The sequence below is a fragment of the Coturnix japonica genome, chromosome 1, assembly GCF_001577835.2.
Source record: "Coturnix japonica isolate 7356 chromosome 1, Coturnix japonica 2.1, whole genome shotgun sequence".
NCBI lineage: Eukaryota > Metazoa > Chordata > Aves > Galliformes > Phasianidae > Coturnix > Coturnix japonica.
This window is the reverse complement of record NC_029516.1, coordinates 89,529,946-89,818,303: the sequence shown is the minus strand read 5'-3', so window position 1 is coordinate 89,818,303 and position 288,358 is coordinate 89,529,946. Positions and strand designations below refer to the sequence as shown.

General features: G+C 35.8%; 2 protein-coding genes and 1 long non-coding RNA gene across 8 annotated transcripts; 2 read left to right on the top strand and 1 right to left on the bottom strand.

Annotated features, from left to right (window-relative positions):
• The first annotated feature begins 7,123 nt into the window (after positions 1-7,123).
• On the top strand, positions 7,124-16,881 carry LOC107321344. Its single transcript, XR_001558544.1, has 3 exons — positions 7,124-7,164; positions 12,590-12,665; positions 16,106-16,881. It is a non-coding gene; the product is annotated as an uncharacterized LOC107321344 (long non-coding RNA).
• Positions 16,882-140,815: 123,934 nt separating this feature from the next.
• On the top strand, positions 140,816-225,808 carry TMPRSS15 (transmembrane serine protease 15). Its single transcript, XM_015880660.2, has 28 exons — positions 140,816-142,678; positions 145,816-145,873; positions 174,450-174,580; positions 175,546-175,613; positions 176,119-176,163; positions 177,686-177,828; positions 179,485-179,532; positions 182,365-182,406; positions 183,674-183,793; positions 190,791-190,899; positions 192,990-193,099; positions 194,320-194,457; positions 195,663-195,812; positions 196,825-196,927; positions 197,361-197,511; positions 198,255-198,396; positions 204,019-204,108; positions 205,233-205,358; positions 205,805-205,936; positions 208,027-208,137; positions 210,799-210,931; positions 215,619-215,714; positions 218,908-218,957; positions 219,401-219,575; positions 220,607-220,788; positions 221,036-221,131; positions 221,847-221,986; positions 225,492-225,808. The coding sequence occupies exons 2-28, from the start codon at positions 145,870-145,872 to the stop codon at positions 225,660-225,662; spliced, it is 3,006 nt and encodes a 1,001-aa protein (XP_015736146.1). The 5' UTR covers positions 140,816-142,678; positions 145,816-145,869; the 3' UTR covers positions 225,663-225,808.
• Positions 225,809-229,538: 3,730 nt separating this feature from the next.
• On the bottom strand, positions 229,539-256,889 carry CHODL (chondrolectin). 6 transcript variants are annotated; one of them, XM_015880623.2, is made up of 8 exons: positions 256,694-256,889; positions 240,780-241,092; positions 239,904-240,061; positions 236,749-236,796; positions 236,309-236,392; positions 234,637-234,739; positions 232,700-232,778; positions 229,539-231,018 (listed from the first exon to the last, which is right to left on the bottom strand). In XM_015880623.2, the coding sequence occupies exons 1-8, from the start codon at positions 256,776-256,778 to the stop codon at positions 231,016-231,018; spliced, it is 873 nt and encodes a 290-aa protein (XP_015736109.1). In that variant the 5' UTR covers positions 256,779-256,889; the 3' UTR covers positions 229,539-231,015. The 6 variants fall into 6 exon arrangements, with proteins under 6 accessions (XP_015736109.1, XP_015736127.1, XP_015736099.1 ...); XM_015880641.2 differs by lacking the exon at positions 236,749-236,796; XM_015880613.2 differs by lacking the exon at positions 232,700-232,778 and having other exon boundaries at positions 256,694-256,888.
• Positions 256,890-288,358: the final 31,469 nt, after the last annotated feature.

Here is a 288,358-nt window from a genome sequence, read left to right as displayed (position 1 = left end):
CCAACGACAACATAAAAAGCCACAACACTTGATGTGCCATTTTATGTGATGGCTGAGTCAAACAATAACTCAAAGGAAACAAATTAATACCACGGGAAAGCTTCACTACCTTTTCATTTTTTCTTCTTCTCCCAGCCATGATATCCTGTCCCACCCTTCTTCCAGATTTGGTGTTTATTTTTTTATTGAATTAAGCTTATTCTATTAGATAAATGACAAGAATTAACATAATGTATCATGAACACGGCAGCAAATACTTATTATTTTTCTCTTCCCAACTTTGTTTTCTGCCAGCTAACGTTTAAAAGCAGTTCACCATCCAACTGATGCTAGAGCCCGCATGAAATAAACAACTGGAAAGAGAGAGGTGGGAGGTAGCGGGACAACCTCTCCACCTTGATGGCAGCAAGCTGCCCTTTTCGCTGAATGCACCTCCCAGCACCAAGCCAGAGATTGTGAAATGGTATCCTGAGACCATGATCACAGTGGAGGTTATCAACACAGGATGGTATCAGGAGAAGGTCCTTAAGGCAGTTCATGCCATGCAAAAGGAAACATATAATCAAGCATTTTCAGCACAGTGCATGAGCGTCAGAGCACAGCAACATGATCTCAGACAGAAACTGTGGAAGTGAGCAGCTGGTAAGAGACTAAACAGTGCTCAGCTTCTATTTGGATACTGCATAGATATTTTTCTATCTCATTTTTTAAAGCGGTTCCTTTCAAGCAACCAGGTAAGAACAAAAGCATAGAGACTGTATTTGCCCTTAGGCCTAATATTTCAAGAATTCTCTTGAGCAACAGAAGACTGGAGTATAAGTCTTTGGTACCAGGAAATAACAAGCAAATTACTTCAAGACAAGAGGTTAGAAAAGACACATCTCTGAAAGACTATAAGTCACCTGGCATGAGTACTATCAGGAGTTCAAGTGTTGAGCAGAATCAGTAAGAGAATTGTGAATTCACAGTGATGTTCAGCTTTTCTTGAGAATGCTCCGAACTCTGACTTGGAATCATCCTTCTTTACTATTAAAAACTGCAAAGTGTAGGAATACAGTTTCAATCTTGGCTGTACTCAGGATCTCCAGGTTCACTTACGTATATACAGGAATTGTTCTTTTCATACTTTTTAAACAAATAAAAATTACTTTATCTTTTCATTAGAAACAAAAATACTAAGAATAATGTAAAAAAATAACAATATATAACAAAGGACTAGAAGCTATGTGTCTGAGGAAAAAGTTAAACCCCATTTAGTCTTCAATAAAAACAAAACAGCCTACCATAATCATTTACTGCATGTACTTTAGCACAATTAGCAGTCTGAGTGCTCTGAAGAGCTTCTGGATTGTGTTAATATGGAGGCTCAATTTCATTCCACAGAACAGTGATTTCTCCAATAGTTTCTGGTTGCCTGTGAGGGACATAATGTTCTTTTTATGTACATTCATAGAATTATCCTTTTGGTTAATAATTAGAGCTTAAATCCAACACGTAATTGTTACTGTTGTTTACTTTTTTTTTTTTTTTAAGTTAAATAGGTTGAGCTAATTATAGCAAGCTATAAATCCAGCTATGCATACATTTAAACATGCATTAAAACCCATTTAAAATGTGTTTGTGTTAATTACATATGTCAAAATTTATACTATGTGAAAAATAATTCACAACAAAAGGTTTACAGTACAGTAGAAAATGTTCAGATCTTTAGTGACTAATTTATGCTTTTGAGTGTTCAGTCTAGATGTTATTAATTCCTTTTTGCATTAACAGGAAACATTAAATGTCTCTGTTTTACAGCACTAGAACAGGTTAGAAAACTGCAAAGGATTAATTAATTCTTTCTGGAATTAGATTGTAAAATAGTTGCCCAAGCACAGATGAGTAGATGAGTAGCATTCCAGAAAAAGATAAAAATGAAATTAAGGGACATGAAAGACAAGCAAATACTAATTACCTTCTTACAATTTGCCTCAGTACTCTGTAGCAAAATTGCAGTTAAATAAGGGTACTGGAATATTGTCAAAAAAGTTCTACTTACAAAAAAAATTCAGTTTTAAAGAAAAAGTCTTAAACGTTGGTGTTTAGTAAGATCATTATTCACATAGTTTACATTGATATTACTTTCAAAGAAATCTAGCTTCTTTTATCCAGTGACAGAAAATGACTTGATGGATTGTAAATGCATAGAACTTGATGGTTCAGTTGCAGTAGATACTAAAGTGTTTATACTGGGCCAACTACTCTTTGCTGAAGGCAATTTCTGTAACTCTGATAGCATCAACAGAATTATGCACAGTCTATCCATGGACAAGGGTACACAGCTTCTTCAGGAAGCAGGAACAATCTTCAGTGCGATGGTCAAGAGTAAACTATGGAGGGATGCAAATATTATTATTATGGGGAATGCAAATAGCTTGTGAATATTTTAACAAGCTGGTTGCATTCTTCTTCTAGGTAGCTCCTGAAGATGGGGGGAGCTGTTAACGTTGTTCAGTCATCTTTACAGAAGTAAAAATCAGCATATGTTGGCTAATAATTTCATTGAATCAACAGCTGTCTTACATATTTATACATAATAAAGACAGTAAAAGGTAAAAATTTACATAAGGTAAAAAGCACTTAACAGTAGTCCTGGTCTATTTTTCATTTAGACATTTCAGAATTCTGCTTAAAATTGTCATTCCAAGAAGCAATAGCTTATCTAACTATAGCGTGTTTGTTCCAAAGTAATCAATTTATTTATTTTTTGAGTCAAGGAGTAGCACAGACAGTTCTAATGTGAAAGAATTACAACTGTTATCATCAAAGGACTGTTGCTGGGTCAAGCTGGGAGTACGAGAAGTTAGAGTAGTAGGAGAAATTCAGTGTGAGATAGCAACTTGCAGAAATTCAAATTCCATAACAACAAAGTGGTTATAAAGCAGATATATTTTTTATTACGTGGCTGCACACACACACTGGGTGCCTAGGGAGAAGCCTCTCCTAGCCGCAAAGTGACAGTTTAAGGATATTTATAGAGACAAGTTATACATATGCAAGAATAGGAGGGGATATTACAATTGATTCTAAGAAACTAGGCATAGATTATTCTTATATTACAATTAGGAGGACATATTACAATTCATTCCAAGAAGTTATTATATTTTCCACCCCAATTGCTGAGTAATAGTGACTTGCCAGTTTTTTTCCTTGCTGTAGTGGCACAGTCTGAACCACTAAGTGAGCACGTGTGCCTGAAGTAGTGCAAGAGAGATAAGGCTGCAATCCTTGGCTTGCCCCCCCTCGACTCTAAACAGGTGCCCAGTTACAAGTTGCTGCAGGTCAATCACAGAAGCTACTGAAATAGCACAGAGGCAACACATACAAGTAATATATTTAATTTTTAGAAATTGTGACAATGGTTAATAATGACTTCTGCTACACAGCAGCACAGCAGACACTCCGTAGATAGTACTCATTTTGTAATGAACTGTTTATTTACAGGAGTGCCATTTTCTGTGGTCTCTGGAGTATAAATCAAGTTCATACACATCAATAAAATTTACTAGTGTCAAGGAAAAAGCAGTCACAACTGTCTGTTTTCAGCTCTTGCCAGTTACTGACAAACAGCAATAAAGCCACAGATCAACAATCAATAAATGACTGCATTATCTTCTTCAAACCAGTGAATTAATGTGTTGTTTAAATTCTCCCTATTTTATTATTTATTTATTTGTTTATTTGTTTATTTATTTATTTATTTAAGAAGCTATAGAGGATAATGTAATTTTAAAAGTGTGGATTAACTGGAATATTTGCACATTTAATGCCACATAGTTTAACCTTTCCAATTTTTTTCCAAATTATTTTATTATTATTATTATTATAAGGAATTCATATATATTCCTTCAATGAGGAGGATTTTTGCCACAGCTCTATGACGGAGCAGATGATAAATTTCTCCTTGTGGTCTCCTCTTATTAAAGATGGTGATCTAGCTCTGAGCACAACTGGGCCCCTCCATCTCTCCCAGTATGATTTTCTCCTCACTCAGCACAGCATGCTGGAAACCATCCTCAAAACAAAACAAATCAAAACAGAAACAAAAACAGAAAAAAGAAATTTAAAAAAAAAAATCCATTCATTGCTTTATACAACAAGAACAATAATAAAAACACACACACAAAAAAAAACAGACTTGTATAAAGAGTCAGACCATGTAAGAAGAGGTTTTGAAAAAAATAATCTGAAAAGTTTAAAGATAAATTTTTGTAAAAAATTATTGTTAGTGCTTTCCACTGTCATGTTTTCCTTCTTATAAGAGCTCATCAGTTCTTTGCACATGATTTGCCGAGGCAAGAACACTATTGCCCCAAGAGAAACACTACTATATGACTTTTAGAAATGACATAATATGTATTTAAAGACTCTTCTCACAAGTATGTCAAAAAATTGTCTAACATTACCAGGTTTAGGTTTACAAGTTTTTTTTCATGGGAAAGAAAAGCAGAGAATCCCAGAAATTTATCTTTCCTTGCAAAGACATCAGAGACAAAAACAACATCAAAACCAGTAAAGGAAAATGAAGAAAACAAGCAGAAGCAGAGCAGAACAAACTTTAAAATGGCAAGCAGCAGATAATAGTTAATTGAAAAGGGGCTGTTTGAATATACAAAGTATTTAATCGTAGTAGTTGGAAACTAAGTTAAAATGAAAAATTGTTTCCAAACTTGCTGTGACACAAATCAGTGCAAAGTCCACAGGAGAGAAACTACAATAACAGTAGTTAAGACCATAGAATCATAGAAGTGTAGAATCGCCTCGGTTGAGAATAACCTCAAATATCATCTAGTTTCAATCCCCCTCTGATAGGTGACAACTTCTTCCTAATATCTAACCTAAAACTCCTGTTTCAGTTTAAAACCATTTCCCCTTGTCCAATCACTATCCACACACATAAACAGTTGTCCTTCCTTCTTTATAGACTCCCTTCAAATACTGGAATATTTCCTCCCACTGCCCTCATTTTATTCCTTACAAAGTGTGGATTAGGTTTAATTCTCATTCTTATAACTAAAACAAAGTTAGCCATTGAGACTGAGAAAATAACTGAAGGAGGTGAAATGAAATACAGAATCAAATCACTCAGTCGGCAAATCAACATGTGACAGACTTTTTTTTACTTACCACTGTCTGGCCAAATGGATCTATTATGAAGTTTGGTAACATATATGTTTACTTTGTGAGTATTACAGTATGTATACTCACATATTATAAAATTGTTACAATTTTTATTTTAATAACTGTCACTGTTATATATGAGAAATGGCAACTGGAATTAGATTTCTGTCTAATTTTCCATGTCAGAACTGCAGTTGAGAAGGAGACTAGGAACTTCCATTCCTGTTCTTTTCACAAATATCAGATAGTGTGACAAAACACAATTCAAAGTGACCATAAACTTCTATTAAGTAAGAGATTTATCTCCAAGCTTCTAAGAGCTATACATAGCTCTCTTGGAAAAGGGGTGTTAGATGCAGTAAAAAATTATTCTCTTAAAAGCTCCTATAAGAACAAGTATACTAGATCTCATATTTTAAAGGGCAATCATAACCTGAAAAGCATAGCCAATTTACTTCTTTCGACTTTCACAACTTTATTATCTCCTAAATATATACTGCCTGACAAATTATATCCTTGACCTTTTCATGGTAAAGCATCTTTGTATGTCATAGGAATATTAAAAGCAAAGCAGATTCTACAGTTTGTACAGGCAAACACGCAATTGATTATTCTTAAAGTGTTTCATGTGTCCTTTCAAAGTTCTTGCTTTTTCTTCACTGCAGATTATGAGTGGCAAGAGCACCTCTATACATAAGTCACTGTATGTGTGCATCAATTTGTTTAAGTTACTGTGTAAATAACAGATCTTTTAAACTATAATAACTTTGGGTCTAGGTTTAATTTGATTGGTTTGCATTTCCTATTGGTTTTGTTCTGTAGCTGTTTGGTATTGTTGCACGATGTCACTGACTAAGCAAGATCTTTTTCAACTGTTTAATTGATTGGAGTATTATTGGTACATACATTGAGTTGAACTGATCCAGGAACACTGTATCACTTAAAAACTTACTTTCAGAATTTTTAATTTGTCATTGATAAATGAAGAAAAAGAAACTTCTCATACATAGGTATTTAAAGGCTGTTTTACCTTTCTAATTTTTTTTCCTTTTTGATGTTGTTGCTGTCTTATTGAGGCCAACAGAAACTCAGTGAAAGAGCTTTTAAAGAATATCTTTCAAATCTCAAAATAAATAAATAAATAAATAAATTAATTAATTAATTAATTAATAATAATAATAAAATTAAATTAAAAAAAATCTGTTTGTTTTTATAAACGTCTTTGTGATTCTTAAACATTTCAGTTTTGTGCATTTGTGTGTTCCCATATATTTTTGTATTTTGAGGTGTTTCAAATTTTGTGGTCATTTGGGTTTGCCTAGCATTGTGGCTGATATACTGGGAGAGGAATGGTGCTGGAAATAAGTCTGTATAATCTGACTGAAAAAAATAATAAAATACAGTATATTTGCACTTAAATATCTTTCCCACTTTCTTTTTTTTTCTTTGTTTTTTTTTTCCTTTTTTTCAAATGAGTCCAGTAAACTGCCAAAGCCAGAAACAATACAATGAACAACATATGATGTTTTAGACCATCAATTTTGTGCTTTCACTTGCCAGCAAATCATTGAACAGCCACATCTGGTTGAGCTACCACTGAGTTTACAGTGAGGTTCTCCCAGAATAAAAATAAGGGCTTAATATGCTTTTTCACTGAACAATATACCTCAGAAGGATATCAAAGAATCACTGAATCACCAAAGTTGGAAGAAACATCCAAGATCATCCACTCTAGCTGTCAATCTACCACCAATATTACCACACTAAACCACTGTATGGGAGATTGGTAATCACAGTGTGAACCACTGATTAATCAGCTGAGGCAAGTGTGGGGTCAGCTGCAGGAGCACAGGTGAAAGTTATGTAGCTGTGCTCCCGGGAGGGGTGAAGTTCGACTCCACCTACTCTGAGACCTCATTTAAGGGCTGACCCTCACTGAGGCAGCATCTCTTGGAGATCACTTGCTAGTGAAGATTGACTCAGCTCCTAGTGTCATCACTGGTGAGTTCCCTTTTTTCCTTATACCTTCTATACTTCTACTACTATCTTTGTAGTTACCATTCTTGTTAACGCCTGTATAATTACCACCAGTACAACCTTGTCCCTTAGTACAACATTCAGATTTTTCTTGAACACCTCCTGGAATGGTGATTCTACCGCTTCCCTAGGCAGCCTATTCCAGCAGATGACCACCATTTCAGAGATTAAATGTTTCCTAACATTCAACTTGAATTTTGGTGCAACTTGAAGCCATTCCCCCTAGTTCTGTTACTAGTTATGATGGAGAAGAGGCCACCTTGCTACAACCTTCTTGAAAGTAGTTGTAGAGATTGATAAGGTCTTCCCTGAGCCTCCTCTTCTCCAGACTGAACAATTCCAGTTTCCCAGCTCCACTACCCTTCTCTGGGCACACTCCTGGGTCTCGACGTCTTTCTTGCAGTGAGGGGTTCAAAACTCAATACTGTATGCAAGGTTCTGCCTCAGCAGAGCTGAGTACAGGGGTATGACTGCCTCCCTGATTCTGATGGCAACACATATATGCCATTGGCTTTCTTGGGTACATGGACACACTGCTGTCTCATGTCCTGCTGAGCATCAGTCAGAACTCCCAGATATATTTCTCCTACACAATCTTCCAGCCACCCTGCCCCAAACCTTTAGCATTGTCTGGGGTTGCTGTGGCCAAAGTGCAGGACCCAGCACTTGGTCTTGTTGAACCTCATTCCAGTGGCCTCAGCCCAGCTAAACAGCCTGTCCAGATCCCTCTACAGGGCCTTCTTACCTCCAGGCAGATTGACATGTCCTGCCAACTTGGTGGCATTTTTAAATATATTGAAGGTGCACTCAATGTTCTCATCTAGGTCATCAATAAGGATATTAAACAGGATAGCCCTTAGTACCGACCCCTGGGGAACACCACTCATAACCAGTCACCAACTGGATGTGACTCCATTCACCACCTCTCTCTTGGCCTGGCCATCCAGCCAGTTCTTTACCCAACAAAGAGTGTACTTGTCAAAGGCACAGGCTGCCAGCTTCTCCAGGATAACGCTGTGAGAAACAGTGCTGAAAGCTTTGCTGAGGTCTAGGTAGACTACATCAACTGCCTTTCCCATATCACTTGATCACAGAAGGAGACTGTGTTGGTTAACCAGGACCTGTTTTTTTTGAGCTCATGCTGGTTGGTCCTGATCCCCTGGCTGTAGCATACACACCACATGAACTCACTGAAGACAATCTGCTCTATAGATTTTCCTGGCACAGAGGTCAAGCTGATGGGCCTGCAGTTCCTTAGATCCTCCTTATGACCCTTCTAATATATGGGAGTCACACTGGCAAGCCTGAAAAGCTTTGGGATTCTCTGATTGACAAACTTTTTCTGGCAATAACTTTTTCAGTATCACATCTGAGAACAAATCAAAATTAAAGTGTTCTCATATGTAAAATGCTGCAGGAACTTTCTGTATAAGTACCAAACTCTAAGTAATAAATGACTTTCTCTATCCATCTCAACACCTTTTTCTTCATTTTGTACTATTATGCAAAAAAAAAAAATCTTTTATATTAAATATCTACTTGATTAAAGTTTCCTTATCTGATATTCATTACAATTGTATGTCTGAAAATATCAAAGCTGATGTGATGCATATATATCAATTAGTAATTTATATATTAACTCAAAAAGACCACATAAAATCTTTACAGAGAATTTAAAATAACTAGATTTAAAATAACTAGGTAGAATATAATAATATATCTGAGCTGAGTGAAGAGAAGAATGAGAAAAAATCTGAAAAATGTAGAAAGTGTAATTCTAAAAATTTCTTACACAACAATCAAATGCAATGTAACTACTATTGCAGCCTCAGCAAGAAAGACTTGTGAGCATGAGTACATTAGCATGAAAAACCTCCAGCACTGGAATATATTAATCACTACAGACTACTCATTTCTATTTTCTTTCCTTTATTTTGCTTTCCTTCTATATTATTATCTTTCAGTTTCAAGTGCTCTTCATGCTTCTCTCACAACTTTTATTTTACTCTTTTTAAATAAACAGACTTATGACTACAAAAAGTCAATAACATTTTGAGTATTTTCATGGAAAACATAAAAAGAATAATTCATCATTTTACAAATAAAGGTTATAAAGGTTTGCCAAACTGTAAAGGCATACATCAGTACAGAAGATCAAAACATATGAAGAAAATATTATATCCTTTGGGACAGAAAGTGTTCAAAAAGTGTGTAAGCAGAAAAAAAAAAAAAGAAATAAAAAAAATTGTCATGTCTATTAGATGAAACAAGAAGCCAAACATAAGATGGTGATGATTCAATGACAGAAAAAATCCAGAATGAAACTGAAAGCAATACATCCCATTGATAAAACATGAGAAATATCAACAAGAAAGCCAAAATCATAGAACAATCTTCTTGACTTTTCTTACATAAACATTTTTTCCAATGAAATGACAAAACAATTCTGCTTTTCCCTCCTTCAAAATAACACAAAAAGCTAATCTATTTCTGATTTTGAAACAGGATATTCAAGAACAATATTAAGAAGTACTGAATGACTGTGCATACATAATATCATCATTTCGTGATCATGAAAGTTTTTTCATATTTGCATTTTCAGTTCATTGCATAATGTTATCTGATTTTCTTTGGGTTTACTGTGGTTTACAGCAAACTTTCAACCATTTTTAAAGCTTTGCTTTATAAATGTATAATTCATTACAAGGTATTAAGTAATAAAACACTTCAGTATCTCAAGATTCTCTGATCTGTGAGGGAGCAATGAAAAACAGAAATGCTGAAAGCTATTTTCTTACAAAAGATCAACTGCATATATTACCTCAGAAAAGATTTTAGTCTATCAAGACCTTTGAGATGAAACACAAAGACTATTTCTATGTGTTCAACATCTGATATAACTATTAGGCAATTAGGTATTGCCGTACCACCCAGTGCTGCCAAAATACTAATGCAAACAAGTCATTCTTTATTCCATGTGCTTATACTAACATTAGCCATTATAAAAATTGATTTAGATGCATTAAAACAGAAGGTGTAAATTATTTCATCAAATCCTGTTCTTACTGATCTTGGGCAAGTTAATCAACACATTATAGCTGTTCATATAGCCTCGTGAAAAATGAGAAAATATTTTTCTGCTGGGACTTTGAGGTCAGAGAGAAGATATAACTCCTGGCAAGGTCACCTGACTGGGCTCTTCTCTTCGTCACTCTTCTCCTTTGCCTCTTCCTGGCTACTGCCCATTCCAACTGCATATCAAGTCAGTATTACTGTAAGGCCTACAGGTTTCACATACTCTTTAATTATATTTAATTTATTAGCTTCAATTCTAATTATATTGTATTATAGTATGTTATCTTGTATTCTAATATCATATTTAGTAAATTAGTTCGTTTCTCCTCAGATCATTGCTGATGTTTTTAATTATTTTGGAGTCCCCTGTTTCCCTTTCCTGAAGGCGCTGATTTTGCTAAATCCCTCCGCCCCACTGGTTAAAGAACTGGGCCAAACCAGAACTATTGAATGTCATGGTTTTTTTGTTTGTTTGTTTGTTTTGTTGTTGATGTTTGTTTGTTTGTCTGTTTTATTTATTTATTTATTTTGTAATTTGTAATTTTTTGGCTTATTTTAATCTAGGAACCAATGGGCTTATTTTTTCTTTGTCAATTATATTATCCAACTGGACTGCTTCTGTAGTTCATTACATAGTTAGATAGTAAAACAGATTATCTGCCATTTTTTGGTGTCTGTTAGTGGTTTATAGCAGATGTAATTGATGTAAGAAGCTCTTATTCATTTAGGTGAGAAAAAACAATATTAAAAAATGCATGTCTTTCAGCCAAACTTATTATATATGGTTGCTTTTTTTATTTGTTTGATTCTCATTGGCTATTCAACAATAGCAAAAAAATATCTGTAAAATACCCAGTGTACGTTTCTCAAGGAAGAAAAATAGCTGACTTCATATTACTTATAAAGTTTCTACTTGTCAAAAAACAACAAAAAACCAAAGCAAAACAGTAAAAAGAAAGTAAATTATAACCACCTTCAGCACTCTCTAAGCATATTCATGTATTTATTGTAATACACTGAAAGAGAAATTCTATGTAGATACACTAATATAACCTGATGTTCTTCTCCAGTGTTTGGGCAGAAACAGTTGGCTTTAAAAAAGGCTATTAAAAAGGTTTGTGTGATAACTTATAAGAATTGTTTCCATAATTCCTATTTAGTGATGTCTGAATCAATGTGCCCTTGATTTTAGTCTGAATCCACACTTTCTCTTGGCTTCAAGAATGTTTTTGCCCAAATTCATCTTGTCTGCTGACTTGCACAGTCTAATACACTGTAATAGATATTATATCTGACTCATATCACATCTATTATATCTTGATATCCTTTCCTATTATGAGCAATTGCTCATTTAAAATGTATATATATATATATATACATCACAAAAGGGGAAGATTGTATAAAAAATTCATTATTTTTTAAAGAGCTCTTATTAGGAAAACATAGGAATGTATTTTGTCTCTCAGTATGGAAATCAGTACTTGTTCTTTTTTTTTTTTTTAATGTGGTACTTGACAAATAACTGGGATTCATAATTATATGCATTAGAAGCAGGATGTAGCTGTGAAAAGTGAGATAAAGGTTATTTTTAAAACCATAAGGAAGGTTTAGTTACAGGCAATATATAATTTTACTTGGTAATTCAAATACAATACTGTTTACCTCATTTTATTTTTTATGTAACTATTTTTCCCAGAGATTATCATACAAGAAATTTTCCTAATTAAATATGTGGCTATAATTTGGAAAGAAATAAACAAAACAATACAAAACAAAAACAACTTTTAAAAAATTCTGTTCTTTGCAAGAGAATTTGCCTGGGAAAAAAACAAAACAATCAAAAAACATTTATGTAATGGTAGAAAGATTTAACCATATTTTTGTTTTTCTTTCAGTTCCTATCCTCACACAAAATGTTCTTGATTTACTGTTGAATCACTGCTATAGTCTTTAACCAACTGGGCTAGTGTTGAGCTTTTTCCAGATCTAGATGTTCTAGATAAGAACTGTAGGTGCTTCATAAAGGGCATGTCAGAAGGCCTTAGATTCAAACCTCCAGACATATCTTATACTTTCATCATAATCAATTTTCTTAATGAAGTTAGTAAAATGAAGTGTTATACTATTTCACTCCTTCACAAAACCCTTGATTGGAATAAATAATTTTAGACCTATTTACACATTAAAAAGTCTTGGAAAAATAAGGAGATCTGCTTCATTTTGAAAAGCACTTATGAAAATGCTGTGGGTAATATTTCAAAGGAATGAATGTAATTTTAGGTTTTCATAACATGTTATTTATTTTTTCACTCAGTGGTTTAGCCACCAGGAGGGCCGAATTGTGAATGGATTTGCTTGGGTATTATGTGTTGAAAGGCACTATTAAGCAGGTACTGTTAAGCTCTTTATTATCTTACATTGTTTGCCTTTTGTTTGGATGTTATCCCCTTGCTCATTTGGTCTGTAATCTTAGTAATAGCTTATTACTGCTTATGCTTCAATAATTGGTCTTTCTTACTGCTGTGAATTAGCCAGGATTAATTCATTTATACCAGACAGGTCTGTGCCTAGTAGTGTTCCTAAAGGATCCCTGATGGCATGTTTCATTTTATTTTTCCACTTTATTTTAGTCAGCTAAATTGAAACAAAGCTTACTACCACTAATGAAGATGTACTTGAATTTGCAATCCAATCTGATAATGTGTCATGCTCTTAATGACAGTAGTGTAAACAGTGTAACAAAAGGTTGATGTATTAGGCAAAAAGATGCAATATACTACAGACGCTGCTTCTTCATAACTATTTTAAGTGATAGGAAGAACATCAGAGCTGAGATATATACTCCATATGACTTCTCACTCTCCGGGGCTGCTGCGCATGTAAGGGGTGTTTTCCCTTGCTCCATTTTTGTGAGATCAGTTTCACAACTGACCATGCAGGTAAAATGGCTCCACTACCTGAATCACCTTCCCTGTGACCTCCAGAGCTGGGCTAGCAGGAGGGGAAAAATAATTACGTTACAATATTTTAAGTCAAAATTAAAACACAAGATATTAGAACTGCTAAAATGCAACTTAAGATCTCTTTTTATTACAGGGGTGTAAATTGGAAGGAGGCATGCAAGCTGTTAAACGTTTCACTGCTTTAGTTCATAGATTTTCTCTATAAGTGTAATTCTACATTTTTGCAAAGTTTTACAGAAATCTTGAACTCATAATAATGATTTGGCACTATGACTGTTCTTTTTAATTCTTACCCCCTTTCTTGGCAATACTTTTTAAGTATATATTGCCTGCATTTTTCACTACTTCTGTCTTTGGAAGACCAACTTTTCTGACTTGTGTTTTTTTATTTCACTGCAGAAAAACAAGATACCCAGTAGTAAAACTACTCATAATAAATGTAGCCATTTTTAGAGTGAGTTCCACATGCCCTCTGGAGTTCTGTTTTAACTGTCCATCCTATAAGATCTCTAATTTCCCTGACGGTACAAATTCATACTACTTTTTTGTTGTTGTCCTCAGCTATTATTGCTGAGCTTTAACTCACCATGTTTACTGGTTAGCAAGATACTTGTTCCACCATGTTTCTGTCAGCTCTCTTATATCATTTTTCTGTGTTAGTCACAGCTTCCAATTTCTCTTTGTTTGTCCTTCATGCTTCTTGTGTTAGCATGCAGGTATTTTATTATATTTGATCTATGCTTGAATGCTCTCTGGGATTGATGTACTGGCATCCTTGTCAACTATTTGAAGGTTCTTCCCAGCCTACTATTAAAGAAATTTTATTTCTTCTTATTATTATTGTACTGAAGAATATTATTTACTTAATAAATGTAATTGATCTAGCCATTAAATTAGTTACCCGAACTAAGCAATTGATCTGAATTGAAAAGTTAACTCTTGGTGACTTAGAAATGCTGAAACAGAAGTACAGTGCACTTTAAAGAGAGAGAGAGAAAGAAGAGAAAGAGAGATTGAGAGGGATTCAGTAAGCAATCTGGTGTCATAGCATGGTACACAATGTACCTGTGTTAATCCCTGCAGTGTTATAACTTGTGCAGTGCTCCAATACAGCCTGAAATTGCATGACAGAAAGTGGAAGGACCTTAACTTCTCTCACTTATCTTTATACAAGAAAGCCTTTCTGAAATAGAGATGGAGACAGAGTTTGAACATTTGTGTCCTAGGCTGTGCTAGGCTATAAATACTATTGACTGAACACCAGCTAGAAGGACACGCTTCCTGCAGCCTTGTTCTGGCCAGGCTGTGATGGTGAGTGCCAGTCCTGTGATACCAGGCCCAGGTCACATCCCATCCACAGGGCCCCAGGTGTAAAGGAGATGAGTGATGGACAACAAAAAAAGATGGGGAATTATATAATTAGCTTTTCAATTCAAAATACTTGAAAATGAAAATGAAGGGGGAAAAAAAAAAAAAACAAACACAAAAAGAACCTCAAAATAAGGAAAAACACAACCGGACTTTGTGAAAATTAATAATGCACCTGAACTCAATGTAATCCAAATAAAATGTTGTTGATCTTTCTCATATGATACATATGGGCAAAATTTTTGAAAGCAGAAGCCACCTTCCATCAGCCAGCTGTGGTCAGATTTTGCAGCTACAGGTATAAACCTTTGTGGCAGAAATTATAGCTATCATTCACTATGACTGTTATCTTGCAGATGCAGCCATGTGGTTGGGTCCCAATGTTGTCATGTATTTCTCCTAAGCTAGCATGAGGAACAAAGACCAGATCAGGAACTTCAGACTGTTTTGTCTTAAGGGAAAAAGGGAAAATAATTAGAAGTATTGTTCTAGAGAATGCAGATAAGACTGGCTCATAAAATAAGAGCATTTGTTAAAATTATCAGGCAAATAGTTTAAAATTAATAAAAGGAATTGTTTTTTAATGCAATGAATAATTAGACTGTGAAATTTACTGTTAAATATTAGTGATACAAATTAGCTGAGCAAGAATATGAAAAGGTTTATAGACTGTCTGTGAATGAGAAGCAGATAAGCAATTCTATATATATATAAATATATATATATATATGTGTGTTTTATTTATAACACCCGCTGAAATTCTCTTGTAATTCAGTAATGTTGAAAATTCTCATTAAAAATATCTGAAATGCTACTCTGGAAACTCTAAATATTTATATTATAACATTTCCCCCTATAGGAGTGTTAGTGAGACTAGCTGGATAGGAGTAGGTCAGAAACTATGTTATACTGACTGATGATCTAAGAAAAAGAGGGGGGAGGGGGAAAGAAAAAGAAAAAAAGAAAAAGAAAAAAAAGCCATAAAGTCATGTGATCCATACATGCCTTTCAAAACAATTTTACCAAAGTTCAAGAACAGAAGTTTGGAAGTTCGAAGTCCAGTCTATAAATCATTTTTTATGTAATCTAGAAGACCAACAAAGTGATAAAGTTCAAATGAAGTGTTTTTATTTCTCAAAGCAGGTTTTATTGGAGTGAAACAATAAATCGCTCAGATTTTGTTAGCAATATTATCAGTCCCACCACTATTTCTTTAACTTTTCCTCAATCTCACTTTGCAGAACATAGGCTGCCAAGGAATAACCTGTGTCTTGCAGAGTAGAAATTAAAGTGTTTTACTGAGTGGTATTTCATCAGGAAACATACACTTTCTTTGCTTCGGGAAACAGATAATTGTCTTTCATCAGATTTCGGTTCAAGGGGAGAGGGAGAGCTGGAAACCACAGCGAGTGACTAAGTGCATTATCCGGCAAGGTTCTGGTAGCAGGGAGCTGCAAAGGGGCCTCTGTGAGCAGAGCCCTGTTCTGCCCCACTTCCAGATCCTAGAAGAGGGACTCGCTGCTGCAGGAGCTGAGCCGTGACTGACGCCGGGTGCTTTGTGAGAGAGGAGTCACAGAAGGGAAACTGCCCTGCAGCTGCAGCTGGGATAGGAGCGCAAGACGTGGGAGGAAGAGCCCCGCAGGCACCGAGGTCAAAGCGGCAGGAGGGCAGGAGGCACTCCGGGAGCACGGCACCAGCTCCATGCAGCGCAGGAGATGCGCACGGAGACGGGGGCTGACCCCACGCAGCCCGCGGGCACAGCTCGGATCAGAGCTGTATGAGGCCTCGGAGGGGCTGCGGTGAGGAGCTGCCTTGGGGCAGTGCTGGGCGAGCGGGTGGGAAGCCCGTTCGGGGGAAGGACCCCACATGGAGTAGGGGCAGAGCAACCATAAAGGAGTGGAAGATGAAGAAATACTACCGGCTGTCTGCAGAGTCCATTCCCTGTTCCCGTGTACTGCTTAGGAGAGGAGTTAGAAGTAGCTGGATGGAGGAAGGTGTTTTGTTTTTAGTTTCTTTTCTAATCTGTTAGTAGCAGGCACTAAATTATATTAAACTCTCTATGCTGAGACTATTTGGTCTGTGATGGTAATTGGAGAGCAATCTCCCTGTCTTTATCTATCTCAACCCTTGAACACTTTTTCATCATGTCTTATCTCCCTTTGAGTTGAGGAGGGGGAGTGAGAGGGCAGTGAGGTAGAATTCAACCTGCCACCAGTGTGAAACCACCACCCTAGGCTGAAGTGTCAACCAAGTGTCATTGATGAAGAAAGGACAAAGTGAGGACACCCGTTCTGTTTCCTAAGTTTGTAGAAATAAATAAATAAATAAAGAGCATTCTTGTTTATGGAAACATAAACATTTTCAAAATATTCATCTATCCATTTCATTTTAATTTGTGGATGGGTTTATTCATGTATTCCTGTCTGGACACTGAATGATAAAGGAAAAAAAAATATATATACAAGAAATTGCAGCTTATGGCCCAAGCTTTACAACAAGTATTTAGAGAGCGCTCATCTTCAATTATAGTCACTGCATGCTTCTAAATAACATTTTCTCCTGCCATGGGACTGTTCAAAATGGACCGTTTCACCTCTTAGTATAAATTGTAACAGGAAAGAAGGAAGAGGAGACTTTCTTCTCTGATGCCAGTTTGTACCCCTTCCCTCTACCATTTCCTGTAAATACTGTTAAACTTGTACTGTTGAACCTGTCTGATGTTTTCTTGCCCCATTTTATTTGTGGATCCAGTTATAGAAATAAGATGTACCCAGCTGGGAAGTCTGCTATGATTAACACTGTCCCTGTAAAAGAGGCAGGTGTCACAATGATCACTGGTTTCATAGATTTATTAATTCTGCCTCCAGAAGAGTAGGCTTGTTGCATTCTATGTTCTCATCTGTGGTTAGGGGTAGAGGCTCTGTGCTGGCTGAATTTGAAAAATTAAAGAATCAGTGACTTGTTTGGACAGAATCAAGAAATACTGGCACTGTACTACAGACTCTCCTTAAAAATATATTAAAAAAAAGAAAAAGATGGAATATGCCTACTACAAGAGATTCTTACAGGGGAAAATATTCTGCACCCTATTTTGGAAAGCATTGTGCTAATTAGGTCTGTGTTAATCTCCTCATTTGTTTGTTTGGCAGCTGAGCTGGATAAAATGGGATCAAACCAATTACATATTGGATTGGTTTCAGTAGAGAGACTGAGCAATCCGCTCTTCTTTAGAACAACACTGCATTTTATGTTATAAACACAAAAACCCTTTGCAAATCCATTCCTTAGAAAGTAGTAAGTATAGGATGATTTCCTCAAGCAGGAATATATATATATATAAAACCTTTCTTGGTTATATAAATATTTATCTGGTTGATAAAGGTGAGGTGTCACAGCCTTTTCTCCCTCTACTAGCTTCCCATTTCTTTATCAGCTAAACTATTTGACCTTTTTCTGAAATTCCTGATGCATTTGGAATGACCCAAGCTTCACTTCCATTGCATTTACTATTTGTAACACAAAAGAATAAATATCACTTCAGTGCCAAGGACAAAGAAGGCAGCTGTGATGCCAGAGCTAATAGAGACACTGAATGGGGCCATGATTGAGGCTTGTACTGTACAAATCAAAATGATTGCTCAGTTCTCTGAGTGTTATCTAAAAGTTCCTGTCCAGTAAGAGGCCCTGCTATTACTGGTCACTTTGAAATATAAATGTTGACCGGCTATTGTTTCTCCCTTCATCTCTCTCAGAGATTAACCTCATGATTTTTTCTGTGGTGTCATTTATTTTGGCAGTTATTCTCAACTCCCACTACACCATCTCCCGGGCTGAACCTCCTCTCAAGTATTAAAACTGATGCTCTCTTTAAGATAGTGAAATCACTACCACTCATCATTATTTTCACTATTTAGATGATAAAAAAGAGATTCTGCCCTTAGTCTCTAGTTTTGTCTCTTGGCCTTCCTTGGAGAATTCTGTTCTCAAGGCTGGCCTAGTGTCTCTTCTGCCTGATGAAGCTTTTGAGAAAAGGTAATCATGCTGCTATTACAGATGGGTTGAATTTTACCTGTCACAGGGGGTTTGTTCTTTCTAGGGATTTATATTAATTTAAAAAAAGGGTTGATGTGAAAATTGTATTAATATCTCCCTTTGCTTTGTTATTTTTCTCTCTTCTCTCTTTGTTCTTCCTCTTTTACTTATTCTTAAAACACAAAATCTCTTTATGATCCACAAAGAACTGTCATCAAAGTTAAGAAAGATTTAAAGTTACAAAATCTGTAGATGGCAAGATAGAGGAAAGTTCCAGGGAATCAAGAATCTTTTGTGATTATTACATCTTCTGTATTGATGACAAGGGATGAGGATTTACCATGGGTATCATGGGATCATGGGTACTCTTCATAAATTGTGATAATATTGGAGTCCATTTCTTTGACTGGGTTGGAAGAGAAAACAGCAGAAAGTATGAGGATGTGTCCACACAGACCACAGTTTTGTCAATGGGAAATGGGTGTAAACTACTTAGTCGAATTACCCTGTCTGATGTCTGAGTTGATGGGTTTTTGTTTGTTTGTTTTTTCTCACTGTTGGTACTGCCCCAAGAGAAGCAGAATTACTCACCTTGTAAAGAGCTGCTTTGACATATGAACTGTTGGAAAGCAACTCACAAGAACTACATTATTATTATTTAATTAAGCAGTAACACAGTATTTCAAGGCATACATGTATTTGAACAATTGTATTTCTCCAGGTGTGAATGTAAATACAGAGTCACGCCTTCAGGTGAAATAAACAATTTGAAGGGGAAAAACTGATACTAATTTGACTGCCTAAGTTATGTCTTTTTCTCTAATGTAATATCTATGTTGAGGGTTTAAGAAAATATTTTTGACTATTTATTCTTTGTCTAAAATGAAGGCATCGCTATCTGTCAAACAAAAGCAATACATTTTGAAGGCTCTTCAGGTGGCTGTCTAGAAACAACTCTGTAGAACATTTTAGTGAACATACTGCTACCATTTATCAAGTATTCTTGTCTAATAATTGCTTCATTTGAATTGTTTCTGCCTTCATGCAGACAATAGATCATTGTGCAAACCCTGGCTGGAAATCCATAGTGTGGGAGTGAAGGAAGAGATGTCACTTTTGCTCTCTCTGTGCTCCTGTTGTGTAATTTATTCATCTCCACTTTGATTTGGATTACACAGGGGAAAAGACTGTGTGTGGAAAAATTCAGGCTTCATTTCTGGCAACTTCACTGGCAAAACAATCGCAGAAGATACTGTAAGGTTGTGAAACATATAAAATAAGTATTTAATAATGTTTGATTTCCTTTTCCATCCGTTAAATTGTATTTATGCATGAATACCTTCTAGTATTTTTTTATAAACATGCTAAGTTTCAGCATGCTTAAAAGCATAGTTTTAAAATTCAGTCCTCATCTTTACATAGTGTGTAACCCATGGTCTGTTTCTGCCACAGCTCCACCTTCCAGAAATCAGTAGAGAAAATCTACCTCACTTTAATTTCATAAAACCAAACTTACATATCCAAGTCTCTGACATGAATATAACTAAAGCATCCCAACAAACAGATGATAAAATTATGTCAATTTTTTCCTCTCCTGTGTACATCACTTTTCAAAAAGGTCACAACTTTGTTTAAATGTTTTGATTTTGTTTGAACCTTGTCAGGTTGATCAAGCATGATTTAATTTTGTTGAATCCATGCTGACTAAACCTGATGATTTTCTTTGATTGTTTTCCTTCATGTGCCCGGAAATGATTTCCAGGATTAGCTGTTCCACCACCTACCCAGGGATCAAGGTAAGTCTCACTGTCCCCAGTCCCCAGGTTCTCCTTCTTGCACTTTCAGTGCATTTGCCTTCTTCCAGTCTTCAGACATTTCTCCCAGAAGCATGATCAAGCAATGTTTGTGGAGAGTGGCTTCACAGTCACATCTTCCAGCTCCCTCAGCACCCCATCAGGGCCAATGGAATTGCAAATGTTCAGTTTGCTCAAATATTCCCTCATCAAATCTTCTTCCATCAAATGTACCATACATCTTCCTTGCTCTCGCCTTTCAGCCTGGTCTCTGCAGTTCCTGGAGGTCATTACTGAGAGTGAAGACTGAAGGAAAGAAGGAGTTCAATACCATGGCCTTTTCTCTGTCCTGTGTAACCAGATTACTCCTTTCATTCATCGGAAGGCTCATATCTTCCCTCTACTTCCTTTTGTCAGTGATATGCTTATAGAAACTCTTATTGTTGCCCTTCATATTCCTGGACAGGTTGAATTTAAAGTCTTCTGAGGAGGCAGTTATAATTTGTTCCTAACATATCTCAGCATCTTTAAAGATGTCAGTTTGATCTAACAGATTTTAGATCTGCCATCTAACAGCCTCACTAAGCACCAGCCAATGGTTTTAAAAATCAGTGAATATAATCTGATCTTTAGGGAATATTTCATTTACAACTGGATTTCCTTGCTCAGTATTTTCTGATTAACTAGTACAATCTAAATATAGAGAACTTCATCTTGTTAAGATCAGTTTCATTTGCCAAATCCCATTAAGTCAGTCTCTTTTTAAATTAAGAGCACAGATATGATATCTGAAGAAATTACATTTTACTTTCATAGTGAAAATAGCTTTATCCTCCAGAGGTATTTGTTCTTAAATTTGGACTTTTAATAGAAGCCCCAGATAATTTATATGTGAAATGGTCTGTCTGTAATGACATTTTATTTCTTGACAAATACGAGGTCTGCTCCAAAAGTAATACTTGTATTTTATTACATTTTCTGTCAGTGTCAGAGGCAGATGTTGGTGGTATGGCAGTAAAGGTTGAACCTTCCCACCAGTACTCCATTACCCTTTGTTTTGTGCAGTGAATAGCAACAGAGGGGTAATTCAACAAATGGCATCTGACATGGAAGTGTATATGAAGAAGCAAAGAAGTGGAATTGAATTACTCCATGTGAAAATATGGCATCTGCTGATATTCACTGGCACTTGCTGAATGTCTGTGGAGACAAAACAGTGGATGTGAGCACAGTGAGGCGATGGGTAGTGCATTTCATCGTTGGTGACAGCAACAGTGGGTCACCTTTGCTGATGCAGATTGTTATGAGAGCAGTATGCAGTCTCTTGTTCATCACTAGTGAAAAGGCACAGCTAATGGTAGTGATGTTGAAAAAGACTATTTTGTAGCTGCAAATTTGCTCTATCAAATATTCTGATCTTTGTATCTTCAGTAGTTTCCGTGGAAATAAATAGGAGGCATTAATTTCAGAGTAATGTAGCATTTGCTATTAAATTCATTGTTTGATTTTTTAATTTCTTTTTCTCTTCCAGTACTGTTATTTTTTAACCTTTCAGTTATTTTCTACTTACACAGTTTAAATTGCTGTACTTTCAAATGTAACAGGACTCATAGTTGGCACACATTCTGTTTATTTGAGTAAATTCACGTCACCTTGTGAATTTTAATTTTTTAAATGCTTCCTAACTAATTTTTTTAGCCATGATGTTTTACATGTTTTAATTTTACACTTTTAATTAAGTGTACTTAACTTTAATTTCACCCTGATTCATTTTCCTAAGATAGGTAGAACTTGTTTGTACTAAAATATTCATTGTGATTACCAAGATCTGTTCTATAGAAACTGTGTTTATTTCCAACACCACTGAAAGGGAAAATGGATTTATTTTTAAATTATATCTATGTACTATAGTGAGAGGTGGTTCTTTTCTGTAGCTCTCATTCACTTCAGGTTTTATAAACAATTGGGTTGACATTCCATTTTCTAGACTGTACAAATTGATTATCAGCTTTCTGTAAAATAAAGACTTAGTGGTTTAATAAATATTTTATAGTAAAAAACCACATTGTGTTAATTCAGAAAAGCCCAATGGTAGAAGATATACAGATATTTTATTCAATCATCCTTTACTAATTTCATTGCAATCCTTTTTCTCTATAATTTAAGTCACATGAACATCCTTCTTCTTCAAGGAAATCAGATAACTTGAATGCTGTAATCAATAGATTTTTGATCAATGTGTTTTTTTAAGGCACAGTGTTAGTCTATCATCGTAATGCTCAATTGACATTTCTAAGGAAAGGTTAGGTCTAGGTTATATCTTTTGAGAACAAAAGACCGCTTCTTTCTTAGAACAAGATATTAAAATAAGAGGAAAATATATTTGTAAATTGCATATTTAAAAAGAGCTTTCAGTCTCCATCTATATTCTATTCAAAATTAAAATAAGAGTCTAGAAACCACATAGGTTACTCTGAAAGTAGTGCCTCTGGTTTATTTCCATGGGAATGACAACAGATACAAAGAGCACAATAACACTGTTTGACAGAGCAAATTCTCAGCTACAAACATAATCATCGCCATTAGCTATGATTTTTCACCAGCAATGAACAAGAGTCTGCATGCTACACTTATAAAAATATGCATTAATGGAGATGGTTCACTGTTTCTCAACTTCTGAGATGGTATTGTTACTAGAAAATGTTGCCAACACACATCTTTCATTGACACAAATAAATGAAAGCCAGAAGCTGCAAAATCTGGACTAAGCAGTGGGTGTAATTGGATAATCCAGCTAATATTGGCAATGTTCTTCCCAGTCTTCAAACTGGTTTTGGGCCTCGTGTTATAGAATCATAGAATTGCTAAGTTTGGAAAAGACCTTAAATATTATCAAGTCCAGTCACAACCTAATCATGTTGAAAAAAGAGAGGCTGTCTTTTTCTCATTGTGACTTTGGAAGTTTGAGCCTTCAGCTTAGTCAGCATTACACTGTAGAGGTCAGAGCTGATGGTTTTTCTGTGTTCCAGAAAATGCTCAACAGTCCGATGCTCTGGGTAGCCTAGTCTGGTGGTTGGCAACCCTGCAAATAGCAGGGGAGTTGAACCTAGATGATCGTCGTGGTCCTCTTCAACTCAGGCCATTTTATGATTCTGTGAATCTATGAAACACTGTGACCAGACCTCAGTCTTTAAACTGAAGCACCAGATGCATCAGCTGTAATTTGCCAACACCAGACCACGAGGGCAGATATCTGCAAGCTCTGTTGTGTTCAGATCTTGTTTGATCTGTTTTAGTCTAAGGAAGATCCAGAAAGATTAATTGGTTTATAAAAAAGAAAAATGGCATTTATTTTTTCAAGTAATGTTCTTGGAAAAAGGAAAAAGAAGTAGCAGTTCAATTGAAAACATGGAGTTTATTTACTTTTAAATTGTAACTTGAGTTTGATACATTAGGAAGCACTGAATGCTGACTCTTCCAAAATCACTGCAGCCTGTGGCCAAACATCTGTTACTGCAAGATAAATCTGGGGTGTTTTTTACTGAAATATTGAAGGCTTTCAAAAAGTAACAAGACTTGATTACTCAGATTGGCAAGACCAGCTCAAGGGTCCTTCCACTTTTCTTCTTATATCTCTGGATCACACAAATGAAAGGTGTCTAGCAGTGTTAAACTGTATCTTATGCAGGAAAATAAATTCATATGAAAAATTATAGAGCTCAGAAGAATTAAAGATTTGAAGAAATGTCTTATTTTGTTCATTAGTCACATAGAAAAACATTTCCCCAAATAACCACCTTCATGACTCAAGAAAACTGGATAATTTTGTTATGTTCTCTGTTGCCTGTTTTGCTGTAGATTCATAAATATTTTAAGTATGCTTTTAATGGCTCAGGTAAGAAATACATTCTGTACAGTATGCAGGATGTGCAATAAAACAATACTTGTTTCAGTTAAAAAGAAAAGAAAAAGAATAAAAGGAAAAAAGAAAAAAAAGAAAAAAAGAAAAAAAAAAAAAAAAAAAGAAAAAGGAAGCCAGACTTCCCCACTGACTGGAGATAGGAACTGAAAATCTAACATGATGTTAAGCAAATGTTGGGTAAGATAAGCATTCTTGTGATTGAATTTGAAAATACTGCCAAGTTCTTAATGTTCAAAAAATGCTTGAAAACTTGAGTATGCTCCCTTGGGAAGCTGCTGTAGCAGTGAATTCTATCCATGGAATATTCAACATTTTTTATTGGTCTTTGATGGCATATGTTCCCTAAGGTAGCTTACATAAAGTGCCATATTTCTAACACAAAGTGAAATTAAGATCAGATATGGAGTATCATCCCTTTGCTGATATTTTCAGTGATCTGTCACTGTTGGCATATTAACTTACTATGGTTGTCTCTTTAGGCACCTACATTAAGAACACTTCTTTGCTAAGAGTCAATGCATTTTTCCAAAGCAAAGTTTTTTCTTCTAAATATTGCATATTCCTGGTCTGGAAAATTTGCATTTTGTACAAAATGATCAAAAATATGGGGGGAAGGATGTCACATACCAGATGAATGAACAGATGGGTAGGAGGCAATTTTTACAGTCATCATTTGGTTTTGTAGAAAGTGGAAGAAAATGCTTGTGATTTCTCAGATAAAAATTTTACATTAGTTCTGAAATTTCCTGGGATGAAAAGCTTAAAGTTTATGATGGATCATGCATCAGTGACTGCATTTAACTGATGTCAGCTAACAGGATACTAATATTTTTTCTTCCCCCCAATCTAGATTCTGGAATTCTAGATTATAATATCTATATGAATAAATACAGGGGACTTTGTGTTTGTTCAGTGCAGATGCAAACCAAATGAAGCAAAATCTGACACTGATGCACACAGCAGTGCTTATGTGATCCAGTGATTTTAAATACTTTGTTTGTATGTTAATTTGAAAACATTTATTATTATTATTATTATTATTATTATTATTATTATTACTATTACTATTATTATTATTATTATTATTATTATTATTATTATTATTATTATCACTATTACTATTATTGTTGTTGCTGTTAAACCACAGGAGAATGTGGGATTGTAGTCATAGCAAAAGTGACTAAAGAAATGTAGAACTTCCATCTAATTTTTATCACATAGAGAAACTTAGGATAAATATGGCATTTTTCTTAATGGTTACTTCCAATTCCCTTGTTTCTTTAATTTTCGTAAGACTACATCTTCTGAAAAATGTTGGGGAGATAAGGAGGATTGCTATTTCTTTTTGGCCAAAGGCAAGATGGTGCAGACTTTTCCTGAGTGAGTATGTACCATTTACATCTAAGTCATGGCAATGCAAGTTATGAATGGATACATTTGGTTACTTATTCCTAATACTACCTTGCAGCTCAAAGTATTCCAGATAGTTCTCATGAAAATATAATCAGTGGAGGATGCCAACTGTGAGAGAACACTGTGATATTTTGGCAGATGCCAGGCTGGCTCTGCTGTACCCTTTATTGTCTGTGTTCTTCCCTCTGCTTTTGTTCTAACTCAAAACCTAATTCCTATTTGATAAATATTAGGTGATTTTTATTACTGTTTTCAGATTTGATTTAGTTCAGCTTTTGGCACTTGTGATTGAGCACTTTGAAAGTAAAGCTTCTTTAGTGTTGGATTGATTTGTTTTCATTTCTAGATTTTGTTGACATTACTTAAATCTAACCTGTCTGATGATAGCTATTACTATACATGCTTTGTATTTGATACCAGCCTTTTCACAGAACTGTTTGTACAGCCATATGGAGCTCTTCATTCAAATATTTTAGATCATCATAACTTTATATATAGTAAAAAATAAATAAATAAAAAAATCAAACAAACAAAACCACAACAAAACAACAACAACAACAAAACAACAGGTGGCAGCATCTTTCAGCTCCCACATCCAAAACCTTCCTATCACACTTTTCTGCCTTGAGGGTGGGGGATCACTATGGTGTTGGAGGTTATTTTCCACACATATAGATATGGATGGGACCAGATGGCTGCATTTGAAAATAATATTATGCAAAATATCATTTTATGAAAAAATATAGATTATTTATGGCTAAAGAAGAGGTTAAAACCATGCTTTTGTTTGCTTGCTTGCTTGCTTGCTTGTTTTTTCCCTGCATGTTCTACCTTTTAAGAAAATACATAGTTCAATATATAAAAATAACTTGAAGTATGGGTAAAAGTTCTGAATAAATATATAGATGAGAGTTTTAACAGTAGTATTTACACAAAAAGGGAATATTTCAGTAATATTGATACAGGGGTTCACTTGACACCAGTTTCCTTTTTATCTCTTTTGTTTTCATGTTTTGTTGTTAGTTTTTTTGTTTGTTTGCTTTTCTTTGCTAAACATCTCAGTTCCATAATTACCTCACATAATGCACAATTTGTTTGTATTTCATTGTTCCTAATTATATAAAATTTGAAGCACCACACTCATTGAAATTTACTATTAAGTAAGCTCCTAAATGGGTATTAAAAGGCTAGAGAAGAGTTAAACTTGATGATTTTTTTTTTTCCCTCATCTGCACATTATATCTACCTCATTGATTTCCCTGTGTGTCTGTTAATGAACTACATGGTGTTTTAGCAGACCCTGAGGCTGGAGCTGGAAGGAGTAACAGTCTCATGAATAAATGTTATTAAAATCATTACATAATATGCCATCCTGCCACGATGTTAATCTGGTTGGGAACAGAGTACGGGTATGGTGGAAAAGTAACTGAGCATCTCAGAAAATGCCGTAAAAAAAGAAACTTGAACAAGAGACTTGTTGACAGAAAACTGATATATTATTTTACCATCCAACTTAAAAATTTTGACTGACATTTATATTTCCTAAAAAAACAACAGCAACAAAAGAAGATAGATAACAGCAACAAGCAATTGGATAGTTATGTTTAACTACTTCCTTGTTTCAGTATCTCAATTATACCTTGGAATTTAAAATACATTTGAAGAGACCAAAGCCTGATAGCATTCAGATGCTATAAAGCCACTGTTTTATTATTGCTATTGTGAATGCTAGGTCTGACACCAAAAAGCTCTCTTCAGTGGATGTGGTAGCAGTTGGAGTTTTCTGTAATTTCATTTCCACTGTAGCTCCAATATGTGTTTAGTACTAGATCCTATCACTTGGTTATCTTACTCCTCAGGGCCCTCAACCATCTTGCAGATAGCATGCCTTGAACCACTTCTGTGATGTGCAGGGTACAATGGTGCTAAATATCTATCTCCTACAAACTCTGGAGGTCATGGACACCATGTCCTCCTTGCTTGAGAGACCATGCCAGGAAAGTCTACTCTCCTGCTATGTGACCTATCTGTTATATGATTCTTAACCACAGCTGTGTCAGGATGGACAAACATTGACAAGTCTCTTGACATGTTGCAAACAGATTCTACTGTTCCCTTCAAAGGAACTCTTCGATATAGAGTATGTCTGTTATTTTCAAAATGGATGATAAATGGAGAAAAACAACACTCTGACTTGGACTGTCTGCATTTGTTTGCTCAGCTGTTAATTTGCTGCTAAGTAAGGAGAAGCATTTTGCAGTTTTCTTTGTAGTGAAGGCCACCATTGAATAGATGATATAAAGAATTACTGTAATCAGAAAAATTTGGCTGGCTGTTTGGAGTGAAATTTATATCAGTGCCTGGAATGGGATTTAGTTCTATAGCTCTGCAAGTCATTTATTTTGCTATCTTTACAGTTAGTGCAGGAAAACATGCATTTCTATGGTGTATTTTGATATTTACTACTGGATAAATAAATCATTTTTTAATTTATTTTACCAGGAGATGGAAGCTAGAGCAGCATTTGGTTATTTACATAGAAGTGCTTAGAACACTTCATTTATCCCATTGGTGGGAAGCATGAAGATATATCACCAGATTTGGTCTACAAAGTCCATTTCCTTGTTAAGGGAAATACATCCTTGCATAGTTAGTGCAGCATAATGTGTTGAATGCAAAAGTGGATTCTCTGCAGTGCCTGTGATGTTCTTATACACCTATATTTAGCAACTATAATGTTTCCTATTTTTTTTTTAATTGTAGGCTTTTTTGTTTGTTTGTTTGCAGATGACTGTGATGTCATAGATTATATTGGATCAAACTATACCCATTTCTAATGCTCAAGTCAAAAATCCTGATAGGTGCATACTTTTATTTTTCCTTTTTATTTTTCCTTGGTTCTTTAATATTTACAAAGACACAACAGTGCTGCTCCCAAGTAGGAAGAATGTTGTCACTACTTTCTTTGTTGAAGTAGATTATTGCCATTTATGAGGATTTTATGGCATCTCTTGCACACCAGGTTACCTCTCAGATCTATAGTGACATTCTGGAAATCTCTGAACAATCTATGTTTACATGTTTCCATTTCTTTGCTTTAAGGAGATCTAAATTGTCTCGTTTTCATTAATTTATATTTTGACTGCAAGTTACTGAATGCAGTATAAACTGCTGCAACTTTAGTAACTGTAAGCACAGTATGAAACCCATACATTTTTTCTAGCATATATTAAATGTACCCCCTGCATTATATATAATAACATATATATGTTATGTTGCTATAACATCATACATTTGAACCTAGTTTTATTACTTGTGCATTTTTCCCAGGAGGAAAATCAGAATTTGAATCTAAGTGTTTATCACAGGCTGTAGGCAGGTTTTCCACCTCTGTCAGTAGTTGGTTTTATTATTTAATTCAGTTCTGTTGCACATAGTTTAAATCATGCTCCATAATCAATAAAGCTTTATTCTCCAAAAGAAAATAAAAATCAATATGCTTACATTTTTTTCGTAGTCCTAGTTTTATATCAACTGAATTGAATCTAAATTTACAGTGTTTAAATATTAGATAATACATATGCTTTAAGATTAATGTATGGTACTTAAAATGCTGCAGAAGAATAGCTATGCTTCTCAGCCGTGGCTTATTGAAAATTGTTTAAAAGAACTTAGCAACAAACATGAAACTTCTCTGTTTCTCTGAGTTTTTTCACATTCAGAATGTTTCACTGATGATTTCACATGGATTTTATATGGAAAAAACACACTTCTCAGAGCAGGACAGCTTACTTGACATTTTAGAAAGAGAAACTCTGCAGTTATAACTCTAATGTGAAATATAAAAGAGTAGACTCCCTCCATTAGGAAAGTCCTAACACTGACTCTGATGTTGGGAAAAGAACTAAAACCTGTTGCCAGTCTGTGTAGTTAAAGTTATCAGCTTGTATTAGAAAAGATTCCTGTAACTTTTTCTTTGGCAAAATAGTCCTTACAGTGACATCTTCATTTCTTGCATCAACTCTGTTGATATGTATTAGATGCTCTGTCCTTCAGCCACAGAAGTGCTTCTCTTGACCCATGTGTTTCCTGCACTCTGCTGCTATTTCAGCTACCCTCTTCCTTTATTGAGGAAAAGTGCGATGTCCTAAGTAGCAGTTGAGGCCACAAGGACCAGACTGCCATCTCCAGGAAGATGTGGCTTTCTCAGTCTGCTGCTCTGCTGAATGACGAGGGAAGGGAAAAAAAAAAAAAAAAAAAAAAAAGAAGAAAAAAAAAAAAAAAAAGAAAAAAAAAACAACCAAACAAACAATTTTTATAACATCACATGACATGGAGTAAGTTCTGGAGAATGGGAATGAGAAACACTTTGAACACATTATCATTTGCTACCTCTAATTACATTCTTGGAACTATTTGTCCACTTTGTATGGAATGTAAGGCGATAGCAGCCCTGACCATCCGATCCACCAATCTCCCAGAGCCTCCCCAACATACTCGGGACTGTCACTACTGCCCTAAGCCCGGGCCATCAATACTGCAGGAATCAGCTAAGTTCCCCCACATCCCTGCTCTGCCCATGCTCTGCTCTATGGCTATAGCTCTGCCTGTCTGGGCCCACAGCTGACCTGTCCTAGATCCCAGGAGAGTGCCCAATGGCTGCCTAGTTCCACTGCCTCCTGCTGGCTGGGGCAGGACCTGATCGCAACCCTGCCTGCCCACCCAGACCATTATTTCATTTACAGTATCTAGTATGCAGCATTTTTTAAAAGCTGAATTTCCTGTGTAAGCGCATGCATTTTTAATTATACAGTCACAGAATAATAGTATTTCTGCCAAATGAATGTCATTCTGGGTGAGTGCGTCAGCTACAGAGAGGGCCCAGCTGAAATATGTGCAGTGTTTCAGGTGTTGCAGCTGAGCACCAGGAGTCTGTGCTTGCACATAATTGCGAATGCCACCCACTGTGCTCACAAGGGGATAAGGAGGAGAGACAGGTACTAGAATTAACCTCCTCCCATCGGGGACTGTGCTGGACCAGAATGTCTTTTCCCAACGACAATGCAGGCCAATCCACCTAAAAAAACTCCATGTGAGAAGTCAGGTTCTGGCCGTGGTGTGCAGCACAGAGGGATATCTCAGCATGAGAAACTCTCCCATTACTTATAGCCAAAAACAGAAGGAAAAAAAGGAAAAGAAAAAAAGAAAGAAAGAAAAAGAAAGAAAGAAGGAAAGAAAGAAAGAAAGAAAGCAAAGAAAGAACGCACAAAGAACGAAAGGAAAGAAGAAAGAAGAAAGAAAGAAAAGAAAGAAAGAAAGAAAACCATTGCAGTAGTGTGTTGTTTGTATTTATTTTATTGCTATGTATGTAAAGCTGTTCTATCACATAGAACTTTAGAAATAATTACCATATTTCCTTTGAATACGGAAAAGCGGATCTTTTATGGATACTCTCGTTTTTTTTTTTATTATTATTTTTTTCCTCCTACCTTTCTCTTAGTTTCATCTTCTACTTTTCACTGATTTTATCATGATCTAATAAAACTTAAGAGACACGGACAGAAAACCTACTGTGAGGTATTTTTCATCAAAATTCAACATCCTAACGAGGAAATCTAAGTATAGCTCAAAGCTGCTAATTGGTTTTTTGTTTGTTTGTGTTTTTTTCATCTACTGTTGATAGCTGCACTTTTCCCCTTCTACAATTAGGCTTCTTACACAATATGATATAAAAATGGCTTCACTGACTAACATAGAAAGCAAAAACTAAAAATGTCACAAAGAATGGGATATCTTTGTGATTGTGTGCATATCCATAAATTACAGCAACTCCTGTCACATTTTATTGAGTTTATGATGCCTTTTAAATAATAAATTAATTTGAATACAGTGCTCCCAAATTTTAAAGAAGCCGTTTCTTGATGTTCTCATGTTTAAATCTGATGATGAGATGACTCTCTTTATAAATGAATTACCATTGGACCATGACCAAGAGAATCTGAGCTGAATCCATCATTAACCTTTTTGTCCTCCATTCCTTCTCCAATATAATTTGCTACGTTCTTTGTCAAACATGAAATACAACAACTTGCACATTTTCAATGAAGATGCTGAAGAATTTCTGACTATCATCTTTCATCATGAAAGTTCAACAAAACTTGAAAATTTCTCTGAGGGGTTCAACTAAATTTTGAACAACACTGTTACCTTACATCTGGAAATTTCATTTCTTAAAGGAGTGACAGGTAGGTTTCAGAACTGTATATGGCTTTCCAGTCCATCTCTGTGATTGTCTGCTGACTGTCACAGGAAATGAAAGGGTACTGGATAAATATTATGTTAGGAGGAAAAGGGGGGGGGGGGGGGGGGGAAAGTAGCTAAGAGTGTAAGAGGAGGAAAAATTAGCAAATTCCTGGAGAAAAATATGAGACAATACAAGAGAAGAAGAGAGACAGTAGCTGAGTTAAGTAATAAACTGTTGTAATTTCCATGACAGGAATTTTTAAATGTTTTCCATATTACAGTAGATGGTTTCAGAACAGAATTCACGCTTGTAAATTAGGAGATAAACATCATTTAGGTGATATAATTTATATAAGTAGTTTTATGCATTTATTCTCCGATAGACTACCATTGTTCAGTGCTAAGTGCAACAATCTCTGCTTTGTTTTCAGCCTTGGTGAAATTCTGGCCCCTTTGAAATTGGAAGGGCTGTGCATGAAATGGTAAAATCTCTAACAACCAGGATGGCTCTGGACCAAAAAAAGGAGGATAACCGTCTCAAGTAGAGTAATGCTGTGCTTGCAATAAGTCCTGTTGAGAGGTGAACCTATTTCAAACAGTTGAGCTAAAGCAGCTATTCTGCCCTAGGATGTGAGATAATATTTCTGAATGGCCCTACACAAACAGACATACCATCTGAGGTGAAAATCAGCATGCTCCATTGTCCACAACCTTAGATTTATTGGTGTCTGCTAAGGCTTCACAATTCTCAACAATGTCCTTCTGTTGCAGAGAACACAGAAGAAATTCTGAGAAAAATGTGTCCCTTGGAATCAGGAGTCCCCTTGCAGTGGCACATATTAAAGCTTATCTGATGTTTCTTGGAACTCTCTCAGGTTATTCTCTACCTCCAGGGAACATTAACATTTTTTCCCTTTTTATAGTATTTTTGGCTGATGTCTATAGAGAAAAGGACTTCACTAACTCAGTAGACTCCTGTGTAGTAGGATCTCTTTACCTACATTAAAGCAATCACATTCCATAAAATAAAGTACCTTACGCAGCAGGTAGCAAACCTGCTGATACAGGAGGCTGCAGAGGGAGTTCTAGCAGCAGGGTCAGAAATAGCTTGGGCTAATTCAGTGGCAGTAGCTTGATACTATTAGCTGTGGAAACTAAGCAGACTTGCTAGGGATATGCTAGCTAACAACCTTAACTCCATATTGCAGTCATGGAGGAGTATGAGGGGGAAAAAATGCCAGATTATTGTTATCTCCTGAAATAACCTCTTCTCCTACTGCTTTCAGAGAGAGGATGTGCTTGATCATGGACAAGCAGTCTACCCCAGGACATTGCTTATATCCTTACTTATTTTATCATTGCAGAGATGAAAAAAAAGCAAACCAAAACAAAAAGAGCTGATTAGTTCTGTAATCAGTCTGTGTTATTTTCAGTTCACATATAATGGGTGGATTATATACAAGCTCTTCTCTTTTCCTAAGTTCATCAATATTTGATTTGATTCAAAGCAAGTATCAAAATTTAAATCTCAAAATACACTCCACCCTTCGAATGTCTTATTGGAGCAGTATATTAAATTTGCATAACAGTGGTTAAACATTTCCTCTACTTTACTGTCTTTGCAAAATAAATTGTTGCAAATGTACCACATGGCCTTTATTGTGTGGTTAGCTAATTTGACAGCAGTTCCACTGTATGTTTATTTACTTTATGGAAACTAGATAAACATAAGGATTATCACTAATAGAGGGCATTCTGACACTGAGGACTACAAGATGCTTTTTTACTGGGGAAGATAATGTAGCAATTTGGTTTTAGTTGTAAATAATTAGATACTTCCAAAAATGAGAGAAGGAATTACAGGTGCTGTGTTGTATTGACCATACTTCCTAATATAAAAATAGCAGGAATAGTACTCTTACTGGTAGCAAGGAATCACTCAAACTCATAACAGTTTCTATACTTAGATTAATATATGTTTATATTTTATAATATATCAGTGTTACTTAGTCATTCTTACACACATACGTAGTAACTCAAAAAGATTTTGATTATTATTCCGTTTTACTTGAATATCAGCAGAGTTTTTGTTCTTCTTTCAAAAAAACAAAAAAAAAAAACCCAAAAAAACAAAAAACAAATAACAACAACAAAAACTTAAAAAAAGAAATTTAAAAATTTCAGCAGCACCATAAATACATAATGTGGAACACTACTGAATATCAAGAATAGTTTACTATGTAGTTACTTATTTACTGTGTTAAAATAATTAGTAAATATCATAGGATGATGTTCACTTAAAATATTAATTATAAGTTATTCATATTAAGTGCTTATAATGCTCTTATGCTAAGGGTAATTTAAACATAATGCTATGCTCCTATCCATGTGTTAGGAAAATAATTTGATAATTTGTTTTCAAGTGTTGCATTTACTGTAAGAAATATTCACATTGTATACATTTTTGTGAGCCAGATTTTTAAAAGTTTTACACAAGAAAGCCCAGTTTGAAATTATTGGTAAATATGTATTCAGCATTATTTCCATACGTATTTGTATTAGTGGCCTCATTGAAAGAGATATACTTTTTCAGCTACAGAAGGAAATGTTTCCATCTAATCCATGTTATCAGATTTATTTTGTAATATAAATTTTCAGTATGTTCTTTCCTTAATGCAGTCCTTCATGCCATGTTCTTATTTCAGAAAAAGCATCAACAAAAGATTTTCTCCAAGAATAGCTGATATGCATTAACAACTATATGCATGCATTCACTTCATTTTTATGACTAAATAAGCTAAGTGTGTAAATGTGATGTTGGGAACCATTTGCAATTTAGGTTCTCTGACAAAATTAGCCTTTTTCAGGTAATCATCAGAGCCAAAAAAAAAAAAAAAAAAAAAAAGAGAGAGAGAGAAAGAAAAAGGAAAAAAAAAAAAAAAATCTCAAATCTGTTTGCAATGCCAAAACATTTATGAGGAAGAGCCACATTTAGAATGATCTATACTTTCATGTAAATAACATCTTTCCCTGAAATGGAAAACTGAACATTTTCTGTAGCACTGATGAGAGAAAACAAGGAAATCACTGAACATAACTGTCTTTGACAAAAAGCTCGAATGCCTTCCCAGGCCAGCAATCCTAACACACAGAAAATGTACTCCTCAACAAAGAAACAAAAAACAACAACAAAAACAGAGCATGTTGTATAGATAAGAGACTACTCATACTGATTATTCTGATAAAATGTTATTAATGACATCATCAAGTGCTCTTGTCTTGAAAGACTATCTTCATATTTTAAATGTACAAGTTAGGGCAAAAAAGTTTATCTGTAATGCATAAATGTTAAATAAATGGAAAATGAGCTGATAAGATGAAGAAAATTAACAAAGAAATGAATTGCTTGTTAATATGAGACAAATAGACTGATTCCCTTCACAGAAACAGTCAGTTTTCTAGTGCAGTACATCTTAAATATTCTCTGTGATGACTGCAGTAATTATTCCTTACCATCTGCAAGTCATTCTCTATGGCTAATAGATTGAGGTATTAGATGCTGTTAAAAGATGTAAAATAACTTCTGATTTTTTGATGGCTGATTGATCTTCCATGTTGACTAATAGAACAATTCTGAACAACTTAAAAATAATACTGTAGTAGAGTTTAAACTGCTATGGGAAGACCATATTTTACTTGCTATGAAAGAAAGTATTGCTGCATCTATTTCCTATGTGAATATTATTATTTTGGTCTTTGAGGTAAAAGAATGTCATGCCTTATTATTCCACTGTGAAGAAGAATAAGGAAACTTTCACTGTATTGTATAAGTTGAAACAAACATACATGATTTGGAATAAACAAATTAAGAGCAGTTCAACTGTCATTATCACACAGAAGGCTGGACTAGAATGGTCCATTGTATTGCCTCCTGGCCATTTTAATCTTTGAATATTTGGGAATTCCAGTATACCAGAGAGTAATGTAGCCTCCTAGCACAAGAAACACCCACATAAACTCATCTTTCTTTTTCTATGCCACTCAAGACATTATTTATGGAAGTAATTTTCTAACTCTTTCATATTATGAACAATACATCATACACTCATGGCTCTTTACCTTTTGGGCCTTCCACTTCCAAATTTTCAGCAAATATGTTAATAATTATATTGCTAATAAAGGCACAGAGGCATTAGAACCTTGAAGTGAGAGCTGATTTAATATACATTCTGCTTCATACAGATGCTGATCTACTCGACTGTAGAGCAGTTATGTTCCCTTTTGAAATAAAACAACAATAGGATTACTGGCACTATTTTTATTTTAATGACCATGCCCTAGCCATGTCTTACTTTCTCAGGCTGTTTTTTAACACTCCTTTTCTTCACCTATGTTTGTAATTTTTAAATCTTTTCGTTAATTGTAAGTCTGAACACAGGTGCATCTTCATAAAAGTCACTCATAATGAAGATGGATAAAAGGCAATAATGGGAGAGTCTAGAGCTTTGGTTTTTTGTGTGTGTGTGTTTTATATGTTATTCAGCTAGTTTAATTAACTAAAATCTTCTAGAAAGCTTAAACAAGGGTTAGAATTTGACTATAGTATTAGTCAGTGGTGTCATTACTTGAATAGTTGCAGTGTTTGAATGTTCTTTTGATCATGTGACAGTACTGATGGTTTAAAATCACGGAGTTGTTAATGATGAGATGTGAGTCAGGTCTTCAGCTTATGGCAGAAGTCTATTCTGTTGAGTGTAAAATAAAAGAAGTATTTGAAAGATTGCTACATAGCATAAATTCAGTAGATTATTTTGTTCCTGATACAAAAATGTTACTTCAATATTTGCTGTGGTGCTTAGAAAAAATAATAATTAAAAAAAAAAATCCTTTGGAATTTTTAATAACTAAGCTCTGTGAACACATAGACTAAATAATTTTGTCTCTCCTACTAACATGAGTTGCTAAACAAGTAAGACATACTATTTTTTTAACTTTTCTTAAGTTGTCAATTAACAAATCTGCCTGAAAACTGGTATTGTATGTGCACTGATCAGGAAGATCAATACCCAAAATAATTATCAGGAAAGATAACTTCAGTGAAAGCCTGATAGGTACTGGAAGGTATGGGTCTTTCAGCATGTTTTGCTGACATTACTTTTACCCTTATAATTTCATGTGAGACTTGTAGTTTTGGGTGGTGTTACAGGGACAACATGATTGTACAAGAGATTTTTGTGGTAGGCTGATTACTTCTCTATGTTTTTTAGCATGTTGCAGATAAACCAAATGATTAACTACAATGATTACAGACACTAACATACAGTTAACAATTTATTCCTTCTGTGAACTACAGTGTCTCACATCTGATGCTGATTTATTCTATCAAACTCAGAGATACACAATTTTTCATTATTTTCTGTATCTGAAGTACCATAAGACCTTTATCTGCAAGGATGAACTGTAAGTGGGAGTTAGCTAGCATTCAAAATTAAAAAATATCTGGTTTTGGCAGCTGCATATTCGTAAACTCTATTACTTTTGCATGATCTTCTCAGTGAGAATCAAAGCCAGAAAGACCACAGGATTTCCTATGTTTTTTCACCAAACCAACATCTGTGGCAATACTCACCTGAGTGAACATATATTTGTCAGTGTCTAGTACCATTCATCATCCTTTATATGATGACCTGTGAGATTCCTGTCAATAATCTAACTGCAAAGATTTTAACATATTTAACTGGTGGACTCTATTCTCATCAAGGCTGGATGACTGGGTGAAATATTTCATGGATGCACTGACTGTGAGACTGTACCCACAGAGTGAGTCAATGACTCAGTGTCCAGGTAGAGGTCAATGATGAGTTGTGTCCCATATGTTTAGTAGCAGAAACAGTGTTCTTCATCAGTGACATCAACAGAGCAATCAAGTATATCCTCAGCAAGTTTGTGGACAGTTCCAAGCTGTGGGATATAGTTAACAAGCCCGATAGACAGGATGTGATCCAGGGAGTTCTACACAGGCTCAAGCAATGGCCCAGGGGATCCTCATGAGGTTCAATAAACCTCAGTGTAACATCATAGAATTAGGTTGTGGCAATCCCTGCTATCAACACATGGTGGGTGATGAAAGATTGACCCTTCCCAAAAGGACGTGGGTGTACTGGTGAATGGCAAGCAATGCACATGAGCCAGCAATGAGCCCTCATTGCCCAGAAAGCCAACTGTTTCCTGGTTTGCAACAAATGAAGTGTGGCCACCTTGAGGGAGGTGATCCTTCTCCTCTGCTCTGTGCTGGTGAAGCCTCACCTGGAGTACTTCATCCAGATGTGAAATCCTCAGTACTGGAGAGACATGGATCTGTTGGAGCATGTCCAGAGAAGGGGCACAAAAATGATCCAAGGGTTGGTACACCTCCCCTGTGAGGACAAGCTGAGAGAAGTGGGGATACTCAGCCTGAAGAAGAGAAAACTCTGGGGAGACCTGATAGCAGTCTTTCAGTATGTAAAGGGTGGGTTATGAGAACGACAGGATAGAGGGAAAAGGGACAGACCCTTTAGCAGGGTCTGTGGTGACAGGACAAGTGGAAATGGTTTCAAGCTAAAGAAGGAAGATTTAGATTGGATATTAAAAAGCATACAACAACAACAGAAACAAAGAAACAAACAACAACAACAACAACAAACCAACAAAAAACAAACAAACAAAAAAAAAACAGTAAGGGTGATGAAGCACTGGAAGTGATCATCCGGCATCCGGAAAGTGGTGGATGCCCTGTCTCTGGAGACTTTCAAGGTCAGATTGAATGGGACTCTGAGCAACATAATGTAGCTGTATGTGTTCTGGTTCATTGCAGAGGAGTTGGACTAGGTGACCTTTAAAGGTCCCTTCCAATTCAAACAATTCTTTGATTTTATGACATGCTAGTACCAAAAGAAGAAACAATTCTGATGTCTTAACCTTCATTTTTTAAATGTTGCTGAGCTGAATTCTGCTAAATTAACACTCATATAAATAAAATCAGGGGCAGTGTTAAAACAGAAGAACAGGTTCCAATTAAGTTATTCCTTCTCATCGTAGGAACTTTGTTGATACGCATATTCTTCACTACACTGTTTCCTGTTTATTATGCTTATTAACTTATTTTTTAAAATGCAGCAAATACGTTGATCAGAATTATTTTCCAAATAATTGCTATATTATTAGCTTAATGTATTGCTGGTATTTTATTTTTATGGTCAAAATTATGTGGGCAAAACTATATTTACTTAGTATAGAAGGACTTGTGGTGCATATTCTCATTTATCCCAAATGCTACAAATATATCCTTTTTAACTAACACCTTTAATATTAAAATTCAGCTTGATGCATGAATATCTTACAATTTCATCCATTTACAGTGATTAAAATTTTATAAAATTACTGTGTCTTTCCTGATTGATTATCTGTGACATTAAATCACTTCAATGTGTTTCCTAAGTATATTGCTTTTGATACAGAACATTTCATAAATGTTTTCAGCATATTCTATTATACAAAAGTTTTGGAAACCATTGCATTTAACAGCTATTAAGCCCACATGTTGTGAAACCTGAACCAAATTCCTTTAGGAAGAGCTTAACTGTCTTTCTCTTCTTGGAGCAGTAGAAGATACAGAATATATATGAAGATTTCATTGTGTGCTCTGCAGAGACTGAGCTCCTCAAACCTCTGCAGCAACTTACACTGTGGCTATCAGAAACCATGGCTTTATGTGTCTATGACTACAGTGCTTTGGGGACCATCTGTTGCTCACAGAATACAATGTAGGATTGTTAAATACAGGAAAAAAATGTGAACTTATAATTTCCTGTAGCTTAGGTTGGTTTTTTTTCTTTCATAATATTAGTTTGTTATTTTTCCTCTTTCCTATATCATATAATTTCTATCAGCTTGTTTTTTTTTTTTGTTTTGTGTTTTGTTTTTTGTTTTGTTTTGTTTTGTTGGTTGTTTGCTTGTTTTTCTTCACATAGAAGAAAACTGGATAAAGATTCTAGTTGAGGAAAACTGAATGAGAAGTAGACTTTCTAATTGACAATGTAGAGCACTTTTGTTTTTCACACCTGCAGTCTGCCCACATGGAAACTCACATTCATGAGTAATATCAGTGTTCATTACTTACAAAACTCCTGACACAAGTTCATTCTTCTGTAAAACTGTATGGCTCTTACTTTTCACATGTCTGAAGTAACCACAAATAGGATCCTATTGGTTCTGCCTTGAGAGGAAGGTAACTCATATGAAGGATTTTAGCTTGAAACCCAATCAAATAAGCTAGGAGCTTGCTTTCACTTTTATCTAAAAATGGATAGCTTTAGAACTGAATGCATCCAAAATTTTTATATTTGTTGTCATTCATATGACAATAACAAAGCAAGTATTTGCAGTGATGTGTGCTGGAGAATACAACTGTTTCTTCCTGCACTATAGATAATCTTATACTTTTCTTCCATGAGAGACCATTGCCTCTTCCCTCATGATAGAACAGTATATCATAAAGCTTGAACATCTGTCCAGGGAAAGCTTGCATGATATTGTCTTCCTGAGTCTAAACCTCTGAGAATCGTTTGTGTTTTATTAAGTGTCTATTACACCTGGAGTGCAAGGTTGTTGTGAGGCACGTTGCAGGAGAAAACTGGGAAATGGGAAAAAAAAGGTGGTCTCTTGCCAATGCTTCTGCTCTAACTGTATTTTAACAGAATAGTGGATCCTAGCAAGCTGTCAGTGTGGCACCTTTCATGAGCACAACTATAAATACACTTTAAAGAAATTGGTCATAAATCATGTTTTGTCAGTCGAGAACATAAAGGAAAATTATGGTTTTTCCACTGACAAAAGCAGAAAAAGAAAAAAAAAAAATCACGCCTCTAGAGTCACCTCTACTCTTATTTTCCATTCTAATCTAGTATGCTTTTCATTTTGCAGCTGAGAGATTGATTCAGTTAGGCATTAGTTTTCTTGGCTGGCTTCATATTAAAGAATTTAAGCATTTTCAGCCAGAGAACGGATTCTTTGTCTGAGCAATCAAGGGTTGTAAAGGAGACTGCAGTTCTTGCAAGAAGGGAGGGTAGTAAACTTACTCCTAACAAGTAGAACTTGGACACACAAAAAATTTGCTTTTAAATAGCACAAAACCAAGGAGCAATGACATTTTAATAACTCTTTTCTCCCATATTGATCTCATCAGATTTTGACATGAGAAAAGACCACCATACTACACCTTTGCAGCCTAACAAACACCTTCTGCACAGTGGGATGATGTTTCTTCCCACTGCAGTAAAATCTTTCTATAGCATGAAGGAAGAACAGTAGTTGTTGTAGAATTTGGTACAGGTATAGCAAGCTGTACAGTTCCTAGCACTCAGGATTAGCATCAAAACACGAATTGAATGAATGAACAAAAATCGGGTTTGTTCTACCAGACCCATGAATTATGTCATATATTTGGATCCAAGGGTATGCTTCCAAGTCCTTACAGAGAGAGAGCACTCAGGTAACATTCAGTTTCACAATTTGTTCCCAAACTCTAGTTTTCTGTGGAGGAAAACAGATGCATAGGCTAAATAGGAAAGACAGTAGCTTTAAGACCAAAACCAAGCTGATGAAGGATGAAGGATTCTTTTCATTTGGCGTTCCTGAGAATGTCAGTGTGAATACAAGTGCATATAAAATACAAGTAATGTAAGACAGAAGACCATTTTTATTAACACATTCTAAATCACAGTATAAAAAGCCAAAAAGGAATATGTAGTTTAGGACATTACACAAATAGCTGATTGAAAACGAGTCTTGAACGTGAAACAGAAATAAGACTTTGAAATTCATGTGTCACTGAGGCATCAAAGAAGTCACAACACAGAGACACAAGCAACTGCTTATAAAATCCTGAAAAGAATTCAGAGATGAGATGCCAAGTCTGAGGGTTTAGAATACATCTAGAATGAAAATAAAGTAAAATTAAAATAAAACAGTTTTGAAAAGATAAACTGCTATTAGGAAATACAGTTATTAACCAGTGTTGCTCTGGAATTATTTCACAATTCAAATAACACCAACCTAACAGACTGCTGCATTTCACCCACCATACATTGAGTTCCCATTAGTTAGTGCAAGGACTCCTTTGATTTCAAAAGACTTCGGATGAGGCTTTTCTACTGGCCAAATTTTTCCAATAGCTTGAAAAAGTGAGGTTTACTGAAAAGCTGGATTTGCTCTCTGTTATTGCCATAACAGCAATATTAATGTGAGAGAAAGGAGGTGAGGCAATAACTGAACAGTGGTAGAAAGTCTAAGGCATCTATAATGCTTGCAACTTGATCACCAGCATTATCCAGAACACAAAAAGATAGTATCAAGATTTGCCAACACTGCTTCAAAAAGTGGAGGATTCAATGAAGACTTGAAAGACAGAGAAAATGAATTAAAAGAGAAGTAGAATTTGAGAGAATCTGGTAAGTTTCTATTAAGCAAGAACAAACATGGTAATATCATATTTTTAATGAATTTTACTTATTTATTTACTTATTTACAGCATTTTTTTCTCCCATGTATGAATGTATGGATCTTGCAACTCTTTTTGCAGTTATGTTTTCCTTTGCATATGGAGAATACATATGTAAAAAATAATACTGCATGCCTGTGGGTATGCAATTCCTGGATTTCTGTCTCAGTAATGGACAGAATTTGAAAAGCACAGTTTCAATTTTAATTTAAAATAAAAGTTATTTTAAAACATTGTTAAATCTATTTTGAAAAATAAATGTGTTCTTATTTAAGCAAAGTGGTTTATGTACTTATTTTCTAAGTTGCTTTCTCTGTAATACTTCAATTTATTTTGGACTCATATAAATGATTCATTACTGGTAGGTCTGACACCTAGAATAATTAAAATGGTTCATTACTTCTCAATGAAACACCTAGATCTGTTAGAAGGGATGCAACCTTATTAAGAATTCACCTCACTCATTTCCTTTAGGATTACAGAAAGTCACACTCATTAAAAAAAATAATTTAAAACTGTGTCTCAGAAGGCAGATTGCACATGCACTGTCACATCCCTTCATGCAGTGTAGCTTGCCAGTCCCAGTGGTTAACAGGTAAAACCCCCAGACACCTAGAAGGGAAAATGAAACATGTTCAGAAGGGCTATTCTCTGCACTCACAGACCTGCACTGCTTCTCCCTTTGGATTTCCAGACAAGGGCTATTCAGTAGCTGGCCTTCTACTGCAATGTCAAGCACAAATATCCCATTTATTTTCTGTATAGTTCGTAGGACACTTCATGATTTGCAGTAAAAGGCAATGTGTCATCTGTACACATGGCAGCAAAATTATAACTCCTGCAGCTGAGGAAACTGCATCAAGAACTTCTGATATGGAAAGTCAGTAAAGGTGAGGTCAGGTATGTTCACTTTGCAGTTGAGAACCTAGTGACTTGCAGCCTTCTGGATAGAATGGTTCCATTGGAAGGCAACATTGAGGATTATCTAGTCCAACTTCTTGATTACCAACCAAAAGTTAATGCACACTAATGAGGACATTATGTAAATGCTTCATGAATACTGAAAGGTATGCAGCATCAGCAACCATTCCAGAAAGCCTGTTCCAGTGTTTGACTTCCACCATAACAAAGAAAATATTCCTCATGGGCAGTCTGAAGACTTTTCTTGACATAAAACTTTCCTTTGAGGATGTAATACCCTGTATAATCTTTTGAAAAGTAGCGTCCAGACAAAGAAGCAAAACTAACTTAGATTTTTATCCTTCTTCTTCCTAATACATTTATACATTTAATGTTACAGAAAAAGTTTTCATCACTGACTTAATGACTTCAAGTCATTTTTCTTCCTTCAACTTCCTATTTGCCTTCTTTGAAGAAATATATTTTTCAGTGATAGGAAAACTGTAGACATGACTGTATAATTCAGAAACGGCATCAACTAAGCAAGAGACTGGGAATGAATCTCTTAAATAAATAGAATTCAATTTATTTGTTCTCATAGCCCTTGCATTGCACAAAAATAAATTAAGGTATAACATGCAAAGAGGATGTTTCCTATTTGTCTCAGTGAATATACCTGTCAAGAACATCAACACAGAAGGATTTATGATTCATGATACTGACAAAGCAAGATCACAGAAAATCAGACTTTCACATTTTAAATTAATTGACTTCAACATGAGCATTTTCCCTTGCATTATTCATGCCCATCACTTTTAAGCCATTTTCACTGTATATCAGTAGTAGGTTCACAAAAAGTTTTAGTTGGAATCAAGAGTCAGAATTTACAGTCAGTATGTCTTAGATCTGATTTCAGAGTGTTCTTTAGTTTGTGGGTTCTGGGGAACTACACACAAGTTACCCAGAGCAACAGGTCATCAGACTAGAAGAGATGCCTGATAAAATTTGATAGAATGACATGACACTGCTCAGTAGTCTAACATCATTATATCAGGTACATTAAACCAGGACATAAAGGGATAGAGAAAGAGGAATCTTGAAAATAGAGGGAAACCTTTGAAGAAAGGAAGACTATACAAGCACAGGTTTCTTAAGAATGAATCGTTAAAGAAAAATATAACAGAAAACATCAATCTATGCATTTGTTGAATTAACTGCATCTGTGTTTACCAGGAAGATGCAGCAAGCTTAGAAAGAAGTTCTGTCATGCTCTACTTCTAAGGCATAATCTTGTAGATTTTTGGACCTTAGTGATAACCTACAGCAAGTGTGCCCAACAGTGCACAGCAGCACTATTTGGTATGTCAAGTTCTCAGCTACAAAATTATTTTTCAACATAGTCCATTTGTCATGCATTTTCACTAGCAACAAACAAGAGGCTGCATGCCATGCTTATAACAATGAAACCCACTGTCACCACTGCTGAAGCACATGACCCACCACCTCACTGTGCTCACAATCACTGGTCTCACAAGAAAGCATCAGAGAATGTCAATGAGTTCAAATTTTTCTGCACAATGAAACTCAATTACGCACCTTTGCTTTATGTCAGACACCAAAAGGTCAAACTGCCCCTCTGCTGCCATCTGTCTTGCAGCAACAAAATTTAATGGAATGTTGGGAAGAAGGTTCAACCTCTACTGCTGTGCCACCAACATCTACCTCTGTTGGTATGGGCCAACACAATAAAACAGGAGGCATAACTTTCAAAGCAGCCCTCACAAAATATAAAATATTGTTTACACATAAGTAACAAAGCTTTTTAATTTAAAATATTTTTCACTAAAAATTTAAAAAAAATAAATTAAAAAAAAATAAAAAAAAGAGAGAGAGAGAGAGAGGAAGAGAAACATAAAACTAGTGGGATATTTGACCTTGTTTTTGTGAAACTAACACATCAGTCTGGTTTGATGGCAGTGGTTGCAATTCTTAGTGAGGTCTCAAGGTGTTCATCAGAGATTTTTAATGAAATTTTACTCTTCCTGTACTTCATCCTTGAAAATAGTTGTTCAAAATGTGTGTACTGCTAAAAAGTGAAGACATGAGTAAGGTGTGACTGTGAAGTGAGGAATATTTTTCTCTGATAAGATGTGGATTATGAAAGTCCAGTAAAGACACATGTTCAGATCTTTGAGTTGAATATGATTTCAACTCCATGCATTCTATTTGAGAATATGCAGCTCATGCATTTATATTAACTGACAGTGGTTACTCAAACGTAGATTGATGATTTTTTATTTATTTATTTTATTTTTAATTTTTTTGCAGTCTTGAAACCCCCAAGCTGTGGGGTGCAATCAACACACCCAAGGGTCAGGATGTCATCAAGGAAGACCTAGACAGGTTCAAGCAGTAGGCACAGGAGAATCTCATGAGATTCAACAAATCCTATTGCAAAATGTTGCACTTGAGTGGAGGTAACCCAACATATCAATACAAGCTGGGGGATAAAAAGATTAAGCACAGCCTTGCTGGGAAGGATTTGGGGATACTGGTGGATGAGAAGCTGGATGTGAGCCAGCAATGTGCCCTCACAGCCCAGAAATCCAACTGCATCCTCAGCTGCATCAAAAGAAGCATGGGCAAGGAAAGTGATTCTGCCCTTCTAATTCTGCACTGGTGAGACATAGACCTGTTGGAGAGAGTCCAGAGGAGGGTCACAAAATTGATCCAAGGGATGGAACACCTTCCTTGCAAGGACAGGCTGAAAGAGCTGGGGCAGCTTTCCCAGGAGAGGAGAAGACTCCAGGGGAGAACGGCTGTATCTAAAGGGCAGTATAAGAAAGAAGGTGACAAACTCTTTAGCAGGGACTGTGATGACAGGACAAGGGGAGATGGTTTCAAAGTAAAAGAAGGGAGATTTAGATTGTATATAAGGAAAAAAACTTTCACAGTGAAGGTGGTGAGGCACTGCAGTAGGTTGTCCAGGAAAGTGGTGAATTCCCTGTCTCTGGAGACTTTCAAATCTAGGCTGGATTGGGTTCTGAGCACCTGTCTGAGCTGTGGATGTCCCTGTAAATTGCAGGGGAGTTGAACTAGGTGACCTTTAAAGGTCTCTTCCAACTCTAAACGTTCTGTGATTCTATTTTTTAAATGCAGTGCAAAGCACATCTCTGTATTCCTCTCTGTCCAGAGCCCCATATTTAGCCAGTGTATCAACATGTGTACTTGAGTCAGCAGTGCACAACACTGCCCTTGCTGAGCCCCAGTTTCAGTCAACTCAGCATGCTATCACTTTGACTGTTTCTGAGCAATGGGCCCATCCCTATGGCAGCTCTGCCAGGAAGATCCACCACCTCTACAGTGCAGAGAGGGGATGGACTGCACAGTGGGCTGGGCATGTCTGATATATACAGGGTTCCTGATTCATCTTGCTCCAGGAAGTAAGAAGTCTGGCAAAACAGTATGCTTTGAGTCTGACTTGTAGGTTAATAAATAGCTGAACAGAAACCACTGTTTTTTTAGCACATGCATTTTTATATGCATTTGAAAAAGTTAATAAATAAATAAGTAAATAATCAAGAAGAAAGTCCACTGTGTTTGAGTGGCTCTGTAAAGTCCCAGAAAATAGCTCAGGTTGCAAAGAACATCTAAAAGCTTATAGGCAGGTAGACATGCAAGCCACAGTGCCAGCCTTCCTGTTGTTGGGTGGGGAAAAAAAATCCAGCACGTTAATTAGCTACTTTTACTTCCATCATGACATCCTTCATGTTACTGAAAATAATGCACATTCCCACATGCTTGCCAAGAGGGGCTAAGAAATCTACTTCCCCACCTGCACCTACTGTGGAAACCAGCTTTATAATTCTAATGTACTCTGACACTTTGAAGAGCCCTGGGAAAGCAAAGCTGGCTTACTCCAGTAATCCAGCCTGTTAGCTGGTGCTACAAATCCAGAGGCAGATGTTAATTGATTCACAGTGACGACTTTGGCAGGTTCAGCTTGTTAGCTTACCCTGAATGTAGCTGCAGTCAAGAATGTCTCCTTGCAGAGGAATTGGGGGGGTTGTGTTGTCCTGGTGTGGTAATAAGACTGCCCTGGGAGAGAGATAGGAACATTTGCTGTCTCTTTGCAGCTTCAGCATGTAGCGCAACTGAAGAAGGACCAAAGTACGCAGATATGAAAACAAAAAGTCCTGTGTGACTTTGTGATTATCCTTCTATGCACAAGGAACTATATTTTGCTTGGTAGTACTACTTTTGGTTTATCCTTTAGAGCGAAGGCATTTTGAATGAGAGCTATGCTTCACTACTAAATGTAGAGATTATTGCTGATTCTGTCCTCTAGGAGCCCTTGTAATGAAAAGGGTTTGAAAGTATGTGCTTACCTTTGCTTCAGTGAAATTAAGTCTCTGCCTACTGCTTCTCCATAGCTACTGTCACAATAAAGTAAATAGTGGGGAAAAGCAGGTAAAGAATCTTCTCCTGTGAGAAACTATATGTCTTAGTTGTTGCTGAAAAGGAAGATTCCTTCTGTGATTGGATCTAAGTTAAGAAGTGATACTGTATTTTCTCCTGAAATGAAAGCAATAATGAAAAATAAATCTTATGTGTATCTTTATAGGGAAGTGAAAATAATGGTAGGCTTCCTTTCATGTCAGTCCTAAAATGCCCATGGTATGAAAAGGCTTCTGTTTTATCCTAGACAAAATATGACTTGAAACTTTTCTATTAAAATGACTGATAGAAAAAGAGAAGATTCAGGTTTTATGGTTCTTTATTTTGGCTTATAAAACAGTCTTCGTCTTCTCATGAAGATGATAGAATATATATTTCCGTGTCTTTAAAGGCATTTCATGAAACTGCTAAGCTTACAAACGAATGTTTCCACAGCATGCTACCATTCTCATCATACACCCACTTCTTCGCCTAAGGGAAAAAACTGTCTAAAAATAGATAGGACTATTTCTGTAAGTAAAGATGCTCTCAGATGAGAGCCCTCAAAGCTAGTGAAGGTGCAGATATTGACTCTCATGAAGATAAAATTACTGTGAGACAGAAAGAAGTTACTTTTAAGAAATAACTTGAAATCCCTTGTTTCATTTGTAATCATAGAAAAGCGAGAAAGCAGCTTTATTGATTACCTTTGAAGTGTAAGTATGGAGGAAGCATGATTGATTTCATGTTATATAAATGTTGTATAAAACAGGTGCATCTTTGGAAATTCTGACTCAAAGTTCTGTAACAATGGAAGTCTAAAGCAAAGCTTTTATTTTTGTCCCAGTTTTGGGGCCTTCTTACTGATCTTGCACCACTGTCTCCTGCCTTAGCTCTCAGAAGACCAGTGTCAGTTGTGTTATATACCTACTTTTTCTTTTTTTGCTGGAGCCCCTATATTTTATGGTCATTTTTTTGGTAAGTAAACCATTCTTCCCAATGTCAACAGTGAATGTTTTTCAGTTTTTGTGGCTGGGGAGGGGAGCAGAAAGGCATGCCGGGCTGTTTAAGTGATCCTGTTGCATTGTTCACCAGAGATAAGTTTTAATCCACTACAGAGAGGAAAAGGAGCATTTGTGCGATAGAGAAGATACTGGCATAGTGAGAAAGTGAGATAACTGCTGGAAAAGCTGCCTGCAGGGCCTTTTGTGTTTCCAAGTCACTCAGAACTGGAGAAGCATTTGAAGTCTGTCCCCTAATTAATGCAACAGCATGTGATAATTTAGCCTCTGGGAAGCCTGGGTTTTAATTTTGTTTTATTTTTCGCATCTGACAACTGAACCAAGAGGATTTGCTTTTGCTTTTCAGGGCGAGGGGTGGGGGAATAATTTGTGGAAGCACTGAATACTTGAACAGATTTCAGCTATCTGAGGTTGGAATTACCAAAGGAGCAGTCTATTTCACCTCATGTGCTGTTTGTCACATAAGATAAATGCAATTACGTGCTCTTTAAGGACCAAAACTCACAGCATTTAATAGAATGTTGTTGACATCCCAGCTTGGACTAAATGTCACCAAAACACTGAAAAGTCCATCATAATTTTGAGTCATCTAAGCAGTGTTAAAACCAGTACCTCAAAACTGACACCATCCTGCTATTCTTAGTAGTTATTTGAATAACATACCAAGTACATCCATACAACTTTTTTAAAAAATAAAAAAAAAAAATCCTGTGCATCTCTATGTGCTGAATCTGACTTGTTTAATTTACACTAAACACAATATTTAATTTGAAGTCATGGTATATCAGGATCAGGTTGTTGTTTCTAACAAATTTCTCCTCATTGCCTTCTACCTTCCAGTTTAGTTTCCCTTAGGGTGGCAGTGACTTTTAATGCTCGAACCTGTGGACTGAAGAAAGCTTCAGGCAGATGGTTCTCTCTGCTTCCTTTTGCAACCTGCCTGGGTACTGTGCTTTGCCTACAAACCACTTCATTATGCTGAAGGAAAAGAAGGAAAAATTGTACTTGGTGTTTAAAGGCATGCAGTGAGGGACAGCACATGTCAAGGAGTATTTGTCTCCTGTTACAACTTTATTAGATGGCTTTCACAGGAAGTAAAAACTGGTCCTCATAGTGCCTGTGATAAATATTGTCCTGGTAAACAGCAAAATTGGAAATAGTACTTTTTTTTTTTTTTTTTTTTTTTTTTTTTTTATCTCTTCTCCTCTTCCTTATAATTAATTTTTTTTTTTTGCAGTCAGTACTCTGCATTGCCAGTAACTTATTTAATGTTATGGGACAGCATTACTTATAGGAGTAACTGACTTCTTCTTAACGCTTCCAATTAGAAAATAATCTTCCACTGAACTGATGCAGACAGTAACTCAGTGTTGCCAGTCCAATTGCTAAGACAGCAATGATGTAAAGATCAAATCTTGAAATGTTTTTTTACATTGTTTAATACAAACTTTCTGTTACTATTTAGTAACCACTTCTCATGCATCTGACTATTGTTTGACAAATAAAGACTAAATTGGTGATATAAAATAGTGATATTAGCTTTCAAGTGATTGTCAGCAGCTCATTCTTCAGCATCACACATGAACAATTTGGTTGCCACAGTGATATCAGCTTTATTTATGTCTAAAAGCTGACTTCCCCCCCCCCCCCCCCTCAATTTCTTTAAATGTTTGACTGAATGACTGACAGCTACTTGATAATGATCAGTGATTGACAAGCACCTGCTGCCAGCAATAGCGCTCTGTTTCTCACTAAAATGTGATTTAATGTAAAGATGCAGGTAAATATACACTTTTACCAAACTCCATATAACTGTTTTTGTTTTGCACTTTTTGGTGGATAAATAAGGAAAAATAGCTTTAGCAACCTGACTGAACAGTGATGCTATCCCTTTCTTATTTTAAGAATACTGATAGCAATTGGTCATTCAGATCATTCTGTGATGGTTGAAATAATACTTCAAATAGAAGAACACATTTCTTTGTGGTTCATTACATGATTCTATGGTTTATTTTTTGCCTTTGCTCAATGTCTCTTGTTCCACACTCCCAGCTGTTAAAATAATTTCTCTTAAGATATTAGCTTTTGCTAGTGTGTTTTGCTCTACCTATTCGCACTCAGATTTTTCCTGTTCCCCAAATGCCTCTCTTCTGGTGCCCAGCAGGACCATGATTAATGCATCAGAAACAGTTCTGATTTCAGCAAGTGAAAGAGACTAGATCAGTTCTGTCTAACCTCTTAGAAATAGAAGAGGATTGACATTATATCTTTCTAGATGATTCTTCATCTTTTTCTGAAGATGACATCAGTCAATCATATGTTGGGATATGATGGACATTAGGATTTCCTTTGGCACGCAGTTTATTCTCAAGGACTTCAGTGCAAAAATACTGTCTTAAGTGTTTATTGCAGGGTTTGCTCTTTAGATTTTTCAGTGATACCTGTCAACTATCCCTTCTCTTGTGACTGATTTAGGGAAAATGTATAGTTGATGTAAAATGGTAGTTAATGTTACAAACTAGCAGAGAAAGAAGATGCCTCTAGTTAAGGAGAGAAAGTATGTGAACTGTTTGAGCTGCTACTTGTGAGAAAAATCACACATTGCTTTCAGGGAATAATGAGGCTTGGTCACAATAATTCTTCTATATTGGCATGAAAGCTTTTTTTCTTCCAAAGTGGCTGAGGCTGCAGGGTTTATGTAAGTGTCTGTGTGACTTTTTCTTCTCCTTTGATCTAGAGCTCATTCCTGGCTTACAAATTTGTGTTTGTGTCTGATCTTCTGTTATGTACTGCTCTAGGCTCTGCTGAGTACTGGTTAGCAGTCAGATGCAGATGCTTCTCAGCATACCTCCCACTTCTAATAGTCTGTGTGAGAGGTGAGTTTTTTTGTTTGTTTATCTGTTTGTTTTCTGGTTGAAAGCATATTCAGACAGTGAAAAGTTCAAGTTCAGCCAGAAGCCCTGATCATTTCCCGTCCACTGTGCTTCCTTGCAAATGCCCATAGTTTAGGAGAAGCTCTGTAGCATATTCAGTCGGGTGGGAGGAGGGGATCTAAACCATTCACACACATTTGTCTACAAACATATATCACTGATGTCATGAAACACGAAGTAGTGGTTACTAAATTTGTTCTTTGGAAAAACAAACAAATATCATCATCCTACATGCTTGGTTTGACCCTACCAGCTTTAATGAAGTTACATAATGCAACAATCTTCTGCCTTTAGACCTCTGAGCTATGATAGTAGCAGTATAACTCAGATGACACACTTTCATAAAGCGGGGATATGGAAAACTGCATGAAAGTACAAAATATTGATTGGAATGGGGAAGCAAACTTTGTAACTGGCAAAGGAGAAAGCTGGAAGGATTCTTGCCCACTTAGAAATGATAGAACAAAATTGTTTTATGGCATCTAAATGACTATAGAGGACAGGCAAATACAGCGGGAGATCTTCTCTACTGAACACTCGTTTTTATACAAGTACAGTAAAGCATAAGCTATTAAGTTTGATAGGTCATGTTGATACAGCTTTTTCCAGTTCATTTAACCAGATAGGTTCCTGGCCAAATGCTGTTTTTCTTGATGGGAAGACTGTCGGACTCTGGCTGTTTCAGGGTGCCACCAACTTGTAGAGTGTTAGAGCTCTGCTGCCTGTTGCTGGTGCATTCTGGTTCTGTGTTAAGTTTTTTGTATCAACACTAGTTTAATAAGAAAACTTCTATAATAGAGAAACCAATTGTGTAAACAAAAGCTCTCCATCTCTGTAGCTATCAGCACAATACCTGGTGATGATAAAGTCTATGGATGAGCTCATGCTAAGGTGCAACCTGTGTTAGCCTAGATGCTCATGTTTGTCAAATGTCCTAATATGTATATGGCTGTAGGTATTTGTGAAAGATCTAGATAAGAAATCTGGCTTGACAAGCTTATACCCAGAAGCAACATTTCCATGTTTTAAACTGGTGCCCTTAGCCACAGGCAATAATTGCTCCTATATCATCAGGATATAATCTCTTGTTAAAAAACAATAACTATGTATTTACTGGTAATGTTGCTAATCTGATAATAACTTTTGGTTGTAATAACCTGTAAACAAAACATGAAATAAGAAACTAATGGTTTATGGAAGGTAGTTCAACAAAAGAATGATTTGGTGCCATATAAATGATATCCCTGTTAGATTTATCTTTCATGTGCACATCACACTTTCTAAAGTTCACTCAAAAAAGATTAGAGAAGAAATACCGTGCTTTGGTTTTGTTCTGATTTCCAGAACTTTAGAAATGTTGTATGTGCTCTATGGTTGCATTTGAACACTGAATAATTGAATAAAAATTCAGCACAATGATGGGTTTAACTCCACTGGAATATGAAACTAATTTCTGGAAGACTGAATACATGACTCATTGTGCAGCTTTTTTCTCTTTTTAAATATATTCTAGATTTCAAATAGATTTTATAACTGATCAGTTATGACAGCAGGTAAAAGAAATTTGTTTTGAAAGTGTTCTTTCTGTGAATGGTAAAGTGCAATGATGAAGGAGAGTGATAGTAAACTTGCAAAGCTATGTATTATTTATGTCCCAAGTTTTTTCCTTCTCAGACAGCATTTTTAAAAAGTACCAGATATTACAGTGGGCATTTCCACTGGTAACTGTCAAAAATTAAGAGCATTAACACAACTGAAGTGGCAAAGATGTAGCAATTTGAGTTAAAATTTGTTGTTTTTCTGAAAGCATTATGTTAACATTCTCATTATTGGCTTATTAAAATATAAAATGCTGGATCATTAGGGAAACAAAACTTAACCCAGTAAACAGTTCAATATACATAGGTTGCTCTGAAAGTAATGCCTCCTTTTTATTTCCATGGAACAGCTACAAAGAGCACAATATCACTATTTGACCATTTGACTACAAAACACTATTTCTAAACAGAGTCACCATCATTAGCTATTCATTTTTGCCAGCAATGAACAAGAGTCTGCATGCTGCACCTCTCAAAATATACACCAGTGGAGGCTGTCACCACATACCACCTACCACCTCATTGTGCTCACATCCACTGTGTGGTCTCCATAAATGTTCAGCAACCATCAATGAATGTCAATGGGTGCCATTTTTTCCATATGAAGGAATTAAATTCCATGCCTTGGCTTCACACGTACTTCCATGTTGGACGCTGTTCCATCAGACTGCCCTCCTCTGCTCCCAGCTATTCAGCTGGCAATATGGCTTTAGCCTTTAAATCTTGTGTGTAGTGATTCATGGTGATGTTCTGAACTCTTCATTCACGGATAATGGGCTGGATGTTAATCATACTGTAAAACAGAATTAACCTTAACATTTAATGTCCTTGCTGAATGAAGCAGATAGAAGTAAAAATATGTTTAATACCCAGCCCAAAATACAAATTATGTAAGACCAGGTTGTTATCCTACATTATTCCCTTCAAACTTATTAATGTTTTCTTTGTATTATTCCCATAAGAGCATGTAAACTTTGTCACAATTTACAAACCATAGAGATATTGGAAGTTTTGCTATTTCACTTTATGTTAAAGGCCTAACCTGAAGACCAGTGTTTCTCTGGAAATTGTTCTGGATCTTAGTTCTGAAATTCTTTATCTTTAAGACACAAAATACTTACTCTGGACATTGCTGGAACATCACTGTAGCTTACCAGGTTTTGTATGCTATTGTTTCTCTTTGCTGTGCTGATTCTAAAATGACTAGTTCCTCGCTGCTGTTAGCTTATTCCAAACTGAGCTGAAAGGGCAAGTCAAGGTATGAAGCATGATGGCAATTGTAGGTATGGCTGCTGATACCTAATGTCAAGAACAAGCAAAGCTCAAAGCCCTTTATTTGCTAACATTTCCTGATAACCAAGCAAGTTTAAGCAATAATCAACTTTCTTCTACGAAATCTGAGTTCTGGGATAATGGCATCCTGAGAATTGCCTTATCGATCCTTTGTGTATGAAGTTACTTCATTGTTTTTTATTCTTTGCTGTTATATTATTACTTATTTTCCTTCTACTGTTTCTGTGCTTCCTGCTGTCTTTGATTATGCCAACTCAGTTGATAACTGTTAAAGAAGCAAAAGCAGAGTGAGAAGTTCTTGTAACACAATAGTAAGCTAACCCTGTGCCACAAACCACCTGAGGAATAAGGGTGGAACTACTTCTATGGGATTTTTGTTATTTTTCTATTAGAAAACAGTTAAACATACTAGTTTGTGTCTGTGTTTTCAGGGGAGGGGTCCGTGTCTGTTTCTTTATGTCCTTGATACTATTTTTTATTTCCTTCTCTCCCCTGGGGGCTTTGCAAAGATGGACTTAGTTCCATTTGAATGACTGAGTCCAAGTTCAAATCTGTCTTGACAAAAAATATTGGTAACATATAAGGATATGCAAACTTGTGCAGACATGCATATTTAATTAGGGAATTGTATACAACTCAACCCAGGAGTTCTGATTTATAAAGGGGAATAATTTGTCTCTGAGTTAATAAGATCTAGAGACTTGAGTGTTGTATTACTCATAGTAAAGAGATAATTTTATCTCAGTTACTCATTTTAGTTCATCTTGCACTTTCAGCATGTGCTTTACAAGACACAGTGCACACCTTACTTAACTGTGTAAGCAAGGAAGTTTATTATGTGTAAGTCCCTAGCAACTGCAGGATATTGTAAAACAAGCTTGTTCAGGTTCACGTACTAGCCGTTATTCACGTGTAGTTGTTTCACAAAGACAATGCTGATGAGAAGCACTTGCTGTTTACCCCTACTGTACCATTCTGATATGATAAATGTGTTTTGAACAAAATGATATTGGGTCCATAAAAAGAAATTACTCATGTGTAAATGGTAGTGAAAGTCCTGCCAAGGGAATAATAAGAATCCAGGAGTGCAATCATTGGTATTCAAAAAAGGGAAAATGCTGAAGGCGGTGGTGTCAGTTTAATTTTCTTCTCTGCTCTAAACCTCAAATACTGGTGTAGTTCTTTTAGCTTGCAGTGAATGTGTACACATTAATTCCATAGGAGTTCAAAATACTGCATTAGGGCATTGCATTTCTTCAATGATGTATTCAAATCCTGTAGCATAAGACCCAGTTCTAGTTATATTTTAATTTGCTCCATATTTATTTCAGAAAATAAACTGCTGAGATGATCAATAAGCAAACTCTTCATATGGACAATAATGTTGAGGGTTATCCATGGCCAGACTAACTGCTCTCATGAGGCAGGGAACTAAAAATACACACAAACAGATGAGGAAGGAAATCTGTTTTACAGCTTTTGTACTTTCATGCAATTCATTTTTTCTTGTCCGTATTCTCTGCCTTGTCATCTTTTTCAGCTGAGTCTGTGGGTGGTTGTTTTCTAGCTCCTGAGCCCTTCAGAGGGAAATATGATTAGCTGTAATGTGGGAGAAGGGGAAGAAATTTATGGCTGCTCTCGCTTATGGCCAGTGATGTGTAGAGCATTCTACAGATTAGCATGCTCATCCAAGCAGACAAAATTGTCCAGGTATCAAAACTTTCACAGAATTAATTTCCTATTTCTTAGGTACCACATTATTCTAAGGAAATCTGTCTCCATCTGCAAGGAGATATTAACTGGGTTTGTGAGGGTGGCTTAGTTTGTGTGATGTTTTTTGTTTTGAGGAATATAATTTGTGATGATGTGTGTGTATGGCTGTTGTTTTTGGTGTGGATTTTTTTCCAGTTGATAGGGGAATTGTTAGCACTGTATGAGCTACCTATTTTCCAGAGAGTTTATATTTCGTACGTATGCTTCATCACCTATGAACTTGAAAAGAGTGATAGGCAACTTCAGCTCACTACTCCACCCCATGGTTTAAAAATGATGTTATACTCAAACACTCAAAACCCTCAGGGGGAGTCCCCTGGCATTCAGTCTTAGTGAGTAAAGAGATCCAAGAGAGCTGGTTGCTCTTCAAGAAGGAAGTCTTAAGGGCGCAGGAGCAGGCAGTCCCCCTGAGCTGCAAAATGACCTGTCGGGAAGAAGACTGGTGTGGATGAATAGGGAGCTATTCTTGAGGCTCCAGGAGAAAAAGAGAATCTACCGCCTGTGGAAGGAGGGACAGGCAACTGAGAATGAATACAAGGAAGTCATTAGGATGTGTAGAGGTGAAATCAGAAATGCAAAAGCCCAGCTTGAATTTAACCTGGCCACTGGGGTGAAAAGGAATAAGAAACTGTTTTATAAATACATTAACAGTAAGAGGAGGACAAAGGAGAATATCCACTCTTTGCTGGATGAGGCTGGGAATGTGACCGCTGCGGATAAGGAAAAGGCAGAGGTACTGAATGCCTTCTTTACATCTGTCTTTAAAAGTCAGACCAGTTATCCTCAGGGCACTCCTCTCTCTGACCAGGTAGTCTCAGCTGGGGAGCATGCTAAGCCCCTCTGATTCTGTAAGAAATGGTGACTTACTACTCCACCTGGAGCACCACGAGTCCATGGGGCCGGATGGGATCCATCCATGAGTGCTGGGGGAACTGAAAGAGGTGATAGCTGAGCCGCTTTCCATCATCTATCAGCTGTCCTTGTTGATTGGTGAGGTCCCAGAAGACTGGAGGCTTGCCAATGTGAGTCCCATTTACAAGAAAGGTTGTAAGGAGGATCTGAGGAACTACAGGTCTTCTCTCATCCCCTCAGCCTTGTAAAATGAATCTAAGGGATTAAAAATTAAATAAATTTCCACAAACAAGACCTGTGTCTTTCTTACTAATTTCTGTTCTGAGGCAAAAAGGACTAACTTCAAATTTTATGTTGATTTTTTTTCTTTTCTGTCCTTTCAAAATCACTTGTCAAATAAGCAGAAGGTTTTGATTAGCAAGCTTTCTTCTGTTCATTTCTTACCAGAAAGATGCTGAACTGAAGCTACAATAAATTGTCATAGTATTGGATGGCAATCATCCAAGCTACGTGACTTAGCCAAAAAGAGCTAGAAGACATTTGATACATGACACATGGCTATTCAAAGCATATGAGCAATTTTAACTGACATGATGAACTCCTTCATGCATGAGACAAATTACTCTGTCCCTTCCTTGGTAAGCTAAAAAGATGTAACCCTAAAAGAGAATCATGAAGCAACATGCTATCAGCATGCCACTTATAATTGCCCCTCATTCCTGAGTTTTCTTTAAAATTGCAATTGACCAACAGTGTACAATAATAGGTGCAGATCTATCAGTATTACAGTAACTATTTCTTCGAATTATTATTATTATTTTTTTCCTAATGGTGACACTGGCAGATAAATTAGGGTGTCAAATTAGTACTTCTGCTTGAATATTGTAATCAAAGTATACACTGTTTCTTAGTAAATGTTTTACTTTAAAGTATTTGAATATATAGTAGCTGTATGCTTAAGTGTTTATGTTCATAAATGAAAGAGAATTCCCCACAGCTCCATTACCTTCTCTTTAGATGTACTATTATGTTTCAGACCCAGGACCATAAGCCAGTTTGTATCTCCTTTCCAGAGCATAAAGGAAACATTAAAAATCAGAAATAAATCAGAGTTAAACTTTATTTTGCACAAACCCTATTTACCTCTGTGCATTCTTATAATGACTTAGGGGAAGGGAAAGGGAAGATATACTTCTACAGTAGGAGCTACTCAGCTCACTAATGTCTCTGAGCTGTGTATCAACACATTAATGCAGAGGTTACAAAGTTAATGGTGTTTAAAACTGTATTGTAAAATTTGCTTCAGCAACCTCATAAAAGTAGCAGCTAATGAAGTACCTTTGATTTGTTGTAATACTAACCTTGTTTCTTCAGCACCAGTCTGCTAGGTTTGTAATTCTAGCTGTAAAGCTGGTTGTTGATGTTTTAAGGTTTGGTTGGTTGGTTGTTTTTTTCCCCTGCATTTTCCACACCTACTCTAATAGACCAGGCAGAACTTATATATGAAGAAACATCATCTGTCCCTATAAAAGTTTCAGTGCATGCTGTCCTCAAACCCTTTATTGGCTTCCTTCATGTACAACCTTGTTTCATTTCCTGTAAGCATGCTGGCATCCTTAAATCTGGTAACAGTTGCAGTTAACACTGTGCATGAAGGTCATAAAATTATTTTCCAGAATTCTTTTTATAGTCAGTTGAGGTATGGACAGAAGGAAACAGAGTTTAAGAGCTTATTCATAGTATAATTAATCTTAATGAACCTAGTAGCTGAAAGTAAATAACTACAGGAAATCTCCATGAATTATCTCTAAAAACTTCCACAAAAAAGTATTCCTATTACGTACCTATCCCTTTATTCTTGTGTTCTTATCCATCTTTCAGTGTTTTTCTGAGCCCTGAAGGCAATGCTACAGTCTTCTTCTGGCAAAAACAGGGAGGGGAAAGTTAAAATGACCTTTGGCATTCTGAAGTTTTCACTATGAGGAAGAGAATGCTCAGTTTGAGTGTGGCAGGAGAAACATGATGTTGATGCTTTTCTTTCTTCTTTGTTCTTGGCCTCCTTGGAGCTACTGTTACTTCTCCCGATCCTGGCTTGCTGCCTTCTTCTCTTCCCAGGGCAGGGTGGTAGCTACTCTGCAGCCCTCTGCATCTCCTGCATAGATGGCCTGGGGCTTTCAGCCCTTCCCCTTGTGGCACTCTCAGAGTCAAAGCTCAGCCAGGTCAGGCAGTGGGCACTTGGCCATGGGGCGCCTGTGAAGTCCAGCTCAGCCCTGCTCATGCTGAGTAGCCCAGGTCAAATCGGTCCAAAGCCTGCGACCTCTTAATAACAATGGTGAAATCAATATTTCCTTATATTTCTCCTGGTAGTGTTCTGTTCAAGGCCTCTGAGTTGTATCCTTTTTGCTCTAGTTTCTCTATTAGGCAGAGGCTTCTTTTTGAAACTCTCACCTTTATGCCAGCAGTTTGTATACTTGTTCTGTAGGCCGACCTTTAACCATTATCTGTTTTTCATTGATGGGGGTATTAGGTGACTCCTAGACACAGATCTACAAAATAAATATACAGCAGAGACATAAATAGAACTGAGAATTTGTATTTCAGATAGCACATTATTGTTTTCAGATGATGTTTCATCGCAAATCTAGTAACCTAGAGGCAAACACAATTGTTTATTTTCCAAGTGAAAAGAGGATTTGGGGTGGCATAGAAGATGAGGGAAGCTGTAAATCATAAATCTCTTGTTCAGCAGCAACTCAGAAATTGGAAAGATACACACAAAGCTTTACCAATTTAAAAAACAAAATAAAATAAAATACTTTCTAGAAAACACTATTTCTAAGGAGTAAGAAGAAATCCAATAATTTTACTGTATTATAGCATCTATAGAAATCAATGAGTTACTGGATGAATAAGGACTAAACAGTCTGAAATGCAAAATTAATAGCTATTTATTAAACAGATTTTAATTTTCTCCTTTAGATTTATATCAGCTGAATTCCATCACTCTTAACACATGGATCTGCTAATGCAGAATTATTCTCATAAGGAATTATGCCCATAATAAAAGTTAATTAATATATTGTATGTACTTAGTAAGCTGCCTTAATTAAAACTTAAAAAAAAATAAAAAAATTAAAAAAAAATCTCAAGAGTATAATTATTTTCCTCTTGGAACTTAATTGGTTCAGTTGCATTGTCTTTTCCTTTTCCTATTCTTGTAATAGATATATAGTGCATATAGCTGCATATGGAATGTGTTTAATGCCAAAACAAAGGCATATAGCTATATACCAATACTTCTATAGGGTCTTTAGAGTAGCTCATCAAAATACTTTGGTTTCATAGCAGCAATGTCTTCTGTTAAATTATTATCCTTCCTATGCCATCCTTACTTTCAAAATAAAGTTTCTGTTAGACCAGCTCTCCATGAGCCACTCAGTGGGGTGGCGATAGCTTCAAAGATAGCAAGAAGATCTTCAGCAATCTATCTGCATTTCCATGTTATTGTAGGCTACAACCAGTAATTCTGTCTGCAAACAAGAATAGGACCTGCAAAGAGGTCTAGAATTGCCTTCTAATAGTGTTTCAGATAGTGTATTACTTACTGCTTACTGCAGTGTGTTGTTCTTAGCAGTGCCAAAAAATAAAACAAAACAAATATAATAAATCAGTTTTAGAAAGCAGTTTAAATTTTCTATCTTACAACATCTGGGACATCAAAAATGTAATCCAAGAGTCTCTGCTGTCTGTTCTGCTTCAAGGTAGAAGTACCGACATCAGTTACTAAAGATAATGAAGGAAAAATGAAGGAATTCTATGTGAATCAGGCATACATTTCTGTAAAATCTGTAGCTGTGATATGTAGATTAATGTTTTAAAGTGTCTTACGTTTGTCAGCAGTCACCAGTTAATCCTGTTGCTGTATCAGTAAAACTGTTGTAATTCCCTTTTTTTTTTCTAAACACTCGAACCAACCTCAGTGGCTTCCTTACATTTTTGTTTCTGAATTTCATTCTCCTTTTTTTTTACCACTTTTCTGCATTTTTATCCTTATTACTTCCAGTTTAAACTGCTTTAGACTTTTCTTCACATCTGAGTCTTACAGAACTGTTCCACATACCCTGCAGGTGCTATTCACCTACGATGAATGTATAAATTCTGGTTGTTCTTGCAGTTACAGGTACTTTGGTTTGTCTTGCACAGTATGCTCGGGGTGACTGAACAGGATTCTTTTCAGATGAAGCTAGACAGAAAGATGTACTGAACTCACTTCAGACTCTAAGAGCAGACCACAGGACCATACTAGAATTAGTCTAAAGTGTTGCCTGAATCCCACAGTTGTCTGAGTGACAGGTCCTCTGCATCAAGTATGTTGCTATGCAGATCCAGCCCAAATAGTGTAAGTTTAGCAATTTATGCTAATATCTGTGCACACGTCATTGCATGCTGTTATTTTCTCTAGTTTTTTGCAGCTGCATAATGATATCTCCTGTGCTGTTGTAATAACTTGAAACTTTTTGTACAAGACTGAAAATCAGAGTAGATCAGATCTCTTAATTTGTACGGCAATGATTTCTGGTAAAATTTTTTTATTATTATTTACTTAATCATTATTTTGCTCAGGTAAAGCCAGGTAGCCCCTTTCTGCTATCAATTTTCTAACTGTAGACTGACAATTTACAAAGAGGGAGTACATAATTCAGAGGTGAAAAATTCATAGCATCTCTGTAGAAAATGATGCTTTATTCTCCAGTTCCTGAGAATACAGATTCTTGCCATTTCTAAAGCTATCAAGAGAAAATTTCATGGAGATTCACAAAGATATGATCAACTTATTGCTGTGCTTCTTAGCCTGGTATTCAAGGATGTCTACTGTCTCTGTAAGTGAGTGTGTGACAATTAAGAAAGTCGTGTACATAAAAACATATAGTGATTTGAGTTGGAGGTTTCCTTAAAGAAAGATTACCTGGTTCCAGTCTCTTTCCATGAGAGGAAGCACTTCTCACTATACCAGGCTGCCCAAAACCCCATTCAACCTAGCCTTCAGCTTTTCCATGGGGGGAATATCTGCAAACCTGGGCAGACTGTTCTAGTGCCTCATCATGCTGAGTAAATAATTTCTTCCTAATACCTAAGGTAAATCTCCTCTCATAATTATAAGTTTAAGACCATTACCTTACTACATTCTGATAAATAAACAGTCCCTCATTAGCTTCCAAGTTGGACCTCTTTAGGTACTGGAAAACTATGCTAAAAGGTCTCTCCAGAGCCTTCTCTTTTCCAGACAGATCAACCCCAGCTGCTTCAGCCTTTCTTTGCCGGAGTGCTGTTCCAGACCTCTGATCATCCTCGTGGCCCTCCTCTGGACCTGCTTTAACAACTCCATGTTTTTCTTGAGGACTCCAGGCCTGGACACAGTAATCCAAATAGGGCCTCATGAGAGCAGAGCAGAGGGGTATAATCACCTCTCACACCTTACTGGCCACCCCTCGTTTAATACAATGCAGGATACTATTGGCCTTCCTGGGACTGCAAGGGCACATTGCCAGTTTCTGTTGTGTTTTCTATCAACCAGCATGCCCAAGTTCTTCTCCTCAAGCCTACTCTAAATTCAGCCTCTACCCAGTCTGTATTAGTGCTTGTGATTGCCCTGATCCAGCTGTAAGACCTTACACTTGGCCTTGTTGAATTTATATTGGCTCAGCTCTTAAGGTCCATCTGGATGTCATCTATTCCTTTTAGAGTACCCATATATGTTCTTAATGTACATCAAGTTTTCTGAAATTAATGCCTCCTATTTTTTTCCATAGAAATGATAGCAGATACAAAGAGTACTATAGTAGTATCTGAGAGAGCAAATTCTCAGCTACAAAATGCTCTTTTCCAGTATAGTCACCACCATTAGATACACATTTCTATTAGCAATAGTAAGAACCTATATGCCCAATAAGAAGGGTTGTGTCTGGAAGGAACCTCTGGAGGTCATGTGATCCAAATTCACAGCTAAGGCAGGTTGACCAGGACTAAGTCCTGATGGGTTTGAAGCTCCCCAAGGATGAAGACTGTACTACCTCCCGAAGGAACTTCTGCTAGCACTCAGTTACCCACACAGGAAAAAAAGGAGTTCATGTTTATAGATCACAGAAGCTCAACAAAGTTAATATAGCTTTAACTGGAGAACAGAGGCATTAAATTGTAAGATGCTTTGAGAATTAACACTATGGAAAGAAGAGACCATAAAAACTAAAACTAAAAAATGAAACTACTTGGAATCACAGAAAAGTTTAAGTGTCTTAGCTGTGTGGAATGTATGCATAAATTAGTGTTTCCTAAGCAACAGCTTTTAAACTTCTCAGTTTTAACCAATTTAACTTGTTAAGGAATCTTAGCTATAAAGGAGAAATATATTTTAATTTTCATCCTGACTATGTCTCCTGAAAGTGTACTGTAGTACTATTATCTTGTGTCTATTCTGCTAGACCAAATTCTTCACCAGAGCAGAAAAGCAAAGTCAAAATACTGTAATTTCTATATTCTTCCAAGTACCTTGACAAGAATGCCACAGTATCTGTCTCTGCACTGTATAGTGAACAGTGCCTTTTATCACTTCACTGTACTGTTTGTAATATGAACATTGTGTAGTCTCAAGCAATTGTATGCTCTGATAAATTCCAACTCTTCACTTCAACACTTGCATCATTTTAAGCTGATGCTTGTAATAAGAAAGATGAAAGAAAATTTGCTATTTACCAGCTGTCAGTGAAAAATTGAGAGTAATAAACTATCCTGGTATAAATGCAGCAATAGATCATTAAAACTGTCTAACCATAACAGCTGCTAAAGATTTAAAAATGTCTATTCCCTTTAAACATAGCCCAAGCTCTAAACATACCTATGAATATATCTTAAATAAAAAGTCTGTAAGAATCACATTCACTTTGATCTCAACAATCAGTAATGCAGAACTTGCATTTTTTTTGCATTGAGGAACTATATAATATTTCAGTAAGAAATCTGGATAATGGATAAACTCTGCCTCAGGTCTTATGATTTTCCTTAGTGCATTCTACACAATAATGGCTTTTTCTACAAGTTTTACTTTAAAGGAATAAAGATAGAATTGTGTTAAAGTTTTTCAGAAAGAGACTTTTTGTGTTACTCAAGTTTATTTGTAACATTAGTAGCCAGTTCCTGCAGTAAAATGCATATAGGAGAATATAAAACTGATGCTGTAAAACCCAGACTTAATCTGGGACTTGAGTTCATGAGCTGATAAACCTAGATGAGTGCTGGCTGTTATGGCATAAGTAGAGTGCTCTTTCCCTATGTGGGGATTATTTAGATTTTATTAATAATGTAAAATTCTGTTGATACAGTTTTCTTTGAGAACAACAGTGAAAATAAGTGAGTTTGATTTTTGGAGGTTTTATTTTTGCGGAGTACCTCATTTTGTAGTACATAGTAGGCATAGAAGTGTATCATGGAAAAGTACTGGTGCAGTCTGTGTGGAAACTTGAGAATCTGAAATGAATCTTGAATTTGAACTTTCATACAGAAGAAGTAGAGTTTTTTTGTTGTTGTTTTGTTTTGTGTTGTTTTGCTTTTCATGAAGATCACTTTTCCCCTCCCCTCCCCCCCCCCCCCCCCATAGGTTACTGAAATTTTAATCTGAATGAACATATTTACCTAAATTTAGAACTTATTTTATAATAATTATTTGTTTTATAAATCAGTTTCCAATGAAAATAGGAATTTCCCTTTTTTCACTTTGCTTGTCATCTCACTGGAAAATTTGTTCTGAAAATAACTGCATAATCTCCCTTTCACTTCTTTCTCTCTTTTTTTAAAGTAAAATTAGGGTTTGCAGATCTCTAAAAGCTTAGTTGATAAACCTCTGGCAATAACAAGCTTTATTTCAAACCTGTTTTTCAGCTAAATATCACTACATTTTTCCATGGTTAAATTACATTACAAAATTTTATTTAAGAACATAAGTCAAGGAAAGCACAATTTATATTTTGGAGAAAAAGCAAAACTGTTGTAAAAGGAGAAAAGGAAGTTTCTTATAGTTTAGGAACAAAAAGGTATATCTACATGTTATATGTATGTGCATTGGCATTAGCAGTATATTACAGAAATATAGACACAGGTACAAAAATACATAAGCCAACAAGGATTAAAACAACTAACCAAAAAACAAAACAAATCAAAACAAAACAAAAAAAAAAACAAAAAACATGTTTCTACAGGAATACTATATAGGTGGGCTACTCTAACTCTGTGTTAGATCTCATAGCTGTGTCTTCTGCCAAATAAGGCATAAAATGAAGTAATTTTCTAGAACACTGAAATACATTTTCTGTTTCAGAACATCAGTGCCTATAACCCCACATATTTTTGTTACCTTTCACTTGAGGAAAGAGGTGGTTAAAAATTCTGTGTCAGCATATCTTATTTATATAAAATGAATTATATATAAATATATGGTTATTAGTCATAATCAGTAACTAAACTCATTAAAATTCTTTGATCTATGCTTCTTCATTCCTATCTGTGGAAATAACTGACTTCATTACAATGGGCAGGTGGACAGAAAATAATGCATTGTAATCACAGCATGTACAGCCTTACTTTCCATTTGATAAAAGGGAAAGCCCAAAGTCTTCAGGAAACAAAATTAATTATCATTAAGACAAACTACTCAAAATATTTTGAATAAACTGTTGTGATAAAATATTTAAAAATAATAATAGTGAGTGAAGATAGAACAGGAACAGGAAAGAAGAACAAAAGATTTGAAAATTCAATTAAAATTATTCCCACATTTTACAGGCTTGTGTACCATATTCCATTAGGCTACTGAAAACCGTTAAAAAGCATTCTATAAATAGAGGACAGACACTTTAGCAGGGTCTGTGGTGAGAGGATAAGGGGAAATGATTTCAAATGAAAAGAGAAGATTTAGGTTAGATATGAGAAAGAAGTTTTTTATGATAAGATTGGTGAGACACTGGCACAAGTTGTCAGTAGATGTGGTGGATGCCCCGTCCTTGGAGGCTTTCAAGGAGGGGATTCTGAGCAACCTGACTGAGCAGTGGATGTCCCTGCTCATTGCAAGGGAGTTGGACTATGTGACCTTTAAGGGTCCCTTCCAACTCTAAAGATTCTATGATTCTAGGAAACTTCTTCATGAGAGATTCCCTTCATAGATGGGTAAGAATGGCCCTTTTGGACCCGACTCCTCCATGTCGCAGCTGTTCCCTGAGTGTTTTACTGAAAGATAGCATTACTGGACTTGTCATGTCCTCAGCCTTGTCCTCTGAAACCAGGGGAAATTAAGATTAAAAAGTGGAAAAAAAAATACATATCTACATGTGGGTTCCAATAGCACGAACTACTGATGGTTCTCTGTTGAATACAGTTATGAGACATCTGCTTTTTTTGTCCTCAGGCATGTGAAGCTGTGGTATTCCTACAGATACTTTCTGTATCTGCACTGTAATTTCTTTCTTTATTTATTTCTACTGGACTTTGGCTGGAAGCATTTTCATCCCTGAGAAAGCATCTTGCAATAGGAAGATGCTGATTCTGGTACCTTCTTGATTACAGAAGCCCTTTGTGTTTTAATTTTATATTTGGATTATCCAGACTAATCTCATGTCTCCAGATCAAGCATGGAATCTTCAACAAAGATGTGTGCATGCAGGTGCCTGCTGCAGCAATCTAAACCACTAAGTTCAAACTCACATAATTTTTCCAAACCCCTTGCTTTTTTTCTCTTGTGTTGGACCAGCTGACTTACTATTAGTATATTTAACCTTAGCAAGACAGCTTTGCTGGGTGTTCTGAAAAGCATTTGATTTTTTAAATATATTTTTTTTATTTATTAAATACTGTGTTTAATTAAGTTGTACAACAAAGATGGCACAGGCACACTGGGTGCAAATAACAGTGATATTTGATAAAATGTCTGGCTGAAGCATGCCATTATTTAGTCTAGATTATAAATCACCATGTGATAATACAGCACAGACTGATGTGCTACTTTCTTGTGAATTCATAAAGTTTTCCTTTCTGTCCTTAACTATGAAATAAAATATATGCAATCAATATGAAAATAAATTTAAGTTAGCTTTCTTCAATTTCATGAAAATCTCTAATGTACAAATTTTACTCTAAATGAGTGAAGCTCAATTTCCTGTTGCATCCATAAATGTCGCTAGTTATTAATTATGAAATAACTGTAATGAATGATTTAATTTGATTTGAAGTACTATCATACAGATACATGTCTTTTCAGTTTAGTGTTTCTTAACTAGAATGGCTTTGTGTTTATATTTCTTTTTTAAATTTCTTTTTTTTATTTTTATTTAAATAAAAACTGAATTTGTCCTTTTTGATCTTTTTAAAAAATATTCTCTACAGCCCAATTGAATTCTTAGCATTCTCTCTTTTTAGAAGAATTTGTCAGCTCTCAAGTGTCCAGTTGTTCTTTTTATCTAATGTGGACTCTTTAAAACTCACAAGCATGTCAAGGTTATCAGATCTGCTTTAAAATGCTGCCATTCATCTGTTCAGTTTAATGCATTCTCAGTTGGGAGCTGCTGTATTGGCTAAAGGCTATGCCACACTGCAGCTTAGAAAATGAGAAAAGAAAGGCAGGCAGGCCCAGGCTAACTATACCATTAACTTCCTTCAGCTTGCAATACATCAACAGAGCATCAGACCTAATCATGTTTTATATAGCTGCTCTACCACAGCAAATAGTAATCAGATATATTTATTCAGGAGGGAACACTATTCAGCCCTTTGAACATTTGCTGTTCTCTTAAACATGATATGCAGCTATTGCCCATTAATTTTATCATGCATGTTTCTACTTTCAAGAACTATTCATGATTTGAAGGCTACTAAAGGGGGAAAAGGTGAAGTCTTTACCTGTAAACAGCAAGATAATGTACTTGACTAGCCCCATAGAACATCTAGCACGATGGAAGACTGCTTTCTCTGCCTGTGAATGTAGTAGAGGCATGTATATCGATTAACTAGTCATGCAAACCAGCTTTTTTTTTCTTTGTCCTATTGACCGAATCTATTTTGTACTTGTTAATACCTAATTAGGTCTCAGGGCAGTAAAGGTTGCTTTTAGTTGGCAGGCAGTTTGCTTTCATCCTGTTTACAAGACCCAGTTTTAAATACTGTGGGAGAACAAGATTCAAAGCTAATCACCTGTAAACCTTGAGGGAAACAATTTTCAGACAGGATCTGTGCAGAATGTTTACCACTGGCTGTAATTGCAGAAACACTGGTCTACTTTGGGATTTGTGTGCATGTGACTTACAAAAGTCATTGAGTTATTTCAGTAAAAATGATGATAACAATCTGCAAATGATTCTTTGCTGGAGCACTTATTTCCATGGATTTTATGCTTAGCAGGACTATAATCTGGATACTATCTGCAAAAGTCAGAGGCTTACATTTGTATTTTATATTTTTCATTTTACTTCTTTAGAAAGTTAACTGGCTTGTTTACAATAACTTATGAACTTTCAACTTTATTTTGTTAGAATAAAAGCATTAAGAATTATAATTCGCCATCATTTGTATAAGATAGATGAAATCAACAAGTTAAGCAATATTTTCATTTCTTTCTTTTCAAATGTGCACCTACAAACCTTCTGACTCCAATGAGTTACTTGAAAAGTTGTATAAGATTTGATGTGTGGTCAGATGTGCTATGTTTAAGCTGACTGTAAGCACGATCATTGCAGGCATACTCCCTCATCTCCAAAATTCTGCCTGCAACAAACAAAAATTGTACTAAAATTCATACAGACCACTCAGTGATCAGGCTGTGGGGTGTGCCTGGCACTACTGCCTGAGATGAAGGGCAAGAGTATGCACAACTTTGTCTAGGCCATGGAATACTGTCGCAAAGGTAGATGAACTGATCTTCCTTGTGGACAAGTTCAGGAAGAGATGGGATGTTTGAGCGGCATCTGTGAGTTCTAAATATGACAGATAATGGAGCTGTATTCTGCTTTCTCAGGCATGCACATGCCAACCTGCCATGACCACTGCTGAGGCAGGCAGTGGTCAGAAATTTGGAGTAGATGATTTCTAAAAGCCTATTTCATCTGAACTTTTTATTCTGTATTCTTTTGATGCATTTGCTGTGTAAGCTGAAAAAGAAGGGAACAAATCTGACCAAATCATCTATAAGAAATGAGCAATCTAATCTCTATATAAAAAACTCGAGACTGAAAAAATGCATTGAGATAAAAAGGGGTGTATGGTTTCTTAAGGGTGAAGTTGTCTGTTGTCCCAACAATTCTATTTCAATCTTCAGTTTTCTATTATACTCAAAAAATCTTACCTTTTTGATGTTTTCAAGTTATTTTTCTCCCAACTGTGCAATCACTGTCTTTTTGTCAGTATGATAAGCATACACATAGCTGTGGCTCATTTTTTCTCCTAGCAGAAGTACTCTCTATAGCACAGGTAGATATGTCCTTCACTCTCCTGATAGAATACTCTCTTTCACTCTCCTTGACTTTTTGTGCAGAATTTGACAGATTGGACCTTCCTATCCTCTGTGATCAGTCTGTTGCTGTGCTGGATTCAAAACATTTTGTTATATTTCCCTTCAAGCATGTCTGCTTTCCACTACATAGCCTATCTACAACGATTAATTTTATGCTAATAACACTTGACCATCACATTTTAATCCCTTTCAATTCTTTCTTTGCTGTCTGTACTCATGAAACAAATGCACAGAGGGCTCGTATTTTCCTGCTGGTGAACAGTTTTCCTCTTTAAGCATTTTGTTTGCTTTCAGCAGCTGCAGACTTGGTAATGTTTTTCGTCCTTCCATTTTTGTACTGCAGTGCATAGTGTAAGGGAACTAAAGAGAATTTGAGATGGGCAAGCTGTTGAATATTTTAAAGAAATAATAGTTTGAGATATCTGCAGGATATATGCGGCAGATATTTTAAAAATCAATAATTAAAATGTGGACATAAATATATCAGTGATTATGAATGGCTAGACTTGACATACGATTGATACTTGTAGTGCAGGACTCAGCTCTTAGTCCCTTTTATGTTCTACCTCACAGTCAGAAACAAGGAATGATTCAGGCAAGAGATCTTCAAGATCTACAGACAAATTCTTCCATTAATTCTTCGATACCTCTTCAGAAATCAAAGCCATGTAGTTAAGGCTGAAGAAAAGTTTCCACTATAACTATAGTTTCAAAAAACTCAGCATTTTATATCTGAAAATTTTCAAACTGGCCGTGAAAATCTCCATCTTAAATTCTATTTACTTACCATAGGAGATCTTATCTTTCTAAATGGGTCCCTAAAATGAATTAGAATTAAGACCAGGATGGGGGAGTATGGACAAAGTTAGGACTTCTGCCTGAGAGAGGGTGCCTTCCATCTGCTTTTCTTGCAGCAGCCCCTGTACTGAAGATCTCTATTATGTCTCTGATCATATCTGCTTCTCCTGATCTTTGTCTGGTAGCTCTCAAGGCTACTGAAATGAAAATAATAAATAGCTGAGTTACTGTGTATTCCCACCGAGCTGTTCTGTGAGATTACTTACAGTAGCCAACACTATGGCTGTGTGTTCTGAGATTCGTTCTTTAATCACTTCCATGAATCTACCCACTGTGCAACTGAAGCACATATTGATTAGAAAGGGGTTTTTGCTCAGTGTCCAAAGAAAGTAGTGTAAGACAGAAATATTAATCACAACCATTTCTGTACATACCATGTTTGTTATCAACCTTGTTTCTTAAATATCTACAAAAGATTTTTGTCCTTAAAGAAATCATGATTCCAAGCTGAATGCTGCCTTGTTGCTTCCGTGCATTCACTTTAACAGCTTTAAAAGCCTGTAAATGGAAGCAAAAGCCCAGCCACAAGCTTAGATCTCTTGTTTGTTAAACAGTTGGTTTATATATTTATTTTACAAAATTATACTTAAAGGAAGAATGTTTTATTTATGCAGATCACTTATGTATTACTATTTGTTTTGAACATATATTGCATAGTTAACATTTACTCAGCAAGGAAACCTTTTCCTGAAAGGAAAAATTAGATTGTTATTAGAAAGATTAACAAAGAAAACAAAGAACATAGTTGATAGTTTAATGACTTGTTAAAAGTGGCATTTTGCTAAGCTGAATGTAGGAAACCCTTTTGTTTATTTCCACTATATAGTCTCTATTGAAACTGTGTTTTAAAAGCATCAACTGAGATCTTGAAAATAATCTTTTGGCACTTTGCATATATGCAAAAGTATCATTTTACATACAAATGGGAATGGATAATTAGGAAGAAATTTCACTTTGTTATCATAATATGAATACTGTAATGATAAATCACACAAAACAGTAGACACATATTTTCTGTATATTCTTTGACTTGATAGAAAAAAATTAGTGCTTCATTCACATTGCGAGTTTTCATTATATTAGAGGTATCTGAAGGATTTCAATAGCATGCAGTAGTTCTAAGAAAAGTGGAGTCAATACTACAGACAAGATAGCAGGGTGTGAAATATATTGATTTGAAGAAGTGCTTGAGGGAGTGACATTTACAGTATGAAGACATATGTTTAATGAGAAGGCTTCGAGCTTGCCACAAAAAGCTTATCTGTATCCCTGTGTTGTTTAGGTATTATTGTTCAGAATAATAAAATTGTTAAAAATAAATTATATATTGATTACTATTAGTATCTTCAAGTAAAATATGTTGTTCTATATTTCTAATGTAAAGATAGTCAATATCCTTAATGAGCTCTCCTTTTCCTTCTTCAGTAGCTCATTGCAGTTTTTAGAGAAAATATTCCTCTGTAGTCTTACCATAGTTAAATAGGGATGTAAATACATAATTTAAAAAGAAGAATATATACTTCTAAGTTCATTCTACATGAAGAATTAACAATTAAGTGATTCTGAGAAGGACACACTTACTATCTATCTTCACACTTCCTAAACATAGCTGTTATTTCTACAACAGTAGGTAAAATTAAGAAAGTGCTTTCTGAGAAATGAGTTATACAGTGTACAATCTCTACTCCATAGCCATGTCAGCATGGGTGTCTTGTCTTACATAAAGCCTAATTGCTGCTGGAAATGAAGTGAGCATTGGTTTGCTTGGAATCGGCTTTTTTCAAAGCCAACTACATGTATCCTGGCACATGTGCCTCTCCAGGAAAGCATATCCAAACCTATCCTTATGTATCCTTATGTAATTTCTACATAGATAAATGCTTTTTTAAAGATGCTTACATTTCCTTTTTAAGAATATGTATTGGGAAAAAAATTATGAAGTGTTGGTGTTGCTAGATGTGATGTGATTCTGTATACTTCCTGTGTTTTGTATGGACATTAACAGCAAGCACAAATACCTAAGACAAAAAAAAACCCTACTTGTTGGGATGCTCCATTCCACTGGGATGGTTTGTTTGTTTTTTACTCCAGGCTCTGCTTTCAGTATTGCGAATGTGCAAAACTGAATGTTATGTTCTTCTGATTAATGATGAAGAGAGCAAGAGCTATGGTATTGCTACTAATTTTGCTGAGAACAAACAAATTAATGGTGTGCTGAACACAAAATAAAATAAAAAAATAAATAAATAAACTGTATTTTATTTTAGTAACCAAATACATTTCCTGAATCACTGTTGAAGGCTTCTAATGCTATCAACCTAAATGCGGATCTACAATACACTTTTCTTTCAGTAAATGTTTTCCCAAGCCAACGGAACTATAAATTATAAATAAGTCTTTAATGAAAATACATGAATAGGTAATACCATCTACAATCTCAGAATATTAGCAGAATGATATTGCCTACTGTTGCGTTTAAATTATGCAGATCAGAATCATTTGGCTTATCTCATGTCACAGATTATATTGTTCTGTGCCACCTTAATTATATCTTCTGAGATCAAAGAAAAGATCTGAGTTGTTTGTTAATCAATCTTGTGACTTTCAACCCAAAAACATACTGTGTGTGGGTTGTTTCAAATTACTGTTGTTAAAAATACTAAATATATAATTTAATTAATATTGATTATAAAAGTAGTGTAAATTCATCCTGATGTCAAGGAAAGTTCCAAAACATTGTTTCTAAATGATTGTGCAAACAATAAGGGAAGAGAATTAATTTATTCCTTATAAATATTATGGTTCATAGTGGTGCCCTCACATTCGATTGCACAAACTGGGCATTCTGTTTCTCTAGCAGAGAAAGTAAGTAAGAAGGTGTGCTTATCTTTAATTACTCACCTTACTGTCTATAGTTTGAGTGAAATCAACCCCATTCTATACCTAAAACAAAAGATTTCTGTTTAATGATCTCAGTTCCCTTAACTGTGAATGATACCTCTGGAATCTCTGGAGATGAAACAGACCCTTGTTACTTTTCTCTCCAAAATACAGTCAATATATTTTTTATTTTTTGAGGTCAATCTCTCTTCCAGTATCATAAGGATTTCTTTAGTCATTCTTGCAATATATAAATATGTGTGCATTTTTTAATATTAATACATGCTTAGAAATGTCTTCCTTGCTAGAAGAGTTTAAAATTCCTGATTTCTAAGGAATACGGTGAATCACACCATTTAGATGTCAGTTCTCACTACGTATAGCATCTGTGCTCCGCTACAATGCAGGCAGTCCCCAAAACATTTAGTGTATGACAATACAACAGATTTAAGCCTCTTTGATGAACACTGCTATTATTATTTACTGTTAAAGTTCAATATGTATTGTTCTACATCTACTACAAACTGCTTTTTTGATCTGTATCATATGTGTAAATATTTTCACATTCAGAGAATAAGAAGCTAAATAATATAAAATTATGATGACTGCATGCTATTTAGAAATTACTCCTGCAGTTTTGCACTTTTAATTTTTATTCCAGGAAAATTTACTCCTCTTTCAGTATTTTATCCTTAAAATGATTTAGTGTAGTTCTCTATGGTAATGTAGGATTTTTTAGCTAAAAAAGGTTGTAAGAATCAAATTACTGATTGGAATAGAGCAGTCACATGGAATGCAACTCCAAATAAGTTACTGCTAACCCATTTTGCTGAAGTTAGTACGTTCACAGAATATCGTGCTCAGTTGTTATGAGGTCATTAGCTTTTTAATGTCAAATTGATTATCCTTTAAATAATAATAATAATAATAATAATTCATTTTTTTTCATGTTCTATTTAAGAAAAAAAAACCACAAGGAAAAGTAAAATTGCATGGTTTGAATCAAAGAGAATTTTGACTGTATTTTAAGAATATCATCTAATTTTCTAATCTAATCTAATCATCTAATTTCTTTACTTCACTCGTTACAGAAATGTTCTCTTAACAGCAATTGATTTTTCTGTAGTCATATAAAATATAGATTTTTAGGGATTTTTTTTTAGTAAAGTAGAACTGATATTCACAGTAATAACAAGCAAGTATTATATGGCTTTCAGCTTTTCTCAGAACATGTTATTGAAAGCAAAGTGCTAGAACCAGCATGAAGTTAAAACTTCCATTTAATGTTAAATGTAAACATTTTGAAATTTGCTATGAATAAAGAATTTTGCATATTTCAGAACTTTCTGAAGGAAAATATGTTTTGCATAATACCAACAAAAACATCAAAACCATTTTGATTATTTTTTCATTTATATTAAAATTCTTTAAGTAAATAGAAGAATAAATTGTAAAAATGCTATTAATCTACACAGTATGAGAAAATCACCTAAACAAATCTTTGTCTACAAATTCCATTTCAACATGTACTCCATGAATTATTTATTTGATTATAATATTCAGAGGTCCTTTCCAACTCTAAAGATTCTGTGATCCTATGGCTGTATGATCACTATTGATTCATAGGTGGTAAATGGTAAAAGCGCTCATTGTCTGAACACTTGTAGTAGCTTAAAGCTACATACATAATCTTGAAAAGGTTGCAAGTAATTTTCCAACAAAATCTCAATAACCCAGCATTCTTCAGTGATCTGGAAATGTCATGGAGATTCATAGAATAGAGGACTATCATTCATAAACATGACAGTTATTTTTGGAAAAATAAGGATTTTTGTAATAGTTAGCTTTCTGGGTTGTGTACATCTTGACAATATTTTTAATAAATAGGTATCTTAATGGAAAATTGCATTAAGCACATACATGTATTTTGAGTCATCCCTGAAATTTCCATTACAAATGTACACATTTGTACACATTCTAATCTACATTTAGACCAACAGATGTTAAATACGAATTTCACTGCTTAATCTGAACAAGCTAATTCACATTAATAACATCTTAGTCTATATGGTTAATACTTGTCTTTGATAATAATTGCTATTTAAGTTTGAAAAGTATTCACTAAATGTCTTGCTAAATTACACAAAGATCATATTAGGCATTTAATGGATGGTTTTTAAAATCAAGCAAAAATTACTTTAGATTACAAGTAACTGCAGGTTTATAATGACATCAGTATATGTCTATTAAAACCATTTAATGTAAGTGTTCCTCAATTAGAGAAGAGCCAGAATTTTAATTGCATGTTTGCAAACTGCTAGCTAGGACTTCTGAAAACAGTACAACAGTACTCTATTTGGAGCCACTAAAGAGAGTTTGCACTTTCTGTAGGTTTTATCTCTGGAAGGATTTTTTAAATAAAATCCTGTTGTACTTTCTTAATTATATGAAACAGAATAGACTTTTAATATAGAGACAGTTCCTTAAAAGTACTTCTAATTAAAAATAAAAAAAATAAAAATAAAATAAAAAAAAAAAAGGAAAAGGAAGAAGGGAAAGAAGGGAAAGAAGGGAAAGAAGGGGAAGGAAGGAAGGAAGGAAGGAAGGAAGGAAGGAAGGAAGGAAGGAAGAAGAAAGGGAAGAAGGAAAAGGAAGAAGAAGAACAAGGAAGAAGTAAGAAGAGAAGAAGAAGAAGGAAGGGAAAGGAAGACTACCTTGAAAGAAAACGAAGGAAGAAGAGAGAAGGTCGTCATCTATGTAAACGTATAGCATAAGGAGTACCTGAAGGAAGGAAGGAAGAGAGAAGAAGAAGAAGGAAGACCAGGAATAGGAATGTGGTATGAAGAACTCGCAGGAGAATGAAGTAATTGAACACAGAAGAGAAGACAGTGCTGAGATCATAGTGAGTATGGAAGTAACATAACGACTCAAGCCGAACTAGAAGAAAGCAAATGGAAGTGCACACACGACCATGTAAGGAAGGAACCAGTAGTACACACACACCAAAACCCACCGCAAAGAGACACACAAGTAAGAATGAGATGATATACATTCTATCAATGATAGTTGCACACACCATAGAAAAATGATATAGATTGAAACCGAAGGTATATATATTGACTAGAGTGAAGTGAACCAGTCTTCTCTATCACTGAATCTCTAGTAACCATTAAATATTCAATCCCATAATCCCACTCTTAGACATAGCCCAGCACTCTGAGGGCAGCCACACTTTGAGAGTGTGTTCTAATCCATCCATTCCTATTGCAGTGGTGAAGCTTCACCTTTATAACCATGGAAATTCACAGAATTTTTAAAAATCTTTTCAAACTACCGCTTCTCGAAATAAAGATATCTCCTCCATCGTCCACTATATCCATTTATTCTTATAAAAATTTAATTTTACTCTTGAATGGAACTATAATAGAAATCAATATATTCGGTTTTCTGAAACCAAGGAAATACATATAAAGCCTAGTAGTGTCCTGTTCTTTCAGAAATGCAATTTTGGCCTCAGTGATATATCAGATTATATTTCCCAGGATGTGTACATGATTCAGAAATAGATTATTCTGGTGTGATATGATTTTTCATATGAAGCACTGCACAGTTTACTCTGTTGATGTTTCTTTGAAATTCATCAATTGTTTACTGATCTTCATATCTTCACCCTATGCACTCCCCAAGATAACCTCCCACACGAGTGAGCATATGATATATCCCACCTTATAGTGTATCTCTCGACCAGCTTGAATGTAATCATCTCTAACCCGACAATGACAGTGCAGTTTAGTCCTCTCCATCTCTCAATCCCACATTTACCCTAACACACTGCTTCTCCAAAATCATTTTGTACCCATTTCCTTTCCATTACCCTCAGATTGAAGCTGGCACAATTACACTTCCTCCATTCAGTCTTCTCATGCTTTGTCTTTAAATCTTTCAACTTTGCTTTGAAATGTGAGAGTAAGTGCCCCCAACAGTGAATTAAATGATGTGACTAACATTGCTAAGGGCAGTCCTCTACTAAAATCCAATATTTGTTTTCTTTTGGAATTCTGATTGGTGGATTTTAATAGGTATTTCTCACAAATAGATTTAGCTTCCTAGCAATTTTATGGACTATATGAGCCTTATACTTCAGTATCAATAAGTTTTGCTAATCTGAAGTTCATCTAGTACTGCATGGGTTGGTGAAAGCACAAAGAGTTCTTTTTATATTTATTTAATTACTTATCTATGTATTTATTTAATATTTGAACCTAACAATTTTTTCCAGACATTGAAATGACCTGAAAACTGATTGTATTTCCTTCACCTTTAAACAGAGATCTTTAAATGGGAGCTCTCTCCAAGCAGTTCTCCAGTTCTTGCTGCAAGGGGTCAGTTCAGTGGTTCAGACCTATTTGTAAGAAGTGCATCCCAAATAGTATTCCTCTGTTGTGGTCTTGAGAGTCATTTATTTATTTATTTTATTATTTGCTGTTTACTCATTTATTTATCCTGGCGTTGTAGAGAGTTATTTAAGAGCATAAGGATCTAGGAAAAGGGAGTGATGTGTAAGAAGACAAGATGGCCAAACTTGTTGGTGACTAAAGGTGAAGGTGGAAAAGAAATCACAAGGAGGAATAAATATGTACAAAATAACCTGCTAATAGGAGAAGCAGGAGTTTAAAGCAGATCATAGAGCAATAACGAGAAAATCAAATTAAAAAAGGAATAATGCATGAAGTCCATGTAGGAAAAACAGGAGAGGGAGAAACCAGTCAGAGAGATAGTCTGCTATCTACACTGCAAAACTTTTAACAAGGAGCCTGGCAAAGAAGGGGCCCTGACTACACTAAATCCTACAAAGTGATCTACCATTATCATTTTGGGGTAGGACATACATAGTATGCCTTCAGAATCAGTGTAAGGGAATTACTGTGTTTCAGTAAAGAGACTGATATTACGCTCTCATATGGGATCATATATTGCTATAAAAAAGCAATCACAAAGACCTTAATTTTCCTACTTAAAACATTACAAGGCCTGTGCCTGCTAGAGTTAGCATTCAAGAGGAAAATGTGCACAGTCACTGCCTGAGAACAGTCTTGCTGAGAGAAATCTTTGAGTCTGTGTTGCTTTTTTCTTTGTGCTCAGAACAATTTAGAGTTTAACATTACCTTATCTATCTCACTTCTGTATTTCAAGGCTGTTCTTTCAATAGCTGAGTTCTTACGCTTAGTTTGAGTAATAACACTAAAAGAAAACCTTTCATTTTCTGAGTTCCATTTTTCACTCCTAGCTGCTTGGTATTTTAAGCACCTAAATATTTATTCCACAGCAGTATTCCAGCTTTATTAACCAGTGAAGTATTAAAGGAATATCCTTCTTCTAGTATAACTACACCACAGCTCTAGTGTACATTAATGTACCTGCTGTTTCTCTTTTAAATTTGCCACTAACACTCTACACAAATGTATGAGACCAAGTAAAGCATTTAGTGTTTATCTAAACTAGCAGTATTTTACTGGCAACAACAACTGATTGGGTACAAAAATCAAGAGGTGCAGACAGCCTCATAATTGTGGCACCAAAAGTCGTTGTTATGGAAACTGAGTTTTCCAGGACACATCTGCCGATCTTAAAATACTTCATCATAGCTTGTAGCTGGAAGTTTGCAGCTGCTATCTACTTACAGTGTAAGAGCTTCCTAACAGTTTTTCAGATGTCTGTGGTATAGCCAAATACAGTGCAAAGCCCTCAGTAATTACTGTCTTCTAAGAGTCCAGTAGTATTTCTCCCAAACCATTCTCTTTTAACATATCTTTAAAGATGTTTCTGAATAGAAGCATAGCTTTTTGACACATATTTTTACATGCAGCAGTGAATTAGTGACTTGTTACTACCGTGATAAACTATGAAGGCTGTGATGGTTTCTTTTAAAATTAGAAACATGCCATACTTGATGAATTGGTAAATTCCATAATTTTCACTTGCATAAAATGGATCCCATACTGCATTAAACTATTTGAATGAATATAGTTCTTAATTCATCAACTAGATGCATACTTATTATTTCTCAAAAGGCAGAAAATTATGGAAAGGGCAGAGTCAGCAGCTAACTGTATACAGTGATTTCTTCTCCTAGAAAAGATATGACAGTCAGAACTTGTTTCCTCTTACTTCAGCGCCAAAATTCAATTTGTACCCATTTTTTTCCCTTCTTCAAAACTTAAAAACCCCTCTGGAAATAACAACTGCATTATATATACAAGCCTACAGTACATGATGTTATCTGGTCTTGGAACATGTGATTATTCATTAGACTGTAAGTATTAGAAGATACTTATGTGATGTGTTCTAGAAAAAAGATAATAAATAGGATATGAGAGAAAATGCCCTAAGGTGAAATCTTGGCTTCATTGAAAATCAATGGCAAAATTCCTATTGCTATCAGTAGAACAAAGACTTTGATGTCCATGTGAGAATTAAAATAGAATTCAATTTCTCACATTCGTGAGACCTTGTGATTATTTTATTTGGATTTAATCCCCTGTTACTTCCACATGCAAAGCTCCAATTGAAATCTCTTGTCCTTTGCAATTAGTGGGATTTTTTCCCGAGGACAGCATTTTGCCAGCACTGCATGATTTGTTCTTTTTCACTGCTTATCTTTTGTCTCTTTTACTGTTTATGTTGTGGAAGGATATGAGAGATGTGTAGAATTTTGAAACTAAGTAAGATAGGAATGAAAAACACAACAGAAGAAGAAATTTAAACAGGGTTAAATGAGATTAAATTTGTATAGCTGATGTGAAGTTAGGGAATGGATGATCTTTATTCTGTCTCAAAGAATAATGCCAAAGCCCTTACAAAAGGGTTGACAGAGTGGGTTGCTTTTCCTTATGTCTATAGGCAACTCAGAGGAGATACTGGCTTTGTATCACACAACAACCCCAAGTCCAGCATCCTACTCCCTGCTAGCTGCATGTCAGGCTGGTGGCCAGGCAGGAGCTGGCTACCCAGAGTTTCCTCATTTGCCTGTTTAATGAGGCATGACATAAATGACACCTTTAATCTCTTGGGATTATTTATTTATTTATTTTTCCCCCTGTGGTTCATCCTTTGGTCAATTTTGCAGCATATGTCAGAAATATAAGTCATTATAGAATTAAAGTACAGGGATTTTACAACTGCTGCCAAAAAAGTAAGATGAATTATTTTTATGTTTGCTTTGCTTCATAGAATCATAGGATCACTAACCTTGAAAAAGACCTCTAAGATCATCTAGTACAATGGTCAACCCATTCCCACCTTGTCAACTCTGCCATGGTCCTCAGTGTCACATCTACAGGTTTCCTGAACAGTTCCAGGGGTGGCAACTCCACTACCTCCCTGGGAAACCTGTGACAGTAACCTCACCACTCATTCTGAGAATAAATTCTTCTTAATAACCAACCTGATTTTCCCATGGTGCAACTAGAGGATATTATCTCTCATTCTACCACTGTTACCCAAGAGAAAAGGCCAATCCCCACCTCACCACAGCCTCCTTTTGGGTAGTTGTAGAGAGTGATAGGGTTTCCCCCAAGCCTCCTCTCCTCCAGACTGAACAAACATAGAATCTTAGAATGGCTTGGATTGGAAGGGATCCCATGGATCATCAGATTCCAACCCCGCTGCCACAGGCAGGACCACCAACCTTCAGTTCTGGTACTAGACCAGGTAAGCAATCCCAGTTGCCTCAGCCACTCCCCATAAGACTCCTGCTCTGAACCTTCCTCAGATTCACTGCCCTTCTCTGGACACTCTCCAGCATCTCAACGTCTTTCTTGTAGTGAGAGGCCCAAAACTGAATACAGTACTCAATGTGAGGGTTCATCAGTGTTGGCCAAGTACATGGGGATGATCACCTTTGCTATTTTATTTCTGATACAAGCCAATTCACTCTTTGCTATTTTATTTCTGATACAAACCTGGATGTCATTGGCTTTCTTGACCACCTGGGCACATTGGTGACTCGTGTTCAGCTGACTTAACCAATAAACCCAGGTCCTTTACTGCCGTGCAGTCTTCCAGTCACAGCACTCCAAGTCTGAAGCACTGAATGGGGTTATCATGACCAAACTGAAGAAGCCAGCACTTGGTCTTGTTGAAGCTCATGCAATTGGCTTCAGACAATTTATCCAGCCTGACTAGATCTCAATGTAAGGCCTTCCTACCATCAAGCAGATAGATACTTTCTCCCTACTTACTGTCATCTGCAAAGTTACTGAGGGTGCACTCAGTCCCCTCATTCAGATCATCAGTAAAGATATTAAACAGAACTGGCCCCAATACTCAACCCTGGGGAAAACCATCCACGATGTCTTGTCAGCTGGATTTAACTCCTGTCACTACCAATCTCTGTACCCAGCCCTCCAGCCAGTTCTTTATGCAGGAAAGAGTGTACCTGTCCAAGCCAAGGACTGCCAGATTCGCCAGGACAATTCTGCGGGAGTATATACAGTGTCAAAGGCCTTGCTGAAGTCTAGATAGACTATATCAACAGCCTTTCCCTCACCCACCAGTCTGGCTACCTGATAACACAAGGAGACGACCCCATGCTGGCTAGGCCTGATCCTTTGGTAGTCCTGCAAATGTTGTGTGATCTTACTCAAGATGATCTGCTCCATCAATTTCCCTGATACTGAGATCAAGCTGACAGTTCCCCAGATCCTCCTTCTGACCCTTCTTGTAGATGGCATCACAGTGCCAAGTCTCTGGTTCTCTACAACCTTTCCAATTGACAGGACTCCTGATAAATAACAGAAAGTGTTCTGAAAAGCACTTCCACCAGCTCTCTCAGTACTCTTGGGTGGATCCTATCCAGCCCCATAGACTTGCAATTGTATAGGTGAAGTACTTGTTTACTGTTTACTCCTGAACTGGGTTTGTTTTGCTCCCCATCCCTTCAGCCATTTCACAGTTTCAAAACTGAACTTACAGCAGAGGAATCTGAATGTTTAGTCCAATTGGTAACACTTCTGTGTCAAAAAAAAAAAAAAAAAAAAAAAAAAAGCAGTGCTGTGCCTCTTTTAAAAAAGGAAAAAAGAAAAAAAAAAAAAGTAGAACTACAAATGCATTGTTTTCATTGCTTCTTTTTTTTACATAGCATATTTTTCGAGCAAATCTTCATGTTTCACTCTAGTCAGAACAGTTAGAGCTAGGATAGCACCTTGTAACCTGAGGGTTAATACCTTAGTTGCAGGTAGTAAAATAAATGGTAGAAGTTATTTCACTCTTTGTAGACTGCTAGAAGCTGGGGGGAAGGGAAGGTGGGAAAGGAAGCCTCAAAGAAAAAAGATGAGAAACATTCCCTATAGTCTCCATATACTTATCAGCAAAAAATGAAACAACACTTCAGTTTTTAGCTTTTGTTTTGCTGAAATAAATTTGATAATACTTTTGAGTTATTTGCCTGAACACAAACAAAGTAAGAGATTTTAAATCTGAATTTATAGCTAGATTCATATATGGGTGTGATGTTGAGTTTCTACATATAATATATTCATTATTTGTGTGAATAAGATACCTTTATTTAGGATGTGTTGGGCGAATACTCAAATAATAATGTCTGGTAATAAACACAGGACAACTTGGCTGTATTTTATATAATAACAAGTGTATTTTCCATTTATAGCATCAATACTGTTCTAAAATAGTTGTAAAATTAGGAAACTTGCCTGTCATTACCATTCTTTTAAGCCAGTTTTAATGCTGCAGGCACAGAACAGGTTGACAGCTTTGGGTTTTGGCTAGCCTACACTAACACATCAATGTAAAATATTTACAAAACTCTTTTTTTTTTCCTGTAGAATACCTGAACTCCATGCCAAAAACAGCTAATGAAGAGTTGAGGGAATAGACCAAGCTAAATAAATAATACTACTGGTGTTTGATTAAAAAACAAAACAAAACAAAACAAAAACAAAAAGCAAAAAAGAAAAAAACAAAAAACCCTACGGATTAATGATTCAAACTAAACTCTTTAAAGTTAGCATTGGCTATAACTCTTACATTATGCAAATTAAAAATTCAAAATTCAACAAGTATTTAAATACATTATGATTATTTTCCTGTCTGCAAATTTCGTAACATTACTAAATAATTACTAAGTGGTTTATGTTTTTTTTGTGCATGTTATTTTACCAGTGTCATTGGTAAAACTTTCATTTTATACAAATGAAACCAATTGCTTCTTCTTTTTTCTTTACTCAGTATGAGATGGCATTAAGATGGTTAACTTTTTCTATATATTTTTTTTAATTTTTCTTAACTGTTTAAAGGAAGAAAGAATATGTTTCCCATTTGATGCACAGTGAAAAAGAGGAAAAACTATAATGACAACAGAATCAACAGGACAGATTCTAGCTGACCAACCTTGTAGCTTTTTATGATGGCACAACTATGTCAGTGGACAAGGAAGAGCCACTGATGCCGTGCATCTGGACTTCAGTAAGGACTTTGACATGGTTCCCCATAAAATCCTCAACAAGTTTGTGGATGACACCAAGCTATGCGGTGTGGCTGACATGTCCAAAGGACTGGATGCCATCCACAGAGACCTTGACAGGTCCAAGCAGTGAGCCAGGGTGAACCTTATGGGGTTCAAGAAATTAAAGTGTAAGGTCTTGCACATGAGTCATGGCAACCTTTGCTATCAGTAAGAGATGGGGGGAGGGATGTAAGGATGGAACACAGCCCTGCCAAAAAGGACATGAAGGTACTGGTTGATGGCAACTGGACATGAGCCAGCAATGTGCCCTCATAGCCCAGAAAGACAACCATATCCTAGGCTGCATCAAAGGAAGCGTGGCCAGGAGGTCAAGGGAGGTGATCCTGCCCCTCTATCCTGCACTGATGAGACCTCACCCAAAGTACTATGTCCAGATGTGGAGTACTCAGTATAGGAGAGAGATAGACTTGTTGGAGCCCATCCAGAGGAGGTCCACAAAATTGACCCATTGAATGGAAAACCTCCACCGAAACTGAGAGAGCTGGGACTCTTTAGCATGGAGAGGAGAAGGCTCTGAGAAGACTTGAGAGCAGTCTTTTGGTCTCTAAAGAAGACAGAGAAGAAACAAGGGGACAGAATCTTCAACAAGGTCTGGTGATAGAACAAGAGGAAATGGTTTTGAACTAAAAGAGGGGACATTTAAGTTGGAAAGGAAAGGCTTTTTAAGACAAGAGTGGTGAGGCGCAGATGTCATGGTTTAATAATTTTGTAATTTTACTATCAGTACTCCACATCATAACATCATATAAAGCATGAATAATTTTACTGAATCTGCAACTTACAGAAGAAGACTACATCTCCCAGAGAACAACACGATAGGTCACAGGACCTGGACACTATATTATCTCTGTCACAGGCTAGACTGACATTCTTTCGAGTTCTGGAGTTCAGGGGAGTGTGTGGGAGCCTTCACCGTGTCGCCTAGATTTTACAGTAAGCCTCTCGGTTTCAGGACTCATTTCTCTCTCCTATTTTGCTTGATTCATTAGCTCAATTTTCAATTATATTGTATTATATTGTGTTATTCTGTATTTTGATATAGTATTTAGTAAATAAGTGTGCCTCCTTAGATCGTTGCAGCTGTTTTCTTTTCCTAATTAACTTTTCCTTTCAGCCTAGGTCCTCCGCGGGGCCCACAGCCCCCTGTCACGGATGCAGGTAGATTTTGTTTAAACCGTGACAGCAGGTTTCCCAGGGAGGTGGTGAAAGCTCCTTGCCTGGAGGCACCCAAGGTCAGGCTAGAGGGGGATCTGAGCAACCTGGTCTAGCTGTAGGTGTCCTTATTCACTGCAAGGCAGCTGGACTAGAATAAGTTTAAGGCTCCATTCTAACTATAACGATTATATTACTTTATGAGAATGTATTGAATCCAGGTGCAAACCAGAATCTTCCCAGAGTGTCTTATAGTAATCGACATATTATTATCAACAAATACACAGCATTGTGGTTAGGTTGATATCTAAAGACCATATAACTAGAAAGATTATCACAGTGGAAAGGGATAATTGAAAACAAATGAAAATGCTCACCCATGTCCTAGGCTTGCAGAAAAACTCCAAAGGGAGTAATCTCCAGAAAGAGATCCTTCCTCAGTCACAGTCAGTCCTTAAGTGAGGTCTAGGAGAGGTGGAGTGATGTACCACCCCTTCCGGTCACACAAATGAATGGCCTTAAATTCTATGAATTTTATAAGGAAATGGTATGTTTTTATATAATGGAAATTAATTTAATTAACGAATTTAATTAATTTTCTTGGTCAATTCTTTGTTAAAGGGTTAAAAATCCAATATGCAAAATAATGTTAAAAAAGCTGGCACAAGCTTTTGTTGTGTGGGATTTTTTGCCTTTAGAGAAATCTTTACAGAATATTCCTTGATATTTAGAAAACAGATGGTATTTAATAAGCTAATCTTTATTTGCAATGATGAGTGAAAGATGATTAAATTTAAAATTAAATTATGTTTCATAAGTATCTTGATATCTTGTTTTGCAAAATATTTTATTTCTTCCTTGTTAAAATCCTAACATTAATCAATGATGGATGAATGAGTGTGCTATTAAGTTTTAAATTAGTTTCCAATTCTCATCAGCTGAAAACAGCACATTGTAAAAGAAGAATGGAGAAATAAGGTTAATCTGAAAATCATGCATCTGCTGCAAGTGTAGTTTTCATGTGGTTGTAAAACTGCATATAAAATTTGGAAACATAGTTTTAAGATTATTATCATTATGATGATAATTGACATACATTTTCTATCTAAAGTTAGAGCTAGCCAAAAATAAATCAACATTCATATACTTAGTCTCAGAGGAAGTTAGTGAAAAAAGTAATAAGGATGATATCTGACTAGTTGTACCACAGAAATAATTTTAGTATTTGTGATAAAACTTAGTGGGTCGTACTTTTTTGCAGGCTACAATGGGTTGCTTATTTTCCAGAGGACATTCCAGTGATCAAAGGACTAGAGAATCCTGTTTGTTGCATAGGTTATATTCTGTCCATGGCTGTTTAACTTTATTGTTTCTAAATCACCTGTGATGAATGTTACTATCCAGTTTGTGTAGCTTCTGAATATTTATAACAGAGAAAATTTCATGTTTTTCTGCTGGAATTTAATTATTTGACTATTTTGAAAGTGTACCACCTGTTTCATTCTGTGAAACAGAACCTATTTTTCAAGCTGCATTTTATTATTATTCTAACTGCCTTCTGACATTCCAAACAGTATAGGAAAATGCTGTGTAAATGTAAAGATCACCACTGAGAAAAATAAAATAAATTACATGTGTATTTTTTCTCATGATTTGCAGCATCTGAGGCATGGATGTGGATGTGAACGATCCAAATCATTTATTACAGGTTCTAACATCCCTTATATACATTCACAAGTTTTCTCTTTTAACTTTCTCACCTACATTTATGAATCAACAAAACATTACACAAACACTCCTTAATTGTGCATGCATGAACTTATCCAGTCAGAGCCATGAGCTGTTCCTAGCCATGTGCTCTTCCTCCAGTCAGGGTCATTATCACACAGCCATCATGCAGCTTACTTGACTTTGTTTTTCTCTTCTGGAGATGTCCTTGGTTCTCAGCATTGCTTTCTCATGCTGTTTATCTTGCTCCACAGCTGCTGCTCTGAATAGTCTTTCTTGTATTCCCACAATGATATACAAAGGATGTCTGAAGAGCAGAGCATAAAGGCCAATTCAGTAGAAGTTTGGTCAGAAAATAGAGACAATACATACCTGAAAACTTGGTTACCAGATAAACAAAGATTAGAATTAGAGGTACTAACCAAATGAAATCTGAGTAAACATGAATGAAAATGTTCAAAATGTTAAAATCCTTATTTTTGAGTTCCTTTTTTGATAAAACATCTCCATTTATAAACCATAAGAACTACTGTGAAATAGGAATTCTCTTATTCAACTGAAGAATGCATTTGACTTACACCTTTCAAGCATTCCAAGTATAAGGAGTAGGCTTCATAGTTGTGCAGGAACATGTGTTATTTAGATTGCCTCACATAGAGGAGTTGGACGCACTCAAAAATATGAGCTGACTAACTAAATACATGCAGAAATAAGGTGTATTTATGAGAGAACTGAATTCCTATTGAGTATTCTGGCTACAGGGACGAGAAAGAAAGCTGTTTTATGACTGGTTGAAGCATGAAAAATTATACTATACCAACAAAATACAAATAATTATTAAAGAAGTTTGTTTTAGAGCTGTTTACTGATTTGTACTTTGTTATGACCACAATTACTTCTGAAAATCATCAATTTTTTAACTATCTTTACGTTAAAAAAAAGTAAATGGTGGTATATTGCGTTGGCATTTTTTTTTAAATGTAATTTTCATCTGTTCTCAAAATATTTATTTTTGTAATAATAATAATAATCACTAGGATGCACAAGAGAGTCAAGAATTTGTAAAGTAAGTAGCTAGGGATTTAAACACCTGCTTTGTCAGTTGAAAAAAGATCTCCTTTTTGTGCACTTGAAGATCTAAGAGTGACTTTGAATCTTGCTGGCACAGGGATTGGAACAAAGACAGAGACGATAAGTTTTCCCTGTGGTATTCACTGGCAGTGACATCTTTCTGCTCAAAGTATCTGTCAGGAGGATATACACACACTTGATGTGAGTGAGGAGCTAGCAAGAAAGCTGGTGTAAATCTAGCATCCAGGATCTTTCTGGTGGTTGTGAAATAGAAGCCCTTTGTCTTCTGAGCGTTTTGCAAGAGTATTCTGGGTGGAGAAGGACACAGACTATGAAATCTGCTAATATTCTGAATGGTTACGTAAATCTATGCACTCAGAGCAGAAGAAGACTACTCTTAATTAAAAGGCTGGAACTGCTTAAAGCTCATATCAGTGTGCCATTGGCTCCATAGTTTTGGTTCCTATGTGAAATTAAAGGCAAAGTAAACTTGTACTTTAAATTCAGCTTTGTTGGAAGTCTATCACAATGAAAGTAGGAACTTCAAATATAAATATACTTTCTTTTTCCTTACTTCCAAAGCTTTAAATCAGTGAAAAATGAACATAGCCATTCATGTTCTCTGCAGTGAAGAGAGCATAACTTAGAATGAAGCTGAGAAACACTTGTAAGCATCAGAGTACTGACCTTGATGGCATGAGCATGGCAGTATCTACCCATGGATTTGTCAACTTTTATCTAAAAACAAAATCACTAGGGTTTGATACTTTTCAGTACAAATAATATAGAGTCCTGACTTTCCTGATGGTTATTGTTTCATGAAAAATGTGCCACTGTTTGTTTTCTCACCACCTTTTACTTAAATTCTCTTTTACAACCTGGAAGATGTTTTATTGGGGGAAATGAAAATATTAAGAAAAAAATAGCTTAAATCTTTCATTTTCATTTTAAGAAATACCTTGGTTATTTTAAAATATTCAAAATATCTATCTATATAGGTAACTTTGGGAATGAAACTACAGAAATTGGATACCATTAGTGGGATAGGACAAACAAAATGAGGGAAAAAAAATCTGTCCCTGCAGAAATTCAAGGTCAGGCTGGTTGCGTCTATGAGCAACCTGATCTAACTGTAGGTGTCCCCGTTCATTGCAGAAGAGCTGGACTAAATGACCTTTAAGGGTCCTTTCCAAAGCAGATGGTTCTGTGATTCTATTCTATGATTCTGTGATACAAAAACATTGAGAAAATAATGAATTACTTGCAAGAATAAAGTTCCAAGTGGTCTCCTATGCTTATAAAGGAGATTATTTTTCTACTGTAGTAGATGTACAGTATCTTACAATCTGTAATAGACAGTCAGTGTTTGAAAGAAAAAATAAGGTAATTGTAAGAAGTGTGATGCAACTGCTTATTTTATTATTCTTTTTCATTAAGGAATGCGTAGTCACCCAAAACATTAAAAACTGCCCCAGGACATGTTTTCTGCAATAGCTGAGTTATTAAAAAAAAATAAAAAATCAATCAAATGATTTCCATGAGTCTGGCCTAGAACAGCAAACAATTTCAACTTCTTGAGTAAGCTAAAAACATAATATAGCATTATGGCTACAAGTTTGTGCAAAACACAGTTACCTGTGATCCTTGAGCACCATGCATTTCACCAGTCGAGTCTGGCATTAATTTGTGCATGTTTGGAATGTTTGAACTCTTGATTTCTATCATTGGCTAATTATATTTTTACCTAATAACAAAATAAATTTTATTTATACATACTTTTTTGATACTTGCTGAGTCAGTGCTTCCCATAACTTGCTCTAACATCAGTTTTAATTTTTTTGAGTGATATAGGCAATATAGATAGAGACAGTACTACAGTCAACCACAGAAATGCTTGCCAAAAAGTGAAAAAAAGTTTATGGTGATGCTGGATTATTTTAAAAGTGAGAATTGTAATCTTTGAATTAAAGCTTTGATTAAGATATTTTTGGAGTAAGCCTTATTGTTATAGAGAAGCACAGGTAAAGTGAGAAGAACAGCTGAACAGATCTACTTTCACCCATATTTTTTGAAGGAAAAACAGCTTGCAGAAAGAAACATAAGATGGAGAAGAAAGACACTGCACATGAAAATATCTTCTCAGTGTACACAAATTTCTCCTTCTGAACTATTCCAAACCTGTGAAAATAAAAATAAAATAAAATAAAAAAGTAGTCTGAGAAAATTAAACAAATTGTGTATTATGTCTCCTTTCAATATTTCACTTCCTCTAAAGCTACTTCTGTTGTCTAACGAGAAATAGAGAATATGTTTCATTTCTATTTTCATGATTACTGGATGAAGTGCTTCCCCATTCCTAACTCACTTTCCAGCTGTATCTGTGTGGTACATTGTGAGAGTTATGTATCCCAGAATCACATAAAAGAATACTAGAGTGAAACTCTCTGGTATGAGATCACCAGTCTCACAAGCTGTTCTTGATGGACATCCCTTAGACACAGCTGAGCTCAGGTAAGTCAGTGAACACTGCAGTGTAATGACCTGAGGAGGTATACAGACTGTCATTTGTGTGAGAGATGGCAGTAGTTCACTTGAACAAAGATTGATGTTAAACTAAGCCAGTAATACTGGCTTATAATCAAATGAAGAAAGACTTGTTTTTGTGGGGTTTCAGTATATGAAACTCTTGCTGATTCAGTTTCTATCCTGATTCATGACTGAAGCAAGCCTGAGAAGGCATTCCCAGAGAAGAATATTCCCAGTCCAAGCTGTACAAGCATGGCAGTTCTTGAAAACGTTGTAACTAGGACTTTTTAAAATGATCACTTGTATTTTAGGATTTTTAGTATGGATTACATAATCTTGATCTTCAGCAGGAAATAAATATGTGTGCCTGAAAAACACTCAGGTTCATCTTTGAAAAGCCTGTTCACATCCCAAAGATCAAAGCAGAAGTCTTGCGGCATTTACTTTTCTCATGTTTGTTGGGTTGAAACTCAATATCAGAATACTAAAAAATATTGCAAAGGAAATTTGTAAAAACTAAGTACTACAGTAGCAAGTATGCAACCCACAGATAAAATCTCTTTGTTTTGTTCATTAAATTTTCTTAAAATCTTTATTTACGACTGAGGTTTCCCAGTTTCTATTAAAATGTTACCATTGATAATGACAAGTCAATAGCAGTATGAGAAACATTAAAACCATCATTTTTTTCACATTTGAGATTCTGTTACACTGATTAACTTAGTCCAGTGTGGTATTCTGCAATCTTGTCACTCTGAATGCATTCAAATGCAATTTTAAACAGAGATTCCTTCACTTCGCCAGCAGTAGAACTACAAAGGCAGAAAGTTTCCTGGGCAATTTCAATTCTTGTTTATTAGGTGAAGGTATACATTACTAGGCCATCTTGAACACAAACTCAGTCCCATCTTGCATGCCTGTGTGCTGCAGCCTTTGTTGCCCACTGTACTGTAGTTCACCACTTGGGGGCCTCCTCTCTCATCTGGGTGTTTAGAGCCTGCTTTTTGTGATTCTTCCAGACATTAAAAGACTTCACTTGGATTTATATAAAGTTCAGGGATATGGGACTCTGGCTAGCCTTGTGATGTTCAGAAAGATTATGTAAGGAAATCAGAATGACTGACTGTACAAAGCCACACGTGGATTTTGATGTCTTGTACTTCTCACCATATACACAAGCTGTCAAGCAAGGAAAAAACTCTGTCTTTACATTTCATGTATCTCTTATAGCTCCAGCATCAGAAAATAACAGCCCTTTGTGAAACAAAACCCCCAAAAAACTTGTTTGCTTTATCTGTTCCCTGAAACCAACTAATGTGCAGATGTCCTACTGTCTGATCAGGATGCGCATCCAGAATTTTCTCTAAACTATATCTTAGAGGTAGATGTTTTGAACATATGCTTATATGCAAATCTGAGTTCACATTCAGCACATATTGAACTTTCTACCTTTGTCATGGTCTGTTTCCCTGTGTGCCTTACTGGATGAGTTCTATATGGCCAGAGATTACTCATGTTAAACAGTCTAGAAAAAGTCTTCTGTGTAAGGCTAGAGTCTGGGAAAACTCATTAGGCAGCTGTAAAGTTTTACGCTCAGAGAGATAAAAGAATGCTGTTTGCTGCCCTATCTCATTATTTTATGCAGATGTGATTCTAGTCTACTTCAGTAGAATATTCCTTATAACACAGCGCTGATATTAGAGCTAGTTAAGTCTTATTTTTCCCACCTGAGCTAAGAGCAAAATAGCCATAACCAGGGCATTCTCAGTGGAGAGAAGGGGTGGGGAGCAAAAAAAAAAAAAAAAAAAAAAAAAAAAAAAGAGGATAACACTTAAAGCTAAGAAAATTGGAGCATATCTTCTTTTTTTTACTCACCTGTGCAGTAAGATGTACTGTGGGCTGTTATATACATATGTGTACATCTGCATATGCTTTCCCTGAAATCTCAGAGGCAGTTTTTATTCAATTGTGGGCAATCCAGAGATGATTTTTCTTCTGCTGACTGAGATCGGGCTCAGTGCTACACAGGAGATTAAAGCTAAGATAATGATAATCCATTACAGTCTGAGAATCTATAGCTTGTCTGTGCTGGTACAGCACTGATGCTGTAAAGCCTTTGTGCCAGTGTCTCCCTGTTGACTGATAATATGACATCAGCTCAGAAACAAACACTGTACATAGTTAGTATACATTACACTTTAAAGGCTTTATCCACCGGTGGATTTCTATAAAATGCTGATATCAACACTGATACTGTTTTGTATTGTGTTAAAAAAAAAAAAAGATTGAGACAACACATTTAAACCTAACAATACAACTCAGATATATCTTAGAAGCATTCTTTTTTTATGAAAGGGCAGTTTTATGTTTATCTCTATTATTATTTTATTTTTCAAATATATGTGGCTTGATTGAATTTGTCCTCAGAATTTAAATCTTTCTTCTTCATATTCTGGACTAGATTAAATTGTGAGTTACTGGTGTGACTCCTCTATAAGCAAGCATGGTTGGAAATCACATACCTGGGGAGCTAATTAGAATCAGTTGAACAGTGTTAAAACCAGCGAAGTATTTAAATTCTTCTGATTCACAGTAAGATTCATTTTCTGAGATCTATCACTAAATGGGTATTAATGGCTCCTTGTGCTGCCAAGCTTGGTCACTTGATGGGCTTAATAGTCTGTTAGAAGCTATTGGGTGTCTTTCCAAGACCCTGCCCATCAGATAAATATATTTGTCCATGTATGTCCTTTTCCAAGGTCTGGGTAGCAACGCAGAAATGCAAAGAGGGACAGTTTGATGCTGGGTCACCTACTACATTTCTGTAAAGAGATATTTCATTCAGCTCTGAAAGGCAATTTATCTTCAGAAATTACATTCAGGTGTCATTTGGCATGCATTTCAGATGATTTAGGCTTACCACTTTCATAAGTATTCGCTAATATAGTTTGAAACCCTACTATATCCTTGGCAGGAGTAGCTACATCTTGCCTTCGTTTGCAGATTTCTTTATTCTTTTTCCTTCTGTTTGCTATCATATCACATCTTTTTATTCAATGTCTGCCTTAGATAAGCTATCAGCAGTTACCAGGGCCATGTAAGAAACATGACCTGCTTGCAAATTACATCTCATCCTGTGTAGATGTACTCTTCGGGCACTGCAGAGTACAGAGCTTAAGACCCTTCTATCAGGTGCCTGCGGTTTCTGCTGGGGAAAAAAAAAAAAAAAAAAATACAATTCAGGTACTTAGTAGAAATCCCATATGCTCAGTTTGAAGCCAGGGAGATTCCCTGCTGCAGGCATGACAAATCTCTAACACCATCAGAGCACTCCTACAGTGTATGTCTAATCTCAGATGACCAGGCTTCTGCAAAATACATTCTCTCACAGCAAAACTATTAACCTTGATTTAAGGGAAAAGCCAAGCATTTCTCTAGCAGCTGAGGATGAGTGTGTGGGGTATGTCTGATAGGGTGGAGGCTGTACTGAAGAGAGGATTCCACAAGGAGTGTCCCCCTAGTATCTTCTAGGATGCTGTGGTGAGAAGGCCTGGGACTACCACCCAGGTGGTGTGGTATGGTTCCTCCCTAACCAACTTCCTCCCACATCAGCAAGATAATCAGGGTCAGGCAGTGGATGGGCCAAAACCCAACCATCCCCAGCCACCACTACAGGCCCAAGCCTGGGCAGGATGGGTAAGGACTGAGATGGTTCCTGGCTTGGTGTGTTCCAGGACTTCAAACCAGCTTGGGAATTGCTTTCAATTTTCAAAATAATTAGAACAGTATAAACATCTTGGAAATTACCTTCTAATATCCAAATTATCTTGCAGACAAGTTATTTTGTGTATTTGTTTTCTGCTTTTTCATTTGTTTGGGGTGGGGGGGGAGCGGGAAGGGGAAGGTACTTCTCCTTTATACTGGAAATCCCAGCAACTCTTCTCTCTAGTCATGTGTTAGTGTTATTTAAGGAAAGAAAAAGAATGACTTTGTGGGTGCTATTTCTGAAGAGCAATATTAGAAAAAAGACCATTATGCCCAAACTCATTTAATTACCCATTAGAGATGATCTATAATGGAAGTAAAAGTATAAAGTATAAAGTATATATATATATAAAGTATGTAGATATATATAAAGTATAAATATATATATATATAAAGAATCAATTTGAAAGGCACAGACTCTCTGAATTAGTGACTACAGGTTTAAAGAAAATATCATATATAGAGTGGATAAAAAAATAAACTTATTGTCTATTCACACAGAGCTAATTCTCTGTAAATCTTTCCATGCTTTCTAAACAGTTGTAAGCATAGTTGTTTCTTTGGACTCCTGTAAAACCTCATACAGTATCTTTGACTTCAGTGAAATTATGATTGATTTCTTCATTTCAATTATAAATATTTTCATAGGTATGTGTAAATACAGTAATGATGGCGGGCATGCTTAGTCTTTTTTTCTTTTGTTTTCTCTTATACTGTTACTTTAGGAATGAGTGGAATTTTCTGGGATATGCAGAACTGATTTGCCATGGTGCATCCATTACAAGAATTTACTATTATTACACAATACTACTCACTATGGTATATTGGAATGTGTATTTGTTTTGTTTCTTTTCCTTTAAACAAATAGTAAAACAGATTTACTTCCTATCAAATGCATTGCCCTGATGTAACAACAATAATATTTAGGGCAGGCTATGGTATTTCACATAATTTAATAAAACTGGAATGATCATGTTTTTGTTGGTGGAATTGCTTATCAAATTTAACTGTTGATTTACCAGAGGTTTACAAGAGAGAAGCTGAGATTACTTTTTAATTCTGATGAGTAAGGAGTTTACTTTAGTCAGGTGTGCATTATTTCAGCGGTTGATATATTTACACTTAAAATTACTATGAAAATTCCATATGTACCCAGTATAATTTTTAATTCCCTTTCTGGGAATTTAAATAAGTCAGCTTAAAAATTCTTTAAAATATTTACATAGGCTGTGCACACTTTTCGTGCTCCAAGCTGCTGATTAGGCATTCCATGGAACCAATGTAAACATTCCAAGCAGCTATAAGGGTTTATTATATACATGGGAGTAGTGAAAAAGCATCGCATCCATGTCACAGTCAGTCATGTCAAAAAGCATACAGCCTGGATAACTGACCTGTTTGAAGGGCGTCAGACAGAGACTGGATCCAGCAAAGCTTAAATCCTCACACTACAATACACGAGTATTAAAAAAGAAATGTAAAGGTCCATAACAACTTTCCTTTTTGATTTTCAGCATCAAGTATTTCAGAATGTTACACCAAGTTCTAAATAAACTAAAACTTTTATTTCTATATATCTCCCTACCAATTTCAGTTTGCTCAAAACTCACTTGTGTTGGAGAATAGTTTGCAACAAGAGCATCTGTAGAAATCAGAATTCGGAATATCTCATGCAACTGAAAGCCACTCAGAGAAAGCAGTAATCACAGAAAATTGTTTGCAGACTCTGTAAACTGCAAACTCATTTTATCAGTCTGACTTCCTTTCAGAAACAAGCATGCTGTTCTGAGCCACAGGGTCAAACTGTCATTTTCTCTTCATTCTCCAAATAAATGTATGAGAATTAGAGATCTTGAAATAACTTCACAGGGAATTAAACCCAAACAATTTCTTTATTTCATTTAGTTGGCTACTACTAGAAGCTTGAGTTGCTTCATAAAGATTTTTGAGTAATAATTCTGCACTATTTTCTATATAGTGCTTAGTGTCTTGCCTAAACAGACACGTATTTAGTTTGATAGGACTTACTCAGAGCTTAGCACAGTATAAATCTAGGGGCAGTTCATTTAAACATAATTCTATATCATTTGTGTAGAGCTGGTAAAATGACAATTAATAGTGATAAATAATAAAGTGATAATGTACATTAATTTTAGTTTCCATTACTATTTTTGTGTTTGTTTTTCTTCTCAGAAACAGCATTTTCAGATCAAATTATCATGGTTTTGAAGGATAAATTATTGCAATATTACTGTGGTAAACTATACTCAATCTTTAGTCAAATGATTTCGGTTTTATTTTGTTTCTCCTAAGTGACCGTTTTCCAATAGAATAATAACTTCCAGTTATCTTAACAGAGCACCTTGAATTAGAAGTACTAGCTAAGTCCATCTAAAATCAGTACTTCAGTATCAGTACATTTTGGCATTGTAGCTAGAAGCTTGTGTTACATGCAGTTCTACACATACATACAAAAATGTAATAGTCAAAATCTGAAATTTGCATCTGCCTTAAAAAATTAACACTGAGAAATTTTGTTACAACAAAAACCCTACTGTTTTTGTTTTTTTGTTTGTTTGTTTATCTCAGTAATATGAATTACATAAAGTCTTAGGCTTCTTGTGTTTTACCCTTAGGTTTTTTATGTGTGCATATCTACTTGTATCTTTTGGGAAAGGTTTCTAATGTCAGTAGCAGTTAGGATTTTAAATCACCTAGTCTGAGTTTTACTTTGTTATTGATGATATAACTTAATAGCTTGTTAAAAGTTTATTTATGTACATTATTCCACCTCATAATACTCAATTCTGGAAAGCAATTTATCTTAAGATTATTTTTCTGCTGTTATAGATAAAAAAAATCTCTTGCAATCTGCATAGACTGTAGCAAGTATCAGCAAAATGTTTTTCCTTTTATGGTTACAGAAGCAAGTAACTGATGAAGCAAGAAAAAATAATAATAAAAAAAAAGAAAAACAAACCAAAACAGAAACATAATCATCAACAAAACAACAACCCAACAACTTAATTTTGCATTAACAAACTGGGGACAGAATCTGTTGATGTGTTGTGTTCTACTGCCCCAAAAGAAGACTAAATATTGTACTGGGTTAGCAACTTCTGAACTTTTCCATTTATTTTCCATATATTGCTATGTCTCTTCAACTTTGAAACGTAAGAAATAAATACGCTTAGGTTACTTTATGCTTGGTATATATATGGCAAATGCAAATTTTCGTAACTAAAGCAAGCTAAACCCCTCCAGTACTATAAGATGGAAAACTGACATACTGGGAGCTGCTGTAGCTGAGAAGTGAAACCTGGAGGTCCTGGGAAGGGGGGGAGAGGGGGGCGGGGAAATCACCAAGTCAGCAGGAATCAGTAGAGCACTCTGGCAGTGTCCTGAGCTGTATTAGCTGGAGCATGGCTGCTAGACTAAGAGAAGTGATTATTCCCTTTACTGAGATCTTGTTAGACAATATGAATGTATGGAGTCCTTTTTATTTAATTGCCTCCTTATCCCAGTACAAGATACACATTAGCAAACATGATACACATGAAGCTCCACCAAGCTAGCCAGGGTCCAGGCCACAGCAGATGTAAAGATATAGCCAAACTCCTCGCAGCAGTGCCTGGTGGGATAATGAACTGCATTATGTGGAACAACGAAGATTCAGAGAAGTCATAAGAAAACTTATCTCTATGAGGACAGACAAACATGAGCTGAACCAAAAAGGTTCAGTCTCCCTCAGTGAAATCTTTCAAAACTCAAGCTGACAAAGCACAGACCAACCTGATCTGTACAGTGACAACAATGAAAAGATGATAGTAAATATCCAAAAGGTTATTTTCAGGAAAAACTCACTTGTATGGAGGCCTTCCATCTGCTGGGAAACACTGAAGCAATCTCCACTAAGCAGCAGTCTCTAAAAGATGCTGCCTTGGTGGTGGTCAGCCCTTAAATGAGGTCTAGAGGAGGTGGAGTTAAGCTTCACCCCTTCCGGGAGCACAGATAAATTACTCTCACCTGTGCTCCCACAGCTGACCTGACACTTGCCTCAGCTGATTAATCAGAGGTTCGGGCTGTGATTACCAGTTTCCCATACATAGTCAGAGTTCAAGTTGGACTTACCTTGAACAGAAAACTGGAACACAGGTCTAACTGAGATCCTTTGCAACCTAAATGATTCTATAACTATGTTGTCTGAAAATAGCAACAATGTACAAACCCATAAAATTGCTTCCCATGTTAAACTGATTATTGCATTAACGTATTTTTCCTCCTGACTTAGATGAAAATAGTGGGTTTCTTGGTTCCTTCTGATCTACTTCCTAAAAAACAAGAATAAATATGTAAAAATACATGTTTCCTATCTGTCATATTTGTTCATCACATGCTTTGGATATTGCAGATATTCATCTATTCCTCTTAAATCTTGAGAGAATGTGAAACAATCTGCCCTTTTAGGGGCAGAGTTATGTTTCAGTGCTTCTGAACTACTGTTCAGAAGCAACAAAGTGTAGGGGTTTTTAGTTTTTTTATTTGTGTTGTGCTTCTAAAGAAAGTCTGCCTTTGTTGTAATTTAGAACCACAAAAATCAGGGGTCTTGGCTTATGGTCCTCTGCAGTGACCCTTGAAATGAACAGAAGCATGGCAATGAATTGCAGAAATGTCTGCAGAGAAAACTGACAAATGGTATTTTTTGAGATCTTTATTTATAGGATACGAAAATCTGGATCCCAAATATATCAAAGGCCCAGGAAAAATTATGTCAAACTTTTGAAGTTTGTTTCCTCTGACCTTTCTACTTCAGACCTGGATGATCACTTGAATTTAATAAGGAATATTTTACCTTGATACCTCACCTTTTATGTTTAAATTATTACAGAACACTTCATAAAGCTGTAAATTAAATACTAATACTGCAGTAAATGTATAAGTAAATGTATCAGCAATTGTGCACTCATCTGTGGCTTATGCTCAGCTATGCACTTTAGAATTTTCTTTATTAAGAGGAATGTTGGCAGGGATTCCTAAGTCATACTCTAACCTTTGAGAGAAGTGCTTCATATTACTGCTGGAACAGGACAGACTTTAGAGACAGACAGTGACTGTCTTTGCAGTCTACCTTCTCAAAATAAAGGATGACACTACAACTCTATATGTCTTGATCACACACTTACACATCCAACTGTCCATGAGATTGGACAGAAATGTAAAATACATTTCCACTGCTGACACAAGCAGGAAAACTGAACTTTTCAAGTGCATTGTTTTCAGGCTATCTTAAAGTGCATCTTCCCCTTGCCACCCACCTCCCTCCATTCTATTATGCAAATAACTTATGTTTTAACTATCTGAAAAAACTAGGCCTAAAAGTTAAGAGCTCTGACTCATGTTAGTACATCCTACTTCATCATTCTACTCTCAGTGGAAAAAAGTCTTTTTCTGAGCAGCAGAATAGATCTCTGAAGAAATTGTTTCTTTTGTGTGGGTTTTTTTTTGTTGTTGTTTGTTGTTGTTGTTGTTGTTGTTTGTTTGTTTGTTTTTTTACTCCTCCATGAAATATAGAGCTAAACAGGATAAATTAACATCAGCAATAATGCTTTTACTTAATTGGGATAATGATTACCTTGATTGGTTCTTTAAGCTGATTTTCTGATCTCTTCATCCATTACTTCTCAGGGATATGGTTTTAAGCTATGACACAATTTATAGTAGCCTTTTATATATTGGAAGATGGCTTATGAAATTTTTTTGTTTACCAACACTGAGGGCTAGTTATGCTCTTCCTTGTATCTCGGATGATTGTGATATGAGATTCATTAGAGTCTATAGAAGATATCTGCAGTGAATGTTCTGCGTGGCTTTTTAGTTCTTTTGATTATAATCTAGTTCTCACTCCATCCTTCTGCCCCCCGTATCCCTCCCACTCCCAAAGGCAAATTATCATCCCTTTCACTGTGCTTATTGTAATAACCCAATCAGGTATGCTTGAGAACTTGGAACATTTCTCCACCTGTCACCTGGTAACAGTATCACAGAACCAGAGAATCACAGAGGTTGGAAGGACCTCTGGAGGTCAACCATTACAATCTCCCATCTAAAGCAGTTCCCTAGAGTGGATTGCACAGAAAAGCATCCAGGATGGTTTTGAATATCTCCAGAGAAGGAGATTTCACAATCTCTTTGAGCAGCATGTTCCAGTAGTGATCTCTAGGGTCCAGGTTTCTCCTAGTCTAACTAGTCCCTTGGACTCTCCAGTAGTAAGGCTGAGCATATGTTCATAATAGGCAAATTATGTTGTATAATTTACTAAAGCACTGAATTTAGATAGACTAGATTTTTCAATCCATTGCTATCACAGTAATTATTAACAGTACATAAAGTCATTGGAAAACATCTCATGAGAGTTTATGAAGACTCGGGGTTGCATTCTGCCCTGTTCAATTTTGTCCTTTCTTGAGTTTTATTTTCTATACGCAACTTTTTCACTTGGGATGTATCTTGACTGTATCTTAATTAGAGAAGTTCAACAAAAATTTAAACAATTTATAGAAAGGCGATAATTTTATAGTTATTAGTGGAGTGGTTAACAAACATTGATTTTTATCTATTTTCCCCTATAATCCAGTTTGGTTCATCTTTCTTTCAGCTACTCATGCAAAATATTTAATTCACCAATAACTTTGAGGACATCCAGGTAAGACTGTCAAAGTTTTCAAGTCCCATCTGACTTAAGGTATCATGATAAAGTTCATCCTCAGACTCAGTATTCTGCAACTTTCATGGGGCTGACTCAAGAGCTAACTGAGCCTTTGAATCCACATATACAAAAAATATGAAAGAATATTTCAGGGGATATCAAAAGCAGATAGCAGATCACAGTTGAAACTGTTCACATTAATATATGCAACTAGAGTCCACAGGAATACAGTAATTGTAGCTGCACAACAGCAGGAAGAATTTGCTGAATGAAATAATTTCAAATGAAAGCAGAGTAAAAGTATAGTAAATAAAAGACTAAGAAGTGGCCAGGCCTTATTTAGAGTAAAATGTGTAAACAGTCCTATAGCTGAGAAATTCATAGATTCTGCTGGGCATCCCATGGCACTGTTTGCACAGAGAGATGTGTGCAGATTATTCTCACTGACTCCAATTCATTCTTCTTTCTCTGCTAGCAAGGGAGCTACAGCTGTGGTTTGATCTCTGGTTTGGTCTGTGCAAGACCATCATGCTAAAGTGTGGCACACACAAGAACTCATGTTGAAGGCTTAATTTTTAAAGCCAAAACTTTGACAGGACTCTAAAAGAAACAGCAAATTTACATCGGTTTTTGGATCATTGATGCACTTCAAGATTTAAGATGGAAGATTAATTTGTAATTCCTGTGGGGATCATACACAGACTTCTGGAGCACTTGAACTACTGCCAGCATCACACCCAGTATAGAGGGTTCAGTGAACTCATATTTTGATATGGTACAGCAATTACATATTCTTAAATTCCCTAAGGAATCAGGGTATCTCGCTGTGATCCTTATAGTAACTCTGATGTGCTTGTAGATTATCCTCTGGTCTGAAACCATCCTGTGTAATTAATGAGATCATCACAGGGTAACAATTAAGTGTATTTTTGCATGTTCAGATTGCAGAAGCATGACAGAATGGCTCTAGAGACCTGCTCTACAGATAAATAACTTCCATCTTCAAGCTGGTCAGAGACTGTTCCTCAACCACAGAAGTGCTGTGGAGAAGAAGAAACAGAAAATTTACTTCTTAGCTGCAGTGCCTGTTTCTAAACCTGTCAATTGCATTTTAAAATACAAGTATGTATTTGTATATGCTAAAACTCTTTTGCTCCATTAAAATCACAGTGAGCATCCTGCAAATAAAGCTACACAAAGGAAAGTTGACAGCACTCTGTCCTTAAGAAAGAAGAGAAATTTAGAACAGGTGCAGCATTATGATCTTTAGAATGCTATTATAGAAACATGAATAATGTCATTCAGAAGGTTAGCCATCTGCTTTCTGAATATCTGTCAGTGATGTAGGAACAGCAATGTAAAAGTGATGCATGAGGGTGTCTCTGAAGTGTTTTAACAGAAAGCCTGTGTTTTTTGTGAAGAAAAATATGTTCCATTTTCAGTTTGTTTTTCATAGGTGTGTGTAGAATGTGTGTTTTGTAAACATTGTGAAAATCATTACAGTGTGATTTAGTTGTGCAGTTTGCATCCTATTTTATTGAGTTTTAGCACAACTTCTTGTGCAAGATGAAATGTGAAAACTAGTCTTTTTGTGATGGAGGGTAGTTGTATTTAAATTATTTATGAGAAATAAAATATTGGAGTGCCTTGAAATTCAGACACTAGCTACAAATATTATACTTTCAGACCCTCAGTTGTGACATAGGCTATAAGTTGATCCATGAGATGTGGGTTAAGTGTCAGCTCATAAAGAAAGAAAACACAAGAGGAGGACAAATTAACTTTAAAAAGCAGCAGAGCCTATTGGTGAGAGTCAGCACTTACAACAGCAGTGCTATACTAGATTTATTAACAAGCTATTTGAAAATGACAGAAATACCGCCCCTTAATGTTGCAAATAACAAGTAAATCTGTCTTTACAGGGACTAAACATTTTCATTATCATGCAGAGGATAAAACCTTCCTAGAAACTGACAGGAAACAAGGAAAAGTAAGTAACTGCTTAGAGACATGCAGCAGAAAAATAAATTTTAACAAGGTCAGTACAGAATTCATATCGTGCTGTAAACACATCATCAACAACAACAGCAACAACAACAAAAACAAAACAAAATAAACCTGCAGACACTGCTGGCTGCCAGGGATACAGTAGTCACAGCAGCCCTAAACTCCTATTTAAAACATAGAAGATTCTAGAAGTGTTTAGTGAGTGATAATGAGACTCCATGTATATCAAAGAGACTCAAAACTTATATCAAACAATGTAATTAGGCACTGAAGTGATAGCAGAGGAAACAAGCCAACTGTGGGTGCAGGAGATAGAAATCAGACCATGAAAGCAATTTGGCTCACTGTGCTGGAATGGAAACACTTCAGGAGGGAAAATGTTAAATCTTTTCGGCTGGCTGATGAAGTGGTCTGCACACAATCTGACCACAGAGATCAGTTCCACAAAAGGAGCCCTTACCTGCTATTATGTTGTACAGACAGGACAATCAGGAGAGGGAGTTTATCACTTACACTTTCACAGTCTCAATTACTGGGAGAAGCACCAAACATACCTTCTGCAGGAAGCAAAGGCAGACTCGGTGCCCAGAAGTGTGATTCATTGCTTTGCTGCAGCTTTCCCCAGCTTACAGGTATAAAGTGCTCACCATAGCGACACGAGCCAGTCCAGTGCCAAGAGAGAAGCAATCAAAGCAAAATCTTAGCAGTGTACTGCACGTGTATCCTGGGGCTTCCATCAAAGCCAGGAAAAAAAAAATAAAAGAAAGAAAAAGACTACCTACCGAGTACAAAGTGGCTGCTTTTCGTTATGTAAAACAAATGAGAGGTAGGGAAGGGATTATATAGTTAACAAAAGAGATGTATTGCATGTGCACAGAAGAGTTCAGTTAAGTTTGATATAAATAGAACAATTGAGCTTGAATGTTTGGCTGCTCAACTTCAATACTCATGTAATGCAGGGTTTTATTCGCATAATTTTTGTTGGTTGCATTTCTTCATTTTTACTGAGTCTAAAAAATACAACCTACCTTCTCTAACTCACCTCACTATTTAAGAATGAGGAGATCTAGCAAGCTGAAAATTAGATATAACACTAATAAATAATTAGCTGACAGAAAGCAGATTTATTGCTTGATAGTGTGAAACAATTAGGCAGGGAGAATAATCCATTGTGGTGTGCCTTTGGATTTCCCTTCCCTAGGATAAGAAAAGACCCCAAACAAGAGCACATTACTAATTACACTATAAACATCAACATTCCTTTTCTGGAAAAACAAACCAGCCCATAGTAGTATATTATATTTGGGCCAGCTCAGGCAGTGATGCTAGTGACTGATGCCTGCTTCTGCCAGGGGTTCACTAGAAGTCAAGACTCACATAATACATGGGAGAACTGATCGAGGAGAATCCTAACTAACATGTGTATGAAAAGGAATTAAATAGGCCAAATAAGTACAAGAATTTTTTTGAGAAGCATGGCAATGCATTTCCCCTTTATACTGTATTTATTTATTTATTTATTTTAAGGGGGAAATTCCTTTGATTTTTCATGCAACTGTCATTTTTTATTCATGCCCACAGATGCTAGATGTGGTTTGGGCCACTGTGTCAGTTTTAAATTTAGCTCATTTGTTAGTTCTGTTGCATGTTACAAATTGATTGTGATTACACTGCACAGTGATTATTCACAGGTTTGCTAGAAACATGCCCGTAATTGCCATACTGTCTACAGAAATTATATGAAACAAATAGAATGTTTGAATTAAATCCTGAATAAGCCAGACCTAGAGTAGATGACTTTATGAAACTAAACCTAGGATGGAAATCAATAGACACAATATCTACTTTGAGCAGTCATTCTACCATGTGGTTCTCTCTAAGGAAAATGTTTAGAAGAGGTCAATATGAACATCACTTTAAAAGTGCGCAGCCCTACTGGATGTTTAAGTAATATTTTTTCTTACTTTTTTCTTTTTCTTTTTTTTTTTCTTTTAATAACTAGCAGTATATTAACTGCCTAGTTTCCTGACGGAAGGGAAGTAGTGAACCTGGAAGACACATTTAAAGTGAAATTATGACCTCTGACTGATTTTGGTCAGTCAGAAAAGCCATTTGTTTGCAAAGGGTATAGTGGTGATAGGCTAAGGAGCATTAAGACTTACTATGTAGAAAATATAAACTGATAATATTTAAAAAAAAAAAAAATTAAAAAAAAAATCTGGAGTTTAGGAGAGAATGGGGGAAAGATGGCAAGTGAAAAAGATGAAAGCATTGTAATAAGAAAATACAATAGGAAAGATTTGAAATTTGGAGGAAAAGGAGCAAAAATGAGAGAGAAAATGGAAAGCCTTAAGTCATAGTATTATTTTTCTTTGAAGACTATAATTTAGTAATTTTTTTTCCAGTCTCTGTTGTCCTCTCAGTTGTGTTCATGCAAAGGACTGTTAGAAGGCACAACAATAACCATTATGTCCTGAATATTAAATTATATCAAAATTATTGTTGTCCTTCATGCTTCTGTAAACATAAAAATTCTGCCTGAGTTCGTTTAATACAATAGAAATAAGACCTTTTGTCTACGAGATAAATTTCTACTGTTAGTTAATACAACTAACACTATTGCGAAGCTGAGGTATATTTTAAATGCTTTTTTGTATCCCAAACATACAATTACAAAAGTAGGAAGCTCACCATGACCTTATTCTAGAGTCAGTCTAATGCTATAAAAATATTAAGCGTCATAGATGGTAGTGTATCTTCACAAAGCACTTAAAGATGCAGAGAATTTGGCAGATGGCTCACAATATTTGGTAATTTTCAGAATACTTTTTAAAAAATTATTATTTTTTTTTAAGTCCAGTTACATGGGAATTGCACAAATACAATTACAATTGTGAGATGAATGTCTGTTATTTACATTATGTGTACATATGTATATTTACTGGAAGCATTAATGTATTATTCTCAAATGGAATACTGAATTTGTATTGGTAGGTGCAGGAGTGTGTCATTCAAAATTGTTGACTATCAAGCAGTTAAAAATATTTTTCAGAATCTCTATCAGAAAAAGTATTTAAATACTGGAATCTTCAGGAATATAAGGTTTTCTTCTGTCTTGGAGAGGAATTGATACATAGTGAATCAGGTTATTTTAAAATAAAAAATGAAAGAAAACACAAACTAGTTTTCTCCACTCCACAAAAAATATCACTATATACAGTTACTTGCAAAGTGGAAAATTTTATCTGTTTATGAGTATTCAATGAGTATCATTTTTATTTCTCTGCAAAGATGCTGAGGTCTAATGGCCTAGCGCTATGTTTCTGAAATTCTTTAAATAATGGACTGGGTCCTTCTGGCTGATTTTCCTCGAGGATACAGTTGTAAGGTATGCTTTCATTTCTATCAAGATCAGTTTAAGAGGCTTTCCACTTCTCCACTTTCCCTTCGTGCTGGAAATAACATTCCCTTCAGCTGAATCAGTGCAGCTCTCTCTGTGGCATCATTTATACAGGAACTTATCACTTATTCCTTTTTCAGAGCATTCTCTGGGAAAACACAACGTCTAGAAAACAACTGTTTAGAAATCTTTTAAACAGGATTTGCCACCAGAGAAACTGTCATATGGAATTTCACCCTGGGATCATCTTCTTACTCTCAGTTCCTACTGACTGAAGTCAAACAGTTTGTTGGAGAGTAAGTGGAATGCGATGTCAGAGGAAAGAGACAGGCATGTTGTGTACAGTTGTTTTTTTTTTAAGCAACCCCAAGGGAAGTACACTTCAAAGGTGCTTTAAGATTTGTGTNAATACAGCTACACATTTTTCTGGGGAAAAAAATGTCACAGTATTTTGTTTGGGTTTGTTTCTTTGTTTCTTTTTAAAATGAAACAGATCTTAGAAATGACAGAAAGTTGGTTTTATTTTCATGATTAGGAAGTGGATAAAAACAACTGAAAACAAAATGTTTATTCCCCCTCTACCTCTGCCAGTGAACTGCAAAATCAGTTTTCACATTACAAATGTGACTGAGTGTTAAAAAATCCCCTCTACACTGTAAAAGAGTAGAATAGAACAACAGTGTATGTTAGAAAAGAAAAACACTGCTGTGTGGCCATGCTTGTTTTAAAATTAGTCCATTTTGTCTGCTTCATTACACATATTTTGCTTATCAGATAATTGTTCAACTGTCTGAACACAGTCACTCTTGCTATTAACAAAATTTAAATTGGAATTAACCTTGTTCCAGCCCACAGTCTTTTATAAAGAACGATATTCATGTCTGTAGACTAATTGCACTGAGAAAGTTCACCGCAAAGACATAATTAATAGTCCATAATGTTTGGGAAGGTGACATTTCCTACTTTCTTTGAACTCTCAGTTTGATATTTGAAAGTCTGTATAAGGTACTGAATCTAGGGTATTTAATCTGGAGTGGTGTCTAGTTGGTAGTTAACTGAACTTGCTTCCTTTCCCTTAACAGCAATAAAACAGAAAGGACTAATTACCCCTTTTATAGGTGCAATTTGAACTTAACACTCAAGAGAGGACGTGAGTGGTAAACCACTGTTATAGGCGATTTCACCATCTGTACCTTAAAATTGTAACTATTGAGCTAGCAAAATAATACTTACTGCCTTTTCACAGAAAAAAAAAAAAAACTAAACTTTTTTTTTTTCTTTTTTTTTTCTTATTTTCCAAATTGCTGGAAGAATGTGATAGTGCAGTAGTGTTTTCTGGTTCGCTTTAAAATCACTTCCTTTGAATAAACACATATTCAATTTAATCGGTCATTAGTACTTAATTGAAACTCATTCACCTAATGATGAAGATATATTGATATTTTTGTGAGTTTAATGAACCTGTGTGCATTAACGTATATTTTACTTCAGCCCATCTGAAGACGGAAGCCTTAGGAGCTTTCTGCAGAAAAAATGAAAATGATTACTTTTCTATATATAGCAGAACTTATTACTGTATTTTTTTCCTATGATCAAGCAAGATTTCTGAACTTCAGCAGAATCCCTTAAGCTTAATATAATTTATTATTGCTATTTTACAGTTAAAGTTGTGGATTTCTGTGTGTTTATCTATGTTTATATCTGTTTAAATAAATGAGAAACTATTATATTTACATATGGTTTCTAAGAAAAATTTTTTGCTCTTCTGGAATTGTCAAAAAAAAAAAAAAAAAAAAAAAGGTGAAGAGTTGTCAGATTTCACCCTCTCACTGCTCTTTCTCTTCACATACATCAAATTCTGGGGCCCTGAAATAGGTGAAATTCTCTGCATGCATTATTTTCAAAACAATTTCAAGCTCTCACTCACAAATTTTGTTATGCATTCTGATGTTTATTGCCGCCAAGTACTCCTCATAAGCACTGCCTGAAGTGGTACAAGTTTTGATGCCATATAGTATGGTTGTGGCTACATAGTAGCTACATGCGTTAGTGTCCCAAAGAACTTTCTATACTGAGAAAAGCTTCATTTTTGGCACTGCGTTTCCTCTTCCTTTTTTTCTTTTTTTCTGTTTAATTTCTCTCGCTTCACACTTGTCTTCAGTAGACAGACCAAGCAAAACTGTATTAAAATAGGGAAGTCAGTGATCGTCAATATTTCTTATAACACACACCATTGGGTATTTTGGGAGGAGACTAGTTTTGCTTTAATGTCTCACAGGATTAAAAATAGTAATAATTCCACATCGTATAAAGAGCTCTTCTTTGCTCTGACAGTATGTAAGTACTGTTCCATCCATTGACTTAATACATAGTCCAACAAATAGCTCTGATTGTGTGATTTTTTTAAAAGCGTTTCTGGAAATGCAATTGAGTTTTAAAAGGCTTTTTAAATTCAGATAACAGTAGCTTGCAAACTAAAAGACAGATTTTTTTTATTTTGGGGATACATACAAATAAATAATTAAAAGTAAATATTTTTCCAAAAATCTAAAATAATTAATATCTACTACTAGTGTAGGATACATTTGGAACAGACAAGATGCAATTTGATTTTGAGCTCTTTCTGCAAAGCTTTTTGGTTGATTTTTTGAGAGGCAATTTCATGAAGTCGTGCATTACACATGTAGCTCTTGCTGTTAATATTGTTGGCTCAGTCAGTAATGTCTTTAATGTCATTGCATTTTTTTAATATATTTTTACATATATGTGTATTTATATAAAGGCCATGTAATCTTTCATAGTCTTAGATGATTTTAAAACAACACTTGAAAATGCAAATTTTACTAGAATTCTTTAAATGTGTGTCTGAGGTTTCATTTATTTTGAAAGGAAAACTCACTATTCGGCCTTGAGTGATCTCCCAAACCTCAGTAAATCTGAAGTCCATTTTGTGCATGTGTTTAAATCTCTATACCAGTAAACTTAATTACATGGTTTCTTACCACTTCACAGCATGAACCTAATGTCATGGAGAAAAAATAATAAATCCTTGATGAACTTAAAGAATGCTTGAAGAGCATCTTAAAGCAATCTAGTATTAGAATAGTATCTTTAGATTTATTTCTTTAGCTCATTATAATTGCTTTGGAAAACATAAGGTGTTCCACAGAAGTAAATATGTCATTTTCCTTAAGATAATTTATTATTGACTCATCAAAATATTCTTTGTGACTCTACGATAATCAATACATTCTGACAATATCTGAATGGAGATAACTGTGCTGTCTTGAAATTGATTAGAAAAGAAACTGTCTAAAAATAAGGTGGTTTTGTGAATAATAAGACCAGATGACCACTGAAAATCTTGTCAAAATTGTGCGAATTATTTGAAACTAGAGTATGGAGTAATGTCTTGGTTAATAATCATCACTTTTAAAAAATTCATTTAAAAATATCAAAATATGAAATTCAGATTTGACCCCATTTTTAGCTAACCAATTTATGAAAAGTTGTAAGAAATATTTTTTCTAGTGTATTTTAAAAAATATCACAGACATTTCTAAACCAGTAAGCAAAATCTTGTTCACACCAGAAAGGCAATAAACAATTGACAAAATTTCACTCCTTAAATCAGAATATTTCATCAGAATTTGACATAGCTGAGGGCAGTAGATGATAGACAGCAGACAGCATGGCACTAGATCTAAAACACTGGAGATGGGGAATTTTTTCCAGGCCCAATAGTGTTCTTTCTTTCTATTACACGTCCAAATATTCCATTTTATTTCTAAAATCTGCCCTAGGACAAAGCTGGATTTCTGATTATTTACATTGCTTCAGAACACAATGCCTGCCAATAGTGTTGGCTGTTGCTTCCTACCATGGACCATAGTTCTAACATGAGAATGTAATAGGAGATAGAATAAAAATTCTAAAATAAAAATTCTAAATAAAAAAAGTTGAAATGGAAGACAGAGTAATTTGACCAGAAACTTTGTCCTGAACTGAACTTTTTTTCCTCAGAAAATCTGGGTATGGAGAAAACTAAGTCTCAAGACGGCACAGAAGGGGATTCAAAAGGCTGCTGAACATAATTTTCCATTTTTCCAAGTGTTTGTCTTGACAGTTTGTTTCTGCATGATCAAGAGTGAATTAAAATTGCAGCAACCTTGCTTGGAAGTTGGATTTGTTATGCACAGGGGAACATAAGATTCCCTTCCAATCAAACACAGAACCTAACATAGCCCCAAAGTACATCATCCTCTCTATGGTGTCTGCCATTTGGGTAACCGTCACTAAGTTGTCTCATTGGGAGTATTTCACAACTACAAATTAATCTTCATTGGGCAGAGATACTGAAAAAGCAATGATTCTTCATAAAAGATGTTTCTGAGAATAGCTGGGCTTGTCCTGTCAGAAGTCGAGTAAATGCTGTGCTGGAGGTGTCTCTGTCTGTGCTAGAAAGAAAGGGTACCATGGGAAATCTTATGCAGTTCCTTCATTGACGCAGGTGGGGATCACTGAGTTATCTGGAGAGGAACATGCCATCTGAGAGTGTATAAAGTAAAAAATGTTCTTTGAATTTTCTGGTGTCTAGGAGCTGAAGGTTGGAGCTTTTCAACAGCTAAGCCATTTGCAACATATCCTCTGTTAGAGCTATCATTTGTACAAGCCCATGCTGCAGGCTTTCTTGCATTGAAAACCAAGATGATATCTTTTCTCTAGACCAGTGTTTTATTTTGTGTAGACAGAATGCTGAGTTGCAATTGGCCAGTAGGTACAAAATTATTTCTGGAATGACCAAAAGCAGAGAGATGCATGTATGTAAAGATGTATTTATGGGCTTAAATAGATACAAGGTCTCACTTGTTGGCATGCATCTGAGAGACAGGCAAGTTTTAAAATTTGCAGATGAGTATTTTATTTGCAAAGTATGTGAGAAGGCTGTTCACTGCAGCCTGTGGGAAAGAACCAAAGACCCATTCTAGACCAGGGCAAACATGAGGAGGAAGCATGGCAGAGAGGAACTGTGAGGGACTGACCATATCTCCCACCCCCCTGCACCACTTGAAGAGAGGGATAAGCAGAAGAGTCAAGGATGAAGGAGGGAGTTAGTCTAGAGAAAGAGGAGATGGAGGGCATGGTGGGAGGGCTTTTAGATTTTATTTCTCACAATCCAAATTTGCTTTAATTAGCAATAAATTGAATTACTTTTCTTCAAGTCAAACCAGTTTTGTCCATGGTAACAAGTAAGCGATATTGTTTTAATCTTGATCATGGAGCTTTTCATCTTATTTTTTCTCTCTGACCACGTGAGGAGAGGGTCTGGGAGAGTAGATGTGTGGATACCTAATCAGTTCACCACGGAATGAAATACAAGCTTGCTCTGGCTTAATCTAAAATAAGTCTGGAAAGGCATACCACCATAAAGGCCTAAATGCCTTTGCATAATGTAGACAGAGTAGAACATACTTCCAAAGAGTCTAGTAAATCAATAGAATTAATAAACAACTAATCATAAATTCTAGAGAAGCCATCTTCTTCTGGCGTGGCTAGCAGGACAAGGGACATGACTGTTCCCCTCTACTCTGACTTTGTGAGTCCCCATCTGGACTACTGTGTTCAGTCCCAGGGCCCCGAGAACAGGAAAGATGTGGAAATGTACAGGTGTTTCCAGAAGACAGATATGAAGATTGTCAGAGGGTTGGAGCACCTCTCCCGCAAAGAAAGGCTGAAGAAGCTGAGCTTGTTTAACTTGGAGAACAGAAGGCTCCATGGAGAACATGTTGCAACTTTCCAGTACTTGAAAGGAGTTTATAACTAGAAGGGAGTTTTTACATGGTCTGTATAAGGTAATGTCACAGCTGCCCAGGGAAGCTGTGGTGCTCCATCACCAGAGGTCCCGCAGGCCAGGCTGTCTGGGGCCTTGGGAAGTTAAGCTGGTGGATGGCTATTCTGTGCATGGCAGGAGGTTGGAATTGGATGACCTTTAAGGTCCCTTCCAACCCAAACCATTCTCCAGTTCTGATTCTTTAAATAAAACTTCAACATTTTATATCCCAGTCTCAAAGGACAAGTCTGAAGGGTGGCTATAGTTTATTACTTCACTTCTTAACGTGTAATTCACAGGATTTTAAAGTGGTGAAAAGATATTTCTTTTTCTTTGAAGGGAAAAGATATGTCTTCCACAATCCTACTTAGGGCCATAAATATGCTAGCAGGCAGTGACACTCTTGGCAAGACATCTAATTAAATTAATCTTATTGAAGAATTCTAGCTCATCTTAATTTAAGTTATGGTCAGAAAAATCGTTGCCTAAACGACTTCCTTAAATGAAATTGTGCTTGAAATTGTTAAAATTATGTTTTTGTTTTTGTTTGATTTTTCTCTAGGAATGTTCATTTGTTGTTTCAGATGACATCTTAAACCAAATTTAATTCATAAATTGTGAAATGAACAGACTGAAAAAAAAAAAAAAGAAAAGAAAAAAAAAAGTAAAAATACTAAACAAGTAAATATGGAAATTAGTATTCCAAAATATGAGTAAAATAAGAATGATTTTAAAAATAAAAAATAATAATAATTTTTAAAAAAGGAAGCAGCTAAATGTTCATTTTTCTTGAAAATAATATTTCATAACAATCATATCAACATTAAGAAACCTTGCTTTCAGGAGTATTTGACATACATAGTTAATAGTAATATTAACAATAATTTTCTAACTTGCACTACTGTAACTTAAGAAATTTTAAAATAATTTGGAGGTGAATTTCCCCTAGCGTCTGTGTTATGAGCAATTGTGAATAATTCTTCTCTTTCTACCTTTTCTGCAGAAAATAGAATTCAGTTTATTTTCATCATACTTATTCTCAACCTTTTTGTAAACTTGAGAATCTGTGTATTCTTTAGCCACTGTAGGAATCTTCTAGCAAATCTCATTATATTTTGTGGACCATTTCTAACTATACCGTGCCTTCTGAAATGTAGTGAATCTGAGGGCTGCAGAACTGCCAGTTCTTTTTACCACATCATTTTTTCATTTAATTTGTGGGAAAATAATCTATTTATGCCATTCCACAATGAATGAAGGTTTTTATTTTCCTTTGCTAGTAATTGTTATTTTTCTACTAGTTTCTCTAATCGCATTGAGCACTGCCCTTTGGAAACAAGTACATGAGGTTAAACATGCTTTCAAGTTGTATATTAACAGCATTAATGGCCTTATACGCAGGCATCTAGAAATAAAAACATGCTCATATGTATAGAAATGTAGTAATTAGACAACTTTCAAGAGATTTCTGTTTCACTCTGCTGTCAGACTTTCCCAATGTTTATGCAAGTCCATGATTGCAACCCCCAAATAATGATTTCTTTATATAGAATTATGTTTTCAGAATATGTCTATCTTCACATCTGCACCCAGATGTCTAAAGATTCTGTTCAGATTCAGATTTCTATGTTACAAACATAGACATTGCTTTTTTGTGCCTTTATATAGCAAGTCATAATACTTTGCACTCTTCAGAGGTTTTGTTACAACAAATACTGCTTTTGTAAAGGAAAAATAAGGTTTTTCTATATTTCTTCCTAGTTTGTCTATTTCCATTGCCAGCACATGATTTCTAAGATCATGTATTTGGGAAGTAGTCTTGATTTGTATGAGCTTAATAAACTGAGATTTAAATGTATTAAAACTACCCAAGCATGTCTAAGTAATCTGAGACTTCTTTAAATGTAGATAAGAATTTAAAATCTCTGAAAGGGCAAAAAGTTCTGTGAAGTTTGAAAAACAAAAACAGGAAACCCTATATATGTGTTGCAGTTATACTGAAAGCCTTAAAATTGTATGTACATATTTGGATGAATAACTGAAAATGTGCATCAGAATGACTCTGCTTGTTCCTTTTGAGGCTGTTATAGCTAATCATAACCTAACCACAATCGCATTTTTCTTCTCTGATGCCTGTAAGGGAAAGTGTGAAAGAGTGTGGGTGAAGATGTGGTATTTGAGTTTGTTACTGGCTTTGGAGCTGTGTTTAAAAGTTCCAAAGAGCAGAACACTCTGTTATGTACAGAAGACTGTGCACTATTAACAAGTTCAGCAGCATATATATATTGTTTCCTTTGACTACATTTTCAATCTGCTATAGGAGAGGATTTAGAGAATTATGAAAAGTGGAATCTCTGCTTGAAAAGGAGTTGTTGAAGGAATTAAATTAAAAGCATCAAGAGGGAAGAGACGGCTCACGACTTTATTTGTTTGCTTATTAACAGTGATACTGTAAAAGCAGGACTGAAAAGCTCGGCCTGAATTGCTGCTCTGCACACAATCATGCAGAAGGCCCTTACCTCTGAAGAGTTTCTAAAATATCTATTTTATTTTATCATCTCCCATGGACCCCATAAAAATGTAAGTTTCTTAAGGATATAATCTTCAGCACTACACAACAAATGAAAACATCAGGAGAAATCAAGACCCAATATCCAGTTACTGCTATAGAGTCAGGAAATCTATGGCATAGCAATAATAATCCTAGGAAGCAGACCACAAACTATGCTCCAAAGAAAGGGAGGGAAAAAAGAGAAGCAAAACAAACAAACAAACAAAAACCTTCCAACAACAGTCTCTTCCAAACTAACATAACAAGACATCCATCCTATCCTTATCTTTAATCAGGCAGTTAATTTTTGTGAGCATATGAACACTGATAGAAAGATAGGAAAGGGGAGCTTTGAAAGAAGAGAGAAATTTCTGCTGATACTACTTGCTAAGTGGGCCTCTGGATTGGTTGTTATTTTCTTTGGTTGATTCATGAGGACGTGTACGCTAATCCTTAGCTGTAGTGATACTGGCTGCTTTCATTAGCTGCTTTGAATTTCTTTTGTCCAACCACAGACGCCTCATGTGAGATCTTTTCTGGTGGATTTTTGAGACCAGAGCTTGCATTTGAGTGCAAGAATAAACAGCCATGCCACCCTGACCTACTGCTGTTAAATCTGCAGTAAGTCTGGGTCTATCTTCACAGACAACGTCTGCAGTCATTTTAGTTCTTTCCACTGATTCACACAAGATCTGTCAGTTGCACAAGAGCTATAAATACCACAGATAATTTTAGAGTATGGATCCCAGACATGAATGATTAGAAACAGTGCACCCCTCTATTTTCTGGCTTTCAGATTTTTGCTATTCAAGGTGATTCTGGAATCCAATACTGCAGATAAGAGATTTAATTTCTTCCTCAGTTTTTTCTGTCAAACTTCAAGAGGTAGCAGAGAAAAGGAAAGCTTCATAACCCCTTGTCTATGAACTGAATTCTGTTTAAATTGCAAAACAGAGGCAAGTCATCACTACCACCTGAACTGTGTCCCAGAGTTCCCTTGAGTCTTGAATAAGGGATTTACCAATCTAAGCATGAGGTTAATTGACCTGTGCTTCATATTCATTATGAGTGTATGCTTTAGCACTGTGGGCTCAAAAGTAAATTCATATCTAGTATCTAAGCATTCACCATCTGTCTTTCAGGGCTATATATGTCTGCAGTGACCCTGTATGGGCACATATCTGAAGTTCACAATCTGACCTCATGTAAATACTTATTTAATGAATGTGGGGAAAAGTCACTGTAATGAGGATTCTCAAAGGTATTGCAACAGTGCTGGATATTGCACAAGATCCTGGATATTCAGTCCCTTTGCAGTTTCATTAGCATAATTGGAACTGGAAGTTACTTTAGTTCTACTCAAATTTGGATTGATTATATAATTGGACAATAATAGTAATGCTTAACACTTTAATGGTACTTTACATGGTCAGAGAACTGTACAAACATTAACTAAATAATCTTCACTGTGCCCCGGTGAGGTGGTAATTAGAGATGGAAAAAGCCCATTACTAGATAATAAAATTCCATTCTCTTGCCAGGGCAACATACATTCACCCAACAGAGGACATAGCAGATATTAAACTACTGCTGTGTTTGATCCTTCCTTCCCTTGTGACATTATTTCAATATCAGGCTTCCCTGAGACTGTAAAAGGACTTTATAAAGTTTTAAATAAATTGCAGCTGAAGTGTTCCTTTTTCATGAAAGTAAAATGGACTTTTACTGTCCTTCTCCTTGCCTACTTTCAAAGTCGATAGAAAGCAGTATATCCGATTCTCCTCAAAAGGAATAAGGAAGAAGATGAAGCAGTTTAAAGATGGGTTAGCAATCTCTTGCTTGGAATGAAAAGAGATAGGAAAATCTTGTTTTGCCTCTCCAGGGTAAGCTCCCCTAATACTACCTAACTGCCAGAAGTTCAGCACTGATGGTATATAAGTGAGACATTTCAACAGTAACCATATAAAATCTCTTTCCATCACCAGATGCTTTGATATAAGCACTACTCTATCATTATGTCCTGTATTTCATCAGATTTCTAAGGTTGCAGAGCTCACTGGATGTTAAATAGCTCAAGTTACAATAATCAGTACAAGGATAACCTTCACTGATATCAGTTTTGACTTTTTAGTACTGTTTAGAATGACAGTTTTGTTGACAATTCCTATACTTTGATTATATAGTGATCACAGAATCATAGAATCATAGAATTATAGAATCACAAGGTTGGAAAGGACCTGCAAGATCATCTAGTCCAACTGTCTTCCCATTACCATTGCTACTACAAGCCATTAAACCATATCTCATAGCTCCTCATCCAGACGCCTCTTGAACACTGCCAGGGACAGTGACTCCACCACCTCCCTGGGCAGCCATTCCAGTGCCTGACCACTCTCTTACAGAAAAAGTTATTTCTTATGTCTAATCTAAATGTCCTCTGGTACAACTTGTGGCCATTTCCTCAGGTCCTGTTTGTTGCCCAGGAGAAGAGGCCAAACTCCTCCTCATCACAGTCTCCCTTCAGGAAGTTATAGAGTGCTAAAAGGTCTCTCCTGAGCCTTCTCTTCTCCAGACTAAATAATCCCAGCTCCCTGATCCATTCCTCATAAGACTTGTGCTCCAGACCCCTCACCAGTTTTGTTGCCCTTCTCTGGACATGTTCCAGGGCCTCAATGTTTTTCTTGTAGTGAGAGGACCATCCAGATGTAACAAAGCTGGAAAATTCCTAAAGTGTGTTGAAGATAACTTCCTGTCACAAGTACTGACTCCCATCAGGAGTCTTTCTTGCCCTGTTTTCAAAGAACAGGAAAGTCCTTGCAGGAGAGGCAACAGTGGGTGGATGTCTTGTCTAGAGTGGTTATGTTTTAGTTTGAGTTCAAAAATATTCATATAAGGAGAAAAAAGTCAACAGAGCTGCCACCAGGCATTTCTCAAGCAGCTAGTTATAAGCATCCCTTGAGAATTTGCTCTAGAAGGTTAAGGGGTATAAAAGAGATTGTCACTTTTCAAGAGCTACCTTTCAAAAGCAGGAGCAGGAACAGGCAATTGCACTGCACCACAACTCAAACAAGTATGGCAGAAGACAGACTGTTGTATTAGGCGAAATCGGACCCTCGGGATGTAACGTGATAGGCCCTCCCCTGCTGGGTCATGCATATGTAAAAAAGATAAGGATGAAACTGGATACCTATATAAGGGACCCTCACATTCCAATAAACGCCATTTTACCGCTCACCATAATGGTGTAACAAACAGCTGTGACTTGGTCGGGGCCGTCGATACACATTCACAAAGGGACTTGACTTTCCAGGTTACCAGATCGAGGTAACAAATGGTGCCCCGTGTGAGGCAAAGTCCTGGAGGTGAGTGTGCGACGGCTAAAACCGCGCTGACGGACGCGGTATCCACGGTTCGAGCCCGTGGAAGCACTCTCGGTGGGGTGCAAAGGGGAATGCAGCGCTGCGCCTATCCTACGGCCGATAGTTCGTAGAAGACCAGGAAGACTTCAGGTCTCTGGGTAAATGTATTCCGTCATTAGAGTAGTATTGCAACTTTGTAAAACCTACTATGGTAGGAAAGCTACGCCTTCTAAGAAGGACATTGCAGTCGTCATTAGTTGTCTTGAAAAGGAGAGGGAGCTTTCCTCTCCTCGGGTGATTTTGGATCACAATAAGTGGGACTCTTTAACTTTTTCGCTCTTTGAGCGCGCAATGAATGAGCAAAAAGCTTCTGAGCTCAAAACGTGGGCATTGGTGCTACGGGCATTGAAAGCGGCTCGGAAAGAAGGGAAGACTCGGCTTGGGGCTGCTTTGGGAATTGGGTCGGGAGGCTTTTTCTCTTGCAGATGTGAGGATTTGAAAGACAAAGACAAGGTGGCGGGAGCCATCCCGACCGCACCCATCACTCCGGCTGAACAACGAGCAGATGGCCCCGTCCAGCAGCATTCCACACATTCCACATCCTTATCTCTTGACCAGGAGAAGCCTTCCTCTGAGGCCCCATATCGGTATCCAAAGCAACCGGTATCTTCTGCACTCCTTCGCCCATCCTTGGGGGTGGGGAAGGGGAGTGAGCAGGGGCGGGAGGATGGGTCCTTTCCTCGAGATGGGATGGGTTGTGGGTGTGGTTCCGCCCCGGGGGGCGGGGTGGATAGGACTAACCAAGATGGAAGCCAATCCGCATCAGCGGGGGCGGAGGCAGAGGCGTTCCTAATCATCATAACCCTTCCCCAAGAGGGTGGGCTGCTGGTCCAGCTCTACCTGGGGGGAGGGAGAGGGGAGAACAAGAGCGACCAAGTCTCGGATTGGTCAAAGATAAGGGAGGCATTCCTTTTTATCGTTAATTGGGGGCCCGGTCAGGGGGCCCCGGGCTCGAGTGGAGCCTCTGAAGCTGAAACAAGTCCAGCTGACGAGCGAGCCACGGCAGCCCGAGTTGGAGTCGGTTAAACTCCTGCTGACAACTTGGAGGAGAGGAAGAATGCTTAGGATAAACTGTATTGATTATTGTCACTGTCTTTGTGATTGTTAAATGTTTATGGTATATGAAAGTATAAATGCAAATGGTGTATGGAACTGTTAATGTTATAGGGATGTGTAAACATGAATGCTATATGGAAGTGGAATTATTAATGTTACATGGAAGTGTAATTGAGGGTACGAGTAGTGGAATTGTGAAAAACAAAAAACAGGAAAAAGGTTACAGAAGAACAGTGAGTTAAAATATTGAATGTGATCTGCTCTAGCCAGAGAAGTTTAAGTGCCAGCAAGAGAATGCAAACCCCCGCGCTGCCCCCCCTCACTGCTTACCCCCCCGCCCCTCGGCTCTGCCGCTTGTGAAAGTAAACAAATCGTTACTTCTGAATGGGGACAAAAGCAAAGCATTCTGAGTGCTCGTGCCCCTGGTTCAGTGTTAATCACTTCCCCTTCTGGGATCCGTATTACAGACAAAGTTTTCTCCCTCTTTGTCTGCAGTGCTGTTTAACCTCTGAAGATCTCTTGCTAGTCGGAGCAAGAATGCCTTCATTTTCTCCCAATAATATACACATTTAGGGAACTAGGGTAGGGACTTGGACAAATTTGTTGATGGAGCTTGGAAATTGTATGGAGGGGGAATTGTGGTGGTGGAGTTGGATGGAACGGTGGCAGCTTTACTAGAGCAGGTCCTGAAGATCCCAGGATGAGTTTTGCCCGTAGTGGGCTGAATGCAATGTGCTCACAGCAGTGCAAAGATATTTGTTTTCTGACAGTTACAGGTGCGATTCAGCTGCTACTGCATAAGAAGTTTATATACACCATATGATTTTTGTAACAATAGTAGGAGTAGGTCAACAAGAAAAAGCTTACCAATTAAAAGAAAAAAGGGGGAGCTAAGGGTGAAGCAAGTAACAATAGAAATAAGTGACTATAGCTGTTAATAACTTTTCTGAGTAGTTTGTATTGTAGAGAGATGTAATATAGTGTTTGTTATCTTTTAGAACAGGTTTCATCTGGCTCTGTATCATGCACTGGCCATGCATATATGGAGTACATGTGAAAAAAGCCCTGCACAGGAGAGAATCTGTGATGGGTGAGAAAGGCAAAGTGCACTTTGAAGCAGGGGACGCCCTGCAGGCACTGCCTATCGCATCCACCACTACTGTGTTCCTTCTCTCTCCTTTTGGTGGTTTGCCACCTCATAGTTATCGATAAGTAATAATACATTAGCTTAGGAATTTTCATTTATAGAATTGTCTAAAATGAATGCTTGAATGAGTGTGTATATGTCAACTCAAAAAATTATGACGTTACATGTAATCTTCTGTTTAGTGTATTATCAGTGAAGGTTTTGATTGAGTGATGGTTATGTTAACATTTAAGTCCTGCGCCCTCAGCCGACACTGGGCCAACTGCATGTGGTCCTTGGATGTGCTGACGACTTCAGTAGACAAGACAAGGCACGTGCATTCTCTCGAGATCTACTCAAGGAGCATTGGGGAATATCTCACTCGACAGGCATCCCTGGGAATTCCCAGGGACAAGCATTGTGGAAAGGGCCAACCGTCTCCTGAATGACAAGATACGTGTCCTTGGGGAGCGGGAAGGTCACAGAGAATAGAGCTGCAATAGATTTCCTGCTGCTGGCTCAAGAGGCACAGGTGCAAGGACTTTGAATGAGAAAATGGAGTTCCAGCAGATATATGAGAAGCTTTGAGCAGAAGGATGAACTGTATAATATAGCCCAAGATGCCTTGAAAATACTAACTAAAGAAGCACTAACATTATTACACACTGCACCACATACCTCTGCATGTTTACGTCACTTTTTAAATAACTCACCACAAAAATTTATATAAGTACTAACACTTTTATATACTAGGATTAGGATCGGCGCTTGCGTTGTAACGGGGCATGGTTTTGTTAAGCATGGGGAGAGGGAGATGTTGTATTAGGCGAAATCGGACCCTCGGGATGTAACGTGATAGGCCCTCCCCTGCTGGGTCATGCATATGTAAAATACGATAAGGATGAAACTGGATACCTATATAAGGGACCCTCACATTCCAATAAAGGCCATTTTACCGCTCACCATAATGGTGTAACAAATAGCTGTGACTTGGTCGGGGCCGTCGATACACATTCACAAAGGGACTTGACTTTCCAGGTTACCAGATCGAGGTAACAACAGACCTGCCTGAACAAACAGGTAAAGAAAATATATGACCTCTGGAAGCAAGGTCTGGCTTCATAGGGAGAGTACAGAGCTGCAGTTCACATCTTCAGGAAGAACACAAGAAAGGCCAAAGGCCAACTTGAATCAACACTGACCACTGCAGGGTCTGACAAGAAAAAGGACTTTATCAAGTATGTCAACAGAAAGAGGAGGTCAAAGAAAAACGCTTAAATTCACTCTTAGAGAGAATGGTAACTTAATAAGGAAAGAGGATAAAGATGGAGACTTTGAATGCTTTTTTTTTTTTTTTTTTTTTTTAACCTCAGTATTCAACAGGAATAACAGATGTTGGTCTTCTCAGACCTAAGAGTGGGAGAAGCGTGACTGTGGGAGCACTGACTTTCCATGTGTGGTCACTGGAATTGTAAGGGAAAAATGATTGGGATTCAGCCCAGAGAACTGAGCTGAACCCTTCTCAATCACTTCTCAAAGGCCACGGTAGTCTGGGGAGGCCCTTGCTGACTGGAAGCTAGCCAGTGTTATACCCATCTACAAAAAGGGCATGAGAGAAGACCCAGGAAACTACAGACCTGTTAGTCTAACCTCAGTCCCTGGAAAAGTTATGGAGAAGATTGTCCTCGGGGATACTGAAAGAACAAAGCTATTGTCTGACATAGTCAATGTTCATTAAGGGAATGTTCTGCCTGAGTAATTTGATGTCCTTCTACAATAAGTTGACCTACCTGGTAGAAGACAGGAAGGCAGTGGAAGTAATGATTCTAGATTTAAGTAAAGCCTTTGATATCATCTCTCATGTCATCCTTCTGGACAGATTGTCCAACTGTGAGATAAGCACGTGCATGTTACATGGTGTGATGAAGTGATTCAACACTTGAGTTCAAAGGGCTGTAGTGAATGGGGCTACATCTGGCTGGTGGCTGGTCACTAGCAGTGTTCCCCAGGGCTCAGTTCTAGGGCCAGTCCTGTTTAACATTTTTATCAGTGATCTGTACGTAGAAGTGGAGTGCATCCTCAGTAAGTTTACAGACGACAGTAAACTTGGAGGTGTTGTTGACTCCCTGGAGGGACAAGAGGTATTTCAGGGACATCTAGATACATTGGAGTACTGAGTAATCAGCAGTGGTATGAAGTTTAACAAAAGAAAAAATCACGTTCTACACCTGAGATACAGTAATGCCAGAAACACTCACAAGCTTGGTGATGAGTGGCTGGATGGTAGCTCAGCAGAAAGGAACCTGGGGATTCTGGTGACAGTCAACTCAACTTCTTTTTAAACTATGTTTAGCAATGGTGTGATCTCACCTTGAATATTGAGTACAATTCTGTGTTCCACATTATAAAAAGGATATGAAGGTTCTTGGAAGGATCCAGAGAAGGGCAACAAAGTTGCTAACAGGGCTGAAGGCACATCCTGTGAAGAGAGGCTGAGGACACTTGGGTTGTCCTATCTGGAGAAAAGAAGCTGAGAGGCAACCTCACTGCTCTCAGAAACATCTTGAAGAGGGGAAACAGAAGGAGGTGCCGAACACTGCTCCCTGGTAGAGGGACAGGATGCACAGAAATGCACAAAGCTGTGTCGGAGCAGGTTTGGTCTGGAGATTAGAAAAAAAATCTGTACTGTCAGAGTGTTTGAAACATTGTAGTGGGATGCAATCCAGAAGGACTTAGACAGGCTTGAGCAGTGGGTCCAGGCGAACATCATTAAGTTCAATAAATACAATCATGAGATCTTCCTCCTGAATCAAGGCAACCCTTCCTACCAATACAAGCTGGGAGATGAAAGGAAGGGGCACAGCTCTGTCAAAAAAGACCTGAGGGTACTGGCTAGACATGAACCAGCGCAGGGCAAGGGAGGTGATCCTGCCTCTCTGCTCTGCACTAATGAGGCCTCACCTGGAATACTGCATCCAGATGCTGAGTCCACAGCACAGTAGAGATGTAGACCTGTACAAGTATGTTCAGATGAGAGCTAAAACAATGAGGGATGGAACACCTCTCCTATGAGGACAGGCTGAGAGAGGGCTCAGCCTGGAGGGGGCTCCAAGGTGACCTGTTAGCAGCCTTTCAAAATGTGAAAGGGAGCTACAGGAAAGAAGGGGCAGACTCTTTAATGGGGTCTGTGGTGATAGAACAAGAGTAAATTGTTTCATGCTTAAAGAGGGTAGATTTTGATTGAATACAAGGAAAAGGTATTTTACAGTGAGGATGGTGAGGCACTGGAGCAGGTTGCCCAGAGATTTGGTTGATATCACATTCCTATAGGCTGGGCCCTGGTCACCATGATCTAACTATATGTCCTTGTTCACTGCAGGGTAGTTGGACTAGATGACCTCGAAAGGACCTGTCAAAGAGGTCAAACAAATCTAAGGATTCTATGATTCTATGAAATACAAAGTAGGTAAAACTTGCTGGCTTCGCAATGGCTTAAGAATTTATTTTCTTAGCTCTTGGTAAGAAGGTAGACTTCAGAAAATCTCTGGCAAATTTATTTAGATCAGTGTTTTAATTTCCTAATATTGGTGCTAATAAAGAGGATTAGATAAAAACCTTTATAAATTAGCATTAGGGCTCATGTTAATCCATGAGGATTCCTTGAATTTTTTTGCCTTTTTACAGCTAGATAAATAAATAAATAAATAAATAGTAATAGCTTTAAATATGAATATACAGCTTCTTTTAGCGTACTGGCTTTTGATGCATTTTAGCAACTCTAAATCTCAAAGCTGACAGCTGTAGGATTTGGGTAACTGAGGCTCTAGGTAATTTTCCAGGAAGATCGAAGTGGAAAGTTAGGCAAGTGGAAGGTGGAAAACTGGGAGCACCTATCTGACATACTGTTCTGTTGATAAGAATGAAAGCTTTAAGGTCCTTCAGTGAATATTTTTCAAATAATATTCATTACAAGATCAACAGAAATCATTATCTGTGAGTGCAATAGCACTTCTAAACAAAAAGCTTGATTTTTCTGTTACCATGGTTTTGTTATGATTGTTTCAAATCTGAAACACTATTTCCTTTCTAATTGCTCTAATAAGAGCAAAATCACCTGAACTATTAACCAAAAAACAACATAAATTTGAGTCATGCTTGTAGTCAGATGTAGTTACAATCTCTATATCTTCTCTGTTAATGTGAAGTTCTTTTTCTCAAACATTTTTGGGACCAAGAGCTTGTTTCTGTCAATCAAGTGCCTTTGAACAGAAGCTAGTTACATCCATGGTGTAATTGTGGTTATTTCTTATCTCTAATATTAATGAATAGTTTTAGGGAATTATTTGATTAAAACCAAAACAAGGAAACTGTAGAAAACTTGGAGAACATGAACTGAGTTTGCTTAAGCCAACATTGTAAGGATAATGAAAAAAACATCTGTTACCATTGAAGTGAATCATCAACCACAAAATGTGTGCTATTGTGGTTTCTTACATTTTTTGATACATCTACCTTTGAGTCAGCAACAGATAAAAATGCTAGTTTGAAAGAGGCTTTTTGCGTTGTTTTTGTAAGAAAGAGTAACCTTGAATTTAGGCAGTGCTTTTTAAAATTACTACATGACTAGAAACCTTGACTAAAGTTAGAACACCATTGAAAAAGGACTAATCAAACAGAACCAGATAGATGGCATGGTTTGAAAAACTTAAAATTTCAGTATTTTGTGTTTGAATACTTAAAACACACTAGTAGTATAAAAGGACTGGTGAGAAATTATGAGATATTTTAAATATATATTTAAGCTCTTTTCTTATTTGCTCTTAATACTTTTAGAATTCACACTTCCTAGCTTTTGCAACCTGGATAAGAATCTTGAAAATAGTGAAGCTGAAATTTGAATCATCATGTGACCACTATATCTTCAAATCAGGGAAACAGCAGATTTTTGGCAACAGTGTGTGATTTCTTCCATCTGAAAAAGTTGCAAAGCAAGGCGATGTCTTAATTCGCCTAGTAGATTACAGTTAAACTTGGAGGATAATTCAGGCCACCAAGCTATTTCTCTGATACCATGCATGCTGGACTGCGTTGGCTAAATCTAATATCTTCAGTTGGAGCTTTACCATAGTAGATGCCTTCTTTCTTCAGCATAACTGAGAAATATAAAAATAAAAATTATTCCAGTAGATATTAGAAATGAATAGAAGACAGAAAGGGCTGTACCAGTTTTATATCTTGGACAAGGTAAGTGGTTTTTTTTAGGTTAGCTGCCTAATTTGATAATTATTATGTGTAGAACAAGCTTCTTCACCAACCTGCATGTGTTAAGTCATCCTGTGGGAATATACCTATCAGTGATGCAAGAAATGAATAACTTGAATAAGTTTTGGCAGACTAGAATGAAAATTTTAATAGTTGCCTGAATTGAATCTTGATAGCTGTAGGGCTACTATGATATAGAGAAGTATAAAATAAGTAATACCAAGGTCATATCTCGTTCTTCTGAAATTACATTATATAATAAACTTGAATGGTTCTATTCAAAACAAAATTTATATAATTTTGTATACATAATAATATTTTCTTTATTTTGATAGAATCACTGCACCTGATGATTTAACTGCAGATAAATTCTATGCCTCTTTTTATCAGACTGTAGTTAATGTAAGGTATGCTTGTGATCTACAACTGGAAAAATACTGGGGACTGTGGCTTCTAATTTCTGAAAAATTCAAATCCTGAAAAAAAATTGCATTCAGTTTCCTTTCAACTTTTGCTGACATTCATATTTAAGATTGTTATATCTTAAATGTATACTTAAGGTTGTATTTCTTTAGTTTTCTGATTGAATGAAAGTGTGTAGGAATAGATTTGTACATTTGTGTTTGGAAAGTGTCACAATTATAAGCAACAGTGTAAAGGATGTTTAAATTCTGAGGGGCTACAGAATTTCAGCTTTTTCTTATCTTCTATAAACATAGGAAAAAGGTGAAATTTGAGGACGTTATGTGTGATAAATTGATTACTGGTTTTTTGGGTTTTTTTTTCCCTTTTATTTATTTATTTATTTATTTTTGTCAACATACACTGGAGGATATAAGTTGTGTTGGCAAAATTTCTGGAGGCTTGCTTGTCTTTTTCCATTGGTTGACATCATTTAGTAAATTTTAATGAATAATGTTTGCCTCCAGGCCAGTATCTTAAACTTTTCTCTTCCTTTTTGTATCACACAGCACCATATTTCAATATTCATGAAAACCAAAACAACTTTTGAGTACATTGATGAGAAGGACTACTAATTTGACTGAGATCACAAATGTCTGTTATTCTTAACAGAAAAGAATATTTCAGATAAGGCTCTTATTTGAGAAACTGTAATTTATACTTTGTGGATTCAGTTCTCTCTTGTAGGACTTAATTACTAGCTTTTCAGCTCCAACCTCATTAAAATTTTTCTTTGCTTTGGATTTTGATCAGTATTATAACAGTAAATGAGGGCAAATGTGGAATGATTGAAGACACAGTGACTTTATAGCATTTTTCTTGCAGCTAAGAAAAAATATTTTATTAGTTGATCCATGCAACTGCACTGTATGCTCTTTGATATTCCTTGAGCTGCTAGAAAGATATCTCCCTTCCTATAACAGCTCAAGGAGACGTCCTTTAACTAGGTGTCTCTGAAAGCACTGTTTACAGGATTGAACCTAGTGTGGTACATCTTGTGATATGGCTTGACAGATCAAAAAAATAATGATCTCACCATCAAAACAACAACAACAAAATTTAATATTAAATTTTATGTAGGTCTCTCTGAAAGCAATGCTTCCTATTTATTTCAATAGAAACTACAGCAAATACAAAGAGCACAATAATACTAGTTGATGGAGGAAATTCTCGGCTATAATATATTCTTTCTGAATGCAATCATCCCTCCTAACTATGCATTTTCACCAGTGATGTACAAAGCCTACATGCCACACTCATAAAAGTCTGCACCAGAGGAGTGGCACTCACATCTGAAACACACACACACACCTGTAAGAGCCAGTATGCTGCACTTGTATAAATCTGCATAGATGTATAGAATGTAGGTTGTCTTTCTTGTTGCTGTTATCATTGCTGAAATGGACCACCTATTGTCTCACTCTACTCACATCCACTCTTTGGTCTCCAGAAACATTCAGCAACTGTCAATGAATATGAGTAGATGCAATTTTTTTTCTGTATGAAGGAATTCAATTCACATCTTTGCTTGTCATATACCATTCTATCGAACTGCCCCTCTACTGCAGTCTGTCACATGGCAACAAAATATAGTAGAATACTGGTGGGAAGATTCCATTCCACTGCTATACCACCAAAATCCACCTCTGATTTAAAAAAAAAATAAAATAGGAGACAGTACTTTTGGAACAGCCCTTATATATGAGCTATTTGTAAAGGGACAGGCAATATTTGTTTTGATATCTTCTGGTTTCTAAATCTTTCATCATTCTCAGCTGAGTTTGCCATAGAAATTGCTGTTTTTAATTTAAAGCTTACATTCCTCCAGTCTCCTGGGTTATGCCAAGAGCATAACAATGCTACCCTGCATGGCAGATGCACGCAATAGCTGTTATTTTTTTTTTTCTTTCCAGTGTGTAGGATGTGGTGCAGTAGGTAACATAGTTCAGTGCAATATTTTCTTCACTGTGTCTGAAAATTTACACTTGAAATCACATCTGATATATTATGTTTCAGAAAAGTAAACAATAGAAAAGTATGTAGAATAGCAAGTAACCTGAACTGAAATTGCATTGCAGATATTTCTGCATTGTGTAGCAGATCAGTAAGATGCTTCCTGGCAGTATTTCTACATTCCTGGTTTTTATTTCTTGATAGAATTTTTAAAAGGTTCTTCTTTATTGACCTCCAGCTGTCAATAATGACCACTGTCAGTATTTCATCTTATCATTTTCACTTAGTTACTGCAATAGATCTGCAAACATACATAGATGAAATGAGGGATTGAACTGCTTTTATTGAATTCTATTTTGAGCACTGCTGAAGATAAATTTACAGAAAGCTCCACAGAGGTTTGAGTCTTTCCTGTGGCTTGCCAGATGCATTTTCCATTCATTCCTGACAACTAAATACTTCAGTAAAATTCACTTGGTTCTGTGGGGGTGAAGAAGATATTTTATAAAAATTTATACAGAAGTGACTAAACTAGCCACAAAGTCACAGCTGATATCACACGTACACAGATATTTTACGAAAAAAAAAAAAAAAAAAAAAAAAAAAAAGATACCTTGGGGCATGCACATAAATTTTAGCAATTGATGTGGTAGTAATCACTGAAAGTAAGGTAAAATTTTAAAGATTTATTCCATTTGGCATTGCAGGGATATGTACTATATATGTGGTAGTGTGGTTGTAAACAAGATTGTTTCCCTCACAGTATATAAATATGCCCTCATATGTTTTCAGGCAATCATCTGTTGCCTATTTGGTTATTGACTTTTTTTTAATGCTAATAATCTCTTGGCTATTATCCTCTGAATATTCTAAATAGTAGGCAACAAATGAGCAGTGGGAAACACATCCCATTCTCCAGGCCCCTATTAGTGCATTTGCACATCTCTGACCCTAATTCATGGTTTTGAAATGCTGAATCATTAGCATAGAGTCCTGACTTTTACTTTTTCAAGCTGAAAAGCACTTGCAAAAAGTAGCCATCTGGCTTTGGCATAGCAGATTGAGACATTGGCTGCTCAACAAAAAGATGGCTTCCAGCTCTGACTCAGCTGTGCAGTGTAATTAAAGGTCTCAGGAGTTAGCAAAAAATGTGTTATAAAATTCCAAAGCTGAAAATTGCTTTACTAAACTCCTACCATAGGTTTGTGTCGTTGTTAGTGCTGTAAGAGATGCATTATAAATTGGAATGAACTAAAGACACTACCACTGATGAAGCTTCTCAGTCAGAAAAATGAATTGATTGCATAATGAATATTACTAAATCTCTTCTTGATTGATTGAGTCTTTGTCATATGCAACAGAGGGTTTAATGAGAAGGTTAATGTGGGTAAAATTGGTCCTTGATGCTTTTTTGTTGCTTGTTTCATCTAGGCCAGAAGATTACTAATAATTTTGCTTTCCAAAATTTCTGCAATCAGCCAGCACAACACAAGGTGACTTTTGAATCATCGTACTTGTAAGTCTTCAGTTAGAGGAGCAGGATAATGAAAATATTTTCAAGTATTACTCAAAATTTACTTGAACGTATCCTAAACTAAGACAAAGAAAGCCTGCAGTTGTAACTCTCTTCTACCATGGGAGAGTTATGTTCAGCATGAGAATAACTGTAGGATGGACTGATATAACAAGCAATGATGCTACTCTTCCTTTTGCTTCCTCTTTTTCAGTGAAATGAAAGGGCATCCAGTACTTTAAAAATGTGATAGCTGTCTGGAATCATAGAAATGATTGAGACCCAGAAGCTTTCCCTGTTTTGTTTCCTGCTAAATTCCAACACTGCATGTCAGCAAAGGTAATTAACCTAATACTGACTATTCTGTGTATTCTTATTGTGATCCTGACAGACCTAATTTAGTACTGACAGCACTAGAAGGATTCCCCATTTAACTTGTTGTCCCATTCTCCTGATAGCTCATTAGTGAGCCCTGGCTTTGCTTAATGCCTGAAACACAAAGAGTAAATTGGTGTGCATAAATCATTCACTACCTTCAAGGGACAGAATCTTTTGGCACATTCCTGGCTTATATTTCCTTGATTTTCTGTTCAGTGAATTTAGAGACCAATTTTGGATTCTCCCTACAGGCAGACTCTGTGTCTACTCTGGTATAACAAACACTGAATTTATGTTAAAGTAAAGCCATATTACTAAGCAAAGTGTTTAACTGTAGTCTGTCACAAAATAGAATTGCATCTGTGGCATTCAAAAGCAACTGGAATAGCCTCTTCACCGATGTGGTGACTGTAACAAATAGTAATGATGAAGATTTCTTCAAATGGAACATCTTATTTTCTTTAGGATATTATCAGCCAGAGAATCTCTGCATTTTCTATTATAACATATAGCTGTTCCTAATGTATAAACGTAGATGAATTTTGAATAGTACAGGCTGGTATTACATGTCATGTCAAAATGGATTACAAAGCCCAGTTAAAATGATAAGAAAATCTTGGAAATTGTAATTAATCAAAGTAATAAGAAATTTTAAAGTGCACTGTTATCATTGAGCAGAACAGTTAGCTCAAGCTGAATATGCAAACATACTGTAGTAAAAGTTAAAATCTTGACATTGAGTTCATTTTTGTTATAATTAAGGCTATATTTCACTTTCCTGTAGATAAAAATAAAATATGACAATTAAAAAATATGTGAATGAAAAATGTTTTATGGTTTTAATATGCAGGTTACATATGAACAGTTTGCTTTTCTGGCTGTTAATAATAATATGATCTTCATCATCAGTAGCGAGTCTGTGTGGCTGAGGAACACTTATCTCGCAAATTAATTATATGTATTTAAGAAATTGGTATCTCTAAACATTATACACACAGTTAGATTTAGGTATAAATCTACCAATTGTAAGCTGCACTGAACATAATTATCCAAATTTGTGTATGTGTCTCAAAAGTAACTTGAAAATTTTGTGACAAATTACATATTTCAAATATAAAATATTTGATAAAGAATACATTTATGTTTACTGGATAGAGCTGAACTCTCTCTTTAGTTTATATCTAATGAACAATGCTAATTTAACCTATTCAGAGAGTTAATAACACGAACCTTTAATAATTACTATGTATTCCACTCAGTATTTTACATGTTGCTTAGATTAACATGTATGAGAAATTCATTTTTTTTTCTTGTTCTGCTTTCATTGCAGAGAAATTCTTATGCATTAGACACTGCTACTTATGTTGATCTTTAATAGTATTATTCTAAATTAGCTATGTGAGGACAATAAAATGGAGCTGATTGTATCAGTGTACAAAATACAGTGGTGTTGGAGATAAAGCTACTACTGTTGGTTGGTCTGTGGTGGCTCTTACTGCCTGATGCCAAGGTCGTTACACTTGAGCACTTGTGAAAGACTGAAGCTGAAAGCAAAGTGAGTTTATCTTCGTTCTTCTCTGTTGTTATCATACTTTTGCTTACCACTCCTCTTCCCAAAGAGTAGGGTCTCTTCGCCTCCCTGATTATCTTATAAGCAGACCTACTGTAATGCACATATGGAGCACATCCAGAACACTGGGATGTTATGCTGCCTTGTGTAGTTTGCATTTTTTATTCAGTTATTTACAGTCATTTTATTTAAATTATATTGAGATTCCATGAATGTTCAAGAGCAAACCATTTTGAAAGAAGGGAGACTAAGGTGATGTGGTATAAAAACATAAGCTTTAACACTCACTATGATCAAATGTACTGAGGTTCACATGACACTACAATGACTAGCACTGTAAATGAAAGTAGTAAAACAATCATAGGATCTCTTAGGGACCAGAGGTGAAAGTTGAGAATAATTTCAGCAGGAAAACTCTTACTCTGGAATAGAATCCAGAGGAGTGCCACAGGCAAGTAGCATGCCTGACAAAGAAATATATGTCTTTGTCCACAAGGTCTAGTGAATTCCTTCACTTTTAGCTTCTTATTCTGAGTCAAATGCTGCAGAGTTGGGAGCCTTTGTATCTTTTGAATCTATTGCTGATACAAATGTTTGTTGTATCTCTGGATATTTTATATAAAGTTTAAAGTGGGTGGAAACGCATTAACAGCTGGTGGTTTGTGAGGCACCAGTGGAACTATTTCTATAACACATATAAAAGAAAAAATCTAAGGCATTTCAAGTCTAATAATAATAAAGAATGAGGTACACTGCTCCGTTAGACGCCTTTTTGTTGCTGTTGTCAGCTAATTGATAAGTTTATGCTGTACTACTTCTGTTTGGTTTTGATTCCTCCCAGCCCATCAGTAAGAAAACTCCTGACAAAAAAAAAAGTTTTCTTGCTTTCCTAAACAAGTGGTATAAGCCTTAAAGGTTGTCTAAAGAAACTTCCAAATAATTTCATAATAATATTTTGTAAAGCATTAAAGACAAAACACTGTAATTTCACATGTGACTGAAGTGAGCCTTTGCCTGTCTCCCTCCCTGAAAATGAACAACTTGTTATAAAGAGAGCTCAACAGATTTATGTCTCAGATGCCTCTTGTTTCATTCTCATGGGCTTCTTCCTGAATGTGGAAAGCTGGAAAGGGTATTGATTACCCCAGTGATCTACCAGTCACTTTGAATAGACTGTAGGCTTGAACATCAGACAGATTACATTATTTTGACCAACAGTATAGAACACTTTAAATTGAGACTCAGTTTTGTAAGACTGTAGCACCCTGAATGTCTGTATGAAATACATAAAATAAAGTCTCTGTGTGGTAACTGAAATAAATAAAATTTTTAGAGCCACAGGGCTTCTCTTTGAGAGGTAAAGGACTGAGCACATTTAGAATGATCTGAGTGAAAGAACAACTTCATGAAAACTCTGTCAGGATTACTCTCTAAGAAAAAAAAAAAAAAAGAAAAAGAAAAAAAAAAAAGAAAAGAAAAGAAATAGCTTCTTTTCCACTTATTGTTCTATTGTTTTCTACTGTCCATAATTTGACCACTGTAATAAATAAAATTTGATTCCTGTTCCAATTGGAGAAGGCTGGGTTTGATCTGAAAATAAGACAACTTTCCATTTTCTTCAAAAAGCAAGCAAACAGGGCTAAATGATAGCTTACATTCAAACTCAATTTTTATTCCTACTTTGTGTCAGCATTAGTGTCTCTAATTGCATATGGAGTATTCCTGAGAGGAAATCCATTCTCTTCCTTGAATTAACAACACAAGTAATAATGAGCAGCTGCTTTATTTTTCTGGCTTCCAAACAAATATAAAGGTTCCAGAACTTGTCAACATAATTTTGATAGTATTGTTGCCCTGCCCTCTTTTCACTTCTCATAACAAATATACATCAAGTGGTGTTTCCAAATTTCCAGGTCTCCTGTTTTGGGAAATGTTTTTTTGTTCTTCTTTTTAGGCTATGTTAATTCCAGAGCATTTGCACGAGATTTTTCTCCTGTTTTGCAACCCTACTGAGTTTTAAGTTAAATAACAAAGAAGTTAACAACATGGTGATAAAACAAGTAAGAGTTTTTACATTCTCAGCTGCAAATGGGGACCAACCGACCAACCATGTAAAGAGTAGAGTAGGCAATCTATTTTTTTTTTTCCTTTTTTCTCTTTTTTCAGAAGGAGATTCCCCTTTGTCTCATCTAATAGGAATCATCATTAGCAGCACTGTCCTAGGTTTATATGCTTCAGATCAGACTCTGGACTCCTTTTCTGTTTCAGAATGTATTAAATATAGTGTGGGCATGCACTGTCATGGCTGATCTGGCATTATTTCAGCCATCCACACTCAGTTATTTTCATTTGCTTGTGGGCATCTGAGGCTAGTCAGGCCATTAAGCTAAATGTAAAAGTAATTGTGGTGGCTCAGTGGTTTCATCATGAGAGTGTTATCCTACTTGCCCAAACAGTTGACCTCATATCTTCCTAGAGATTCAGGAGACAGAAGGATGAATAGTGACTTTCCACTGTGGTTCCAAAGTGATGTGGCAGGGACACTGCATGGTAGAAATGAATGACACATGCCAATCAAGGTCTGGGAAATTACAAGTTTTCATACTATAGAAAAGGACAAGCTAAAATGTATGTATATGTATATCTACAAAGTCTGGGACATTCTAATCTAAGAAAAGTAATGATCTCTAAATTTTTTTGTTTACTTATTTAGAAAGCATTACTATCAATTACATATAGAAAATTAGATTGGTAATTTTCAGAAAAGTTTATATGGTATGCCTAGTACATTATGAATTTGATAGTTAGCGGTACTGCATGGTTTCTTCTGTTAGTTTTAGAGTGTATTGGCAGGTTATTCAGGGATTTTTGGGGGGAGAGTGAATAGTATACATTTTTAGAATTGCTTCTGTTTGGTTAAAAAATAATCAAAAAAGACAAAAATACAGTATTTAATAAAGTCTGGTAAATTCAGAGTAGGTCAGCTTGATCATGTGGCAGTGGTAATGAAATAATTTTGAATGCTTTCAGCTTGTGTTTTGTTCTTCTTGCTTGTTGGTTCATTTCTTTTATTGCGTACATAACTGTATGATGTTTGCTGCCATTGAGGATGGGCTATAACAATTAAGAAAATGTGAGAACTGTAGATAGTTCTTCCATGTTTTAAAGAAAGACCTTTCATTTAAATTTCCCTTCCACGAATAACCATTTATCCAGCTGCAGGAGTATGTCCTTCCGGTCTATGTGTGACAATGATCCATGAAATAGCAGCTGTTGTGATATGGGAGACATACAGAAGAGATGTATCAAGTTTTTGCTCTGAGATATTATCCCCCCTGATCTCTCATGGTATCCTTCTACCATCTTAAACAAATGTTATCTTAGACTGAATCTGTGAGACTGATCTCTAACTTTAAAAGAAGCTGATACACAGAACTACAAGGGATTAAGAGAGCCAAGAAAAGAGAATTCATTTTTTGCAGCCTCATTAGATCAGCCGTTTCAGGAATGTTTGGAAGCAATTGCAGATCACAGCGCAGATCACAGAAGCAATAGCATATTGCTCTACCTGTAGGTAGAGTTTCTCTTTGATTTTAATGGTCTACAAATTTACCTATAAAATTTGGTATTTGGTCTTGTAGATCTTAATAAAACCAAAGCACTTTGCCGTGTTTGACCTAATACGAACTGAAGTCATATATCACTAGAATTATAGGAGCAAAAAGTGAGTGGAATTGCTTTAGATTTTTTCATGGATGAACTTCAAATTTCACATATTTCAGGCACAGATACATCGTCAGATTGCAGCCTTTCTTTATAAAAATTGGAAATGCAGTGCTAAACAGTGTTCTCTCTAGACAAGAGCAGAGATAATCAGACTGCCAAAGTGAGTAATCTAATCCCATCCTACTTCAGGCAAAATAAGAAAAATATAGTTAGGGATGCAGTGTCAAGTGTTTCTTCATGTGGAAGTCTGCAGAGCACTGAAAAGTAGAATACCACATGGTGGGTGGGGGAAGAGTTTCATATCTGCGGGCTCTATGTATATGAATACCAGAAATGTTCAAACAGAGTCCTGAAATCCGGACTATGCTTCTTATGAGCACACAAATAGTAGGGATATGACCTTCAAGATACACTTAGAAATTGTATCTTGAAAGTACACTTCACTTTCAAAAATGAAGACTTTTCAAGAAAGAACTGTCACCCCCTTTTTCTAGTAATATATTTTGTACAACTATTGTGAACAGCCGTATAATTATTTGAGCACTATGGAAAAAAAAAAACACTTCCTTTTAGTCTACCAACTTAGTTTTTGTGTGCTAGCCTGTGGTCTCTGACAGCTGACTGAAATTTATCAGGACAATTGATCTGGTTTTCTACCTAGTCTAAGATACCTTATCCTCTGATAACAGCAATTTTTTTTTTCTCTAATGATGATAGTTATTCACAGCTGCTACCCTCTCTAGATGCTTGGCAGCTCCTTCTCTGTCATGCTGAGAGCAAACAACTGGTCATTTAACTGAGAGACTACTGGGCCCCATAGTAGAATGACAGCTAAGCACCAATTGTAATCAGTGAAACAGTTTATCCATCTTTGATTCTGAGAGGAGTTATTTCTTGACATGACTAAAGGGGAAAAAAAAGGGATGAAGAGTGGATGGGAGTAATTGTTTTGTTACCCATAGCATAGACCTCCCTGCTCTCTTTCTAGAAGAATTCTGTAATGTATGGTTGCTGGGAGAATGTGGTCTGGTTGTGCATGTATAATGTATTTTTATTTGTTTAATCAGGACCATTAAATATATACTTTAGATTCCGAAGTCTGTGTACTCTACCTAGCTAGAAAGACTGAGTACACCTGCTCTAATTTGTTCTGCATCCAGTGCTTCTATTTCTACAATGGTAGAGAACATTCACTGTCACTTAAACTCCCTAAATAAATAAATAAATAAAACAAAAACAAAAACAAAAAAAACCCAAACAACATTGAGTTTCTAACTCTCTATCCCAATCACTTACTCTCTTGTCAGCAGTAAACAAGCACAGACTGTCAGAACTGATATACTGGAAAAGAGGCAAGGGTGCTTCTCAAAGCCATTGTTAAAATACCAGCTCAAAACTCATCTTGAAAATACAGGGAAATGTAATTAAACTTTCTAGGTTCAATGAGTTTGTTTTTTTTCTTCTTAGTAATATGAGTTAGTTGACCTAACTTCCTTTAATGTTATCAAATCAAGAAAAGGAAAAAGACATCCCTAAGTAGAACAGTAAGATAGCATAGCTATGTTATACACTGTACCTATAAATATTTACAGTCCACTTCTCTAATGAGATTGCAAGGCAACTGAAAAATTAGCTGGTTTCTTTATTTCTGTTATGGAGCATTCACCTCCTTCATTTTGCACATCTCGTGGTTTTGTCATGGTAGAATGGCCTTGAAACTGCATCTCATTCTGTGCTGTAAGCTGTTTCTATTTGGCTACCTGTTCCTTACTTCTACTTTTATCATGTTTGGTTAGCCATTTCCAATTCCACCACTTGTTCCTTGCTACTCTTTCCCTAATCACTGGTTGCTCATCAAGCTGTTCTGATTACTGTGGTTTTACTAATTTCTGTTATTTCAGCTCTTAGAATACATACATTGCTGAGCATTCACACAGCCTTACTGTATGCAATATCCCACTGTGACTTGCTGGAAACTCAAACACAATATCTCACTTTTCTTTTACTAGACCATACCTTTGCATCTGCAAAGTCATTGCTTAAGGCAATTATTTATCTGATTAACAGAGTTGTGAGCTAGACATGATTTTCCTATTCTCTTCCAGATTCAGACTGGAGGTATATTTCTTCAACAAATACCAAATACAATGAAAGAGTGCGTGTTTTGAAAGGTCACATTTTCTTGTACCTCCTTTTCTACAAATTAGATGATTGTTCAGAAGAGTCCTCAAGCTCTCATGTTCTCTGAGAATCTACTGAAATTTTCTTTGGGATTTAGCCATCAGGTTCAGATGAGAACACTATGTCACCACTCTGCATCAGTAGAGTTACAATAATGCATAAAAGAGAATGAATGAAATCCCTAATCCCTAAACACATTTTGGGCCACCAGAGTGTGGAATCTCTTAATCTGCCTCTTTCTTTCTTTTATATATTCTGTTCAAAATTCTGAAGGCATCTGTTACAAAAATAAGGTTCCACCTAGTAAGAGTCAGAAAAAGGAAAGCAGCTTCAGAATAAATTACATAGCCACCAGATTTAGTTCACTCTCTGAATTTCTCATTAATCTCAACATAATCAATAGAAAGAAATCTTGTATTAATAATACAAAAGTAGACATAGTCAAAATGTAAAAAGGTGATCATGGAAAGGAGCTCACTTCAAATGGCTGAAACAATAAAGGAATAAAAATCTTTATTGTAGGAAGATTAAGTATGGTGATTCAGTGATGCATCTGACTGGCCATAACATAACATATTGAGGGCAGATGATAATATTAGTCAGTTTAAGAATAACAGAGTTCAGTAGCACAGCACCACCACTCTAACAACTCTGTGCTCTCAAATAGCATCAGTAAAAATGCCCTGGCCATATGGTTATCACAAAATATCAGTCTGTCATCCCTCTGACAGTCAGCACATCTTGGTCTGAATAAAAGTAGTAACGTTGTTTGCTGAGGAAATGTACTCATTTTTGAAGGTTATTAGCTTTCAGCTCCAAATTTGTTTTGCCTGGGCTATTATGGGAAAATTGTATTTGCCTTCCTGGAAGAACAGTAAGCACTTGCTTTTCATGCCATTCAATAAAAATCTATGCAAGTCTCATTAGTGCTATGATGTATCATAGACTTGTCACATAGACCTATGTGATACTCCCTTTCAAAGTACCCCAAATCTGTAATGGATTCAGATATTTACAGTTCATCACAAAGAAATATATTCCCTGAAAATTAGAGTTATCTGCTGAGTAACATACATCTGCCTGATTTATATGTGCTGTATCCCCAGCTCTGCTAGCTAAAAGTACCTTTTGTTTTTCCTTACTTTTTCAGTAAGAGATTATCTCCAGATTCTGTGGATATGTTGTTTATTTGTTCTGGCTCTGGTCTGCACATGCTGTGTAGAATGTATCTGTTAATTCCCTTTCAAAGTGAGAGCAAGGTCTTTCTAAGCAAAGGCTAGCAAACATGAGCTCTGTAAGCATAGTAATAGGAGCAGTGTTCTCTGCATCAAACAGTTATACTTTTCTGAGAGATCTCCTTATAATGCAGGTGCTAAAGGCATTGACTGGATCCACCATTTTTCTTGGTATGATCTGCCTGTGACAACCATTGGCTATGGACTGTGAACCTGACACAGGCAACTGATTCTGTCTAGATTCGAGAAAGCATGAAAACTCTGAGCTTTGAGCTCTGGCAGAAGGAACATCTCATTTCAGGAGCTCAGAGAGGAGAGGAAAAAAATTGGTTCCCTATGTGTTGTTTTCATGACCCATAAGGAATATTGAAAAGAGAGCTTGCCCGACCTCTGACTGTGATAATACTTAGCAGTGGAGAGCTGTATATCCTATTATCTGTCAATGGGCTGAAAAAACTGAAACAAATAGTCCTTTACGAAGAGTCGTTTGCAAGTCATATTTTTTGTATGCTCATGAAGATACCTTAAACAGTTTAAGAAATACCTATTTTAAAAAGGCAGTACTATAGAAGTACATTGAGAATTCCTGTCAGGTATCAATAGAAACTGCTTTACATAAAAATCACTGAGTATCCGGATGTCATTATTGGACTGTAAGATAGAGTTTGGTGTTTAAATACATATATGCACATACATATATATATATTTAAACTTGACGCTACGCTGGCTGTAAGGCAAATAATCCATCTTGAAAAAACATTAATTTTCATCACAAAGTTCTTGCCTGTTGATAACTTTTTCATTGCATTTGACTTCACTGAGTTTCTAAGAGCAAAATATACATTTTATTGGACATGAGATTTCATAACTATGTAAAGCTAAATTATATCTGGAGTAGGAATATGCAGTATGACACAGGTATTTTGAGTTGGCTACATCTCTCTGCTTGGAGGAAATACTGTCAGTCACTCCTATCACAAACCTTGTAGTTCTTATGAACTGATTGTTGCCTAATCTATATGAAGTCACTCAGAAGTGCACTGGTAAGCACATTTATCAAGTTCCTGCCGAGAATCTGAACATACTAGGATTCTGAGCTTTAACTCATTCAGCAGTAGCTCCATTAGACTCATGCAGAAAGGACATTTAGCATACTCATTCACAAAAATGTAGCACTTGATCAATTACTGCTAGCCTGACCTTGAAGTCTTAATTTTTAAATTGCTTTATACCATTCCTTATAAAGATGACATTTGCTCACAAATTTCTCTGCATTCCTTATTCTCAAGTTACATCTCACTAAAGGAATAGAAATTTTATTATGGCAACTTACTATCTTGATTTACAGGTTCCTTATATAGCTCAAAGACTGTCTTTGTTCAGGACATTTAAATTTATCACTGAGGTGTAGCAAATAGCTACAAATGTGTGATCATTTACTGTCCTGTAAATGATCGTATTTGTCACAATGACTAGATTGAGCTGTGAGGATGTAACCTTGTAACCTCTGAATGCTGGATGCTCTCCATCGCAAAACATGGTAGCAGAACATAACTACCAACTTCTGCTTGCACTGAATGAATGTGACAACACAGTAGCTGTTAAATAAGGTGTTACTTGCATTAGAGAAATGGAAAAGGAGCATTTGTGAGTAAATGTGAAGAAATAAATGAAGTCCAGCCTCAGATGTGATTTCTTCCAATTCTAGCTGTATTTTTTTCAGGACTTTACAGGCACAGAAGACTTGAAATTTATGTTCATGTGAAACGTATGTTGATTTTTCCCTGGTGGGCAATATCTTCCACACTCCTTACTCTCTGTGAATTTACCTTGGCAATATAGTCAGGGATGAAGTTACTATTTCTTGCTTCTGGGTCAATATCAAGCAATTCTCTTCAAGTGATTTTCTCTCGGTTACCTCTATATTTACTCTTCCTCAGATTCATTGTTTATTCCATTTTGTGGAATTGTCTTTTCCTTTTCTGTTTGTTTGGCCTTGAGTGGTCCTTCTTCAGCATCCAAGGTGAAGATAAGGACCTTGGCTATCCCTAAAGATCTGAGTATTTTATGCTACATTAGGCAAAAGACCAAATGTGGAGCTATCCACATGTATTCTTTCCTGCATTTTCTCTCTCCCTTACCCATCAAAAAAGATGAATCACTGCACAATAACCCTGAGGCCATTTTCAGAGTTAGTAGCTCTGAGTTTTTGAGAGTTTTTGAGTTTTTAGTAGCTTTTGAGTTTTGTTTCATCATCATCCTCTGCCCTCCCTGCTAGAGACTGAGGGAATTGTCACAGGATGCTGAGAGAGAGAAAGCAAGAGATATGGTCAAAAGCCTCCAATAGGACAGTGCACTGACTGTGCTGTCTGAAACAGTAGCTTTAACTGTATGTACCAGATACCATTCTGGAACTGTAATACCCCTCTTCTTCCCTAGCAGATTCAGTTTGTCCTTCATCAGGTAAGATATTATATTTGTTGAACTTACCGGTGGCTATGTGAGTAGGTACTAAGCTTATGTAAACTGCTACCTGTGCTTAATAAAGAGCATTTTGAATCATTTTAAGATTACCTTGGCTATTCAAGTCTTGCCTTCTGAATATATTGCAGCTATGGAACAAACAAATCTGAATTTCCCTTTAAAATTTTATCAGAGACATAGGTTTTAGAAGTCACTCGTTTTCTCACAGTCCATGAGCACCATCCACAGGATGAAATGCATGTTTTTGTGCCACTCGATTTCTTTGACACTGTGGTCCAGAAACAATACTTATTTCAAGACAAAAACCTGAAATGAAATTACATAACCCAATTTACTTTTGATATTGCTTAAATTACAACCAAATAGGAAATTCTGTCTCTCATCTAACCTTACCCTTTTTGCTTAAACTGGCTCATCAGTGAAAACATCATTTAGATCTCTGAACAGCTGACATGGCATTTTTAACATCTTATGGAAAGTTAATGATAGAAAATATACTAGAACTCTTTTCTCCCATGAAAATGATGTATCTGTGAACTACTTTATTTCAAAGACAATTCTAATGTATTTATACAAATCACACTACTTTGTTGAAAGCAATTGAAGAAATATTTGTTTGCCTAAGGAGAATTCATAGGAGGTTAAAACCATGAACTTGTGCATGTCTGAGTTATCTAGCTAAGATGACAGCCAATAAAAGCCAATTTTCCAAAGTAAGGTAATATTCTTTAAGGTGCCTGCTCATGTAAGAGAGTGAAATGTACTGATTTTGTCTAGAACAAAGTTAGCTTTCTTCATAGCAGCTCATATAGTACTGTGTTTTGGATTAATGACCAGATCAGTGGTGATAGTGCATCAAGGTTTTAATGGTTGCAAAGGGCTCACACAGATCCCAAGACTTTTCTGCTTCTCACACTGCCAACAAGGAGGTGGGGTGCACAAGGAGCTGGGAGGGGACACAGCCAGCACAGCTGGCCCAGACTGGTCCAAGGAATGTCCCACACCATATCACAGACTCACTGAATGTCAGAGATTGGAAGAGACCCAGAAATAAAAGCTGGGGGAAGGAATGAATGAGGGAGGACACTTGGCATTATGGTGTTTGTTTCTCCAAGTAAGTGGTGTGTATGTAGAAGTCCTGCAAACTCCTTAGACTTTTCCTACCAATGGGAAATAGCAAATGAATTCCTTATTTTCTTTTGTATCTGACCACTGATTTTGTTTTATCTGTTGAACTGTCTTTATTTCAACCACAGGTTTTCTCGCTGTTATCCTTCTAATTTTCTCCTCCACCCCAATGAGAGGGGAGTGAGCGAACAGCAGTGAGGGGTTTAGCTGCTCCCCAGGGTTAAGCCACATCTGAAATCTGCAAGCTGAAGGGAACTTGCTTATTAAAAGGTAACTGCATGAACTATTGTAAAATCTGTCATCATCTTCAAAAATACCTGTGAGGCAATATTTCCTTGAACATTTTCATGCTGTGAGTCCACAGAGAGAAATTACTTTAAAAACACTTTTTGTTTTTGTTTTTTTTTTGTTTTTTTTATTATTATTATTATTATTTTTTCCAACATGAGAAAATAAAAAATTGGGGTCTTCTAGAGAGTTATAATCTATTTTGAAAGATCCCATATCATTAATAACATTTGTACCATAGCTCGGGAATCACTGGCCTAAAAATTTGGAGAGCCTTCTGCTATTGCTTGCAATGAAACAAGAGACAGACAGCTGCTCAGTGTTTCTTCATTAGCAGAAGTTAGCCCTGACTTCTAATTTCCCCATTCTCTGTACCCCACTGCTGTTTTCTACAACTACTGTGTTTTATTAGCTCACTCAAAACACAGTTTTTGCCTCCTCTTTAAGTATAGTTGTCTGCTTTTCTACTTCTGCTTGCTGTGCTGTTCTAAAAAGTTGGTAGGTAAAAATGCTGAATGACCCTAAATCAGTAACTTCCAAATATTTGCTCATTCTTTTGATCCTAGCTGTATTGTATCCTAGTACAATCACTACCACAGTGTGTAATTATATCCCTACTGTCCAAATTTTCCCCATGCCATCTAGTTTTTGTATAGGTAGACCAAGCATATTTTGTCTAGGTTACAAAATATGTTCCAAAATGTTGCAAAGTAAAAGTGACCCATGTACTTAAAGTACATTTTGAGGTAAGAGTGGGGTTGATTTTATTAGAATTCTCTCAGAAATGTTTAGTTTTGCAAAAGCTATGCCAACGGAGCATAAGACCAATAAGAATTTCAGCTACTCAGCATGCCTTGCAGAATTAACCTTCCTCGATTATATTCTGTGCTCTCTGATGAAAGTAAGGTGGATGGGATGGAATTGCTTAAGTGCAACTGAACACACACATAGTAGTAATACAGTTGTTAAGACTGACCCAAGAACAGTGTATTCTGATGGTCTGATTTCTAGCTGAAACTGCAGGAACAGTAATTTAAGATTTGATGGATTATTAAGCAAAGGTGATCTGGGGAAGAGTGCAGGAACAATCACTGTTGGTTCCATAATCTTATTTTACAGAGCAGTAAAATATCCTCCCTGAAAGTGTGACCCAGAAATCTATGCTATATTTTTATTGTCAAACTGCTGGTTACCGTCTCACAGGTCAATGCTTAAATAATGCATCACTTTGTAGGTTATTCTCCCTGCTTCATTTCTCACAGACAGTAAGTTCTGGTATCATAGGAGTTCTTTGTTTATGCCATTAATCTCTATTAAGTTCACTGTTGAAAATGGAGGATAATGCTAGATGGTGGTGGGGAAAAAAAAAAAAAGGTTCAACAGTTTTAAGTATTTTTCTGTTCTTCTTCAGATATTTTTCAGACTTTTTCTTGAACAATCTTTATGAAGCTAACTTATTAGACTAGCAGCTCCTTGTGCCTGATTATATGAGGTTTTTTTGTTGTTTTTTTTTTTGTTGTTGTTGTTGTTGTTGTTTTTTCACTCTGCAGCTTTAATTCTATGTTAAACAACTATGTGAGCAACTCAGTTTGTTGGGAACTACTGAGCACTCAGTGAGTTGATATCAACACGTATTAGACTGACTAAAATGTATCACTTTCTCATTTTCATATACCAGTCATTACTGATACTCTCACATTTAGCTTGGAGCTGTTTTGAGCTTGGGAGTTCTTTTATATATTTGTTGTATATATTTGGAAAGGCTTTGAAAGAGAGAAATATGACTTTGTAGGGGACAGGATTTAAATTAGAGGTGATATGCCTAGTGTTAAGCTCTATACAAAGGATGTACATGGGGGTAAACAGCATAGCTTCTTCTGTATCACCAGTACGCAATAAAATGGCTATCACTTTAATAAATAGAATACAACCACTAAGAATTCTGTCAGCCTGAGTTTCTGAACAAGCTGTATTTATTGCCAGTTCAGATACTGACGTGATGAGAGGTCATGTCCTGTTCTGAAATGTCATTAATAACCTGTGTACTGCTGTATGCTGGGGGGAGGAACACTGGCATTATTTTTAACATGGTCCTTTAAGAAATTTTTGGCATAAACATCCACAAATGACACGTCTCAGGCTAGTCTAAAACATCAAATTCACACTCAGCTACTTGTCTTGACTAAAACCAGTTTGGGAGTGATGGAGGAGGTGTGATTTGCACAGACATATTTTCAAGGCAGCTATGACAGCACATGGCATTATGTAACAAAAATGCTGATGCCTTCCAGAAGGTCTCATTTGAGAGTTAATCTTCAGCAATGACCTTCCCAAATCTGGCAGGGAATATGAGCCCATTGAATACTAACCAGCTTTCAAAGCAAGGACAGGGACTTCTGGAGGAAGACCTAAGGCAGTATGTCCTCTCTATTTGCTGAGTTTAAGGAACAGGAAGGGAAAAAATAAATAAGTAAATAAGTAAATAAATAAATAAAAAATGAAGGAAAAAAATTCCAAGGACAGATTTATTCACAGGAAGTAAGCAACATGGGGAAGTAAGCAGCATGGTGCATTATAAACATGTTTAGTAGGTTACTTGAGAGCCATCTCAAATTTTTATAACATGATATGCCAACTTCTGCTCAACTTTGTGCAATGCAAGCTTTACTGCAGCAGTTCCAAGGGTGCCTTATCTTGCTTTTCCACCCGGTCTGTGAATGCAAGAATCATTAACAGCTTCACAGACCACATGGCTCTTGCTTCTAATTCTAACTAATAATGTAGTTAATGTGAATGTTCAGAGCATCATTATTTGTTTTAAACAAAGGAAATACCATCTAAGTACCAGAGAAATATGAGGTCCTGTTTTACATAGTGTCCATTTGAATTTACAGGACAATGTAGTCTGTAAATTAAACTTATATTATGAACTCCTTAACAAAAATAAAACCACACACATCAAACAATGCCTCATCAACATGAATTCACAAATTAATCACTTCTTTAATTCATGAAGTCTCTCACAAATTCTCAAATTTCTAACTTGTAATTTGCATGCCTGTGTACAAAACAGTTGCCTGGGCAAAACTTAAGTGTGCTCATTCTTCCCTCCCTTCCAGTATTGCACCAGGAAGCTTGAAAGCCTCACAAGCTGATCTACTTCAAAAGCTTTTATGGGTAAGATGATGTATTTATATCTGGAAATTCAGTCAATGAATTCTGAAGAAACTTCCACACTATTACAGTGCAAGAATGCAGGAGATGATAGCTGCTAGGTGACAGCAAGGTGCTAGTGGCAGTGACTACACAGTAACATATTCCTTCCTGTGCACTGAGTCTTGCCAACCCATTCCTCTGACTCTGATCAAACAGTTCATCCCCTAGTGTCCATTACAGACCATAGCACAGAATGTGTTTTAGGTCAAAATTGGAGCAGGCAACCAGAGGACAGTCATAGTTATGTAGTCATAACGTGTAACAGTAACTTGAATTCTGGAAAGAGAATGCTTACAGAATTGACAAGTTGTGTTGAAAAGAACTTAATGTAATGTAATGGCTAAGCAACTCAGAAAGCAAGAATACTGAGCCAGAAAGACACTGAAAAAGAAAGAAAGGCAGAAAAAAATGGCCCTTTATTCTTCATGGAAACACATGGAATGAAATTGCATACAAAATTCAGGGTCTTGTCACATTGAAAATATGACTGAAATGTGAAGATAAAATCAATCGTTTTCAGCAGTCATGTCAAACCATAGCTCATTCCCACTGTACCTACTTTTCTTCAGTACTGAAGTGAATGTTCTTGCTTATTTGCTTTGTTCACTGTCATACATTTTTGTTATGCTTATTATTTCTTAACACCCAGTGTAATACCCTGTTGTTTATCTGTAGCATCATAGATATGCTATTAACTGAAATTTGAGATACATATCAAGTAAGATTTATAACTGTCTACTTTTGTTTCCCAATTCCCATATCATGACCCAATTTCCTTAAAACATACAGAGTTCTGGAAAAGGGGGAAAAAAGCTTTCTTTTGTATCCGTGAGGTAAATATTTCTTTGGTGCACTTTTGTAGACAGTAGAGAGTGTTTTTCATAATCTGATCTGTCATTAACAGAGAAGCGGGGAAGGATGATAAGATCCTGAAAAAATGAAATACTGCCAAGAATTTTAGATTAAATTGTCTTTGAAATCCATTATTTAGATGTGTGCACATCTAGCATATGACTTATTAATTCTGTGTAAACATAAATTTTTGTTCATTCTGTTCAGTAACACTAATCCTATAATTTTCTTTGGTCTATTATATCAGTCTTATTAGTATTATCTGTCTGGACATCATAGTAAATATAGTGTCAACTATGAGACCTAGTTTCCATGAACATAGGTGCGACTGACACTGAAGATCATCAGGTTATTTAAATACTTGCGCATTAGCTTGAATAATTTGTTTACCAAGGTTCCCCTAAAGAATCACTAGCCAAGGAGAATGAGCAGACTCTCTAGCACTAGTGATTAGTGCTCTATTCTATTTCCACTGTCATCACATTTCCAGAAAGAATTCATAGGGAGCTTGGGGGAAAAAGTATGAAATGCTGTAGGCTGTGCTAAATTGGTAATGAATGTGCAAATGCCCATCTGGCAACCTTTAGCTTTTCAGCTAGTCAGCAACTGTTTATCTCAGCAGGTGTATCATATATTCCATTTTGTATGAAAAATATAAGTAGTTGTTTGTAAATTTTATCACCTCATGTGAACTCTATGCTGTTAATAATCTTCAGAGCGGAGATTATAAGGGCATGCACTTTATCAAAGGGTAGCTCAATCATCACCATATTCCTGCCGAGTACCTGAAATAACATTCCTGTTTTCACTGCAGTGATAAATGAACAGTTTGTTCATAAGTTAAAGAACCACACTTGTCAACCCCCAGTGGAAAAAGAAAAAGCATTTTCAGTGCCTATGGATTGACATGAAACCAAATGAAATAAAGACTTACAAAAGGAGCCATAGATTGTTGGCTATTCTAATGCATTCTCTATTCAAATGAGATATACGAATGATGTTCTATTGACATCTTCTATTGCTCACCTAGGAGGAAACTATATATAATCTCTTAACACCAAATGTTTATTTCAAAAGTACTAAACAAAGTCCAGATACCTTTTTCAGCCTTTTCAAAAACAAAGCCATTTTTGCAATGGTATTCCACAAGTATTCCGTAACTCAAATGTCACAGCTGACCCTGGAAATTCTGTCTATAACTTCCTGTAAGAAATATGATGCAATAATTTGTTCATGACTTCTTAGAACTTTTGTGAGAAATGCAGCAGATATGAGTCACCATGGCCAATGCCTGCACATATATGTGGGTTTGGTTTTGCTTTTTGTTTCTATTGACATATACTTACCTTTTTAGGACAAGTACTTTTTTTTTTTTTTTCCCCATCTCTTGCCTACTTTTCAAAGACTGCCCCAAAAACTAATTTATACACTCATTTAAACCTCTCCACCAGTTTTGGTATATATGAGTTCACAGTTTATATTTGAATGGATGAAATACTGTTATTTTCCCTGCAATGACCACAGGCTGATCAAACTTGTTAATAGTTGGCAAGACACTAGTGATGTTGCTATAAAAGCAGGGGAAGGCTTGAAGTTGTTTGATGGGATAATTCTGTGGGGGATAAGAAAAGGATGAGTAAGACAGTTAAATAGTACCACTGCTGTTAAAGAAATGCAAACTACTGTACTTTTCTGGTCTGATCTAATTCATTCTCCTAGAATCATGACTGACCATATGTGTGAAGTCCTCTCTTCCAGTAGCTGTCTTAAAAAAGATAATTTTACTAATCATTTTCCATACCTGTATCTTCTGGATACAGTGACAAAAGTAACCTGACTGTGGAAGAAAATCTTCTCCTGCTGCCTAACTACAGTTAATTATAGTGGGTTTAAAAGATACATAAAGTGTTTGGTTTTTTTTTTTCATTATATTTTTATCTATTAACTTAGCAACAATCATCTTTCCTATATAGAATCAGGTATCTCTGTTTTTTCATCAGTTTTCTTTCACACTGTAGGGATTTGGTGTTCTAATGGTTACTCCAATAATTAAGATAAACATTTATATCTGAAACAGAGTATATTCTTGATGTAGCCAATGGGGAAAAAAAAAAAATAATGATATGTGAATATATTATCATCATACATCATTTAAAGAAAGCACAAATAAAAATTGGCTGAACTGTGAGTGTTACTCTTTTGCAAATGAGTTAGCTACTGCTTTGTTTTCATTACTGTTAACATTTTATTGGCCTAATAATAAATTCTTGGCTTTACACATAAGGTCTGGTCCTTTCCCTCATAACAACATTTTTAACCATTCATACTGGTGATGTGTATAGAGCTATTAGCAAAAAAAGAATAACAAGACACAGCAAAATTTGAAGTAAAATCAAGGTGTAAAAAATTACATGCACAATAATGGATGAAGACAGCAGATTTCACTTGCCTTCACTGTGAGTAAAATTGAACCCTACTTTAAAATAAGTCTGAAGAAATAGAGGAGTAATAAGAAGACACAACTAGATCCATGAATTACGGAGGTACTGTTTATAAACTGGTGGCTTTTTTTCCCTTTACTGTGCTTAAAATCAAAGCCTTTGTTGTTAATGATGGCAGTAACATCAGAGATTAGAGGAATAATTTTAGGTCACTTACGGCTATTTAGCTCTCAGTTTTTCTCATACAAAGGTGAAGAGTAGTGAATCAAGCGTCTTTATGTACTAATTAATTACTGTGTGTCTGCCTAAGACCCATTTATAGTGAGAAAGTATGATAGAATATTTCTTTACCTTTGTCATTTTCCTCATGTCATTCAGTGTGGTTCAACATGAATGCATAGAAATGAAAAAAAAAATGGAAAAGTAGGGTGGAATTTATTTTGGAGCTAACAAATGACAGTTACAGAATTGCTTGGGTTGCAAGAGACCTTAAATACCATCCAGTTCTAACTGCCATGCCACAGGCAGCGTTGTCCCTACCAGCTCAGACTGCCTAAGGCCCCATCCAAACTCACCTTGAGTGCCTTGTCACGGCTTACCTAGGTTTACTTGTGCCCGTGACAGGGGCCACCGCCCCAGAAATGAAGGGAAAGAAGGGAATGGACAAAAACAGTGGCAGCAATCTAAGGAGGAAACTCATTTTACTAAATATGATATAGGAATACAAGATAACACAATGTAGTACAATATAATTGAGGCTAATAAATCAAACAAGAGAGAGAGAGAGAGAGAGAGAAAGAGAGAGAGAAAATCCCTGAAAACCGGGAGGCCTACTGTTAATTCTAGGTGATAGGGCTGGAGCGCAGAGATGACAGAGCTGGAACACAGAGAGCGAGAGAAGAAGAAGAGAGCATTCCAGCCTGGGAGCGAGATTATATATGTCCTCCTCCGGTGATTCATCTCTGGCCGTGACGTCCTCTGGGATATGTAGTTCTCCTCCGAGAGCTGAGTACTCGGGACGCTGCCATTCCACGGAACTGGAGCATGAACCTTCCACACTTCCACATACCCTCAATTACACTTTCTTATACCATCAAAACAGTTTGTCCCATTCAAACACCTTTAATACCCTATAACCTTCCCTTAGCAATCCATATCGTTCAGTTAGAAACATAAACTTACTTTCTCTTTAACCCTTTTTCCTTTGTACATGATTCCACTATTTATACCCTCAATTAATGATTCATACTGCATATGATGTTATGGTGTAGAATATTGACAGCAACAGCACAAAACCATGACAGCCTCCAGGGATGGGACACCACAGCTTCTCTGGGCAGCTGTGCCAGTGCCTCACTGCCTTCTGATGAAAGAATTTCCCTTAAAATATAATCCAAATCTTCCCTTCATTAGTTTAAAACTAGTCTCCATTCACTAAACTTGGAACACAGTGATAACAGACGAAATGATCTTGGAATAGGACAAGAAGGCTGGAAGAGGACAATGTAAAAGTGGTGGAGGATGCACAGGGCTGAATTCTGGGCATTTTTATTGCTATGAAAAAATTGTCCGGAATCAGTATCAGATCATTTCTTGTTCCTGTACATGTGAAATCAAGAAATGTAGAGAGACTTCCTTCTTTATCACGTGTCACCAGTTGTCCAACACGAAATGTTAGTTTTCACTATCCTAAGTTTTTTTTAAAAATGGAGATAAAAGCAAAATGAGTGGAAAAACAGGAACAGACAGATGTATTCAGAGTTCAGATGGATTCACTTATCTTTACTTAAGATGAAAAAGATTTTTCAAGCAGAAATTTAATTATTGAATTGAAAGAAAGCGAGGAAAGGAGGCGAGGAGAGAAGGAGGTAGGGAGGGAGGGAATGAGGTAGGGAGGAAGGGAGGGAGAAAAAGGAGGGAGGGAGGGAGGGAGGGAGAAAAAGGAGGGAGGAAGGGAGAAAGAGGGGAGGAAGAGTACCACCACAAACCAGTCACGTTTGCTCTTGTGATTAAAATAGTTTCCTAAAACCTATGTGGCTGGATCAGTCTCACGGCCATAGCTAGCTCTTATTTTGTTCTGCCCAGGAGCAACAGTCTAACTAGAAGTCTCACATAACTTTGTTTCCCATCTACCTCTGTTAAGCTTCAATAAAAAATTGTGTAGAGAAGACTATGTTTAATTGTGCATGAAATCACCACCATGCAGGAGATGAAAACCCTTCTGAGATCTTTTTTGGACTGTATAAACAAAGTTTGCATAAATATTTTTTGTACCTGTTTTATTCATTGTTAGAAAATGTGAATCATTATAATCTGTTGTATTACTCCTTCACATGCTTGGAGTTGATAGAAAAGAAATATTTACACAGGCAGTACAGAAGCAGAACCAAGATACTTGTCTCATCTTAATATGCAGTACTGAAGGTGAGAGTTAGTGTTTCAAAATTATCTCCATTTCTTTGAATAATGATAATAGTAATTAGTAATAATAATAATAATGTTAGTTTTGCTGCCTTGACCATCTTTATCAAGAAGATTTCCACATAAATAATTTTATTGAATTTATTTCAGTATGTTACTGTATTTCCAAGGATTTGAATAGTCTTGCCAATACCTCTGTATATGCATGACTTCATAATCAAGTATTTCATGAAGCTGTCTGGAATGCATTGTTTTTTTCTCAATCTTTATATAGTGAGGAAATCATTTTATCACAAAACAGAAATGTTCTCTTATAGTGTGAATGATTATCAGTTTTCAAATGGATGAAGTTATTAAAAAAAAAGAGTGTAATTACTCAGAGAACAAAATGTAGGATTTTAAGAATAAGCTGAACAATTTCTGGTAATTGAAGCTTTTATTACAAAACAATGTTCATTTTGCAGTGGTTTTCTAAAATTTCATAGAACCTGTAACACTAACAAAACAGCAACACCAGAACCCTAGAGAAGGAAATCAACAATGTCACTGTCAGAAATATACTTTATTATTCACTGCTTCCAAATAGTGTAGCTCAGACTGAAATCTATTCTTTCTATTAAAAATGCATAGGTTCAATATAGTAAAAAGAAGAAGTAAAAGAGCAAATCACTGGAACATCCTGCAGATTGTATAGCTGCTTAACCACTGGTAAATTATGTACATCAGAAACACAGCTGTCTGTGGGAATTTGTCTGTACATTTTCCCTAATTCTAAGCTCTTAGGCTTGGGCACTAGATGCAATGCTAGGAGCAGCGATAAGGATGCCGTTTTCAGCACTGCGCCCTTAAACCTGAGTTTTGTTTTGTTTGGCAGTTTTGTTTTTTCGTTCCAAAGCACGGAGGATATAACGAGATTGGTGAAGAGCAACACTGCCCTCCTGTGGTCGGATTGCTTTTATACAGAAGTAAACATCGACTCTGGAAATACTGGATAGGCCTATTCAGCGCCTAGAATTGTATTGTTAGTAAAACTGCATACATGGGACTGAGAACTTCAAGTTAGGTTTATAATATTAATGATTAAAAGATTATCTTACAGAAATATATAAAACAGTTCTATGCAAGATTAAAAATCACTGGAAAACAAAAATTGAGAAAACAGTAACATATCAACTGTATAGTGTCAGTAAAGAAGATGGCATGCTCAGTAACAACATTCATCCAGTATTTCCGTGGCCATTTTGCAAACATGTGTTCTCCAGCACATCAGATTCTTTTTAGTGAAACATACAGAGAGTGCTGAAATACCCACTCTAAAAATAATCATGATGCAATTTAACTAAAAAATGAAGCACTGCTTTACTGAAAGCCAGTTCTTCAGACAGTGATATGCCACAAGCACGTATTTCTCTCATACATGCAGCAGTAATTTTTATACTACACTGCTTTGAGATATTGAGTTACTATTATGCCGGATTCCACTCAATTATTAGGACTACGTAGGCTACATAGGCTGGCTGTATGTAGGCTAATGTCAGTAATGTTGTTGCAGATCAGATTTATCTCTTGTTCCTGTCCTGAAAGATGTCAACTACAGAACAGGCTTAATATTCCATTTGTTCCAAGGAGACATTTGAACTCTTTCTGCTCACAAAAATAAAAAACCTCTTTCCATACTTACTTACACTACCTCTTACATCTACCATTATACAATGCGATATGTTAATGCTGACATTTTTAAAGACCATTACAGGAAGAAGATACTCAAATTCCATTTATATTCCAAGAAAGTTGTTTAACCTACTCCTTTATACCAGTGTTAAATGTCACCTTACCAACTACTCAGATCATGGGAAATGAGGGAAGGATAAGGTTATGTAGTATATCTGCACCTAGCACAAAATCTATATATATTTCAGTCTTTAAGTCTTTCTGAACTTACATAAAAATCTCAGTGCTAGTGCCTCAGGATCCTTAAAAGAAAATAAGCACCTGGCCTGATTCTTTCTTGCTACAATTTAAGAGTATTGTTTCCTGCCCCAACCATATGATGAGCATATTATTTGCTTTATCCTTGCAGTATCATTTTAGATTTACAACAGTGTAAGAGATTATTCTTTTATACCATTGACTCAAAGCTTGCTGAAGGACACAGATGAACAAGTCCAAGCAAGTCCTGGTCAAGGCTTGCAAAATCCTTCGTCTGAGGGACACAGATGGACAAGGACAGGAGCAACAAGAGAAGGACAAGCTGCAGATTAATGGCCGGGAAGCAATCTTTTTGGTGGGCTCATCTTGAGGAAGGTGGCCATCTCAGGGGGTGCTTCACATGATTCTTACCCAAGCACCTGGAGATGTCACGTGGGCAGGAAAAAAGGAGAATAAAAGAGGGATCAGCAACCATGACAAGAAGGTTTTTGACATTAGATTCCTCACAACCTGAAGCCTGCATGCTGAAGAAGAACAAGAAGATGTCTGTCATCAGATCCCTCACTATGGAAGTCCTGCTTGCTGATGGACTCTCTTGGGCCTGCTACCCGAGTCCTGCTGCCTCCCTCCTGGACTTACCCTGCAGCTTCTTCCTGCTACCCACTTGTTACCCAAGACCAGCCACACTGCTGCTGCTCTCTCCCTGTGCATTTGCCTTGGACTATCAGAACAGAGTGCAATGAGACCGCTGCTGGATCCTAGTGGACTACCCCCACTTCACACAATTCCTGCTTCTTTTCTATCTTCTGCCTTCCTTTCCCCATCACCCTAAAATGTCTATCCTCCCCTTCCCCATCTTCCTGTTTAAGATTTGTAATGAACTGGTTGGTTCAACATTTGAACCGCTGTTTCTCAATCTCACACCAGGTATACATATAGAAAAGAACCTCATCTCCCTCCTATAAATTGGAGTGAGACAAGCAGTTTGACGTGTTTTCCTAAACTCACGTATTTGAGAGAACCTTCTATATTTCATTCTAGTTTGCAATTTTGAGACCCCAGATCTTCATAATGGTTTTTAATTACCTTTGATATCAGTGCAGAGACCTTGACAGTGACAGGTAGAGCAGGAGAAATAATTTCCTTGTCGTGCAATCCTAGATGGTTTTCTGACTGTAATCTATTAAGATCCAGAAATAGGGCAGCCTAGAGGACTGGGGAAGTGATTGTTGTGCTTGGTTCTGGTGAGACCACACCTCAAATATGATGTTGTTTTGGGCACCTCACTGCATGAAAGACATCATGGTGTTGGAGCGTGTCCAAAAAAACACAGTGAGACTGGTGAAGGGTCTAGAACATAAGTCTTATGTGAAGCAACTTTCTCTCCCTCCTATAAATTGGAGTGAGACAAATAGTTGTGAAGCATTGGAACAGGCTGACCAGTGAAGCTGCTGAGTCAGCATCCCTGCTGCTATTTAAAAGATGTGGAGTTGTGGTGCTTAAGGACATGGTTTAGTAGTAGACAGTAGTACAGTACCTGGAGCACTGGAACAGGCTGCCCAGGGGGGTTGTGGAGTCTCCTTCTCTGGATATATTCAAGACCTGCCTGGATGCCTACCTGTGCAGCCTGGTGTAGGGAACCTGCTTTGGCAGGCGGGTTGGACTCAATGATCTCTGGAGGTCCCTTCCAACCCCTATGATTCTGTGATTCTGTGAAGTCTCAGCTATTAGACACACATGCTTCCCAGCTCGAGCAAGGAACAACAGCATATCCCAGATGGTCTAGTGGTTAGGATTTGGCGCTCTCACCCCCACGGCCCAGGTTCGATTCCCGATCAGGAAATGTCATGGTCAGGGAACCATCCTCTGCAAAGTCCTCTGGGATATGTAGTTCTCCTCTGAGAGCTGAGTACTCGGGACGCTGCCATTCGCATGAACCTTCCAATGATCCATACTGCACATGATGTTATGATGTAGAATATTGACAGCTACACCACAAAACCGTGACAAAGGTTAGTGGTGACTTGGTGATCTTAGATGTCTTTTCCAACATAGATTATTCTACAATTCTATGGACTGCCACTTAGCCTTTGTTCTGTAGTTATATTGTTTCTACTGAAATACAATTCTTATAATAAAATTCCACAGGCATTTTTTCAGTTACCAGACCTTTCATGTCAGCCTTCTGACAAACATTTTAAAATGCTTTGTTTCTGCATAGCAACATTTATATTCTGAAAATTTTTCATATAAAACAGGGACAAAAATCTACTTAAGTCAAAGTCAAAGTATCTGACTGGCCATATGATCTCTTCTATCCTACAGAAAATAAAATAAAATAAAATAAAATAAAATAAAATAAAATAAAATAAAATAAAATAAAATAAAATAAAATAAAATAAAATAAAATAAAANACAATAAAATAAAATAAAATAAAATAAAATAAAATAAAATAAAATAAAATAAAATAAAATAAAATAAAATAAAATAAAATAAAATAAAATAATAAAATAAAATAAAATAAATAAAATAAAATAAATGGGGTATATATATATATATATAAGTATATATATATATATAAATATTATTGCTTTTTTATTGACACCTTATTTTTTTTACAAGTGTATTTTTCAAGCTGTTAGACCATTTTTGCCCATGCATAATCTCTCTGGCTTGACAAAAATTCCTCAGAGGGAGGACCTTTTATTCTTCTTATTCTTCACTTAGAGATTGACTTGACATTACCATGTTCCTGACAGCAATAACGTGGATGGCTTTCCTGATTGTGACATAAACTCACATTTCTTGTCTGTCCAGATGCCATCTGTTTTACATTAAGAAAAAATAAACAGTGCATTTGATCTTAATTTTTTGATGGGTCTTCAAATCTGCCATCATATCACTGTCTGCTAAGTATCATAGTTCTCTCAACAGATTTCCATTTCCCCGGTCCATCTTCTCAAACAATAAGCAGTCATACTTGAAACCTCTACACGGCAGAATCTTTTTTCTTAGCATGTTCTCTATTTAGTCGTGCATGCTGTCTGTACGTTACAGAGAGGACAAAAAAATAGTATGACTGAAAATACTTAGCTTTAAGCTTATGTTTCCATGCTTTACTGAATCAAAGCTAAAATTATACATCAAGTTAAGTTTTCTCAATGATTTTCAAAATGCTGTAGTAATATGGTTCCCTCAAAGTCTAACTTGTTTAGTCTTCATAACCATGTACAATATTTTAAAACTATTCTACACTGATGGGTTGTCTGTCCCATCCAAAGACTTTTTAAAGCATGGAAGTAAACCACTGATTTTAGGAAGACTGATCTGCTGAAACAGCATAGATTTTATGTGTCTTAGCTTCTTTTTAAACATTGACAAGATTTTAAAAATAATCTAGTATTTTTGTAAGTGCAGAAACTAAACAATATGCATTAGTTTGTTAGGAAATCGCTTTTAAACATGTTTTCTTAACACGTTAAACATTAAATAAGTATTTAGGAGATTGTGATTGTATATATACTTAATATATCTCAGAAAGCTGGAATAAATACAGTGAAATAAGACTTGAAATATCCTGCAAAAATGCATAATGTAGCAAATATGCGTTTTGTTTTGTTTTGTTTTATTTAAATATTTAAATATATACGTAAGCACTATCCCCTAGTGCCTGCTTCACAACCAGCTAACATCAGTGGTATCAGTAACACTGATGTAAGTAAGATGCTCCTTCTGTGGGCTTTGAATCAGGCATACTGGCAACCGTTTCTCACGTTGACCAGTTGTTTTGTAAGATTTGTTGACATAATTCCTAAAAAAGGGAATAGGCCATTCTTTTTTTTATATGTATAAAAGATATAATATACATATATATAATAAACCAAAGCTTAGCTAATACTTCCAGATATTAGAACATCTGTCCATCTTGGGGTAATAGATGGGGGCATAACTCCTTGCTATCTAGATGGTAGTATTAAAAATAAATAAATAAATAAATAAAAATGAAATAAAGAAAGAAAGCAATGAAATTGAACCTGCAACTCCAGGAAAGAACATTTTGGTTCTATTATTCTGCAAAACTGCAGGAGGACTAACACAGCCTGGGGAAGATTCTGAAATGAATTATCCTTAGCTGCACTTTCCCTTATGGCTGGATTCCAAAGCAAAGCACTTTCCTTCTATTCACTATAAATATCTTTTCTTGTCATCTCCTAGTTTATTTTACATTAGGGACATGATCAGCTTTTATCTGCTCTTGAAGATCCATTTCTGACAGAAGGTAATGACATTTTGAACTTTTTGCCTTTGCTATCACTTTAGATTTTTTCACGCAATGAAATTGGTCTTTTTTCCTTCCTAGTTTGCAGACGGTGAAAACTGATGTATCAGCCTCCTTCATGTTTCCCATTGGGTACCAAGAAATGAAAAGGCAAAATGCCTGGTCTGAAGGAGATCAGGAGACAAAAATTCAACAGTGTTGTTTTTTTCCTCAACTTTTTGTTTAGCTCGAATTTCATGTTTTCTTTGCCAACTAGGAAAGATGGAATCACTCCAATAACATTTTATGGGAATTTCTGAACTACCAAAGTCGCACTGCTGTTGATGGAGACAATGCTTTGCAATTACTTTGGTTGCTTCAAATAATATAATGTCTACATTCAAGGGAGCAATGAATTATTCAGAGAGCTTGAAGGGTTTCCAGCTTCTGGTTCCCTCTATAGTTCACTAAAGAGAAGTAGCTGTACCAAGTAAAGCACTTATGTTAGGTAATCTGCTCAGCCCCACTACTGCTAATACTTTTTCTGCTGACTGAATAAAGAGACTCTGCCAGACAGTTTGTTAGCCTGGATCAACTTCTGCTGCTTGGAAACCAATGGCCTAATTTAGTCCCTGTGACAAGGTTAGTTGTCTTTGCTAGTCAGATTAATACATCTGTTGGTATTTAGGCTTCTCTTTGGGTCTTGTTTGTAGGGGACCTTTAATCTGGAACAAAGCATGATGCAGACAGTTTCATGGTTTAACAATTATTTATTCATCAGTACCCACAAAACATGGCTGGGAGCTGTTGAGTCAAGCAATAGCTTGCTCACCTCCCCCAGCAAAGCATGGCAGAGCTTTTGCTGACAAGGTTGGTATTATTCCAGTGAGTAAGTGTCAGCTTCCATGGTATTTGATAGATGGGCATCTAAACAGTTGGAGGTCAGGGAGAAGCTTACAACAGACCTTACCAAGACAGTTTACATCAGTCTTAATGATGCAGAGTTTTTAATTTCTCCTCAATAGCTAACTATTTATATTTAGATGTTCATTAGCAGAAACAACAAAATAGTTTATCCTTTTCTCACATGCAAGTTCAGTCCAAGCAAGCGAGTAGGCACTATTGGGATCACCAATTGTATATGAGAAATTTGATGGACTCTTAGAGGACACAAAATAATGATTATCACAACTAACACTAGCTAACCCAGATGACCACAGTCACTGCTGAGCTGACTATGGAACTCAAGGATTGAAATAGCTGTGGAAATGAACTGTAATTTCATCCTACTAGAATCCTTGCTCAGACAAATGCTGTTCAAACACAAGAAAAGCTTTATGCTAGCAGTCATGTTGTTGCCAATTAGGGAAAATACTGCAATTGTGTGAATGACTGAATGGCTTGTGAAACACTTTGATAAGACTGTTTGAATCTCTCATGATCCACGGTCTTTGTAGAAGACCACAAAACTCTTCTACTGATGATGCTTGACCTATGTGTCTGTTCATCAGCACCAGAATCCCCTGGATCATCTGCCTTTCTACATACTGGCATTGGTAGGAAGTATTAAGAGTCCATACACTGTGTTCTAAAAGCAGTTTAGAATTGTGGAGTGGATAATTACCACACTCTGATCTCTCTTCAGTGATGTTTTGGCACAGTTGAGCCAGTGCAAGAAGTACAATTATTATCTGATACAACCTAATGAAAACAAATATATCTTATGGAGAACCCAGAAGGCACGTAGAAACCATAAAAGGTTTTATGACTCAGAGAAATATGTGTGGTACTTTGTAATAAGGGTTGCAGTTCATACCAGCCAGACCTAAATCTGCACTTTAGCCCTGTGAGTAACATCCATGATGTTAGTACAAGTAAAAGTACCAAGCATGTTGAAAGACAGCCTAATATTCTATTAAATATTATCTTTGGGCACTGATTATATTATAGAATGAAAAATTAAGCCAAGAAGGGGTTAAAAGAGATAAAACCAAACCGAACCAAAACAAAACAAAACAAAACAAACCCAACAGATTAAACCAAGCAATATTTTATTGGAGAATAAATTTATAAAATGTATAAGGGAGATTTCCTCATTAACTGTTAATATTATTTTCTATTAAATATTTTTTCTAGTTCTTGTATAGTCAAATTATAATCACTGCAACATAAAGCAAATCAAAACTAAATACAGTAAATGAATGTAACTAATATTTTATTGCATTTTTTGGAAGTTCCAATGTTACTAGGAGATATAGGGTATGTAAATCTCCCACTTACTAGTGGGATAAGAAATTTTAAAAGCAAAATGAAATCGTTAATGGAAGACCCATTAGCAAAACGGTTTGATTAATTCTTGGTCATCTTAAATTCATAGAATACCGGGACTTAACTTAAATGGGAATCTGCTTTTCGACCCCTTAGAAAAACATAGTGCCATGGGGTGGGAATGGAATAACTGGTCCAACTTAGAGAGAGTCATGGTTCATGATTCATATAAATTCCCTCCACAAACAAACTTGTACAGGGGAGGGAAAGGGAAAATCAATCATTTGTGCAGTTCTAGTAGCTGCTCTTACTGCTGCTGTAGTGATCCACAACCAGCAGCACATGGCAGAAACTCAAATTATTCAGTCCCTGCAGGGTCAAGTAGAAGATCTTAGCGAACAGTTAGAGAAAGAAAAACATTCAAAAGTCCTCCTTCTCCCCTTAGAGAACAGTAAGTAAATGAGAGGGAGATTAATGCCAGCTGCACAGGTATTGACTTGTATCCAGGAAAAAGTCTGGAGGATGAGAGAGCCCAAAAAGACAAACTAGAAAACCTGGTGACTTTTCTTTGCCCTCTGATAGAAACTGGACATGAATATGAAGAGGGCGAAGGTAGGTATTCTGATGTCAGTATCAAGGAGGTCCCCTACTCTGCTACCAGGCTGGCCAAATTAAAGATTTTGGTCTCACTCCCAGGAAGACAGAGAAAGAGTATGTGTGGAAAGTGTGGATGTCAAATCCTGTTGACTGAAAAGGAATCTGAGGGTTACCTGGGGACCTGGAATATTTTTCACCACTGGCAACCACTGTGCCCTGTGGTCCTTTACTCAAAGTGCTGCATACTGGGACAATTACTCCCTGGGACAACCAATTTTAGTTGATTTGCCCCACATTGGTTCTGTCCCTTTAACCCTCAAAGAGCATCTTAACTCTGGAAGACTCGAGATGATGAGGGGAAAATGAACAAAATTATCCATCTGGATTTCACCTACTTTTTGACCTTGGTTCATTTGGGATCAGAACATTTATTTTTCTTTTCCAGCTATGCCTCCTCTAACCTTGGTTTCTCTGGAACCAGGAAGTTCTCTCTCTTTTGTTTTCCAGATGCTAATGAATGCTGATCCTGTTGCTGTGCCTCACCAGTTCCCTTCTCACCCTGCTCCTTTCCCTGAGATCCCTGTGGTATCATTAGTGTCACTGTTTTAGACAGGTATCTTCTTCAGATTAATATTTGTAATTGCTTATGCTGACCCTATCACATTCGCTGACTGGTCATGGTCCCATGTCCACACTGGACATACTGGGCATATGGGACCAAATTCTAATTCTAACAGGGGCTTAACCTTTTAACTACTGTTCAGAACAGTAATGAAATGTATTCAGGAAATGAATGGGGCCAGGATAGTGCTGGCCGACTCCCCCAAGTACTGGAAAATGCAAGATGAAGAATAAAGGTGGGGTATCAGATGTAACAAGTATTATAAGAGCATTGCAACAACCCTGCAGTCTTCCTTGTCAGCACTGGGAACCAACCAGCAGTTCTTATCTAATGTATTATCTCAGTGGGAAAGAACAAATATAAAAGACCACCAGTTAATTGTAGATGCACTTGCCATAACTCAAAATAATATCTTCCTAGCTCTTAGTTGTAGAAGGTAAAGGAAATGCTTTACCCACTGAAATTCAAAAGGTGATCTTGGACAATGCAAACCCTATAGCTAAGTTCCCCATTTTCCTCACGTTCCTTAGTATTACAATCTCATTATTCATTGATTCAAGACTTATTACCTGTTTATACCAGGATGAATTGTACAGTGGTGAAGAAATTGTTATTCTTAATAATAATCATATATATATTAGAGTATGGAAAATAGTGAGATGATTAGTTTTGATAAATTATTATTGTCACCCATCAAGTCTTACTATTAAAATAGTTTTCCTATATTAGAAGTGTTTCATAGTCTGGTGCAAAAACGTAAAAAGGGTGAAAAAGAGGGGAAATTGTGAGCGGTAGATTGTGTTTTTGCAGTGGAAATTTCCAGTATTCTTTATGTAGTGTAGGATAGGTTTGTTTTCTTTCACAAAGAAAGCTTCCGAACAGAGTAAACTTGAGACTAGGGCATTCTGACCACAGTAAAATTGGCGCAGATACAAAGTAAGGTAAATATGCAGGGTGGGGAGAGCCTAGCACAGGATAGAATGAATGTGCTAACTTTTGGAAACATTGCCCTCCATATAAAAGTAAAGAACATACCTAAAAGCAGTAGGTTGGTAACAGACCTTGTATTGTAGTAACAGCATCAAGAAGATTGTGAACCTGAAACACTCAACAAATGAGTACCAGGAGAAGTATTACCTATGTTGGACCCAGGGTATTTAACGGAGTGGATCTCACTGACGAGGTGCGCAATTTCTCCCTTGTCTGTAGGGGGTGTGTGGCAATTATTCCAATGATGTATAAACTGCTGTTCATAAAGATCTTTGCCTGATTAGAAATTTTTGATTTGGAGCATGTTTCTCACATTAAAAAAAAAAAAAAGCTTTTAATAAGTAGTTATCTTAAGTAATCAATAATAAAATAAAAATAATAAATAAATAAATAAATAAATAAATAAACAATGAAAATAAATAAATAATAAGTAATCAATATGATTGAGAAAAAAAATACTTTATCACAATGAATTTTCTTGTAAGTTAGAGTTGTATATCTAAAATTAGGAAGCACCAGTACTTTACCAGTACCGGTTCGTCCGAATAAATAAATACAACTTTTACTGATACACTACTTTTCATCACAATCATTTCAATAATTTATGAAACATCTCTGGTCACGTGTCAATACAATTACATCTCATATGTAATGAAATAGATAAGGGTTATAACTGAATATTAGAGGAAATAAAATCTGAACAAAGTCCAAACTTGTCCATCTTAGTGTTAAAGTTCACACAACAGTCAACACTCAGTCAGTTCCAATTTCCTCAGTGGCAGTTTGCACTGCAGAATTTGATATATGCATGTACAAGCACACTGACTGAAAAATCAGTCAGTTTAGGTTCAACCATCTGTTAGGAGTAATGTGTACTCTAATACTGCTGAACAACCCCCAGTCAAAAGTGGCTTGTCTGAAAATGGTCAGGTGTATCTAGAAAGTACGGATCTAGGAGTCTACTTCCTTGAACTTATAGGAATATCCAAGCTCTGCATTTCTAAACCAAATTTGCTGAATAAGAGTATTCAAAGCTTCTGGTAAAATTATGTGCTTTATAGTAACTTCAGCTTTTCTCTGACACAAGGTTTGTTGTCCTAAATTCTCAGCTGGCATTTTCAGAGGAACACAGATCAAAGCACAGCACTCAATTTTCAAAAGAGCTCAGTACTTAAAATGCAAATATAACCTGCTATGCCCCCTCTGTGAAGTTTGAAAGCAGTTTATGTCATTAGATTAATATAACCATAATCTGCTGTTTGAGTTCTGAAGAGATTTCAGCCTGTCAAAGGATGACTGGAGCACAACTGACTGCCAGCCAAGTAATCTTTCCTCATTTGCACCCTACACAACACATCTCCTTTCCTTTGGCTGTTTGTCAGAATCCAAATCCATACTTTCTGTGACAGTTTGGAGCTAAGAAATGTGCTGTCATCTACTGCCTTAGATCAGTAACATGGGCTGTAAAAGCCAAAATTAGAAGAGATTTTGCCTGTGTTAAGTTTGGTTCACTATTTGTTTTTAGTGGTTTTTGTTGTTGTTGTTGTTATTTTTACCCATAAAGGCACTAATAGATTGGGTTTTAGACAGGTTGGTTATGCTCTAAGAAGGCTCTTAATTTAACCCAAATTCTAAAATTCAGTCAATTTCTATGAATTAAAAAACTTAGGCAAAATTTATCTGCCTATGGAAAAAGTTCATTTTTCTCCTGGTTTTAAAAGGCTAAAGGAATATCTTGATTAAAAATCCTTTAAAAAAGCAGGTGGAAAGAATCATAGAATCGGTTGGGAAAGACCTCCAAGATCATCCAGTCCAATCATGGATTTGCATCATCCTGTTCATAGTAGGGCATCTTTCTTATCCTGAATGTGTAAAAGAACAAACTGTAAGCTCTTCTTATAACACTCTAGCTGACTCCCCAAGTGGACATTCAGAGCTTAACTATGTTGTCTGGCATATTACTGTTAGCTGTTAAGTTTGGTAGTAAATGTTTGAGTAATAAGATATATTCTTTTCTTGTATTACTGATTCAAAATAAAACCACAAATTACCATTAACAAGCTCTTAAAGGGATAAACAGAAATGCCTTTTTTCTAACACGCACTTAAAAATAAATCACTGTAATTACAACAGAGGATCAAACTCACTCATCTGTGTGCTCTGTTGCTAATGCATAAAATCAAATAAAAACATATAATACAGAACTACACTCATTTTTCAAGAGACATGGCAGATATCTTCAGTTTTTTATTAAATTTGATCAAGATTTGTATACTAAAATACATCAGTGCTTGGTTATTGGCTAGACTGAGACTAACCTTGCAAGTGCTTTACATACTGAAGCTTTGGTTATATGTTTTTCTCTTTTACATTAAACATTTACATTAAACATTTCATTTACTTGGAAACATCTTAAAAGAGAAAAATGTATAGCATGCAACTTTTATGACCTTTTCACTACAGATGTATATACCTCTTGCTATTGATGGCCTTCTTTCCTTTGTTTGATGATATCAAAAACACAGTTGCATTCTGACAACAATTCCTCAGAATGTATGTATGTATCATCTTAATTTCTGAATATTAACTTAAAGCTGATTGATTTGTGACTAAAAATATTTATTTTTCCATTCATAATGAGAGAGTTATGAGAATGGGAATCACATTCATTTCTCATTCATCCAGTTCTCATTCCCTGTTAGTTCTGTGTAAAAATCTTGTGCAACCCGAAATAATGTGTGGATTTTTTAATGTGCATTTATTGGTTACATTTGATCTGTTTTTAACCAGTCTTTTTACTTAACCAGTCTTTGTATTATGTTTCAGAAAGACCTAAAAAATTAATTGCTTTTCTCATTTCAAATTTCTGTTTTACTATAATGCATATCAAGTCTGTCATAGTCTATTTATATTTGTATTTAAATCCTTCTATGTGGAACAGTTCTGTATCTCCGTTGACAGGTTTTCATCATTTTTTCTGTACTAATTCTGATTTCTAAAGAAGAAGAATGAGACTGAAAGCCTGTCATTGATTAAAGCTATGCAATTTAAAATATAATTGTTAGTATTTTATGTGCTGTTATATCTGATATTTGGTAGTTTTCCACACTTTGAGTAGATATTAATATAAAGAACTCATCAATACTTTATGTAACAAGTTTTAAAGCTTTTTGCCTTTTCAGTATCTTGGGAGCACTTAAATTATTTCAAAACAGATGATAGTCTTATTTTTGCAGCACTTATAGTGGATGGTGATTAACAATATCAACACAGTGACCAAAATTTGAACTCCTGGTCACATAGTTCAGCACAGTTTTATGAACCTTTGAGAAAGTAATTACATGCTTAGTTGACCCCATTTTTGAAATCCAAGAGCATTTTCTTCATCCTTCTGCTATTCCTGTTAAAATAATTATCACAAAGAAAAAAAGAAAAAAAAAGAAAAAAAAAAAAAAAGAAAAGAAGAAGAAGAAAAATAAGGACACTGTACACTCTTTATTTTATTTCTCCATCATCTTGTCAAATATCCAGTGTGAAAAGTTAATTTGATGTAAGCTAAATGGATTACCAGAGAGGTCTAACCCAGATGCCCTTTCAAATGTATTTAAAAGCATATAAATTATCTCTGCTCAGTAGTCATTTCATGGGTCAAGTATATAGGATAAGAAAATAAGAGTTATCAAATCATTCAGCTACTGAACTTCTGATCTGTTTCATCTTGATTGGGGTCATCTTGAAAGATGTACTACAGTTGTTTTCCTATCATCCCTTTCCTCCAAAACACGCAATTTGACAAACATTAAAACAAACCAATAATTGTTGCCTTTCTGATACATTAGGTGAAATGTGTGATTATCTCAAAGTATTTGGCACTGAAGTAATTCTTCTATCAATCCAGTTCAGCTTTTAATGAAAAGGAGCAAATTGAAGGCTAACTGTTTTTGCAAGGGTGTGTTTGATATTGTTAACATCACAAGTATTTTAAAAACATTTCATTTCACTTCATAATAGGTGTATTTTGAAGGACTAGACATGCTTACACTTGAAATATTGAGCATTAGGTAAATGTTTATCAGTGCTCTTTTACAGCTTATCTGGCCTTAATTTTCTCCTCATTTTTTGCACTATTTAGAAGAGTGAACTGCAAAGATTTCACATTTCTTTTAAATCATACGTACTCTCTCTGACTTGCGTATCAGTTTCCTTTTGCTTTGGATGCTGTGATCAACCAGAAATAATGTCTGTGAGATGGGAATGTGGCATAATAATAGAGGTATTTGAAAGATTTTTTTGTTTTTGTTTTTGTTTTTATCAGCCTTTATAAAACCTCAGTCAGCTAAAAGGGTTGTCATATCCAGAATATTGCTACACAAGAGTACAAATATTTCATAAAAACAAAAATGGACTTTACATAGATTTTCCTAATCATTCCAAAGGCTTATGGACAAACTATTTTAGTTCTTGTAGTATTTATTATATAGATTAGAAATAATTATTGCTTCTTCCAGAGTTGTAAAAAAAAAGATCAATTTTAAATATATATTTGCCTAAGAAAGCCAGAGATGTAGGAAAAGTATCTTAAGACTAGTACTTTTAAAGAATTTGAATTTAAGAGAAATAGGATCTACTCCCAATTTTCATAGTTAATGACCTCTTAAATATCTTCAAGTAACTAATCTGCGAAACAGCAGAACTGCTGATATTTTACAATCGGTGGTCAATAAAATGATCAATAATTAAAATAATTATTATGAAATACTGGTGTTGATGCTTTAATTTTTATTTTGATACAGAAATTTCCATTTTTCATGCTGTTATTTATTGACAACCTTGGAAAAGATTGCTGAAGACTGCACAAAAAGAGGATGGTGCATTTTTAAGGACAGCTTTTCATTGTACAACATATACCATATTAAAACAAGTGCTTTTTCCCCATACTGATTATTTATATATCTTCAAACAGTTTAAATTCAGCAAGCATTGATGAGTGTCAGTGGATGCAATTTTTCCATATAAAGGAATTCAGTTTTGCATCTTTGTTTTATCCACACTTCCACGTCAGATGCCATTTTGTCAGACTGCCCTCTGCTGCCTTCTGTCACAATATGTAATGGAATATTGGTGAGAAGGTTCAGCCTCTACTGCCATATCACCAGCAACCAAGAATATTGTATGCATGTTTGTCAGGGCCTGTTTAACAAATGCAAGGCTGAAGGTGACAGTTTCCTGGATCACATCATTACTGGTGACAAGACATGTTGTTACCACCATGAGCAGATGTCAAACATCAGAACATGGACTGATGTCATGAATTTTCCCATCTAATAAAAAGTTGAAGATGCAGTTCTCAGTGAGTAGTGATGTGCACTGTCTTCTGAGTTAGGAAAAGGGTGATCCTTCTGGATTTTGTGGAACCCAGACAAACCATTAACACTACATCAATTGCTATATCACAGCACTGTCTAGGCTAAAAGCTCGAACTTTCAGAGTCAGCCCAGAGAAGAATACAACCTTTCTTTTTCAACATGATAACACCAGGTCCTGCAAAAATTTAAAGACTGTGGAGTACATTGCTAGGATTGGCTGAACAATCACCACATCCATCACATAGTCATGATTTTGTGTCTTTGCACTTCCACCTGCTCAGGTTGATGATAGATGGACTGTGCGGGCAACATTTTCCTAGCAGCAGCAGCATCATAGCAGCTGTGAAGCAGTGGGTCACCTTCATCGGTGCAGATTCTTACAAGTACAGCATGCGGAACTGTTGTTCCTTGCTCACAAAAGTGCATGACAAATGGAGATGTCTATATTGAAAAAAAAAGTGTTTTCTAGCTTATAATTTGTTCTACCCATTAGTATTATTGCACTCATTGCATCTTCTGCGATTTCCAATGAAAAAGAAAAACCTGGAGGCATCACTTTTGGAACAGCCCATGTACATCCCATCTGTTTATTGATAATACTTGCAAAACTCTATTTCTTGTCAGCTGTGTGTATGTAAGTTCTCAGGTAGTGTCTCAGAGCAAATTCTACTCTGAGATAACTCTGTGAGGAGATCTTCATACTGCCAATAAATCTTCCAGTGTGAGGATAACTACGTAAAATCAACTAAATTTTCAACAGCTATTATTCCGCTGTATATGCAGATCACCATTTTGGACAGTGCTTAAGGATTGAAGGGAGAGCAATGTCCAGCTACCTCCTCTATCTTCATGTCTTGGATGTACCTTAACCTAAAGAAGTTCTACATTACCTAAGCTTTCGAACAGTTGACTTGTTACATGATTCTAAAATCAGAATGCTTATTTATTTATTTATTAGTAGTTCAAACTAATGGCTTCATTCTGAAAACAGAGACGTTGTTCTTTTGTACCTTTCACTTGACTAAAACATGTTTTTCCTGAACTGCTGCTGTTTCTGATCACAGAATCAAGTCAGTCATTTGTTGAAAATTTTTATGTCCTGCAGCATGGTAATTTCACCATACATAGTCCAGTGTTTTAAAAATATTTTTAATACTGTATGAGCTTTCAAAATCTTGTGAACTTGCCTAAGGACCTCTAGATAAGAAATAGCATCCCAGACAATTGAATATTGAACAAGTTCTCCAGACTCAGTTTTCCTGGAAGTGGATAAAAAACAGTGTGTAAACAAAGACTGTGTAGTCCTCTGATAAGTAACAGCTCCTCTGCAATACTAAGTCTTGCTGAGCCAAATAAGTTCTAGAAGATGTTTATGCCACTTTTAGTCATGCAGTTTTATATAACTGATTGCAAAAAGAATCATGCATTTTCAACTGCTAAAGATTCTGTTAATTAGTAAATGAAATACATATTTTTCATTTTATACAAAAGTTTTGCACCTGACAGACCACTACCATATATATTTCTCCTCCTCAGTACAAGCAGTTGGAAGAGTTAAAGGTAAGCAATATGTAAGGGTTTTATTTTGAAATACAACATTGCTGGAAGTTGTGCTTTCCTATGAGCCCCCTTTTATAATTTTGTTTATGATGTAAAAACAAGCTCATAGTCTGATTCTGCACTTTCACTGCAGGTCTATTGATTCAGTCCTGCCTTCCTGTGTGGAAGTCTGCACAGTAAAAGGGACAAATCATCTTGACATCTGAAAACAGCTGCCGTAAGAAAGCCAATTTCCATTTCATTTAGATAGCAGAGGGCAAGTCTGTATAGGTAACCAAAATATTTTTGCACAGATTGTTAGCCATTAATAGAATGTCAGGCATTAGGTACATTTGCGGATATTAGAGGTATTATCAGAACACACCATTCCCTCCTTTCTGTGCCAGCAGACTTATCACTCTGTGCTGAAGAATGATTAAACAAGAAAATAAACAAAGTCCAATAAGATCATAAATCCCATGGAGCTGCAGATGTAGATGCAATATAAACCAACTAAATTGTGAATCTTCCTCACTGAAGGTCTATTTCTTTGAAAATGGCCTAATCTAAAATGTCCCTAGCATGTCAATACTAGTACTTCTGAAAAATGATTGATTATCAATACTTAAATAAGTAAGTAGCTTTAATTTTGAACACTGTTCATAGAATATTTACCTTTATAACTTTTTAACTATTTTTAAATTATAGAGTTCACAATGGGCATGACAAAACAAGAGCTTAGAAAATGACATGCAACTAATTTCATTAGTTTTCTATTTGTAAATTGTTTGGCAATATAATTGAATATTGTAGTTTATTATTTTTATATTAATTGCTTCAGTGTATAATTTCTGTGCTGCAGGTAGCTCATGGCTTGCAAGTGTTCACAGCTTGCAACACAGTAGAAACAATCTCTCTGATTTTGTACTAACACTGCCCCCTCTGTTCTGGAATGGATCACACAATTTCATCATTCTAGTTATATAATAACTAAACAAATGTAATTTTCAGGAGTCCTATCAGTCTGTAGAAGACATGAAAGTGAAAAAATAAACTTTAAAATGATATCAATAGAAAAAAATATACACCTAGTATTTTAGACAGTGAAGGAGGAGGAAGACTAATAACTCAAAGAAGGATAAGAGAGTAGGAGTGAAGTCAATAGACTTCCTTGTCATTAAAAAAACATAGAAATGGGCTGACAAAAGCCTCATGAGGTTCAACAGAGCTCAACAAGAGTAAATTCCAGAATAATCCTTGGTACCAATAGAGGCTGGGAGCCAATCAATTGGTAGGGATGTCTAATTGCTGTCTTCAGCCATTTAAGCAGTAATTTCAGAGAAGATGGAACCATCTCTTTTCAGAAGGGCGTAGTGAAAGGCTGAGAAGCAGTAGGCATAAATTGCAGTGAGGGAATTTCTAGTAAGACATAAGGAAAGAAAATAACTCTGCAGACAATCTAGCACTGACACAGATGGTTTTCCAAAGAGGTTCTGGTCTTCCATCTAGAGATAATCAGAACTTGTCCGGACATAGCCCTGAACAAACTAATCAAATTCCAGTCAGCCCTTGCTTGAGCAGGAGGTTAGACCAGCTGTCTTTCAGAGGTCCCTTTCAGCATAAACTCTGCAGATCTGATTCATGACTTATGGTAAGCTAGTGTTAACACTGCACTGAAGTACTCCCACCTAATTTTACACAATTTTACATTTTACACAAATGAGTATGAGAAATTGTGGAGTGTTATACTCTTTTTTCATCAGCTTATAGCCGTACAGACTGTAAGATGTTACAGTTGATGAATGAGAGCTCACTTAATTACTACCAGCTCAGCTTGCCTCTTAATTACTGCTACCAGGATATTTTTGCCAGCCAGACTTGTTTATTATTATTATTATTATTATTATTTCCTTTGTAGCAGTCATAACTGCAACTGGAGACTACCCACGATAAGTTTTGCCTTTGGCTAGAGAGGAACAAATGTTAGTACATGTACAACTTGACCATCATCACACGCAAGGTGCTAGTGAAACACTGAATTCTAAGTGATCACAACTTCATTTACTTCTCCTTTGATTCATCTTCTTTGGGCATCAATTACAAATTTAAATTGTAATAACATTTGCATGCAGTAGTGTTTAGCTTTTACTAAGGTATAGAGTGTCAATAATACAAAGTCAAAGCACACAAAATGCGACAGAGGAATCCATAGTCAGTTTGTACTCAGCTCCTCAGATTTTGGTGAGGAGCAAGACAGGTTCTAGTATTGTTTCATACAGCATGGGATATTTTAGTGGGTTGACCTTTTACAGCCACCGGACTCCAATCAGTCCCTATCCCAACCCCTCTCCTCAATAGGACACTGTGTGAAAATAAGACCAAAGATCATAGAATCATAGAATCACAAGGTTGGAAAGGACCTACATGATCATCTAGTCCAACTGTAGATCTTGTAGGCTGAGATACAGTCAAGAAGATCACTCACCATTTTGGATTTTACGTGGGATTGACAGCATGCATAAAACAGGAAAATAGGGAAGATTTATTTATTTCCAATTAAAAATAGACTAGGATGGCGAGAAACAAAGACAAAACTAAACCACCTTTTTCCCAACCCATTTCATCCCAGGCTCATCTTCTTCATTCCTAACTTCTGTTTCCCTCAAATGGCACAGGAGAATGGGGAATGAGGCCTGCTTTCAAACCCTTACAGCTACTCTCTGCTCTCCCTCCTCACACTTTTTCCCTGCTCCATTGTGGATCCACCACAAGTTGCAGTTCCTGCCAGAAACCTGCTTCTGTGTGGGATCCTGTGTGGCTGCTGTTCAGTCCTGGATTCTGCTCCAGCATGGGCTCTCTTTCATCTGTGACTTCCTTCGGGTGACATCCATGTTCTCCAGCGTGAATTCCTCCATGGCTGTAGTGTGGAAATGTGCTCCACTGCAGGCTCTCCATGGGCTGCTCTCCCCTGGGTGCTGCAGGGCCACTCCTCAAACCGCTCCCCTCACTCCTCCTAGACATATGCTGAGTGCCCTTCCTTACACAGGCAGTTTCCAGGCATCCCAGGGCGGCTGCCATTGGAGCCTGCTGGAATTGCCTGTGATGGATCATATTGACCAATTTTTTTTCTTTTATTTATTTTTTTTTATCTGGGACTGAAACTTTAACGTTACCTTTCTGAAGAGATTTCTTCATTTTTTGCTTACCTTGTTCAAGAATATGAATACTCAGAAATGTTGTAAAAAAACCTGTCTATTAAGTTTTATAGTGTAATTAATTGATAGGCGTCTCCTGTAAATAAACAACTGTTCATTCCAACCCCTGCAATTCTATTGTTCTGTGACTCAGCTGAATTATTACTCTTATTTTCAGGTTATTTCTATCTTATGTCAGTCCTTAGTTAGTACAAGCTTTCAGGACAGAAATGAAGCTGAGAAAATCATCTCATGAGAAATATGTTCCTTTTAGTAACTATGAAATTTTGTTTGTTTCTCTGCTTGCACTTTTTGTGTGTGTCTCTGTGGGGCTGACTGTATTTTCATGGTTAGCAATCAAGGAGTTAGAACACAGTAAGTACCAACCTTTAACTTTTTCAGGATATCTTCAGTAGAATTTTAGACTTAGAAGAGAGTACAATTGTCACTGTAATTAAATTTAATGTTTCTTAGTATATTTCTAATGCTTTTGGCTTGGCTTTTTGTATGTTTATTTTACACTTTCCTCCCTGGATATTGATCTAAACAAAATAAACCAAGATAAAAGCATTAAAACAAGTCTTGAAGTAATATGAAATGAGAGAATTTTCAGGTCATATAATTTAAGAGATGTCCTTGGAATTTAATCCAAACTTTGGTTATTCAGTCATATTCATCAAATAGCAAACATAATATTTCAAACTATGAATTTTTGCTTTTTCTCTATGTTGACTCTTACAGGCATTCATAATCCACTGGAGTCTCTGGAGAATTTTAAAGTGTCCTAGAATTCTTTGCATCTTTATTTATTTATTTATTTATTTATTTATTTTATTTTATTTATTTATTTATTTATTTAGAACTTGTTCATCTATATAATTAGGAGAGAGATACTGTAGTAGGCTGTCATCTCCTAGCATAATATAAAGTTAATACAAAGTACTTCTTAGAATCTACTCTATGCACATAATGCGATAAAATCACACAACTGATGTTTGAAGTAAACTAATTTTTTTAAATTTACATAGGATGATGTTTAGATGGAATTGGAATTTTAGTTTAAAGATTTTTTTTAGATTTATATTAACTGTGCACTTCATCAGGAATGCTGTGTCTGGTTCTGGGCCCCCCAGTACAAGAGAGATGTTGAACTTCCCAGGTGTCTTTCCTTTAGAAGACACACTAGCATTAGTTTCATCATGTATGAATAATATTTTTAAGACATTTTAAAAATTACATAGGACATAATTTATTTAGAAATGAAAAAAAAAAATTAAAAAAAAAAACAACTACTATTTAGAAACATCTGTTTAAGTAGATATGCAGCTGTAAGGATAAATGGCCTTCAAAAATCCTAAGGTAACGTAATTACTGGTTGATATTAGGAAATTAGTGTCACTAGGTTGTGTCCCTCCATCACAAGTTGTTAGCTATCTTCTCTTTTATTTAAATTCATTCTTGGATGTTAATGCTTTTAATCACATTCTAAAAATACCCTTGGTAATATATCTGTTAAATGATATTTTCTATCATTCACTTTAATTCAGCTCTTATTGGAGATTTTCTGGTATGTCTCTTTATTCATTATATTAGACATATCTTCACATGCTACAGAGATTCACAGAATCAGGGAATGATTTAGCTTCAAAGGGATCTCTGGTGATGGTCCAGTCCTAGAGCTGTCTACCCAGAATCATGTGCGGATGGCTTTTCAATATCTTCAAGGATGGAGATTCCACAGCCTCTCCAGGCAATCTGTTCTAGTGCTCAGGCAACCCCACAGTAATTCTATTGTTTCCTTTAACTGTTCACAGTGCTGCTGGAAAGTTCAGCATTTAGTGTGAAACTGAAAGTAATGAGAACCAAGGACAAATTGCATTCACAGTGTTTATAGTTGTTATACTTCTGTCAAAAAATGATCTGACACTTATTTATTGGCAAAATATCTCTTTATACAAAGCAAAATAGGTAAAAATGGTTTTGATAATATATTTCTTTATATTATTGTAATTATATTGTATTATTTATAAATATTTAATTATATTTTTAAATAATCTAGCTCAAAATGCTGGAAATAGTCAAGGCTACATAGGAACATTTAAAATAATTTCTGGGACATCATTCATTCCTGCTTTGCAAGATAAATCATCAGACGACTTCAAAGTCCTTGCCTTTGATGTTGAACACTTGGTAAGAAGCTATTTGTATCTGGTTAAACCAAGAGTATGTGGTAGCTACGTTAATTTCCTAACATATCCTATTGATGATGCTTTTTTACTTTCCCCAGACTGTCATTTTTAGTATGTTATGCTTGATCAGAAATCATCATAGAATCGTAGAATCACTGGAATTGGAAAAGACCTCTAAGATTATCCAGTCCAACCATCCACCTACCACCAATATTCCCCCACTAAACCATTTCCCTTAGTACCACGTCTAAGTATTTCTTGATCACCTCCAGGGACAGTGAATGCACCACCTCCCTGAACAGTCTGTTCTAGCTCCTGACCACTCCTTCTGAGAATTTTTTCTAATAGCCAATGTGAACCGCCCCTGACAAAAACTGAGGCCATTCCCTCTTGTTCTATCTCTAGTTACTTGGGAAAAGAGCAACCTGTTTGACTGCCATCTCACCACAGTCTCCAGAGAGAACTATAGTGAGTGATAAGGTCTTCCATGAGTATCCTTTTCTCCAGACTAGATAATCCCATCTCCTTCAGCTGCTCCTTTCAAGACTTGTGCTCCAGATCCCTCCAATTATTGCCCTTCTCTCAATACATTCCAAGGCCTCAATGTCTTCTTATAATGAGGGGCCCCAAACTCACACAGTACTCAAAAACTGTGGCCTTACCAGAGCTGAATACAGAGGGACAATCACCTCCCTGCTCTGGCTGATAAAACTATTTCAGATACAAGCCAGAGTGCCATTGTCCTTCTTGACAACCTGGGCACACTGCTGTCTCATGTTTAGACAAGTGTGAATCAACATCCCCAGGTTCGTTATATTCTTTCTTTGTGAAAATCAGTAAAGCATCAAGGAAGTTTTGCTTATATGAGGTATGAGGAGGGAAAATATATTAAAACCATGAATGCAGTGTGCAAATAGGTATATTTTTCTTTATTTTATCAGTTAAAAATTTCTCTTTCCTATTCAGATACAAGAAATCCTTCAAGCAAGTGATCTGGGAAATAAATTTGAGAGATGTGAAATTTTCCAGTTCAAGTAAGTAAAGTTAAATTTGCCAGTTTCTTGTTCTTCCCATCTAGATGAAAGTTCGGGACAGAGATTTTCTGTTGGCATAAGCTGAGATTAATGGAAATATAGCAATAGGTCCCTATGGACTCAGGTCCAGTTAAATCATATCAGTTAAGGTATTTGCTAGTGGAGCTGTCACTTGGCACCACTTAAAGCTGTATCCTGTGTGTCCTAAGGAATACATAGCATAGGTAGAGTAAGACTGGGTTAATTTCACTTCTCAATATTCTGTTATATTTTTTTGTCCTACAGAAGGCTACCAGGCAAAGCAGTTCAATATATGCAGTGAAATCTGTGGTACTAATTCAGCCTTCAGTGTTCTTCACATGGCCTTGAGTCTACACATCAAATTTAATAATATACCCCACGTTCATACAGTTCCAGAATACACTTCCATCCTATCAACAGCATTAAATGTTATAAGCTCAAGGATAAAAATATGCTTTTTTTTTTTTTTTTTTTCTCTCTACAGGAATCCTGAAGAAGGTAATGCAAACTTCAAGACATCTCAAACAGGGTAATTACACAGAAAAATTTTTGCTTAGATGTGAGAAAGAGACCAGTATTTTACTAATAGGATGAGGATGTTTAACAACTATGATTACATGTATGTTGAAAATGAGAAGTGGATTTGAATCAATAGATTGATTGTAAGAGTGAGGTCATAAAACAAATTACTTGGAAAGATGGATTATGATAACCTTATGAAGGATTTTATAATGCTATCATATAATACTAAGGGAAAAGAAGTAGGCAGCACATACAGTCTTTTGTCTCTGTGAAGATGGATCCAAGTAGCAAACTTTCATTTCTGCAAGTAGAATTAGACTCAAATCAATCAAAATTTTTCACTAAAGATAGAAGCATGTCTGAGCTAGTTGCTCAAAACTCCTATTATAAACAAAGGTGTGGGGGTAGTTACATTTAGGGTTTTTTCATCCATTATATTTGGATACCTTTTCAGGAGAAGATCAGTTATGCCCAAGAACAACTTGTTTCCTTCCATCAAGTGAAATGGAAATCTAGACATCTGTCTTCATTTCTGCTTTGAAATAACACTGGTTTATTTCAAAACTGATTTTCAAGTTGACTGTGTTAAAAAGGTGTTTATCCCTTTGGGCAACCTTGTTATTATTTGACCTTTAGAACACTCTTAAGTCATAATGAAAGCAATAAAAGCTTTTGTTTACTCAGCATGGCCTAGAGGTTATCAGAAACAAGAAATTAAAGAGGAGAGTTTTCCCTTACACTGCAAACTGTGCTCAATCCTTCAGCACAGCTGCAGGCCATATCAAAAACACTGCTGAATATGTTTCAGTTTGACAATATAAACACTTAGGAATAAAAAAAAAATACACACACTTAAATCTAAGTAATTGAAAAAGTATATATCTTTAGTATGCATCAAACTTTGACTTCAATCAGATACTTCCATCTAGCTACAAATATTGAATATAATGATAGTGTCTAGATAAAGTAAGAGACTGCAAAGAAAATAAAACTTTGGATAAAATTAATGCCCCATAGAAGTTAAATAAAATACAACCACTGATTTCAGAGTATCTGTGGTTACAGCCTTTATTGTTTACTTATAGAAATATAGGTAATCACCCAGCAGATCCTTGTAAAACAGAATCCATAGGGAATGTTTGCTACAAAGTCGTGACCAGTTTTTGTTATATTTTTATACTGTGAACATTTCAAGGTTCAACATCAATATTTTAGAGATTAAACTAGAAGTCTGTTCAGCAATGAATGAACCTACTTCTTTAGTTTACTCCAATTCATTTTCATTGCAATAGTATCAGTGCATTTGTTTTTTTTTCTCCTACAATTGATGTAAGAGTTGCAAGGGAAATAAGAACAGTTTCTCCAATGTTCTAAGCTACCTAATAATGTAGAGCTTTTCTTTGCATGTTATATTAATGATCCATCACTTTATGATACTTTGAGTGGAAATGTCAAAATATCAATAAGTCAAATCACAGATTCACTCCATTATCCTGCTTAACTAATCACTTTCTGTTTTATATTACTAGCGTTGTTGTGATCTTCGGCCTTTATCTTACCCAGAGAGTAACAACTGAGAAAATAAAAAATGAGTTACTTTCAGGTATCAACGCAAATGCAACTGATCTTTCTCAGACCTTGAAAATTGATGTGAACAGCATACAAATCACAGGTAATGCTAATGTAAGTCCTTGAAAACTGCAGTTAATATGAGCAACAATTTTGGATCCTAACCATCAGAAGAACTGTTATGCTTATGGGTGTTCTTCTCCATTACTCAACCTACATCAGCAGATGAAAGAACTGTGTTAAATAGAAAATACAAATCTGTTTAGCATATGTCCACTATGGGGAGGATAAAGGGCAAATTAGGGATTTCCCCGTCATAACCACCCAAATGCATCTGTTATGCAGCATAGCACTTATAATTTTGTCGTCCCTCAGATTAGTGAAATTAAGCCTTGACTGTATTTCAAAAGTAAATGCAACTAACAGTTTGTTTTGCTCAAGAATAACAAAAGTGGTTCAGCTTCACAATGAGTGAGGACTTGTTTATTGAAAAGATGTTCAAAAGAAGAGAAAACTAATACAGTGTGTGAATTCTGGAGAAGGATGCCCAGGTATCAGATTTCTCTGATACCTAGGTAAAGTGAAAATGAGAAACAAATGATGCATCTTTAAAGACTACATGTTTCAAATTCTGGAAATACTCAGATACAGTAATTTTATTCTAGTGCATTAAAACTTTGCAAAACCTATGAAGTCCAGTAAAGTCAATGAGAATCTTTTGTTTGACTTCAGTAAGCCTCAAAATAGGTCTACACTAAGTGTAATGATAACAATCAATTTGAATCCTTTGAAGTGGAAGTTGATTGGCTGACATTTAAGGACCTGATAGAGCTACTATTAAGTAGCTACTGATTGCCTTAAGAGGAGTAGAGCATTTGTTATGCAACATTTCTTGCTCTGTTCTAAAAGGTGCATTTCTTGGTAAGTACTTCAAATATTCAAAGGCTAAATTCAGAGTCTTGACATCTTTATTTCTTTTTACTATCTGCAGCACATTTACCAAGTTGTTCTAAATAGCTACACATCATTATGGGAAGCAATTGCTCATTATACTTCAAAAATGCCTCCAAAGGAAATTATGAAGAGCTTTTTAAAAGGTTACATATCTGTCGATGAATTTTGAAGCAATAAAACCTTTCTTGATAAGCATCATTAAAATGTCTCTCTTCACGTGAGGTATCATCTGCCCATTCTATCAGGAGTGCTGCAATAAAGTAACAACTGTAACTAATGATCCTAAGCATATATAGCACTTTTGCTTCCAATGTCTCAGTATATTCTTCAGTACAAACTTTGTTTCTTTTTTGTATCATAGAGGGAAGAAGCTGTAAAACCTGTGATTTGCTCCAAATAAATTTCTGTAGTGACTAAAAGTAGCTTTCTGCCTTGCAAATAATTCCAGATTAATTTTAACTAATTTATCTGATCTAAATACTGCTTTATGATGGAGATGCTCTGAAAAGCTCCACAGTATAAAAGAGTCAAGACAGAGATTTCCAAGATAAAGACATTTTATACGTGAGATAATGAATAGAGATTGATGATTTAAGGGAATTAAGAGACTTTTTATCCTTTGGAAGGCCAGAATCTGAGAAAATAATGTGAAAATATAAAAAGGAGACAAGCAGGATACTGTTAGTGATACACAGAAAAAACAGCCTCAGCTCTTGAGGATTTTTTATTCTGTTTTCTCTCTATTTTGTATAAAAATAGATACTTTACTATAAAAGGAGTTCATAATGAACTTGCTTTCTTTCAGTGGCTGCTGAAAATCCTACTACTACAATAATGCCTTTAACTTCATCAGGTCAGTATCCTTCATAAAACAGAAACTATTTTCTTTTTGCATCTGTACAGCAAAAGAATCATAGGACTTTCTCTTCAGCTGGTATAGTTTAAGAAAGCTGCCTTGATTGTACTTGGGGGTTGGCAGGATTCATTCAGTGATAGCTGCCCTTCATTTTTTCTGAGCATTTGAGAAACCAGGGATCTGAAGTCTGTACAAAAGCTGTAAGTTTAATCTGAGGATCAGAACAAAAGATAAATCTGTCAACCATCTGAGTCACAAGCTGACGTTTTCATAGATTCAGACAGACTCACATACTATGGTTACTGGTATACTGAGCAATGTTAGTAGACTTTGATTCAGCTATCACTGGAAGACTTGTAATTATAGCGAACAAGGCAGACACATCTCTTTGTGTCACAAGCTGGCACAGTAAAAACCAACCAAACGTAAGCCAGAGAGATTAGTAGTATTATATGTCCTTTTTAGCACAAGATAGAGATGCACTTATTACTTACAAGTTGCCACATACAAATTATCCAGGGCATGGTACTGAGTCAGACACGTTGTGCAATTAATATGAAGATATACTTGCTACATATAGATCTATAAAGATAGGAGCCAACTATTTATCAGAAGCCTGATACAGTTAAGCCTATTAACGCATATAGTCCAAAGTATACAGTTGCTACTCTTTATTCCCAATGATACCATTAAAAACTGATAATACACTGATTTTCTCCTTCTGTCACTTCCTCTGGCATGCTATCTTAATGTCACTTTGAGTCCTAAGGTCAGTGTTCCCAGTCCATAGCAAGAATAAAATGAGAGTGAGGGGGAAGAAGGCGCTGCTGTTATCCTACGCTGGAATTGGAATAATATTTCTAGCATAGATTCCTTACTTTTCTTGGGTCTCCCTAAAATCACAGAATCATAGAATATCTTGAATTGGGAGAGACCCACAAGGATCATTGATTCACAGAATCACAGAATCACCAAAGTTGGAAAAGACCTACAAGACCATTCATTCCAACCACCCACCCATCACCAATAGTTCTCACTAAACTATGTCCCTCAACACAATGTCCAAAAATTCCTTGAACACCTCCAGTGCTGGTGACTCCAACACCTCCCTGGGCTATTCCTAAATACAGTTATATTTATGTGCATTATGTGCTTGCTAATACCATCAGCTTTCTTCTTCTTTCTTAGTCCCAAGCCCACATTTTACTGTATGAAGTATGTTATATCTGTTGGAATTTGGGTTTCCTCTCTCTGTTGATCCTAAAACCTACCTTATCCACCTCACGTGTCCCATTAGTGAAACTGCTCAGTAACTGAGCATGTATGCTTTGTATTTATACTACCAGTGCCTCTGTCACTGGTGCCTTTGCTTTTGTAGCTTGTATGTGCACATTTGGCAGTAACACATGTAACAGTGCTATTTTAATAACCTTCAAGATTTGTTTTTTTAGAAGAGTCTAGTCATGCATGCATCTATTAAACAGTTATTTCCTCCCAAAATAATGATCCATTAAATGAGACATCAGGACATAAATTAGGTAGATATGTACACATATAATATAATACTTCACAAAATACTGTGAGGCTATGAGTGATGTTCTCTGATGGATGCAGCTGTGAGAAAACAGTCCATCCAGCTGCACCTTCCCTGCACCTCCTCTAGTCTCTCCTCTGTCTTTGAACTCTGCCCTCAGGTTTGCTGCAATAAAATGGTCCTGAATGGTCCCTAGTCCATTTACTACAAAATGACTTAGCTTAGTTTAATAGTGTTTGCCAAATCAGCATGATTTGATAGAAAATTATTAGCAAATCCTCTTGTATGTGTGTGCACCAGTAGGTTTGAGTAGGAACATCTAATAAAAGTTAACTGTCTCTGTTGTCAGTGATCAGCAACTACTAACAGCAAAAGTGATAGATGATAAACTATAAAGACTTTACTACATTTCCCACTTTATTCCTGCTAGCCTATCATCTCATGAACTGAAAGGGTCCACTGACTGTAATGACACATATTTTAGTGTTGATATAAGTAAAAAATGTACAGAAGCATGCTAATACAAATTTGAAGAGGAAAAAAGGAGAATGTAGGAACTGAGAATGTCCAGAAACATCCTCAATAAGAGAAAGATTGTTATTAAAATATCTCTTGTAGAAAGGTATGTGGAACAATGATAAGAAAGTATGAGGCAGAATGTTTTCCAACTTACTTCCACTACTGCATGTCTACTCAAATACCTACACAGTTGATTAACTGTAAAAATGTAAAAGCACATACATGTAAATATGCCAGTATGTAAATATGCAAATTCTACACAGATTTGTGTTTCCTTATACTGTAACCACTAATTTGTTGAGCAAAGTTATTTATATGGAGAAGTACCTATATATGTAGTAGAAATTTTGACTCCTCTTTTTTCAATAGATTGTGTGAGTCTAATCACACTAGTTTCTCTGGCATCAACTCCAGGTCAGAACAGGGAGGGGAAAGAGAAAACAAGAAAACATTATTGTTATGTTAATAAATTTTTAAGAAACATTTTGAAGTTATTGAAAATGCACAAGACTAAGTATAAAAGACTGTAGTTTACAATAATTTTGGTTTCCTTATTATTTCTCTGAAATTTGTTTTGATATATGACAATAGGATTCGTATCACTTAAACTAGAGTAATAAAATCATTACCTGAGCTGGGGTTTTGAGATACAGTGAATAATGCAGATCTCATAACAGCAGATTAGTAGCTTCATGTTAATGCCCAAACAACTGTAAGGGTACTTTACATTCAGACAGCAAGAAGTAAAGTTCTAACCCAGGGTTGTGTTTATACAGGTTCAAAACAACTAACAACAAGCAAGGCTGCAACAACTTCAGGTAGGTAACTTCACATGGAAAGAAGCAGGGCGGATTTATGAAATAGTCTGAGATCTTAGGATTACTCTGTTTCTGTACATCTTGTTTTCACATTAATTCTTGCATTCCATTCCTGCAAATACAAAATATGCAGGTTTACCTTTGATTTGACTAGAAAGACCTCTTCAAAGAGACTATACATGTTTTACATGTTATACAAATGCTGTTTTATGTATACTGATATCCATACTGACTGTTCAATTTTGTTGCATGTTATTTCTTAGGGTTTTTAGAAAAAAACGGTAACAAATGCTCACATTACTTCTGATCAATGGAAAGCCAAACCTGTTTGAGTTGTTGAAAACTTCCCCTAGTCTCATAAAATGGTGAAATATATATTACACTTTTACCATTTTTAAAAAGGTCTCATTTATTTACTGCCATTTCTAAGTTGACTTCAGCAATCATATTGCAATTAAGGGTAAATTACTGTTTCCAGAAGAAGTCAAAATGTTTCACTAGAAAATGTTAATTTATTTATATCCAGTAGATGGCAATGCTGTTTAGTTTTATGAGATGAAGAATTAAGCTATAGTAGATTATGTCCTATGTAAACAGTGTTTTCTTCTGTATTGGGCAAAGCATATTCCTAGATTACTGATAGGGTTTTGTTTCTCTGTCTAGAGTGAAGACTTATCTTTATCCATCCACAGCAATTAATTTATTGACACTATCACCTCCATCACTTGACTGATGTACTTTTAGTTTGATTCATCTACCAACTGGATTCAAAATGGCAGCTCTCTTGCGTTTTGCTGCTAACACCAAAAGTTTTTATTTGTAAACCAGTTTGAAATGTTACCATGCATCCAAACAAATTTCAGTCTTTGTCAGTTTTACATACACTTATATCAAAAGTGCATTTGCTTAATCAAATTACAAAGAAATAATAAATTTGCAAATGTATTTAATATATTGCAAAAAAATCCCACAAAACTATTTAAGTAGAGGAAGGGGATGATAGGAATTCATGGAGATTTTCTTCTAGTCCTGCTTCAAACATAATTTTAAAAAATATGCCGCTTCTCATACCGTTTTCTACTCTGTGCTAAACGTTTCTTTTTAGCATGTGATATTTCATTCCTGGCCCCTAAAAATGCAGTTTTGTGAAACACAATAGAGTGGTTGGTTTGATTTATTCTGGGGTAGACAAAATTAAGTCAGTTTTCTATTGTAGTAAAACTGCATTGCTGCTTTATTGTTATTGCTGTTTTCCTTTCTATTTCAGTTGAGGGCTCACCACCTGCTGAAGTTTGTGATGATGGAGTAACCAGCATTGAAAAGGATTTATTTTGTGATGGAATCTTGGACTGCCCAGATGGTTCAGATGAATCTGAAAAAAGATGTGGTAAGAATGTAAATCTATTTAAAGCAGTATTTCTGAGCATACTTAAACCTGTCAGTATCTTTTAAGTACTTAATAAGCAATAAGCTGCATAATGAAGACCAAATTAATTCTCCTAAAAATAATAACAATGTTTAAGTGTTATAACATTTATCTTGTAAATGCAAACAATTTCGTTTAAAATTTTAATTTATGAATAATATGCTAAATATATGAAAAGGAAATAGCACAAGGCATCTACATTAATATAAAATGATATAGATATATATAGAATATGATGTTTAATATTTATTAATAGCTATATAATATTAATAATTATAAATATATTTAATAGAAAATATAAACAAAATCAAAATCTTATGTGAAGTTTTGTGCTAGTAATATCAAATATGTTCTTTCCAAAAGCAAGTGTTAAGTCGCATTATCCAGTACCAGAAGTTACTTACTGTCATATTCAGAGTCAGAAGAGAAGTTTATCTTTTAATTCCATTATTAAAAATATCATCATAAAAATACTACTAACAGATTTTCACTATATACTAGATATACTTTGGTTCGGTGATATTGTATCTTACAATACTTTATAAAGACAATGTATTCTTGCTAATCATCTCCTCTCTGTCACTAGATAATTGTTTTTTTGCGTTGTGCATAGAAAAATTAGGCAAGAACTAAGCTGATATGCCAGATCCCATTGTAAAGTTTCTGGAGTAACATTAGTTGTAAAACATCTGTTTGACTTTTCCTGGTAAAATCTCCTATGCTTCAACTAAAAATGTACTCTCTAAACTAAGGATATCCTGAATTTAGTTTTTAATTAGATTTATTATTATTATTATTATTATTATTATTATTATTATTATTATTATTATTATTATTTTAATGTATTTTTAGTAAAATTATAAAGTAAATTAAAAGACAGTTGAAATTTGCTCTTTGTGAAATGATTAAACACAGCTAAGGATTCAGAGAGGTTGTAACTGTTCATACTGAACAGAGAGGAATTTTTTTCATTTTAGTGGTAACAAACGTCAATTTTCAACCTTTTTGAAAGTTTGGGTACTGTTCTATCAGAAAAGTTGTATTCTGTGAATCTGTATCACACATGAAGGGCCACCAACTCTCTCCTGCCTCCCCATCCTCAGGCTAAGGTGGTGTGGCAGAGGTGTCTTGTAGCAGCATTTTGCAGGCAGAACAGTTGAGTGTGACTCCCATCATGGCACCTTTTGTTGGCCACCTATTTCTATTTTGTTACACTGGGTGCTAAGAAATGGGACTGGCACAAAAATATTTAAGTTGCTGACACCACAGTGAGAAATGCAAGATGATGATTTGTAGCACGTCCAGAGATGGGCAACAAAGCTGGTGAAGGGTTTGGAGTACAATTCTTTTGGGGAGCAGCTAAGGGATCTGGGATTGTTTAGTCTGGAGGAGACTCAGAGGAGACGTTATCAGTCGCTAAAACTCCCTTAAGGAATGTTGTTTTGAGGTGGGGTTTGGCCTCTTCTCCCAGATGATAGCAATAAGACAACAGGGAATGGCCTCAAGTTGTGCCAGGGGAGGTTCAGGTTGAGCATTAGGAAAAACTTCTTCTCCAAAAAAGTGGTGGTGCCTTAGAATAGGGTGCTCAGTGAGGTGTTGGAAATGCCACCCCTGGAGGTGCTCAAGAACCATGTAGACATAGTACTGAAGGATGTGGTTTAGTGGGCAATAGTGGTGATAGGCAGACAGCTGGGATACACAGTCTTAGATTCTATGATTCTACAATGTGAACGTGAACATTTTTACAGATAGTAAACTCTAGGTGACCCTGTGTGAGGTGTGCGTTGGACAAGGTTCATCCATCCAATCTCAACTATTCTATGATTCTGTGAAACTCTTACAACCAAAAAATTACATCCTTCACCCTTACCTAATTTTCCTGATTTTTGTTTGTTTGGTTGGTTGGTTGGTTGTTGTTGTTGGTTTTGTTGTTCTTGTTTTTTGTTTTGTTTTGGTTTGGTTTGGTTTTTGGTGTAGAATAGACGAGTAGCAGCAAACACTGTCAAATTTTACCAAGGAGTCTGTTACTGTGTACGAAAATACAGCTTCTTGATGGGAAGGTACATTTGTTAATGACTGTTGCTCTTCACAGTCTCAGCTCTAGCATTTTCTTGCAAAGAAAACTTTTTAATGTCCTGGGAGATGCTGGAGCAATTAGCTCTCCGAGGTGTTACTTAGAAAATACAGTTTGGTACTAGAGGATTCTGGAAAACTTATTTCAGTTCTGCTGTGAAAACATATTTCTGAGCTCTCCTGGGTAAAGTGGTGGAGTCAGTCTAGCCTAAATTCTCAGAAATATGTGAAATGCTGAACTCTGATTTAAAAACAAAGAAGCAAACAAAAGATCAATATTTTTAAGAATTTTTGTACACTCATTGCAAGCCTGTTTTTGAAGGGTGCTGACATGCTGACTCTTGTCAGAAGCAGAATCTCCTTCAGACCAAAATGTTAATTGCAGACCAGCTTGTTACCTACACCTTTCTGACTGCAGCCAGCTGAGAAGGGAGACTTAGTAAAAACTCTGGAGAAACTGTCCTTCAGAATACTTTGAATATTCACTGAAAAACATCAAAATCTCTATTTACCTTAACAGCTGCATCCAGCTGCTTGATCAGATATGAGGAGGTCACTCTTCATTGGGGGAATCTGAAGGTCCTAAAGTAGCTACTTCAGGGGCTGGGACAGCACAACACCAGAGTTATTCAGTCATTCATTTCTACTGTTTCACTGTTGTTCTTAAATGGAGGTTTGGTTTTGATATTTTGGTGAGGTTTTTGTTTTTTATTTTTTTTTATTGTGAATTATTTTATTTATTTTTATAGCTAAATTAAAAGTGAAGGTCCTTATAATCATTAATAACCAGTAATATTAGTTTCATAAAAATTAATCCTTTTGGCTACTGTGAATGATTAGATTCAAATTTATAAGTTTTGATCATATTTTATGAAAGTCATTACAACCCTACCTGTTATAGATGTGAATTTAATTGATACTTACTGATATTCATTCACTTGAAGTCAAAGTTATGCACACATGATTCAATAGTGCCTTGAAGGTTGCAATTTAGTTTGAGGTATGAATAGTGCTTGAGCAGAGTTTTTCAACCGGGGTACAGCCTCTTACACACAGAGCTTTTGGATATGATTTGCATCTGTCCCTGACTCTCTGCCACATAGAAATTGTGAGTACCCTGTTCCTTTTGATTGAACATATTATTTCTTGATCATAGCCACATTTCACCAGTCACCAACAAATATGCACAACCGATCTAAGCATCTCAGAATACGAATGCAATTTCAAATAGGCAGAAATCATGAAAGAAATAAGTTGTACTTATGGCTCACTTCACTGATTAGGATGGGCTGGTACTATTTGTTTTTACTGATGCCTGTCATTTCCAAGCAATTCATTCAGTTGCCATTAGATTGGTAGTTTCAGTTCACAGCCTTACAGAAATACCGTTCTGGCTGAAGGGCAAATGGTTGCTCCATAATGCTTATTTTACATTTTCAGTCTAAAACTTATCCACCTAAAAACGTGAGTTTTCTAAATTTATATATTTAGATTTTTTAACAGACTTAGCAAAACTAGTGGATCAAATGGCAATAAGCCATATGCATATTTGGGATACCTGCCAACATTTCTAACTCTTCGATATTTCATTTATGTTACATCCCTAAAGTAGATTAGTACAGTCATATAAGAGCTAACATTATCTAGATTTTCAGAAGTACTTCAGTGTCTTACAGTCAGATTTATAGCTGATACATGATTCTTATAAAATACTCTTTAAAGAGTATAAAGAGTACTAATAAGTACTCTTTCACACAGTGGAGTCACAACCATTTAAAAATACATTTGTGTTTCTATGCTGATGATTTTTGTCATGTACTTCTGAGTTTATAATAAATTCGTAGTTTTAAAATATAGGATTTGAGGAGGATATTTAATATTCTTTTTTGTGCATTAAACAGAATTCAGGAATGTTCAGCATTCTCAAAAAATGAACAACTTCATTCTTTGCATTTATTGATGAAAATTATCTTGAAAGATTTCTTTCTGGCTCTGCAATGGAGTGCAGTAACAAAAGGCCATTGGAAAAGTACAGTTAGCAATTTCAGTGAAAGGGTCTCTAGAGAAATGCAGAAGTCTGAACAGCATCTATTAATAATAGCCTGCACTGATGAAAAGCATCCATATAGCATAAGTATAAGGAAAAGGAGACTGGAGTCTGAGCCCAGGAGCTGTTTCAGACTCTCATCTCAATTATTATATGTCTAGGCTAACATTTTGTGATTACCTACCTCACAACATGACTAGAGTATTGAGAGTGATCAATCATATGAATGCCAGGAAGTAATATACTAGCCTGTCATATTAAATCTGTGGACTTGATTTGACCAGTTCAGGGAGCTTCTCCCTGGAATGCAAGGATAACAGGATTAAGCCCTCCTAATACACCCTGTATACCACATGAATAAACAAAAATGGACAGAAATATGTCAGGAAACAGTGAAAGTAATGCCTCTAAAAGATGTCTTCTGTCTCATTAGGAGAATAGCTAAGGCTTCTCTGAGGTCTCCAGGAAACAGGAAAAGTGTAATTATTTGCTACTCTGCCAGTTTCTTCCCACAGCTGCAACCTCCCTGCAATGTGGAAGCACTAGGAGCATCATCAGGTTCTTCCTGAGGGCTTGCAGCTACTTTCCTAGTCATTCCAGAGATACCAAGCATTTAATATTCCTTGACAGTGGAGAGCAACTTAAGAGCTTTTGACTTTATCTCTCTGTCCTGTTTCAGGTTATTCAGTATCTCTTAGGAGGCACAAAGAAAAAGGAAAAGAAAACAAAGAACAGAAAGTAATTGTTGAGAAGAGCAATACATAGTCATTATTTTTGTAAAAGCAGCATGTTATAGGTTTTTAATATTATTGCAGGTGCTAAAAAACTATAGGTCAGCATATGTCTTGCTGGCCAGTTATTAACAGTACTACTGTTTTTCACACTTCACACTTCAGTGCCACACACTTTTCTTCTTATTATTACACTAATTTTACTCCCCTTACACTAATAATGACATCAAGTAGGGAATTCTATTTTGCGTTGTTTGTTACTACTTCATTTATTATCTTTCACTGCCTTTCCCTTTCTTTGTTCATGGTATCTGTTATTTCTTCCAGTCCTTTCCTGTGTTCCTCATACCTGTTGGTTTCTACTTAGTGACTGCATGTGGAATTAAGTATGTTTACACCTGAAATTCATCCCAGGAGTATAGCCATGAAGTTTTGTTCATCCATAACTGAAAACTAAGCTAGTAGTTATGTTTTTTAAATGTCTCCGTTAAATATCTTTGTTAATAATTATTTCCTTCTCTCTAGTATTTATATTTTATAAATACTGACTTTGGAGTTATATCCATACTATTTTCTCTGTCCTTTAAGTTAAAAAAAAATAAAAATAAATTAAAAAATTGTACGTTTTAGCACATTAGTGAAGACAGGGAATATACATATTCAAATGGACAGAAAAAGTAATTCTATGCCTGCTCCTAAACTTTAGTCAAACCTGATTAGAAGATTATACAGAATAGAAAATTTCTTTCATAGACCTACTTTCTCCATGTACTAAAGACCATACTGCTCTGGTTTTCTCCCAAAGACCATGAGGATTGCAAAATGGAACATGCTAACGAGTTTCAATCCCAGCTTATTCTTGAGTCCTGTCATTGTTAGTGAAATTCATTCTACATGGCACTTACTAGCATAGTATCACTGAACCTGACAGAAACAAAGCCTGATTTTTATGTTGTGTTTGCTGCAGTGATAGTCAGAAAAAATTTTACACTTATCGAATGAACAGGCAAGGAGTACTGGTTTATCATTTTATGCTATCATTTCCCAGAGGAAAACTACAGTCAATAAAATTTCCATTTAATTTTCAATATGATTGATTATTCATAATTTGAATAGCTGTAGGTGTGATTTCATTTCTGATGTTAATGAAAAGCTATATCTAATTTCTGGTTATCAGCCTCAAATTGATGAACTTGTCCTTTACCTCTTCAGCTAATCATGTATTGTACTGATTATAGCATTATTTGAAAGCTTTCTCTGATGCTTTCTTAAAAACTGAAGGAAAACCATCCTCAGATGGAATCTTTGCATCATGTTCAATGAGGTGCCGCCAAGGTTTCAACAGTGTTTCAGTGTGTTTAGAAATGAAATAACTTTGCATGGGTTAAAGTTTCCAGTCCTGTAGAAGCTTAAAAATATGATCTTTTTAACTAACTGATTTTTAAACTGAGCATGTATTAAATGAAATAGCAACAGCAAAACTATAAAACTAATACAAATATTTTGAAAAAAATACATCATGATAAGGTTTGGCTTAAATTAATGACTTGATTGCTCACAGGATACAGAATATCCACTTAGCAATTTGAGTAATTAGTAGTATGTAAGGTAAGGAACCAAGGAGCTCATAAAGGCAGAGAGGGCAATGTCAACCATATCCCTTCTTGATATCATTAACATGATATCAGATTGTTTCTGATAATCCAGACACATTATCCTCATTTAAAAATAGCAGTAGATAGGAACTACTAAGACAAGATTCACTTTCTTTAAAAATGTAAAAAGTAAAATGAAATACAGTTGAATTAATCAGATACTGCTGCAGGTTTTTAATTAGACTGATTGATTTAGACTAGCTTGGATTAGTTGTGTTGTCTCTAATGTAATTAAAATGTCTATAATACTGTAGTATTTTGAGATAAAATAATCACAGGAATTTGAATTTGGAGTGGGGTGGAAATGTGTTTTAGTTTATCCTTTCATTCTTGCTCACAAGGTATTTTCTCAGTAATAGTTGTAAACAGATATTTAAGGTCACTGTCCTTTTGACACTGCTTCTATTTTTCAAATGGCATTTTGACAAATGTTCTTCATTATATTTTTTCAGCTACGATTTGTGATGGAAAATTCATGCTGACCGATTCCTCTGGGTCTTTTCACTCTATGAATTATCCAAAACCATATAATGCAAATATTGTTTGCCAGTGGATTATACTGTAAGCCATATTCTGACAATTTTCTACCTAACATTTGTTCAATTATGAGGTGATATTGTTTCCCATATATCAACCCTCTGTCTTTTGTTTGTATTCTCAAATACCATGGCATTGAAAATATGAAATAGCACTTTATCCTTTGTATTGACATAGTTTTTCTTTAAAAACCTGCAAACCCAAAACCAACACTAATAATGACAGTTATTATGTATGATTCTAATAAATCTGCTGTGCTGCATGTATGTACAGGAATGTATTTGTAAGCTAACAACAAGTCATATAACTCAATATAACTGCAATGCATATATTAGAGTATATAGGAGCCTTTACTTACTAACTTTATAAGACATCACTATTTTTAAAAAGTGGTTTTCAAGAATTCCCATCATTTAGGGGTGCAAAGTTCAACTGAAAATTATTTGTATTTGAGGTCCTAATTCATCTAGGAATATTTTTAAAGTTCATATATATCATTAAACAGCACCATAACAGCACAAAAGCTCTCAGCAAAGGAGGTGGAATTTGTTTAATCAAGCATACACACCTACAGCAATGAACAGCTACTTTACTTTGACACTCCGGGTTCTCTTTACAGCCCAGGAAGAAGAGAAAGGTAGTTATAGTATGTGATAAATCTCATCCTAAAGTACACACCTAAAATAAGACAGGTGATTATAAGTCTGAAGATTCTAAAATCCTCAGAATGATTGCCAGTTCAGAAGTTACTGAACTGAGAGGCAGTGATTATGCTGATGGCTTTATACTAACAACCATTCTTTGACTCTGAGAAGTATTAGTTTGGTAAAAGAGTTTCAAAAGAGATTAAGGAAATACTTTGAAAATTGGATAAGATTTGAAATTCTTCCTTCCAAAGGCTCCTTTGACAGCTCTAGTCTTTGAGTTCATTGAGTACTTACGTCTTTGCCTTTACACTTCTGGAGAAAGTTCTCTTTTTTCTTGTTTGATGGAATCACTCCTTCTGTTAACCAATACTTACACCACAGAGGTTTTAATATATAGCGTGTCATAAGCAAATCACAAGACTGTGTAGATTTTACAATTTCACCCCTCTAATTTTTCCATGAATGAAGAAGAAGTTTCCTCTCCTTTCAAAAGTAAGAGCAGTATGTTGAATATTTCCCTGAAATATTTGCTCCCCTTTAACTTTCAGCAAAATGTTTCACCCTTTTAATAATAAAATTGTTTACCAGTGGATAAACATTAAAAAAAGAAAAAAAAAAATATTTCATACTTCTTTACTAAGCAGAACTGATAAGTACCAGGAGATTGCTGCTTTAAAAAATGATATTTACTGTCTCTTAATTCTAGAAAACAACAAGTGATCATAGAAGAAGCTGGTTGTAATAGCATGATAACACTGCTTTACCATAAATATATCTATTTAACTATAGGTTACTAAATGTTTCTGTAAAAAACAAAATACAGTAATATTTACACTTTTGTTAAAATAAATGCTTTAAACTTACTGGGTGATTATTAGATTTGATAACATATTTTCAAACAATGTTTTTGAGATCTTCAAATCTTCATGTAAATTTAAAGAGGCATTTAAAAAAGGCCTCTTATGATAAGAGAGGATTTACAAGAAGGATTTACATCTGTCTCTTTTGAAAAATTTTGATGTCTTACTATTCGTATTGATATTGATACTCATATTCATATTGATACCATCACACTACTTTTCTGACTTAGGGAATTCTGCCTAAGCATCTAGATATTATTTATCAGTAATGTATTCAAAAGTGATTTAGAATTAATGAAACACAGAGAAAAAAATGACTGTCCAACTGAATATTCTCAATTTTTAACAGATTCAGTTCCTAAAATATACTTGACTCCAGTGAGTTTAGAAATACCTCTACTTTTACAAAAGGTCAATGCACTATTACCTCTGCAATTCTGCAAACTAGGAGTTGGTCAAATAGCTAATGTTAATTACCAATCTTGATAGACATTATTTGAATTGTTTTCTGAACTGAATGTAATTCAAGCATACAGTGAATTTGTTACATTATTATTATTTTTTTAAGTATTATTATTTCTGTTTTATGTTTCTGCTTTCATCTTAGAGTCCCTCAAGGGTTATCCATTAAGGTGAACTTCACTTCTTTTGATACAGAACAGTTTATGGACAACTTAAATATTTTTGAAGGTATAGGACAACACAAGACTTTGAGAGGTAAAGTTATTTTTCAGCTAATGTTACTTTCCCATTAATAGAGTTAATGTAGCAAAAGGTTTTAAACTGAAAAAAAAAATCAAAAATTAAAAAAAAAAAAATTGCACATGTATGTTTAAGTGAAAGAATGAATTTGTGTGGAGCTTTCCTTTTAAATTTGATCTGGATATACTTAACCATTCTTATGCAATGGACAGATAAATGCTTGCCTAACATGTAAGAAACAACCATATTTTAAAGGTTTTATCTGAGCAATATAAATACCTTGACCATTGCCATGACTCTTTAATGTCTTCTGTAGTGACATTAAAATAAGCCACTTAAACTGAAGCTGATGGGATGAGTACTATGATACTCTCTGCAAATTATTATATGTGTGGCATTACTAACTCAAATCTGGAGATCGATAGTGAAGATACTGCAGGTATATAATTAATTTCTCTCTGTATTTTATTTTGGAAAGCTAGGTTTCTGCCCATTTTTTCACTAGACTCAGTTTATCCAGCTGAATTCCATCACAGATGGAATACATGTACTTAAGTTAAATATCTAAGTCCAAAATCCTTCTAAGTCAGACATATCTTAATTATGTATTCACATTTTGGAAGCAGGGAGAGAATGGGAATGTGACGTAGTGAAAGACATGGAATACAGAAAAGAGAAACAATACTTCAATACTGCTCTGAATCCACTTTAGGATTTAAATTTCTGTGGGAGAGATTGCTACAGCAATACTGTTTGCAGCAACTGTTAACTTCCACATTTTGAAAGGCTGCTGTGAGAGTGACTGGTAATAGTGTAATGATGTAAAGATAATCTTAAAGATTGTCCTTCAGATGGTTTTGTAAAACATTGCAGTTAAAGGGTACATCTCCAGTAGACTCTACATTTAAATAAATAAAATAATTTTATATTAATTTCAAAATTTCTCCTCAAATGTCTGTAAGCATATTTACTAATTACTAAACTGTGAAAGTATAGATAACATATATATTCAGTATTGTTAGTACAGAGTTTTAGAGTGCATCTGTACATCTTGAGAAAATTTGCAGCATAATAAGCATGTTTATGAAGATTTATGAGGATTTTGAATATCTTATAGTACAAGAGAAAACACTCTCAAATTCAAAAGAGCTTTTATCATAACAATGCCAGGGTTTTCATTTTACATGGGATTGATTTCTTTCTTAGAAAAAGACTAATTTTCTTTCTGTTTTCAGCTTCTCTCTCAGGATCTAATCCCGAGACAGTTCACATTTTTTCTCATGAGGTTACAGTCAGGTTTACATCTGATTATTCTGGAAACTACAATGGCTTTAATGCAACATACACTGCTTTTAATGCAAGTGAACTAAAAAGTAAGTGTTCTTTTTTGTTGTCATTGTTGTAGTAGTCTGCATTGCATGATGAGATTATATTTTCAGTTTTATAAAATGGAAATGGAGAGAGAAGCAGTATTTTCTAGCCTCAGTCCTTCACCTTGGCCCACACTGGGAAATTTCATCTTTTTTTACAGATCATATCATTGACTTCAGAATGACTGTCTACAGTCATATGGGCCTGGAACTAGCAATAGGGAGTTGACTTACAATGCTTGTGCTGCTAAAATAAAATAACAAAACTATGGCTATATTTCCTTGAGATTCCTTTCGGCAAGTTTTTTCACTAGCAAATACAGTGTGATCACTGCTGCTAATCATTACTTTGTTATCTCTAGGCAATACCTGTTCTCCGGGGTTTCTCGTGTCCTACCTCATTGCCACAAATAGCAGTCCTAAGTGGTAAAACAAATCATCAAGGAAAATACTGCTTCAGTGTATAAATATTGGGAAAAAAAATAAAAAAATAAAAAAAATAAAAAATTAAAAAATCCATATGTAATAAGTCTTCAGTGACAAAATGCAACAATACAACTCATGCTCTGATGTACCTTAGTAGTTGTTAAAAAACTTAGATATGGATTTTGAAGTGAAGATTGCTTCAGCTGCTAAATTTTGAGTAGAAATGAATAGGGAATGTGACTAGAGAGGGGCATGCTGCAGAAGAAACTTCCAAAGTGACACTAAATTCTTGTCATGTGGGCTGATTTGGAATTCAAGGTTCCATGAAAAGACACAGAGCAAATTGAGCAAATTGTGGAAAGTAATGTCTTTCTGTATGATCAGAGAAGGAGCAGAGAACAAAGAAAGGAGCATTACTGGTGCATGAAGCACATTACTTACATATTGAGCACATAGCTGGTGGCTCTGATAGGAAGCACTTTTAGCTGGAGCAGCCTGAATTGTGGCTAAGAGTCTTGTTCATCTGAGACTTATTAACAAAGGATTAGGAAAGAAGTTTGATGAAGGAGTGCAGCCTTCAGGCCACCCTCAGTGGCAATGAGCTGTTGACAGTAAAAAATAAACATTTCAGTGAGTAACGATGTTTCTTAGAAGAGTGTCACCATGGACTCCAATTTTCAAACACATTTGAAAATTTATACTTTGTCACTTACCCTTATGTAAACCTGAGAAAATATTTAATATATTTGTCATTTTTATTTACTAGAGCTTCTTATTAACAGATTTTGAGAGAGTCAATTGTACTTTTGAAGATGGCTTTTGTTACTGGATACAAGATTTATATGATGATTTAAACTGGCAAAGATATCAGGGCCCTACCTTTCCCTTTATGAGTGGTCCTGATTTTGATCATACATTTGGAAATGCGTCAGGTAAGGTCAAATACGAATTTCCTTCAGATTAAAGGAAAAGCTAATTTTAGCTTATGTTATATAGGTCTATGATGTTTTCTTTAGAGAGCATGCAATTTTATTCTGCCATAAAAATGATAGAGAGCTATCAGACAAAAAGGTTTATGCAACTCATTTTCATCTTATGTAAGTACACCAAAACCAAAACTAAAAATAAATGAAATACATGAAGTGATTAAAGTATGAGGTATTGAGGATTTTTAACACTGTTTGAAGTCCAAGGAAGATATTTCTATTTTACAATAGCATTGCAGGTTAAAATATTCCTTCTTTACCTCAAAGGGAAGAAAAAATGTATTATTTTTTTACCAAAACTAATTTTTCATCCTTGTCTACATCATGACAGTCATAGAATATGTTTTATTTAAAAAAGGTAGATCTGTGTGGAATATAGGGCTTCTTTGTTCCTAGTTGCAATAACAATTTTCAATACACATACGCACAACAAACTCCAGGAACATCTATGGCAAAATAACTTTATCAAAAGAGAGATCATATCATGCGTGGATTCCAGTTAAAGAGACAATACTGACAGGAGCTTGAATGCATACCATGAGTGCTTTTTCAGAAATTGGATACAAAAGTTTTTCTAGTTCAACAGGCAAACCAAACAATCTAACTCAACTGATTGATCTGCCCAATTAAAAGTAGTTAATGTAATTTGGATTTCAAGATCACCATATATATGCTATGTTAGACAAGTGGATTTTACAGTGACAAGTATCTGGAAAAACTGCAGATTACTCTGGCAAAAGTTACTCATGGGGAAATGAAAACATAATTCAGCATGTTATTGTATACAAATTATTCCCTTCTCTGAGTAAATCAACATTTTCTAAATAATTTTCAGAATACCATTTGTGCTTGCTATTATTAATACTACTTTTAAACAGAAAACAAAACAAAAAACACCTTGCTCTTGTTTGAAAAAAGAAAGTTCTCTATTGTCTAAAATGTGCTTATTCTATTGCAGGATTCTATATTTCAACACCCACAGGACTTGGAATTCAAGAAGGAAGAGTTCGAATTCAAAGTTTGCCTTTGATCTCTTCAGATCCATCTTGTCTAAGTTTTTGGTAGTTCTACATAATCTCTACATATTACATTTAGATCCCAAATATATATTTCTTCTAAAAATAAAACCAAATAATATTTACATATAAATTAGTTCAAGTCAGTGGACTACCCTACATCTCTTTAGACTTCCATGACCAGTCTTAACTTCTGAAACTTACTCCATAATAGGTTTGAGTCTTGCAGTTAGCTTTGATGTATTCTCTTCTTCACCCCATACCCAGCATTTATTTCTACACAGAAGTATAAAAAATCCATAAAATATTTTTTGTCACAAAGCTTAACTAAATACCCACAGAAAATGTGGCAAAACACCAAGTAAAACTTTCAGTTTTAATCATGACAAATGAAACTCCAAATATTAAAAAGTTAGATATTACTCCACAAACTTTCATTTTGCTCTAAAAATAGAAAACTTTGTTTTTACTCCTCTAGGTATTACATGTACAGTCCTAACATTTACCGTTTACGCGTTAGCATAAGAAGAGAATATGGTCTGGAAAAGATAATTTTCCAGAAAGAAGGAAACTATGGAAAAAAATGGATTTATGGACAAGTAACTTTAAATGAAACATCTGATTTTAAGGTTTGTTAAACATTCAGTTTTCTTTAATTGATGTCAATTTTGTTCCAAATGAACCCAGTGATCCACAGCTCAAAATTTATTTTATCAGTATTTTGATGGCTTATCTTGCTATAATAATTTTTATCAATGCAAAAACACTGTCAGAAAGATGCATTCACTGCCTGAGGAAATGTATATATCTGTGACCTGGCTGCATCACATTTCTAGCAGATGTGTGTTCTGGGGCCTCAAGAATAGAGTTATAATACTTTACTTATACATGCTCTATACCTATGCCATATACATTAAAGACATCAAAATGTCTTTTTCACAAATGCCTTGGCAGCAGGATTTCTTTAAGTACATATATAGTAAAACACAGTAATGAACATCAGATAAATTGCAGTTTTTAATGTAGATAAGCCATAAGATCATAAGGTTTGGATTGGTAAGCGATACAGAATGTTGTGTATCAAAACTTACACTAATTTATATGTAAGTTATGGAATACTTTCAAATTATGATCATTACTTATATGAAGTTCCTGCATTCCTTATAATGATCCTCTCTGTTTGCATGGTAGGCATTTGTGTTGCTGAGAATCCTGTGTCATCTCTGATACTCACCTCTGAGTGTAGCACCAACTCAGATTATAATGGAAATGAGTATTCAAGAAAGAAGACAGAAAGGTCTAGAATAGAAAGATAAAATGTGTTTCATCATATATATACATACTTTTTTTTTTTTTCCCTAATGAATTTCAGGTTATATTTGATGCCTTTACAAGGATGGCTCCAAGTGAGATAGCCTTGGATGATATTAGCCTGACAGAGGGAAAGTGTAATGAAAGCAATTATGTAGAGCCAACTGCATTTCCAATTGCCACTACAACAGCTTCGGTTCCCAGTAAGTAAATACTAAACTACTGATGATTATCAGTTCTTCCTCCTGTATTTGTGTTTTTGTGACTCAGAATTTGCAATAAACTCCCTCCGGTTTTAAAAATTCTCCAACATTATAAAATTAACTTCAAAATAGTTGTTAGGCTTGCTGCTCATGACTCAATTCATAGCCATAGAACTGACAGATTCACGGCTTAAGCTATCAGTACATTATCTTCCAAGACTTGAAGAGTGAAATACAAGTTGTGGTAGTTGCTTGCTAAACCAAACTTCTGTTTCACTCCCCTTCAAAAAAGCAGAAGGAGGAAGCCACATCTTGGCCATAAGGAAACCCCATCTTGGTAAGCTGGGCCTCAGTGCACATAGTGTTTGTTCAGAAGGACAGATGTGTTTATAACAAGAGTCCCACCATCCCCTTTTTCCTCTTTTTTTTTTTTTACTGAGTGTGACACCATACAGCAGAATGGAATATATCTTTGGTTAATTTCGCTCAGCTGTCCGTGAAAAGTTCCTTCCCTACCTCTTGCCAAGTGCCAGCTTACTGGGTGGAGAAAGCCGTTATGATATGCCAGCACAGATCAGTAGTAGCCAAAATATTGGTGAAGTATCAACTCTGTTCTAGCTACAAGGCAAAACACAACATTGTATGGGCTGCTTTGGTGAAAATTTAACTCCACCCCAGCCAGACTCAGTAAAGAATTTAGAATTTATTTTGCTGATCTTAAACTAGTAAAACTTCCAGGACAACAGTAATGTGGAGAGAACAAAGAAAGAGAAGAATAGTTACTTCTGTATTTGAAATTATAAATGATTAATAATGACAAAAGGGTTTGCAAAGTCACATCAGAATATCTCCATAGGTCTCAACAGCATAAGTTCATAAGTTCGCCAAGCTCTGAGAACACATGCACAATGAAAAATCCAGTGCTCAATGGGATGAAAGAATAATAGTGCCAGAACAGTTTAAGAATGATCCATATGACTGTTTAATACCCAAAACTGAAGTATTTATCTGGAACAAGGCCCACAGTGAAAGAGATCTTCCAATATGCATTTGGCCATGTTGTTATTTATTCTAGATATTGTTACATTAAGAAGGAAAAAGAGAGCAGTGTTTGGTTTGTAAAAAATCTTACTAGGAAAACAGAGAAGACAGAGTTAGGAGTTGGGATTACAGGAAAAATAAAACAACAAAGGACTTTGTCTGCCTGATCTAATGAGTGGTTTCAATATTTGAATAAATTATTAATGTGCCAAAACCAAATACTGACTTTAAAAGGCTTCACAGAATCACAGAATCATAGAATCACAAGGTTGGAAAAGACCTACAAGATCATCTAGTCCAACCATTCTCCTATCACCATTACTATTAGCACTAAGCTACTAAACTATATCTTGTAGCACATCAAAATGACGCCTCTTGAACATGGTCTTGCTTTGCTCAGTCTTCTCCCAGTGATGAATAGCTGCTGGCTCTAGTAACACTGGATGGAGCTGTTTCCCTGCTATGAGTAGTTTCATTTCAACTCCCATAACTGGTTCCTTGGCCTCCCTTCTGAATCTCATAAATTGGAGGAGCACCGATTTTCCTTGTGGATCTTCTCCACCTCAATTGAAAGTTAATGAAATAGAGGAATTATGTTTCTACATGTATTAATCCAGACATACATGTCACAGGGTCAGTTAGAAGAATCTCACCTAAGCAAAATATGTAAAAAAACCTTTAGGCATCATTTTAAATCTGGAAAATGCACATAAAATAAAGAAGAATAATTTCATACAATGTAAACAGATTCACATATATTCAAAAACTGATGCAAATACATTCAAAGTACATCCAAAAATGGATACTAATATGAAAAGAGGTTGTGGCAAAATAAAAATATGATGAGGCTTTGCAACATAATGTGGGAGAGACACAAACTTTCTGGGGGGGAAACAAAGACTTCCAGACCTATTCTCAGAAGGCTTGAAATCATTAAATCAGAAAATATGTTCCAGAACTGCCTCCTGCTATATTTACTGTCCCTTAGGAGGCATAGCTAGTTGCTCCATTCAAAGAATAGAGCTAGTAGAAGTCTAAACTTAAAAAGATAGAAAAAGACTATTTGCACTATGTTCATATTGATGCGCTATGAACTAATTGAGATTCTATCAAATCCATAATCTCTAAATCTATTGCATTGAACAGTCAAGGAAGCCAATTCTTCTGAATGTAAGAGCAAAAGTAAATTTTAGAACACTGTTATAAAAAGGGGCTTAAAAGTCCTACAAGATGTCTCTGTTAGCAAAATAAAATATTATTAGCACTAGTAATTACAGTCAGGTATGAAAAGTAAGTTTTGGAATTTGATTGCAATTTTCATTAAACTGTTGGGAAGTGCTGATATATGCCACCACCAGCACTCTTCCAGGTTGTGTGGGTAAATACAGCTTGTAAGATAACTTTGATCAAATGATTAATGATATAAAGTATCTGTAGTAAACTATAGCTGAGTGCTACTGCCAAATGCCATAGAAACAGTTTTCAAACTATGGATCTCAACCCAAAGTATAGTGTTGAGGCCTGAATATTTAAGAATGGAGTGTTCATGTGGTGTATAAATATAAAATGAATAAGAGGATCCATATTGTTCTTCAATATGGTGTAAAAGTGCCATCTAAGCAGTTCCTGAGGAAAAACTAACTTGATTGAATTCTGACTAGCTGAGGCATGCTATGTATACGCTGTCTGTAACCTGCTGAAAAATGTCAATATTATCAATCATCTTCAAAGAAGCATGACATTTTGATGGATGTGGTGCAACTTTACTAACACTGATGATTTCACTACAAATGTCACATCTATAAACAAGAGATGAAAGAATTTGCATTGAGCCAATTTTCTCTGCTAGACGTAGAGCTTCAGTGAGAAACGGTGTAATTCACAGTGTCACAAAAGCTCATTGAAAAACCAATATTTTTTTTGCCACGGTGAGTGGTATGATAGCCGGATTTCCTTTTGTCATTTACACAAGACTGTCAGCTTACACTTTCATCTAAAGCAAGGATTGCTTTAATCTTCATATTCATTTATAACCTGTCTTCTAATACAAACCACAGTATGGAAATTACAGAGTAGATTCCACGCTTTTAATGTGTGTGTCAATATAAATTAATATTTTGGCAAAAGCAGAGGATTTTTTTTTTCTTTTATTTTTTTTTTTTTTTTTTTTCTGGAAGGGTTATATATCGTTTTCTACAGTGTTGAGAAAATCCTTCATTATGCTAACTGAAAGAAGCATGATTATTGGTTTTGATTACTGTTTGGTTCTCTAACGAGCATCTGGCATTTGATCCAGTATAACTCCATATAAACTCCTGTTTATTTTAAAACAAATTTTCCATGAGTAAAATCAACTGCTTCCATTGTTTTTCCATGCAAGACAAATGATCATTATTGATATGCCTTACTCAACACTAGATCAGTTTTCATCATGAGCTTCCCAAGGCCAGAGATTAAGAATTTTCTTTTACACCGCTTACATCAGATGGTATGGCTTTGCATCACAGACACTTCGTACAGCTTCACAGTAGTTCTGTGTCTCTTCATATGAGCACTAATATTTCATAACAAAAGCCAGTTTAACATTTTTTTGTTGTTAATTGTACTTACAGAAATTTTCTGTCATTCTAAGCCATACAGCTGAAACATAATACACATTAGTGAGCTGCTTTCCTTTCATAGAGTTCAATTTATCTTTCCAGAAGTCTAATTAAAGTTCTGTAAGTTGAGTGTGATAAGAAAGTTCTTTCTTGTATTTAGGAGAACTTCCTCTGAGTGAGATTCAATTGTCAAAGTTAGGAAGGCTTGTAGATTATGAGGTCCTTATGCTAGTGCCTCACAGTATGTAATTCTGACAGACACATCAAGACTCAATATGTAAGTCATAATGGAATCAATGTTTAGCCAAACTGTGTGTTAACAAAATCACATTTAATTAAAGGAATAAAAATAAATTTAAGAAAAAAAGTAGAATTCTTCTGCCTTTGCATCTATTTTCAGAAAGGTCTGGAGGAATAGTGTTTATTTCTGAAAAAATAATTGAGAGCAACTAAAGTGGGCAAATGTGATGTTATTTATGTTTAGCTGCCATGAACATAAATAACAAATCTCAGTTTAAAGTAAAATTTTGATCTATGAATTAGATGCAGTTTGGATGTAAACCAATTTTATTTACTATATCTTGAAAGAGAATATTGAGTGTGTAAAATACAGTTAATAATCTGTGTTTGTGTGAGAGTGTATGTATGTGTGCATATGTATATCTGGAATATCTGCTTTTAAATAAATGTTACTTTCACATATAATTGCTTAAGCATGTATAGGATAAAGATCTTTTTATATTGGAGAAGCTGTTTCAAGGAAAAAATAGATAGCTATTTGTACCATTTAAAAAGTTGTAATTAAAAACTTTTATGCTCCTGATGAAATAAAAATGACAGTATATCTTTTTAAAGTACTTACATACTATGTATTTTATGCTCAGTCTCTCAGCTGAGAATGTATCTAAAAACATCCCCTAATAGGAAAATTATATATCTTATTATACTCAAACTTTTGATGTTCTGTTAAAATATATGTACAAGCTTTTGTATATTGTGCTGTCAGTAGGGTAAAAAGGGATCATCGTAGGTATCAAAGCATATAAGGTAGAAATGGTAAGCGCATTGTTTTAAAATAAAAGTTTAACGTGAAAGTTTCATATCTAATTGATGAATTAGACGGTAATAGCTGCAGTAATAAAAATGATCAATACAATTTAAAAGATTATGGAATTAGAAAATGTACTGCTTTCTTACCAAAGATGAACAGTGAAAAGGTAAAGACTTGAACAGGTTTTTTTAGAATTATTTGAAGATTTTTTCAGATAAGATATTGCTGTCAAGAAATTATCCAATAAATTCTAATGTTTGCAATGAGAGTTCCATATGGTCTTGCTGCAAAGTATTTCCTGTGATTGACAAAATAGGCTTTATACTTCAGTATCTCTGTTAATGCCCCCAAAAGTTTGGTCAAATAAGCACGGCGTACATGCTTATTCATACATTAAGAGGGAAAGGGGAGCTTTCTGTCTTACATATTAATTTTCTAGCTTTTAAATTAATTGACTGTTAAATTACAAACTTTTCAGCCAGTTTTCTGTCATGTGTACAGTTTGCAGACCAGTACTCACCACATGAATGAAATTATGTTATTCCAATGCCTACATGTGGAATAACTTTTCATAACACCATTAGGAATCCAGATGTACACCTTGCCACTAGCACTTCTCTAACCAATAGTTATAGGTAATGAAATGGCATGAATTAAATGGGTCAGCAAGTCTGACTTCAAGACTGCAACTAATAAGGACAATGAAGTTCTTACACATCTTGCTACTCCAATGTTCCTTACTGGGATCGTGACTTCTCATAATTCATTATTCAAGCTTTATAACAATAGCAGAATAGCTGGGTCCTTATAGTGATAACATTAAATATCATCCTCATAAAATTACTTTTTCCAAATTGTCTTTGAAGACAACTAATTGCAACAGTAAGGCAATAGATGAATTATATATTTTTTAAATGTTCTCTTTTTCAGCTGACTGTGGAGGTCCAGTTGAACTCTGGGAACCAAACAGTACATTCAGCTCTGAAAATTTTCCAAACAATTATCCTAATCAAGCTTCTTGTAAGTTATTCTTCTCCCAGTCTTCAGGAAAAGTTTAGTTGTATAAGGGTTCTAAATGCACTTTCCTACTGTCAAGCCAAAAGGATTTTAGCTAAATACAGTGGGTTCTTTTTAACTAAACTCTGTGTATGTACTTAACAGAAGCAAAGGAATCTTGTGCTAGTTGATTAAAAGATGATTATAATGACCATAACCATTACGTTTCAGACTGGCTGGTCGTATCACATCTTTCATGTCAAATATTTTTATGTCAGTACAACAAAGTGCTGAACGTTTGCATTTTAACATTTCATTTCAATGTATTTGCCAGGTTAGTAGCGTAGTTATCACTTCTATTAAATAGTTAAACTTTTTAAGGTGAAAGAATGTAAGTATGCATTTTGAAAGGGATTACTTCTCTACTGAATGTTTCTTTACATATTGGTGAAAAGACAGCATTATTCTACTAATGTTACCTAATATAGATTAAGCTAGAGTTGGCAAAAGTGAAAAAGAAAATTAGACTTACAATGTTTCAAGGTGATATGCCATGTGCAGTTGATGGATGAAGCAAGGAAGAGAACTTTGCTGTTTCTTCTTAATTAAATTTCAATTATTTATTATTTCACCTTTAACTGTAGATTTGTGTTGTGATGCTAATCACAAAAAATGTTATTCCGTGTTTCTGTCCCATTTGAGATATGGCTCTCATTTTCAGGTGTTAATTTCACAAGTTCCCAGATGACATTGTAACTAGCAAGAAAATATTTTTCCTTCTATGAAGTGAGAAAAGTGTTTTATATTGTTTATTTATGACTTTGCAAGATTTCCCTAGTATCCTCACTTACTCAGAATAAATATGGTAAGGGTGGATTAAACAGAGGCAAATACTTCTTCTGTGACTAATTTGAAAGGCAGTTTTAAGCTTAAATTCAATTTTCAAAGGTATTTTAGAGAACCAGAGTCAATGAAATTTTAGGTCTGGACAGTGAAAGTTGCTTTTAAAATTAAGATTTAAACTTCTGCATCTTTTGGGAGGTTCTGAATATTGCTGCTGAGATTTTTTTTTCCTTTAACATGAAAATTACACAGTAAACTCTAAAAAGAAATGATGTGATTTTTGTGTGTGTGTTACTATTTTCTAGGTGTATGGTACTTAAATGCCGAAAAAGGAAAAAACATTCAACTTCATTTTCAGGTTTTTGATCTGGAAAATATTTACGATGTAGTTGAAGTCAGAGACGGCAGAGGACAAGATTCCTTACTTTTGGGCAAGTAACACTTATGTGTAGTACTATGAATGCAGTCAGGCCACTCAAGCAAACTGCCATCAGTTCCATCTGATGTAAAGGAAATAAATTATCTCTTTCTTCATTTCTTCATATTAATGTGTCTCAGAAACTAGGAGAAGAACTTGAGATAACATACGGTATGTGACATTGCATTTCCAGAATGTTTGTAAGCACTCAGCTTCTCATGCATCCAAAAGAAAGAAACTTCTCAGTAAATAAGATAATTTATGCTTATGGATATGTCTTATTTTCTGTATTGATGTGTCAAATTAGGGGTTGAGCTTTGGTCATTGCAATCTTATTGCACTTAGTTTTGAGAAATAACTGCATTCATGTAGTAGCAGCATTTGCATTGAATCGTAAAATATTTCAAAATAGATCTGAACAAAATAACATACATTTGTTCATGTTCTCCTGGAAAATAGCTGTCTATACAGGAAACAACCCATTGCCTGATGTCTTCTCTACAACAAACCAAATGACAGTAACTCTCTTTACGGACAAGTTTTCAACAAGAAAGGGATTTCTTGCAAACTTTACTACTGGCTACCATCTAGGTAAGTGTATGATCTCCCGTCTTTAAGAGCTTATACCAAAGTTGAAATACAATTGAGTGCACTATAGGAGGTGTCTCTCTGTCCATAATTAACAAAAAATAGCAAAAAGTTAAAAAGACTTGCAGTTTTCCATCTGCATTTTATGTTTTCTATTAAAAAAAAAAAAAAAAAAAAAAGCAGCACTTGTTACTTTACAAAATTACCTATTGGTCAGTATCTGTACCATCTCTCATTCTCTGCAACTGTATGGAAAAAAGTGACTCATTATTTTGCTTGATAAACCTTTCAAATGTTAAGTGGACAAATATTAATGATTGTTTATAAAGGTTCTGTCATTCAATCACTTTGTCACACATTCACTGGTGTCTTCTGAGCTACAAGTGTGTACTGCTAACTCATGGCCAGCCCTTTGTGGAGGACTCCCATGTCATGCTCTGCAGGTCTATTCTCAGTGAGTTCTTCCTCCAGTCTGCACACACATCTCCCTCCCCAAGAGCAGTACTGAATCCTGTTAGGTTTACACATGCCCACAAGCTTCTCCAAGTTCGTTTGAATCCTTTCCTTCTGTTGTTTCAACTCCACTACTTTGTTTGGTGTCCTCTGCAAACTTGCCAGCAGTACACTTAATACATGAAGGGTCTCAGAAAAGGTACTTTTATATATTTGGACAGCATTGCTTCTGGTCCTGGTCAGACCCCTGATGAAATAATTGTGTTTTTAATTGAATGCAATTAGACCTGTAATTTGCAAAATTCAGAGACTGTCTCTCCAAAAACATGCAAAATTGTGCCAAATACAAAAGTATATGGAACAGCAGCATGCTTACTAGTACAAATCCTTATACTATCTCTAGAAAAAATCTTGTTGAAACTAACTAAAGGTTTTGTGTTACTTCTGTGGAAGTCTGACAACAGAAATAAGAGAAAAGCATTGTGTTTGGAGATGGGTGCAGTACCATTCATGTGCATGAAGAGAAAGAAAACAAGAATCTACACTTTTTTTTTCCTTTAAATATAAAGACAAGCATCTTCTGGCACATTAAGAAGCTACAATTCTTTTACAGATTAGCAGTAACACAGATATGAACTTAACTAATATCTGAACAAATCATAAGCATTGATTTATTGTTGCAAAATCAACTCCCTTTGTACAAGACTGAGATGCAGGTTTACATGGGCATAAATCCATTCTACTGCTGCCTTTTCTTCCTTCTCTATCTCATTTATTAAGCCCAACAGTGCTGACTTCTTTCAGCTGGTTCAGCAAAAAATGAACCTTTGTTGTAAAATGAGAATTAAGCTTAGTAAGGCAGAGTTCTCAAAGTGGCCATTGCCAGTGCTGCTTAAATATATTAAAAGGTTTTCATTTCCAAAAGAATTATGCTTATTGATGATCTTTGCAGCCAAAGGACGCATTCTAATTTCATTAGCCTACAGGTCCAAACATAAAAGCATTGACATTAAGTGAATTTTAGAAGAAAAGATTTTTCTTCTCATTTTGTTTTTCAATGAAATATTGAGATATAGAATAATTTGACTATATATGTGTTTTTTTATAATATAAAATATGATTTTTTAAAAAGCGGATTTGAAATTATTGTTCTCATCTAGCCACACAAAATGATTTCTGTGAAAAATCTGGCATTTTTCACAGCTATTCCAAGTTAATATGTTTAGAAATCATATTCTTTTGCATCCATGTTACACAATAGTCTATTCTGACTGTCAAATGAATAATTGTATATGGATATTAAAAAATCAGAAGTTGATCAATTGTCTTGCCTTAAATAAAACTTCCACATAATAAATTGCACCATTAAAAATACACCTTGGACACAGAAATAATTATAGTTTTATTTTTACTTTATATGCTATATGTATCCCCTTCTATTTATCTAAGAATAGTCTTTATTCTGAAAAAGCAATAAATGGAAAGGGGAAGCGAGGAAATGGAGAATAGAGAATTAAAGCAGAAAGGCATTAGGACAATGTCCTGTGTACAATTCAGCCAATTTTATTTTCTAGTAAGCTGAATGATCAGAATTGAACCTAGAAACTACAATTTCCTTTTCCTTTCCTGTTCTCCTTTAGGAGCTTGTGCACCTGAAGAATATCAGTGTCGTAGTGGAGAGTGCATACCATTGGATAACCTTTGTGATAAGCTACCTCAATGTGAAGATGGCTCTGATGAAGCAAAGTGCAGTGAGTTTCCCTTCATACATAGAAAAATGATGCATGTATATTTAGTAAGTGTTACCTAGGCAAATAGGCACAATAACACAGATTGTGTAAACTACTGCAACCACATGAAAGACATGCAAATTTACAGATCAGTATCTGTCGGCTTTGTCAGGGATAGAAAAGCAAAATCTATTTTTGAGCCAGTGTAATCTGGTGGAAATTTCTGGTAAAGGTAGGAAGTTACTCTATGCTTAAACTTGTGACTGCTTATAATGACCTCAAATACAGCGAAAACTCATTACATGTTGTTGCCTATTTAATTTAATTATTAATTTAATTTTAATTAATTTAAAAAATTAATTTAATAATTTAATATTTCCAAATTTTATCACTTTTTCCTGCAATTAATTTGAGATCAATAACAGTATAAACGCTGTACTGTGGGCTAAGGATTAAATCTTCTTGACAGAAACTCTCAAATACTTCTGTGAGTGGGAGGTTAAAGAGCAGCACATAGCACCCTCCAGACTGCTTGGACTCCACCTCATGCAGGCATTGCCACAGGGTGAAGGCATGGCACAGCTACAAAAGTGGTACCTATTGCTCACTGTGAATGTGCAGATTCCTACAACAGGGAAAGCAATAGTTACTGTTGCGTAATCTTGTAATAAAATGGTCATTTCCAAAATTTAGGTTTACAACATATGGCTTAATTTCATATAACATGGAAATAATATTCCCTAAACAACAAGTTAAATGTAAAAGTGATGTTAAAATCATGTTGGGCTTAGAGCAGAAACCAAATTACTGTTTCTAACAAAGTGCTTTTCTGACAATGTATTACGGAACACTAATGGGAAAGTTAAAAGCAGGGTTTAAGCTTAATACATCATCATCTGCCTTTGTTTTAAGGACTTAAGTGCTTCAGATATGTCCTTAGATGTATGGCGACAGTTCTTATTGATTTCAACATCTTTTATATGCATACATATATGCATGAAAGCCTAAATTCAGTCTTCATATTAATACTTTAGCTATTTTGTTGCAATAATATCCTGCCTTTTAAAATGAACAAAATAAAATCTAAATAAAATCTGAAATAAAATTTCAGCTTCTTGTTAAGTGAAGAGGACCTAGAAAGTTTTTTCCAAACACTGCTGAAGAAGATCTGGCGAAGTTACCGTCACCTACATTAACATTTTGTACATTGTCCCAAAGATTTATTTTGCCATAGGTTGTCTATTCCTTCTTAACAAATTACCTCACATTAAAGGATTGACAGAATTGTTTCCAGAAACCCTTTTAATCCAAAAGTTGGCTGAATTGATCTAATCTTTAAAATAAACTAAAAATTTAATTAGTTGCCATCACATCCAGTCTTTTCAGTGTCCAAAATACTTGTTCCTTTTCCTTAACCAATTTCAATTTCTTATCACACCTACCATTTTAAACAAGACAAACTGGCATTTTCAAATATTCCCAACTTCTGAAACTCCCCATAAGCAGCAAAGACATAGCAAATGTCTTCATCTGGAAAGTTCTAAAGTATATAAACTTTTTAATTAAATACTTTTTGAGTGCTCAGTAAGTCTCTCATTGCTTAACAGAAGTGTGTTTGGAGATGAATGTGGAAGTGATGAGGAGGAAGGAAGAGGAATTATGTTTTAAGTAGGGGAGAGGAAAGGTGTCAAAAATAATTTGGAGAAATCTCACACTGCAGGCAATTCTGAGATTTTTAATAGTGCTCCAAAATTTAGTGTAATTAAGGTTTTCCATTAATCTACTCCTATATTCTGCTTCATTCATGTGCTCTGTGTTTCAGAGAGGTATTTCCAAATATTTATCTATTTGTTTGTTTGTTTGCTTGTTTGTTTATCAGTAGGCTTTAATTATTATGGAAAAAGCAGTGGAAAATAGTTTACTAGAGAGCTAATATTATTTTTTAAAAATCAGTAACCAGTAAAAGACAAATACCTCATCTTTTCTTTCTTTACTTCATGCTGGCAATAGCCTTGTGCTATAGCTCATGCTATAGACCGGATTCTGTTGACCTTCTACTCCAACTTCCTCAGTCACCATGCCAATGGCATAACATTTTTCACCACATAATTGATGAATTTACAAATTTTTCTTCTGAATACTCTCTTTTAGAAAAAAAAAAAATGATGGAAATATTGGTTTTCAGAGAGCTTAATTGCTATTTGTATTATTTTAACTTAAGCTGCAATGAAAGTGAAAGTTCTCATAGCAAATGAAACTGGAAAATCCTATTTTTTTGTTAGCTCTGATTTTAAACTTTATTGCCAGTCATTGGTTGCTGTTAAGGCTAAAACTTCACACAGCAGTTGGAAATTACAGAGTCCTGGCTAAGAACAAACACTGTTTAGAGTAGATGGAAAATGTATTATTTGTTGTCTTTTCATGAGACACTTCCAAAATACAAGCCATGAAACTGTCCTTTGGTAGAAATATAGAAGAAGATAATGCTTCCTCCCTATAGGAATGCAACATCCTGGGCATGCTGGTTTTATTACTGTTGTAGTGCATCTTAACATCTTTACTTCTTTTGTTCTTTGCTAGCAATAATAAATCTGTGCATGCTGCATAGTTTTTTTTTTTGGGTGGTTTTGCTTTGTATTTTGATCACCTGTCTAAAATGCTTCTGTTCATTTTGGTCTACAGTGAGATTGCTTAATGGTTCTGCAAGCACTGAAGGACTGGTACAGGTCAGGATGGGGAAGGCATGGCACCTGACATGTGCAGATGATTGGAATGAAAAATACTCAGACAGCATTTGCCAGCAGCTGGGATTAGGGTGAGTGAAAATATAAAATGCTCTTGTAATTTGTTTGAAGCTTTGCTGAGTTTGTGAATTTGGGTTTTTCTCATCATTTTAGTGGTATTTTACCACCCATAAAAACCAAAACAAGCATACTTTTCTGAAGTAAATGAAGCGCCCAATGAATAAATTCGTACATGTCATAATGCTTCTTTGTTACATCATTCATCACTGTACTGCTAACTCTGAATACAGCAGAGTAACTACTGGAGAACACTGTGAGACCTGTGTGGAAGTGTTAGCGTTTTATCACTTTGTCATCATTTATATCCTCATTTTTGTGAGAACAGCACAAAATTAAATCTGGAGAAAACAGAAGACTTGGCTACTTTACTGTCATGCCGATATTCATTTCAAGTAAATTCAAGGTAACCACTTGAGTACCCTGTAACTGGGCTACCAATATGTTTCATTCCTATCATCAAACATGAGTTGTTGGGGTAGGAAACTATTTCTGCTGAGGTGTGTTTGGGGCTGGAGGAAGGAGGGAAGCATAATTGAAAAAGCAGATTTGTATTCATTTGCTACTGTTCAGCAGAATTTCCAGGGAAGAGGTAAGGAGAGTTTAGAGCAGTAGTGTTGTATTTTTACAAAAATTTATGACCCAAATTCTGGCCCCACTTACACTGCATGAAATTTCACTGCCATCCAATGAATAATAAATGTCTTTCCTACAGTGCTGAGGTTTTTAGGGAATGTAATTTACTCAAGTAATAATCAAATGAAATTCTTAGCTTGCAGTTTATTATGTTGCTCTTTAACGAAAGTAAGATACCTGCAAATGCGTGCCTCATAAATTAACTGTAGAAATGACAAAGGAGGGTAAGGAAAAAGACATAACATTATTTGAAAGCATTATTGAACCACTGAATGAATATATACTGTTTTAGTCTTATTTCCTTTGGTTAACTACTGCTTTTATATACGTATCAGATGCACAAATCCTCATTGTGATATAGGGATGTAGTTATCTTTTTTATGCATGTGTATAAGGACATAGAAAGTATGACTAAGCATTCTTCAAGTCAGATATTTCATTCATTTACAATAGCCACTTGCTATCTTCCTTTCCCTCTTTATCCCTGTCTGCTGTTACCTCTTTTTCTTCTATAACTTTTGGATACTAGTCATTTTGTGGTCTAATGATTTAGTTTATATTTCAGTAAGTGACAGGCTTCCCTGAACTTTGTTTTCCATGATATTTTCCATTAACATTTAAAAATTACTTATGCTGTTGTCTCAATAACATTCTGAAGCAAAATATTTCAGAGTTTGTCTCTACAATAATGTCAAGTATACTTGTCAAAAAAATAAATAAATAAATAAATTCTTTTAAGATTCTTGGTTAGTTCCTTGTCATTCCATTGTTTTGATTACCTATTCCTATTGTTTATTTTAAAAAATAGTGTTTTTATACCTAACTTGCATCACATCTGACATCCTGGTTGCTACTTCTGTTAAAAAACCTGATAACAGAATGAAACCTTCACACATATGTAGAAATCCCTTAAACATCACACTATTCATACCTTCTTTGAATCTACCTCCTTGTAGCAGTTTATTTGTTAACAACTAGCACAATTTCTGTTAGTTAATGAATGTTTGTAATAACAGGTAGGCTGTAGCTCATGCTGCTCTACTGAATAATTAGATAAAATCATGCATTATCAGAGAAAGAGGCTAAAGTTCATCTGGAATTATTTACCTTTGCTAATAACTGCTTATACATTCACTAGTCTCATTTACTGTTTATTTTATGAAAAGGAGTAAAATCATGCCCTGCAGCATATGATGATTATTTATGTAGCTGAGCTAGCAAGTGTGATGTTCAAACAGACTTTACACATCACACATCAGAATTTTTGCCTCCATTCTTCAAGCATGCTGCTGTTGTATTTGTTATAAGTGCCAAACAAACAAATCTGGAGTGACGCCCATGTGTCCATCTCCAGAAATATAGGGTAGGGAAATAACTCACAGATACTATTAGTGAGTCCAGATTAAAAGGTGCACAAAGTGGTGAAACTGAGAAACCTGAAGAATCCTTTACTCATCATGCACTTCATGACTGTATGCATGACACTGTCATGCCTGATTACTGTTTTTATTAGCATTACTTTCCTTCGAGCCATCAGATCAGACACTGAACTTTCCACCACTGAACTTATCTGGTTTCTAACACATTTGTTTCTTTGGGACCAGTGTAAGCATAGCTGCAGCCTGTTTCATTCATGAACTCATAAAATTCTTGAGAATTAATTAACTGAAATAAAATTTCATGTTTGAGATGCCCAGGTTACTTACATTTCCATTTAGGTCACAAGTGAACAGTCAGTAGCTATGTGCCTACCTAATAGAAGTACCAGAGGAAAACCTTATGACTTTTGACTATCAGACCCAGGCTTTCCTGTGTGCTGAAATCCTATAAGTCATTGGCTGGGTGTAGAAAAGAACGTGTTTCTCAGTGTACTAAGGCCTTGTTTGCAGCCAGGAAGAGGACAGTCCTGATAACTTGGTAATAGACTTACTTAATATCATGTCAATTGTCACCTGGAAACCACAGGAGTAGTTTCAAAGTTTACTGGGGGGATCTTTAGGTCCACAGCTTCACTTGCGTTCAGAAACTGTGAGCAACCTTAGTTTAAACCCCCTTAGAAGAGGCTTGTTTTCAAATCAAGAAAGCATGGAGAGGCTATTTTTATTTTCTATTTGCATGATTTCTCATTAAATATTTTGTGCACGTAAGCACTTAGAAAATAGTTTTTTCATATGAATCCATATGTGAACAAAGCTTTTCTTTTGTATTAAAGAAAGTGTTCACTATTGACAATTTGCTGCAATACTTTAGTGTTGTTTTCCCATTTGTCATAAAATCAGCAGACAAAGCAGAAACGCTGCCCAGTGACTTAAACACAAATAAAATGAATTACAAATATCCTGCAGCCTGAAAATTAAAAAATAAAATGAAAAAAAATGTCAATCTTTTCTAACATTTGTTACTACTTATTGTTACAGATCATATCAGAGACATAAATAGAGACTGAAACCATAAATACCTCTGTAAATCTTTAAGAAACTTATCCAAGATTATTCTGCAAATTCTGGCTAGAGAGGGCTACTTAATTTGTATTTTAGCCTCCTTTAGGCCATTTGTCACAGCCTTCAATACTTCTAACTGATCATTTTCATCCCCAGTGAAAACTCAAATTACACATCACCTTTAGGATCTGGCCCATGCTGTTAATCTTTCTTCCTTTTGAAATGATTTTGAAACTAGATTACTAGAGCTAAAATCTATCAAAATATGCCATTCTCATTCCCTCCATTTAAAAACTAACTGTATTTTTAATGCTAATCAGTTCTAGCAAAGCAATCTTATTAGAACATTTTGTCTTGAGTACACTAAATGCATGTGCTGGATAATGCCTTGAATCAAGGAATATTTAAGAGCTGTGACATGGAATTGCTGGAGCTGCAGAATGAACTATATTGCTGCTACTAAACTTCATTACAACAGGAAAAGCATATGATTATATACTTACATATATACTTATATATACTTACAGAAACACTCATTATTTATCAATATGTTAATTGAAAGATGAGCAGCTTGGTTTTGCAATCACTGATAACATTTAGGAATCTCCAGCTGTGTTCATCTTAGGAATTCAAAGAAAACAAATGAATCATATGAAATTACCAAAGGTTTTCTCAAAAAAAGGCTTTAGATTTTAGTTCAGAAAGATGAGGAAGCTAAATAAAGTAACTATTGATAAAGGAAATCTCAGAGAAGATCTAGCCGGTAATCCAGAAATATCAGCATTTATGTAGGTCGCTTCAAAAATAATACCTTTTATTTATTTCCACAGAAACTACAACAGCTAAAGAAACTAAACAGCACAATAGAACTACTTCATAGAGCAAATTCACAGCTACCAAATACTAACTTTCAACACAGTCACCATTATTAGCTGCGCATTTTCACCACTGATGAACAAGAGAATGCATGCTACACTCATGAAAAATCTGCACCAGCAGAATCAATCAATCCACTGTTGCTGTCACCATTGCTGAAATGTACCACCCAGCACCTCCCTACGCTCATGTCCATTCTTTGGTTTCCATAAACATTCTGCAAGAGTTAATGAATATCAATGAATGACATTTTTTCCACATAAAGGAATTTAATGACACACCTTCACATCATCCACGCTTCCATGTCAGACACCGTTTTGTCAGACTTCCCCTCTGCTGCCAATGGTTGCACAGCAACAACATGTAATGTTGTAAACTGTTGAGAAGTTTCAGCCTTTACTTACATACCACCAACACCTGTCTCCATGTATTAAAGAATCAGTATTGCAAACCATTCATTGAGGCACAAAAGAGGATAAACTGATAATTTACTTTCGCTAAAAGAATTGTTTTCTCTGTATTTTAATATCATTGTAGCACTGCAGTTCTTAGAAAAAGGTGAATGAAGTTGAAGGTGAATGTCATGTTTTAATCTGTGAAAGTTTCGGTCCTCGCAGATCTCCAGACATTATTTCATTTTAAAAAATGCTACAGTGAATTCCGCAAACATCATCATTTCCCAATCAGTCATCTACCAATGAAACAGCATAAATTTCTAAAAATATCTATGTGTGTCTTTTCCTTCCAGGAATTCAAATATGTCATCAACCGTATTATTCACTGGAGATGGTCCATTTGCCAGCATCACCAAAGTAGCTAATCACAGCCTAATATTTACAAAGAAGTGAGTAGAGTGAAGTTGCTTCCTCATGTTGAGGATAATTGCAAGTACAGTGATTATGTTTTATACAGTAATTTCTAGTTTATGTTTATCTCAAGACTAACATGATTCTGTATGAGGTCTGGACCATTAAAATAGGTTTTATTTTTTATCTACTACTGAATTTTATGTATTATTGGGCAGATCACTTTTCCACATTCCATTCTTGTTTGCCTATTGCAAATTTTAATGGAGAGAGATGCTTGATGCATTTTTAGCATTCAGTATAATTTTATGTGACATTTTTATATATTTATTGTGGAAATGATTAATACTGTTACTTTTAAAATTCTTTTTACATACACGCTTTGTTTGTAAATGCTATTTATAAAATGTTTCTTATCTCTAAACTATGAGTACATCTGTCACGGGTTTCCTAGATTAACCTGTGTCCGTGACAGCAACACCACCAAACCATGAAAATATCACAACTTAAAAACCAGTAGAAGGATTAAAGTTGAGTGGTATTCCACCATGGCTATATAAGAGATGTCATTCTTGGTTCTCTCTAAAATCAACGGAGAAAAATAAGTACTTCCAAATTCTAATTCATCAGGCTGTCTTTTCTGGAATAAGATGAATCACATTTTGTAAACCATTGACTTTATCAATAAGGCACTTAGGACACCAGCCATATCTATGTTTAGACAAATTAATCTTGTTCGGAAATTATTCCACATGTCACTCTCATGTCATGTATCCATATTTAGAACTAAATCATTAGATGAGATGATCCTTGGAATGCATTACATCCATATCTTCCTCAGTCCAAATAACACCTGAAGTCCTTCAAACTAGCAGTGTTTCTTGTAGATTAAATGAAATGTAATGCTTGCACAGCATGCATTATGGTGGGGTTTACGGTACACCTCCAAAAAGTAGAAAGAACTGCCAAAATTAAATAAAACATTATATAATGATTTCAATTACTAAGTTTCTGCTTATAAGAAGGTTTATAATAAACATTATCCTGGAATCCCACCACAAACACAGATGCTGAAAATTACTGTATAATTGCTAAAATTCTGAAATGATATTGACGATGGCAATAGTTCATGTTCTTTCAGGTTCCCTTTATGAGCATACCATGTGGTGACAAAGTGGGTGGGAATTCTTAATTTGATATGACGTATAATCGATATATATATATATAATACATACATTATATATGTGTGTGTGTGTGTGTATATATATATATATATATATATTATATACATTGTTTGTTCCATTTATACTCTGCTAATCCCAAACACTTATCATTTTTACTGGTTGTGAAAGGATCTTTTACAATTGAGATTTCATTGCAAGTTATTTTTCATTTTTTCCTGAATACATGTCTAAATAAAACAACCACAAGAGATCTTAAACAGCAGTGATTTAAAGATGTCTTCTGCTTGTATCTTTTAAACACTTCAAGATAATTAATGCAGGAGTGAATGGAATAACTTATTCATCTTAGCTGTAATTTTGTTGATGAAATGGATATCTGGATAGATATTTTTCATCTAGAAAACTGATAGGAATCATTTTATGGGGTGACAACATTAAAGTCTCACATGCTTTTGCAGTATGTGTTAGAACAATCACATAGATTTGATAATTAAAAAGTAAAATTAGAGAAGGTATTTCTCACATTGCCTTTGGTCTTAGTTTCAAGATACCTGAAAGTTGTGCTACAGAAACAGCGTAACTGTTCTCTGATGCCATTAGGTAACAGATTTCTTGGCAGAATTGCTTTGTATGGGCCAAAATTCTGCTTTGAAGATACACATGACTAGATGCTGCAGGCATTTTTATTTATTTATTTATTTATTTATTTTGCCATTCCTAAGTGACACCATACTCACAGATTTCAGATTTCTGCCCAGCATGCTCCTTCACGGATGACACTCAGAGGGGTACATAGGATGGGTAGTCAGCAAATGTAGTATGACTCCACTGCCTTTTGGACTCTCCTGAGCTAAGCAAGAGGTAACTGAGGACTGGTAAATTGAAATGCAGGCATGAAAATGGTTTTCATACTAGAAACTTACTCCAAAGAGACAAAAAAAAGTGGACTCTCATAAAGTACCTTTTATTAAGCAATTAGTAGGTACTGATGGTGGGAGGTAGACCCCATGGACAAGGACAAATCTGACATGCTGGATATTAGATTGGCTAGTTTGTATGATAATATACAGGGCTAGAGATGTATTTCACTCTTCTGCACTCACCATAATGCAGATTTAATTAGGCAGGGATGGAGGGGAAGGTTACATGTTCTCACTTGATCAGTTGTCACTCATTCTTTCTCTCACAAATAAATAAATAAATAAATAAATAAATAAATAAATAAATACATAAATACATAAATAAATAAATAAAAAGCCAAATTTTAGTGCAAATGTATTTAGGAATGCATAATGCTATATTATGTTTAAAGAATTCTTCCTTTTATCTCTTTTAAAAAATGAAGTGGAAATGCATCGTGTGACTTATCGCTTAGCTGACTTTTTTTTTCCTGATATATTTCTGTGTGTATCCAATTTAAATTGCTAGCACACACACTGTCCCAAGTGTTCAGATTCATTACAAGCTATGAAGATAATCTTAAAACCTCTAGGTATCAGCAATGCTTGAGTAGTTTTGATCTGTGGTTTCATGCTCTTCAGGCTCTGGTTTTATATCTCTGCTAAATAATTCCTTCCCCTCTATATGCAGCTATATATTTTATTGTGCACTATAATCTTAGTAGAAAAGATACAGTGATATCAAACTAACTCTTCCAAAATTCTTTGGTTGCACTGATCTCTAGTGGTAAGTTATTGAAAACTTCTCAAAAGATGGAAAAAATGACATATACAGTTAGAATCTTAGACTTAGAATCTGTCACATGACTTAGAATCTGTCATAGACAGATGACTCATTCCTTAAAACACAAGGGGAATCTATTTTTATGTCCATAATATATACCGCATCCATCAAAGAAAAACATGTATGTTTCATCTTAAATATAATATAATACTGTGTATTTACAATTAATCTATTATCAGAGCATAGGACTGTGGCCAAAATGCTATATTTATATATTAGATAAACTAATTAACTTAAGTACTTTTTATATATATGAGTTACTTGGTGTGCAGATACTGGTGATTTAATTATACTTTCCTTCTAGAGAACATTGTTTAAACAACCTGGTGATTCATCTGCAGTGTAACATTAAACGTAAGTACATTTACCCTGGGAATGTTTCATGTAGAAATCAGATTGTTCAGTCCATAAAGCCTAATGTTTATAGTTTGAATTGAAAGGTTAGGAAATGGACTATAAAAGCTATACTTGTAATGATATAAACACAGCAAAATTTACAATCTTAACTTCTTTTCAGAGTTTAGTATACACTGGAGATGGGTCTATACTGAAAGCAAATATATATAAAAAAAAATTAAGATCTGAGGACATAAAACATCTAAATCCAAGTTATGAAGTTGCATCTTGATTTCAGCTATAAAATGCCAAACTCTTCTCCATGGTAATGGTATTTTTGAATAGCAAGTCAGGTAGTACAAAGACTATTTTTCCAAGAATTTAACTACTCAAATAAAGCATATCGTTCTTCTACAAATCTGCATTTTGTTATTTAAAATACACGTATGCATTTATTTTAGCTTGTGGAAAGCGCCTGGAAATTGATAGCAAAGGAACAAGGATTGTAGGTGGAAGTGATGCCAGAAGAGAGGCTTGGCCTTGGATTGTCTCGCTTCATTTTCAATACAGACCCATTTGTGGAGCCTCCCTTATCAATGAGGAATGGCTGGTGACAGCAGCACACTGTGTATATGGGTATGGTTCATTGTAATCATAAGTTAATGCATTCTCATGCTTCCACAACATGCAAGTATGCAAATGGTGGACGTCTATCAGAAAAGATGGGCTGAGGTATAATCTTTGAGCCTTTGGTTGATCTTCTACAGCGTAAATCATACTTTCAAAGCATCATATTGAAATCATTGGTAGGAGGCATTTTTTGAGGCTTTTTATATGTTTGAAATGAAATTATAACGGAGTCACAAGTGCATTTCTGTCTCCACTGACTGCAGGACATTCTGCTGACTAGTCCAGTTTCTTAATTCTGAATATTTAACTGAAACACTAATTTAGAACTCCAGATGTCAGTCAAAAAGATAAACAGAAACCAATTCCATACAACAGGCAGACTGAAATAATGTTTTTAAAAACAATGAACTGGTTGATTTAAAAACTGTCAAATATATACATTCACTAGTTTAGAAAGAGTTTCAAACCACCATAGATGGCTCGGAAAAAAAAATTAATAAATAAATAAATAAATGAATAAATAAATGAATAAATAAAAGCACATAGATTTACACCACAGCTGTCTACACATAGCCTTTTCAACTTAGATAAAAAATTAAGGAACCAATTTTCTGAGTAAATGAGCTGAAGTATTTTCTACAACACTGTAATCTATTATCCCTTAGATAATTCCATAACAGTTTTCTAACTAAAACCAATGCTAATTGCATTGTGGGCAGTCAGCAGTATTCTTTCCAAGACATAGTAATTTAGTTAATGCATTTTATTCTACTGCAGTGCTGTATGATTAATTCTTATAAATAATGCATTATAAGCTTAACATCAAAAGTCAATCACATACTTCTACAGAATGGATAAACAGATGGTTTAAGATAGTATAATTCACAAAATTGTAAGTGCATCTACTATATTCTCCTGTTAATTTGGGGAAATTGAGAGCATGCTACTTATTATAATGAGGTTAAAGATTTGAACTTTATCTAACATATTTTTCAAAATGTTCATTCATAATTATGAATATTTCTTGTAACTTCCAGGAGACAATCACAACCATATATGTGGAAAGCAGTTCTTGGTTTGTATGACCAGTCGAATATGACAGACATTTCAACAGTAGTTCAATACATTGATCGAATAATTATAAATCCTCATTATAACAAACTTACAAAAGACAGTGATATTGCTCTAATGCATCTCCAATACAAAGTTCAATATTCAGGTAAGTGAGTTTGTATTTTCCCACAGAATGTATATGTTACTATAAACCCTAAATATGCCAACCATATGGGGGTGATGGAATGGCTGTACATTTTGTACAGTCTAATTATTCTTGAGCCTATCCACTACTTCCTGGTTATTGTGTTCCAAAAATGATTTTGAATTAATGAATACTTTCTTTTCTAACTTCATAAAAAACCAGAATCCAGTAAAGAGATTGAAATTGATTGCTTATTTTGCATTCACAGATTACATACAACCTATCTGCTTACCAGAAAAAGATCAACAGTTTCTACCAGGAATTAACTGTTCCATTGCTGGCTGGGGTGCTATTAGATATGAAGGTGGGTAAATTATGCTGGAAAATTTGCTACTGATTCCACAGGAACTGCTAAGGTCACACAGGTTAGAGATATGCTCCTCTTATTTCCAGATAACTGGGGGTGTGAAGGGATCAGAAAGAAGAAAGACTCATGCTTCTGACAGTGTGTAAATGATTTTCCCCAGAAGCCAAGCATACTGAGTGTAGTGTGAAATGTACATTCTATTTGTATATCACATGCTCCAAATTTGGAGTCTCTGTAAAATAATGAACTTGCAAGTTCACTACCATGTACAGTTCTGTATCCAAATTTTCAGAGTGGAAATGCATTTAAGTTTCAAGTAAGAACTAGCAATAGAAATGCTTGTAAAAACTAGAAATATGGAATCAAAGATACACAATGAATAGTGTGGAAACAATGGAAAAGATTTGAAGTCTTTAATTAGCTCTTAGATCTCTCTACAGTAAGTTCACAGTCATTGATTTTAGTAACTTTCATTTAATTACAACCAAATTCAGTCCCATTACGCAAATGAAAGACAGGATTCAGTTAATGAGCGCCATTTAATCAGTGATTGTGTTACAGGGGCATAAACCTGAATAATATGGTAGTCTGGCAGGGCTTCCTGCTGTTCAGTAACATGCCCACATGTTGGAACAAGAACAAAGCTATCAGTGTTCTGAACGTGTTATACATATTTAATGCAGCGAGTAAATGTACTCTGTATTTTCATCAGGTCCTACTTCAAATATATTGCAAGAAGCAGAGGTCCCTCTCATTTTAAATGAAAAATGCCAGGAGTGGTTGCCAGAATATACTATTACTGAGAATATGATCTGTGCAGGCTATGACATGGGAGGAGTAGATTCCTGTCAGGTAAGAATAAATGACTCATTATGTAGTAAAATGCTCTTTGATACTCCAGTCATTAAAACCAGGTGATCAATATATACGAATATTATTTCTATGCACAATATTTAGCTCTTTATCAGAACACATGTTGTAAAGAAAGAAGTCTATTTTGTACAGTCTCAACACAAACAACAGTAGAAATAAATATGTGGACATTTTATGTACTGAGCTTTGAATAATTACTGCTGAGTAATCCCATTGAGGAGAGAGGAAGACTTTCAGCAAAAACGTAGCATACACAGAAATGAATAACAGGTAGATAAAAAATCTCAAAAATGCTTCTTATGGTGAAAGGGGGAGAGCAATGATGTATTTCCCCAGAATATGTAGACTCTAGAAACATTTTATAAGCGGACACCACAGTATTTTGGAGAAGCTGCCTTTCTGCATTTATCTTATAGACTGCATCCTGAGGCTTTCTCACTCCTGTCCATTCTAGCTTTGCTTTCTTGTACCACTTTTCCTTGAGAGCACAGTGTTGGCCAACACTTAATTTTAATTCCAGCAAAGTGGAATCCATGGCATGGAGACTGCCTGGTTCTTCTCAAGTCTGATGAGGAGCATCCTCACATAATTGCTCTTGCTTTATTATCACAACCCTAAACCTAAACTCACGCACAGTGAGTTTGCCTACTTTAGACAAGCAGGAGCAAACCTTTTTAATTTGCCTTTCCCTCAATGTCTGTGACTTTCCTATTCTCCTCATGTGTTTCATCCCTCAAACCGATAAAAAATGAAAAAATTGTAGCACACTGTAATTTGATACAGAGCACAAGTGACCAGCATTGTGATCAATGTCCATTCAACCATAAACAAAGAGGAACAAGTGAGTCCTGATACTGCTTTGTCCTCTAGGCTGCTGTCACAGCCTTTGAACTTTTGTAGATGCCCTAGAGTTATAGGCTGAAGTATTTTAATGACAAGAGTCCCCTTAAAGTTCCCTTCATAGAGCCACAAGAAGACACCAATAATACTAATTGAATTAACTCACTTCAAACCAGACAATAAAAAATAGTCATTGTTTTCATTCTCATCAAAGCAAGACATTCAAAGCTACTCAAGCTGTAGGATGAATCAAATTTGGTCTCCCACACTCTATTGCATGAGAGTCCAGCCTTCTGACATGCCTGGGCCACACTAAGCAAAAAGGAATTGTCGTGGACCATGCATAAAATATATAATAAAGTTAACGTAAATAAGTAACAAAACATATTTTAATGTGTTTTTTTTTTCATTAAAACATTAATAAACAACTACAAAAATGTAAACTTATTGGATGTTTGCCCTTGTTTTTGTGAAACTAATGCATCAGTGTGGTTCAAGGACAGTGATTGGCATTCCTAGTGAGTTCTCAAGCTGATCATCAGAGATTTTTGATGAAATATTTTGCTTCCTGTACTACATCCTGGACAATAGCACTTACCGCCAAACAACGATGACATGAATAAGGTGTGACTATGGAGTGAGAGATAGTTTTGTTGGATAAAACAGGTCTTACAAAAACCTGATAAAGAGACATGACCACATTTAACTTTGAGCTGAAGTTCTGATTATATCTCCATATATTTCATTTGAAAATTTGCAGGAAATGTATTTATGTCGACTGAAAATGGAGTCACAAATATACCAAAAAAATTAATCATTTTTTTTGGAAATCTGGAAACATAATCCCAAATCCCTCTCGAAACAGAAAGCACATCCACATATTTTTCACTGTTCACAGAACTGTGTTTAGCCGATGTATTAAAATGCATGAAATAATTTGCCATAATTTGAGTTTGCCACAAGTTTCATTCCAAAAGCTGTTATGGTTTGAAACTCAGCACAGATATGTTGATATGCATCTTGAAGACATGTTTGAGTCATTTAAATTAGCAGTGAAATCCACCCAAAATGCCTGACTATGGTCTGATGACGTAAATTGATTTTAGAAAAATCCTTTTTTTTTTTTTTAATTTTATCAGGACACATTATATCTGCCATGCTTTCCATACACTGCTTAATAAACTCATCATCAATAAAAGCTTTTGATTTTCTTACAGCCAGATTTGCTACCACAGAACGAGCTTTTATAACATAATTCAATTGAACTTTCAAGTTTATTTTAAATACATTGTTGAGATAACAGACCTTTTTTCATTTTCACTATTGAGTCTTTATGAAGTATTTCTTGATATACATTGAAGTGGGAAGCACACCTCCGCCTATAATGTCTTTTCAAATTCTAATCTTTGAAAGCTGACATGATCTCCTTGCTAATTAAGTATAGTTCCATATTATTTGTCAGAACTGTGTTGTGCCCTCTCTGGGTCCCAGGGCTGAGTTGGGCAACTCGGCAGCGCAGAAGCACTGCCACAGTGGCATGGCAGAAGGACCTGCTCCATTACAAGCTGTGCCAGATCACGTGCAGCCCATAGGATGAGCACTGGACATGCTACTCTACTCTACTACTCTAATTCTTTAACGGCTAAATTATTGGGAAAGAGGTGGCAGAAAAAAATCTTCTGGCAATCTTGTAATCGTTTCCTCTAAATTTGAAATTATCAAAATTCTGGCAGGACAGAAAATGGAACTGACTCTTAACTAAATACATTCAGCTAAAAAATAATGCTACGCACTTACCCAGGTGTTGTGAAAGGTGAAGGGTTAAATGTACTTTGGACACTCTGAAAGCAATGCCTCCTATATATTTCCACAGAAACTTCAATAGACACAATTAAAGTATTTGACAGAGCAAATGTTCAGCTACAAAATACTGTTTTCAACACAGTCACCACCATCAGCTCTGCATTTTCACCTGTGATGAATATTCGAGTCTGCACTTCATGCTCATAAAAACCTGCATGGGCAGAAGTGGCCCATTTTTTCACAGCAGCTATGGCAGTATCACTGATAGGAAAACATTGCCCACACAGTCCAACTGCTGTTTAGTCTCCATAAATGTTCAGCAACCATCAATGAATGTCAGTGGGTGACATTTTTTCCTCAAGGAGAAACTCAGTGACACTCCTTTGCTTTATCCACACTTCCACGATAGACACCATTCTGTCAGAATGTTCCACTGCTGCCATCTGTCACATGCAACAAAATGTAACAGAATACTGGTGGGAATGTTCAGCCTTTACTGCCATATCACCAACATCTGTTTCTGATGCCCACCTGAGCCAAGATAATAAAATAACAGGTATTACTTTCAGAGCATTGCTCATATAATAATCCTTTGAAATTTAGTCCTGTATCTAGACTACTGATGAGAGCTGAAAATTGCAGTCTTGAAAGAAAAAGAAAGTAAATCGATTATTTCAAGATTTTTTTCTATATAGAAGAATCCATATTGATTATGTTTCTGATGTCCAAAGTATATGACACAATTTTTATTATTAATGATCAATTTCAAAAAATATCATAAACAAGCTCTGCTCCAGGCTTTACAATTGTACTCTTTTAACTTTTGAATTGCATATTGCAGGGAGATTCAGGGGGCCCTCTGATGTCTGAAGATGATAACCAATGGGTTTTGGTAGGGGTAACATCGTTTGGCTATGAGTGCGCACTTGCCCAACGACCAGGAGTGTACGTCCGGGTTGCTATGTTTGTGGACTGGATCCAAAAAATTGTCTATGACCTTGATATTCCTTAACAGAAACAGAAGCTAAAGACTGCAAGTAAACTACTGCAGAGTAACAGTACAGACTGGCATTCAAAACTCACAACCAGGGAAAATGAAAAAAAAAAAAAAAAATGATTCAAAGTGCAGTCTGGTTTCAAATTTAGGAAAGTGAAACACTGATAACTAAAAGTTCCCTTCTTTATCAATTGAGAGGAACATTTCAAATGAGATGGATTTTATGCTTTGTTAAGAGTTTTAGCAGTTTCCTGTTTGCTTTATATAAGAGGTAAATCTGCCATCAGTCCGTGGTGTGGGAAAACAGCCTATTTGAGTATCACTGTATTAAATGTCTAGTGGGGGTTTTGTAAATTATGGCAAGGAGGAAGAAAAGAAGGAAGGACAGAAAGAAGGAAAAAAAAGAAAGGCAGAGAGGTTTTTCAAACCACAGATGCTTTATCGAAAAAAATGGTCTAAGTTGTTAATTTTGGGATAAACTGTCACAAAATTGTTAATTTCAGGATAAACATGAACTACTTTTTATGATTTTACAGTACATTTCCCAATGTGCATTCTCATTTCAATGCATAGTCAGTTCTTTTCAGTAATTGTCACGCATCAAAATCAAGGTATATATCATCTGTTGAAACTGAGCTCATGAGAGTTCTCCTATTTTGCCTGTTACAAAAAGCTCTAAAAAAAAGTTTGTAGCTTATGAATAATGGTTGATCATGTATCATGCTGCTTTATAACTAGCAAACAGAATGTAACATAAAAGTTATCTCTGGTGTAATTTGTTTGCTTTTCAGTTTTTCTTTCTTTCAAGTCTTCTGATAATTCTTCAAGTAATTACAGATTTAGGCTTGCACGAAGCTTTGCAGAAATGTGCAATACTGCAGCTTCCCTTCATATGTATGTTTTAACAGCAACTGACAATAATGAGGATCATCCATTTATGGTGAATAAAATGTAATAGGGCTCATCTGATATTTTATGCTTTCTCTTTACTGGGGGCTTTTAATAATGAATTTGTGTTTTGTATAGGCTGTATCCTGATTCCCATTAACAGCAGTCCAAATGGTATAAAATATGGAAAAACAAACAAAAGAAAAGCAGTTCTATTAAAATCATTCTTATTGAAATACCTTAAATTCAGTGTTTTTTTTTTTTAATGTTAGTGTAATGTATGTCCTTTATTTCTGCTTACAGATTGTAATTTTATGTCTTTTTTGTTCTATAGTATCATATGAAAACACAAAATGCATTTTAATTTAGTGCACATATGTATCTACACATGTACTCATAGATGTATAATTTTTGTAAGGAGCTTATATACTTGTTATTTACAGTGCTAAATGCAGATATAAAGTGCCTGGAATACAAGGTGAGCTTATAAACACAGGTAATTGAGAAAAAATATCCTTTGGTCATCACAAATAATAGGGAATTAGGTCCAGACAAAATGTGCAGATCCATCAATATATCTGTGACTGTAAGTCAGACAGATGTAATTAAGCCAGAGAGCAGACAAATAGTATTTTAGACTCTTTCATACAAACTACACAGTGTCATCTTTGCAAATTAACTGAAGATATTCATTTTATTGTGACTTTGTTTCTAAACTATTTGGTTGAGATAACACTTCAGAGCTGCTAAACTTCTCTTCAGTAGTAATCTTTTTTCTCCTGTTCATCTCATTCATTGGAAAAAAGTCAATGAAAATAAAGTGCGTTCTGCGATCAAGTATAAATTAATGTGGATGAAGTAATTACATTAAAATACTTAATTAAAATGTGACATGAATTCAGTAATATCTACATCACTGTTGTAAATGGCATTTCATTCTGCTAATGAAAGACAAAAGCCAAATCAAAGCAGATACAGTTACTAGAAGATCTGCTTCCCAGAAATACAGTAATATCCTTTAATTTATGAGCATTTTTTTGCTTCCCAAAATGCAAATAATAGATTTTGAGGTTTACATTAATAAACTACCACACTAGACTCAAAAATTTCTCATTATAAACTTCTATACAGAAGCATATATGTAACATACTCCAGATAGTATAATTAAAAATGAATATTTTTTTTGCAACTAATTTATATCAGAATAACCTTTTCCAAGAACACTGTAGCTTTCATTCAGCATCCATTACATCCATTTAGCATGCCTATCCCATATTAGCTTGTGGTGAAACCAGTCATTAATATGTTAATACATATGGGCAGCATGGATAATTTTTCATTTGAGTTAAAGGTCCGAGTTATTTAAAAATAGGGTATGGAAACTTGATGCTACTTTACACTCGCACCTAAATAGATTAAAAGACTGAAGGAGGCAAGAAGAGCTTTCTATCTGCAATACTATTTGCTTGCAAAAGGCCAGAATCACAATGGATAAAAGAAAAAAATTACATTTCTTGAGGGAAATGGGGAATGGGGGCAGGAAGTACAATGTTTTTTAGTATGCCAAATTGAAGTAATGATGCCCATTAGAGACCTAGTAATATCTTTACTCTTCTTCGACAGTTCCTTGCCTCACACCTCCTGCAGCCATTTGTGAGATCAAGGAAGGTAGTGAGAATGTGGTCAGCATGAGCTGACCTACAGCTGTATGTAAATATCAAACTGCTTTGAAATGGCTCTAGTTGATGAAATCTGTTAGCTGAAATTGTTTCTTCCACCAGTTTGTAGAATTCAAATTGGATATTAAGGACAGAGAGGGTTGTTTTTTTAGCTTTTTTGTGTGTGTTATTTGTGGGGGTTTTTTTAACAGCAATTCTGTTTTCACTAATGTACTATGTCACATAAAAATCTGTTTCCTGGATTCTCTAAGCACACCAGAAATCCAAAGGAAGTAACACCATATAGTTCTACGTATTCTATCTGCAAGTGTGAAGCACTTTTTTATTTTTTTCTCCTTTTCTCTTACTGTTACATGTCTCCCTTTGGATAACAAGGGAAATCTAGACAAAAGAATTTGTATACATACGGGATTTATAGGTTGTGCATGAAAAATAATCACCACATTAAAGGTGGGACTAAGTGGTGTAAGACTGCACAGTTTTTTGTGTGCACAATTTTTTACAGAGGACTCTTTAAGACTGTTTTGATTTTACCTGATATCTAGGAACTTGGTACTAGGCAAAAGAAATATATGCAAGGAAACAGATTCCTTCCTCTTAGGTTGGCGAAATGATATAGAAACATTTTGTCCTAATTACTGACATGTGAAATCTAAGTTAATTATAATTAAACCATAGCATGCCATTTTCCATTCCTCCTTCACACAATTTAAGATTGGCCCACACTGATAAATACCCAGTAGTCACCTTTGCTCTTTTGGAAAGACATCTGAAGGTGTTTGCATTCTCCTGACTACAGCACGGAAATGTCTCCTGTCACTTCTGCTGCACAATATTGACTTCTACATGCCATTTGGAAGTACAAAGTATGAGGAAATGTCGGCTCTGTAGTTTTAGGTTAAATATCACTCCTTCCTCCCCTGTTTTCTTGAAGGAGTTAATCCATAAAGATCAAGTTCTGATTACCCCAAACATTCCCATGGACGATGAAGCACTTGCCCACAGGTGTGTTAAGCATCATTTAGGTCATGCAGAGAAAAACAATCCTGGTTGTGATGATCATGCAAGGTCATAGTATTTTGTTTTATTTTTGATCACTATGAGGGAATTTGAAGTAAGGGGTTGAGCAAAGAAAGTTGTGGTAAACAGAAAATCTACAGAATAGTGAAAGTAGGAATGGTAATGCTTGACCTGAACTACAGAAGGTGGATTCTTCAAAAAGGAAGTAAAAACATGGCATAACTTCAATTTTAAGATGCCTCCAAAAGAGTTGCAGTGATAGCACTGCACAACTAGTATTAGTGCCTTGGAACTTTTTTTTTTGTTCCAGAAAAAATTGATAAACATTTGTCTCTGAATTTCAGAAGCTATAGTCAACTTCAGCAAGCACAGCGCAAGCTTTGCAAACCGTAATATGCTGTGACATCTATCCAGCTTCCCCCAGCTTCCACACAGCAGTAATTCCTCATCTGTATTAATGGAAAGCCTGACGAACTTGTGCTTTTGAACTCTTGCTGCAAACTGCTGCAAAAACAAGCCTTTCTTATACAGCACCAGACTGTCACCAACAAATCAGCTAGAGTGCTTTTGCTAGCACCCCGAGACTTCATCCTAATAGCACAGAAAGCTCTTAAGGAATCAAAGAGAATTAACATTAATGATATTAGTAATATTTTTTTATAAAGGACTTTAAATGAATCAGGGTTACCTCTAGATCTACCAATTAACACAATTATCACTCTTCTAGCTAAACCCCATTAACGCTGGCATCAATCTCTTAGTGCTGTTTCCAAGAAAAGCCATTTGTCTTCCTTTCGATCCATTATTCCTGAAAAACTACTATATTTAAATAATCTCTAAAGTCTTCATTTCTTAGATTTACTGAAACAACTGATGCTATTCTTATACTCTTGCCATTGTGATACTGAAATTCTTATTTTCTCTCAGAAAAAGTAAAAAATATTTTGCTTAATCACAAAGAACTGTATTCAAAGGAACCTCATTAATGTTTTAACATTTGCCAAGTGATTTATGTTGACCTTGGACGAAGAAGTCAAAAAGATATGGTAGTCACTCCTTGATAAAGTGGATTCATTACATGAGATCAAACCACTTTTGAATCCTTGAATTTTGTCACAGCAGATGAATGTTGAAAATGGCAGCAGACTCTGCCAGCAAACATAATTTATGTATACCAATGTAATTTGTGCCTGAGGATCAAAAAAGTGTTTTAAGTGCGCAAATAAATACTAAACAAATATTTTGTATCAAACATTTATGCAAAGATAAATAATTGTTACACTGCAAAATTGTCAGTTCCATGTACAATACATCAACTAGGTTACAATGCATAGGAGATTAAAGAAAACAAGGTTTTGTTAAACTACAAACAATCTATCTTAAAATTGATATACATTGTAGATATGCCCTCATAAAAATTTCAAATGCGCTTTCATTTCATTACTCACAACTAGCTGACTTACATCTCTTAGCAAAATAAACACATATCCTTTATTTAGCATGGCATATTTTGTTACTGAATTAATACTCAAACATTATATAAAAATGATCTGAACATTTGCCTCAAGGGGGAGCTTACAGTTCATTCTTGTAGATCCTTTGCATTTTCAAGCCATTCCAAGCTAATGTTCTCAGACGACATTATAATACAGCCCAACTGCAAAATGTTATTTTTGCTTTGTTTTCAGTCAGTAAATCATTATACCTCCATGCTACTGTCCTTCCTAGGGGTCTTTGAAATCCACAGTGTGGACTGGTTCGGACTTGTTTTTGTTCTTCCTTTACTGAAAAATAAAAATATACACAATTCTCAATGAACATATATCTTTACAGTCCTGATTCATATTTGTGAGCAGACACAGATATTTCAGCCCCTATTTGAAGGCTGTCTTTGTTGGCATAGATGTCCCCTCCACACCAGAATTATGCCCATGCTCGACCAAACTTAGTGCCACAGTGGTGGGCCAAGGTAAGCAACCGCTACCAATGTTACAGGACCACCATGTTTAGGAGAACTCCTTCCATGCAGTGACATGACTTGAACAGTATTTATTTTCCATTTTTCAGTTCACATTCATCCACACTTACTCATACAGCATAGTCTTTTCTGTCTTTGGCCAGAGATTAAGGCCTCTCAGAAGGCAACTGTGCTCTATGAATAGGTGTGAGTGAATGTGTGGACACTGTTTCACCAGTGCAGTTCCCTTGAATAAGAGTATGCACAAGGGACAGGAGCATACATGTCCCCAAGCCTATATCCATGTGCTTAAAGTCCAGCCCATCCAATCAGGCTACCACAACCCTGCCCATGTGCATCTAGAGGCTGCACCCCTGTGATCAAGACACATTAACAGGTGCCAGCTTAGCCAGAAAGCCTCTGCCCTTCAGGGCTTTACCTAATTTCTAATGAAGCAATGGGGTATGAATCAGACTCCAAGCAATGAATGTCCAGTAGAAAGCTTCCTGAGGCCTAGTTTTCATTCAGTGCCATTGACAGTAGTTTTTGTGAGTCTGGTTTTGTTCTGTAGGATTTTTTTAGTAAAAAATATAAAATTCATCTAAAAGTACTTGCTCTGGAACACTGCAAAACCAGTCACACTAATATTTACAGGGTACCCTGAGGTATCTGTAGGTTGAAGGCAGTTTTTCTATGTGGCTAGCATCTTCTCTCATGTGACTGCAACAATGTGCCATCATTCCTCGTTTAGATGACAAATAACTGGAGACTAATGAAAAGAACAGGAATGACATGAGCCACTGCAGCTGCATTTTGATAAAAATATTTTAGTCTCGGGCCAGAATATTTCATACTGATATACTGTATGATTTAGTGAAAATTAGAGAAGGAAAAGCAGCCTTTGTGGCACCACGTAATACTGTATGTATGTTGGAAGCCTGAGAGTCAAGATCCCAACAGTACTATACATTCAGTTTTACTCAGTTATTACTGGTGTGTAAATGTAAGCAAGTCTGGAATGATTTAAAATGCACTTTCAGGGAGCTGAATGGGATAGTAGTTTTCAGTCCCTCCAGACTTACCTCTGAAGCCCTATAAGTAATGCATTATTTACCTGAGCCCATTGGAATAATTGAAAAGACTCCTATGATTTCAGTGGACTTTAGATCAGGCCACAATGCTATAAACAAAGCAATTGCAATGAATCAAGCAGTTTAAGTACTTCTTTCTTTAACAAACTGATTCACTACTGATTTCCAGATTAACAGAGCAAAATCAAGCATATTTTGTAATTTTCTGATGAAATGCTTTGAATAGTGTCTTTGCTATACAGAAAGAAGAATTTCTAAATACCTTGGGCCAGATATATGCTAATCTTCTGTTAACCTAAATTGTTTTTCAAAAGCTACAGATCTATTTCAAGAAACAGGTTTTAGTATAGAAGGTGCAATAAAAAGCACATTGGTGTTTTGATCATCAAATGCAATTGTAGAAACTGAGAAATATACCAGGTTGGAATTTAAACTTTCTGCAAGGCATTCAGATGATAATGGAGATGGGTCTTTGAAGCAGTTTCTCCTTGCTTCCCTGGAAGAAATGAAAGGGAGAGTATCTAAGCATGAACAAGCTGATCATTTGTGCTGACTACAGGGAAGATGTTTTGCTTTGCCTTATTACTACCCTTTAAGAGCCCAACACCAGGCAAAATTAGTCATGACCTTTCAAGCTAGGCATGTCCTGGTTGGCCATGGATTGTGGCTTTCAGAGGAAAGGTCACCATGTTGTGGAAGCCTAAAAAAGAATGAGAAGTCAAGTTCATTTGGAAAGCTGGGGATCCCTCCTTCCCCAGCAGGACAGTATCCCTTTTCTAAAACTCCACACTGACCAGCTGATTAGTTTAAGTGGTTGATTCTTTGATTTTCTTTTGCTCAAGAACAATGTATATTTTTGATGAATCAAAATGATTTGCTAGGTAAGTCATATGTAGAAAAAAATAAATAAGCATTTTTAAAAAAAGATTTATCTCAACAAACCAAAATGCTTCATTTTTGGTGATATTGAAATATTTGCTTCTGATTTAGAGAAATTTTAATGAAATATATATATGTATATATATATATATTTTATTGTCATTAAAAACTTTGGTGCAAGCCCATCTGGAAAAAAAAATATATATATATTTGTTTATTTTTCAAGCTGGATTTCCTATATCTTTATGATTTTTACTTATTGAAAGTTCAGATTAATTACTTCTGGATAAACTTCTATAGCATCAAAGGCCTGATCAAAGCCCACTGAAGTCAACACTACAATCGATTTCAGTGGGCCATGAATCTCTCATTGTCCTCCTAGGACTATTTGAGAGCTTCCGCTTCTACAAGCTTTCTTTTTTTTCAGTATTAAAGGGACAAATTGCTGCTGAAAAAGATGTGAACATGCTTGTCATTATGCTTACCAAGCAACTGAGGTCCTCTATAAAACTCCAGATTTAAGTTGTCTGTGTAATTGCTATAATTGCTAGTGTTATGCATAAAGTTCTTTCTTTTTTTTTTTTTTTTCACTTTTTTTACTCTTTTTTTTCTTTGAGTTGATAGCTTTTTTATTTTTAATAATAATTTATTTTATATGGCAGACCTTGTAATACTTTTTCCAAATGTTCGGTCCTCTCAAGAAGACATATTACTAAGGATCACTGTGATCATCAGTGTACATTAATACAGATATGAGCAGACTTCTACATTTGGAGTATTTTCTCACTTGAAATAAGTTATTTCAATTATTTGTAGAAAGTACTAAATGAGAAGTAGGAAGAAAGAAATAAAAAGTAAGGAGGAAAAATTATTATTTTTTATTATTTCCTACAACTGTGATGTCAAATTTACCCATATTGCTGCACTTCAAGAGGGATGACAGAGCCTGTGAATCTGTTCATAGTTCTTCCTGTTATTTTACCAAAATAATTTTTATCCATTAAAAAGTAGAATCATAGAATGGTTTGGGTTGGAAGGGATCCTAATGATCATCTAGTTCCAACACCCTGATACAGGTCTGCCCTGTACCAGTGAGGATACCACTATTATTCCCTAAAACCCAGTAGCTATGTAGGAGGTAAATCATGATAGAAGATGTGAAGTGAAACTGCTGACAGGGGCTCAGCAGATCAAATAGTCAGCAAAGATATCTTCTTCAAAACAAGTGAAGTACTAGGTGCAATATTAATAATATTAATAATTTTGAGAGATGTGGAATTATTTCAGCTTATTGTGGAAAAGCCTGAAGGTAAATGTTCAGCTCTAGCAGCTGTAAACTGCTTGGATTTTAATGGATGATAATATGCTTATTTGCATACTTGGAGATAGATGTAAGTAGTCCTTCAGTATGAATAGTTTGCCAATGGAAACATGAATTCTGCATTGTCAGACCAGTTTCATTTAGTGTATTTTACCTTTTATGAAGCATCTGGAAACAGCAAGTCCCAAAAGCCACCAGTATTAACAGTAGTAGTGGTATAGTGGGTATTACAACATAAATTAGATTTGGAATTATACCTACAAGACAAAAAGTTCTCATTAAAGCCTCTCATGTTGAAATACTCTCAACCATGTGAGTAAAAGTCTGGAAAAACTATCAGAAATACATTACCTTACACAAAATAATTTTTATACATTCCTTCTATAGGAAAGTTATGAAAAGATGACTCAATAAAATCAATAATAAAATAGTTTCCCCAGTGAAGTGTAAAACATGACTTAAGGTTTTAAATTTTGACATTTTCATTGTGTGTCAGTGCAAGATTTCCAATCTTGTGACTGAAAATTCACAAATTTAAAAGAGTACATTTCTAGTCTATTATTTCTATGATGCATACAACCCTTTGAGTTATTTACTCTTACATATTGGATTCCAACTACACAGGACTGCTAAAGAAACAACCCCTGCTCTTTCTCCCCATTCCCCTTCAAAGACGTATATTAAATGTCCTCAGCTAATATGTAGACAAATAAAAGCTAAAAGTGCTTCCCTGCAGATCCCTGAGCAAAAGAAGTGGGAAATGCTACAAGCTGTGACTCTGTTACCTGCCTAGAATAGAATATGGGGCTTCCAGCTTCCAGGAACTGTATGTTTTTCAGCAACCATATACCAATAGTTTATAGCTATACACCTAATGTACATACTGTGGGCACTTTCTTATCCATTGTGCTCTTTTGAAAACACTTATACGTGTAAGAATAAATGTGAATATTCAAGCTAGGTTTCTTTATTTGTATTAGTTTTTGAATTGTTTGTAAAAAATACTAGTATCATTTTCAAAATAGAGTTCATCAGTATATCCGTTTTCCCGGATGTACAGTCAATTAGGGAACTGGCTTGAATCCAGACAGTAAGTGCAGAAGGGGAATGCCAACTTTCTGTAATACCATGCTGTGTAAGAACCTGAGTTGCTCCTCAGAGATGTGCAACTCCTTGAATTAAGGCCATGCTACAACCCTTCAAGAACAGCAGGACTCTGTTCAGGACATAAATTGTTAAGTGGGCATCCAAGAACATTAGAGCAAGCTCCCACTCAGCATTTAGGCATTCTTAAAAACACGAGGTACTTGAGGGATGCATGACACAGTGATTATTCTACAGATTAAGTGAAAAATCTGTACCCTATCTGTTAAGAAAAATTCCTTAGAGCCTTCTTCGTGATTCCCAGGTATTAGATATAAAAGATATCTACCATATGTTAGTTTGACTTGTAGGAGAAAAGGATAGGAGATAAAGAACCAAAGCTATCATAGCTCTAGAAGGAGATGCTCCACAGCTGGAGCTGGTGAAATGTTGGTGAAATCTTGTATCTTTATAGAGATCACTGGAGTCACAGCATCACTGCAGATATTACGGACTACTGAACTGCAAATTTGGATCAAAATTTGGGGATGCATGGAAATATTTTATTTCCAGGGCTACAAATAGGACAAAATAGAACTCTTGAGCTGTTATTCAAAGTATTCTTCAGAGCACTTCCTGAGGCAATAGACTGCTCCGACAATAAACACTGACAATAATGGAAACTTAATAATTTATATGAGCCAACTGTTAATGTTTTTAGTATACCATAAAGTTCTCATTACCTGTTTCAGTAGCTATTACATGATACTGATCTTCTGGTTTGTTTGTGTCATATGGATTTCCTGCTGGCACTGTTGGAAAAATACCTAAAAAGAATATCAGACCTTTTAGGAAATCAACATGCACAAAATAGAGCTGTTACACTGTTTAAATATTTAGCCATAATTAAATTTAATTTACATTAGAAAAAATGAACTTTTTCAGGATTAAACTGATAGAAATAAATATGTAAATAAGATTTTGTTGCAAAACTAGGATTTCATCTGGAACAAGATTTACGACCAGAGGTATATTAGCTATTAGTCTCCAAGATATATTTTTCATATGTTCCAGTACTAGCCTATGCCTGATAAACTTATATAATTTTGGAGGTTCCTGTAAGTTATCTTTATCATTACACATTTATTACTGCAATTCAATTAAATGTTTCAAAATTTCTTACCGTAATCTGGCTCTGCTCTGTCTCCTAATTCTTTTTCTAAGACATTGTCTGTTAAATCAATATTTGAAATCAATCACTGAAGAAAGAATGTGTGTAATAAAATAGATACTTCCATTATTTTGTATGCAGCATCACAGAAATAGATTTATCCTCCAAAACAATAGCCACTTAATTTTTCAGCAGTCTTACCAAAGATTACTTGCAAACTAGAGTCAATTTACTTCTACTTTATACATTTTCCTCACCCGAGAAAAGGGCTACAGTTCATTCTAGTTCCAATGGCATCTGCTGTTATTGCAAAATCACTGAATCCTTTAATTTCTTGTGCTGACTAAAACTCTTAACATATCCAAAGTTTAATTTACTTAGATGATACTAAGACAATATAAGAGAGGAAATGTTCTTGATTAATACTTAAATCTATTCACTTTTTAATAATAATAAGTAAACAATGTCAGACTTAAAAAAATAAAATATAGTAATGAGTAGTGAATTCTAATGTTTCACATAGGGAAGTGAAATTACCAAGAGACAAATGATAGTATCACATTTCTTGTAATGCATAAGAAACCAAAGGAGCAATATTCATTGCTTTGAGCTACACTGCAGAGGTTTGCAGGTTTACTTATGGTGATTATTACAGCTAAAATTTTACGAAGGTTACAGAAATAATAGTCTCATATTGAAAGGATGAGCATAGGAGTGGAATCTGCATGATTGGTGGAATAAAATAATTAATGTCATGTCAATATAATAGTGCTACTAGCCTACAGTTCCAAGTGTCCTCATTATAACAAAACGCTGAGAGAAATCAAAGAGGCATAAACACCTACTAGAGCAAAAGGTTATGTTTGGCCATATGTAAAGAAATATATCAAAATACTACTAAAAATCTAATTGCTCACTCTAGACAGCAGACAAGGAGATGAGTTTTTAATTTGATAGCATAATCAAAGCTACAGAAGATGGCCAGGAAAAAAATGGAGTTGCTACTATCGACCTCCAGTGAAATTTAAGATTGTTGAATGATCAATTTGATTTAAAAGCAAACCAAACATTGCAACAGCAAATGTTTAAAAAATGAATGTATGACTTGAGCATGCTTGAGTGTGAATGAAGGACTGCACTGAACTTACTACTACTTAATTAGGGAAAACTTTGTCGTGGCCACCCACAACCTTTCCATTTTTGCCTACACCATATACTCAAAACAGATGAGAATGTTGTGAAAAACAATACATTTGATAACAAAGTGAAATTCAGTATTTGTGTGCCACTTTAATACTACTAGTAAATTGGCTGTGCTTGGTATTATGAATAGCTGAAGGTGCAGTTATTACAGTTATTTGGACAGGAAGGTAAGTTTTTTCATAACTCTTATGTATGGGTTTTAGGTAGCACACGTAGTTTACTTACATCATAGTATTTCCTTTAGGTAGTGAGAGAACTTTTATATACCAATTTATATGCATTTATACATCTATTCTTTTCCTCCATGTGATACAAAAATACATTTCAGGATAACAGTCTGTTTTGCTAGTGAGCACAATTCCAGCAGCTTGGAAGGTAAATAGCTACAATTTTGCAGTACTCTATTTAGCTACATAACAATGCCAATCTTATTAATAATCTATACATTGTTTGCCTTACTGATGTAACATTCTTTATTGTACTGGAGTAACACATTTCTATATGGTGAAAGAAATATAAATGTATTTTCATTGTTACTTTTACCACTGTGCTTTCTGCCAACCCAAAAAACCCAGCTTTTTTTTTTTTTTAATAGAGAAAGGAATAGAAGTTAATAAATCTTTATCACACCATGGCTAGAATGGTAAGTAGTTTGCTACTGTGGAATGATTTCATTTACATTTCTGTGTTTTTAAACTCACGCAATATTCTCATAACTGCGCTATTTTAATCCAACCTGCATTTTCTAACACAAAATATTGTTAATTTAATGACAAAACATGTTTTATTCTCTTATTTCAAACCAATTGTGATCAGCTGTAAAAGTGGTAAGCCTTATATGTCACAGTTCCTTAGCTTCTATGACTAAGATGATCACTGATCACCCTAAGGCAGATTTTGGAGGGTAGAGTTGTTAAATATGTGAATATATCAAGCCTTCCAAGTATTTAATATTTGCTTATAATATTAATTGCCATTAATAATGTTGTTTTGGCAATAGACAGTGAGAGAACTGTCTATCCACCAAAGCTGTTGGTAGAAAATATAGTCTGGATCTCTACAGACAAATGTATAATCTCCAATGACTGTGTACATTACTAGATCATGAATATAGAAAAAGCAGATAGGAAATTCTACAGAATTTGGTAGGTTAAACAGCCGCTAAAAGTTGGCTAATAATTTCATATTAATTCTGACTTGCAGCTTAGTTTTTGAAAAGTGGACACACTACACGTTATTTGAAGATATGTGCATGATTCAATTGAAAATCGTGGCTTGATTTTCTGTAGGTACCATAAAAAACTGTTACAGGCTCAACTTCAAAGTTTGCTTTTCACGTCTTTTTTCTGATTGCACAGCATTCTAGTTTATAGTTCACATTTCCTCTGCTGAACCTGTATCATGCCTGAAGTACAGCTAAATTTCATAAGAATTGTTTTTTTCTGTCACCATCTGCAAATGCAGACTTTTTTTTCCTTCTGTTCTGGACTTTCTGTTTTCTTTCTTTAAGACAATACTGTTAGAAATAGTTATATGTAAGTTGATATAGAATTTCAGAGGTATGAAACTACAAGGATGGCTTAAATTTCTGTGGTAGAACTAAGAGATGCTTTGGCCATTCTATATGATAGCAAATAGGGGAAGGAGAAAATAGCTATTTAAAATAACTTTTTGAAGAATAAACTGAGCATATGTTAAACCAGTGTAATCTCGAAAAGGAAAGAAAGGGAAACTAACTTTGAAAATCCATTATTCTTGAACACAGATAGATAGTTTTACTTAAAAACACCACTAGCTTTGATAAATTGCATTTCCAATTAATGTCAGCTCTGTCACTCACACTCCAAAGGAATCTGTAACACTGGCAGTAATACAGTAATTGTCAGCTTCCTTCACAAAACAAGAGGCAATTGTTTTTCTAAGGAAGTGTCCCATCTGTGAGAGATGATTTTAGTTTCACCTACCTGGGCCATACTTGCAGATAAAATTGTGCTTCATGTTGCATCTATCATCATTCCATTGATAAAGATATGGCCCTCCCAGTCCAGGGTTTGCAGTTGGCTGATGATACATGACAACACAGGCTTCGCTTCCACAGGAAGGCTCATCTGTATACCAATTTCTAGCAGTAAATAAATTAATAAACTTTCAAATTTTGACAATAAAATTAATCAGAATATCAAGAACAGTTAATATCAATTTAAAAATGTGACTTAATCTTCTTCAATGATTAACAGCATTTCTGTTAACCTCTATAAAATGCATTTAGAGCCTGGACTCCAAATCTCTGGATCTTAAAAGTTCTGATCAAAACCATCACTGTAGAAACAACATTCTGTTAGAAATAACACTGCTGTTTTACCCATTTTCATTTTTATTTGACTCTCAATAGACTCATTTGTCCTGAAGCCTGTGAGCTGCTGTTTTTCTGGCCTTATGCTTAACCACGAAATTAAAGCTTTTCCAAAAGACAAAGTAGAAACAGAACAGTTTGCATTAAGCAACCTGCATTAATTTACTTGCTGGCTGGCTGCCTGACTTGCGGTGGCCAGTCTTGCAGAATTTATTTGAAATGGGAGCAAAGAAAATTGTAGGCTGCCATCCCCCATGCCACTGCTTCACAAACCCAAATTCAAAAGCCTTTCTCCCAGATCCCCTTCAGCTGAAGAAGTTAGGGAGTTATGCCATTAACTTCATAGGGCAGCAAGTAGCCCCCTTCCAACCCAAACCATTCTGAGATTTTATGATTCTATGATAAGATATAAATATATATTTTTAACAGGCATTTCTCTCTCCATTTATTTCCCTTATACCTTCTATAAACAACCTTAGAGACCTACCTGAAGGGTGAAATACTTCCATCAGCCCAATGGTAAAGGTCAGGGCAAGCACTGGAGGTTGCCAGTCCATCACCACTTCTCCACAACCCAATCCAGAAATCACCATCGGAAATCCCAGAGCCTGACCTAGTGAGGTTCTGTAACATGTTTTCTATAAGCTGCTGCTCAGCTTCACTTTCCAAGCTCAGTAAAGCCCCACCATCCATTTCACAAGCTTGGCGGGCCTCCTGAAAGCCCACGCGTCTGGACAAGTCCTGGAAATAAGCTATCTTGTAGCAGGAGCGCTTGAAGCCACCATAGCATACCTTTTGACCTGAAAAAAAAAAAAAAAAAAAAAAAAAAGTAGATATATGACAAATGTGAAAAAAAGAAAAATACAGCACATCATGAATACAGTGATGTAGGTGAGCCAGCACTTACTGCACCCCTTCTCCTTCCTGAAAGGACTCACAGTAACACAGTGGCACTGCTAAAAACCTTAGCTTGAATTCAACATGGCTCATATTGTACAGTACTGGAATCTATGCTTTCTTCCCACGCTTGTTAAACTTCCTGAGACACTGAAGACTCCCACTGACTTCTAGAAATGTTTCTCTGCTTTTAATGACTGTACCATCAAGTCCTAATGTTAAAGCTAGAATCTGGAGGTTGTTTTTGTAATTAATGGGTCAACTCTACTTCTCATTGTTAAGTTCTGCTGCCCAACCTTGAGAAGCTGCTTTCACAATGACCTCATGGCTACTCTCTGCTATGGCACCTACAAATGCAATCCCTAAGTCCACGCAGAAGGAGAACTCTTTTTTAAGGGTATCCAGTCAATGACTCCTTCAGTGCAAAAAGGGATAGTAAAATCAAGAGGAATTCATAAACATATAGGCACAAGTTTGACAGGCTAGTGTCAAGGAGTAAACAAGGAGTAAAACATTTGTCTGAAACGACCTGGAAGGCAATCAAGAAAATACGTGTAAACTGGGCTTTGCAACTGATAAGGATGCAAACTGGGGGCTCAAGGTGTTGGGGGTTTGCAGAACTGTGTACACTGATGATGGACTGGGCAAGGTTAATAACTGGGGAGGAACAGGGAGGGAAAGTCAGAAAGGGATAAAAAACAGTAACATAAAATGGAGGCTGTACACTTGGCTGACATAGACCTTCAGGTAGTCACATTTTTTCTTAGCTATTTCTCTGTGTATTATCACATTTCAACCCAAGTATAGGGACGGTCTCAGCACCAGCTCCTCGAGCAGGCAGGTTTTCCACTGCAGCCAGGCCTCTCTCACCACCAGCAGCAGGAGTGGTACCAGTCCTAAAAATCAGTTCTGGGGAGGCACCAGCATGAAATAAGGGCAAACTCCACATCAGTGGCTGAAGCTGGGCAGTAAATCACAGCCCAGGTGCCAGCTACTAAGGGGCTGAGTGTCTGTAACTTAACTCAGTGTGCATGAGGTGTATGCATAAGTTGATCCAAAAGTAATGCCTCCTGTTGTAATTTTCATAGAAACAAATAGACACAAAGAGCACAATTACACTATTTGATACAGCAAATTCTTGGCTGTAAAACACTATTTGTCAACATAGCCACCACCATCAGCTATGCATTTTCGCCAGTAATGAAGAAGAGGTTGCTTGCCATGTTTATAAAAAATTTGCACCAGCAGAAGTGATCCACTGTTTCACAGCTGCTATGATGGTATCATTGCTAGGAAAATGTTGCCTATGCAGTCCATCTTTCATTGGCCCACACAGATGGAAATCAGAAGGCACCAGATCTAGATTATATGGTGGGTGTGGTAGGACAGTCGAGACAAGTCTGGAAATGTACTCCACAGTCTTCAGACTGGTATGAGGCATCATGTTATTGTACTGTAAGAAAAAGGTTGTCTTCTCCTTTGGGCTGACTCTGGAAGTTTGAGCCTTTCACTTAGTCAGCATTGCAATATAGCAGTCACAAGTGATAGTTTGTCTGGGCTACAGGAAATCCATCCAGATTACCCCTTTCCTATCCCAAAAGACAGCGCATATCACTTTACCCACTGAGGGCTGTGTCTTGAACATTTTATTCAATGGGAAATTATTATTTACACATTTCATGGACTGCCATTTTGACTCTTTCTCACAGCAGTGATACCACATCTTGTTTCCAGTAAGGACCTTCAGCCTTCAGCTTCATATTGATTGAATATGTCTCAACAAACTTGCATATTCTTTCTTTTCCTGTGTGAGCATCTGTGGGACCCACCAGGTACAAACTCTGTCTGTGATATACCAATGTTGCCACCATTGTTTCCAATGCACTAAAGTTGATATTCATCTGTGTATACCTCTGTTGTCACTGCTGGAATGTATCACCTTCACTCTGCTCACATTCACAGTTCAGATTCCAGAAACATTCAGCATCTATGAATGTCAATAGGTGCAATTTTTTCCACATGGAGGAATTCAGTTTCACAACTTTGCTTCACACATGCTTCCACGTCAGATGCCATTCTATGTCAGACTGCCCCTCTGTTGCCATGTGTCACACAGCAACAAAACTGAATGGATTGTTCAACTTCTACTGCCATACCACCAGTGTACACCTCTGAAGTTACAGGCCAACGTGATAAAATAGCAAAGTAATCTTCATATTTGCCAGCAAACTTTAAGTTGGAGCACCAGTGACTGGTGAGGCCTCAGGTCTCAGCTAGGGTATCAAGTACACAGGGAGCCTCAGGGCATTAGTAAATGCAAGAGAGATGAGTGTGGGAGTGCTGCATGTGTGCAGCAAGCTTCAAGCTCAGCCTGAGAGTAGGTGACTCATGAAGTAGATAAGGAGTCTGGGATCTGGGTGGACAGTGGGGCTCTGCCAGTACTCAAAGTCCCACAGACATGCACGCATGTGTCAGCCTGGAGAGTGGGTCCCACAAGCAGATGCTGTTGAAGGCAGCGCCTTGTCTGCAGCTGTCTGTGTGGTCAGCCTTGTCTGCATGTCTCTCAAACATATGCTCAGTTTTGCTGCAGACTGAATGAACCTGCACACATGAAAATGGCAGCCATGTCCACCAACATGATCCCTTACCACCAGACAGAGATCCCTTAACACAGCAACAGAAGCTCCAGACATTAGCAGATATCTCAATACTATTAAGATACTGAAGAATCCCTATGATGCTTTCAAAAAGCACTGGATCTACTGCATTCACAGAGGTTTCCCCTTCCCTTCTTAGTTAGAACTGTGGAAAAATAACAGAAGACAATGACAAAATAATGTTTTTCCCTTCCAGTTCTTTGGCAGAGAAAGATGTCTTTTTCCTGAAAAGGAAAAACAATTATCTTCAACTAGAGAGATTCTCTAGAGCTTATTCAACATGTACAAAATGTGGAATGAGCAGACGTACTTAGCAGATGCTACTGAACTCCAATGAGTTTATTTGTTGAACAGAGGAATGGTGGACAGAGGAACATAAAGACATGATCTTCTTGTGAGTTTTAGCTAAATCTGAAAGTAACTTCTATTTTTTTATTCTCAAAGTAGTAGGAATAAACCACAAATTTTTTTTTATTTTTTTATTTTTTTTTTTAGTGTTTACTGTGATTCTTGTGAACCTTCCTCAAAAAATCTGAAACCTTTTTTTTTTTTTTTTTTTTTTTTTTTTTTTTTTAATAACAGCCTATTACAGTTCATCTAGAGGAAACACCCTCAGTACAAAGTGTCCTTGTCTCATTTTTACTTAGGCTTAGCAGACAGACTTCTGAAGCTGTCTGTTTATCAGTTGTTATCCTGACAAAGCAGTGCAGGAACAAGAAAAATCTAAGGGAAGGACAATCTTGAGCCATCAATAAAGCTCAGTGACCAGTAAGAGTCTACCTCCTTGGGCTTACTCCAGTAATGTCCTAACAACTCTACAATTTGTCCTTAATCCCTCACTGACACTTTCCTTCATTCAGATAAGTGAAGAGCCTTGATATCAGTGAATGCACAAAGGGACAACATCTATCTAGGCAAGGCCACTAAAGAATCGAGGGGAAGACCCCTTATTACAGATGCACATAAAATATGAGGTTTCTTTATATAACTTCTCTGGGAAATAAATAAATAAATAAATAAATAAATGCACCTATTACCAAAATAACAAAGTGATTTTTGAATGTAGAAGAATGCAAGACTGAAAGCTGTATATGAAATAACAGCTCAACTTCTTATTCTGTGGTATTGTAATTCAAATTTTGCTGGTGTGATCACAAAACTTGTTTTCCTCAGGACCTTTGTCTCACTGACAAGATGGAGTGCACAGTAAAGGAGAATTCTGACTCATCACTGTGTGAGTGAGTGACTACGGCTTATTGCCAGAGTACACATATGCACATAGGAGTACAAATATCCAAAGGCTAGCGCTAAATTATGTAAGACACTAATAATCATTTATATGGAGATTGGACTCTCCCTGTTACTAAAGATTGAATTCAGAACTTTAATTCATGAAATAGAAGCAGATTTATGGAGATTCCTTGGTCCATTGTCTTGTTTCTTTTACTTCCCAGGCAGCTTTCAAAAAATATCTTTTACAGTTCTTCTCATTTGCATATATTTTTCTTTGACAATAAGTAGTAAGTTATGAGCAAATTCAGGTAACAAAATACCTCTATCATGGTTTCATTCAAGTAGAAGTGTTCGAACCACCAGAATGACTGGTTTGGCCACTTCAGATGTCAGTGCCTTTTCTGTAGCAACCTTTCCTGGGAAAGTAACCGGCTTTCCCTCCATAGCATCATACTTCCATACTCCCCATGCACCTGAAATGTTTTCTCACGTTCCATTCTCATGCACATTTCCTGTCCTTCTGTTACTGCCCTAAAATCTGAACTGAAGGACCTTTCCAACAGGAGAAATGGGTCTTCACTGGCCAACTGACCAAGCTTCTTCATTGTGCTTATCTTCCAGTTAGTGTGTTGTTATCAGTCAGATGCTGAAAGGAGACTCAAATTACCAAATCGCATGTGATGTTTCTGAGCTGCTAAAAAGCTCGTTTCCTTGAGCTGTAAGCTGCACTATATACTCATGTAACTTCAATACTGGACTAGTGTCAAGATCTCCTTCCAAACTGAAAAAAAAAACATGTAAGACTGCACGAAGTGGGGAGAAGGCCACTGTGTATTTGTGATGCACAGTGGCAGCAGAACTGTACAATTAGTGCTACTGTAGCACTTGGTATGTACCTGTTTTATGCAGCCTGGTAACAGATTGGCTCTGTTAAGGACTCTCAATAAGGTGCCTTCGTGGGCGGTCCCGAATACAGAAACAAAGTACCAATCCATACCCTAGTGTTTATATGAAATGGTTAGTGAGTTAAAACCTTGAAGGATCATCAAGTCCAACTCCTGGCTCCACACAGGACCACCTGAAACTCAACCCTATTTCTATCTGAGAGTATTGTTTAAACACTTCTTGAACTCCAGCAGACTCAGCACTTTGACCACTGCTCTGCTCCAGTGTCCTTTCACATTTGTTACTCTCTAAACAAAAGAAATGGTTCCTCCCTCTACAGGATGATTATTTGTGCAAGAATATACGTCAAAATAAAAATAGAGAAAACAGCAAGCAACTAAGAAATATCTGGGTTTAAGACTTATCCTTTGAGAATGAAGCATGTGATGCAGAGTAGTAAGCTTTCTGGAAGAAGCTCTGAATTATTTTTTTTTATTATTATTTTTTTTTTTTCCAGTTAATTTAGTTCCTCTGTTTAGGCAATGACCCTCTCTGAATTTTTTCTTTCTTCTTTCTTCTTTCAAAGAGAACTTTTATCTGCTGTTGCAGATCTAGTTCAATGTGTTAATGGAAATCTGCAGTTATACTTTAATAGCTGGCAAATCAGCTGACATTTTAGTGTTCTTTTAAGAGCATGCTGAGATGTCAAGCATTAAAACAGCATTTTTTACAGCTTTGTCTCCCTACTAATTTATGAACTACAAAGCAAAAATAATTCAGTAGTGAAAATGAGAGAATGGACTACACTGTACAGCAGATAAGTAAGGAAACATTAACCATAGGGTTTTTCAAGCATCTTTATCAAACATCTTTATAGCAGTCAACACCCTACTGTTAACTCTAAAGCACCATTTGATATTTCTACTTTATAAATTTAATTCCAATTTTCCTATTACAACTGAATAGAAACTAGTTTTGTGAGTTGGAATTAATCAGACTTGAATACTGCTCAACATGAAAAAACACAGGTAAGTTAGGCTTTTGCAACCCTTTCATAAAGTCTACCTTAGGCTGCTTTGGTTGAAAAAGCCTTGTAGGAAAACACTGTTTCACTACAGCACATCCAGAAAGAAAAAAGGATGTGAATGCATTCAGTCCTCCCTTGAGCATGGCACCAACGATCTGACCAACAAAATTAATAAAATTTAATAATTCATTCTCACTGTTATCTTTTTCAAATGTTCAAATTGGTATTTCACACAACCCTATCTAACTACCTGTAGATGTGCAGGTGGAGTGCTTAAATCCTTTTCTGCATGGAGTCAGTCAGCTCCTTGAACCTCACCCAAGCAGCTGCCCTCAGACCTTGTTCAGAAGTAGGGTTAGAGACAGGTACTTGAATTGTTGCCATTAACACTCACATAACCTTTTCATCATCACCAGAGCACCAGTAAGTCTGCTGAAGGAAGAGTGCTGCATTGAACTGACAGAAAGAAAAACTGTTCTCCCACTGTTGCACTGCAGAACTACAAGGTTAGGTTTCCCCAGTCTTCTTATCAGGGAACAAACCTAAAGAAGTTTTTATTTTTCTCTGTGTCCTGCACACATCAATCAGCCATAGCTCTGCCCCTGGTTCTTCAGCCCTCTCAGCCTTAGCAGTTCTATTTGCCTAGTAGTCAATAGAGTCTAAAAGGTATTACAATTTCCTAACCACATTTTGATTCAAAGATTGTGTATCATCTCAACTCACCCTTGTATCATTTAGTCTGATTTTGATGGAGCTCAGGTGCTGGTCATGTTTCAGTATTTTATGTTACTGTTCCTGATGTTTTACTGCATCATGCTTGTGTTCATCCAGTATACTAAACTTAATTTGTATTTTTGATGAGGCATCTTTTTTTTTTTTTTTTTTCTTTTTGGAAGAACTGTTACTGTGATGAGATTTCATAATTATGCTGTCTATATTTATTTTAAGCACAAATTACTGTCTTCTCTCACATGGTTTGTTATGCTGAAAGCACGCTGTTCTCTACTTTACTCAGTGCTCAGCTCATATATGTTGCCCACCTCAAGCTCCAGAGCAGTTTAAGAAATTCAGTTTGCTACTAAATTTGCCACACATACTGCCATGAAGATCATCTATCTCTGTATTATTATCTTCATTGATTTATCTTTTGTATCCTGGTTGGTACTTTTTCTCCCAACCTCTTAATATCAAAGTCTTCAGAGAGAAGAATATCTTCTTAATGATTTATAACTTTTTTGTGGATTAAGGTTTATACCTAGATGCCATAATAACAGTTTCCGTAAAGTGATCTATATGAAAGAAAAAAAAAAAAAAAGGAAAAAAAAAAAAACAAAAAACAAACACCACTTCTGAATTTTTTTAGTTCCCCTTAAGTGCTTACTTAAAATATGAAACTCACGTGAGTCTATTAAGTATCTGTGTTTTGGGTTTTTGTACAGGCAAATAGTCCATGTGCCTCTCATACTGACATTCGCACATAGGCAAAGTTTCTTGAGAGGAACAGCCTCTCTTAAGCAATGCTTGTCTATGAGGCAGAATTTTTACAACACTTTTCACGATAAGTGATAAATTATTAGGTATTAACATATGAAAACAGTAAAGGCATAGAATAGAATATGCCTCTTTTATCTATCATTTTAAATGTGCTTTCTGTTCTCTCTCAAACATAGGCTGAGTAATCTGTCTTCAGCTATTAACTATCTCATATCACATGAATCAGAAAAGGTGATGACAGAGGCACTCAGACACCTGCCAAACACCAATGTCTAGAATTAATGCAACTCCTGCACAGAAAGAAAATGGGGAAGATGGAAGTTACAAGTAAAAAGTACTGTATCATACTGTTCATACTTACATTTAGTGCACCTAAGCACAATATAAAGTAACACAAGACACATTTCACCTCGTCTAGATCAGGAACTCTTTATTTTCTTATTTTGCCATGAGAAATGGAGTTTTCACCTACATGCCAGCCTCTACTATTTATGCTGTTGAGTTGCCAAGTGCTTTGGTGGACAGCGATTTTTCTTGATTATTTCTGAATAACAAATACTCTCAGATCCATAACACCTACGCTTTGATAAAACCAAGCAATCAGAAAGGGGACAGCTCTGTTTGTAAGGTGAGAATTATTTCCTGAATACTTCTTTTTTACACCCCAGTCAAATCACTCAAGCTCCGAAAGTTTCCCTCTCATTTAAGTGAAACCTACTTCTTGGCATCAAGTCACTTTTGCGTCATAAACTAAAAGGTCAAGATGTATTTAGCTTTTCCTGTAATAGCCTTTTTCTTTCTTCTGATCATGTGAACTTTATAAGTATATATCACAGAACTGATCATGGCAGACAGCCACTTCCTTGTATAAGGAGTCAGTGTACAACATCACAATACTCAGGGGTTCATCATGTGCACAAAGTGCCAATGTAGCTGTCAAGACAAGCCTCTAAAATTTTCAACTTTACTTCTCTTTTTTTCCACGTTAAGAAGGAAGAGACAGGAATCAGGTCTAATATTCCCCCCTTTCTCTCTTAGATAGGTCTAGCAATATTGTCACTGCAAGCGACTGGCTTCTTGGCCCCACTATGCATGGTGAGGACAATGCCAACTGAACATCAGCATCCACAGAGGTAAATTCAATAATAGACATTCATTTCAACATGACACTATGTGCATCGTCTCAACTGATAATAAGAAAGAGCTCATTAAATATCTGCAATGCTTGTCAAAATATAATTCATGAGAAGTATTAATCGACCTTGTTAACTTCCAGAGATTTACGCAGGGAGACCAATGACAACACTCAAATGTCAACGAGGACTATTTGAGCCTGTTCAGAGTAAGAGGAAATACAACATGTTAGAAAGACCTACACATCTACAAGTCTGCTCCAGGATGTAAATTATTTAGCCAAGACTTTAAAAACTGCTGAACTGTTAGCAGTGCTTTGTTTGGCTTGATTTTTTTTATTTTTCTGAAGTCTTCCATAAATGCACAAATCATGTATTTTTATATAGAATCATCCAGGTTGGAGAAGAACTTCAGGAATCATCAAGTCCAGCCATCAACCTGACCTATCAAGTCCTGTCACTAATTCATGTCCTTTAGTGCCATAAAGGGTAGTCAGGAACTGGAATGCACTGCCCAGGTAAGTGGTGGAGTCGCCGACCATGGGGGAGTTCAAGAAACGTTTGGATGTTGTGTTGAGGGGTATGATTTAACTGAGAAGTATTGATGATGGTTGGACTGGATGATCTTCCAGGTCTTTTCCAACCATGATAATTCTGTGATTCTGTGATCCATAAAGATAGATCCAGGGATGGGGATTTCATTGGGCAGCATGTGCCAATGCTCAAGCTTCTCCATAAAGCAATTATTTCCATTGTTCAATCTAAACCTCCTTTGTCACAATTTGAGAACATTTCCTGGCATTCAACTAGTTGTAGAAAGAGATCACTTGAGAAAAAGAGCTAAACACCCTCCTCCCTGCAATCTACTCTCAGGTAGTTGTAGAGAGCAATGAGGTGTGTATATCAAAGCCTAAAGACACTAAGAAAACTCTATTTCAAACATTTCAACTGTTTAACAAAAAAGCCAAAGTACTGACAGAATCAATTTGCCGATTTTCTTGCCAGAGTAAGTTTCTCCATCAATAGTTTTCAGTGTGGCTGAAAAACAGGGAAGATTTTCTAGATCATGTTAAGACAAGCATAACATGGCAGCTAGTAAGTAGTTGTTAGCATTTTGTGAAATACACCTGACAGAAAATACATGGTCTGAGTAGCTCAGGCTTCATGTCTGCCTGCCTAGGAGAGCAGAGGGTATACTGATTCCCCTACCTCAGTCCAGCAGACATTTCCATATACACATCAGTAGATCGCTTCAACCAGATATCTCATAAGCATAAATTTATGCACTTCTGAGAGTTTCTGCCCATTGCTCATTTCTTATTTTAGTCTCTAGAAGGGAGCTGTTCATAAATCTTTAATCATTAAAATCATTAAAATTACTCTTCATCCATTAATATCCACAGCAAGCATCACTACTCCTACTCATTTTCAGTGAAATCTTTTTTTTAATGTTAGAGTCTTTTCAAGTATTTGTTACAAAGAGACCTGTACTTATGTACCTAAAATTTAAACAAGAATGTGGAATCATATTCATTTCCTTGTTTCATGGACTTAAAGTTGTGAGGTGTGATCACCTCACAATAATCTCTGTAAAAGAGTGCAATAGAGTGCTGATCTTTTTACCAAAGTCTCACAATGAAAAGAGTTAACAATGGACAAATTGTTACTATTCATCTTCTGTTCAAAAACATGGGAAAAAACCTTTCCATATGGGAACTTAGAACTGATTCCAGTTCACTTTGGGCAAAGATAGAAAGAAGCTTCATAAGGAAAGAAAAAAACAAATGTTTTTCCTTTTAGGTGGAAATATCATTTATTATACGATGAAATGGAGGTAAAGCATAACTGTTTACTTCACATCATATGTATGCAACACCAAATGGAAACAAATTGTTGATAAATCCAGTGCAATTTGTCTCAACTATCTTTACTAATTCACAATGTAGATGTCAGTATCTAAGCTGCTAAACTCACTGTGCAGACAACTGAAAATGACAAGTGTTCCTAGGGTGCATTGGCAGTATTTTCAAGACCTACATTAAAATTATATAATCACACTCTAAAAATACCATATCTTTTTTCCTTCACTGTTTATAAAGCAATCCTAGAATCATTAGTTGTGTATTGCAGCTACATTTAAATGCTAATTACAAAGTTGTGCCAACTTTTTAGATAGAATTCATTATTTCTTCAGACCACTTGGAGCTGAAAGTCCTATCTTTTGTCAGTGATGGGGACATCTTCATCAAGAGGCTCCAATCATTTTGGACTATTGAGTGCCTAGTATGAACATGGGAATACCATGTAGAAGTGACTATCAAGTCATTGCTATCTCTTATTTCATATATAGTATAATACATTCTTTTAAGATCCATGAGTGATTGGAAAAGAGAAAGTCACTATGAGAATTAGTCTTAATACTCAGTGCTGTAAATTTACAGAACACCTTAAGAATCAAAGCATGTTTTCCTGCACACAGCTTATAAATCCAAAGTTTCACTTTCACATAATCAGGTCTGAACTACAGAGAAATAAACTCAAGGTACAGAAAATTACTTCAACAAGGCAAGAGATTATTTTGTACCAAGCTGCTGCACTGAGACAACACATTGGCCTTGTCTCACCAGGAGCAAGAAAAGCTTTGAAAGACAGGTAGAACATCCATCCTGTCCCACAGTCTGTGTACCACAGCTCCCTCTGTGGTGTGTTCTCTTAAGCCTGTTCATCAAGTGGGATGCTGGGGCTTGGCAATCATGAGCATCAGTGCCCTCACTTGTCTTTCTTTTCTGAAGTGGGGAATCTATATTCCTGGAAAAGTGACATGCTCATCTGTGATAAAACACTAGAATTTTGCATCACTCTTTCACATACCATGAAAAGAGCTGCAGCGTGGCCAACCTGCATAACTCTCCCCAGAGGCAAGGTAAGCCTTATATCAGGTTGAAATACAGGGGGACTGATTCGGACGTAGAAGTCCAGTTCCTGGAACTGTTTTAAGTACTCTTGTATATCTACTCTGCTGTGGAAGATCTCCTTTACCGTCATGCGTTTCAAGTCATCAAAACTGTGCACACACATGGCAGTTTATCTCAGGCGGTCCATAGCCCTATCCAACCTGGCCTTGAGTACATTCAGGTATGGGGCATCATATTCTCTTGATAAGCTGTTCTAGTAGCTCATCACTCTCTTAGTAAAGATTTATTTCTCTTTTATCTAGTCTAAATCCACTCTCTTGTAGCTTAAAACTATTACTCCTTGTCCTATCATAACACTGCATGATAAAGACTCACTTCCCATCTTTCCTCTTGGCCCCAATGAGGCGTTCCTTCTCTTCTACAGGTTGACCAGGCCCAGCTCCTTCAGCCTTTCTTCATAGCAGAGGTGCTCCAGCCCTCTGAATAACTTTGTGGCCCTCTGACCTCTCCCCAGAAGCTCAGGATCATTCCTGTGCTGGACAGCCAAGGCCTAGATGCAGTCATTTCATATTATGTAATTTCCTTCTTAGGAACATAAAGTGTTTACCAGATGCATGTATCTATAACCAAAAATCGTAATTACATTTCCATTTAAGAACCCAGATCACTGACTAATCACCAAGAAGACAGTGGTCAAAATAGCTATGTAAAGAAAGAATTGCTAAAGGACTTCATGGGCATTAGGTACCCAACTTCCCTTGCAGTTCTCAAAGTCTTAACAATAGCAGTTACCCAAAAGAATATGTTTAAAACATCCCGACAAAAAGATCCTGTACCACGTGGATATGCATTTCCATTAAAACCATCTCTATTATGGAACCAAATGCTCTATTATGGAACCATTCAACTCTGTGCTCATTACAGAGCAACCACATGTATACCTTCTATAGGTAAGAATGGCAGTGTTCTTTCTAATAATATTTCTTTGATTTCTGTGCTAGCAATGTAGTTTAACAATAACAGTCCACATTACTAAGCACATAAAAAAGTTTCATCAACCAAAAATAATTCACAGACAAAATTCAGTTGTAACAAGTAGGCAGAGCCTATTCTATGATTCTATGAAAGCCAAGTGACCTGAATTGAATTTTGCCTTTTGAAAAAGGATTTCTTATCAGTTCATGGATATGTGACTCAATACCCAGGAAAATGCTTCAAAATATTTATGACTTTCTCAAATGTGATTATGAGCTGTGTGATTTAAAACATCTACATCCTTAAGGGCATGTGAAGCAAACAAGCCTATAGTTTAGTGGCAACTCTTGTTGTTTTGTGACCCAAGAAATGTTTTACTTTATTTAGGATTTCACATATCCAATTATTTTTATACCAAAGTACTGTATCAGTAAATCTGCTACTGATACATTGCCACAGTGAAGAGAAAAAATGTTAAAAGCCAAAGAAATAAAGCAAATGGGAGCCATTAAAGTGTAATGTCTATGATTAATACATTGGCTGTTAAATGATTAGTAATAAGATTAGCTTGCATCTTTCCTGCCCAATAGATACTTAAAGTAATTGCATTTTGCAAACTGCATTGTCATCACTTCACGTTCCTCATGATGTCATGGGGCAGCCAGGCAGACTCAGCAGTTTCTCTGGAGCTGCTTTAAATCTGTTCTCCGACCATCAATTCTCTGGCAACACCAAATACTCTGGCACAGAGGCTGTGAGCACTCCTTGCAAAGCACCTCTCTAGATGCATTAACAACTGCAAACCATTTGTATTACTTCTCTTTAACAACTGTCAAACTAGAGATGGCAGAATTGCGCTTAAATATTAGTGTCTTGATGCAACCAATCAACTTGGTGATGGCCTAGGAAAAAAGAATTAAAACAAAAAATGCCCATACTTTGAAAAAGGAACAAGAAACTTTTAGCTGAGGAAGTGGCATTTTCAAAAGGTAGACTCTTCCTTCTGTGCCCTCTTGATGCTGAGGGCAAAATGGCTGTAATCTGTGCAATTGTTGCTCAGACTGCTGCAAACTTACCACAGTTAATGGGAATCTTTCCACAAGTTTCAACCAGCACTCAGGTTAAGGTCAGGAACTTTTCCTTTTTTTTCTCTCTATTTTTCTGTTTTAAATGTGAGTGATAGGGATTATTGTTGGTTGGTTTTGTTTTTTTTTTTAACATATTTGGAAAACCAAGATATTTCCATCTCCTACATATTATGAAGATCAAAGCATAAGTTAACATTTTTTTTCAGAAACAGGTCTGTTTAAAATGATTGTTTGTAATTTTGAATGTGAGCCTGTTTAAGCCAAAAAACCAAGCCAGACTGAAGAGAGGTGGGCAGCACAGGTAGTCCATTACTTCAGCAGTACTATTTCTTTCTTGAAAAGTGCATATTAATCATTGTACATCCATGTGCATGTGGCAGGAGAGGGTGGGGTTCATGTGAGAAACAATGAGTCCTCCCCCAGTGTTGCAGAACACACTGACTTCAACTGTTACTGCCTAGTATGGATCCTCTTTACCTAATGAATACAAATTCAGCTAATATATCTAATAGGACACAAATGGTTCCTTCTGTAAGTGGCTTTAAATCCTCTCCCGTATTAAATTAACCAAGCATTAGCTAGAATAATAGAGTGGCATGAGACTGATTGCATGCTTTGAATACTGCAGTCTGTATTCTGTCCAAAACCTGAAGTCTTAAACAGACGGTATATGTGTTATATGCACTCTTTTATAAGCTGGACTTCTATTCAGTTTGCTGCGTATGTCACTGAAGTGTAGAAGATCCAGGTAGAAGACAAAGAAATGGGCTTTCCTCAGCCACACATGTACTCTTACAATGAGAATGCTAATGCAAAATGAAGTCCCATGGATGAGCAGTATTCACTGCTCCTTACAATAACAAAGTGCAGTATAGTATTAACATAAATAGTTAAACTAAGAGCTTTTCTGTATTGTAAATGACTGCAAAATTTACATTATAACAGAGGTGGATGAAATACTTCTGGGTACATCCTAGGCAGGAAAGCTTTTCCTAAATGTTTGCAGTGTTGCTACTTAGCTTTTTTTTCCTGAAGGATAGTTTTGCATACACACACAGTACATCTGTTGTGCACATGAGCTTGCTTCATTGGAACGGTTGGTGACTGTACTCCATAAGCAGCTACAAAGAAAACTATCTGGAATCAGAAACCTAATGCTGGATAACAAAAGCCCTGCAACAAACTTTCCTTGACCAGATGCCATTGCAGTCTCTGTGAGAGCTCATAGAAAAACTTGCATTGTTCTGCAAGATGTTTTTTTTTTACCTGCATATACGGAGATTAGCACTCTATTCGTTAACAAGTGTAATCAGGTGTCTAAATCTTTGTTTCAAATAGATGTAAGGATTTGCTTGTGCACTCAGCATGCCTCTAGCAGCTGAGCTTTAGCTTGGAGGATCTGATCCGAAGCCCAGTTAAAAACTGCCTCTTCATTACACTTTGCAGCTTCTCTGCATATGAACCTGTGTGCTGGAAACACACAATGGGATCCCACAGCTTTTAACTAAACCTAATCTAACGCTTTGGATGCATGTTTCCGCAGTACTGTCTTCTCTTGAGAGAGCTCTAGATGCACCCACAAAACTACTTGTGTTGTGTTCTTAACAGTTTGCTTCTTCCTCCCACCTGCGTTATAAAGAGAAGAAACATTCCTGCGTGGCCACAAACATCTCGAGGCACTGCTGTTTCTCTGAGACGCTGCAATGTGTCCGTGCTCTCTTGTCCCGTGGACAGAATGGAGCTGAGTTAAGCACTGATGCTCATTGACTCAATCAGCCAAAAAAATCTGCCTGGGCTGGAAAACACCGCGATGGCAGGAACTGCTTTACTGCTACCGCAGAAGTTTGGCAACGGAACTTTCCGTCTCCCAAGACCCGCAATCAGAGCTGTGCACAACCTCCCCTCGGACAGCGGATGTTCGCTAACTCCAGCGCTGCGGTGAGAGCGCCCGCAGATGCACTTAGACGTACGCCAAGTAGCTCCGGAATGCCGGCACAGCGTTGCTGGCCCGCGGGCTTACTTCTCCATCGCTTTGTCCCCACCGCTCCCCTCGGTCGGCTCCCACTCCCCCCTGTTTCCCCCGTTCCCTCTACTCACCGCTGAGGACGCGCCCGCCGAGCGCTCCGCACCCGCACAGCGCGGCAGCCGCCAGTACCGCGGCCAGACCCAGTCCCAGCCCCATGGCGAAGGCTCCGTGCCCAGAGGCCCCGCTCAGGGCAGACCAAACCCCGCACACATGCCGGGGAAAAGCGACCCACTAGCTCCTCGCTTCGCAACGCTGCCCGCCGCCGCCTCCCCACCGCTATATACCTTTAGAGGCGGGGGACGGGCCGGGCGAGAGGCCAGCACCGCCCCCCGCCGCCCCCCACCGCCCCCCTATCCCGGGAGTCGCACGGTGCCAGCGGCTCCAGTCGTGCGCGGATGCTGCGCTGTCGGGGCGCTCGGGGCGGGTGGTCGTGCTGAGAGCGAAAGCCTGACCCGAGCGCGTTCTGAAGCATTTTGTCTCTTTGTAGGTCTTCTGATCTGTATTGCCCCTGACAAGGATAGAAATAGGCTGTTTCCAATTTAAATATGTACATCTACATGTATATTAGGTGCATAAGCTTCCAAGTCTCCTTTTCTCACTGCGCTAGAACATACTGGCATCAAATTCACATTAGCATCACTCTTAAAACACGCAGTGGTAACTCTTCTGGACCTGTTCATAGGACTGCTTCAAAGACCTCCAGAGCCATATTGTCAAAGGCTTCTTCTGTAAATTTATATCTGTAGATTTCTAAAGACAGATACTCTTTCCAGGCACCAATCTTTTACTTGGGTTCCAGCAAATGGCTTAGACAGATTACCATCAAGTTTAATGGACATCTTGCATGCAAATGATTTGATGGTTTGCCAGTCCACTTCATCTTTATCAGAACTTAGCTAGAGACTATATATATGTGTGTCATATTTGTAAGTTATTTTCCCTCTGGATGTTTATAGCCAGGTTGCGAAGTCAATACATCTCAGATTACTATGGATTTTAAAATGCTTGATGGATTTCCATCAAGTTGCTTTAAAACTACCTGAGATCAGTTTACTACTGAAAAACCTACACAAAGTGTATGAACTGTAATGGAAAATTATTTCCAGTTCTACTGTGTTTTGCCACAAACTTTTTCTTAATAACAGAGTTATTTATTTGTTTGACTGATGAGACTTGGTCTTCCATGTGGATTTTAGGGTTCCAAGCCAATAAAAATTATTTTCTAAATCTATAAGTACACTGAGCAATAATCTCAAGATGGTCATACTGAACAAAATGTTCTGGAATAAAGTTACTTCAGATGAGAAATTGTGGAGCCAGAAGAAGCAGGGAGGTGACTGGAACCCTGTCCTCAGCACTGGTGAGGCCATACCTCTATTACTATGTTCAGTTTTGGGCTCTTCATTATGAGAAAGATATTGAGGCTCTGGAGCATGTCCAGAGAAGGGCAATGAAGCTGTGAGGGGTCTGGAGCACAAGTCTTATGAGGAGCGGCTGAGGGAGCTGGGATTGTTTAGTATGGAGAAGAGGAGGCTAAGGGGAGACCTTGTAGCACTCTATGATCACCTTTAAGGAGGTTGTGGTGAGGTGGCAACAGGCAACAGTGATAGGACAAAAGGTAATGACCTCAAGTTGCACCAGAGGAGGTTCAGGTTTGATGTTTCTTGTTAACATTTCTTCTCAGAAAGAGTGGTGAGGCACTGGCACAGGCTGCCCAGGGAAGGGAAGTGATGGAGTCACTGTCCCTGGAGATTTCAAGAAATGTATAGATATGGCATTGAGGGACATGGTTAGTGGGCACAATGGGGATGCATTGGTGGTTGGACTAGGTAGCTTTGGAGGACTTTTCTAACCTTAATGATTTTATGATCTCCCTGGTATCATTCAAGCATTTCCTCACATAAGGCTGATGGTATATAGAAAGAGAAGAGCATGGCCAAAAAAAACTGTAACATATATAATGAATATTGGAGGTTGGGGCTGGGGAGGCAAAGTGTTGTGTCACAGGCTTTTAGCCTCAGCTGTTTGTAACCTACTCCAGTCTTACACAGGAGAGAGTTCAAGTTTCACTGAAATTGAATCCCAAGTGATATCCAACCAAAATAAGTGGGAAAATAAGAAAAATGTTAAACATTTTCCAAAGTGACAAGTCTCCTTACTGTCTCAGAAATGACATTCAGGTAGTAAGAAATGAATTTCTCACCCATATTGGTGGAAATCTTATACTGAATACCTGCCATAGGCACCAGAAATATCTTCCTCCTTTTCCTTAGGTCTTTTCAAAAATTTGTTTAATGATCAGTTCTTAAAGCAAGGCTGAAATGAAATATATTTCCACAGTTAAAGAAACTCTCCAGACACACACACCACCATCTCTTTTCCAGTGCAATTAAGAGCAAGCATAAAACAAATTCTCCCTTTAGTTAATTATGAAGCTTTTTTTTTTCAGCTTGCTCTATGTGCATTTACTGGCCAAGATGCAGTGACAGTTCCTGGCATTCTTCTCATCTTTGCTGCACTTTTTATCATATGGATCTCCTCGGGAAAAAAAAAAAAAAAAAAAAAAAAAAAAAAAGCATGTGGATGGTTGTGTTGTGAAACTGCATTTTTGTAGTTTGTGTCTGTGGAAACTTTCCAGACTCTTCATCTTACCTGCAGCCACTTGCTCTTTTCCCTTCTGCAGAGAGTGCTGAGCACTGCTACAAGACATAGAGGAGTACTCATTCACCCCAGCTGAGGAGGTACCTACTGATCTGTCTTCCTATCTCTTTCCTAGTTGAAGTATATTTCTTTTTTCAGGAGAGGATAAGTTAAATTTCACTTAAAATAATTGATTCCCAGACCTAGCAACCATATAATTTGCAGTTGTTCACCTGGGTCTTTTAAAGGAGGAAAAGAGGAACTAGTTCGTTGCTTGCCGCTGGGCCAGGTTTATAGACTTTATTAAGCACTCATTCTGTTGATACTCTGGTTTTATCCTTAGTACATGTCCCATCTCAGAACTGTGCACAACTGTAAGGCTTTACCAGCCTGGAATTTTAACATATTGTGATAATTGTATTGCAACACACACACACACACAAATAATAATTAAAAAAAAAAAAACAAAAAACAAAACAATGTTTATTTCATGTGCCTGATATCCAGGTCATACGTAACTCTAGTTCATTAAAAGTTACGATAAATTTTATAAAGATTATTGCAACATCCTACTATCTCTTCATCCATGAAACAGCTCTTTGAAAGATAGACTGTTTTTTGTCCAGAGTCACTATTTTGCTGCGTTGCAAGGTTTTACTTCCTAATCTAGGGAAAACTGAATAAGAGGATAGCTTAGCTGAAGATAAAGCTTTCAAAATACCACTATCTTTGAATCAGAGGTAGGCATCTTTCTGAAGTAAATTTTACTCTAAGATAATTTAGACTAAAAGTACAGATAAAGAGTCTGAGACAAACTAGACTAAAGATAAATAAATGTCTTATCACAAAAGAAGATGGGTAAGCTTTTGTGCTTATATTCAAAAAGATGTTTACATCATTGGGTAGTGGTGGTATTCATTCTATGAATTTGTGAATAAATATGATCTTTATGTGATAGTGTTTTTTCTTCTTTCTCATCACTTTAAAGAACAGATTTAGCTAGTCTTTGAAAAAATGTACTATATACTAGCACTGATCAATTTTAAAACAATCCGGGGGGGGGGGGGAATAAAAAGAAGGCATATTGGAATAGTTATCCCTTCAAATACTGTTTAAAATATGAGTTAAAGCTATGTACTCTGTTCATTTCTCATCAGTGATTATTTTCATTTTTTTCTCATTTTCCCAGTACTACCTAAAATTTTTCCATCATTTGCCCATGACCCCAGATGATGTAGTTTCTATAGATGCCCACTGTGCAGTTGAAAGTAGGAGAAAAAAGTTTTGTTCAGTCACTTGCATACTGATAATTTATTAAACAACATTGCTAGAGCTCTATCAATTTCATAGCCTACTGGCTTCCAAAAACAGTTTAAGCTACTTAGCTTCTCCTGCCAATTCTCTTGGTACTGTAATAGCATTACATTTTTATAGTTTTTATTATTATTATTATTATTAGTTTTATTATTCCTTAGCTACAGATATTCAATACTTCAGGTCCTAAAAACATCTGAGAAGTTGTCAGACGTACCAGAGGAGGGAAGGGATTTTTTCACCTCCCTTTTGTTCACCCCCCTTCAGTACCATGTAAGGTACCACCTGCCTTACATTTGATGCGAGTCAAAAGAAAAGCAGGAGCAGAAAAGAGGAGAATTAAGAATATGTACTTCATTTGCTATTCAGGTGACTAAAAACATTCATCTGTCTTTCACAGTGCAATTCTACTTGGAAATTTCTGAATGCCTGTAAGAAGCATTTTGCACAGCTGGGGACAGCGAGTAGCTTGAGCTGTGATATCCCATGCCCAGTTTGAGGGGCACTGTTCCCACATTAATCTACTCAGCTCTGAAGCCAGATAATTTGGTGCTAACTCAGGTATTTCTGCATAGTGCTGCACTGCACTGTGTAAAATGCCACTGTGATTGTACATGCAATGCAGCACGACTGACAGTTACACCAAGCTCTGCCAGCAAGGACCAGAGTAATTTAATTTCCTTCAATTATAATCCATTTAGATATAACATATAGCAGAAGAAAGAAAAAATGAAAACAACAACAACAACAAAAAACTTTTAGATAAACAGGCTCTCTTAAAAGCTATAGGATATTTTTTATGTGCTAGCACAAAACTTGCTAATTCATAGGATTTTTAAGCATTCTTAAACTGTGATATCTTGTATCTATTAAAGTAACTTTTTTGTTTGGTTGGTTGGTTTGTTTTTTTTTTTCTCCTTAAAATTCTATTAAAGCTAAATATTCAGCAAAATCTTCATGGCTACTGTCATAATTCATTAATATTTCTTGGTTTTTATCAGAATAATCAGTAGAATGAAAGTTAATTTAGCCCAGTTTTCAAATCATATGCAAAATGCTAACTGGGCAGCAGAGATGTTGAGCTGAGAGGTTGTGGATATCTCATCCCTGAAGTAATCAAGGCCAGGCTGGCTGTGGCTCAGGGCAGCCTGGTCTAGTGGCTGGCGACCCTGCACATTGTAGGGAGGGGGTATTGAACTAGAGGTTCTTTTCAACCAAGGCCACTCTATGATTTCCATTCTATGACTTCTGTCCCAGACTGAGATCACAACATGTCCTGTTTTCAATACCAAAATGAGCACTTTGACAGCTCTTGAACTTTATTTTGAAAATATGTTCAAGGCAAGGAGGTAATTAAAAAGCATTGTTAGAAAATTTGTCTTTGGGTAAAAGTAGTAATTTCTCAGAATGCATAGCTTAGACAAATGTCTAGCCTCTGATTTCTCTGTCCTCTTCATCAAGGAAGCATCAAGTGCACAGCAAGCACCCAGCTTCAGAGTCCCAGTGGCCTCAGCTAGAGGAGATTGTTATATATCCTTGGTTGAACACAAACTTCTCTGTTCCTTTACTTGATTTGTCTGAATGAGATCTTAAATCCTAATTACTTATGTTCATCAAGTATAATGTAGCAAATTGAGACAGTAGAAGTACTGAGACTAATACTGTTCTTTCTCTATGTTAACCTGTTTTTCCTGTGTTATCAGAGACAAAGATGATAGGACCTCATTGGATGATATGGTTTGGATGTATTACAGATACCAGCACTATCCATATAAGGCATTCCCAGCATGACAGGTGCACTGCACATTTCCTTTTTGTTGTGATCTTTGTGGCTATCCAATCACAACTTTCGCTCATGTATTTTACCTAAATCTTTGCAGCTTGGGATTTTCTACAGACTTTCTGGGTAGTAAGTTCAGCAATGTCATAGGACTCACTCTTCAAATTTCCAAACCCTGGCTTTACTGCTTACTCCTAAATTCTATTTTCAGAACTGAGCAGGAGAGGCTTGCCAGGAGTGTCCGTCAAAAACCTTTGTGAATCACTGATTATATGAGAGGGAAGACAGATTTTATCTTGGAATTCTTCAACCATAGTTTTATTTTCCCCTAAAAATTGTACCTGTTTCTTAAAGCATGACTACTAGGCCAACACACTCATGCTCCCTTTCTCAACTGCTTTCAAGCATTTGAAAAGAAAATGTGATTCAAAGAAGATATGCTCACCAATAAAGGCTGATGACCATTAGGTCTGCCCAGCAATAGAGGTTGCTTGACAGTCTCTAGATCTTTATTTTACTGGTGGAACCTGAGCTATGGGTTGAGCTTTGCTGTACCTTCTTACTGGTGGGAGTATTTCCACCTCACTGCTGAAATAACTTGTCTATGCTGTTAGTTTTGATGATATAGAGATGTTACCTTTTAAGCACTTTCTTGCAACCTATTTTTTCAGTTTTTCTCAGCTTTATCAATGCTTATTCTGTTCCCCTGCTCTGTTATTCTAATGCAGTAATTCTGAGTGTTATTGCAAACCTGCTTCAGTCTCACTCTAACACGATCTGTTCTTTGAGTACTGTTTCTTTGACACTACTGATACCAAGGCCTGCAGTTTATACTCCTTCAGATAAATCTGAATTACGCTCCATATACCCTGTAATGCTGTGAAAGGAATTCTTAGTGCTGATCTCCTAATAACAATGACATGACCATGCGCAGAACATTCTGTTCCCTGCCACGTCTTTCTTGTTCACACCAATTCACCAATAAGACTGTTTTCCTTTTCAGGATCTGCTGGTTCCTAATGCTGAGTCCTGAGGTCTGACCTGTTAGCAGAAGAGACAAGAGCACTCAGACAGCAGTGAATAGCAGGGATATCTTCCCTGCTATTCACTGGGTGGGACTTAGTTTTTCTTTAGCAGAACAAGGAGTCTTGCCAGTCAATCAGTGTCTGCTTTTGTTCATGCCTCAGCTTTTTAATGACCCAAGTAACTCTAATGCACTTGAGTAGAAGGAAAAAGTTTCACAGCCTTGCTCTGTGTCTTAATTTGTTCTGAGCAAGTTGTGCAATTTGTTACCAAATACTCAAAAAACAAAACAAAACAAAACAAAATACACAATAGTTATGCACCTTCTTCTGTCTCTTCCAAGCAGAAAAATAAAGAGGCAATGTTGATAATGGCAATTTAGAATCCCAAATCTATCTCATTTAAGTATGTGTTTTGATGTGTTCCTCCCAGCTAGGACAGGTCAGCCACATCCCTTATTCAGCCTACCTAATGTGTTTGCCTTTGATACAGAGAAACTGAAAGATGAGACTGCACACTGCATTGACACAGACCAAACTACGGTCAAAGTCAGGCTGAATACACTCACTGTGCAAGACATGGCTGTGTGTGCAGACATGATTTCTTACATCTCTGCTGACTGAACTGTGTGAACTGTACATTAATGGAGTGTCATGGCCAAATAAAGAAGGAATGCATGAAAAAAGGAAAAAAGACATCAGAAGCATAGATGAGCATAAATTGTCTTCTGTTGCTCTAGATGCTATTGCATTTGGTTGTCAGGAAATTACATTTCAACCTTTTCTTGCTTCACTTCTGATCCAAACACTCTAGCAATAACAATATTACTTGGAAAATGTTCAAAATAAAAATCTTGTTCTGGAGACAAAAATGCATTCCTTCTTTAATGGTCAATTCAAAGTTCCTTAGAAGAAGCTTCACACAGGAAGGTTATCTTACAATGGAATTATGTAGTTAGTACTTCTCAATCTTGCTTGAACATCCAGGTTGGCAAGGCCTATCTGCTTAAGACACAAACTGAAGTAAGAAATTGCTTAATCTCTAATCTGCAATTCCCAGCTGGTCTTTCAAAGGATGATAGCTTGAAACGTTACACACCCTCTCAACTCATGACATCCTAATGTGCAGTCAATTGATTTGATCTTTTGTCACTAGAGCTCATGTGTCCACTAATAAAGAGCTCTGCTCATGCCCAAGAAGGGATAATTTTGATGATATTCTGTAGTATGGTTTCTCTGATCTAGTCTTAAATAGAGAATGGCCAAGATCTCTAAGCATCTGATTCTTAGTCTACTTAGTCTTGCCAGTCTACATAGTCTTAGTACCCAAATAGCAGACAAGAACCCCAGAAAACTGAAGGACAATGATTAAGGACTTCTCCTTTAATGGTTTTGACCTTCCTCTCTGTGGGAAGTCTCCCATGGGTTCTCAGGATTCTGTACTGAGGATTAACAGTTACATGCTGCTACCCTTGTTCCATTTCTTCTCCTTCATTCACCCCCACTCTTCTCACATTTCCTGCATAAGATTGTCCTTTGCTGCCCTGACTTTATTCCAACCAGAAGTCCTGCAAGAAAAGTTAGAAGGGGTGGTAGCAGATGCTGTACTCAAAGGTATCATCTTACCGATTCAGCTACTGGAAATTGGATCCCAGAGCAGCTGGATTGCAGCTTTTCTGTCTGAGCAGACAGTGTGTCAGACTTGTATACCTTTGTGCTTTTTGTGAATAGATGCAGTTTAAAATTACGATGTTTCTGTAATGATGGTGGGTTGCTTGTGTAAGTACAACTTGGGAAAAGGGAATGAATGTGGAAGGAGAAACACTTCAGGTTTTTTTTCAGTTGAACACAGAGTTCAACTGGCAGTTACCCACAGACAAAGCAAAACCTACAAAGGTGTAGACTTGTTATTTCCAGAACAGTATTTGGACTGTATGATGACCAACTTTAATTTGCATCTTACATTTCTGTACCTATAATGTTCCCTGTCTTATTTACTGTCTTTTTAGCTTTTCATTTGAAATATGAGACATTGTGATTCACTGATGTCATCTAATACTCTTACTAGAATCAAATAAGATGTGATGCTAAAGCACTGAAAAAAGCTAAACCTTTTTTCTTGTTACTATTGTAACCTAACATATGACACTAAAACAGTGATGTCCCTGGGTTTATTCTCTTGATCTACAGGTGGTAGTGTTATCCAGACAAAATGTCTGTTAAGGCTACCTACATCTTGGAAGATAACTTCCCTAATAAGGGGTAGCGTGGTCATAGACCTCTTCAGTTTGGAGAACTACCATGACCTCATAACATTCCATAATTCAAATGGTGGTAATAGGGTGTCAGCAACTCCTCACTGTTTCATTACTCTAATTCCTGGAGAGTTGGGATTAATTCAGTTGCAGTTGTCAAGTGTTTTGCTAATTAGACTCTGCAGCTATAAGGTGGCTGATTCAGCAGGAAGCAGAATTCATTTTCTTCAAGACATGCTGGTATTTCTTTTCACTAGCTAAGCTATCCTGTGATCCTCCCTACGTTGCAGAAGCAGGAATGCCAGATATAACTACGGTTCATGCATTCCCAATTAGATCTGATCGATACTGGGGATGCCAGGAACTCTGAAGGCTTGGCTCTCATGCTCCTGTCCAAACTTGAGCTTTGGCCATTAATACTGTAGCTTACTCTAAATTGATTTGTTTTCCTCCTCCTTTCATCTCTTCCCCTTTTCCCTGCAAATTCTTGCAGTGAACCATTTAAATAAATAAGTAAAGACAATTAAAAGCGATCTACACAATACACCCCCCAGCAACTTATTTAACAGATAGCATACATGGAATACGAAATCATCCTCTAGGAAGTCTAATCAGTAGGTTTTGTTTCATCTTTAAGGAAAAGAATGGATAATCTTATTAGGCTATGTTATTGATTTAAAGTCTCAATTGTATTAGGAGCGGAAGGTTTTGTTCAAGAGATCTGCTAATATCACCAGCACAAAAATAAATCCAGAAACTTAAGTAATGAGAATTCCTGTATGAGAAAACTGATCAGTAAAAGATTAAAAGAACTTTCTATAGCTTTACAGAAGGAAAGAGGATATGATTATGTTCTTAGAGAACATTTGGCAAAGGGGCAAAGGCTACTTTTACTGCAAGATGGTATAACACCCAGGATACCACAAAAAAAACAAAAACAAAACAAAAAAAAAAAAAAAGACTAAAATTAAGCAAAAATAAATAGTGGCATAGCAAGAATGCCAGTTACACTTGCTACACTGAAAGATCTACATAGTAAGCTTATGTGCTACATTATATGGCTTAATGTATATAGAATACCTTAAGGATATCTGCTCGTTAATGTGATTCTTGTCAAACTCTTTGGCTTCATGGGCTTCCAAACATGGAATGCCTTCAGGTAACTAGGACTGAATGCCAAATGACAGAAAGTATCCATGAGTGGATGGAATTAAAAATATTTCATGTTCTCCTCAGAAGAACTCACTGTGGAAAACTGATTTTAAAGTTTATTGTTCCTCTGAAGTCTTCTGTTTTTTCTTCCACACGCAGTGTAAATTCTTACTATTTAATTTTATAGACTACCTGTAGAACAACTCAAATATTAAGGAATTTATGTAATGAAACTGCAGAGTTAGTGTCACTGACAAAGCTACCACCATGTGGATAGGCCACAGGGCAAGATAAATAAGGATTTCTCTTAACCTTTCACAATCATCTTTTAAAAAAATAAAAAAATTTAAAAAATTTAAAAAATTTTTAAAAATCACTTCATCAGTCTCTGAATGTATTTGGAGCTACCAGTGTCCTGCTAACCATGCAAATACACTACTTAACTGACACTAAAAGTTAACCACTTCTCATAGCTCAATAAAAGAAAGTAAGACAAGTAATTATATTAAAATAGAACAATAATTGTTAAAAGTGAGTATAAAATCAGACTGTGCAGTATATTTGGAGTTTACCTGAAAGCAGGAAAAGAAACTGTCACCAGTCATCCCTGAAAAATCACATCACTGTGATCCAAATACTCCATTAGATCCAAATACTGCATTAGAGTTTTTGTTTAATTCCAGCAGGTTCCTTCACTGGTAGAAAAATCCTGAAGAAAAAATATTTTTTATACTTCATTTTAGGAAGACCCAAGCAGCATCACTAGTTACAGAATATATATTGCATGCACACATACACAGACACATATTTTGTACTAATGTAAAGCAAAATATTGCCACATATTCTGTGCATACATATATATGTTACATACTAGAGCATAATACTCCCCACTACCCAGGTAGAGTGAGGATAGCTATAAAGAAATAAAGTGCCATAAACATCAGTTATCTATTTTAAAGAAAGAAGATAACTATTGCTTCTTGTGTACTGTGTAAGCTGCTGTGGACACAAAACTTGAAAAAAAATTGCCCATTTCATTTAGGATGTGTATCCATCTTTACTCTGAAATCTAAAGAGATTTAGAGATGCTTCTGATATGATAAGGAATGTTTGTTAGGTTGTAGTACCTTAACTTTAGACAAGTGATTAATTGCGGGTAGATGTGCATCCTTTAGGAGTTTTTCTTTATTTGGCTTGTGCACTTTTGTATTTTTTGTTTTGTTCCATGTTTGGTTGGTTTTGTGGGGTGGTTATTTTTATTGTTTTGGTTTGGGTTTTTTTGGTTTGTTTTTGTTTTTTTGGGTTTTTTTTTTTGTTTTTTGTTTTTTTTTGTTTTTGTTTTTTTTTTTTTTGTGGTGGGAAAAGGAAGCCAAAATCTTGATAAAGATATCTATACAATTCATCTTAAGTAAGTGCATAACTACTGATTTTGTTATTCCTACCTGATTTTTCCCAAAATATGTGCATTAATCTGTTTTCTTCTTTGTTTGAAGATTCTCCTTTTCCTTCTCCATGGATTCTAACATGAGACCAATTTGTTCTCCTATCCTTCACTGAAGCTAGGACTGGTCCCAACAGAACTATTCAATTTTATCCAGAGATGTAGATATCATGTGTTTCTTTATTGCATACAGCTTGATAACCATTTATTGCTGTTTGAGCTAGGACTAGATTTCTCACAACGGAAGACTTAGGAAGATTTTTCTATTTCAACACGTCATAAATCTTTTACTTGTTGAATCTTTTCCTTTGGATACTTCTTTATACTTTGGTCTTCTTTCCTCTTTGTAAAGAGAAAACGCTGATTACATTATTTTCCTTAAGGAAAGCACTGAACATTTTGAAAATGTTTGCCATAAATAATAGAGAAGAAAATTACTTAGCATATACAAGGTGTATGTTTCTGTTTACTTAGAAGGAAGAAAAAAAATGGTGATTGCATTAAATGGAAAATATCTTAGTTATTGTGGCTCTTCTGGATGCCTGATATGGAAAACATATGAGTGTTTCTTATTGAAACAGACAAAGGAAATGCAGCCAAACGTCTGTGCTGGAACTGTCCTAGAAGTAGTGGTCTTAGCTGGCAGAACTGTCAACAGTTATGCTATGGTGCCTAATGAGCTGAGAAAAGGATTGGATTTGGTCTGAATGCTAAAAATTTTCAATAAAAGCCATATATGAGCTAGATTATATGTACAGTGAATTTTAAGATTTCATATATACTTGCATATCCATGAAAATCAAGACAATTTCTGTATCCATTTATGAAATTGTGATGGAATGGACATGAGGGACTACTGGATGACTTTACTCTGTTCAGTATGGTAGTATATCAACCTAAGTTTCTGAAAATCTTTGTTACATTTAGTTATACACCACTACTCTGACATGTACTTCTCCTTCAGCAGGGCTTTGTATACTCTACCCCTGATAGCACTGTTAACATGTTTCAGTCCTTAGTAGCTGTGTATTTCTTTAGGTGTTCAGTAGGTGCACCTTCAGATGTATTACTACAGAAACAAACAGAAAAATATCAGGACAACAGTAGGATCCATATAAGTATGATCACTTGTCTGTATAAGAAGTAGCCAACTGTGCAAATCTTGTGATTTTGTTAGAAGAAATACAATAAGGCTTCCTCCAGACTTCTAGATTATGGTTTATATAACAACCTCTATAACTGCAGGATTTATGTTTTTCTCTGAACTCACAAAGTTAATTTGTTGTAGAAGAATAATCCTAAGAAATTACCTTTATGCCATTTTTTTACCACGCTCATTATTTTTGTTCTACTTTGGTGCCTTAATACTATTTCAACTGGTAAACTTGAAAAGTTTTGTGAAAATTTTTCAATAGAAGTAGAGTCTTTTCTGATTTAGAGAGTGTTTAGTGAAAGAAAAAACTTCTGTGTTAATCTAAATAAATTTAGTTATCAGAAAGAATTTTCAATTCCTTTGTGAAAGATAAAGATATTTCTTTTTTCTTTTTTCTTTTTTTTTCTTTTTTCTTTTTTTTTCTTTTTTCTTTTTTTTTTTTTTTTTTTTGCATTCACAAATCTAAGGTTTTCTATTTATTTCATTGAGGGACACGCAGGATAAAGAATAGTAATAAAAGTAAGCTGGACAAGATGAACAGAAAACAACAATTTTGCAGTCTGTATATGCAACTATCAAGTTAATTCTGTTGTGGATGCTGAAAATTGTTCATGAGACAGTAAATGAATGACTAAAGAATGCTTTTGCAAAATGTATTTTATGTGCCTTTATTTTGATTTTCTTTCTAGGGAATTTGATTGAAACTTTCATATGCATCATGCAAAAGTCTATGCTGAATACTAGACGCCAAGTGTCTTGAAGCCAGTGAAAATACTATTATTTAGCTATTTTACCTCATCAGCATTCATTAGCGTGACACTGGTACTTGTAGGCAGGTGAAATTTAATCTAATAAAGAGGAAGGAAGAACTGTGCTGTGACAGACTCACACAGGAACATACATTACATCAACTGGATAACCTGCTAACTGTCTTGTCCTTTTATGGTATGAAGGAACCAGTCCCCATAACTGTTGAGAATTATGCCATGTGGATGGCATTCTTGAAAATTATAACATAATGAGTATTCTGCTTTTTAAAACACACTTCCTGAATAGTATTATGTGAACAGTAATTAATTCTGGTAGGCTCTGAACAGGATTATGAAACTACTGTCTAGTCTATCTAATCAATTTATTGCATCAAACACCAAATAAAGAAACAGAAACGGGGAAAAATATTCTGTTCACAAACTTGGTTGTCTTGCACTGTGAATAAAAATATCAATTCCCCAAAGAGGAAGAAAATTGTGCTGCAAGTCTGCTGTAGCACTCATGGTACCAGAGCTAATATAATAAGAATTACTCACGTCATCTTTGAGAAATAAAGGAAGAGTACAAAGGTGAACTAAATGGTCAGAATAAGTACATGAGTTAGGGAAGGTGCTTCTCTGGAATGCAAACTTCTGTATGCTGGGGATTTAATCTTGACAGTTTGAAACAGACTCTTTCTCATTTTATGTGTGCCTAGAAGTAATGTCCAAAGTGTGTATTTCATTTTAAGACACTATAATTGCTGCAAACTGTTTGTAATTAGGTCTTATTATGATTATCCTCTTCTGATACTATTTTTTTTTCTATTGCCATTTGCCCTCCTCCTTTGCTCACTTGCTTATCTCTGCATATTTCCTCTCTGATGTTCACTTACACAGTTCACAAAGCTGAAAACTTGGAGGCCTGTAAGACCTGGAGTCCCCAGTACAAGAGAGATGCTGATCTCTTGGAACAAATCCAGAGGAAAGCCACTAAGATGATCAGACGACTGGAGAACCTCTCCTATGAAGAACGGTTGAGGGAATTGGGCTTGTTTAGCTTGAGAAGGCTCTGAGGAGACCACACTGTGGCCTTCCAGTATTTGAAGGGAGCACATAAACAGGAAGGGGAATGGCTGTTTAAGAGGGTGGATAGTAATAGTACAAGGGGGGATGGTCTTAAACTGAGAAAGGGGAGGTTTAGGTTAGATACTAGGAGGAAGTTTTTCACACAGAGGGTGGTAACACACTGGAACAGGTTGCCCAAGGAGGTTGTGGATGCCCCATCCCTGAAGACATTCAAGACCAGGCTGGATGTAGCTCTGGGCAGCCTGGTCTAGTGGTTGGCGACCCTGCACATAGTGGGGGGGTTGAAACGAAATGGTCATTGTGGTCTTTTTTAACCCAGGCCATTCTATAATTCTATGACTCTATGATTATATGAATGTTACTTGCATTTATGGTCTGAATCCATATGAATCCATGAAAATATGGATGGATCAAAGCCTAACCTTAGCAATAACCAAACCTCCCCTGTTCCACATCGCATGTACATAAACATTCCCTATGGGATCCTTGAAACTCGAAATCAGTCAGCTGGAAATCAAGTTTCCAAAAGTGCTGAAACCATTTTTTAGCATTCAGAAGAGCATCTGCCAGCCAGGCTTCCTCTCTTGCTCTTGCTCTAACAACAGCAAGAGTGTGAAGTTAATAAGAAACAATAATTTTGCCACCATGGACAGGCTTTGGGAGATGCTTCATTTCTTTCTGATGGTTTTCAACATTGAGGAATTTGCCTAGCAGTAATTCAAATTCTAATCCATAAAGTTAGCAGTACATTTTTACATTGACTATCTGTGTTTTCTCTTTAAAGCAGTCTTCTCTCCATGGGGCAGGCATCATTTTCTTCAAGAACATACTAGCATAGGTGCTAACAGTAATGGATGGAGTTTCTGGGCAGTTCAGCAATATGAACAAGGAAGCTATGCACAAATCATTCCAGTGAAGAGCTGATGAGTATCTTAGCTTGCATGATGATTTTGCTTCTTTTTATCATTAGCATCTTGACTCCTTTCTCATTGCTAATGCATTGTACTTCACTGTCATAGTTGAAGCAGAACATTAGAATAAAATACTCTCTTTGATAAATTTCATCCACAAGATAAACAGCCTCCTTTCTCCTGAAAAAGGAAAGTGCCTGATAATTAGCCTTCTGACCTGTCTATCACTGGCACATCAGCAGGCACTTGGAAGTCTTGGCAAACTCCTCAGCAGACAGACAAAGCATTAAAAACTGTTCTGTTTTTCTGTGGCCTTCAGTGTTGACAAAACCTCAGTATTCAGACATTCCTGCCTTAGTGTTAACCACTTAAATGAAAAAGAACTTTCTTTTTTTTTCTTTAAGTTGTATACTCTAACTTGTGCAGTGTGTCATTGGACCAAGTAAACACAGTCTAAGCAACCTGAAGTGTTCAGAAGGAATAGAAATGGTAACAAGATGATCTACGTTCTGTACTAAAAGAGGTGCAATTGGGCCATCAAAGATCTCACTGCAACTAGAAAAATACATGAACTGGAAAAAAAAGTAGCTTGCTTTTCAGATTTAAGGATGGTCTGACAGAATTGGTAGTAATAAAATCTAAACAAAACACCATTTTGCATGTGAACCGAGTAAATTTGATTGGAAAGTTACTGAATCACAGCATACACAGAAGCCTGAGATCAGTGTGCTGTGGCATGGACATATGGCTTCAAGCTGTTTGAAGTACAGTAATCTGGCATACAATTCCTCGTGTACTATTACAAAGAATAATCTAAGAAGTTCTATATAAAAAATGAAATTAAAATGCCTACATGGCAATAGGAAAAAAAAAATAATAAAAAAATTGAAGCAAATCTCTCTTATCATACTTCAGAAATACATCTATACCTATACATCTGCCTATTTTTGATACAACTATAATGCCCACTACATTTGGTATTTTGTTCCAGTGGATAACTTGAAGGTTCCTTCAAAATATCTGACAGAAGCCAGCCTGAATATTGTCTAGCCAATCATCTAGTGCATGCACTGAGACCTAACTTCACAATCTCTTTGCTGTCCAGGCTTTTTAACTTCCCAGAAAAGCATTTGAAAAAACAACTTTTAAACCTTCCAGCCAACTGCATTAGGTAGTCAAAGGATTGCTCTGATAATATAAGATTCTGGCTTGAACGCAGCTCATTCTGGCTTAAGGTATGCTGTCCTGATAAACAAGAGGATGTAATGCGTAAATGTTTGTGGGTATCCATTTCACCTCTACTACTACCTTCCAAAAAAATTATTTTATACCTTATGGTTTGAGGTTTCAATAAGTCTGGGTCTGTTAGGAGGTTGAAGTATTCATTACTAGTTTGCTGTGGAAGCTGTACAAACTGTAGACACTTTTTTTCTGTCATCTCTGAAAAAAAAGAGAGACAGAATATATTTTTAACTTAATTCAAAGTAGAAAATAATTCAAATGGTAAGATAATCTAGGGTGCCTTAGAATAGTTAAAAACTGGCCTTTATTAGAGCATGAAAGCACAATTTTATTGGCTTACTTCAGAAATTATCAGTTACCATTAAAAATATTGTCTTATAGTATATTTCAAAGAATTCTATTACCTGTACCATAATATCTCAGCTGGCAAAAAGTTTATTTGATATATGTATATTGCTTTATTGATTTGAACATTACTCCATGATAGATTTATTCATTTAAATGACACCAAAAGTGTTAAATATAAGATTTCAGATGAAAAAACATTTTTTACTGGCACAGTGGAGAGAGGGAAAAAAAGCAGCATATAAAAACTGGGCATAAGCAATCAACAGTTGTGAAATGAGGCCAAATTAGTGAAGAAAAGCAGTCACTGGAGCTTCAGCATGCTGTTCGTTTTCCAATCATTAAAAAAAAAAAGAACAAGAAAAAGCATGGAAGACTGAAAGCCTTGTTGGGAATTTTTCACTGAAGTGTTTGTAAGAGTATACTTTATTGCACTGTAAAAAAGGGAGGTTTTCTCCTACATCCAAGGAAAGCACACTGCACTGTTTGCCACAGTTCTGTCTTCTTGTGTGCACTTCTAGGGAACACAGATGTGTAATTCATCATACATCATGCTGTGTAGGAGGGTTGAAAAAAAAATGCAATATCTGTGGTTTTGAATGTTATCTTTCACAAAGCCTGAATGACTTTTAGAGTTAAATTTCTTCAGTTTGCTGATAGAGACAGAGGCCAGATCTTCCTTGCATGCATAACAAGATGAAGAGCTGTTCAGTTGTGTCCGTAGGAATTACTGAAAAGAGGTATATGTCAGATAACAGCTAGATATGTACAACACACTGACTTCCTTTGCTTTTCTTCCTTCTGTATTTTTTTTTTTCCTCTTAAGTCTTTCTCCTGGTTTTCTGTCACCACTCTGCACTTCAACAGTGACCACATGGTGTCATTCAGCTTTCTTACTATCTTCTAGCTCCCTTCTCCTCCTTAAGTCCTTCTTGTTATTCTTATTGTTCCAGGGATTTCCTATTATTCATATCTAGTCTGTCATGATGTAAACTAGTCATTTAAAGTTTTCAAATGGACAAATATCTATTAGCTAAAAAAGATAGATAGACAGCTTCTGGAGAATAATTAGGATTCAAGATGCCTGGTGTATAACTCTTTGTGTTTCTTCTTCTTCTTTGCTGGTCATTTGTCTTCAGCAGCCAGGCAAATGACATTCAGGAGATGGTCAAGAAGTATAGACTTTTGATGCGTAACAATGAATAGACTACCGGAATCAAATACAAATGTTTCTTATGTTTACCAGAATAATACAAACAAATGCATTCAAAAATGATATCATTTTCTTCAGGTGATCAGATCAAATGCACAATGGAAGTAATCGGTTGTTTTTCTGTTTTTCTTTTATTTTGCGTTTGTGTTTGTTTTTGTTTTTTAATAAAAGTAATGATGAATGTTTCACCAAAAATTGTTTTTTTCTGTTCATGGTTGTCACTCAGTATCTGACTGAAATACCAGACTACTATATCATTGGTTACTTCACTGACATTTAATTGAAAGTCAGCTGAAATAGTAAAAATATTGGAGCTTTATCACATGGATCAGAAATTTCATGGCAGTTTTCATTGGAAACAATGAAGTATGTTGTTTAGAATTAGAACAGGTTTCATGGGTGACATGGTAAAAACAGATAGACTAGTAGTTTGGAAGTAGTCATACATTACTAATTCTTACATGAACTTCCTGTCTAGGCTACATCAGACATGATACACCAAACAGTATCAGTGGGAGAGTATAGTATGTTATGGTTGATTTGACACTGCATGCTAGCAGTGGCTCTTTATTGGAAAATCTTGGCTTACAGGAAAATGAATAGGTTGCGCTGTTTTATTACTTTGCCCATGATGTCATGTAGCAGTAGCTCAGAAGATACAGGGAAGATTTTTAATTTCAGTTTATTGTTGCTAGAACTTTGCATGACCATAAGTATACAACATATTCAGAGTCCACAAAGATGGGAATGCATCAATCAAGGTACATTTTTGCTGTTGACATCTTTGAGCACCTCTCAATTTACATCATTCTTCACTGACTTTTCTACCTCTTATTTGTCATCAGTTGTGGCCTATCCAAACACAGGTTTGCAAGTCTGATGGACATGTAACCTTTACTTCTATATACAGATATGTGAATAGCACACTCTTCTGCTGGAGCATCACAGCCATAGTCAGCAGTCAGCATTTAATGTTCTTACACAGAGGAAGACAGAAATTTATTATATGAATTGGAATTAAATCTCGCAGGTGCCAACCCGTAGTTCACTGAAACTTCATGGCCAGCAGCCATGGAAATTGAATATCTCCTGAATAGGATGTTAAATTAGCAGGGCTGCTGAAACAAGCTTGCTGATACAACGTTGTCGTATTTCAGTCTGTCAGAACAGTTTAGTGAGTGCTTTTGACAACAAGAACAACAAAAAAAAAAGATGAATTTCACATGACAGATCTCTTGTTTAGAGAGATGCGGGGTGATTAAGCTGTTAATACAGTTTTTATATTATTCCTTTAGAAGTATTCAAAGAGTACTTCTTTAAATACAGCTCAACATTATGTGGCAAAGGTTGAGGCACCTGTGCAGCAGTGAATGAAGACTATCTAAATATGAATGACTAATTATCAGGGAACAGGAAAACACTAGTTTTCTTTCATAAGTAAAATGGCTTCATCCTATTCAGAATAATCTGTTGGGAAAATAATTAGCATAAAGAAGATGGAGTTTTGATAAGTAACTTTGATGTTCATAATTATAGTAATTTTTGTATAATTTATTTCATTTGTGCTCATGTTTTATTTCAGCTTTCCCTTTCAGTAGTAAAAGCTGATATTAAAATTTAGACTAAACCTATCTAGATGTAGGCAGAAAAACTGTTCTTCATATGATAACAGTAGATTTAGCACAAACTTGCTGTTAGTATTTCTTTCCATCTCTCTGAATTTGTCTTTCCTACTACAACAAATCATTCAAATAATTGTCAGGAACAATCAAAAAGTATCAAATTTAACATGGCATGGAACCAAACTCTTTTCACTTCAATTGTATAATTTCAATTTTTTTTAAAATTTTTTTTTTCTAGATAGAAATGCATCATTTAAAGCATGAAAAAAGAAGAGATGCAATATTTAGACTGTTGTGACATCTGAACAATGAAGGAGGGGCTTCTTGGCTTGATTAGTACATATGAAGAAGTTATGTCTGCCACAAGGCTCTGAAGAATGACAGCCTGTACTGTATAAGTTCTTGTGCTTAGTGATAGAAAAACCTTGTTATTCTGTTCTTTCTATAAGGCTCTATAACATCTCTCAACTGAGAAATCTAATTTCTTACACAGAATTTCTTTACCCAAGAAAAAAATAGTTCCGATATTAGTAATGCTTTTCAGATCCATTTAAATATGAGTCTATTGAATAATTGCCACATCCCGCCTCCTGTTTGCTATCTAAAGAATTAACTACTGGGTTCTTCTACTAGCTAATTTGGTGTTAAATGGCTCATATTGTTCCTCCTGTCAGGGAACAGCATTGGCAGCAAGGCTTTATTTCTCTTCTTTTCTGTTAATTCTAGTGTTTGCATGCATATGTTGTGTAGTGGGAATGCTTGTGTTTTGGGGTACAAGGGCACACTGTTTTAAAACAGTGTAGAGTTGTGAAGTACATTCTATCATTTTTTTTTCAGAATTCTACCATATAGAAGAGGTGAACAGTCTTCTCATAGATTGTGAGGGTAAACTATACACCCAGTTGTTCTCAGCAACTTTGGAGATACCTCTTTAGTTGCCTGATTATGCTACAAGAAATACAGAAGTGTTTGAGGAAGAACTGTTTTATTTGTCCTGATGTAATAAAGGAAGACTTTCTATGCAGTTATAATCTCGTTGTGCAAGAGAGAAAGAATATTGGTCTGTAGCTTCACCACACACCTACAAATTTGAACAAAGCAGAGAACTCATGGCAGTTCCATTGCAGACAGACTATATACTGATGATGCAAGCAGGAACAGGTTATAAAGGAGAAAGGTACTTAGAAAAGCTGCACAGATGTGAAGGGGTGGTGTCAGGAAAATTCAATTTCGACTATAGCAAAGACCCATGAGAGGCATAGGACAAAAAATGTTTCTACAAGTGCATTACAAGGTAACCCAGACCACTGCACTTAGTGCCAGGGCTCAAGGAGGAGAGATACCTCTGGATATTGATCAAGTCAGGGACAACTGGACCAATACAAGTTCATGGAAGCATTCAAGGGTGATAATTACTTGGTCTTCGAAAAAGGTCAAGTAGAATTTCATCCCAGTCACCCCTTACTTCAGTCCCATGGAGCAGGATTGAGTGAACAGGAATAGTCCTGATAGACGAAAAAAGGGAATAACACACCTGTACTTGATTGATCATATCTAGAATACTGCATCCAGTTCATGCCTGTCTGTTACAAGAAACTGTAGAAAGTTCAACAGAGTACCATCAACATGGTCAAGGGCTGGCACATTCACCCTGTGAGGAGAGGCTCAACCCTCCAGGACTTGTGCAGACTGAAAGTGAGAAATGACTGCTGTGGTGTACTTAAGAGCTAGCTGCCTGCTTATACCTAAAGAATGGTAACCGAGGAGGAAGATCAAGGCTCTTCACAAATCCTGGAGAGTAAGAAGAGATTGGCATGTGCTCATAAGAGGTTCAGACAGGTGATGTATGTGAGAAGAAATATGTTCCTTGTGAGGACAGGCAGCTGGTGGAGCAGTTTTGCATGGAAAGGCTGTGCAGACTCTATGGTTTAAGGTCTTCAAGACCCAGCTGGACAAAGTCCTGAGCAGCCTGCATGAGTTTGAATCTGACCCTGCTTTTGTGCAATGGTACCTTTCAAACTGATTTATCCTATGGTCCAAAATATAGAGTTTGAAAAACTCAGTCATAAGAAATCATACATATATTGATTTGTTAATAGGTGAATTCCATGAAATTCAGCATTTCTGTGGTCTTGATATATTTTTATTCATTGCAAATTGAGTACTTCCCCAGAATGTAATAGGAATAACAGGAGGCTAGAAAGATGTGGTAAATTTTTGATACATTTTCAAAAATTTGATTCTATTTCTGTTCTTTTTTTTTTTTTTTTTTTTTTTTTTTGGATTATTTAGCTTTCTGGGCATCACAGATTAGGAAAATAAAAAGTTCTATTGAAGACAGATTCTTTATAGTTTACTTTCCAGGAAAATAAACAAACAAACAAACCCCATATTTTCTTATATTCTGTTTCCTATGTATTAGAATAAAGGACTTTCTGTCACTCTTCATAGAAGTCTACTGTTAAAAAATAAGTTCATGAAAATTGAATTAACATCCTTAGTAATCAAAATAGTTGCTATTTTGTTGTTGTTGTTTTATTTTTGTTCAGTTGCTACTGTAAGCAGTTTTCAGTGACTTGCTACTACCCTCTATCTCTTCCCTATATAAAGCTGTCATCTCAGTAAATTATCTGGACCTTTAAAATAGGAATGTCACCCCATTTCTATACAAAATGCATTTTTAACTTTCTTTTGAGGTATACATACTCAGGATACTTCTGCAGAACATTCAGTTCCATTTTGGCATTTTTGATGTTTGAGGCAAGAATGCTTTGATAGCACAGCTGTTTTCCTAGTTGTTCCAAATTCAGAACTCCAGGGATAAAGTAAAAAAAAAAAAAAAAAAAAGGAAATATCTTTAGGGCAGTAGACTGATATCAGGATTCTATTTAGTAACAAATAATTGGTGAGGCCCACACTGTATTTCCTGTGGTGAAGAATAATTTCACAGTTAAATTTTTTTAATAGAATGAAAAACTGAAACAAGGAAAATCTTAATCTGATTGCAATTCAGTCAACTTAATTTGTCAATTCAATATTTTTTGTTAAGAAATTAATGATAAATCACCAACTACATTGTTTTTGTAATTTCAGCCGATGAAGTTACTGACACCAGTGTAAAAGCAATACAATGCAAAATGTAAAGACCAAAAATTCTGTTCATTTTCATCAGTTGAGTTGAAAAATGAAAATGTATGACAAATTGACAAATGGGTAAATAAAAGCACTTTCAGGGCAACTAGTTAGTGAGTATGACAACAATATAAGAGAAATGAAGATAAGACAAAATGTTTCTAACATTGACCAAGATAGCAGGAAGAATTTGAAACTGATGTGGCAAATGGCCTTCTCTATAAGCTGCTTCACCACATCCATAATCCATTGCTTTCATTGGCTGTGCATACTGAACCAGAATCAATAGTTGCCCCACAGCTGAGAGTAGTCTTCAGTCACACAGTGTTTTGACTGTCAAGAAATCCAATAGGTAGAAAAGGGAGCTGTCATGTCTGTTCAGTTTCATTTGTTGGATTCTTCCCCTTTCTCAGTCTCCTAATATTTCTCCTAGATAAATTTTATTTCTACTTTCATATAATCTCTATTTCTATGCGTCCATTTCTCTTTTCTCCCCAAAAATTTCCAGCTTGTCCAAGACACCTGCACAGTAATTACTTTATCACCTTGATTTATCTTTTCTCCAAATCCTTATATTTTAATATTTCTATATCAAAATTACCTCTTTCTTTTAATTCAGCATTTTAATGTTATGCTTGTAATAGCACTTCTAAAGTAAAAGCATTATACTCCTTCAATCTACATTGGTCAAATTTAATTGTATTATTTGATTTTTGGAAATGTTTATTGCATATGTTTTTTTAATGCTGTTTTATAAGTAGGATGATGTCTTTTAGACTGTATTGAGACATCAGAATGGTCATGTTATTTTATCTGTCAGGAAAAATACTGTAAAAGGCTGTATAATGTAGCTAATTGGAATAATAGATATTAGTTTCTTGCTTTGTTTCGTTGTAATTTGTTTCTTTGTTTGCTTTTCTGTGCACTGTTTCAGTTTTACAAAAAGTGATATAATTTAAAGCCCTCATGCTTAAGGGCTGTGAAGGAAAATAAAACCGCACGTAAAAAAGCTAATGTAGCATTATGCAGCAAAACACAAACAGAAATACTTCATGCTTAGAGTTATTTTTCAGGCATTCTGTGCTCCAGAAATTCCAGAATAGTTTTAGCCCTGTTACAGAAAACATATGCTGTAATAAAGAGGAGTGAAATTTGAAATAAATCTACAATGCAGAGAAAAATCATATATTCATAGAATTACAGAACAGTTTGGGTTTGAAAAGACTTTAAAGACCATCCAGATCCAACCCTCACATCATGGAAAGCCACCAACTAGATCAGGCAGCCCAGCGCTCCATCCAACCCGGCCTTGAGCTCCTCATATAATGGAGCACCCACAGCTTCTCTAGACAGCCTCTGACAGTGTCTTACCACCTTTTTGAGTAAAGAATCTTCTGACAGCTAATCTAAATCTCCTCTGTATTAGTTTGAAGCCATTGCCCCTTGCTCTACCACTACAGGACTGCATACAAAGTCAGTCTCCATTCTGCTTATATACTCCCTTTAAGTACTGGAAGACCACAATGGAGCCTTCTCTTCTCCAAGCTAAACAAGCCCAGCTCCCTCAGCTCATCTTCATATGAGAGGTGTTGCAGCCCTTTAATCATCTTTGTGGCCCTCCTCTGGACCCATTCCAACAACTCAATGTCTTTCTTATACTGGGGGCCCCAGGCCTGGACAGAGTACTCCAGATGAAGCCTTACAAAGATAGCGAGGGGAGCAATCACTGCCTTGCCCTACTGGCCACTCCAAAATATACACAGGCAGAGAAGACAGTGTCTTTGACTGCAAGGTTCTGAGAGTACTACCTGTCAAAAATATTTAGTGATTAGCCTTGCTGAATATCTAAGGTAATAAAAAATTGCACAGTATAACAACATTGTAGTCTCATAGCAAACCATTATTTTTCCTGATAACAAAAGATAAGAGATTCTTCTACCATGAGTATGAATTAATATAATTTTTTTCATGATAAAACATCATTAATAACGTATTTTCAATATATCTACTCTAGTTTAAACTTCCATAGAGCTGCATTTGAATCCTTAAGATAAAATTGAGACAACTCTTCTCTTAAAAGCAGTAATATTTTTCTATATAAACAGCTGCCAGAAAGCCACTATATTTTGATGTGTCTGTGTACCATTACTGTCATAGCCTGCATGCTGGATCTGATTGTGGATTTGTATTTGTGGTTGTCTTTTTGGTGGTAAATACCTCTTCCTGAGACAATTCTGAGATGCTTATATATGAAACAAGGGTTTTCACCTAGGTGATTCAGTTTTCTGTTCTGCTGTACTTATATTTGTCACAAATTAAAATATGGTGTCATCAAATTCATGATGCACCAGGAAACAACTTCTGTTGCTCTAATTTTCACAACCCACAAACAGACACAACTGGTTGAGTGAACTCCAACCTGCATTATGCACTTAAGCTCAGAAAATTAATCAAGACCCTGTTACAGTAACTTGTCCCTACATAGAAGCTATAAATTTAGAGATGCATTTTGTATTAGAATTTGACTCTACCTATCTTTCAAAGCAATTCTGAATTGCATGCTGTCAGACTGAACAATCATTTCAAATTACATGATTTATTATCCTTCTCTCTTCCCTGATTCAAAAGAAGGAATCTATTGATTTTTTTTTTTAGGCCAATATTTATTGTGGTGCAAGGCATCATGATTGCTATTAACTGTGATACTGTATGGTCAGTGAAATAGCCAGTGTTATTAGTTAATGTGCAAGCAAATATCGACCAGTAATTTTCAAGAATAAATGTAATGGTATGAAACATGAGGGTTTATTCAGCATTTTATTTTAACAATCCAACAACTGGAGAAGATCTAGGAGTAGGAATCCAGCTATCCATTAAAATTTATGCTGTAATTTTCATCCACCTAGATTTGGCAAAATTGGTCTTGAACCGATGGTCTAATGAATTTGTCTTTAGGAGAAAATCAATGATATGCAAATATTTATTGAGTTGTCATCGACTAAGAAAAGCACCTAAAAGATTTAACAACAACAACAAAGAACAAACAAACTAACAACAATGTTTCTAATTCAAAGAGGAAAGCTTCTCTGCTATTTCACTAGAAACTGAGTTTGTAACTGATGTCTTTTAGAATTTAAACCTGGGAAACTGAGCATCAGATACATATTCAGACAGCTTAGCTGTTCTTTTTAACAGACGCCACGTAAATTCTATGACAGGGAGAACATACTTTTACTCTATGCATGTGAGAGTATCTGTAACCTTCCTTCTGCCATGTACCACTGCAGCAACAGGCCTGTCAGCCTCTCGCAGTAGAAACTTACAGCCTGCTGGATTTCAGTGGCACGATGTTCCTTTGCCTGAGTGAAGGCAATACCTCATGGGTTGCTTACCTGAGGTCAACAGTAATTGTTTTTATTATTTATTATTTTAACAGAAATTAATGCAGTTGGTAGCAAAATAAATAGGATTTTCCTGTTGCTATCAGAAAGCCACAGGCCTCAGGTTTGCCTTGGGCTGATCTGTCTTTCAGAGGTGCCTGGATGCTAAGTTAATGGTTATGTCTTGTTCTGGAGAAAAAAAAATATAAAAAAAAAATGCCTAGATCTAAACTAACATAAGGAAAATCATACTTTTCTGACCAGATAATTATATACTTAAGTAAATCTTTAGTACTAGAGGGATTGTTTATTTGACAGTCTCCTTTCAGGAATAACTAAGGTCCTTTCTCAAGTCTGAGCCCTAGTATTAGATTACGTTGTTAAAGATCAGCAAGTGAGATCAACAAGTGAGAACTATTTGATACCTACCTTGTATCACACAGAAAATGGTGAAATAAAGCAGAAGAATAGCTGACCTCTTTACTGAAAATAAAATTATTTTTCTGATAATGTTAATCTATACCATAAAAAGTGAAAGATTTATTATCAAGTTACTAGGAAACACGAAGTACTCAATTAAGATCTGTGGTTGCATGTTTTTAATTCTTCATCACAGGCAACTCTTTCATGAATCACTCATAATTTACAAAATACATTATGAGACTATGCATAGCATTCATTTTCTCAAAGAAGGAATTAGAAGGAAGTCAATTATTAGAACAGAATTTATATTATTAAAGAAAATTATTTCCCATCAGTACTGTCAGTACTTCTCAGTGTGAAATTAGATACAGAGTAGACATATTCATTTTTCGTTCCTTTTGTTTTAATTAATGATGTCACATTGTAACCCAGTCACTGTGACTACATTAGCCATTGAAGGACATGGTGGAGGCTGTGCCAGGCCCTAGGGACAGCTGAGTTGAGCTGGGTTTTGCAGGCACCCCATGGCCAAGTGTCCACAACCCAGCCTAGCTGAGCTTCAGATATGGGAATGCCACAGAGGGAAGGGCTGAAAGCCCCAGGCTGTCCTTGAGGGATGCAATCTCCCAAGGGCAGAGGGCTACAGGGCAGTTATCACCCTCCCCTGGGAACAAAGAGAGGGCAGCAGGAGAAGATGGAATAGTGTATAATGGCACTGAATTGTGAGATTGACAACAATAGACAGAAGGGGTAAATATCAGGAAGATATTTTAGTACATGTAGCTACTTTGAATTATGAATGAGGCCTTTCTGCATTGGATAGCTGGAGATATTTGACAGCTAAAATGCTAATCAGGCAAGCAGTGAATGACACACTTCCTTTGCCCATAACGATATTCTGAATGTAAGACTATTTACCACAGGCACTACATCTAATTTACATTACACTAATGTGTATAACTACTCATTAATTTGTTAGCAAATTTAAACCTATATTTTGGAAAGTACATATGCTGTGATAATTCTCCCTTTCTGCAACTAAATGGTTAAAGTAACCTTTTCCACCAGATAAGTTATGTAGTAAGGACTCTTCTGACATATCTTGCTGCATGTTCCCATGTATTCTTTGAAATGCAGCAAGACAAATTTCTTGTAAGTATTACAAATATTTGACTTCCTCGCTAACTCCAGAGCATATATCCTTGCAATTTGCTCAAGAGACAGGAAAACTACTTTATAACGCAGTATCTGAGGCACAGAAACTGTTATTTAAGAGTTCATGGAATTTCAGTAGCTCAGTAGTTTGTGCAGCAGAGTGGGGAAATGAAAGCTTGGTACTGTAAGACTCAAGGTTCAGATCTGTACTGTCCTTAACAGAGAAGCTTACTCATAAGGGTGTGCATTCATAACAATGATCAGAATACCAGCTAGGAGTTTTGAGAAGGAGTGGATCTTAAAAAGACATTGCTTTTGAATTATCATTTGTTCAAGAGAAGTTCACAGTCTGGTATTATGTAGTCAACTGCAAATGCAACTACAATGTACCTGTCTTCAGAACCCCTCATATGAGATAGTTCATGTCCAAAAAAATCATCTGCCTGTCATAAAGAGGGATGTTTTGTGCACTGAAATTTGGTAGTTTTTTGTAGCGCTATGGAGGTAAAAAAATATCTAGCATTGACAGAAGCATTAAGTCACTGTTGATAAGAAAACATAATATCCTCATGTTGACAAGGTCTCTGGTGGTTGTGCATGACTTCATAGCTGACACTATCACTCTTCATCCATCCTTTCACCAGATTGCTTTGCTGACTGCACAGAATCAAATGGTTTTTCTTTCCCCTCACTGTGAAAGACACCCTCACATTGAAAGACGCAGATTCTCTAAAAATCATGGTGAAAAATATCAAAGGTGACTTTCTGTCAGGCCCCCACACACAAGTGCAAAAGGTATACTAGTAGAATGCATTTGCTAATAGAATATTCCTTCTTTTTCAGTTTGAAAGCTATTAAGTATAACAGATGGCAGTACCATCAAACTAATGTAAGATAAGGGACAAAGGCTCATACTGGAACACCACTGAGCTGACTGATAATATTTATGGATCTGAAGACTATTTTTCTTTTTTTTCTTTTTTCTTTTTTTTTTTTTCTTTTTCTTTTTTTTTTTTAAAATGAACTTGATTCCCTTAATCAGACAAGAGTTACTTTGAAAGAGGGTCTGTTGTCATCTGGAAGTCATCTGGAAACCATTCAAATGTCACAAAAGTCAAATTAAATGACTGGTCTTATTTCCGGTATGATATATTTCAAACCATGAGATCTCTTCATAGTTGAAGAAATTCTGGACTTTTGTTTACAGAAGAAGTGATTATTTCAAGAATTATCAGGTTAGAATTCTAAAGACTGAGTGAGAGCAAGCTGGAGGGGTTGGAAGAATCCTTTGGGTGCAAATATTGATTAACTTATTTGTCTTGCTTTCAATCCTTATCACTTAAGTAATGACAAATAAGATTTAGTCATCTAAATTTTAGAGAATTGGCAGTCCACCTTTTTGTTTCAACAGAGCTGTTATTATGTATCTGAGACAGAGACTAGACCATCTAGACATACATCCAAGATGAGTGAAAATGTTATATTAAAACCACAATCCTACCTCAACCTTAATACACCTTGCTAAAATATTTTCCATACTGTAATTGTTGAGTTTTATTTTTCATATTAACCTCACTGATAGAAAATGATGGATGGGACACTGTAAGAACTTTAAATTTCGACAAGTAAATCAAATATCTGTGCTACAGAATCCAATCTGGAATGTAAACCTATTAGCTTTTTAGGATATCTCGCCAGTAGGAAATTATTTAATCTATTTATTTTAATTCTTCTGCCTGTAGGACATCTCTCTATGTCTTGGAAATAACATTTGACAAGGACTTCAAGATTATAATGTTAGGATTATAATAATAATTAGATCCATTTGCAGCATTTCCTAGTCATATTAAAATATAACAGTACTGTAGTAAGAACAATTCAGTGCTTGGAAGAAGGGGCCTGATTGTCCTTTTATGGTTGGTGCCAGATTCTCAGGTGGTGTAAATCAACATAGCTTCCAAGAGCTGGATAACTTGGCTCCTGTTCTTTATACATACTTTGTTTACAATACTAATTCCAAAGCATTGTGATACAAATTCTTCCCTTGGCAAATATATTTTTTTTCCATTTACAAGTTTTATTTCCTGAACTCTGTTTACACCAAAATTAAAATGAAAGGATTCTCTTTTTTACCTAAGCCTTAGTTTAAAGAGTCAACATGTAATGCTGATTTAACACCAATTTTACTGGAAAAGGAGGGACCTTTTTAATTCTATATTGTCTCATGATAAATGCTATAGACCCTTTGGAAGTAGTGGTGATGTTAATTTCTCAAACAAACTAATAAGTGTGAGATATTATTTTCAATTCCACAAATATTGATATAGCCATTATAGTAAAATGGCCTTTTGTTTGAGGTCTGTCTAGGAGGCTTTTTGTATACTTGTTCATTCATGTAAAATGAAACATTGAGAAGAGGCTCAGGGGAGGCCTTGTCATTCTCTACAACCAACTGAAAGGAGACTTATGAAGAAGTGGGGATAAGCCACTTCTCCCTCATAACTAGTGATAAAATGAGAGGAAGTGGCTTCAGGTTTTGCCAGGGGAGGCTCAGGTAGGATATTAGAAAAAATTTCTTCTCCAAAATTTCTTCTTTCCTCCAGTAGTCAAGCACTGGAAAGAGCAGTCCAAGGAGGTGGTTGAATCACTATCCTTGGAGTTCTTTTCCAACCTTGATGATTCTATGATTGTATGAAATCTTCCAGAAGATGTAATGATGGAAATCGCTGAACTTTGGTTCCTTGTGTTCCATCTAAACTCACTGACTAGTTTCTCTTTCATAAATCTTTCCTGGTAATAACAATTTATTTTACAGATCTGTCACTGTCTTTATTTAGAAACTGAATTTCTTATCTCCCAATTCAGAGTCCTTCACGGCTTTTAATTTAGGTACAATCCAATTCTGTAATTTTTGTTGCAGTTACAATTGTTTACTACATTTCTTCCTTCCTGAAAATCTTTTATGTATTTTCTAATTCTTTCTAAATAGCCACCTGTTTCCTGAGGTAAAAGGGTGGCTGTTTCTCTCCTTTCCTCCATTCTGTTCTGTTGCACGCAATTGCTTGTTTGTTTCACACTATCTGAAATTCACTGACACATTATGGCCCCAAGCATCTACTTCTCCCCTTTGACATTCAGGTAGGCTGTTTACAGTGAACTGCTTGCTCAGTCGAGTGCGTATTTTCTCCTTTATACCAGAAAAATATTTAGCAATGAACAAAAGTTGACCTAATGTAAATAGTTAGCAACTTAAAAATCTACTTTTTCCCACAGCTGATATTAACTTATCCTCAATTCAAGAGCAAGCCTTTTCAGCTTGAGGCTTCTAAACTCATCAGTGAAGTCTACCTAGAAAGCAAGTCATCATATTGACATAAAAAAGGCATGACATGACATCCACAATAACATATATTCATCCTAAAGGATAATGATGATTGTGGAACATGCAGTGTCTTAACTGTGGGAAGTAAGGTCTCCCTTGGCACATATGACTCTGCTGGGATCATTTACAACCTTTTTGTTCTTTTCACATGCTACAGCACTGAAGTGAACCATAGAGAGCAGTGTGACTGTCAAAAGCATTATCACATTTTCATTGTAGTTAGACTAGAACTAAGATTGCTAAAGCATACTCTTAAGCTACTGGAGCATTTTGGATAGCTTAATATGACATCGTAAGCAACATCCAAAATAAAAAATTAAGAACTCTAACTTACCC

What these genes read in the sequence shown, in the direction of transcription:
- CHODL (XM_015880613.2), bottom strand. Translation starts at nt 256,778, where the DNA reads ATGGGGCTGGGACTGGGTCTGGCCGCGGTACTGGCGGCTGCCGCGCTG. An exon ending in GGAAGTATTTCACCCTTCAG is followed by an intron (nt 240,062 to 240,779) that starts GTAGGTCTCTAA and finishes ATTTACTGCTAG; the next exon opens with AAATTGGTATACAGATGAGC. An exon ending in TTCCAGATGCTTCATAAAAG is followed by an intron (nt 231,019 to 234,636) that starts GTAAAATACACT and finishes TTTATTTTTCAG; the next exon opens with TAAAGGAAGAACAAAAACAA.
- TMPRSS15 (XM_015880660.2), top strand. An exon ending in ATGAAACATCTGATTTTAAG is followed by an intron (nt 197,512 to 198,254) that starts GTTTGTTAAACA and finishes AATGAATTTCAG; the next exon opens with GTTATATTTGATGCCTTTAC. An exon ending in ATACAAAGTTCAATATTCAG is followed by an intron (nt 220,789 to 221,035) that starts GTAAGTGAGTTT and finishes TTGCATTCACAG; the next exon opens with ATTACATACAACCTATCTGC.